Source organism: Hippopotamus amphibius, chromosome 1, assembly GCF_030028045.1.
Source record: "Hippopotamus amphibius kiboko isolate mHipAmp2 chromosome 1, mHipAmp2.hap2, whole genome shotgun sequence".
Classification (NCBI taxonomy): domain Eukaryota; kingdom Metazoa; phylum Chordata; class Mammalia; order Artiodactyla; family Hippopotamidae; genus Hippopotamus; species Hippopotamus amphibius.
Genome location: NC_080186.1, coordinates 105,410,924 through 105,699,281, shown reverse-complemented (window position 1 = coordinate 105,699,281; position 288,358 = coordinate 105,410,924). Strand labels below are relative to the sequence as shown.

Here is a 288,358-nt window from a genome sequence, read left to right as displayed (position 1 = left end):
TAACAAATGGCCACCGATGTCCACTGTAGGAGTTTCCTGTTGCTACTGTAACACATTACCACACACTTAGTGAATTAAAACCACGCACATTTATTATCTTATGGTTCTGGAGATCAGAATTCCAAGATGCATCTCACTGGGCTAAAATCAATGTGACAGTGGGGTTGAGGTCCTTTCTGGAGGCTCTAGGGGAGGATCTCTTTCTTTGCCTTTTCCAGCCTCTGGAAGGTGCCCACATTCTACTCTCATAGCCCCCTTCCGTCTTCAGAGCCAGTCACGGATGATCAAGTCATTCTCAGAAGGCATTATTCTGACCCCAACTCTCCTTCCTCCCTCTTTCACTTACATGGACCCTTGGGATTCCATGGGGCCCTCCAGGACAACCTCCCCATCTCAAGAGCCTGAATGTAATCACACCTGCAAAGTCTCTTTCGCCATGTCAGGTAGCATGTTCACACACTCTAGGGATCAGGATGTGGACATCGTTGGGGAAGCATTATTCTGCCACCACAGCCCGTCTCCTCGGTGAACACATTTCTGCAAGCGTATCAGTCAGTGGTGGCCCCTGTCTTCTGAAAGTCATCCAGGTGAACGCAAGTCAGTCCACTGCCTTTGAGTGTCAGCCAGGCAACAGCTGTGCCTCATGTGGAGGCCTCTGAGTCAGAGAGAGAGAAGGAGGACGTCTGTGAGGAGAGGAATCGAAGGGACCCAGTGCCTGGAAAGTTCCCAGGGACCAGAGCTGAGGGCTGCAAGCGCCTTCATGGGAGGAGGAGGCTGTGGAGGGTGTTAGCACCTGAATGGATGTGTCCCCCCCACCCCCACCCCCAAATTCATATCTGGAACCCTAATCCCTGTGGGACTGTATTTGGAGAAGGAGCCTTTAAGGAAGTCACTTAGATTAAATGCATCCATGGGCTTGGGGCCCTGATCAGGTAGGATTAGTGTTCTTACAGGAGGAGATACCAGAGAGCTTGGGCTCCTGCCCTACCCCAGCTCAAGCAAGGAGAAAAGGCCATGTGAGGACCCAGGGAGGCATCTGCTGTCTGCAAGCCAGGTAGAGAGCTCGCACCAGAAACTGCATTGGCAGGAACGTCCGTCTTGATCTTGGACTTCCAGCCCCCAGAATGTGTGCAAACAGAGTTCTGGTTAAGCCCCCCGGTCTAGGGTAATTTCTTACGGCAGCCCAGGCTGACTAATACAGATGGTTACTTAGCCATTGGCCTAAGCTGCTTCTCCTACCTGGGCCTTTGTGGGATCTGCCCCAGTTTTGTTCATTTCCTGTAATTAGTACTCACAGCCTGCCCTGCCCTTCTTCAGGCTGGTCTGCGACTTTAGAATGAGGATTGAGCACCCGGTTTAGGATTTCAGAGTGTAATTTACTCCATGTAACAATGACCTGCACCAAGGAGCTTCTTAGAGTTGTGTTGTTGTTGTTTTTAAACAAGTCTGACATCTTCCCAAATATCAACATAGCATGACTTGGACAACTGGATTGGGAGTCTGCAGAGTGACCCCATGACCCCACGTGGCCTGCATTTGCTCTTCTCCTGGGAGATTTCTGTGCTTCGGACTCTACAGAACCACAGGCAAGGGTTTGGCTGCTGGTGAGGAATCTGTGCCCAGCTCTGGGGAAACCGAGGGGCAAAGGAAAGTATCCCCCAAATCAGGGCGTGTAAGAGGGCTGGGTGCGGGGAGTGATGAGAGGCTGCTCTTGTGGGAATAAAGGAGGATGAGAGGGAGGTGGGGGGGTGTGTGTCCAGCATGAGGTCAGGCGAAGTTCACGAGAGGGCAGCTGCCATTCTGGGACCAGAGACGAGCGCCTCCTTGGCATTCACGCTCTTCCTCTGCCTCCAGTTTCCGCTCCTCGGCCCCCTCCTCCCCTAGCATCTCCCCAGGCTTGTTTTCTTCCCACGCCTCCGCCTCGTCCCTGCTCCTCCTGCTCCCATCCTCCCCACGCCTCCCCCACGCGACGAAGCAGGCCAGCCAAGGAAGGGGCTGCCCCCGTCTGAGAGGACCATGAGGGAGTGTCTTCCACCAGCCTGAGAAGCAGGGACACATTTCTCTCTGGTCAGAACCTGGTTTGGAGGAGACAGGGCAAGATGGCCTCCGCCTGAGGAGCTCAGCCTCCACAGCCCGCCCAGGCAGCACGGGCCTTAGGCCAACCCGGGGATGTGTGAGCAAAAGTCAGGGAGCTCTCTACACAGAAGGCCAGCATCTGGTCCACAAGATCCCAGAGAAGTTAACTGCTCGGTGCCTGCCTTCTTCACAAGGCAAGTTCCAGGGGAAGGACCACGTCGCCCCCTCCTGGCGGCCTGGCCAAGGCGCACGGCGCTCCCTTTGTTCAGGCGAGGGTAGGTGTGAGGGAACCCGCCCATCTGTTGCTCCATGCAGAGCAGCTGCAGGTTCCTGGTCCAAAGTTAGTGGGGTCCCAGGTGCCCCGACTCCACCGTCACTTCCTCCACCACAGGCTCTTCGTCAAGGATGAGATTTCTCCCAGATAGTCAGCCTGGGGGGAGGGGGGAGGGGGAAGCAACATCTGGGAAAAGAAGCTGAATCTAAACCGACCAGCTCCTGTGCATTAGCAAGCTCATCGATGGAACACGTCTAGGTGCTGATGTGACTTGGTCTTGCTTTGCTGTGCTACGTGGCACCTTCATATCCTGTCTTCATTTTACTAAACTTTGTTGAAAGGAGACAAGTTTTGGGGTTTTTTTCCCTCAGTTCCAATATTAGTTGGCACCTTAGTTAACAGTGTTGCCAACAGTGGAGTAACGCCCCCTCTAGGTTGTCCCTGTTGTAATTCCCCAAACCTGTGCAGGTATTGCATTACACAGAAAAAGAAACTTTGCCAGTGTGATTGGGCTAAAGCCCTTGAAGTGAGGAAATTATATTCGACCACTCAGGTGGGCCCCCTGTAATTACACACGGCCTTCCTGAAAGCTGGGAAGCAGAAAAGGTCAGGATGATGCAAAGTGAGAGGATTCTACTTGCTGCTGCTGGTTTTGAAGATGGGTAAAGAGGGCACAAGCCAAGGAATGTGGGGGGCCTCTAAAACCTTTGTAGAAATGACGGGAAAATGCATTATCCCCTAGAACCTGCAGAAGGTAAGGCAGCCCTGTCGACCTTTTGATTTTATCCCAGTGAGACCTTTGTTGGACTCCTAACCAACAGAACTGTAATATAATACATAGGTGTTCTTTGAAGCCACTAAACGTCTGGTCACTCTTTACAGCACACATAGAATGCCAATTCTGTAAGTGTCTAGCACATTCACTTTAGCAGGAATAAGTTGGGGACATAATGAACCCTGTGTAAGTCTGCAGGGTGTGTGTCTACCTCAGGTGGACCGGTCAAGAGATATTGGTACCTGTTTGCAGCCTTACATTAGGTATCTTTCTTCCTTTCCCTTTTCCCCTAAAGGACGCGCACCCTATTTCCCGCACAGGTGTACCCAGCATGGTTCTCATTTGAATTACAGCAAACTGGAAGACATTGGTGGTGACACAGGTTGATTTCATTTGCTTTGTAAATGGATTCTATCATGTAGAGGGAAAGAATGTAATTTATGGAAAGTTAAATAGTGTAGAATCCTCCTTTCCAAAGATACATTTTTTGCAACTTTTTTTGGTTTTGGTTTTGTTTTTTTTACACTAAGGTGAAGAACTACTGTTCAAAGGGTGAAACACAAGAATGGCTTTTAGGAATTTTCCCCCAAGGTAATTTGTGACTGGATCCTGTTGCCAAAACTTGGCCTCTGTTCTCAGGTGCCGAATAGAAAGGTGGAGACAGAGTTTTGGGTGGAGCAGAAGAGTAGCTTCTACTGCTTTGCCAGGCAGAGGGGGCTACAGCGGGCTAATGTCCTCAAGACCGTGTGACCCACCCTGGAGGGGGTAGCGAGGAGTCTTCTAGTGTTGGAGGAGCAGGGCGTGGTCAGCTGGTGAACATTTCTGGGATTGGTTGGCATCAAGGGGAAGTGTCCAGCATCATCCCCCTTCTGGTGTCAGCCTGTCTAGGCTCTATGTGCTTGTGGTCAGCAGTTTTCATCTGGTGGCCGTCTGCGTCCTATAGAAACAACTTAGGGATGTGTGCCAAGCCTTTATCTATATCTTTCAGGAAACTGGGAGTTTGGTGATTCTGTGATGTGGCAGAGTTATTATCTAAATTGTTACCAGTTCCCCAGCTCAACAGCTCTTCTTTGTTTCTACATCTTCACACTTCCCAGTCATTAACTCTTGAGCCAGCATTTTGCTTCCAAAGACAAGGACACAGGGGCTTGTCCGTGGTTTCAGTCCTGACCAGGTCTGAGATTTAGACAATACGTGTGCTGTTGTTTTCATGAATGCTGTGTGCATAAAATGAAGTTCTCAACAGCATTATTTGAGTTCTCCAGGGATTAATGATTGTATCATCAATGCCTTCCAGCCCTGGTGGCACGGGGATGAGGGGATGCTTGATAAGCTCAGAGCAAGAGGTCCTCAAATGTTCCTACTTTAAGTAATACATCATAGTTTGGCTGACTTGTCATCCATTCTTCTGATTCTGCCAGTGAGTTCCTCTGTAGTGACAGCCAAAGGCACTTATGTACAATATGTTTAGTGTAAAAGCAGAAGCTGAGGTTACTTCAACTATTACGAAAACGGGGCATGTGTCTACCTCAGGCACGAGTCCTTTGCTGGATGTTTTTGTAAATTGGTGGTGGTGGTGACAATGGCTGAGTTTTTTTGTTTTTTATTTCATTTTTTATCTTTATTTTATTTATTTATTTTTGGCCGTGCGGGAGGGGCCTGCGGGATCTTAATTCCCCTGCCAGGGGTTGAGCCTGTGCTGCCTGCAGGGGGTGCTCAGAGTTTAAACACTGGACAGCCAGGGAAGTCCTTGAGTTTTTTCTTCATGTTGTTGTCTATTTTAATGTTTCAGCTGTTACCAGGAAATAATTGTGGAGCAAGTGCTTGATGTTAATCCTGGGCTGCAAAAGAACATAACTAAGGACTTTTCCCAGGGAACGCTTTGAGATCTTTATGTCAATTTGTGGTGACATCCACTTTTCAATTACAGTTTCTTAATTAAGGCAAGCAAGCTTATTTATAGGTTTGAATCAGTCTTATCGAAAAGGACGTTTTAAACTGTGCTCTGCAGCCCACCCGCATCAGAAACATGTGGTTGTGCTTCTGTGAAAAATGCAGGTTCTGGGGCCCCACACCAACTAAATCTCTGGGGATTGGAGCCCAGGAAGTAGCTTCTTTACTGTCCACTGCTGATTCTAAGGCGCTCTAATTGTAAGAACTACCCTTTAATATTTTTAGGTAGGGGATTCTTACAAAATGACAAGAGGGTAAATCATTCTTTTACACTTAGACTTGAAGCATTAGACAGTGAGGCGAGCTCTTAGTGACAGTTTGTCTTTCCTATTCTTCCCCACTCAGCCTAGGGACGCGTGCAGAAAGTAGAAACAAAGTAGGGGAAGAAAAACATTTCTTTATACACATTTTGCTATAATAGCCACGAAAAAGATTGTTTCATTTCCTCTCACTAAGCCTGCCCACCCGTTATGTTGGCCTTTTACATATCGCTGTAGCAATATGTACAAATACACATCACACGTTTATTCACACACACACACATTCGAGAGCACTGTGAAGACACAGACTAGGCTTTCGCACAACCACTCACGTCCCTTAAGAATGGTCACGGCTTGGCTGTACACAAGACTTTCAACGGGCTTGGTGAGGCCATTCGTCCCCAAGTCCCAGAGAGAAGTTAGGATGACAACATCGGACAGTACATTTAAAGTGAGGTCAGTATACTCTTTGGAGATCACGAAAGAATAGAAATAGGCGGTCTAGGCTAAGCATGAGATGGCATCTGGAAGTCATCCCTTTCACCATGTGGATTCAAAGCTCTCAGGTGCTGCCGTGTAGACTGACCCCCGGTGTAACTGTGACCCAGCTGTACTGACCCAGGTCAGGTTGTCAGGCCCCTGCCATCACTCTTCTGCAGGGCACTGCTGCTCAGTGCTGTGCTTTTAGATCTGCCGTGGAGCTCCAGTGTCGGGACCACATGCTCCACTGCTGGGGAGCAGGTCCCATCTCCCCTGAGTTGACCCTCTGGGGGTAGGTGATGAGGGGTGAGAAACGTGCTGTTGCTGGTTCCCATGCCCCTGGGGCGCTCACAGGCAGTGTCACAAGGTCCTTACACACTGTGCCTGTTTTGCTTCGTGCTGGGCCCAGTGGTCCTTGGCTGGTTATTCCTCAACCGCAGGAAAGCCCCTCTGTCTTTCACCCTGCCCCCACAGGCCACATCTGTGACTCCTTCCAGACCCTCCAGCAGGTGTGGAGGAGGGGGGCCCAGATCCTCCTCAGCAGACAGGGAGCTGTGAAGAAGGGGGGCAGGCCCCTCCTTCCTGCTGTTTGAAGGACCTCCGGTAGCTTCGCTTCTTGCCTGGCTCCTGGAAGGCAAGGGTCACAGGGCTGGAGTGCGTGGCAGAGCCCTTAGGGATTTCAGCTGGAGGCCAAAAGAACACAATCAAATTAAGAGTCCACTATCAGGCCCTGCTGGTGGCTGAGGCTGGAGCGAGCGCTGAGTGGTGACAGCAGCCAGGAGCAGGGTGAGAGCCTGTCAAGAGGATGAGCTGAGGGGTGGGCTGAGGTCTGGAGGAGCAACTGGTGCCACCAGGTTAGAGGACAAGCTTCCCACCACCTCCTGTGGTCATATCTCTGCTCAAAGCCACTGCCCACCGGGTGGCTGGATCCCTCCACTCCCTCTTCAGGGGCCAATTCACTCTCCATTCACTTTGGAGCAAAAGGATGGCCTTTGTGTTTTCCCAGGAAAAGAAATGTTTAGTATGAAACAGGCACATATAGACATCCTGTTGTAGGAAGGAGAGGACATTTTGCATGGAGGTCCCCCTGTTACTTTCACGTTCTGTTTACTTGATGAGGAGAGAGAGGGGCCAGGTCAGCAGGGACCTTGGAGATCATCCAAGTCTAGTGCCCCGTCTTACAGATGAGGGTCAGTGGGCTCATAGAGACTGGGTCCAGCCAAAGCCACACAGCCAGTTAGTGACAAGCCTGGCGTTAGAACCCAGGCTTGGGGCCTTTCCGGGGACCTTGCAGAAGTAGAGGGGAGACTTCCAAACTGGTGAAGCCGGTGGGTATGAGAGGTTCTTGGGTTATCTTTGCTGGGGGACAGGAATAAAGCTTTACAGAGGCAACGTTGTATATGTATAAATACAGCCAATTCACTTTGTTGTGCAGCAGAAACTGGCACAACATTGTAAAGCAATTATAGTGCAATAAAGATGTGAAGAAAAAAAATAAAAAGGTTCAGGAAAGAAAGGAATTAGCAGAGGAAAACATAAGGAATTACAAAAAAAAAAAATAAAGAAGAATCATGGCCCAACCCATTTTCACACTGCGGGCTCCACATTCTCTGCGGAACATTTAGGAACATTCTTGGAATGTGCTCAATAGCTTACGGTTTAAGGTAAAAGCTTTAGGTTCCGATTTTTTCTTTTTTCTTTTATTTTAATTGAAGTATAGTTGATATACAATGCTATGTTAGTTTCTGGTGTACAGCAAAGTGATTCAGTGATATATATTCTTTTTCTTTTTTTTAAATTAATTAATTTATTATTTTATTGGCTGTGTTGGGTCTTTTTTGCTGTGCACGGGCTTTCTTTTTTAGTTGAGGTGAGTGGGGGCTACTCTTCTTAGCGGTGTGGGGGCTTCTCATTGCCGTGGCTTCTCTTGTTGCAGAGCATGGGCTCTAGGCATGTGGGCTTCAGCAGTTGCAGCACATGGGCTCAATAGTTGTGGCTCACGGGCTCTAAAGCACAGGCTCAGTTGTTGTGGTGCACAGGCTTAGTTGCTCCACGGCATATGGGATCTTCCTGGAGCAGGGATCGAACCCGTGTCCCTTGCATTGACAGGCGGATTCTTAACTACTGTGCCACCTAGGAAGTCCCCCTCTTTATATACTTTTTAAATTTCAGTATAGTTTTTTTTCTTACAATATTGTGTTTCAGATATACAGTAAAATTATCCAATTATACATATATACATTTTTCAGATTCTTTTCCATTATAGGCTATTACAAAGTATTGAATATAGCTTCCTGTGCTATACAGTAAATCCTTGTTATCTACTTTATATATAGTAGTATGTATCTGTTAATCCCAAGATCCTAATTTATTCCTCCTCTCTTATTTCCCCTTTGGTAACCATAAGTTTGTTTCTTTGTGAGTCTATTTCTGTTTTGTGAATAATATTTTTTTAGATTCTACATATAAGTGATATTGTATAATTGTTTTTCTCTGACTTCACTCAGTATGATAATCTCTAGTTTCCTCTGTTGCTACAAATGGCAATATTTCATTCTTTTTCATGGCTAATATTCCATTGTGCGTATATTATATATACGACATCATCTTTGTCCATTTGTCTGTTCATGAACACTTAGGTTGCTTCCATGTGCTGTCTATTGTAAATAGTGCTTCTATAAGCATTGGGATGCAGGTATCTTTACAAAATAGGGTTTTCATCATTTCTGAACAAATACCCAGGAGTGGGATTGTTGGATCATATGGTAGCTGTATTTTTAGTTTTTTAAGGAAACTCCATATTGTTTTCCATAGTGGCTGTACCAATTTTCATTCCCACCAACAGTGTAGGAGTCCCTTTTCTTCATGCTCTCTCCAGCATTTAATATTTATAGACTTTTTGATGATGGCCATTCTGACCAATATGAAGTGAGACCTCATTATAGTTTTGATTTGCCTTTCTCTAACAATTAGCGATGTTGAGCATCCTTTCATGTGCCTGTTGGCCATCTTTAGATAAATGTCTATTTAGTTCTTCTGCCCATTTTTTGATTGGGTTGTTTGTTTTTTTGAATTATAGGAACTGTTTGTATATTTTGGATATTAACACCTTGTCAGTCATGCCGTTTGCCAATATTTTCTCCCATTCTGTAGGTTATCTTTTCATTTTGTGTATGGTTTTCTTTGCTGTGCAAAAGCTTGTAAGTTTGATTAGGCCTCATTTGTTTATTTTTGCTTTTATTTCTTTTGCATTGGGAGACTGATCTAATAAAATATTGCTACAATTGATGTCTGAGAATGTTTTGCCTATGTTCTCTCCTAGGAGTTTTATGGTGTCATGTCTTAAATTTGGTCTTTAAACCATTTTGAGTTTATTTTTGTATGTGGTGTGAGGGAGTATTCTAATTTTATTCATTTACATGAGGTTGTCCAGCTTTCCCAATACCACTTGTTGAAGAGACTGTCTTTTCTCCATTGTATATTATAGCCTCCTTTGTCAAAGATTAATTGATCATAGGTGTGTGGGTTTATTTCTGGGCTCTCTATTATGTTCCATTGATCCATATATTTGTTTTTGTGCTAATACCATGCTGTTTAGATTACTGTAGCTTTGTAGTATTGTCTGAAGGCCAGGAGGGTTATGCCTCCAGATTTATTCTTTGTCCGCAGGATTGCTTTGGCAGTTGCGGGTGTTTTTTGGTTTCATATAAATTTTAGGATTATTTGTTCTAGTTCTACGAAAAGTAGGGATTGCGTTAAATCTTGTAGATGACTTTGGGTAGTATGGTGATTTTAATGATATTAATCCTTCCAATCCAAGAACATGGAATATCTTTCCATTTCCTTGAATCATCTTCAGTTTCCTTTCTCACTGTTTTATAGTTCTCAGCATATAGGTCATTCATTGGTTAGTTTTCATTCTAGGTATTTTTTGACGTGATTTTAAATGGGATTGTGTTTTAACTTTCTCTCTATTTCTTTTAATGTAAAGAAATGCAACAGATTTCTGTATATTAATCTTGTATCCTGATGCCTTGCTGAATTCACTTATTACTAATTGTTTTTGTGTAGAGTTTTTAGGGTTTTCTGCATGGAGTATCATGTCATCTGAATATAAACACAATTTTACCTCTTCCCTTCCAATTTGGATACCTTTCAGTTTTTTCTTGTCTGTTTGCTGTGGCTAAGACTTGCAACACTATGTTGAGCAGTAGTGAGAGTGGGCATCCTTGTCTTGTTCCAGAATTTAGCAGTAAGGCTTTCAGCTTTTCACCATTAAATATTATATTGGCTGTGGGTTTGTCATAAATGGCTTTTATTATGTTGAGATATGTTCCCTCTGTACCCACTTTGGTGAGTTTGTGTCATGAACGGATGCTGAATTTTGTCGAAAGCTTTATCTGAATCTATTAAGATGACCATATGGTTTTTGTCTTTTGTTGATGCAGTGTATCACATTGATTTGCATATGTTGAACTATGCTTGTGACCTTGGAATGAATCCAAATTGATTGTAGTGTTGATCCCTTTTATGTGTTGTTGGATTCAGTTTGCTAATATTTTGTTGAGGATTTTTGCATCTATATTTATCAAAGATATTGGCCTGTAATTTTCTTTTTTTTTTTTTTTTTTTTGGTATTGTCTTTGTCTGGTTTTGGGGTCAGGGTGATAGTGGCTTCATAGAATGATTGTGGGAGTGTTCTCTCCTCTTCAGTCTTTTAAAAGAGTTTGAGAGGGATCAGTATAAGTTCTTTGTATGTTTGATAGAATTCCCCTGTGAAGCCATCTGGTCCTGGACATTTGTTTGCAGAGAGTTTTTGTTTGTTTGTTTTAGTTTTTTATTACAGATTCTATTTCGCTTCTAGTAATTGGCCTGTTCAAATTGTCTGTTTCTTCTTGATGCAGTTTTGACAGGCTGTATGTTTCTAGAAACTTGTCCATTTCTTCTAAGTTGTCCAATTTGTTGGCATAAAACTGTTCATAGTATTTTCTTATGATTTTTTTGTGTGTTTCTGGAGGATCATATATTTCTTCTTTCCTTAATTTTCTTTTGGGGGGTGGGGAGTGTCTTCTCTCTTTTCTTCTTGGTGAGCCTGGCTAGAGGTTTGTTGATTTTTGTTTATCCTTTCAAAAATCAGCTCTTGGCTTTATTCTTTTCTATTTTTTATCTCTATTTCTTCTCTGATCTTTATTATTCACTTCCTTCTGATAATTTTGGGCTTTGTTTGTTCTACTTTTCCTAATTCTTTTGGGTTGTACATTAAGTTGTTTATTCGAGATTTTACTTGGTTTTTGAGGAAGGCCTGTATTGCTATGAACCTCCCTGATAGAACTGCTTTTTCTACATCCCATAGATTTCGTATGGTTGTGTTTTCATTGTTGTCTGTATGAAAGTGTTTTCTTATCTCATCTTTGATTTCATCATTGGCCCGTTGGTTTATATATATATATATATATATATATATATACACTTATTTATTTATTTATTTGCTACGTTTGGTCTTTGTTGCTGCACAGGCTTTCTCAAGTTGCAATGAGCAGGGCAACTCTTTGTTGTGGTGCACAGGCTTCTCATTGTGGTGGCTTCTATTGTTACAAAGCACGGGCTCTAGGCACACAGGCTTCAGTAGTTGTGGCATGTGGGATCGGTAGTTGTGGCTCACGGGCTTAGTTGCTCCATGGCATGTAGGATCTTCCCAGACCAGGGATTGAATCCTTGTCCCTCACATTGGCAGGTGGATTCTTAACCACTACGCCACCAGGGAAGTCCCAAGCCCATTGGTTTTTGAGTAGCATGTTTTTTATTCTCCATATAATCTTTATTTCTTGTTTTTCTTTCTGTGGTTAATTTCTACTTTCATACCATTTGATCAAAAGAGATGCTTGAAATAGTTTATCCTCTTAAATTTGTTACATTCAAACTTGAAAGAATGTATATTCTGTTTTTTATTTTTTTGAATGTAGGTATGAGTTAAGTCCAACTGGTCTATTGTGTCAATTAGGATCTCTATTGCCTTACTGATTTTCTGACTAGAGGATCTGTCCATTGATATCAGTGGGGTGTTAAAGTCTCCAACTATTATTGCATTCCCGTCACTTTCCCCTTTTATGTCTGTTAGTCTTTGTTTTACGTATTTACTGCCCCTATGTTGGGTGCATATATGTTAACAAGTGTACAATCCTCTTCTTGTATTAATCTCTTTATCATTATATACTGTCCTTTTTCTTTCTTTATGATTTTGTTTTAAAGTCTATTTTATCTGAGTATTGCCACCCCACTTTCTTTTTTTTAAATTGAAGTATAGTTGATTTATAGTGTTGTGTTAGTTTCAGGTATACAGCAAAGTGATTCAGTTATACACACACACACACACACACACACACACGCGTGTGTGTGTGTGTGTATAAAATTCCCTGTGCTATGCAGTATGTCCTGGTTGGTTATTTTATATACAGTAGTGTGTATATGTTAATCCCAAACTCCTAATTTATTCTTCCTCCCCAAACCCCTTTGGTAACCATAAATTTGTTTTCTTTGTCTTTTGGTCTGTTTTGTATATGAGTCCACTTGTGTATTTTTTTTAGATGGCACACATAAGCGATATCATATGATATTATTTTTTTCTGTCTGGCTTACGAAACTTAGTATAATAATTTCTAGGTCCATCCATGTTGCTGCAAATGGCATTATTTAATTATTTTTTATGGCTAAGTATATATAGTCCATGGTATAAATATACCACATCTTCATTATCCATTTATCTGTCAGTGGACATATAGGTTGCTTCCATGTCTTGTCTGTTGTAAATAGTACTGCAATGAACATTGGGGTGAATGTATCTTTTCTAATTATGGTTTTCTCTGGATATATGCCTGGGAGTGGGATTGCAGGATAATATGGTAGCTCTATTTTTAGGTTTTTTAAAAAAATTTCATTGCAGGATAATATGGTAGCTCTATTTTTAGGTTTTTTAAAAAAATTTCATTGGAGTATAGTTAATATACAATGTTGTGTTAGTGTCAAGTGTATAGCAAAGTCAATCAGTTGTACATATATCCACTCATTTTTAGGTCCTTTTCCCATGTAACTTTTACAGAGTATCAAGTGGAGTTCCCTGTGCTATGCAATAGGTCCTTATTAGTTATCTGTTTTATATACAGCAGTGTGTATAAGTCAACCCCAATCTCCCGATTTATCCCTCCCCACATTTTCCCCCTGGTGACCATAGGTATGTTTTCTACATCTGTGACTTTTTTCTGTTTTGTAAATAAGTTCATTTGTATCATTTTTTTATAGATTCCACATATGAGTGATACCATATGACATTTGTCTTTCTGACTTCATTTAGTATGATAATTTCTAGGTCCATTCATGTTGCTGCAAATGGCATTATTTCATTCTTTTTTATGGCTGAGTAATATTCCATAGTATGTATGTACCACATCATCTTTATCCACTCCTCTGTTGATGGACATTTAGGTTTCTTCCATGCCTTGGTTATTGTAAATAGTTCTTCATCGAACATTGGGGTGCATGTATCTTTTCAAATTATGGTTTTCTCTGGATATATGGCAAGGAGTGAGATTGATGGATCACATGGTAGTTCTATATTTAGTTTTTTAAGGAACTTTCATACTGTTTTCCGTAATGGTTGTATCAGTTTACATTCCTACCAACAGCATAGAAAGGTTCCCACTTCTCCACACTCTCTCCAGCATTTATTGCTTGTAGACTTTTTGATGATGGCCACTCTGACTGGTGTAAGGTGATACCTCATTGTAGTTTTGATTTGCCTTTCTCTAACAATTAGTGATGTTGAGCATCTTTTCATGTGCTTTTTGGTCATCTGTATGTCTTCTTTGGAGAAATGTCTGTTTAGATCTTCTGCCCATTTTTTGATTGGGTCGTTTGCTTTTTGATATTGAGATGCATGAGCTGTTTGTGTTTTTTGGAGATTAATCCCTTACTGGTTACATTGATTGCAAATATTTTCTCCCATTCTGTGGGTTGTCTTTTCATTTTGTTTATGGTTTCCTTTGCTGTGCAAGAGTTTCATTAGGCCCCATTTGTTTATCTCTGTTTTTATTTTCATTACTCTAGAAGGTGGATCCAAAAAGATATTGCTGCAATTTATGTCAAAGAGTGTTCTGCCTATATTTTCCTCTAAGAGTTTTATAGTATCTGGTTTTACATTTAGAGCTTTAATCCTTTTAGAGTTTATTTTTGTAGATGATGTTAGAGTGTTCTAATTTTATTCTTTTACATGTCGCTGTCCAGTTTTCCCAGCACCACTTATTGAGGAGACTGTCTTTTCTCCAATGTATATTCTTACCTCCTTTATTGTAGATTAATTGATCATGGGTGTGTGGGTTTATTTCTGGGCTTTCTGTCCTGTTCCATTCATCTATACTTCTGTTTTTGTGTGAGTACCATACCATTTGATTACTGTAGCTTTGTAGTATAGTCTGAAGTCAGGGAGCCTGATTCCTCCATCTCCATTTTTCTTTCTCAAGATTGCTTTGGGTATTTAGGGTCTTTTGTGACTCCACACAAATTACAAAAATTTTTGTTCTAATTCTGTAAAAATGTCATTGGTAATTTGATAGGGGTTGCATTGAATCTGTAGATTGCTTTTGATAGTATAGTCATTTTGACAATATTGATTCTTCCAGTTCAAGAACATGGTATATCTTTTGATCTGTTTGTGTTATCTTTGATTTCTTTCATCAGCATCTTGTAGATTTCAGAGTACAGGTCTTTTCCCTCCTTAGGTAAGTTTATTCCTAGGTATTTTATTCTTTTAGATGCAGTGGCAAATGGGATTGTTTCCTTAGTTTCTCTTTCTGTCTTTCATTGTTTGTATATAGAAATGCAAGAGATTTCTGTGTATTAATTTTTTATCCTGTAATTTTACCAAACTCATTGAGGAGCTCTAGTGCTTTTCTGGTAGCATGTTTAGGATTTTCTATGTAGAGTATCATGTCATCTGCAAACAGTGATAGTTTTACTTTTTTTTTCCAATTTGGATTCCTTTTATTTCTTTTTCTCCTATGGTTGCCATGGCTAGGACTTCCAAAGCTATGTTGAATAAAAGGGGTGAGAGTGGACATCCTTGTCTCATTCCTAATCTAAGAGGAAATGCTTTGCTTCTCACCACTGAGAACCATATTAGCTGTGGGTTTGTTGTATGTGACCTTTGTTATGTTAAGGTAGGTTTCCTCCATGCTCACTATCTGGAGTGTTTTTAATCATAAACGGGTGTCGAATTTTGTCAAAATCTTTTCCAGCATTTATAGAGATGATCATATGGTTTTTATTCTTCAGTTTGTTAGTATGGTGTGTCACATTGATTTGCGTATATTGAAGAATCCTTGCATTCCTGGGATAAATCCCACTTGATCACAGTGTTTGATCCTTTAAATGTATTGTTGGATTCTATTTGCTAGTATTTTGTTGAGGATTTTTGCGTCTATGTTCATCAGTGGTGTTGGCCTGTAATTTTCTTTTGTGGTATCTTTGTCTGGTTTTGGTATCAGGGGTGATGGTGACCTCAGAGAATGAGCGTGGGTGTGTTTCTTCCTCTGAAATTTTTTGGAATAGTTTCAGAAGGATAGGTGTTAACTCTTCTCTAAATGTTTGATAGAATTCACCTGTGACACCATCTGGTCCTGGATTTTCATTTGTTGGAAGTTTTTTGATCAGTTTCAATTTCAGTGCTTGTGATTGGTCTGTCCATATCTTCTGTTTTTTTCCTGGTTCAGTCTTGGAAGAATGTACCTTTCTAAGAATTCGTTTATTTTTTCTAGGTGTCCATTTTTTTGGCATATAGCTGTTTGTAGTAATCTCTTGTGATCCTTTGTATTTCTGTGGTGTCAGTTGTAACTTCTTTTTCATTTCTAATTTTATTGAGCCCTCTCCTTTTTTTTCTTGATAAGTCTAGCTAAAGGTTTATCAACTTTATCTTTTCAAAGAACCAGATTTTAGTTTCATTGATCTTTTTTATTTTTATTTTTTGTCTCTATTTCATTTCTTTCTGCTCTTATCTTTGATTTCTTTCTTTCTACTAACTTTGGGTTTTGTTTGCTCTTTCTCTAGTTGATTTAGGTGTAAGGTTAGGTTGTTTGAGATTTTTCTTGTTTACTGAGGTAAGATTGTATTGCTGTAAACTTGCATCTTAGAACTGCGTTTGCTTCATCCCGTAAGTTTGGTATCATCTTGTTTTCATTGTCATTTTTCTCTAGGTATTTTTTTTATTTCCTCTTTGATTTCTTAACTGATCCATTGGTTGTTTATTAACATATTGTTTAGCCTCCATGTATTTGTGTTTTTTACAGGTTTTTCTTCCCTGTAATTTACTTCTAATCTCATAGAGGTGTTGTCATAAAAGAAGCTTGGTATGAGTTCATTTTTCTTAAGTTTACCAAGGCTTGATTTATGGCCAAAGATGTAATCTATCTTGAAGAATGTTATGCGCACTTCAGAAGAAAGTGTATTCTGCTGCTTTTGGATGGAATGATCTAAAAATATCAATTAATTCCATTTGGCCTAATTTGTCATTAAAGTCTTGTGTTTCCTTATTGATTTTCTGTCTGGATGATCTGCCCATTGGTGTAAGTTGGGTGTTAAAGTCACCCACTATTATTGTGTTACTGTTGATTTCCCCTTTTATGGCTGTTAGCACTTGCCTCATATATTGAGATGCTCCTATATTGGGTGCATAGATATTAACAATTGTTATATCTTCTTCTTGAGCTGATCCCTTGGTCATTATGTAGTGTCCTTCCCTGTCTCTTATAACAGACTTTATTTTAAACTCTATTTTGTCTGGTGTGACTATTGGTACTTCAGTTTTCTATTGATTTCCATTTGCATGGAATATCTTTTTGCATCCACTCAGTTTCATTCTATATGTGTCCCTAGGTCTGAAGTGGATCTCTTGTAGACAGTGTATATAGGGGTCTTATTTTTGTATCCATTCAGCCAGTCTATGGCTTTTGCAGCATTTAATCCATTTATATTTAAGGTAATTATTGATATGTATGTTCCTATTCCCATTTTCTTAATTGTTTTGGATTTGTTTTTATCAGTCTTCTTTCTTCCCTTGTTTTGTTCTCTTCTCTTGTGGTTTGGGTCTGCAGTGTTGTGTTTGGGTTGCTTTATCTTTTTTGTGTGTATCTATTGTAGATTTTTGGTTTGCAGTTCTCATGAGGTTTTGATATAGCAGTCTATATATACACAAAGTTGTTTTGAGTTGCTTGTCTCTTAATTTCAAATGCAGTTCCCATTTCCTGCATTTGTAATCTCCTCTTCTCATGGTTGCTTGTTTTGTTATCCTATTTGCATCTGGATGATTTTTCTATTATTACTTTATATTTGCCTTTACTGGTGAGCTTTCCCATTTGTGATTTTCTTGTTTCTAGCTGTGCCCTCTTTTTCCCCCCACCTAGAGCATTTCCTTTAGCATTAGCTGTAAGGCTGGTTTGGTGGTACTGAATTCTCTTAGCTTTTGCTCGTCTGTAAAGCTTTTGATTTCTCTGTCAAATCTGAATGAGAACCTTGCTGGGTAGAGTATTCTTTGTTGTAGGTTTTTCCCTTTCATCACTTTAAATATATCATGCCACTGTTTTCTGGCCTGCAGAGTTTCTGCAGAAATATCAGCTGATCACCTCATGGGGATTCCCTTGTGTGTTATTTCTTGCTTTTCCCTTGTTGCTTTTAATATTTTTCTTTGTATTTAATTTTTGTCATTTTGATTTTTTAATACATTTATTTAGTTAGTTATTGGCTGCATTGGGCCTTCATTGCTGTACATGGGCTTTCTCTAGTTACAGTGAGTGGGGGCTACTCTTCATTGTGGTGTGCAGTGGCTTCTCTTTGTTGCAGAGCAAGGGCTCTAGGCATGTTGGCTTCAGTAGTTGTGGCATGCAGGCTCAATAGTTGTGGCTCATGGGCTCTAGAGCACAGGCTCAATAGTTGTGGCTCATGGGCTTAGTTGCTCCAAGGAATGTGAGATTTTCCTGGAGCAGAGATCAAACCCATGTGCCCTGCACTGGCAAGTAGATTCTTAACCACTGAACCACCAAGGAAGTCCCTGTCATTTTGATTAACGTATATCTTGACATGTTCCTCCTTGGGTTTATCCTGTATGGGACTATATGTTCTTACTAGATTTGGGTGACTGTTTCCTTTCCCATGTTAGGGAAGTTTTTGGCTATAATCTCTTCAAATATTTTCTCAGGCCCTTTCCCTTTCTCTTCTTTTGGGACCCCTTTAGTGTGAATGTTGGTTCATTTAATGTTGTCCCAGAGATGTCTGAGACTGTCCTCATTTCTTTTCATTCTTTTTAATTTATTCTGTTCTGTGGAAGTGATTTACACCACTCTGTTTTCCAGGTTACATATTCATTCTTCTGCCTCAGTTATTTAGCTATTGATTCTTTCTAGTGTATTTTTCATTTCAGTTATTCTGTTGTACATCTCCATTTGGTTTTTAAATCTTCTTTCTCTTTGTTAAACATTTTTTATCTTCCCAGTCTGTGCATCCATTCATTTTCTGAGATTTTGAATCATCTTTGCTATCATCACTCTGAATTCTTTTTCAGGCAGATTGCCTATCTCCTCTTCGTTTAGTTCTTGTGGATTTTTATCTTGTTCCTTTTTCTGTAACATATTTCTCTGTCATCTCCTTCCGTCTACCTTTCTGTGTTTGTGGTCTCTTTTCCAGAGGCTGCAGGATCATACTTCCCCTTGCTTCTGGTGTCTGAACCTCTGGTGGGTGAGGTTGGTCCAGGGGCTTATATAGGTGTCCTATTGGGACTGGTGCCTGCCCTCTGGTGGTTGGAACTGGATCTTCTCCCTCTGTTGGGCAGGGCCATGTCAAGGGGTGTATCTTGAGGAGGCTTTGAGCTGAGTAAGACTTTAGATAGCCTGTCTTCTGATGGGTGGGGTTGTGGTCCTATCTTGTTGGTTGTTTGGCCTGAGTCTTTCCAGCACTGGAGCCTACAGGTTGTTGGTGGGGCCAGGTCTTGGTGCCAAAATGCAGACCTCTGGGAGAGCTCACACAGGTCAATATTCCCTGTGGCCTCTCCTACTGGTCTCCTTTACTGCACAGTGAGCTACAGCCAACTTTTGCCTCCCCACAAGACCCTCCAAGACAACTAGGTATGTCTAGCCCAGGTTCCTATGGAGGCACTGCTTTGTGCTGGGTCCCAGTGCACATGAGACCTTGTGTGCACCCTCCAAGAGTAGAGTCTCTGTTTCCTCCAGCCCTGTGGAGCTCCTGTACTCAAGCCCTGCTGGCCTTCAAGGCGGAATGCTCTGGTGGCTCTTTCTCTTGACGCCAGACCCTCAGACTGTCTTGGAGGGCTATTTTTATGTTGGAACATCCCTGTGTAGTCTGTGTAGGTTTAATATTTTTTGCTGCGAGGGCAGTTTTTAGTACAGATGTCTGCCACCTCTTTTCTCAGTGTATACAGGCCATTATCCCGTTGATAAATGTGACTCATGCTGTGATAACCAGAGCCTGCACTGCATATTAAGCAGGCCCTTCCCTTTGCTCTGTGGTTGTCACTGCCTTGTCAGTGGTGGGGGTTGCTCCCTACTTGTTGGAGTGGAGGCCCCAATATCTGTTTCTTAGCTGTGTTTCTGACCTGCTGTGTGAGGTAGGGGGATTGGAGCACACCCACTGTGAGAGAAGCCACTGAGTATTCCTCCTCTGGAGCTGTTCAGCCGTGGATGTGCTCTATTGTCAACTTTCATCCATTATGTGGGCTCTCAGATTGCACTGCTGTTGGTATTGCTCTCGGCCCCACCTTAACTGTGGTTATGCAGGCAATTGGTCCTGGTGCTTCTCAGGTGTTGTTTTCACCAGACCACCAATGTAGATCTACTGAAGTCAGGTCCCAGGATTGCAGTAATCATGGATCTGGACCTGCTGTAGGCACTATGAGGGCAGCTCAGACTCTGGCCTGGCCCAACCCCATTGTATATGTGCCCACAATGTCCATATACACAAAAGCTAAAGCTAGACCCCTCTTGGCTGCTAAAGCTAGACCTGTCTTGACTGTGGGAGCACTCATTGTATGTTCAGATGTTCTACAGGTATTGAGTTTACAAAGCCAGTTGCGAGGGTGTAAATCTGCAGTTTGTGCAGTTGTGAGGAGAGATTTCAGTGCTTATTCCTTAGTTGCATGGCCCCTGGGGATCAGCTGTGGTTTCAGCCCTACCTCTGCCTGTGGGCCATCCACAGGTGTCTGCTCCTGAGGCTGCCCTGGAGCACATGAGCCCACCCCGGCAGGGAGGGGGAGTGGAGGCAGTGGCAACTGGGGGCACAAGAGCTCACCCCTGTGGGGAGGGGGTATGGAGGAGGTGGTAGCCAGGGACATGAGAGCCCTTCTTGGTGGGGATGGGGTGTGGAAGAGGTGATAGCTGGGGACACAAGAGCCTGCCGTGGTGGAGAGGGCGCACAGAGGAGGCAGTTTCCTGGGGTGCAAGTGCCCACCCCGGTGGGAGCCCTTCTTAGTGCCAGGGAGGCACAGGCTGGTGCATGGGGAGAGAGCTCACAATGGTAGCTCTGCCCTTTGTGCATCACTCAGCAATAGTGCTTCACTTCTATGGTGATCCAGGCTTCCTCCACAACTGCTTGTGGAGCTCCTCACTCCCATCCCCTCATGTTGTCTCCTCATAGCCAACATCAGTCCTCTCCCTGGGCCTGCCCCATGTTCCAGCACACAGCCCCTGACCACACTGGCAGATACATGTCTCAGGCTAGTGCATATTGGGCTGTGGCATAGACCAACTGTGTAGGTCTTACTCTGTCATGCCTGCAGCAGACCATTTGATGTGCTCTTCTCCAAGCCCATGAAGCTCTCCTTCTGTCTCAGCCAATATCCGCAGCAGTGAGGGGACTTCCCAGATGCAGGAACCTCTCCTCTCCTTCAGCTCCCCACACCAGGGATGCAAGTCCCATTCCACTTCCTCTCCTTTTCTTTTTTCCTTCCTACCCAGTTAGGCAGGGATCTTTCCTGTCCTTTTACGTGTCCAAGGTCCTCTGCTAGTGTTCGGCAGGTGCTCTGTGAGAATTTTTCCATTGGTAGATGTATTCTTTTTTCTTTCTTTCTTTCTTTCTTTTTTTCTTTTTTTTTTCTTTTTTGGATTGGGTTGTTTGTTTGTTTGTTTGTTTGTTTGTTTGTTTGATATTGAGCAGCATGAGCTGCTTGTATATTTTGGAGATTAAACCTTTGTCGATTGCATTGTTTGCAAATATTTTCTCCCATTCTGAGGGTTTTCTTTTCATCTGGTTTATGGTTTCCTTTGCTGTGCAAAAGCTTTTGAGTTTCATTAGGCCCCACTTGTTTGTTTTTGTTTTTATTTCTGTTACTCTAGGAGGTGGGTCAAAAACGATCTTGCTGTGATTTATGTCAAAGAGTGTTCTGCCTATGTTTTCCTCTAGGAGTTTAATAGTATCTTGTTTTACATTTAGTTCCTTAATACATTTAGAGTTTATTTTTGTGTATGGTGTTAAAGAATGTTCTAATTTCATTCTTTTACATGTAGCTGTCCAGTTTTCCCAGCACTGCTTATTGAAAAGACTATCTTTTCTCCATGTATACTCTTGCCTCCTTTATCATAGGTTAATTGACCATAGGTGCATAGATTTACTTCTGGGGTTTCTATTCTGTTCCATTTATCTATATTTCTGGTTTTTTTTTTCAAATACCATACTGTTTTGATTACTGTTGCTTTGTAGTATAGTATAGTCTGAAGTCAAGGAGTCTGTTTCCTCCAGCTTCATTTTTCTTTCTCAAGATTGCTTTGGCTATTCAGGGTCTTTTGTGTTTCCATACAAACTAAAAAAAAAAATTGTTCAAGTTTTGTAAGAAATGCCATTGTTAATTAGATGGGGATTGCATATAATCTGCAGATTGCCTTGGGTAGTATAGTCATTTTGACAATCCAAGAACATGGTATACCTCCATCTGTGTCATGTTTGATTTCTTTCATCATATAGTTTTCAGAGTACCAGTCTTTTGCCTCCTTTGGTAGGTTTATTCGCACGTATTTTATTCTTTTTGACCTGATGGTAAATGGCATTGTTCCCTTAATTTCTCTTTCTGATTTTTCATTGTTAATGTATAGAAATGTAGGAGATTCTTGTCTATTAATTCTTTTATCCTGTGACTTTACTGAATTAATTGATGAGCTCTAATAGTTTTCTGGTAGTGTCTTTAGGATTTTCTATACATAGTATCATATGATATGAAAAGAGTGATAGTTTTACTTTTTTCCAATTTAGAATTCTTTTATTTCTTCTGTGATTGCTGTGGCTAGGACTTCCAATACCATGTTAAATAAAAGTTGTGAGAGTGGGCATCCTTGTCTTCTTCCTGATCTTAGAGGAAATGCTTTCAGCTTTTTGACATTGGGCATGATGTTAGCTATGGGTTAGTCATATATGACCTTTATTTTGTTGAGGTAGGTTCCCTCTATGCCCACTTTCTAAACAGTTTTTTTAATCATACATAGATGTTGAATTTTAGCAAACATTTTTTCTACATATTGATATGATGATATGGTTTCCATTCTTCAGTTTTTTAAATGTGGTATATCACACTGATTGATTTGTGGATATTGAAAAATCCTTGCATTCCTAGGATAAATCCCACTTGATCATGGTGTGTGATTGTTTAATGTATTGTTGGATTTGGTTTGCTAGTATTGTGTTTAGAATTTTTACATTTATGTTCATCAATTATATTGGCCTATAATTTTCTTTTTTGTGCGTGTGTTATCTTTGTGTGGTTTTGGTATCAGGGTTATGGCAGCCTCATAGAATGAGTTTAAAAGTGTTCATTCTTCTGAAATTTTTTTGGAATAGTTTCAAGTATGTGTGTTAAGTCTTCTCTAAATGTTTGATAGAATTCACCTGTGAAGTTACCTGGTCCTGGACTTTTGTTTGTTGGGAGTTTTTATATTACTGATTCAATTTTAGTACTGCAATTGGTCTGTTCATATTTTCTATTTCTTCCTGGTTCCATCTTGGGAACTGTATATTTCTTAGAGTTGTGAATGTCTTATAGGTTGTCCATTTTATTGGCATATAGTTGCTTGTAGTAGTCTCTTATGGTCCTTTGTATTTCTGTGGTGTTTGTTGTCACTTCTAGATTTTCATTTCTAATTTTATTGATTTGAGCCCTCTCCCTTTTTTCTTGTTGAGGCTGACTAAAGGTTTATCAGTTTTGTTTATCCCAATCTACATGTCCATCAACAGATGAATGGATAAAAAGATGTGATACATATATACAATGGAATATTAGCCATAAAAAGGAATGAAATTGGGTCATTTGTAGAGACATGGATGGCCCTAGAGTCTATCACAAAGAGTGAAGTAAGTCAGAAAGAGGAAAACTAATTTTGTATATTAATGCATATATGTGGATTCCAGAAAAATGGTACAGGTGAACCTATTTGCAGGGCTGGAATAGAGACATGGACATAGAGAACAAGCATGGACATGGGGGAGGGGTGTTGGATGGACTGGGAGATTGGGGTTGGCATATATACACTGCCATGTATAAAACAGATAGCTAGTTGGAAGCTGCTATATAGCATGGAGCTCAGCTCAGTGCTCTGTGGTGACTTAGATGGGTGGGATGGGGGTGGGGTGGGAGGGAGGTCCAAGAAGAGGATATGTGTATATATATAACTGATTTACTTTGTTGTATAACAGAAACTAACACAACATTGTAAAGCGACTATATCCCAATTTAAAAAAAGAACCATCTTTTAGTTTCATTGCTCTTTTCTTTTCTTTTTTTTAATTTTATTTATTTATTTATTATTTTTTTGGGGGTACACCAAGTTCAATCATCTGTTTTTATACACATATCCCCGTATTCCCTCCCTCCCTTGACTCCCCCCACCCTCCCCCGAGTCTCCCCCACCCTCCCCGTCCCAGTCCTCTAAGGCATCTTCCATCCTCGAGTCGAACTCCCTTTGTTATACAACAACTTCCCACTGGCTATCTATTTTACAGTTGGTAGTATATATATGTCTGTGCTACTCTCTCGCTTCATCTCAGCTTCCCCTTCACCCCCTGCCCCCTCCCAAACCTCGAGTTCTCCAGTCCATTCTCTGCACCTGCGTCCTTGGTTTTGTCACTGAGTTCATCAGTCCCATTTTTAGATTCCGTATATGTGAGTTAGCATACAATATTTGTCTTTCTCTTTCTGACTTACTTCACTCTGTATGACAGACTCTAGGTCTATCCACCTCATGACATATAGCTCCATCTCATCCCTTTTTATAGCTGAGTAATATTCCACTGTATATATATATGCCACATCTTCTTTATCCATTCGTTTGTTGATGGGCATTTAGGTTGCTTCCATGTCCTGGCTATTGGAAAGAGTGCTGCAATAAACATTATGGTACATGTTTCTTTTGGGATTATGCTTTTCTCTGGGTATATGCCCAGTAGTGGGATTACTGGATCATATGGTAGTTCTATTTGTAGTTTTTTAAGGAACATCCAAATTTTTTTCCATAGTGGCTGTACCAACTTATATTCCCACCAACAGTGCAGAAGAGTTCCCTTTTCTCCACACCCTCTCCAACATTTGTTGTTTCCAGAATTTGTGATGATGGCCATTCTGATCGGTGTGAGGTGATACCTCATTGTGGCTTTGACTTGCATTTCTCTGATGATGAGTGATGTTGAGCATCTTTTCATGTGTTTGTTGGCCATCTGTATGTCTTCTTTGGAGAAGTGTCTATTTAGGTCTTCCACCCATTTGTGGATTGGGTTATTTGCTTTTTTGGTATGAAGCTTCATGAGCTGCTTGTGTATTTTGGAGGTTAATCCTTTGTCTGTTGTTTCATAGGAAACTATTTTTTCCCATTCTGAGGGTTGCCTTCTAGTCTTGTTTATGGTTTCTTTCGCTGTGCAAAAGCTTTTAAGTTTCATGAGGTCCTATTTGTTTATTCTTGATTTTATTTCCATAATTCTAGGAGGTGGGTCCAAAAGGATCTTGCTTTGATGGATGTCATAGAGTGTTCTGCCTATGTTTTCCTCTAGGAGTTTGATAGTGTCTGGCCTTACATGTAGGTCTTTCATCCATTTGGAGTTGATTTTTGTGTATGGTGTTAGGAAGTGTTCAAATTTCCTTCTTTTACATGTAGCTGTCCAATTTTCCCAGAACCACTTATTAAAGAGGCTGTCTTTTTTCCATTGTATACTCGTGCCTCCTTTGTCAAAGATAAGGCGCCCATATGTATTTGGGCTTACCTCTGAGTTCTCTATTCTATTCCATTGATCTTCCTTTCTATTTTTGTGCCAGTACCATACTGTCTTGATCACTATGTCATTGTAGTATACTTTGAAGACAGGAAGACTGATTCCACCAACTCCATTTTTCCTTCTCAAAATTGCTTTAGCTACTCAGGGTCTTTTGCATTTCCATATAAATCGTAAGATTTCTTGCTCTAGTTCTGTGAAAAATGCCATTGGTAATTTAATCAGGATTGCATTGAATCTGTAAATTGCTTTGGGTCGTACAGTCATTTTCACTATGTTGATTCTTCCAATCCAGAAACATGGTATGTCCCTCCATATGTTTGTGTCATCTTTGATTTCTTTCACCAGTGTCTTAAAGTTTTCTGCATACACATCTTTTGCCTCCTTAGGCAGGTTTATTCCTAGGTATTTTCTTCTTTTTGTTGCAATGGTGAATGGGAGAGTTTCCTTAATTTCTCTTTCTGCTCTTCCGTTGTTAGTGTATAGGAATGCAAGAGATTTCTGTGCATTCATTTTGTATCCTGCTACTTTACTAAACTCATCAGTTAGGGTTAGCAGTTTTCTGGTAGAGTCTTTAGGGTTTTCTATGTATAATATCATGTCATCTGCAAAGAGTTACAATTTTACTTCTTCTTTTCCAATTTGGATTCCTTTGATTTCTTTTTCTTCTCTGATTGCTGTGGCTAACACTTCCAAAACTATGTTGAATAATAATGGTGAGAGTGGACACCCTTGTCTTGTTCCTGTTCTTAGCGGGAATTCTTCCAGTTTTTCCCCATTGAGAACGATGTTGGCTTTTGGCTTCTCATATATGGCTTTTATTATGTTTAGGTAATCTCCTTCTATGCCCATTTTCTGAAGAGCTTTTATCATAAATGGATGTTGAACTTTGTCAAAAGCTTTTTCTGCATCTATTGAGAGGATCATATGGTTTTTATCCTTCAATTTGTTGATATGATGTATCACATTGATTGATTTGCGTATATTGGAGAATCCTTGCATCCCAGGGATAAACCCCACTTGATCATGGTGTATGAATTTTTTAATGTGCTGTTGAAGTCTGTTAGCTAGTATTTTATTGAGGATTTTTGCATCTATATTCATCAGTGTAATTTTCTTTTTTTGTGACCTCTTTGCCTGGTTTTGGTATCAGGGTGATGGTGGCCTCGTAGAATGAGTTTGGGAGTGTTCCCCCTTCTGCGATATTTTGGAAGAGTTTGAGAAGGATAAGTGTTAGCTCTTCTCGAAATGTTTGATAGAATTTGCCCTTGAACCCATCTGGTCCTGGGTTTTTGTGTGTTGGGAGATTTTTAATCACTGCCTCAATTTCCGTACTTGTGATTGGTCTGTTCATGGTTTCCATTTCTTCCTCGTTCAGTCTTGGAAGATTGTATTTTTCTAAGAATGTATCCATTTCTTCCAGGTTATCCAATTGATTGGCATATAGTTGCTTGTAGTAGTCTCTCATGATGTTTTGTATTTCTGAGGTGTCCGTTGTTACTTCTTTTTCATTTCTAATTCTGTTGATTTGCATCTTCTCCCTTTTTTTCTTGATGAGTCTGGCTAATGGTTTATCAATTTTGTTAATCTTCTCAAAGAACCAGTTTTTAGTTTTATTAATTTTTGCTATTACTTCCTTCCTTTCCTTCTCATTTATTTCTGCTCTGATCTTTATGATTACTTTCCTTCTGCTCACTTTGGGGTTTCTTTGTTCTTCTTTTTCTAATTGTTTGAGGTGTAAGGTTAGGTTGTTTATTTGATAATTTTCTTGTTTCTTAAGGTAGGACTGTATTGCTATAAACTTCCCTCTTAGAACTGCTTTTGCTGTGTCCCATAGGTTTTGGGTTTTTGTGTTTTTGTTGTCATTTGTTTCTAGATATTTTTGGATTTCCTCTTTGATTTCTTTAGTGATTTCTTGGTTGTTTAATAGTGAATTGTTTAGCCTCCATGTGTTTGTATTTTTTGTAGTTTTTTTTTTTTCCTGTAATTGATATCTAGTCTCATGGCGTTGTGGTCAGAGAAGATGCTTGATATGATTTCAATTTTCTTGAATTTGCTGAGGTTTGATTTGTGACCCAAGATTTGATCTATCCTAGGAAATGTTCCATGTGCACTTGAGAAGAAAGTGTATTCTGTCATTTTTGGATGGAATGTCCTATAAATATCAATTAAGTCGAGATGGTCTAATGTGTCATTTAAAGCTTGTGTGTCCTTATTTATTTTCTGTTTGGATGATCTGTCCATGGATGTAAGTGGGGTGTTCAAGTCTCTCACTATTATTGTGTTACTGTCGATGTCCCCTTTTATAGCTGTTAGCATTTGCCTTATGTATTGAGGTGCTCCTATGTTGGGGGCATAGATATTTACCATTGTGATATGTTCTTCTTGGATGGATCCATTGATCATTATGTAGTGTCCTTCCTTGTCTCTTGTAATAGTCTTTACTTTCAAGTCTAATTTGTCTGATATGAGTATTGCTACTCCAGCTTTCTTTTGACTTCCATTTGCATGGAATATCTTTTTCCATCCCTTTCCTTTCAGTCTATATGTATCCCTTGGTCTGAAGTGGGTTTCTTGTAGGCAGCATATAGAAGGGTCTTGTTTTTGTATCCATTCAGCCAGTCTGTGTCTTTTGGTTGGAGCATTTAATCCATTTACATTTAAAGTGATTATTGACATGTGTGTTCCAATTACCATTTTCTTAATTGTTTTGGGTTTGTATTTGTAGGTGTATTCCTTTTCTTGTGTTTCCTACTTAGAGAAGTTCCTTTAGCACTTGTTGTAAGACTGGTTTGGTGGTGCTGAATTCTGTTAACTTTTGCTTGTCTGTAAAGCTTTTGATTTCTCCATCGAATCTGAATGAGATTCTTGCTGGGTAGAGTATTCTTGGCTGTAGGTTTCTCTCTTTCAGGACTTTCAGTATATCCTGCCATTCCCTTCTGGCCTGCAGAGTTTCTGTAGAGAGGTCAGCTGTTATCCTTATGGGTTTTCCCTTATATGTTATTTGTTCCTTTTCTCTTGCTGCTTTTAATATTTTTTCTTTGTGTTTAATTGTCATTAGTTTGATTAATATGTGCCTTGGTGTATTTCTCCTTGGGTTTATTCTGTATGGGACTCTCTGTGCTTCTTGGACTTGGTTAATTACTTCCTTTCCCATGTTGGGGAAGTTTTCCACTAGAACCTCTTCAAATATTTTCTCAGACCCTTTCTTTTTTTCTTCTTCTTCTGGGATGCCTATGATTCGAATGTTGGTATGCTTAATGTTATCACTGAGGTCTCTGAGACTGTCTTCTATTCTTTTTATTCTTTTTTCTTTTCCTGCTCTGTGGCATTTATTTCCCCCATTCTATCTTCCAACTCACTTATTCGTTCTTCTGCCTCAGTCATTATGCTGGTTATAGCATCTAGAGTATTTTTAATTTCGGTTATTTTGTTATCCATTGCTGTTTGTTTTTCTGAGTTCTTATGAACTGTTTCTTGTACTTTCTCTATTTTGTTATCAAGATTTTGTATCATTTTTACTATCATTACTCTGAATTCTTTTTCAGGCATTTTTCCTATTTCCTCCTCATTTATTTGGTCTTGTGGGTTTTTTTCCTGCCCCTTTGCCTGCATGGTGTTTCTTTGTTTCCTCATGGTTGTCCACACTTTTGGGGTTGCTTGTCCTGGCGATAGAGGTGTTTATAGAAGACTGTCCAAGCCTCAGACTAATGTCCAAGTATTGGATTAAACAAATACTAAGTCTAGGAAACACATACATGTATAAGACACACAATTACTGAATCCATTAGGACATAAGGCTCTGGAAAGACCTGACAGAACCCCAGTATGCTATCAGGTATTCAAAGAGAAACCCAACAGAAATTGACAACTGAAACAGAACAAATCAGAGACAAAAGCAAAAGCAAACAAACAAACAAATAACACCTTACACATACAAACACTAATCCAGGGAGATTTTGTAAGCTAGAATCAAATATAGAAAAGAGCTAGAGTACCACCAGACAGAATGGAGATTCTCAGAATGAAATTAGACAGTTGTACTAAGAACTAAGATAAAGACAAAAACCTAATATTAAATACCAAGGTTGTGCATCATCTGGAGAATAGAGCAAGGAGTCTGAGCAAATCTATAGTGTTGCTTATAAGTATGTTAAGATAAAATAAACTAAAAATGGCTGCAAGAAAGGGGAACAGAAGAGCATAGTGTGGTTGGAAATATGGAATTAAAAGGAATAGAAATGTATAAAAGATAGGGATGAAAGGAAAGTATGAGAGCTATATTGTCTGTACTACCAAAAACTTAGCTAGAAATAGAAGTATATAAAAAGGCAAAAAAATGAAAATAGAATAAAAATATCATTAAAAAATTATGTTATAAAACTTGTAGATCCCTTAGAACTAAGATCGTAATTAATAAAGAAAAAAAAAAGAGAGAGAGAAGGGAAAAAAAATCCAGAACTGATCCCAGAATAGACCAGTTCAATAGGATTGATACTAATATTTCTGTTTCCTTAGAGTCTCAGCTGTAAGTGTCCTTCTACTCGCCTTGTGTTTTTTTTTTCATTATTCTGTGACCAGCAGAGGTTCCTTTATTGTTGTCTGTAAGCGTCAGTGTGTGGGGAGGGAGAGGGTACAATAGTGGCTCCTTCCCCTGGGAGTGAGTGAGCAGTGGCACACTGTTGTTTCAGTCAGGCTTGGAGGTGCCTGTTGCAGAGGGACGCAGGTGGCTCAGGTGTAAACAGAAAGTCTTAGAGTTGGGCCTCTCTCAGGTTTTTTTTTTGTTTGTTTGTTTGTTTTCTCGGCAGACTCCCTGCTGCCGGCTTTCCAAGGGGTTTTAATCTAGCCCCGCCCAAGTGCCTGAGGGTGCTTGTTATCCCTGAGCGCCTTAGGTGGCCCACAGGGCGTCTCTCCACTGCCCACTGCAGAGGTGCCTGAAAGAGAGAGAGAGGCTATGCGTGTGGCTCCTCCCCACCACCCGTGAGCCTGCAGCTTCCAGCCGCTATCATGGCCAGGCAGCTCTCAGGAATGGGCACTCCTTGCCATGGACCTCTTCCCTCCTGTCCACTCGGTCTGTCACCTTATTGGCAACAATGTTTCTCACCCTGAACCAGCTCTCTGGTTCCCACGCTCCCACTCCCAGACCCTCTGTTCAGCTGTAAATGCATGTCTCAATCCAGGAATGCTGAGCTGCGCTGCGGACCCTCCGTATGTTTCTCACTCCCTCCCGTCTGCCACAGCTCAGCCGCTTCACCCTCTTTGAGCCGTCGTAGATGCCTCCCTACCGGTTATGTCGGGCTCCTTGAGGTCCTTTCTGGTGTCTGAGGCCGTCTGCTGGTGTTCAGCTGGTTCTCTGTGGGAATTATTGTGTCCTTCGGTGCATTCCCAATGCATCTGTGGAGAGGGATGCATTCCACCTCCCTCTACTTCACCGCCATCTTTTTCCATCCATTGCTCTTTTCCATTGTTTTCTTCATCTCTTTACTTCTGCTCTGATTTTTATGATTTCTTTCTTTCTATTAACTTTGCATTTTATTTGCTCTTCTTTCTCTAGATTCTTTACATGTAAGGTTAGGTTGTTTATTTGAGATTTTTCTTGTTTACTGAGGTAAGATTGTATCTCTATAAACTTCCCTCTTAGAACTGCTTTTGCTATAGGTTTTGGATAATTGTGTTTCTGTTTTCATTTGCCCCTAGCTATTTTTTGATTTCCTCTTTGATTTCTTCAATTATCCATAGGCAGTTTAGAAGCATATTGTTTAGCCTCCATGGGTTTGTGTGTGTGTGTGTGTGTGTTTTGTTTTTGTTTGTTTGTTTGTTTGTTTTGCAATTTTTTCTTGTAGTTTATTTCTAATCTCATAGTGTTGTGGTCAGAAAAGATGCTTGATATGATTTCAATTTTTTAAATGTACCAAGGCTTCCTTTGTGGCCCAGCATGTGATCTATCCTGGAGAATGTTCCATGTGCACTTGAAAAGAATGTTTATTCTGCTTTTGGATGGAATGGTCTAAAAATATCAATGAAGTCCATCTGCTCTAATGTATCATTTAAGGCCTGTGTTTCCCTACTGATTTTCTGTCTGGATGACTGTCCATTGATGTAAGTGGGGTGTTAAAATCAGCAATATTGTGTTACTGTCAATTTCTCCTTTTACACCTGTTAAAATTTGCCTTATATATTGAGGTGCTTCTATGTTGGGTGCATATATATTTACAGTTGTTATATCTTCTTCTTGGATTGATCCCTTGATCATGATATAGTATTTTTCTTTGTCCCCTCTAAAGTCTTTATAAATTTATTTACTTATTTGCTTATTTATTTATTTATTGGCTGCATTGGGTCTTTGTTGCCTCACACAGGCTTTCTCTAGTTGCAGTGAGTGGGGGCTACTCTTCATTGTGGTGCATGGGCTTCTCATTGCAGTGGATTCTCTTGTTGTGTAGCATGGGCTCTATGTGCATGGGCTTCAGTAGTTGTGGCACACAGGCTCAATAGTTATGGCTTGCAGGCTCTAGAGCACAGGCCTAATAGTTGTGGCACATGGGCTTAGCTGCTCTGCAGCATGTGGGATTTTCCTGGAGCAGGGCTTGAACCTGTGTCCAATGCATTGGCAGGTGGATTCTTAACCACTGTGCCACCTAGGAAGTCCCCTGAAGTCTTTATTTTAGAGTCTATTTTGTCTCATATGAGTATTACTACTCCAGCTTTCTTTTGATTTCCATTTGCATACAATACCTTTTTCCATCCCATCATTTTTGGTCTGTATGTTTCTCTAGATCTAAAGTGGGTCTCTTGTAGGCAGTGTATCTATGGGTCTTTTTTTTTTTTTTTTAATTCATTCAGCCAGTCTGTGTCTTTTGGTTGGAGTATTTAACCTGTTTACATTTAAGGTAATTATCGATATGTATGTTCTTATTGCCATTTTATTAAATGTTTTGGATTTGTTTTTGTGTGTCTTTTTTCTTTTCCTCTTCTGTTCTCTTCTCTTATGATTTGAATACTATCTTTAGTGTTGTTTGGATTCCTTTTTCTTTTCTGTGTGCATATCTATTATAGATTTTGGGGTTTTGGTACCATGAGAGTTTGTTTGTTTGTTTTGCCATACTATGCAGCTTGTGGGATCTGTTCCGTGACCAGGATTGATCCCGGGCCAAGGCAGTGAAAACCCAGAATCCTAACCACTAGGCCACCAGGGAACTCCTTACCATAAGGTTTTGATATAGCAATCTATATATATATACAACATAGTTTTAAGTTGCTGATTTCTTACTTTCAAATGCATTTCAAATATCCAGCATTTGTAGTCTCCTTCTTTGATGATTACTGGTTTTGACATATTTGTGTGTGAATGATTTCCTACCTTTATTGGTTGTTTGCATTTACCAGTGACTTTTCTTATTTTGTAATTTTCTTGTTTCTAGTTGTGGCCTTTTCTTTTCTGCTTAGAAAAGCTCCTTTAGCATTTGTTGTAAAGCTGTGTTGTGGTCCTGAGTTCCCTTAGCTTTTGCTTTTCTGTAAAGCTTTTGATTTCTTCATCAGATCTGAATGAGAGCCTTGCTGGGTACAGTATTCTTGGTGTAGGTTTTTTCCATTTCATCACTTTAAATATATCATGCCACTCCCTTCTGGTTTGCAGAGTTTCTACTGAAAAATCAGCACTTAACCTTATGGGGATTCCCTGTAGATTATTCATTGCTTTTTCCCTTGTTGCTTTTAATATTTTCTCATTATCTTTAATTTTTCAATTTGATTACTGTGTGTCTTATTGTATTCCTCCTTGGGTTAATCCTGGATGGGACTGTCTGCACTTCTTGGATTTAGATGACTGTTTCCTTTCTCACGTTAGGGAAGTTTTTGGCTATCACTTCTTCAAATATTTACTCAGGCTTTTTCTTTCTCTCTTCTCCTTCTGGGACCCCTATAATGTGAATGTTGGTGCATTTGATTTTGTCCCAGCAGTCTTTTAAACTGTCCTCATTTCATTTTAATCTTTTCTTTATTCTGTTCCATGGCAGTGGTTTCCACCATTCTGTCTTCCAGCTTACTTATTCGTTCTTCAGCCTCATATTCTGCTATTGACTTCTAGAGTATTTTTCATTTCAGTTACTGTATTCTTCAAGTGTGTTTAGTTGTTTCTTTATGTTTTCTAACTCTTTGTTTAAAAAACATCTTGTAACTTTTCACTCTGTAATCCATTCTTTTCCTGAGGTCTTGGATTATCTTTAAGATCATTACTCTAAACTCTTTCTTAGGTTGATTTTCTTATCTCCACTTCACTTTGTTGTACTTCTGGGGTTTTATCTTGTTCCTTCGTCTGGAACATATTCCTCTGCCATCTCATTTTGTCTAAATTTCTATTTGTATTTTTATGTGTATGGAAGGTTAGTTATGTTTTCAGCTTTGGAGAAGTGGCCCTCTGTAGGGGATGTCCTATGTGTCCCAGAAGTACACTCCCCTCTTGTCACCCAAGGATCAGGGGCCAGCTGTTCCCAGGGTAATGTCTGGACTGTGTTTGCAGACTCAGTTCTGCAGGCCTCAGGCTTGTAGTTTTCTTCTGGTGTTTTACCCTTGGTGGGTGAGGCTGGTCTAGAGGCTTGTGCAGGCTTCCTGATGGGAGAAGCTAGTGCCTGTCCACTGAGGGGTGGAGCTGGATCTTGGCCATCTGGTGGGCAGTGCTGTGTCAAGGGGTGTGTCTAGAGGTGGCTGCAGGCTCAGAAAGTCTTTGGCAGCCTGTCTGCTGATAGGTGTGGTGGTGTCTCCACCCTATTGGTTATCTGGCCTGAGGCATACCAGCACTGGAGCCTACAGGCTGATGGGTGGGACTAGGTCTTGGTGCCAAAATGTCAGCCTCCAGGAAGGCTCACAGCAATGCATACCATTCTAGTGCCTCCACCACCAGTGTCCTTGTCCCCAGAGTGAGCCATAGCCACCCTCTGACTCCTCAGGACACCCTCCAAGACAAGCAGGTAGATCTGGTCCAGGCTCCTATGAAGTCCCTGCCTTTGCCGTGGCTCATGGTGCACACAAGACCTTGTGTACACCCTCCAGGAGTGGAGTCTCTGTTTCTTCCAGTCCTGTGAACTTCCTGCAATCAAGCCCTGCTGGCCTTCAAAGCCACATGCTCTGGAGTCTCTTCCTCCAGACCCCACATCAGGCTCCCAGAATTCTCACTCCTGTGGGAGAACTTCATCCATATAAATGTTCTCCAGTTTGTGGGTCACCCACCCAGTGGGTACAGGATTTAATTATATTGCAAGTGCACCCCTCCTACCATCTTGTGGTTTCTTCTTTATGTCTTTGAAAATAGACTATCTTTTTTGGTAGGTTCCAGTCTTTTTAGTTGATGGTTGTTCAGTAGTTAGTTTTTTGATGTGCTCATGAGAGGAGGTGAGCTCAAGGTCCTTCTACTCTGCTATCTTGTCCCGGAAGTCTTGAGTGAGATGTTTAATGATCCCTCCCACTTTATTATTGTTTCCATTTGTATGAAATATCTTTTTCCGTCCCCTCACTTTTAATCTATATGTATCTTTTGCCCTAAAGTCTGTCTCTTGTAGGCAGCATACTGTAGGTTCTTTTTTTTTTTTTTAATCCAATCTGCTACTCTGTGTCTTTTGATTGGAACATTTAGTTTTTTGATCTTTAAAGTAGTTATTGATACATTTGTATTTATTGCCACTTTAAACCTTGTTTTCCAGTTGGTTTTGTAGTTCTTCTTTGTTCTTTTCTTTTTTCTTTGTTTTTCCTCCTGTGGTTTGATGGTTTTCTTTTGCACTATGCTTTGGTTCCTTTCTTTTCATTTTTTGTAAATCTATTGTATATTTTTGATTTGTGGTTACCGTGTTTTTCAAGTATCTACTTGCCTTAGACTGATGGTCATATAAGTCCAAACATTTTCTAATGATTCTACATTTCCTTACTCCCCTTTCCCACATTTTGTGATTCTGAAGTTCTATTTTACATCTCACTTTCATCCTTTTGCTGTTCACTGTAGTTACAATTACATTCACAAATTTAAAAAAAAGTTTTTAAAATCTGTGTACTGGCTTACTTAAGCAATCTTCAGTCCTTTTATGTGTTTTCCTTTCCTATTATGTTTTCCACTTTCTATAGATTCTTGCTCCTTTATTTAGAGAAGACTTTTCAATACTTCTTTTAGGTTAGGTTCAGTATTGCTGTGTTCTTTTAGTTTTTGCTTGTCTAAGAAATTCTTAGTTTCTCCCTCTATTCTAAAGGATAATCTAAAGGATAACCTAGACTATTCTAGGTTGTAGGTTTTTCCCTTTCAGGACTTTGAATATATCATACCACTCCCCTCTGGCCTGCTATGTTTCTGTGGAGAAATCATATGATAGCCTTATGGGGGTAGCCTTGTAATTGACTCTGTTTTTCTCTTGCTACCTTTAGAATCCTCTTTTTATCTTTAACTTTTGCCATTTTAATTATGATATGTCTTGGCTAGGTCTGTTTCAGCTCATCTTGTGTCAGACTCTCTGTGCTTCCTGTATCTGAATATGTGTTTCCTTCTTTAGGTTTGGAAAGTTTTAAACCACAATTTTTTCAAATACATTTTTAATACCCCTTTCTCTTCCTTCTCCTTCTGAAATCCCTATCACACATAGGTTGCCATACTTTACATTATCTCATAGGCCTTATGTGTAGTTTTCTGGGGGGTTTTTTTTGTTTTTTTTTTTTTTTGTCTTTTTAAATTGAAGTACAGTTGATTTACAGTGCTGTGTTCATTTCCAGTGTATAGCAAAGTGTGTTGTGTGTGTTTGTGTGTGTGTGTGTGTGTGTGTGTGTGTGTGTGTATGATATTATGGTCTATTACAGGATATTGAAAATAGTTCTATGTGTTATACAGTGGGACCTTGTTATTTCATTTGTCTTTCTGTCTGGTAATCTGCTTTGGTGATTTCTATTATTCTATCTTCCAAATCACTGATTTGTTCTTCTGCATTATTTAGTCTGCTATTTATTGCCTTTAGTTCAATTTTTATCTCAGCAGTTGAATTGTCTAATTTTGATTGATTCTTCTTCATAGTTTCTAGTTCCTTGTTACAGAGACCTGCATTTCTGTAGATAGTCTTTCTTAATTCAGTTAGATTTTTATTATCTCTTTTTTGAACTCAGGGTCTGGTAGACTGGAGATGTCTGTTTCATTGTTTGTTCTTTGGGGAATTTCTCTTGTTCTTTTAATTGGGAGTAGATCCTCTGCTTTTTCATTTTAGTTAAATATTTGTGACTTTATGAATTTAGGAGAAACAGTTATCTACTGTGGTCCTGAAGGGCTGTTTTTATATGGGAGTATTCCTGTGTAGACTGTGTGAGTCCAGTATTTTTGGTGCACAGGCTGTTTTTGGTATGGGTGGATGCCTATCATGTCTTTCCTCAGAGCTGCTGGCTGTTGTGCCCTGATAGGAGGTGTGTTTTGTGTTGTGGTGACCAGAGCCTGCACTGGATGTTGGGCAGGCCCCCTTTTTGCTCTGTGGCTGTCACAGCCCTGTTGGGGGTAGGGACTGCTCCCCAGTTGTTGGAATAGAAGCCCCCAGATCCAGTTCTCAGCTGTGGTATGAGGTAGGTGGGACTGGAGTGCTACTGATGGGAAAAGTTGCCATGTATTCCTTCCCAGGGGCTGTCTGCCAGGAAGTTGGACTCTGATGCTGCCTGCCAACCAAAGCGTGCACCCACAAAGTACGCTGCTGCTGGCGCTACCCCTAGACCCACCCCCATTGCAGGAACTCCAATAATCAGCTTAAATGTCAGGTCCATGTTTATGCTATCAAAGCCCACCAGGGATGGAGCTATGCCCCAACCTAGGGCACACTGACAGTGGAGCTTCTATGGCAGACCTGTGCTCTGTCCTGTGTGCACACTTAATGGTGACCTGGACCACACTCCAGGCCCTTTGGGATGTCTCCGTGAAGCCAAACAGTCCTTTCCCCAGGTCTGTCCGCTGAGGCTTGAGTTTCAGCACCTAGCCACTCCATGCACCAGCAGCATATGGCTTGGGCTGGGAAGTGTGGCAACATTGCAGCCGTCAGTGCCAGTCCCTCTCTACTCTGCCTGGCAGCAAGCCAGCACCCACACATTTCTCTTAAGCAAATTCCAGACCATTCCAGCTTCCTAAGAGTTGCAGTGGACCTTCCAACCAGTGAAGGAGGTTCCCAGGGTGAGGGGACCTTTCCTCTTTTACAGCTCCCTCTCAGGGGTGCAGGTCCCATCCTGATCCTTTTTTTTTCTTTTCCCCCCCTCTTTCCTACCTGGTTATGTGGGAATCCTTCTTGCAGCTTTGGTTGTGTGAAAGATCGTCCAGCTTTCAGTTGATATTATGTGAGAATTGTTCCACAGGTAGATGCATTTTTGATGTGTTTTGTGGGGGGGGGGGGGGAAGGTGAGCTCAATGGTGTTCTACTCCACCATCTTGATCTCCTCCTCACCTGACCTCTTTAAACCATTATTTCATTTCAGCTCATCTGCATGGACTTGGAGAAAATTGGGTCACTGATAAGATGCCTAATGCAGCTTTTCTCCATCTCTCCCAATAGAAGAGGCAGTAACCCTTGTTTTCAAGAAAACATTCTTCCCCTGAATACTGACAACCTCCAGCACTAAGAGGAAAAGGGATAAGCTGAAGCTGGACTGAAAGAACTAAAGGGTCAGTTTGAAGAATCTACTCTGGACCCTTGAGGTAGGTCCAGCTTCCCTGAAGCGGGGAATCTTCTTGAGAAATGCCATAAGGGACAAAGGACTACAACTGATGAGTCCTTCTCCCTTGTTTGGTGTCATGTATAGGTCTTTACTTTCAAATGACATTCACTACAAATGCACACATTTAAAATATACAGTTCACACAATGACTTTCATGGGCCCTAGCCACTTTTGACTTCATGGGCCCCTTCATTCATAAAATATTTTAAAAGTACATTTTTGCCACACTCAGAAAGAATGTATTAGTATTATGTTAAAACATTTTGTTGACCTAAAAGAAAATTAACTTCTTATCTTAAAATGAATTAAAACCTTTTCCTGTGCTTCCTGGCCCCCTATGTGCCATGATGAGATAGAGGAGAAAGGGAAGGTGGATGAAGATGCAAGACTTGGGAGGAGTATGGGGGGCAGAGGAGGAGGGAGAACTGAATACCAAGGTGGTTCTATTCTCTGGCCCCAGAATGGCAGCCCATCTCTGCAACTCCCCCGTACCTGATGCTGCACAAACACATCCTTCCCTGGTCCCTTATCCTCCAGCTGCCTTTCTTCCCATATAAACAGCCTCTCATTCCTCCTCCCATGCCCTGCTTCTGGGGATTCTTTTCTTTTCCACTAGGTCTCTCCAATCTCAGGCCCAAATTCCTCACCCATAGCAGACTTGTCCCCACTAAACCCTCACCTGCACAGACGTTCATTGCTACCCTTGTCTTGTGGTTCTGGAGAGCCCAAAGCATAAATATCTCCCAAGAGAAAAGGAAGTAAAGCCAGGTCTCCTCATGGAGTCATAGGGTCTCCCTGCTGTATTGACACAAGCAGTCCTAGGACATTCAGGTAGATTTCTGAAGATGTCAAACTTTAGTGGAGTGGGAAGTATGTACACAGTAAAGACATTGACTAGAGCTTTAATATGTAACCTTGAATCTATATATCCAACATATCACATACATTCAGTTTTGTTTTTTGATGTTCATATGAATTATATAGCCTGCATACTTTGCTTCATAGGTTTTTTTAACCTCAGAAAGGCTTGGATAGGCATAACACAGGACCTCAAAATTCCACTCCATGTTCTGTAATCTACTGTGTCCAGGACACTTGCACAAGTAGAGCCATATCTTTCTCTGTAAAAGAGCCCCAAGTTGGAAACAACTCAAATGTCTATCATTAATGGAATGGATAACTAAATAACTAAATTCTGGTATATTTAATTAGAAACAAAAAGGGAGGAATCACTGATGACTATTGAATCTATAATTTTTTAGTGAAAAAGCCAGGTGTAAGAGCGTATATACTGTATGATTACAAGTTAATACACAGAGCTGGTTGAGGAGTGTATAGTAAACAAAATTATGATATAGAAAACAAACCAGGGGTTACCAGTGGAAAGAGGGGAGAGGAGAGGGACATAGGTGTAGGGGATTAAGAGATACAGACTACTATGTACAAAATAAACTACAAGGACATATTGCACAGCACAGGGAATATAGCCAATATCTTATAATAACTGTAAATGGAGTATAACCTTTAAAAATTGTGAATCACTATGTTGTATACCAGAAACGTATATAACATTGTAAATCAACTATACCACAACTAAAAACAGAAGAAAAAAACCCACGAATTTGTTTTCTGTATCTGTGACTATATTTCCTTTTTGCTATATATTTTTTAGATTCCACACGTAAGTGATATCACACAGTATTTGTCTTTCTCTGTTTGACTTATTTCACTAAGCAAAATATTCTCTGGGTACATACACATTGCTGCAAATGGCAGAATTCCATCCTTTTCATGGCTGAGTAATATTCCATTGTGTATGTGTATATACCACATCTTTATTGCTTCATCTGTTGATGGACACTTGGGTTGCTTCCATTTTTGGCTATTATAAATGGTACTGATATGAGCATTGGGGTCCATGTATCTCTTTGGATTAGTGTTTTTGGTGATTTTTATATATGCACCCAAGAGTGAAAATGCTGGATAATATGATAGTTGTGTTTTTAGGGGTTTTTTTTTTTGGGGGGGGGCTCCATATTGTTTTCTGTAACGACCACATGAATTTGCATTCTAACTGGCATTGTACAAAGGTTCCCTTTTCTCCATATCTTCACCAACATTTGTTGTTTGTAAACATTTTGATGATAACCATTCTGATAGGTGTGAGATGATGTCTTGTGGTTTTGATATGCGTTTCTTAGAGATGTTATTGGTGATGTTGAACACCGTTTCATGTGCCTGTTGAAAATCTGTATGTTGTCTTTGGAAAAATATCTATTCAGGTCTTCAGTCTATTTTTAGATCAGGTTCTTTGTTTCTTTTGATAGTGAGTTATATGAGCTGTTTTTATATTTTGGATATTAACACCTTGTCAGCCATATTTGCAAGTTTTTTTCCCCATTCCATAGGTTGTGTTTTCATTTTGTAGATGGTTTCCTTTGCTGTGCAAAAATTTTAAGTTTAATTTATTTTTGCCTTTATTTCTTTTGCTTTAGGAGACAGATACAAAGAAATATTTCTATGATTTATGTCAAAGAGTATGTTCTCTTCTAAGAGTTTTATGGTTTCAGGTCTTACATTTAGGTGTTTAATCCATCTTGAGTTTATTTTGTATATGGTGTGAGGAAATGTTCTAATCTCACTTGTTTACATGTATTGTCCACTTTTCCCAGCACCCTTTATTAAAAACTGTGTTTCCTCCATTTTTGCCTCCTATGTTGTAGATTAATTGACCATTGGTGTGTGGATTTTTTTCTGGGCTCTCTATTCTGTGCCATTGATCTATGTGTCTGTTTTTATGCCAGTATCATGCTGTTGTGATTACTGTATAGTGCAATCTGGGAGTGTTATACCTTCAGCTTTATTCTTTTATTCTCAGGATTGCTTTGGCAATTTTGGTCTTTTGTGGTTCCATATCCATTTTAGGATTATTTGTGCTAGTTATGTGAAACATGTCCTGGGTATTTTGACAGGGATTCCCTTATATCTATAGATTGCTTTGGGTAGTATGGCCATTAATATTAATTTTCCAACCCAAGAGCATGGCATATCTTTCTATTTCTTTGTGTCATCTTCAACTTCCTTCATCAATGTTTACAGTTTTCAGCATATATACCTTTCACCTCCTTGGTTAAGTTTATTTCTAATTATTCTATTCTTTTTGATGTGATTTTAAATGGGATTGTTTTTAAATTTCTGATAGTTCATTATTGTATAGAAAAGCAACAAATTTCTATATATTAATCCTGTTTTCTTCAATTTTACTAATTTCATTTATTAGTTCTAAGTTTTTTGGTGGATATCTTAGGGTTTTCTTTTTTGTTTGTTTGTTTATTTATTTATTGACTGTGTTGGGTCTTCGTTGCCGCATTTCTCTAGTTGTGGCGAGCGGGGACTACTCTTTGTTGTGGTGTGCAGGCTCCTCATTGCCATGGCTTGTGTTGTTGTGGAGCATGGGCTCTAGGCATGTGGGCTTCAGTAGTTGCGGCACATGGGCTCAATAGTTGTGGATCCTGGGTTCTAAAGCACAGGCTCAATAGTTGTGGCACATGGATTTAGTTGTTCCACGGCATGTGGGATCTTCCTAGAGCAGGGATTGAACCTGTGTCCCCTGCATTGGCAGGCAGATTCTTAACCACTGAGCTACCTAGAAAGCTAGGTTTTTCTATATAAAGTATCATGTCATCTGCAAATGAGACAATTTTAATTCTTCCCTTCCAATCTGGATGTCGTTTATTTCTTTTTCTTGTCTAATTACTATGGCTAGGACTGCCAATACTATGTTAAATGGAAATGATGAGAGTGGGCATGCTTGACTTGTTCTGGAATTTAGGGGCAAGGCTTTCAGCTTTTCACTGCTGAGTATGATGTTATCTGTAAGTTTGTCATAAATAGCCTTTATTATGTTGAGATATGTTCTATCTGTACCCACTTTGATGAGAATTTTTAACATAAATGGATGTTGAATTTTGTCAAATGCTTTTTTGTGTGCCTCTTGACATGATCATGTGGTTTTTATCCTCCCTTTTGTTAATGTGGTGTATCATATTGATCAACTTTTGCCTGTGTTGAACCATCCTTGCATCTCTGGAATAAATCCAACTTGATTTTGGTATATGATCCTTTTAATGTGTTATTGGGTTCTATTTGCTAATATTTTATTAAGGCTTTTTCATCTATATTAATCAAAAGTACCGCCCTGTAATTTTCTTTTTTGTAGTGTCTCTGTCTGGTTTTGGTATCAGGGTAGTGGTGATACCTTAAACAATGAATTTAGGAATGTCCCATCCTCTTCAATTATTTGGAATAGTTTGAGAAGGCTAGATGTTGGCTCTTTTTTTATATACTTGGTAGAATTCCCCTGTGAAGACGTCTGGTCCTGGACTTTTGATTGGTGTGAGTTTATTTATTATAAGCTCAGTTACACAACTAGTGATCAGTCTGTTCAAATTATCCATATCTTCTTGATTCAATATTGACAGGTTGTGTGTTTTTAGAAATTTGTCCATTTCTTCTAGATGGTCCAATTTGTTGGCACATAGCTTTTCATATTAATGTCATGATTTTTTGTATCTTTGTGCTATCGGTTGTTATTTCTCCTCTTTCATTTATTATTTTGTTGTTTGGGTCCTCTCTCTTTTCATTTTGGTGAGCCTGGCTAAAGGTTTACCAATTTTGTTTTTCTTTTCAAAAAGTCACCTCTTGGTTTCATTGAACTTTTCTATTTTTTACTGCTTTTTTATTTATTATCTTTCTGATCATTGTTATTTTTTTCCTTCTGCTAACTTTGGGCTTGGTTTGTTCTTTTTCTTTCTTTTATAATATTTATTTATTTATGGCTCTGTTGGGTCTTAGTTGTGGCATGTGAGATCTTTTGTTGTGGCACTTGGGCTTCTCTGTAGTTGTGGTGTGCAGGTTCCAGAGCACACAGGCACAGTAGATGTGGTGTGTGGGTTTAGTTGCCCCAAAGCATGTGGGATCTTATTTCTCTGACCAGGGATCAAACCTATATCCCCTACATTGGAAGGCATATTCTTAACCACTGGACCACCAAGTCCCCTGTTCTTCTTTTTCTAATTCCTTTAGGTGGTAGGTTAGTATGTTTATTTGAGATTTTTCTTGTTTCTTGAGGAAGGCCTGTAATGGTCTACATTTCCACCTGAGAACTACTTTTGCTGCATACCATGGGTTTTGGAGTGTAGTTTCCACTTTCGTTTGTCCCAAGGTATTTTCTGATTTCCTCTTTGATTTCTTCGTTGAACCATTGGCTTTTTAGTAGCATGTTGTTAGTCTCCATGCATTTGTTCTTTTCTCTCAGCAATTGATTTCTAGTTTCATACAGTTATGGTTGGAAAAACTGCTTGATATAATTTCTGTCCTCTTAAATTTGTTGAGATTTGTTTTGTGGTCAGCATGAAATCTATCCTGGAGAATATCCTATGTGCACTTGACAAGATTGTGTATTCTGCTGATTTTGGATGTAATGTCTTAGTATCTGTTAAGTCCAGCTGCTCTATTGTATCATTTAAGACTACTATGGAGTTATTAATTTTCTGTCTGGATGGTCTGTCCATTGATGCAAGTGGGGGGCTCAAATTCCCTTACTATTATTGTATTTTTTTGACATACAATAAACTGCATATATTTAAGGTGTACAATTTGATTTTTTTTTCTTTAGTCCATGAGAGGTTTGGTTTGTAACAATAAAGAGACATTATTTCAGCACCTGCAATTTTCTTCGTAGTGTCCTACATGTTACAAGGGCTTAAAAACAGTCACATGAAGGTGAGCACAAGCTTTTTCCTGTGATTCTTTGAATTTTTTGTTTGTTTGTTTTGGCGGGGGGTTCTTTGTTTTGTTTTGCTTTACAGGGACTTGCATACATATTTCTAAAAATGAAAAAATCAGGAGAGTAGAGATAAGCATCTGAATTAGTCCCTATCACTGCATATTAGCAGATTACAAAGGGTGTTTAATGCAATGCACATTTGTTATCAATGTTCTATAGAGCAAAAGTCTGGAATGGCGTGGCTGTGTTCTCTGCTCACACAATTAGCCAGTATGTCCTACCCACCTGAATAGGGCTGATATTGACCAGGTTGTGGTGTCACCATCTCCCACGAGGGGCTGCCCTCATGGTCTCGTGCTCCTCTGGGATCCTCTTTATTGACCTGAATTCTATCCCCCACAATTTCTTGCAGCTCACCTGAAAGAAAGTGGCTTAGGAGAAAGCCTGGAACTGTTGAGGCCCAGAACTGATCTCTGCCATCTCTTTCTCCAAGAACAGAATAAAATAACAGAGGTCTTCATAAAACATGACCCATATGAGGGCTGAGATGCCCCAGTGATTAGAGCAAGGGAGAAAAATCTAAAAGACAGTGGAGGCACTAAAAGCCCAGACTGGGGAATCAAGGTCCTCTTTATTTTTCATCTCAGGTGGGGACACTTCTTGGGAAAGGGGACATTTCCTCTTGAGAGGCCACCATGACCAGGGACTTGTTTTGATCCAGCTGAATCATTCTTATTTCCACTAGGCTTTTGGGATCTACATTCTAGACTTTATTTAATGGTCAGGCTTTTTCTTTGCATGAGAATCTCCCTGGAATTTTAGCCTGAGATGCAGTTTCTTGGGCCTCATCCCCAAAAGTTTTTAACAGGCCCTGTAGTGACTGTGATGTAAGTGTTCTTTAGTTGTGCAGCCAGTTCCCAAGGATTGGAACCCTGTCTGCTGCATGATACCACAGTTACTTATACAAGGTTAATGCTGCCTTCTCTGTTTTACATGATACATTCTTCTCTATTATACATGAGTTCAATATGTTCAAAAAGGGTAATGAAATCATCACATGATGCATAAGTGGTACTTGGTGGAGTTGGTGTTTACATTTTGGACGGCTTTTCCTAGGACTGTGTTTTTATTGCTTTAGCACCGACCTAGGATAAAATCTGAATGGAAATATGGTTGGGACTAGAAGACATTGGTAAAAGTTAGTTACTCTTGGTACCTGGTATTTACCTGCTTGACAAATATTTAATGAATGTTCTATCTGGCAGGCTCTTGAGGAGGCACTGGGGAGGAGGGGTCAACAAGGCACACAGAGCGCCTGCTCTCAGGAAGATGACCTCTAGCACAGGAGCCAGATGTTTTACAGAGAATCACATATATATTTTAATAATGACTGTGATGTATTTAGTACTTGTGTGTTCCTTAGTTCTATTGTGTCAGGAGGATTGAACACTGAGTATAAATATGGGACTGTTGAACAGTGATTAAAAAAATATTTTTATAAATCGTCCTTAGATATTTTTGTTTTAATGGTGGAAATGCACATTTTGATCTAGTGTCCACTGAAACTCAACCATTGTTGGTTCGTGGCGCTCATGGATAGAAAAGCCTGTGGCCGAGACTTACTTGTGTGGTGGCTCTGCTGCCACCAAGTGGTGTGGGAACGTGGGAATCTGCATATCTCTCTGGGCATTATTTTCCTCATCAGTAAGAGAAGGCTGTTATTCAAAATTTCCAAAGTCCCTTCCTGTTCAGCTTTTTTTTTTTTTTTTTTTTTTTTACTTCTGAGTGGATGAAGGACTGAGATGTGTGTGAAATGTGCCTAGGAACTGCAGGCAGTTCCTTGTTTGTGTGTCTCCTGAAGGAGGCTGAACTGAGTCCATACACTGAAAACACAGAACTGAGGCAGGAGATGTAAGAAAGAAAATCAGCAGGTTTGGAAGATAAGAAAAACCCAAAGGAAAGAAAGGTAATGGTGGAGGAGGTAGTTGCCAAGGAAGGTGAGAATAAGGACCAGTTGAGTTCAGAAAAGTCAAGAGAAAATGAAGAATGCACACAGCATCATCCAGATCCTCAAGGAGCAGCCTGAGCTGAGCGGGTAAGCCTGGGGGAGTAACTCCACAGTGGACTTGTGTATATGCCAGGGAGATCCACAGGATGGATGAGGGTTGGTCTATACTGCTGGGAAGCACCAGTTCCAAGAGGAGGGGGATACACCATGAGGCTCTACCCTAGACACCACAGTCTCGAATTGGATCTGCCCTCACGTGGATGCCCACCAAGTAAGTGTGGGCTAAGATGGACAAATGATGTTTGGAGAAGAGTCGGAGATGTTCATTCTTACTCTAAATAAAGGGCCAGGCTAATGGGACCCTTCCATCTGAAACAGAGATAGTAATAATATTCTGCATTTACGGTTTGGAAGGCTTTACATACAATATCTCTTAAATATATGGAGAGCGCTTAATTTGCCTTATGCTGTGTTAAGTACATGGAGTTCAGTTATCAGTAAGATTTCCCTGAGGAAATCAAAGCACTGAGAAAAAATACAAATTGACAGTTTTAACAAAATGTGGTGGCCCTCCTCAGTGGGGGTGTTGTGGCAGCCCAGAGGATGCGAGGGTAGGCTGAGGACATCTCTTCCTAATGAGAGTGAACCATTGAGAGGAATCCCTGAGAACAATTGTGTCTTCATCAGAGTTACTACAGGTGAGTGTCATAGGACAAGGATAACGTAGGCAGTCTTCTCCCTAAGGAAAGGGATTGCTACATCTGGGAGAAATCAGAGCATCCCCGACAGGACAGTTGGACAGGAATGTAGTTGAGATGATTGGAGATTTGCAGCCACTTTTATTCAATCAGTGAACTAATGTAGCTGAGAACCTGCACAGTTCTTGACTCAGTGACAGGAGTCATAAACATAGAGGAATAAAATATGATCCCAAATTTTCATGGACCTCTCCATCTAGTAACAGGGAAATCATGAGAGATATAGTGGTGGTGGGTTCAGCTAGGCATGATCTGCTAGGCATGATCTCTTGGATGGTCTTGGTCTTCCTTCTGTTTTCCCAATAGCTATATGGTCTCTCGTGGTCCAAGAATCCTGGTCCTCAGTTAGCTTTGAGCCTCTCAGGATACAGCTAACACCTGTGCTCCAAGTTGGCTTAAATCAGTCAACACTGCCAAGGTCTCCAGAGAAAACTGCTAATATCAGTAGCTACTGACTATGTCCTGGCCAGTTGGAGAAATAACAAGGCAAGTTTAGTATGTCTTAAAGTTTTATACTTGCCATAATGATTAGTGATTAACTGTTTTCTCCCTGAGAAGTTAAATGCTTTCTAGACTTCAAGATTCTCTTAATATCAAAAATAATTTAAATATTGACCATATTCCTAGCATTGAAGAACGTGATGTTTTAACCCCAATTTTTAGGTCAAATGACTAAAATAAAAAAGGAGTAAAGCAAACTCCAAGTTTGCAGTGAGACTACAGGAAGGGCTGGGACTAAACTCCTGGCTTTCAATATTCAAGTGGTTGAAAAACCCACTGACTTTTGTTCTCTTGATAAGAATAACCTAACACTTCCTAATTCCCTCCATTTCTTATTCTATCAAGTTCTATAAAGTATAACATTTCTGCTTATCTAGATAACTTGGATTCTAAATTAATTGAGCTCCAACGAAAGCATTTACTGAGCCCTTGTGGGTAAATCATTGCTAATTCCACTGGGGGATACAGAAAGAGGGTATATAAATCTTTACTGAAAAGAGTTTAAAGGTGATGGTTCTCAGCTCAGCCTGGGTGTCTGTAGGTGAGAATGTCAATAGAAGATACCAATAGGCTCCTCCTGATCAAAGGGAAGATACGGCGAGGAGAAATGACAGTGCCTAGCTTTCTACCTCCTGAAGAGTCTGGTCAAAAGCATCTAGAGAATCTCCTGCAGAAAGTGTCCTGGGTGCCAACTGTCATCCTTGACTGTCATGAATTCTTAATATGGGCTCCCTCCTTGTGTTTCATTTCATAGACTCTATTTAGATTTTAGCAAATTCAAGAGAAAAGGCAGAGGGATAGACTTGAATGAATAATGCGTGATTGGGCAATGACGAAAAATTAGGATCACACTTAGTAAGTGAGGTTTTAGGGAATACAATGCATCAGGGGAGTTTAGTGTCATGTATTGAGAAGAAATTTACTGTATTTAGCAGTATCTAATGACTTGTGAAGGCAACAGGTTCCTCAAGTGAACCAAATGATGGCCCTATCTACCAAATAAGGCAGAGAGCAACTCACTTCCATTGGTTTTATGGAAACAAGAGGCCCTTTAATGCACTTAGATAAGTCAGGAGTCTCTGGACATGGACAGCTAACATCTGGTCCACAGGATCCCAGACATGTTATCTTGACACCTGCTTCTTTACAAGGCAAGTTCCAAGAGAAGGACCACAGTATGCTCTCGTGGCTTCCTGGGGGAGGCACACAAGGATCCCTTTGTTCATGCTAGGGTAGGTCTGAGAAAACCATCCCATATGTCACATTCAGACCAATTGAAAGTTCAAAGTCATAAGTTACTGGGGTCCCAAGTACACTGACTCCGCTGCGAACTTCACATCCTCCGTCACATGCTCTTTGTCTTGCATGAGATTTCTAGCATTATAGGCTTTTGAGAGGGAAAAAAAGCCACATCTGGAAAAAAGAAAACAACATAATCTAAAGAGACTAGTAGTTGTGCAATTTTGTGGACATCAAGGGAGGACTTCTAGGGTTCTACTTTGGCTTTGTCTTGATTTGCTGTTCTAGATTGTGCTTTTTGTTAGTGTCTTAATTTTACTAAACTTTGTTGACCTTAGAAAAGGTGTTTGTTTATTTCTTTTGTTTTTTGTTCCAGTATTAGTTGGCACCTAATTTAATAGTATTGTGACCAGCAGAATAGTGGCCTCCCAGGATATCCCTGTTGCAATTCATGGAACTTGTGAGTATATCACATCACATAGCAAAGGAGACTTTGCAGATGTGATTAGACCTTGAGATGAGGAAATTCTCCTGGACTGTTCAGGTGGGCCCCATGTAATTACATGAGGCCTTAAAAGTGGGAGGTAGAAAAGAAAGTCAGAATGATGTGTAATGAGAAGAACTCTATCTGCTGCTGCTAGTATTGAAGATGGAGGAAGGGGCCATAAGCCAAAGAATGTGGGAGGCCGCTAAAATTTTTTTAGAAAAAGCAAGGAAACAGATTATTCCCTAGAGCCTCCAGAAGTTAAGGCAGCTCTGTTGATCATTTGATTTCAGTCCAGTGAGATCTTTGTTGGACTTCTAAACTATAGCACTGAAATATAATAAATGTGTGTTCTCTTAAGCCACTAAACTTGTGATTACTTGTTACAGCAGCAATAGAAAACCAATTCAAGTATCTCTTTCATTCACATTAGCAGTATGAAACCCTGTATACATTCTTCAGCTTGTTTGTCTGTCTTAGATTCACAGAACAAGAGATATTTGTACACGTTTGAAGCATTATATTAGGTAACTGCCATCTTCTTTCCTTTCCATTTTTTTCTAGGGGATTCTCACTCAATTTTCTGCACAGGATCCAACATGGTTCTTATTTGAATTAATGGCAAATTTGAAGACACAGGTAGCCACACAGGTTGATTTCTTTTGTTTTTCAGAATGGGCTCTTTCTCTGACACATGGAAGGAAAGAATATAATTTATGAAAAGTTAAATATTGGAGAATCATCCATTTAAAAGATATATTTTTAGCAACTTTTTTTTTTTTAGAGTGAAGTACTACTTTTCAAAGAGTGAAACACCAGAATGGCTTTTAAGACTTTCCCCCCAAATAATTTGTGACCAGATCCTGACAAGGTCTGAGATTTATATGATTAAATGCTGTTGCTTTCATAAATGTTATGTCCATACAATGAAGTTCTTAGAAGTAATATTTGAGTTCTCCATTGATTACTGATCATATCATCAATGCCTTCCAGCCTTGGAGGCACAGGGATGAGGGAAGAATTACTGGGATGCTTGAATAACTGCAGGGCAAGAGGCACTCAAATTTGCCTACTTTGTCTTTAAGTAATACTTCATAGTTTGGCTGACTTTTCATCCATTCTGCTGATTCTTCCAATGAGTTCCTCTGTATTGACAGCCAGGGGCGCTCATGGAAAATACTTAAAAAGACCAAGTCTAAAAGCAGAAGTCGAGGTCACTCCATCTACTGTGAAAGTGGAGCATGTGTCTACCTCAGGGCTGAGTCTACTGATGAATCTTATTGTTATTGTTGGTGGTGGTTGTGATGTTCATGGTTGAGTTTTTTGTTCGTGTTGTTGCTTTAATTTATTACTGCCTCTAGGATATAAATGCAGGGTGATAGTTTTATTTTAATTCTGGAAGGCAAAAGAACATAACTGAGAACTTTTTCCCAAGGAATGTTTTAAGATCTCTATGTCAATATTTATGGTGTGACTTATACACTTTTCAATTAAAGTTTCTTAATGAAAGGAAAATGTATTTATTTATAGTTTTGTTTCAGTGTGATAGAATTATATGTTTTAAACTATGGTCTGCAACCCACCTGCATCAGAATCACCTGGGGAACCTCCAGACTGTTTTCCATAGAAGCTGCATCATTTTACATTTCCTTCAATAGTTTAGGAGGGTTGCCTTTTCTCCACACCCACTGCAGCATTTATTATTTGTACGCTTTTTTTAAAGCTCTTTATTGGAATATAATTGCTTTACACTCTTGTACCAGCTTTTAAGGTACACCAAAGTGAATCAGCTGTATTTATACATATATCCCCATATCCCCTCCCTCCCACGACTCCTTCCCACCCTCCCTGTCCCGGCCCTCTGAGGCAACACCCATCATCAAGTTGATCTCCCTTTGTTATACAGCAACTTCCCACTAGCTATCTATTTTACAGTTGCTAGTGTATATAGGTCTATACTACTCTCTCACGTAGTCCCAGCTTCCCCTTTGCTCCCCGCCCCCTCAACCCCCTGTCCTCCAGTCCATTCTCTGCATCTGCATCCTTATTCTTGCCCTGCCACTGGGTTCATCAGTACCTTTTTCTTTTTTCTTTTTTGATTCCGTATATATGAGTAAGCATACAGTATCTGTTGTTCTCTTTCTGGCTTACTTCACTCTGTATGACAGACTCTAGGTCTATCCACCTCATGACATATAGCTCCATCTCATTCCTTTTTATAGCTGAGTAATATTCCATTGTATATATGTGCCACATCTTCTTTATCCATTCATCTGTCGATGGGCATTTAGGTTGCCTCCATGTCCTGGCTATTGTAAATAGTGCTGCAATAAACATTATGGTACATGTTTCTTTTGGGATTATGCTTTTCTCTGGGTATATGCCCAGTAGTGGGATTACGGGATCATATGGTAGTTCTATTTGTAGTTTTTTAAGGAACCTCCAAACTGTTTTCCATAGTGGCTGTACCAACTTACATTCCCACCAACAGTGCAGGAGAGTTCCCTTTTCTCCACACCCTCTCCAACATTTATTGTTTCTAGATTTTTGGATGATGGCCATTCTGACCAGTGTGAGGCGATACCTCATTGTGGCTTTGACTTGCATTTCTCTAATGATTAGTGATGTTGAGCATCTTTTCATGTGTTTGTTGGCCACCTGCATGTCTTCTTTGGAGAAATGTCTATTTAGGTCTTCTGCCCATTTGTGGATTGGCTTATTTGCTTTTTTGGTGTTAAGCTGCATGAGCTGCTTGTATATTTTGGAGATTAATCCTTTGTCTGTTGCTTCATTGGCAAGTATTTTCTCCCATTCTGAGGGTTGTCTTCTTGTCTTGTTTATGGTTTCTTTTGCTGTGCAAAAGCTTATAAGTTTCATTAGGTCCCATTTGTTTATTCTTGATTTTATTCTCATGATTCTAGGAGGTGGGTCCAAAAGGATCTTGCTTTGATGGATGTCATAGAGTGTTCTGCCTATGTTTCCCTCTAGGAGTTTTATAGTGTCTGGCCTTACATGTAGGTCTTTAATCCATTTGGAGTTTATTTTTGTGTATGGTGTTAGGAAGTGTTCTAATTTCCTTCTTTTACATGTAGCTGTCCAGTTTTCCCAGCACCACTTATTAAAGAGGCTGTGTTTTCTCCATTGTATATCCTTGCCTCCTTTGTCATAGATTTGTTGACCACAGTTAATCTCTGGGCTTTCTATCCTGCTCCATTGACCTATATTTCTGTTTTGGTGCCAGTACCATATTGTCTTGATTACTGTAGCTTTGTAGTATAGTCTGAAGTCGGGGAGTCTGATTCCTCCAGCTCTGCTTTTTCCCCTCAAGATTGCTTTGGCTATTCAGGGTCTTTTGTGTCTCCATACAAATTTTAGGATTTTTTGTTCTAGTTCTGTAAAAATGCCATTGGTAATTTGATAGGGATTGTGTTGAATCTGTAGATTGCTTTGGGTAGTATAGTCATTTTCACAATGTTGATTCCTCTGATCCAAGAATATGGTATATCTCTCCATCTGTTTGTGTCATCTTTGATTTCTTTCATTAGTGTCTTGTAGTTTTCTGAGTACAGGTCTTTTACCTCCTTAGTTAGGGTTATTCCTAGGTATTTTATTTCTTTTGTTGCAATGGTGAATGGGGGTGTTTCCTTAATTTCTCTTTCTGATCTTTCATTGTTAGTGTATAGAAATGCAAGACATTTCTGTGTGTTAATTTTGTATCCTGCAACTTTACCAAATTCATTGACTAGCTCAAGTAGTTTTCTGGTGGCATCTTTAGGATTTTCTATGTATAGTATCATGTAATCTGTGAACAGTGACAGTTTTACTTCTTTTCCAATTTGGATTCCTTTGATTTCTTTTTCTTCTCTGATTGCTGTGGCTAAAACTTTCAAAACTATGTTGAATACTAGTGGTCGAGTGGACATCCTTGTCTTGTTCCTGATCTTAGAGGCAATGCTTTCAGTTTTTTCATCATTGAGAATGATATTGGCTGTTGGTTTGTTATATATGGCCTTTATTATGTTGAGGTAGGTTCCCTCTATGTCCACTTTCTGGAGAGGTTTTTTTTGTTTTGTTTTGTTTTTTACCATAAATGAGTGTTGAATTTTGTTGAAAGTTTTTGGTGCATTGAGATGATCATATGGCTTTTTTTGTTTTTCCTAGAGGCAAGAAGTTTAGTTTCTTTGGGGACTTCCCTTAAGATCATATGGTTTTTATCCTTCAATTTGTTAACATGATGTATCACATTGATTGATTTGCGTATATTGAAGAATCCTGCATTCCTGGGATAAACCCCAATTGATCATGGTGGATGATCCTTTTAATGTGCCATTGGATTCTGTTTGCTAGTATTTTGTTGAGGATGTTTGCATCTATGTTCATCAGTGATATTGGCTTGTAACTTTCTTTTTTTGCAACATCTTTCTGGTTTTGGTATCAGGGTGATGATGGCCTCATAGAATGAGTTTGGGAGTGTTCCCCTCTGCTATATTTTGGAAGAGTTTGAGAAAGATAGGTGTTAGCACTTCTCTAGATGTTTGATAGAATTTGCCTGTGAAGCCATCTGGCCCTGGGCTTTTGTTTGTTCGAAGGTTTTTAATCACAGTTTCAATTTTAGTGCTTGTAATTGGTCTATTCATATTTTCGATTTCTTCCTGGTTCAGTCTTGGAAGGTTGTACTTTTCTAAGAATTTGTCCCTTTCTTCCAGGTTGTCCATTTTATTGGCATGTAGTTGCTTGTAGTAGTCTCTCATGATTGTTTATATTTTTGTGGTGTCAGTTGTTAATTTCTTTTTCACTTCTAATTCTGTTGATTTTAGTCTTCTCCCTTTATTCCCGGATGAGTCTGGCTAGTGGTTTATCAATTATATTTATCTTCTTAAAGAACCAGCTTTTAGTTTTATTGGTCTTTGCTATTATTTCCTTCATTTCTTTTTCTTTTATTTCTGATCTAATCTTTACGATTTCTTTCCTTCTGCTAACTTTGGAAGTTTTTTGTTCTTCTTTCACTGATAGCTTAGGTGTAAAGTTAGGTTTTTTATTTGAGATTTTTCTTGTTTCTTGAAATAGGATTGTATTGCTAAAAAGTTCCCTATTAGAACTGCTTTTGCTCAATCCCATAGGTTTTGGGTCATCATGTTTTCATTGTCATTTTTTTCTAGGTATTTTTTGATTTCCTTTTTGATTTCTTCAGTGATCTCTTGGTTATTTAGTAGCATATTGTTTAGCCTCCATGTGTTTGTAATTTTTACAGTTTTTTTTTTCTGTAATTGATATGTAGCTTCACAGCATTGTGGTTGGAAAAGATGCTTGGTACAATTTCAGTTTTCTTAAATTTACCAAGTCTTGATTTGTGACACTATATGTGATCTATCCTGGAGAATGTTCTGTGTGCACTTGAGAAGAAAGTGTATTCTGTTGTTTTTGGATAGAATATCCTATAAATATTGATTAAGTCCATCTTGTCTAATGTATCATTTAAAGCTTGTGTTTCCTTATTTATTTTCTGTTTGGATGACATGTCCATTGGTATAAGTGGGGTGTTAAAGTCCCCTACTATTATTGTGTTACTGTCAATTTTCCCTTTTATGGCTGTTAGCATTTGCTTTGTGTATTGAGGTGCTCCTATGTTGGGTGCATACGTATTTACAATTGTTATATCTTGTTGGATTGATCCCTTGACCATTATGTAGTGTCCTTCCTGTCTCTTGTAGCATTCTTTATTTTAAAGTCTATTTTTTCTGATATGAGTATTGCTACTCCAGCTTTCTTTTGATTTCTATTTGCATGGAATATCTTTTTCCATCCCCTCACTTTGAGTCTGTATGTGTCCCTAGGTCTGAAGTGGGTCTCTTGTAGACAGCATATATATGGGTCTTGTTTTTGTATCCATTCAGCCAGTCTGTGTTGTTTGCTTGGAGCATTTAATCCATTTACATTTAGGGTAGTTATTGATTTATATGTTCATGTTACCAATTTCTTAACTGTTTTGGGTTTGTTTTTGTGGGTCTTTTCCTTCTCTTGTGTTTTCTGCCTAGAGAAGTTCCTTTAGCATTTGTTGTAAAGCTGATTTGGTGGTGCTGAATTCTCTTAGCTGTTGCTTGTCTGTAAAGCTTTTGGTTTCTCCTGAAAATCTGAATAAGGTCCTTGCTGGGTAGGGTAATCTTGGTTGTAGGTTTTTCCCTTTCATCACTTTAAATATATCCTGCCACTCCCTTCTGGCCTGCAGAGTTTCTGCTGAAAGATCAGCTATTAACCTTGTGGGGATTTCCTTGTCTGGTATTTGTTGCTTTCCCCCTGCTGCTTTTAATATTTTTCTTTGTGTTCAATTTATGTTAGTTTGATTAATATGTGTCTCACCATGTTCCTCCTTGGTTTTATCCTGTATGGGACTCTCTGTGCTTCCTGGACTTGATTAACTATTTCCTTTCCTATGTTGGGGAAGTTTTTGACTATAGTCTCTTTAAATATTTTCTCAGACCCTTTCTTTTTTCTTCTTCTTCTGGGGTACCTATAATTCAAATGTTAGTTCACTTAATGTTGTCCCAGAGGTCTCTGAGACTGTTTTCAATTCTTTTCATTCTTTTTTCTTTATTCTGTTCCATGTGAGTTACTTCCACTATTCTATCTTCCAGCTCACTTATCCATTCTTCTGCCTCAGTTATTCTGCTATTTATTCCATCTGGAGTGTTTTTAATTTCAGTTATTGTGTTGTTCATCACTGTTTGTTTGCTCTTTAGTTCTTCTAGGTCCTTGTTAAACATTTCCTTGTATTTTCTCCATTCTACTTCTGAGATTTTGGATCTTTAATATCATTACTCTGAATTCTTTTTCAGGTAGTTTGCCTATTTCATCTTCATTTATTTGGTCTTGTGGGGTTTTATCTTAGTCCTTTGTCTACAAGATATTTCTGTGTCTTCTTGTCTAATTTATAGTATTTGAGATCTCCTTTCCCTAGGCTGCAGGGTCGTAGTTCCTCTTGCTTCTGTTCTCTGGCCCCAGTGGTGAGATTGGTCCAGTGGCTTGCATAGGCTTCTTGATGGGAGGAACTGGTGCCTGTGTTCTGGTGTGTGGGGGTGAGTCTTTTCCCTCTGATGATCAGAGCCATGTCAGGTGTTGTGTTTTGGAGTGTTTGTGAGCTTAGGGTGACTCTAGGTAGTCTGTGCTGATGGGTGGGTTTGTGTTCCTGTCTTGTTTGTTGTTTGGTGTGAGGTGTCCAGCACTGACAGTTGGGTGGAGCCAGATCTTGGATTCAGATAAAGGCCTCGTGAGATCTCTTGGTGATTAATATTCCCTGGGGCTAGGAATTTTCTAGTGGTCCAGCATCCTGTACTCACTGCTCCCCCCCCCCAGAGCTTCAAGCCTGATATCTGGTCAGGGAACCAAGGCCCCTCAAGTCACTCATCACAGCAATAAAGGGGATTAAAATTAAAAAGGCTAAGAAAACCCTAGACAAATGATAAACAGTAAAATCAAACAAACAAAAACAGAAACAAGGAAACATGCACATACACAAAAGAAACAAAAATAGAAACAAATAAAGCCAAAAGAGAACAACCAGAGAAAGAAAAGAACCCAAGAATGAAATCAAACGATTAAAAAGAAAACTAAGGAAAACACAAAAACAAAATACAAAAGCAAAGTGCCAACTGAAGAGTAAAGCAAAGAAACAAACCAACAAAAATGATTTAAAAAAAACAAAGAAAAAGGGGAAAGAAAACAGAACAAGACAAAAGCAACATAGAAATATTAAAAAAATTTTTAAATATAGTAATAAAAAGGGAAAAACACAGAAAAGCAAAGTAGAAATGTTAATATTAAAAAAATAAAATATATATTAAAGAAAACAAGAAGAAAAAATAAGGGAAAAGAACACAGAACAACAGAGAAACAAATTAAAAATAGAAATACATTTTTAAAAAATGTTATTAAACATGAAGATCCCAAAAGCCTAAATTAAAAAAAAATACTAAAACAACAACAAAAAGCCCCAAACCAGCAACATAATAAATCAGAACATAATAAAAATATTAGTAATAATTATATTTCCCTGAGGTTTCAGCTATAAGTGTCCTTGCATATGCCATGATCCACAATCCACCTCTGCCTCCCCAGAGGCCCTCCTCTGTCTCTGGGCTGGTCCCTGGACCTACTGTGGACCCTGGGAGGACCACTGAGACTCTCATCTGGCCCAATTCCTGTGTGTGCTTGCCCCTAAAGTTCACAGCTGCCAGAGCTAGACTATTTTCATTTGTTGGAACACTCATTGTTTACTCAGTTATTCCATAGACACAAGGTCTACCTAGCTGATCATGAGGACTTAGTCTTCAGCTTGTGCAGCTGATGGAAAGATTTTCAATCCTCTTCCTTAGTCGCCCCATCACTGGGGTTCAGCTTTGGTTTTATCTCCACCTTTGCATGTGATCCACCCACAGGAGCCTGGTCCTGAGGCTGCCCTGGAGCTCTTGGGTCTGCCCCAGTAAGGACAGGGTGCAGAGGTGATACGACTGCTTGGATCACAGGAGCTCCAGTGGCACCAAATGTGCAGGAAGCCAGTGGCCACAGGCACAAAAGATATGGCCTTAATGAGGGCCTTTTCTGGTGTAAGGCGTGTGAGGGCCAGCCTTGGCTGGGCTTTTTCTGGAGCCTGGAAGCAGGCTTGTGAAGGCTATCCCTGAGAGGGCTTCTTTTATTGTCTGTCAGCAGACATTGGCATGTCAGGGGAGAGAGAGGCTACAGTAGTGGCTTCACCCCTGCGTGTGACTCAGCAGTATCACCCTACTTCCATGGCAGTCTGGTCTTCCTCTGAAGGCATTTCATGCTGTGGTTCTCCTCCCTCCCAACCCCTCAGTCCATCTCCCCACAGCCAACAGCAATTCTCACTCCAGGCTTGTTCTCCAATACCCACACTCCGGCTCCCATCCCCCTCCCACACCTGTGAACACATGTCCAGTCCAGGGAACGTAGGGCCATGGAACAGACCATCTGTGTAGTTCTCACTCTGCCTCATCTGCCACAGATTGGCCACTTCATCCTCCTCTGACAGCCTCAAATGCTTCCCTTATGTCCCAATCAATCCCCCTGTTGGAACAGGGGTTTCCCCAGATTCAGGAATCACTCTTCTGCTTCAGCTCCCCCACCCTGGTGTGCAGGTCCCGTCCTGCTTCCTTTCCTCCTCCTTCTCCCTTCTTTTTTTCATTCTACAGTTTTGAAGGGATATTTCCAGTCCTTTCTGGTGTCCAAAGTCTTCTGCTACTGTTCAGCTAGTGTTCTATGAGAATTGTCGCATCTATAGATGCATTCCTGATGTCCCCCTACTCCTCCATGTCCCCCTACTCCTCCACCATCTTCCTTTGTTGAAGATAGACTGTAGGTGTGTGGGTTTATTTCTGGGTTCTCTGTTCTGTTCCACCGATCTATACGTTTGTTTATGTGTTAATACCATGCCCATTTTGATTACTATCACTTTGTAGTATTGTCTGAAGTCTGGGAAGTTTATGTATCCAGTTTTGTTCTTTTTCCTCAGAATTTTGGCAATTCTGGGCCTTTTGTGGTTCCACATAAATTTTAGGATTATTCTAGTTCTGTTAAAATTATCATAAGTATTTTGATAGGGATTGCATTAAATCTGTACAGTTGCTTTGGGTAGCATGGTGATTTTAATAATATTAATCTAATGCAAGATCAGGAGCTATCTTTCCATTTCTTTGAATCATATTGTTTCCTTAATAATGTTTACAGTTTTCAGTGTATAAGTCTTTCACCACCTTGATTAAGTTTATTCATCGTTTGTTGGGTTTTGTTTTTTGTTTTTGGACAGGATTTTGTTTTATTTTTTAAAGCTCTTCACTGGAATATAATTGCTTTACACTATTGTGCCAATTTTTGAGGTACACCAAAGTGAATCAGCTGTATTTATACATATATCCTCATATCCCTACCCTCCCATGACTCCCTCCCACCCTCCCTATCCTGGCCCTCTAAGTCATCACCCATCATCGAGTTTATCTCCTTATGTTATGCAGGAACTTCCCACGAGCCATCTGTTTTACATTTGGTGGTGTATATATGTCAATGCTACTCTCTCACTTCACCTCATCCCAGCTTCCCCTTTGCATCCCCCCCACCCGTGTCCTCAAGTCCATTCTCTACACCTGCATCTTTATTCTTGCCCTGTTGGACAGGATTTTAAATGAGACATTTTTTTACTTTCTCTTTCTGATATTTCATTGTTAGTGTAAAGAAATGCAACAAATTTCTGTATATTAATCTTGTATCCTGCTGCCTTACTGAATTCATCTTTTAGTCCTAATCATTTGTTTGTGGGGTCTTTCAGGATCTCTATGTAGATATCTACAAATACTGACAGTTTTACCTCTTCCCTTCCAATGTGGATACATTTTATCTCTTTTTCTTGTCTGATTGCTGTGGCTAGGACTTCCAATACTATGTTGAATAGAAGTGGTGAGTGTGGGCATCTTTGTCTTGTTCCTGAATTTAGTGGGAAGGCTTTCAGCTTTTCCCCATTTGGTATTATGTTGGCTGTGGTTTGACATAAATGGTTTTTATTATGTTGAGGTATGTTCCTTCTATACCTACTTTGGTGAGTTTTTATCATAAATGGATGCTGAATTTTGTCAAATGATTTTTCTAAATCTATTGAGATGATCATTTGTTTTTGTCTTTTGTTTTTGTGGTGTATCACATTGATTTGTGTGTGTTAAACCATCCTTGCAACACTGGAATAAATCCAAATTGATTCTGGTGTATGATCCTTTTTATGTATTGTTGGATTCAGTTTGCTAATACTTTGCTGAGGATTTTTGTATCTATATTTATTAAAGATATTGGCCTGCAATATTTTTTCCCACATTGCATGGCTTGTGGGATCTTAGTTCCCCAAAGATTGAACCCATGCCCTTGGCAGTGAAAGCATGGAGTCCTAACTACTGGATCACTAGGGAATTCCCAGTAATTTTCTTTTTTGTAATGTCTTTATCTGGTTTTCGTATCAGGGTGATAGTGTCTTCCTAGAATGAATGTGAGAGTGTTTCCTTGTCTTTAATGTTTTGGAATAATTTCAGAAGGATATTTATAAATTTTTCTTTGTATGTTTGGTAGAATACCCAGTAAAGCTGTTTGATCCTGGACTTCTGTTTGCAGGGAATTTTTAAATTTTATTTTATTTTATTGGGGTATAGTTGTTTTACAATGTTGTGTTAGTTTATACTGTACAGTGGAGTTCTCTGGGCTATACATCAAGTTCTCATTAGTTATCTATTTTATACATATTTGTATATATGTGTAAATCCCATTCTCTCAATTCATCCCACCTCACCCCTTTCCCCACTTGGTGTCCATACATCTATTCTCTACATCTCTGTCTCTATTTCTGCCTTGCAAACCAGTTCCTATGTACCATTTTTCTAAATTCCACATATATGCATTAATATTATTTGTTTTTCTCTTTTTGACTTGCTTCACTCTGTATGACAGTCTTTATATCCATCAACAGACAAATGGGTAAAGAAGATGTGGTGCATATATACAATGGAATATTACTCAGCCATAAAAAAGGAAAAAAATTAGGTCATTCGTAGAGATGTGGATGTGGGGTTTTTTTTTTAATTACAGATTCCACTTTACTTCTAGTGATATGTGTCTTCAAATTATGTTTGTTCTTGACTCAGTTTTGGCAGGCCATGCACTTCTAGAATCTTGTCCATTTCTTCTAGGTTGTCCAATTTGTTAGCATACAACTGTTCATAGTATTCTCTTAAGATTTTTTGTTTTTATGTGCTATCACTTATTATTTCTCCTCTTTCATTTCTTATTTTTTTATTTGAGTCCTTTCTCTTTTCTCCTTGGTGAGCCTGGCTAGAGGTTTGTCAATTTTTGTTTATCTTTTCAAAGAACCAACTCTTGGTTTTATAGATTTTTTTGTTTTTTAATCTCCATTTATTTCCTCTCTGATCTTTATTATTTCCTTCCTTCTGCTGACTTTGGATTTTGTTTGTCCTTCTTTTGCTAACTCTTTTAGGTGTTAGGTTATGCTGCTTGAGATTTTTTTTTAATGTTTCTTCAGTGAGCCTGTATCATTATGAATTCCCTCTTAGAAGAAGAGGGAAATTTCTATCTTAGGATGCTTTTGCTGCATCCCATAGATTTTTTTTAAGCTCTTTATTGGAATATAATGGCTTTATACTCTTGTACCAGCTTTTTGAGGTACACCAAAGTGAATCAGCTATATTTATACATATATCCCCATATCCCCTCCCTCCTGTGACTCCCCCCCACCCTCCCCATCCTGACCCTCTAAGGCATCACCCATCATCAAGTTGATCTCCCTTTGTTATACAGCAACTTCCCACTAGCTATCTATTTTACAGTTGGTAGTGTAAATATGTCTATGCTACTCTCTCACGTAGTCCCAGCTTCCCCTTTGCCCCCTGCCCCCACAGCCTCATGTCCTCCAGTCCATTCTCTGCATCTGCATCCTTATTCTTGTCTTGTCACTGGGTTCATCAGTACCTTTTTTTTTTTTTTTTTTTTTTTTTAGATTCCGTATATATGAGTTAGCATACAATATTTGTTTTACTCTTTCTGGCTTACTTCACTCTGTATGACAGACTCTAGGTCTATCCACCTCATGACATATAGCTCCATTTCATTCCTTTTTATAGCTGAGTAATATTCCATTGTATATATATGCCACGTCTTCTTTATCCATTCATTTGTTAATGGGCATTTAGGTTGCTTCCATGTCCTGGCTATTGTAAATTGTGCTACAATGAACATTACGGTACATGTTTCTTTTTGGATTATGGTTTTCTCTGGGTATATGCCCAGTAGTTGCATCCCATAGATTTTTGAAAGGTTTTGTTCTCATTTTCATTTGTTTCAAGGTATTTTCTGATTTCTTCTTTTGATTTCATCATTCACCCATTGGGTTTTTAGTAGCATGTTGTTTAGTCTCCATGTATTTATCCTTTTCCCATTTTTCTTTCTGTGATTGATTTCTAATTTCATACCATTGTGGTCAGAAGAGATGCTTGAAATAATTTCTATCCTCTTAAATTTGCTGAGGATTCTTTTGTGACCTAGTATGTGATCTATCCCAGAGACTATTCCTCACGAAATTGAAAAGAATGTGTATTCTGGTTTGTGGGTATTTTTTGTTTTTATTTTTTTGGTTTTCTGGATGTAGTGTCCTGTAGATATCAATTAACTCCAACTGGTCTGTTGTGTCATTTAGGACCTCTGTTGCCTTATTGATTTTCTGTCTGGAACATCTGTCCATTGATGTTAGTGGGGTGTTAAAGTCTTCTACTATTATTGTATTCCTGTCAGTTTCTCCCTTTATGTCTTTTAGTATTTGTTTTATGTCTTCAAGAGCACCTATATTGGGTGCATATATGTTAGTGAGTGTAATTTCTTCTAATATTGATCCCATTATCATCCTATAGTGTCCTTCTTTGTCTTTTTTATGGACTTTGTTTTAAAGTTTATTGTGTCTGATATGTGTTTTGCTACCCCCACTTTCTTGTTGTATCCATTTGCATGGAAATATCTTTTTCCATTCCCTTACTTTTAGTCTGTGTGTCTTTCACCCTGAAGTGTCTTTTGTAGGCAGAATATTATGGGGGTTTTTTTAATCCAATCTGCCACTCTGTCTTTTGATTGGAGCTGTTAGCCCATTCACAAAGTAATTATTGATAGGTATGTACTTATTGCCATTTAAATCCATATTTTCCAGTTGTTTTGTAGTTCTTTGTTCATTTCTTCTTTTTTGTTTTTCTTTTGTAGTTTGATGATTTCCTTTTATAGTATGCTTAAGTTCCTTTCTTACTGATTTTTGTGAATCTGTTATGTATTTTTTATTTGTGGTTACCCTGGTTTTCAAGTATGTTGACCCATAACTATATCTACTTGCTTTAAACTGGAAGTCATACTAGTTCAAACACATTATAAAAGATCTACATTTTTACAATCCCCTCCCCCACATTTTGTGACTTTGATATCCTATTTCATATCTTTGTGCTTGTCTTCTTACTGTTACTTGTATTTATAATTGCCTTCATCATGCTTTTTTATTCTTTAAAATCTCTACTGGCTTATTTAAATGATCTTCAGTCCTTTTATGTATACCTTTCATATTGTGATTTTCATTTTCTATAGATTCTTGCTTCTTTTCTATTTAGAGAAGACCCTTCAATATTTCTTTTGGGGGAGGTTTAATATTGCTGAATTCTTTTAGTTTTCACTTGCCTGGGAAACTCTCTCTCTCTATCTATACTAAGTGATAATTTTGCTGGGTATAGTATCCTAGGTTGAAGGTTTTTCCCTTTCTGAACTTTGAATATATTATGCCACTCCTTTTGGCCTGCAAAGTTTCTGCAGAGAATTAGCTGATAGTATTATAGATGCTCCCTTGTAACTGACTCTCCATTTTTCTCTTGCTGCTTTTAGAATCCTCTCTTAAACTTTTGCCATTTTCAATATGATATGTCTTGGTGTGAATCTGTTTGGGTTCCTCTTGTTTGGGATCCTCAGTGCTTCTTGTATCTGGATTTCTGTCTCTTTCTTAGGTTTGGAAAGTTTCAAGCCATAATTTCTTCAAATACATTTTCAATCCCCTTTTCTCTTTCTTCTCCTTCTGGAATCCCTATTATGTGAAGGTTGGCACGTTTCCTATTGTCCCATAGATCTTGTATGTTGCCTTCATTTTTAAAAAATTTGTCTTTCTGTCTCCTCTTCTGATTGGTTGATTTCCATTAGTTTATCTTCCAGATCACTTATTCATTCTTCTGTATCATTTAGTCTGGTATTCATTGCTTCTAGGTTGGATTTTTATCTTGGCAATTGAATTGTACATTTTTGACTGGTTCATTTTTATAGTTTCTAGATCCTTGTTACAGTGACCTGCATTTCTGTTGATAATTTTTCTTAATTCAGTTAGCATTTTTATTACCTCCTTTTTTATTGAAGTATAATTGATTTGCAATGTGTTAATTACTGCTGTACAGCAAAGTGATTCAGTTACACATTTATATACATTCTTTATATATTCTTTTCCATTATGGCATATAATAGGATATTGAATATAGTTCTCTGGGCTATATAGTAGGACTTTGTTGTTTATCCATTCTACATATAAAAGCTTACATCTGCTAACCCTAAACTTCCATTCCATACCTCCACCAACACCCTCCCCCTTGGCAACCAAGAGTCTGTTCTCTGTGTCTGTGAGTCTGTTCCATAGGTAGGTTCATTTGTGTCATATTTTAGATTCCACATGTGTGATATCATATGGTATTTGTCTTTCTCCTTCTGACTTCACTTAGTATGATCATCTCTAGCTGAATCCATGTTGCTGCAAATGGCATTATTTTGTTCTTTTTTATGGCTGAATAGTGTTCCATTGTGTGTGTGTGTGTGTGTCTGTCTGTCTGTGTATGTATCTCACATTTTCTGTATCATATCTTATGTATCCATCCATCTATTGATGGACATGGACATTTAGGTTGTTTCCATATCTTGGCTACTATGAATAGTGCTGCTATGAACATAGGGGTGAATGTATCTTTTTGAATTATAGTTTTATCCAGATATATGCCCAGGAGTGAAATTGCTGGGTAATATGGTAATCCTATTTTTAGTTTTCTGAGGAACATCCACACTGTTTTCCACAGTGGCTGCACCAACTTAAACTTCCACCAACACTATAGGAGGGTACCCTTTTCTCCACACCCTCTCCAGCATTTGTTATTGGTAGACTTTTTAATGATGGCCATTCTGACTGGTGTGAGGTGGTACCTCATTGTAGTTTTGATTTGCATTTCTCTAACAATTAGCAATGTTGAGCATTTTTTCACATGCCTATTGGCCATCTGTTTGTCTTCTTAGGAGAAATGTCTATTTAGGTCTTCTGCCCATTTTTTGATTGGGTTGTTTGTTGCTGTTTTTGTTATTGAATGTTGGAGCTCTTTGTATATTTTGGAGATTGAGGTCTTGTCAGTCGCATCATTTGCAAATATCTTCTCCCATTCTGTAGGTTGTCTTTTCATTTTGTATGTGGTTTCCTTTGTTGTGCAAAAGCTTGTAAGTTTGATTAGGTCCTATTTGTTTATTTTTGCCTTTATTTCTATTAAAAGACTGACCTAAGAAAACATAGGTATGATTTATGTCAGAGAATGTTTTGCCTATGTTCTCGTCTAGGAGTTTTATGGTGTCATGTCTTATGTTTAAGTCTTTAAGCCATTTTGAGTTTATTTTTGTGTATAGTGAGAGGGTGTGTTCTAACTTCATTGATTTATGTGCAGCTGGCCAACGTTCCCAGCATCACTTGCTGAAGAGACTGTCTTTTCCCATTGTATTTTCTTGCCTTTTTTGTCAAAGATTAATTGACCATGGGTGTGTGGGTTTATTTCTGAGCTCTCTATTTTGTTCCATTGATCCAGATGTCTGTTTTTGTGCCAATATCATGCAGTTTTGATTACTATTGATTTGTAGTATTGTCTGAAGTCTGGGAGGGTTATGCCTCCAGCTTTGTTCTTTTTCCTCAGAGTTGCTTTGGCAATTCTGGGTCTTCTATGGTTCCATATAAATGGTAGGATTATTTGCCTACTTATGTAAAAAATGTCATGGGTAATTTGATAGGGATCACATTAAATCTGCAGATTGCATTGAGTAGTATGGCCATTTTAACAATATTAATTCATCTAATCTGAGAGCATGGGATAGCTTTCCATTTCTTTGAATCATCTTCAGTTTTCTTTATTAATGTTTTATGGTTCTCAGCAAAGAAGTCTTTCACCTCTTTGGTGAGGTTTATTCCTAAGTAGTGTATTTTGGGGGTTGTAATTTTAGAAGGTATCATTTTCTTACATTCCATTTCTGATATTTCATTGTTGGTGTGAAGAAATGCAACCTATTTCTGTATGTTAATCTTGTATCCTGCTAACTTGCTGAATTTATCAGTTCTAGTAGCTTTTGCGTGGAGTCTTTAGGGTTTTCTATATATAGTATCATGTTATCTGCATATAATGACAATATTACATCTTCCCTTCCAATTTGAATACCATTTCTTTTTCTTGTCTGATCACTGTGGCTAGCACTTTTAATACTAGGTTGAATAGAAGAGGTGAGTGTGGGCATCCTTGTCTTGTTCCAGATTTTAGCAGGAAGTCTTTTGAGTAGTATATTGGCTGTGGGTTTGTCATAAATAGCTTTTATTATCTTGAGTTTATTACCTCCTTTTTGAACTCCAGGTCTAGTAGACTTGTGAGGTCTGTTTCATTATTTGTTCTTTCAGGGGATTTCTCTTATTCTTTTAATTGGGAGTAGATCCTCTTCCTTTTCATTTTACTTAAATTTCTCTGTCTCTATGATTTTAGGAGAAATATTTATCTGCTATGGGAGTGTCCCTGTGTAGCCTCCATAAGTCTAATATTTTTGGTGTGAGAGCTGGTTTCAGTAGGGATGCCAGCCATGCCTTTCCTCTGTGTGTGCTGACCATTATCCCCTTGTTAGCAGGGTGTGATTGGTGGTGTAGTATCTATAGCCTGTGCTGGATGTGAGGTGGAGATTCCTCTCTGCACCACGTCATGGCCTGGTCAGGGGCCGGGTGTGCTCTCCAGTTGTTGAAGTAGAAGCCTTGAGGGTTGAGTTTGATCAGACTCTGTTGCACTTGGGTACATGCCCTGCCCCAAAGGAGGTGAGTGCTGAAGCAAGTGAGGCCTGTGTGGTCACAGAGGACCTATTCTCCACCTGTGTAGGCATCTACAGCTCCACTCAGAGGCAGCCCAAGATGGTGTCCTTATTGTGTTTGTTCCACATCTAGTGTAAGACTGTGGTGTGGAGTGAGCTGGGGCTGGAAGTTGGGGGGTTGTGACTGTAGGGATTGAGATGGCTGCACTGCCACCTGAGATCTAGGCTGCCTCTCTGGCAGACTTCACCCAGGACCTGTCTGCCCCAGATCTAGTGCAAAGCTGGAAGCCCAACCACTGTGTACTCCTGAGTGTGCTCACAATGGCTGTTGCAGCCCCAACTGGACCACACCCCAGGCCCTCTGGGCTGTCTCTGCCTAGCTAGATCATGTCTTCTCCCAGGGCCTGTCTGCTCAAGATTCATTGGTTGGCCCTTGCACACTCCTGTTTTGCCACCTCCCACACTAATGTTCACCACGTCTACACCTGTCACCCTGAGCCCTTGCTGACTATGGCATCTGAGGCCACACTTGGGTCACACCCCATGTGTCCTGGTCTGTTTCTGTACAGCTAGATTGAGTCACTGCCAAGATCTTGTGCCAGGTTGTAGCATGGAGTGAGTGGGGCCAGGGTGTTTGCCCCTTCGGATTGGGAAGTACAGCAAGGAACGTGCTCCTGATGCAAGACTCTCTGCCCTGATTGTTGACAAAGCCAGCATGTACTCTTGGTGAGTAGAGTCTAGCCTTCTCCAAACCTTCTGTCTCAGCAGATGTCCCAAGAGGCAAGGGGGCCTGGCCAATCCATATAGGATCCCATGACTGGGATACCCAGATTGTGATTCTACCTGCTCACTCCCCAGAGCCAGGGTCTACCCTTGTGAACCCTTTCCTCCTTGCAGATGCCTCCCAGGGACCCAGGTCCTGACCTGATTCTTTTTTTTTTTTTTTTTTTTCTGTCCTACCCAGTTACAAGTAGATCTTTCTTGCAGCATTAGTTTACAGTTCTTCTGCCAGTTTTCAGTGAGAAGTGCTCTACATGTCAATGTATTTTTTGATGTGTTTGTGGGGGATGGGAGCGCCACATCCACCTCCTCCACCATTTTGATTCTGTTTCAGATGGTGAGCTTTTAAATGACAGTTTGTCTTTCCTATTTCTACACTTTCGCCCTGAGGACTGGTATAGAAATTAGAAACTAAGCAGGTAAAGAAAACTTTATTTCTTTATACACATTTTGCTTTAATAGCCACCAAAAAGACTGTTTCATTTCCTCTCACTGACCCTGTCCACCAGTTATGCTAGCCTTCAACATATCGCTATAGCAACATATATAAATATATATCATACATTTATACACACATACACACATTCAAAAGCACTGTGGAGACACAGACTAGGCTTTAGCACAACTGGGGGCCCCTCACATGTCACTTAAAAATGATCACTGGTTTGCTTTACACAAGACTTTCAGTGGGCTTGGTGTGGCCATTAGTCCCAATTTCGCAGAGAGAAGTTGGGATGACAAAATAGGACAGCATATTTAGAGTAAGGTCAGTACACTTTTTGGAGATCATAATAGAATAGAAATAGGAGATCTAGGCTAAGCATGAGATGGCATCTGGAAGTCATAACTTTCACCATGTGGATTCAAAGCTCTCAGGTGCTGCCGTGTAGACTGACCCCCAGTGTAACTGTGACCCAGCTGTACTGACCCAGGTCAGGTCATCAGGGCCCTGCCAACACTGTCCTGCAGGGCACTGCTGCTCAGTCCTGTGCTTTTAGATCTGCCGTGGAGCTCCAGTGTTGGGACCACATGCTCCACTGCTGGGGAGCAGGTCCCATTTCCCCTGAGTTGACCTTCTGGGGATAGGTGATGAGGGGTGAGAAATGTACTGTTCCTGGTTCCCATGCCCCTTGGGTGTTCAAAGCAGTGTCACAAGGTCCTTACACACTGTGCCTGTTTTGCTTCGTGCTGGGCCCAGTGGTCCTTGGCTGGTTATTCCTCAACTGCAGGAAAGCCCCTCTGCCTTTCACCCTGCCCCCGCAGGCCACATCTGTGACTCCTTCCAGACCCTCCAGCAGGTGTGGAGGAGGGGGGCCCAGATCCTCCTCAGCAGACAGGGAGCTGTGAAGAAGGGGGGCAGGCCCATCCTTCCTGCTGTTTGGAGGACCTCTGGTGGCTTCGCTTCTTGCCTGGCTCCTGGAAGGCAAGGGTCACAGGACTGGAGTGCATGGAAGAGCCCTTAGGGATTTCAGCTGGAGGCCAAAAGAACACAATCAAATTGAGTCCATTATCAGGCCTTGCTGGTGGCTAACTGAGGCTGGAGCGAGCGCTGAGTGGTGACCGAAGCCAGAAGCATGGTGAGAGCCTGTCAAGAGGATGAGCTGAGGGGTGGGCTGAGGTCTGGAGGAGCAACTGGTGCCACCAGGTTAGAGGACAAGCTTCCCACCACCTCCTGTGGTCATATCTCTGCTCAAAGCCACTGCACACCGGGTGGCCAGATCCTACCACCCCCTCTTCAGGTTCCAGTTCACTCTCCAATTCACTTTGGAGCAAAAGGATGGCTTTTGTGATTGCTCAGGAAAAGACGTGCTTAGTATGAAACAGGCACATATAGACAGCCTGTTGTAGGGAGGAGAGGACATTTTGCATGGAGGTCCCCCTGTTACATTCACGTTCTGTTTACTTGATGAGGAGAGGGAGGGGCCAGGTCAGCAGGGACCTCAGAGTTCATCTAAGTCTAGTGCCCCGTCTTACAGATGAGGGTCAGTGGGCTCATAGAGATTGGGTCTCTGTGAGAGACCACAAAGCCACACAGGCAGTTAGTGAGAAGCCTGGGATTAGAACCCAGGCTTCGGGATCTTTCCAATGGCCTAGGGGAAGTGGGAAGGATACTTCCAAACTGGGGAAGCCAGCAGGTAGGAGAGGCTGTTGGGTTACCTTTGCTGGGACAGGAATAAGGCTTTACAGAGGCAATCTTGTAAGTATTCTTCTAGAAAGGCTCAGGAAAGAAAGGAATCATCAGAGAAAAACAGAAGAAATTAGAAAAAAAAAATCCAAACCAAAACAAACAAACAAAAAAACAGAGTTAAATTATGGCCCAAACTATTTTCACACTGTGGGGTCAACATTCCCTTAGGTTACAATTTACGAACATTCCTAGGAATACACTCAATTGCTTATGGTAAAGCTTTAAAGTCCAAGGTAAAAGGTTTAATTTTGATTTCTAAGCCATTTCTAAGACCTCAAGTTTTCCTTCAAAGTGGTTGCTAAAGAATATGTTAGTGTTTTAAATGAACGTAGAGAAATGTCTACCATATAGATAATATCTTTCCCTTTAAGTTTCAGTTTTTACTTATTACCAAATTCTCTTTTAGATCACTAAAACCCAACGATTTTCTTTTGTGTTGTTGCTTAAAGAAAAATATGTCAACATTAAATTGCTGTTTTCAGTCCAATAGTGTGCAGTGAAATCAACTTATTAGGTTGCATCTTTCCATGATTTTTTCACATAGTGGTTTAGGAAACCCCAGAACACATGAGTGCCCTCAGGATCCCTTTACTGAAAGCTCACAGGGCAGACTCCATATGTCCTCTGACCTCGATAATCAACTGAACTGCATTTCTCCCCACTCCTGACCTGGCATAAAAGAAAGAGAATTGGGATAAAGAGAGAAGATTATGGCAAAGTGAGAGTCAACTGAGAGGTCAGGGGAGATTGCCGATTGGAGTGGGAGGGCTGATGGGGATGGAATCTAGAGGGATGCTCACTGAGGACCTGTGCTCCTACAGATGGACCAGCAATCTCCTCCTGGAAGGTCAGAGCAGGTCAAGGATCACCTGCACACTCTGATGACACATGGTAATAAGTTTGGGGTAGGCTCTATGGCTCTGACTGTTGCAATGGTTTCCTTACCTCCAGATTAGTCCTTGCCTTCTTTAAAACATCATGTGTCCTGGTCACTGAAACAACAAAACAGCCCCCAAAGGCAAAATTACCAGTATGGCCTATACTTGCCTTATGTGTTCTAAAGCCTGTCTTTATTTATTTATTTATTTATTTATTTATTTATTTATTTATTTATTTATTATTTTTTGGGGGGTACACCAAGTTCAATCATCTGTTTTTATACACATATCCCCGTATTCCCTCCCTCCCTTGACTCCCCCCCCCACCCTCCCTCGAGTCCCCCCCACCCTCCCTGTCCCAGTCCTCTAAGGCATCTTCCATCCTCGAGTTGAACTCCCTTTGTTATACAACAACTTCCCACTGGCTATCTATTTTATAGTTGGTAGTATATATATGTCGGTGCTACTCTCTCGTAAAGCCTGTCTTACTGGCCACTCAGCTCGGGGTCTCCTGCCGCCTGCCCCCTTTCAACTGCCCGCATCCCCTCCTCTGCCTCCATGATTACTGATGGCACAGGAGGTTCAGGGACATCATATCAGTCTCCCCCATCCCCTAGGCTCTCTGGTCACTGTCCATTCACAGCACAAGTGGGGAGCCTGGAAGGGTCCCCTCATTCCCTGCCCCATTCCCTGGCTGGGAGCACCCACACTGGCTGAAGATGAACTGCTCCAAGCTCTCCTTCTGCTGGTTGGCGGTCTTCAGATGCTCAGCTGTGCTCTGAAGGAGACTCTCCTGTCTGGATAGTTTGGTTCTCAGTTCCAGAAGCTCCCTTTTCATGGACTCTCCCTGGGAAGAAAAACAGGCTCTCTGTCAGAAGACATAAGCACCCTGTGTTTCGTGGCTCTTTACAACTCTAAATAGGGTTCTACAATCTTCTTAACTATTTCTGGATCAGATTCCCCTCGTTAAAGCCTCTCAAACCCTCCAGCTGGTGATGGCTCAGGATGGGCCATGAGGTGGGAACACTGAGGACCTGGAAGCCCCCGTGCAGATTAGCACAGGCTACACTCCTGTTGCTGCAGAGAACCTGACTCCAGGCCACACTGAAACCCAGCTGTGAACAAGAGCTCTGATTTAGTGCTGACATGGTTATATCACTTGGGCATCACAAGTAAGACTTGATCATTAGGAATATTATGCCTGAGAGACAGGTCTGACCTGAGAGAGTCAGCAAGTTTGTAAATGTATCTGGGAACCTCAAGATGGGAAAACACTCCCTCCTTGGACTTAGCATAAATGAGTCCCCTAAAGTGTCAGTGATTTTAGTCTGGAGTTAGAACCCCTGGGAGGGATTCTCAAACCTGCCTATCTAAGTTCACCAACCAGAGAGCTGCCTGAGATCTGAGAGCACCTTGGGGAGGCTGGCTCTCCCCAGGCCTGACCCAGAGATGCAGATTTAAGTGATTTTCTGGGATTCCAGTGGGGGGCTGAAAGAGGCTGGGTGACTGCTGGTGACATTTTGTGATCCTGCCTGACGATGTGGACCTGGGGGTGGGGGTGGGGTTAGGTTGGGAAAGGGAATGTTGATGTTTTAACACGGCCCTGAAGTTCAGCTCAGCGAGACTTCAGAAAGTTAAAGAGATGGAACATTTATGGGTTACCAGGGCTCTCATGTCTCTGCCTCCTCCATGTCCTTTCCTTTTCCTCTTTGATTACTTCTCCTGGGGGTCAGAGGTGGGGGAGAGGGGATGTAGTCAGAGCTGCACTGAAAGCAGCCACCACAGAGGAGAGGTCTCCCTCCCTCCAGGGACACTCTCTTCAAGTGCCCTTTGTTCCAACTGACCATTTGGCTCCTTATCTTCAAGATCTGCCGACCAAGGAGGCAGGGGATATTTGGGGGCAGATCCAGTAGAGAATGCTGGCTTCTTACCACTTTGCCACCCAGCGCAGGGCCATGGGAGCTTGGCAAGGCTGCTCGCCAGAACATGGTGAGGAGGGAGGCGGACTCCTCCAGCCGGTGGTGCAGGGCGTTGGCGCTGCTCCTGAGCTCATGGATGGCTTCACTGCCCATCACCTGGGAAAAGAGGGTGGTAGCCATGGGCATCCCTGCAGCTGAGAGATCACTTTTTTTTTTTGCTGAGCCCAGGCCTCAGCTTCCTTTGTGAGTGAGGTATGGACATGGGCCTGCTTGAACCTGTGAAATCCTTTTCTAACCTGGAAGCCAAGGTTCTTTGACCTCAGGAGGGACCACCCAACTTGCAAGAATTCATTTGATTCCAGCTTCCCGCACACTCTTTAGCTTCTAGTCCTGCTTCGTGCTCAAGAGTCTACGGTCCCTATTTTTGCACTGGTCCCCCTTGCCCTTCCCTGAATCACACCTTATGCTTCAAATGGGCTGCACCATTTGTAGTTCAAAGGACTGAGGTGCCACTTGCTTTACCTGGCATGTTCTCCTTCCCAGAGAACCTGAACATTCCCTAGTGGCACCCCCCACCCCATGAACCTGTTACTTTCCTTGCCTGGGATAATAGCTGATTCTGGGTTCATGCCCTCATACCCAGAGCACTTCTAACACTGCCTGGAGCTCCTTGTTGTATGGTGTGGGGCTCCCTCTCTAGTGTGGGGGCTCCAGGGGGCAGGGCTGTCCCTGCATGCCTGTGCATCTCCAGTAGCTCAGATAGCAAAGCAGCTGGTACCTGGATCTCTCCCTGGGAAAGGGCTCTGAGAAACCTTGCTGCCTGCTCTCCTCCCCTCCTCAGTCTGCCATGCTCCTCACCCCTTCTACACATCTGCCCATATGGATGCAGATTCTCCATCTCCAGCCAACTGATTAAGTGATTTTATGCTGCCCACAGATGGTCATATGCCAGCGTGACTTTAGCAGATAATAAGCTACCAAAGGGTACTGGGTGCAGCATTGCATGTATGTTGATGCTTAATGTGCTCTACTGATGAGGATGGCAATGCTGCACCTGCTATTCTGTGGTTCTGAGGGGAAATATCAAGTCAGCTGCATCTGGAACCAGAACAGAGCTTGTAGTGAAATTAGCAGATGAAGATGAAAGGCCTAGCTAGATTAAATGGAAAATGTATCCTCAATTGGTAGGAGATGTGGAGCAGGCAAAAAAATAGTGGGAGAAGGAGCTAAAATCAGAAGAAGAAACGGCCTAAGGAAAAGGTGCACCTAAGAGCTCAAACATGATTACCTCTGTGCCTAGAGCTTCAAGGCCAAGGAAGTTGCAGGTTGATCTCACGAGGGATGCTACCTTCTTGACCAGCAGTCTGCCCTCTTCAATCTGCTGTCTTAGGGCACTATAGTCATCAACGTGGCCAATGACATGGCGGCCATGCTTATTGGCAAAGGAGCCATCAGTAGCATCACCCTCCAGCTTGGGAGGGTTCTTCATTACTGGAGAAGCATCCAAACCCAGCTCTGAAGATAAAACCACAATAACACAGAATACACTGTTATTTATAGTCATCCTTAGTTCAATCCAAAAGGGACATCAGATAGTGAAAGAGGCCACAGACAAGAATGACAGTCTTGGAAAGTACAAGTGTGAAGTCCATAGATATTCTGGGTTCTAGATTTTTATAATCTTTCTTACATCATCTCATAATGAGAAAATTGCCAGGAGGCAAATTTTATCCTTATTGACAAATGAAATATTCAGGACAGATATTTAAAAATTTTAAATTTGGGGGTTGAGAAGACACAGACAAGGAAATTAAGCTGGATACAGAGAGCACTTTCAAGAAGGAAGAGATTATAGTGCAATGAAACAATACCAGAGCAATAGAAAACCACAGGAAGAAGAAAAATGACCAAAAAGGCAGCCACAGAAGGTGGAATGAGTAGGGCTAAAGGCCTTGGGACATGTGGAGAAAAATCTCTAAATTCAGATAATGTGCCTATAGAGAACCAAAAGTTACTTGCAGTGTCATTTTCCATCATTAGACCCTGAATCCCATAGTTGCCCTATTTACCATTTTTCCTGTTGAAGGTTGTGGTCTCTGAGCCAGAAGCAGCAGAAGAGGAGCTGGGGAGGACCAGAACTGGAGAATTCATGCCCACATCCCGAACTGGAGGGGAGGCAACTGAATCTAGGGAGTACACATAACCACAACTTTAGAAACCCTGGAACACACTGCTCCCCAAACACATGCACAGCCTGTTTTCACCACTGGGGTCTACGGCAACATGACTCTCCTCTTACAAAATCATCACCCATGTACCACAATCAAAACCAATAGCAAACAAATCACTTAGTTTGGATCAAGTTCCTATAATTGAGGGCTGTTCCATGAGAAAGCAACTTCTAGTTTGAAACATTATTAGGTATATTTTTCTATCCCCAGATTTGAATATAATATTGTATGTAGTATGTCTAATACAATGCTTTGTAATTAAATATAAATATGCATAAATATATGCAGTATACATGTTAAAAATATTTGATCAAAGAATGAATGGATTTATGGGCAGATTAAACTCAGCACTCTAATCACCATTCTGGTGAGTCAGTACTAGAAAATATGTAGTAGTATAAGAAGGGAGACATACTAGAAGGCATGTAGTAGTATAAGAAGAATAGGAGACATAAGCCTTGGTGAATTTGAGGTGCCCTATTGGAGACCAGACAGCAATCCTCCAGGGGAGTAATTGGAAAATATCTGAAGAGGCAGAAATAATCCTGCTCAGGCAACTGTGACTTAGAACCTGCTTTCCAGCTCAGGCCTCTGTGCTGTATGATGGGGAAGAGGAGTGACTGAGCCAGTGGGGATGAGTCCTGGCTGGTGTTGCGCAGAGGCACTGAGAAGGGAAAGCCTGAGAGGGAGCAGAAGCAATACCAAGACAGAGCATAGGGAGGCAGAAGGAACAGACAGGAAATCAAAACCTCTGCTTCGAATCCTGGGTTGGCCTCTTAACTCCTTAGCACGTCAGTTAATTGTCTCAATGCCTAAGTTTTCTCATGTGAAATACAGAGATAGTAAATCCTCCCCTAGCTCTGATGAAATTATTTGAAAAATTATCTGAAAACATGGTAAATTTTAAAGCACTCTGCAAATATAAGGAATAAGCATTAACATATATAGCTGTTAATTGTTGAGTACTTATTGTGACAGGCATTGTAAATTATTTCATTTAATGCTCCATATAACTATGCACAGTATATATTATACATATCTTCATGTTAAAGATGAGGAAACTAAGGCTTAAATGCCTGAGGAGTTTAAACACTTTTCCCAAGGCAAACAGCATGTAAGTGGCAAACTCAGAATCTGGAGCCAGATCTGACCCTAAATCCCATCATCTCAGGCACTGTATCAAAGCATCTTCGATTTCACCATGATCTTAAGGAGTGTGGAAGAAGTAAGATTGTCCCTTCCACCACAGACATCCTGGGGACCTCCTCATTGGCTGAGGGCTTGCTGATTTCCTTTTCCTTCCTACCTTGGAAGAGCAGCTGCTTGTTTCCAGGGTCAGTGTTGTTGGGGAATTTCTGGTTAACAGAGGAGGGGCTGAGGCTGGCTTTGCTGGCACCACCATCCAACTGCTGTTCAAGCTGCAGTCGCAGACAGTTGTTCACCTGAATGCTCTGCTCCAGCTGCCCTCTCAAAGCTCGGATCTCTGCCACCAGGTGGCTCAAGTCACTGCCCAAAGGGACTTGGTGACAGGCATCCCAGGTGTAAGCTGAAAGTAGAGAGAGGAGGGAGTCTGGTGGCACTGAACCAAATATTTCCAAGCATTTGTCAGAACACTCCTCTCTGACATTCCTTTCTACCAAGGTCCCAGGAACACACCTATGACAGATGTCACTTTTCCTGTGTGGGGTCTGGCACACACTGAAATGGCATACACTCCAGCATGGAGTTTCCTTGAGGCTCAAATGACCCTTGTGCATCTAGAGAGCATTTGATTGGCAGATGAAGTCGAGCCTATTATTTCATCTCCTTATTAACCTTAGTCTTGCAGGCTAGAGAGCAGGGTCTTCTAGGGCAGGAGATCAATACTGAACTAGAGAAGGGAACGGGCTCAAGGAGAAGGAGATGGATGACCTCCACATTTAGGAATCAAAAGGACAGGAGGAAGACATCAGGCCTTTGGGCAGCAAATAATAATGGGAGTGGGGTACCACAGAGCAGGGATCATAACTAATTGGACTTCTCAAGTTCTTTTTACCTTCACTCACCACTCATAGCCTGTTTCTATGTACTGGGGGAAGAAGAGATCTAAGAAATATTTTACAAGACCATAAGTGCTCATCTAAAAATGTTGAAGTCAAATGTATTTAAAAAGGTAAAATTTGTTTTGGTTTTTAGCAAGGCAGTAGGATGCATATACCACATAATACATGTACCCAGTTGCATCAGGGCCACAGGCCTTAACCAAACACATCAATATTTCTGCAATGAGCTATGTGAATATTCCCACTAAAAGGGATAAATGAAGAGGAGTGCAGGACAAGATGGCAGAGTAGAAGGACCTGAGCTCACCTCTTCTCATGAAAACACCAAAATCACAACTAACTGCTGAATGACCATCAACAAAAAAAATCTGGAACCTACCAAAAAAGATGTTCTGCATCAAAGACAAAGCCACAACGAGATGGTAGGAGGGGTGCTTTCATGATATAATCAAACCCCATATCAGGTGGGTGGGAGACCCACAAACTGGAAAATAATTATATTATTTTATATATTATAATATATAATTATTTTATATATTATAATATAATTAAAATAATTATAGGAGTGAGAGTTCTGAGCCCCATGTCAGGCTCCCTAGCCTGAGGGTCTGTAATAGGAAGGAGGAGATATCAGAGCATTTGGCAAGTGGGGCTTCAGTGTAGGATCTCCACAGGACTGAGGGAAACAGAGACTCCAGTCTTAGAGAGGGCACACAAGGTTTCATGAGCACTGTGACCCAGGGCAAAGCAGTGACTTTATAGGAACCTGGGCCAGACCTACCTCCAGGTCTTGGAGGGTCTCCAGGGGAGGCAGGGGTTGGCTGTGGCTCACTGCGAGGACATAGACACAGGTGGCAGAAGCCCCAGGCAATAGTCAACAGCGTGAGCTCTCCTGGAGATTGCCATTTTGGCACTGAGACCTGGTCCCACCCAACAGCCTACAGGCCCCAATGCTGGGTTGCCTCAGGTTAAACAACCAAGGGGATGGGAACAAAGGACCACCCATCAGCAGACAGGCTCCATAAAGTTGTCCGGAGTCCAGTGCTGCCTCTAAACATACCCCTTTACCTGGCCCTTTCCACCAAAGGGACAAGACCCAACTGCACTGACTAGTCAGCAGGCACCAGTCACTCCCATGAGGAAGCCTGCGCAAGCCCCTAGACCAACCTCATCCACCAGGAGTCAGACATCAGAAGCAAGAAGAAATAAAATCCTGCAGCCTGCAGAAAGAAGACTACAAACACAGAAAGTTAGAAAAAATGAGACAGCAAAGAAATATGTTCCAGATGAAGGAACAAGATAAAACCCCAGAAGAACAACTAAATGAAGTGGAAATAGGCAATCTACCTGAAAATGAATTCAGAGTAATGACAGTAAAGATGACTTGAAATCTTGGAAAAAAGAATGGAGACACAGATTGGGAAGATACAAGAAATGTTTAACAAAGAGCTAGAAGATACAAAGAACAGAGTTGAATAATACAAGAACTGAAATGAAAAATACACTAGAAGGAATCAATACCAGAATAAATGAGGCAGAAGAATGGATAAGTGAGCTGGAAGACAGAATGGTGGAAATCACTGCCATGGAACAGGATAAAGAAAAAAGAATGACAATAAATGAGGACAGTTTAAGAGATCTCTGGGACAACATTAAATGCACCAACATTCGCATGATAGGGGTCCCAGAAGGAGGAGAGAGAGAGAGAGAAAGGGCCTGAGAAAATATTTGAAGAGATAACAGCTGAAAACTTCCCTAACATGAGAAAGAAAATTATCACCCAAGTCCAGAAAGCACAGACAGTCCCATATAGGATAAACTCAAGGAGGAACATACTAAGACACATAGTAATCAAACTGACAAAAATTAAAGACAGAGAAAATATCAAAAGAAACAAGGGAAAAGCAACAAATAACATATAAGGAAATCACCATAAGGTTATCAGCTGATTTTTGAGCAGAAACTCTGCAGGCCAGAAGGGAGTGGCACAATATATATAAAGTGATGAAAGGGAAGAAACTACAACCAAGAATACTCTACCCAGCAAGGCTCTCATTCAGATTTGACAAAGAAATCAAAAGCTTTACAGAGAAGTAAAAGCTAAGAGAATTCAGCACCACAGACCAGCTTTACAACAAATGCTAAAGGAATTTCTCTAGTCAGAAAAGAAAAGGCCACAACTAGAAACAAGAAAATTATGAATGGGAAAGCTCACTGGTAAGGCAAGCATACTGTAAAGGTAGGAAATCATCTGCACACAAATATGATATCAAAACCAGCAATTGTGAGGAGAGTACAAATGCAGAATATTGGAAATGCATTTGAAAGTAAGAGACCAGCAACTTAAAACAATCTTTATATATATAAAGATTTTTATATATATATAAATTTAATTTTTGTCAATTTGATTACAATCTTTATATATATATATATATATATATATATATATATATATATATATATAGACTGCTATCTCAAAACCTCATGGTAACTGCAAATCAAAAATCTACAATTAATATACAAACACACAAAAGGAAAAATCAACCCAAACACAACACTAAAAATAATCATCAAGTCACAAGAGAAGAGAACAAAAGAGGAAGGGAAGAAAAGAGACCTACAAAAACAAATCCAAAACAATTACCAAAACAGCAAGGAGAATATACATATCAATAAGTACCTTAAATGTAAATGGATTAAATGTTTCAACCAAAAGACACAGACTGGCAGAATGGATACAAAAACAAGACCCATATATATGCTGTCTACAAGGGACTCACTTCAGATCTAGGGACACATTCTTACTGAAAGGGAGGGGATGGAAAAAGATACTCCATGCAAATGGAAATCAAAAGAAAGCTGCAATAGTAATACTCATATCAGACAAAATAGACATTAAAATAAAAATTGTCACAGGAAACAAAGAAAAATACTACATAACGGTCGAGGGATCAATCCAAGAAGAATATATAACAATTGTAAATATATATGCACCCAAAATAGAAGCACCTCAATATATAAGGCAGATGTTAACAGATATAAAAGGAGAAATCAACAGTAACACAATAACAGTGGGGGACACCCCACTTACATCAATGGACAGGTCATCCAGACAGAAAATCAATAAGTAAACAGAGGCCTTCAATGACACATTAGACCAGATGGAATTAATTGATATTTATAGAGCAATTCCATCCAAAAGTAGCAGAATATACATTCTTCTCAATTGCATACAGAACATTGTCCAGGATTGACCACAGGCTAGGCCAGAAAGTAAGCCTTGAAATATTTAAGAAAATTGAAATCATATCAGGCATCTTTTCTGATCACAACACTATGAGATTAGAAATCAGCTATACAGAAAAAAAAAACTGTAAAAAACACAAACACGTGGAGGCAAAACAATATGCTTCTAACCAACCAATGGATCACTGAAGAAATCAAAGAGGAAGTAAAAAAAAAGAAACCAAGAAACAAATGAAAACAAAAATACAATGATCCAAAACCTATGGGACACAGAAAAAGCAGTTTTAAGAGGGAAGTTTGTAGCAATACAGTCTTACCTCAGCAAAAAAGAAAAAGCTCAAATAAACAACCTAAACTTACACATAAATTTATTTATTTCTCCTCTGAAAAATAAATAGAGATAAAGAAAACAGTAGAAAAGGTCAATTAAACTAAAAGCTGGTTCTTTGAACAGATAAACGAAATTAATAAACTTTAGCCAGACTCACCAAGAAGAAAAGGGAAAAGGCTCAAATCAATAAAATTAGAAATGAAAAAGAAGTTACAATGGACACCACAGAAATATAAAGATACATAAGAGACTACTGCAAGAAACTATATGCCAATAAAATGGACAACCTAGAAGAAATGGGCAAATTCTTAGAAAGGTACAATCTCCCAAAACTGAACCTGGAAGAAATAGAAAATACGAATAGACCAATCACAATTACTAAAATTGAAACTATGATTAAAACAATTCCAGCAAACAAAAGTCCAGGACCAGATGGTGTCACAGGCAAATTCTATCAAACATTCAGAGAAGAGTTAACACCTATCCTTCTGAAAATATTGCAAAATATTGCAGAGGAAGGGACACTCCCAAACTCGTTCTATGAGACCACCATTACTGTGATACCAAAACCAGACAAAGATACCACAAAAAAGAAAATTACAAGCCACTATCACTGATGAATATAGATACAAAAATACTCAAGGAAATACTAGCAAACCAAATCCAACAATACATTAAAAAGGTCACACACCAGGATCGAGTGGGATTTATCCTAGGGATGCAAGGATTTTTCAATATCCATAAATCAATCAGTGTGATAAACCACATTAACAAATTGAAGGATGAAAACGAAATGATCATCTCAATAGATGCAGAGAAAGCTTTTGACAAAATCCAATGCCATTTATGATAAAAACTCTCCAGAAAGTGGGCATAGAGGGAACCTACCTCAACATAATAAAGGCCATATATGACAAACCCACAGCTAACATCATACTCAATGGTGAAAAGCTGAAAGCATTTCCTCTAAGATCAGGAACAACACAAGGATGTCCACTCTCACTGCTTTTATTCAACATAGTTTTGGAAGTCCTAGGCATGGCAATCAGAGAAGATAAAGAAATAAAAGGAAACCAAATTGAAAAAGAAGATGTAAAACTGTCACTGTTTGCAGATGACATGATACTATACACAGAAAATCCTAAAGATGCTACCAGAAAACTATGAGAGCTCATCAATGAATTTGGTAAAGTTGAAGGATACAAAATTAATGCACAGAAATCTCTTGCATTTCTATACTCTAATGACAAAAGATCAGAAAAAGAAATTCAAGAAACAATCCCATTTATCATCACATCAAAAAGAATAAACTACCTAGGTATAAACCTACCTAAGGATGCAAAAGACCTGTACTCTGAAAACTATAAGATGCTGATAAATAGAAGATGACACAAACAGATCAAAAGATATACCATGTTTTTGGATTGGAAGAATTAATATTGTCAAAATGACTATACCACCCAAGGCAATCTACAGATTTGATGCAGTCCCTATCCAATTACCAATGGCATTTTTTGCAGATCTAGAACAAAAAATCTTAAAATTCGTATGTAGATACAAAAGACCCCAAATAGCCAAAGCAATCTTGAGAGAGAAAAATGGAACTGGAGGAATTGGGCTCCCTGACTTCAGACTATACTACAAAGTTACAGTAATCAAAGCAGTATGGTATTGGCACAAAGACAGACTTATAGATCAATGGAACAGGATAGAAATCCCACAAATAAACCCATACATCTATGGTTAATTAATCAACAACAAAGGAGGCGAGATTATACAATGGATAAAAGATAGTCTCTTCCATTAGTGGTGCTGGGAAAACCGGACAGCTACATGTAAATGAATGAAATTAGAACATTATAACACCATACACAAAAAATAAACTCAAAATGGATTAAAGATCTAAATGTAAGACCAGATACTATAAAACTCTTAAAGGAAAACATAGGCAGAACACTCTTTGTCATAGGCTGCAGTAATATCTTTTTGGATCCATCTCCTAGAGTAATGAAATAAAAACCAAAATAAATAAAAGGGACCTAATTAAACTTAAAAGCTTTTGCACAGCAAGAGAAACCATCAACAAAATGAAAAGACAACCCACAGATTGGGAGAAAATATTTGCAATCAATGTGACCAACAAGGGATTAATCTCCAAAATACACAAACAGCAAATGCAGCTCAATATTGAAAAAAATAAACCACCCAATCAAAAAATGGGCAGAATATCTAAATAGACATTTCTCCAAAGAAGACATACAGATGACCAAAAAGCACATGAAAAGATACTCAACATTGCTAATTATTAGAGAAATACAAATAAAACCACAATGAGGTCAGAATGTCCATCATCTAAAAATTTACAAACAATAGATGATGGATATGGTGTAGAGAAAAGGGAACCCTTCTACACTGTTGGTGGGAATGTAAATTGGTACAGCCACTATGGAGAACAGTATGGAGGTTCCTTAAAAAATTAAAAGTAGAGCTACCATATGATCCAGTAATCCCACTCCTGAGCATATATCCGGAGAAAATCATACTTCAAAAAGGTACTTACACCCCAGTGTTCACCTCAGCACTATTTACAATAGCCAAGACATGGAAGCAACCTAAATGTCCATCAACAGATGAATGGATAAAGAAGATATGGTACATATATACAATGGAATATTACTTAGCCATAAGAACAAAATAATGCCATTTGCAGCAACATGGATGGACCTAGAGATTATCATACTAAGTGAAGTAAGTCAGAGAAACACAAATATCATGATGTCACTTATATGTGGAGTCTTAAAAAATGATACAAACGAACTTATTTACAAAACAGAAACTGACTCATGAACTTAGAAAACACAAACTTATGGTTACTGAAGGGGAAAGGAGGTGGGGGAGGGATAAATTAGGAGGCTGGGATTAACATATATACATTCTAATATAAAATAGATAATTGACAAGGTCCTACTGTATACCACAGGGAACTCTACTTAATACTCTGTAATAACCTATATGGGAAAAGATTCTGAAAAACATAGATATATGTATATGTATAACTAAATCACTTTTCTGTACATCTGAAATGAACACAACATTGTAAATCAAATATACTCCAATATAAAAAATAAATTTTAAAAAATTTTTAAAAAGTGTGAAGACTTAACCTGATTTCAAAATTTACTATAAAACTAACAATGAAGACAGTTTGGTATTGGTGTAAGAATAGGCATATTGATTAATGGAACAGAATGGAGAATTCAGAAGTAGACTCACATATATTGGCTAGTAATTTTTTTTTTTTGCCTTGGCAATTGTTTTTCAATAGAGATGCCAATCAATGTCATGGTGATGAAAAATCAATTGTGTTTCTGTATCTTAGCAAAAAATTTTATTTGGCAATTGAAATAAAAATGTTATCCCACACACATGTATCCCACACATGAGAAATATTTATATATAAATTAAAATAAGAATGATGAGTATACCAAAAATTACAAAATCCTACTAACAGCAGTTATGGTCAATTGATTGTCAACAAAGCTGCCAAGGTAATTCAATGGGAAAAGGGTAGTCTTTGTAACAAATGGTGCTGGAAAAACTGGATATCAATATGGGACAAAAAGAACTTTAACCTTTTTCTCACATCATATACAAAATTAACTCAAAATGAAATGCACGCCTAAACATAAGAGCAAAAGCTATAAAACTGCAAGAAGAAAAATACAAGGAAATCTTTATGATCTTGAGATAAAGATTTTTTACCTACAACATGAAGAAAAGCATAAATGATAGAAAAAAACTGATTAATTAACCTTCAACAAAATTTAAATGTTTTGCCTTTCAAAGACACTAAAAAGACTTGGAGAAAATATCTGCAAATTATTTTTCTGGTTAATTATATCCAGAATAAAAATTTCTTTAAAAAATCTTTGAATTTTCTCACTGGGGAAAGGTCAGGGTGGGAGCAGGTTGCCTGCAACATTGGCTGCATGGGTGATCAGAATTCACAACATTTGAGACGTCTTCAAATGATGATACCATCAGGACAGTTCTTTGTATTTTTTTTTTTTGAATCATTGTATAATCTGGACTTTGATTAACTTGTCTCAGACCATCCAGGTGGGTGAAGTTTGACTCTTGTGGCCTATTTTTAAGGATGTCTAGGCTGTATCTTGCTCATGTCACCAACCTCTGGGCTTTGTGTGTGAGAGCTCCCCTCTCTTTTTATTGGGACCCTCAATGACTGAGGTTTTTTTCTGAGACAGAACAAGGTAGGTTTCCAAGATCTCCACAACTCCCAAGGTAAAGAATTCATCAGGATCCTTAGCGAGAGCAGGGAAGCTCACAGGGTGGGGAAGAGGGGAAAACATACCTTTCAGCCCCTTCTTGGAATTGCCATTAAGTGCCTCGTAGATCTGCAGCTCTGACTGGAGGGACTGGAAGAGCTGCTGTTTCTCTTCACACTGTTGCTGCAAGAGGGCCAGCTTATGCTGCAGCCTGTCAGGGGAGAAGCAAGGGACCACTGAGCTGGTAGGGCCCCACCAGGGCAAGAGGCTATGAGCCAACTTTGGCATCATAGAATTTCAGCCCTAGATGTGAACTCAGGGGTCATGAAAACCATTGCTTTTAATTTACGGATGTGGCAACAGAGGCTCAGGAAGGTAAAGTAACTTTGCTTGGAGTCATGCCATTAGCTACCATACCTAGGACACACTACCTGGTATTCTTACTGCCCCACAGTGCTCTTTTCATGTTGTCAAGAAGTTACAGGGTTTATGCTGGGGACTACCATTATGGCTGGTGTAGAAGCTTCCTAGGTTATGGAGGGACTAACATCCTAAAACTAACTGGAAGCACAAGAATGTACTTTCTGTAGAATCTGATATGCTGAAGGCTTCCATAACAGGGTTTTACTCTCTCAACTTTGGAGTGAAAAAGGCATTCCCAGAGAAGTCCTTCCTTCTGTTCAAAGTTACCCATAAATCCAGATTAGCAGAGGGGATATTGAGGTTTCCAAAAAGGACCATTAACTGTCTTGCCAATATCCCTTTTTCTAAATCTGAAAATGGGGCCACCTTCCTTATCAATGGGCTCCCTCTAACCTGGAGTCTTTCTCCTGGAGAGATAGCCGTTCCTCCTGGAAATGCAAGATCTCCTGTTGCTTCTCCTTCAAGTCTTCCAAAAGCTGCTGTCGTTCCACCTTTTGGTGCTCTAGCTCCATTTCCAGCTCTTGAAGTTGGGATCGAGAGGTCAGCAGAGCCTCCCTCAGACATTCTGTTTCCTGGGAGTGCTCTGGTGAGCAGAACACAGGAGTACTTATATTGTAGGGCCAAAGGTCACAGGAAGATGAGCCCAAGCATATCCATCATGACAATCAGAACTAAGGCAAAAGGAAGGCCAGCTTATGCTGCCAGGGGAGGCAAAGTGACTGTCTGACTGTCCACACACTCAGGGGAATGGGAACCTCTTTCTCTGCAATGCCCTTTGATCCCCTGATTTAATACGGCCCACCATGCTTTTAGAGAAAACACTCTGCTTCCTAACGCTCTTTATTTTCTAACCACTCACATACCTACTGTGCAATAATCCATTCTTGAGTTTTTCCAGGGATCAACATAAAAATTTCTTGACTACAGTTTTTAGTATATAGTATTTTCATCATATTGAAAACAGAGCCATCTGTTCTTTCCTGGTCTGGCAGCATCTCTCTGATCTTCAGGATTTCTCAAAGGCTATTGACAGGGACTCTGAGAACAGGGCTCTGGTGCTGTCAGTCGTCTGGGGTGGAATCACCTGGGCCTGGCGGACTGAGCTCATTTAAATCTTCCTGTCTTCTCACCTGTGAGGTCTGTTCTGGTCTTTCCAGGCACACAGTGGTAGTTTAGTAGTTCTACCTTCTCCCTTATCTATGGCTTTTGTTATCTTCCCAAATGGTGACCTTTCCTCTCACATCTCTTGCTCCGAGAAGGCTAACTTGGCAATATCTCTTGATGTCTTTTTCCTTTTCCACAAGCATTCTTTCATTCTGAGCTTAATCCTCTTAGCCACTATTCTTTGTCTGTTATGGCTATTCAATAAATATTTGTAAATAAAAATAATTTGTGATTGAAAACATATTGATTTCATTAAGTCAACTAACACTAAGGTCAGCTGTCCCCCAGGCCACACAGGAAATGATGCCCACATGTGGATGCCCACTGTATAGTGTTGGGAACGCTCTGGAGGACGTTTTGGTAGCACCTCCAGACACAGAGTCATGAGGACTAGGGACCAAAGAGGAGCCCTGGGTATATGAGTAGGGAGGTGGTGAGGAGACATGGGGATAGCAGATCAGCACTGGGAGGGACACAGAGAGCTGCAGCAAAGTCTGGAGAAACCTGAGAGAGCACATAGGCTTCATGTTCCTTCCTTTCCTGGGTCCAAACTAGCTGTGAGTTGTGTGCAGGTAGAACAGGCACTAACTGGTATCCAGTTTGATAGCTAATGACCGAATGTGGGTTGCACAGAAGTGGTGGGTTTACTAGAGCTCCTCATCCTGGGAGCCTAGGAGTCTAAGGACCCATGGGTGGGAATTGTCAGGAAGCAGCCCTTTCTAGGCTGATAATAGCTCTGGGAGTTGGGGTTGGTGGGTCTGGGTAGCTCAGTTCTCTCTTTCTTGTCTCTTTGCTTCTCCAGTTGCTGACTGGTGTGGCCAGGGAAAAAAGGGACCCAAGAGTGACCACAGTTTGTGGCTTTTGACCACTCACCTCTGGAAACATGACTGAGCTGAGCCTGAAGCCTCTGGTTTTCTTCCCTAAGGACTCTGTTCTCACTGCAGAGCTGAGGCGTGGACTCCAGGCTTGGATTGTAGAAGTTAGAGGTGGGTCCTGTCTCGGGAAGTGCAAGCAGGCAAGTCACACAGTTGGGTATCAGAGCCTCCCTGTGTTGCTCACTATGTGTCTCCAAACACACTGTCTCAACCCAGCAGAAAACCCTGAGGACTTGAGTCCTGGGCCTAAAGCCTGTTGGGCCAAATGCCTGGCTTTCGAGGGGCTCCTCTGCGTGGGTTCTTTGCATGCATTTCGCATGCCCTGGCTGCAGCTGTTCAGGAGGCTCTCCTCCCTAAATAGCGGCTGCTGCGGTGTGGGCAGGACAAGGGCGTGTGGAAGGCACGGCCTCCAAGTGTCAGCAGCCTGGGGGAGAGTGCGGGGAGGAAGGCCACCTCGGGAAGCGGCTGGGGGAGGCCCTGCAGACCTGGCTCTACCACTTGCCAATCACAGGACCAGGGCACAGAAGTCAGCAGGCAGCATGTGAGCAGGTTAAGGATGGATGAGAAAGAGGATTCTGGGGACCATAGCTGGTTAGATGTGCAGTGAGGAAAGCTACTCTCTGAGCTCAGATGCAGCTACAAAGGGAGGAGGATAGTACTTGCCCCCCTGCCTTGTTGACTGTAAGGAGCAAGTGGAGGAAAGCAGACCAAGTTGCTGTGAAAACTGCGAAGTTCTGCCCAAGGGCAACCTTCATCAGCTCTCTAATTACAACCAGAAATAGGAAGCTGAGGGCCTCTCCTACCGCTTCCACGGGCAGTGGAGCTGAGCCTGTGTTCCAGCTGTTCCCGCAGGCGGTCATTAATGCAGATGGACTCCTCCAGGCGCTGGCGCAGGTTCCGGATTTCACCAAGATGCACCTCTAGCAAGTCAGCCCCTGCAGCCACCCAGCAGGACAGGAGGAGGTGGGAGATGGAGAATCCTGGTCACAGTGGGGCCCACATAGGGGGTGGGGCTCTGCAGCAAGATCCCTAAACATCACTGTCCTGTCATACGGGCATCCTGGAGCTCAGGTGACTTGTTTAAAGAGTAAATTGGCTTCCAACACAAGACAGCTGATGTTAAACAAGCCCCATGGGTCTCCTCCCATAGAGGGGTGTGTGTAAGGGAGTTGTAAGCGTACATGTACAGTTACCAGGGTAACTGGTGACTGTAAGGAATTTCACATGGTTTAGAAAAATAATTGACCTGCTCAGCTTTGTGCTTTACCTGTGGGTTTGGAGTTAAGCTGGTACATGGAGGAGCCTGAAGATAGGTCTCCAGATAGGCTCCCTTTCTGAGGCCTCATCATGTCCCACTGGCCACTGCTGCCCAGGTACCCGGGCTCCAGAATTCTGCCCAGTTCTATGGTGCCCCTCGGAGGAGAGAGGGGCTGGGCAGGGTTGAGGTAGTGGGAGGAGCTGGCTTCTAAATGGGTGCTTGGCAATGTAGCTGGGGAAGCAGGATGAACACTGCTGACACCTGGGCAAAAAGAAATATGAGTGAGAAGCAGTATCAGAATAGAAGGATCAGCAAGAAAGCATGTGATTGCTAAGAAGAGACACTGAAGGGGACACGTGGGCTATCAGTGGTCCCGTCCCAGTCTGCTGCGGAATACCAGTTAGATGGGGACGCACCCTAAAGGCTATAAATTTCACCCCTTATATTTACTAGCATGAGACACAAAGAAGTAGGGGATGAATAAAGTATCAGAAAGTCACCAGTGTATACCAAAGGGAAGTCCAGTGGCCCTAAACCTGGCTCCTATGATAACTCCTCATGATAGAGTCCAGGGAAATCCCAGAGCAGAACTCACTGGGAAAGTCAGAGGTCAAGTGTCATGGGCCATAGCATTGAGCACACCTGTGAACAGGAATATTTGTGTCCTTATGAGTACTTGCTGTACCCAGAAGCTGAAGTGCCAGTTTTTCCAGTTTTTCTTGGGGTTGTCAGAGGAGAAAGGGGGCAACTAGATGTGGTGGCCCCAGTCACTCCAGAGTGAAGAACTTTGCTGAGACTGGGGGAGGTTCTGTGTAAGGCAAGGGGTGATTTGGTTCTTACCCAACATGATTCCAGGAACTGAAATATGTCATCACTTATGTCTAAAGAGGCATGAACACTGTTCCATGGAGGGAGGGGGTACCTTTCATTTCATAGGTTGATGCTTTCATAGATCCTATGAAATCATGGGCCTTCCCATCATCTCTGCTTCTATGTATAAAGAAGCCCAACTTGGTGGAGAGAGGGAAAGAGGCGGACAGGGCCATAGTTTAGGATATTCACATTCAGAAGACTACTTTCTTCCAGGGATTATCAACATGGGCAGCAGAGTAAACAGGTAGCTCCACCTAAGAAATAGGAGTGAGGATTGAGGTCATGGTTTCCTCCAACCAAGCCAGCCCCTCTGAGGGATTAATGCAATTGGCAGTTGCCAATTTTGGTCCTCACTTATAGCTGTTTCTCAAATTAGGCTACACACTGGAATCATTGGAGACAGTGTAAAAACATGTACTGGTGCCTGAACCCTTGGAGATTTTACCTTAATTGCTACGCAGTACAGCTCAGGCACTGGATATTTTAAAGTCAGCTGGGATGTATTGTCATGTATCTCCCCTTCCCCAATTTACAAAATACTAGATATTTATTAGGATCACTGGAAATTAAAGAGGGGGATGAAAAATATAAGCATCCAAATTATAGTCAGGATTTAAAAGAGATGTGATCTCCTACCTCTTTCATACTCCTTTCAACCCCCACTCCACACAAGGCTAAGGGGAAAATCAGTGGTTGTCAACAGTCAGCTTACTTTCTCACCAAGGTCATAGGAGGTTCCAAGTCTATCAATAATAGTGATCGGTATTCCCATGTTCCAGTCTCCCCAGCCACACAATACAGAGCACATGCCCTAAACCATGCAAAGACGCCAGACAGACTTTTGCACAAGGAAACTTTAGCCCCACGGTGATCTGAGAAGCTGCCATGCACCACTGTCCACTTGGAAGCTTGGTTTAAGCAAAGGAGGAGCTCTGGTAAGTGATGGTTCCTTGGAGAGGACTGTGCTTCAAGAGGCAAAGAAAGGGCTACAGCCTTCCTCACCAAGGCTGGGACCACCCAAACTCTGGCCAGTGGCACAGACTGGATATGACTCCAATTCAACCCACATCACAGACCCTTTCATGCACAGTGCTCTCCTTCCTCCATCTTTCCCTTTGGGCAAAGACAAATTGACAATGCAGAAAGATAAAGGAAAAGGAGGCAAGGAAAAGAAATCTAGCAAACAGTCTTGACATTTTTGCATGGAACAAATTTGTTATCCATCAATCATTGCTTCCAGATCTGCTATAGTAGCAAGTTCTAGGTGGGACAGAACAGCACCTTCCTCTCATCTCTAAAGAGAGAAAAGATTGTTGCAAGTGGCTTCCAGCATTGTTCAGCTGAGCTCAGCTCTGTGCTCTAAGCAGGACTGTAAGAAAACCATTCTAGAGAGAAGGTATAATGGAAACATGGAACTGAGAGTAGGAGACCTGGATTCAAACTCACTTTTCCCAGTTACAAGGTAAGACCACGTTCACGTTGGTAGATAAGCCTAGATTGCTATACCCGTGTAACCCTGATAGCAGAAGGTAAGCCCCTTTGGCTTTACTTCCTGCAGAAATGAAACTCTTCTAAAAACAGACTCAGCCTAGCTGGTTCTGGAAATCAAACTTCTGTCAGAGTAGACAGTGTATCCATTTTCAGGGCTGTTAAATAAGCTGATGCAAATGACATTTGGGGCTTCAAGTATACACATTTTCAGCTGTGGTCTTAGGTCATTGAACACCCTTTGTATGGTGACCCTACCATCAATTTCTGCCTCATCTGAGCTCTTCTTTACAGGCACAGAGTGTGGTTTTAAGGTAATTTTAAATTGCTTTCTAGTTTTTTTTAAAGCACTACTAGAGAGCAAATTCATCATGTGAGGTTCTTTTCTTATTTTAAGCTATAAGTGATCACGTACACAAAATTTGATCTCTGATGAGGCATCCAGCCCATATTTACATCAAACCTTTCTCTAAAAGATGACTACATAGTCTATGAATTCTGTGACTACATAACATCAATTACATCTGGGAGCTGTCAGAATTCACAATCAGATATCACAGCCTGTGCTTCTGGTTCTAGCTGTCCACGTGTCACCTGCGCAGAAACAGAAATGAACCTCTTGCCAGGGGAAGAGGGGTTTGGCAACCCTTCTGAATCCCTCTTCCACCATCCTTTTTGCCCCCAACCTAATGATGTCAGAATTTGAACTTGGTTAAAGGCATTTCACAGAAGAGGATGTAATCGCCATGGAAATGATCCCATTGAATGTCGCCATCTTTTTCTGGCCACTTCATCCTGTGTCAGCAGGCACAAAGCCTCTCTCCCAGGCCCTGCCAGTGAACAAGTCGCCAGTGTGTCAGGGCTTCAACACACTTGGTCGAGGGGACCCCACACTGTCAGCAGTGGGAGAGCACCAGTCTAGGCCTGATGAACATATATACCTGTTAACTGATGAGACGCACACACACGGGAAAGATAACAGTAACTATAGTTCCAAAGACGGCAAGCGCAGCTCTCCCTCAATAGTCCACTGATAACGTGTACCCCTATGTTATTTTTTAAAACTCTGCCATCCAGCCAAAGCCATGCAGAGAAACACAGTGTGGGTCCATCATTCGCAAGCACACAAACGCAGCCGGAAGTGCTCACTTTCTCCCAGCTGCTTCTGCAGCATCTGCAGCTCCTGCTGAGCCTCAGCCAAGGAGACCATGGGTGTCTCACAGCAGCCAAGGAGGGGAGGGCCAGCAGAGCTGAAAGGCAGGAAGCTGGGTGGAGCTGAGGGCAGTGGTGCCTGGGGAAGGCTAACCAGCGTGGGTATGGATTGAAAATGAAGGCCTGAAAACAGAAAGCAAGGGAGAAAGGAGAAAAATCATTAGAGAGAAAGGGAGAGTAAAGAATGGGTGAAAGATTGAGAAGGTGAAACTAATCCCTGACCAGATGTCTCCCTGGGGAGTGTCTATCATTCAATGTGGTGATGACTGAGATGGCCAAGGGGGAGCACTGCTACCCAAGAGGCTGGCCTAGCTGACCCCCTCGTCCTCCTTCCCTGCCAGGGCTAGCCTGCACACTCATTTGATGCTCATCTTGAAAACAATTGGCTTTGAAAGGCAAGGCGGCATTACCATAACCCAGGCAGCCAAGAGAGCCCCATCCTAGCCATCTGGGCATGGAGAGGTCAGGATCTCTGTGCTTTGATGCTCTCAAGGGCCCCTGGGATGCCAGCATGTGCCAGTCCTGGTCCCTGTGACAAGACTCTCGCTACACCTAGAACTCCTCTTCTGAAAGCAACAGGACTCACCCTGAGCAGGGCAGGAGTAGACTAGGATAATGGGGAAATTTGCAGGACTAATGCAAGTAATTCAAGACTGATGAAAACAAACTTCAGAATCCCAAATCAACGTGTTCATTCTCCAAAGGAAAAATAAAAGCACTGGCAAACTGACTTAGACACAATGGCTTGCAAATCTCTCTGGACATTCAAATAATTTAAGAAAAATTCTTTAAATAGGTGGATTCTTCCATACTTAAGGCAAATGTACTGAATCATAAACTCTGGGAGGAGGACTTGGAAATTTGTTTTTTAAAAAATCTTCACAGGTGATCATTATGCAGCCCATCTATAGACAGGTCTTTAGGAACCCTGGGAAGTTCTGATGTTTGAATCTGTCCCTTTCTTCTAAAAACAGTTATAGGGCAGGCAGCCCACGGAGGGAGCAGAAAACAAGACAGACCTATGGAGACTGTCTCACATGGGAGAGACAATGATCACATTCTGAAAAACACCCCTTACCCCAGGATGCTGACACAGTATCAGAGCAGTACCGCAAAGACCCCTGAATTACCAACTGACACAGCCCAGGCCTCCTTCAGGGCGGCATTCTGATTTTAAAACCCTGACCTTCTACTCTTTTTGATCCCAAAGCCTTTACACAGATGTCCACAGTGCTAGATGAATAGCTTTTCTCCCCGATTTCGTGGTTTAGCTGCTGCCCATTCTGGTCCAGAAACTTTGAGCCCAGGCTCAGAAAGAGTTGGACACATTATTTTTCTTAAGATTTTGGTTGACTTGTCCTCAAGAGAGAGAAGGGCAGCAAAAGGAAAGTGCTGTTCTTCTGGAGGCACCTTGACACAAGTCTGACCTCACCACAACCACATGGAAGGCAGCCAGCCCGCCTGCCTTGTTGTGGGGTAGGAGATGAGAACAAGGTCTGCCCTTTCTCTGCCATTGCTGGTGTGGAGCTGTGATTGAACAATGTTCCCCCGGTAACTAAGCTGAGGCAGGTAAATGAAATGTACAGTTCTGTTGGTCCAAGATACACACCATATACATATCAATGTCTACCAACCCATCGTAAACCCATAAATGATAATGTAACATGAACGGAATCTTGTCTCAGGATAGTAAAGCATCCTCAGCTGTGAAGTAAGCAGCCCCACCTGCTGCAGAGGCTCCTCTGCAGATAAAATGGGGAAAACATATAAGAAAGCAGTAGATGTAAATTTCTTTCTGTTCTTTGGCTACAGTAATCCTGGGAGAAACATTTTGCCTTTTTGATTCCCAGGGTGAAATGAGAGAAAGAAATGAAGGTTTTTTTTGTTTTTTTGTTTTGTTTTTTTTTAAATAATTAGCCAACTATTGGTCAAAATTGGTATGCAGATCAAAGTCTATTGTGGATTATTTATTTTTCTAAAATATTTAAAACAAAGAGTAGTCAGACACTATTAGCAAATTTGGATGGTCTCTTGATTTTGTCTAGGATTTGATGTATATAAATAAGCTTCTAATGATGCTTTTCTTGTCCCCAAAGAAAAGTCAAACAGGCAGCTGAGGGAGAGGAGAGGAAGCCCCTGCCCTGTTGGCTGTTGCATACCTGGATGGGCCTGGCTGGCCTCCTTGGGGGGATTCTGGGGAGCTGGCAAGCTGATGGGGTTGCTGCTGGGTTCGGCCTTAACCCCCTGAGATGCACTGGTTGCTGATGGTTTAGAAGACAGTACAGCAGAATGACTTGAGTGATGGATGGAATCTACAAAACCCATGAATGAAAGAACATGTTTGATGTTCTACAAAGAACTGGAATCTGGCCTTCTATTTAAGCACTTGCTTTCAGGGAAATCATCAAGCACAAGCACGGGAGCGGTGTTCACTCCTGACTTGCACCCGGCTCCTTCAGTGAGGAAAGCCACCTTAGAGGTGACAATGGGGCTCAGAGCCTGAAACCACGAAAATGGCACCCCAAAAACACCAGGCAAGGCCAGCAGCACCTGTGGACACCCACAGACACGCAGGGGTTCAGGAACTGCAGCTGGCTGGAGGGATACGATATCCCATCTTAAAAAACGGAGGTCAGTCGGACAGACTGTGTGCTCATGAGGCAGTGGGGGACAGAAGTCTCCGCAGTCTTCTCACGCTTCCCACTGCCGTTCGCCCGTCCCACAGCATCCATATGCTGCTGGTGGACACCCAGCGACAGGGGTAACGTGTGCAGTCAGGAGCAAAGCCAAGATCCTGACCCACTGGGGCCTGTGCTTGGCACGGTTCAGCCTAAGACACACCAAGGTGCATCTCTAAGGCCTGGATGTGGGGGTCTCCTCTCGGTCTAGATAAAGGTGGTTCCACGCGGAAAGTGGAGGCTACCTGAGTGACCAGGTGAGGCTTTCTTCTCTTCGTAGTGTGTGTACTCGCTGGCTATGTCCATGTCAGAGCAGGCTTCCAGCTCATCAGACAAGAAGGAGGAGCTGCTGGGAGAGCGGTGGGAGTCAGAGAAGGCATGGCTGCTGGAGGGTGTTAGGGACCGGGCATCCAACTTGGCCTGCAGGACGTCAATCACTTTCTCCTTCTCCTGCAGCTCTCTGCTGAGCCTAGTGGGGTGAAGGAGGACAATAGGTGAGACCAAAGTCACTGGACTAGCTAGTCCTGACTAGAGCACATGAGAAAAGCCACATAAGTCAAAGGGACCATTCCTGCAAAGAGTAAACGAAATGACCCATCTCTGATTAGGAGTGGAGAGTAGGTCGGGTGCAGAGGGAGGAGGGGCAAGAGCCACCAGATGCACTGGCCACACAACACACTGAGGACAGCAGAGGCTCAGCTAGCCCTCTAAGGCACTGCTGCTTAAAGTGTGGTCCGCAGTACAGCTGGAGTCTGAGAACTGTTGGTTCCCAGTCTCCAACAAGATAAGTACAGAAATGGAATGTAAGCATTGAGGAACATATAGCAGTGCGGTATTCCCACAGCATCCCAGAGTATGGTAAGTAGGATCATCTGGTTGATTGAAGTACAGACCACATGTGTGTCTCTGATGGATTAGAGATGAAAACAAAAACAAAATACTTTATCCTTCATCACAGATATTTTGAGAAGCACTGAGTGGTCTAAAGCACACTCAGGACACAAAGGGTCTTGAGTGACTAGTGACCAGTCCTAGTGACTACAAAGGACTCTGAGCTTGTATTTCATTGCACATTGTAATGTAATATGCAGTGACTCATTGAAAATTCGTTCCTAAGGCACTGTAGCTTCCCAGGATCTGCAATGTTGAGGACTTTTTTTTTTTTTTTTTACTAGGAACTGTAATACAATTCTTTTTTCCCCAAGGAAATTGTGTGGCCATTAAACTAGCTACCAGCTCAACTTGGGGTCAGCCAACTTGGCAAGAAGCACACCTTGGTCTTTAAACAAACGGGGGGAAGCAGAGGAGATCCTTGGGGTGCCAAGGACACTTAAAACCTGGTTAGTTTACTTTTAAGTCAGACTGACTCTAGGTTACTAAGCCTGGAGAATAAATATACAAACAGAAATCAATAGAATTATATCAAAACCGAGCAAAGAATTAGGCTAAAGAGAACAGTAAGGCGTTCCATGAAGAAATGAACGCATCACAATCAGTAGTTTCCTTTTCTCCCCCAATCTGTGAAGCCGCAGCCACCCTTGACCCCTTAGGCCTTGGTCCTGATTCCTTCCCCAGATCCCATTTGAATTACCTCAGGGCCAGTGGCTCAAGTCCAGCTTGATCTTTCTCACTCTTATGATCCTCTGCAAACCAAGTTCAGACAGAAACAGCAAGAAATTAAACAGGTCTCACGTCACACATTATAAATGCAGGGGTCTATTTGGATGCAAAACAGTGACTACTCTATGGTGTCCAGGATACGTGGGAGAAGTACTCTGGGAGACCTCAGATTGTGTCTTTAGGAACAGACCTGCGGGTTCTCCTGAGCTCACCGGGCAGACCTTCCCTGACCTGGTGATCACCTTTGCTGCTTCCTGTGCCCTAAATCAATGCAAAAAAAGTTTAAAAGGCACTTGGCCAGCTTCCCTCTGGAACATTCCAGCCTCCAAGCCTGCCACAGACTGACTCCCAGATGGACAGCTCTGTGACCCATCGCAGCTTTCATGTAGAACCTACTCTCACTCTGAGGTGATGACAAACAGCCCTGTCCCACCTCTGCACCTGCCACTGGAACATGGGATGGATGGCCTCCCAGACTGATCCTGATTGCTCCCTTGGGTGCTCTCAGGAAATTCTAAGTAAAGGGCTTCAAATAATTACCAGTATCATTACCAATAATTATCAGTATTCCTAGCTCTTGTACTATGACGTTCAGTGCCTAAACCATGTTCAAAAGGGCATAGTGCTTTATCTGTATTTGAATTACATTCATGTGTGACACCAAGCAATAGAGGAAGAAACAGAGATACCAAAAGGTAAGTCATTTGCCCAAAGAAACTTAACGGCAGCATCCAGGCTAGAGCTTGCATCTTGCAAGTCTCAGTTCAGGGCTCTTTTAACTACAATGAAGTCCTCTGATCTCTTCTCTCTTTCTCCCCCTTAGCACTAGAGGGATTCAGCCTCCTTTTCTAAAGGTCACATTCTATAAACGATGATGTTTCTGTAGTGGTAATCATGGCCTCTCTGACCCTGTGGTTCCTCCTCAGTGCTTCCCACTGGCCAGTCCTGATTCTGTAATAACCCCCAGGAAATGAAGTGGAAGTGGGACCTGGGTTAAAAGGCTGTGATGGGGGCATGGCGGTCACCTGGGGCTGGGCTCTGGGAGTGACTGAGTGTCCCAAAGCCCTGTGGCCAACTTACTGGTGCTGAGTTTGCTGGTGAGCCTCTCTGTGAGCTGGCTTCCCTGGGCGAGTTGCTCCCGGAAGCTCTGCCCCAGGTAGTAATCAATGTCATTGCTCCTGAGGAGGTCCTCAAAAGACTTTACCGTATCTTTCGCATGCTGGGTGAGAAGATAACAGATACCTCTCCCCTCCCGTATTTTCTGGCGTAGGTAGGATAGTTCGCGGGCCTGGTCCTGAATCAGGGAATCATATTTCCTAACGTTGGAAAGAAGAGAAAAGAGTAAGATTGGAAAGAGTGAAAATTAAGTTACAGGAGTTTCTATAGAGATTTCTGTGAGAACATCTCTAAGAGTTCTTCAGTTTAAGCTGAATTGTGGCACAAAAACCAAAGGATGTATTTAAGAATAAGTCTGTTCTGACAAACTTGCATCAAACAACATGGTATGCCACCATTCTTCCACTGTTTTATATATGTCAGTCGTGTGTCCAACAAAATGAAAAATAAGTTGTGGGGGTAAATACAGTGCCATATTTTATATTCCTTAGAGCACCAATGTAGTGTAGACCCACAGTTGATACCCGATAAATACTAAATATATATATTGAGCAGATAATAAATATGAAAAATCCAAATAGGTCCTTTCATGTCTTCTATTTCAAAGACCGTCCACGTTGTGGCAGACCGTATTTTGCCCAGATGGCCATTACTCAAGCTCCTGGTCCCTGTGCTCTTCTGCAGTGTGGCTGTGCCCCTCTCCCATCATCAGGCAGGAGTTATTCTCCACCTCCGTAAATCTGGGTGGGTTCTGTGACCACACTGACCAAGAAAACATAGTGGAGGTGACACTGCACCAAGTCCAGGAGTCGCTCTTAATTGGCCTGGCAACTTCCACTTCCTGACTCTTGGAAACCAGCTGCCATGCTGAAGGGAAACTACCCTGTGACCACCGTACCATGAGAGGCCCAGGCCAGGAGGAGAGGCCCCTGAAGGCAAGAAGCCACACAGAGAGACAGAGAAGCCAAGGAGCGCCACGTCACCACACACATGAATGAAGAAGCCACGTCCAGCCAGACATTTCAGTGACTGCAGCCCCATCCACCATCTGATGGCAGCTGCATGAGAGACCCCAAGTGAGAGCTACCCTGCTAAGCCCAGCTAATCCACGTAAGTTATTGTTTGAATCCCCTAAACTTTGGGGCGGTTTGTTAGCACAGATAACCCAGATACTGAGGTGGACATCTACCCCAGTGTGTTTCAACACAAAGTATCAATAACAATAATGACTATGGCAAATAGTGTTGAGAGCTTTACTATACGGTAGGCATCATTATAGGCACTTGTATCAATTCATTTAAACCTAATAACCACCCTTTGAGGTTTTCTTATTATCCTCATTTAATAGGTACAGAAATAGCTCAGAAAGACTAAGTAGGTTGCACAGACTGTAAGTAGCAGAGCTAGGATTCAAACCCAGGAGGTCTGACTCCAAGTCTTACTACTTACATCATAGATCCTGTAGCTTTATGAATACATTCCTAAGAGAAAATCCCAGAGCCTGGTATCTCCCAGCAAGGGTCACTTGTCTTTTTTTCAGACCTAGCGCTACCATTAAATAGCTGATCCTCTGTCCTGATGGGTTCTGTCTTCTACCTGCCTGGGCTACCCTACTTAAAACATAAACTTAGACATCACCAATCAAGTAACGGTCCAAAGAGTGCACTCCTTACCCAGGCCACGAGGCTGATCTCAGCTCCTCAGCCAGCTTCCCTTCTGCTCCAGTTTTGGGGAGCTGGGCTTCCAGCTGGGACACCCTCTGGATCAGACTCTCCAGATCCTTTTTAGCCTGAAGCCCTGGGGGGTAGAAAGCCCCAGTGCCATCAGACAGCCACCCTTCGTCCTCATCAGTGACACTGTGAGGGGAAGATCCCTCGAGGGTACCAACAGCCTTCAGCTTTCGGGGTCTCTCCAGACTAGATGAATAATCGCTTGTAACTGAGAGGGACCGGACCCGGCTCTTGAGGTTCTGAATGACCTTGTTGGCGTTCTGCAGCTGGGCCTTCAGATCTTTGATGTTTTTACGTAGGACAGAGATGTCTTCTGACCTTCCATATGCCTGGAATTCCTCCTGCTTCCCTAGCTGGCTCTCCAAAGGCTTCTTCCCAGGGGGGCTGGCCAGTGTGGAGCCCAGGTGTCCCTGCTCAGAGCACAGCCCCTCCATTAGGACTGCTTCCCTGAGGCTGTCACGCTCCTCACACTCTGAGAAAACACAAAGACATCTTTCTGAATAAAGCTGAGCATGCTGCTCTAGCCACTTCAGCGGGTCTTGAGGACAATAATTACTAGAGCAAAAGTTGAAGTGCTGGCACTGTACTGACATTCAAATGCAGTATTTCTTATCCTCCCAAGAGCCCTGCAAGTCAGGTGCGGTCACCTTCTATTTTACTAGTGCTTTTCTCCTTGATTTCAATTTGGTGGACATCCCTATAGTCATAGTGCTTTTATAACAGAGGAACATGTTTTTAAAACTTATTGTTTGCTTATCCCCCAAAGCTCATCTGGTCTTCTCATTAGTAAACAGACCTTAGTGTTTTCCTATAATAATCAATTGGAGAGAACATTTTTTAAATTAACAGCAGTAAGCTGAAAACTAATTGTAGACATTCAAACTCACACTCAGCCTCATTCTGGGCAAGAGTTCACCTCCAAACATCCTGTGCCTCTCTGGTCCTGTATTCCCTTCAGTCTACCACATGCCCTCACCCCTACTCTTCATGGCATGTGGGATTGGCCAACAGCACCCAAATGTGCAGGCCGCCTGCAGGGAGGGAAGGTGAGCCCTGCACACATGCTCTTACCAGGACTGGTGCTCTCCTCCCGCTCAGCCTCATTCTCGCTTCGGCCGCACGTCTCATAGCCCAGGTCCTGGAGGTCCACCTGTACCTGCTTGCTGTCCTGCTTCACCAAGGGTTCACCTGCTTGGGCAGAGACAGGGGGTGTCAGAGAGTATCTGAATTTCCCACATACACCCTCATCCCTAGTGGCACATACCCTGGCCCTTAGGGGGCAGGGAGGTCAGATCCAGAGTGGAATAGATGCTTCTTTGAACTTAGGTGGGAGAAGAGACCACCTGCTCCAGGCAGTAAGACTTCCCTCCACCAAGGTGAGCCTGTTTGCCATTGATGATCTCACGTACCGATAACCTGGGTTTCACTGCAACCAGACATCTTAGAGTCAGACATTGCATACTATCATCTCTAGAAGCCCTAGGAAAACCAGCCAATGCTTTGTTCACAGGGGCTCAGGAAATGTTTGAATGGACTAATTCAGTGTTTCAAAGACATCTAGATCTGTACTATTCCGTAAGGTAGCTACTAGACACACGTGACTGTTTAAGTGTAAACTGATTAAAATTAAACTTTAAATTCCCAAGTTGAATTAGCTACATTTCATGTTCTCCATAACCACATGTGACATAGATAGAGAACATTTCTGTCACTGCAGAAGTTCTATTAGAAAGTGCTAATTCTAGACCAACAATGATGGTATATATTTTAAGAATCTGGAGGCTTCCCTGGTGGCACAATGGTTAGGACTCCATGCTCCCAACGCAGGGGGCTGGGTTTGATCCCTGGTCAGGAAACTAGATCCCACCTGCATGCTGCAATTAAGGAGCCCAGCTGCTGCAACTAAGGAGCCACGTGCTGCAACTAAGGAGCCCATGTGCCGCAATTAAGACCTGGCATAAATAAATAAATAAATAAATAAGAACTTGATGTGATGCAAAGAGGAGCAGAAGAAAAACAATTAGCATATGTTGAGAGAGGTAAGGCAGTTTGTTGACTGTACTAGAAATCAGCCAGTCTAGATGTTAGCCTATTTCCTCCCTATACTGTCACCGCACACTTGCTTTTACTCATTGATTCTTCTCTGGCATCTGCAAGTTGAAATTTAGTATCCCTTTCCACAATCCTAGGGTCATGGTCAGGATTTAAATTCATTCTGAGGTTGGGGAAGAAAAGTGAAGTCTGCAAAGCACAGAGCTTCTCAGGGACAAGACAGACACTTTGGTGATGGTGAACTTAAGACTTACTAAACATGACTCTGTATTTCTCCAGCTGGTTGGCCTGGGCAAAGACAGTGGCTTCTGATATCAGCAGCTTCTCCTGGAGATCTTGATAGCGTTGTCTGCATTGTGCCAACTGGGAGCGCAGGTGCTTGGTGGATCCCGGGAGGCTAAATTCTGACTGAGGCCCAGGGTCACAGGCCTGGGGCTGGTTATCCAGCTGTGAAAAGAGCCAGCACAGGGTCAGGGCAGTCTGAGCTCATCCCCCAGCCAGTGATGGCCACTTCCCCTGGCAAACCCTGTGGACTTTATTCATGTGTCTGTCCCGGCACTCCTCATCCCATTTGGCAGTGACTTGCTTTCCAGACAGCTCCTGGAGAGGATGTTTTATTCATCTCTGTATCTATAGCACATAGCTTGGTGCCACCTGAGTCTACGAGGAGCTCTCAGTAAATGTTTGTTCAATGGTTGAAGAGAGAAGGGGCAGAAACCTCCGCTCCTTCCTCCCTGCATTCCTGCCCAGTTGTCCTCTCAGAATCCTCTGCAATCTCCATTTTGCTTAATCCTCAGTTAAGCTCCCCTCCCCTTAGAGGATGCTGATAACCCCTTCTGAGGCTCAGGTAAAGGCACCTGTGATGAGCTGTGACGAAAATGGCAGTGATAAGGAAGAGATGTCATTACACACCACTTGTCTGGCTGCCTTAAAACCCCATGTATCCCTATATTGCACCCTATTGAAATGATCTGGTTTTGAGCCATCTTTTCCCACCATATTGAGTACCTGAAGGGCAGAGACAAAGTCTTACTGCCCGCTTCCAATGCCTGGTGTCATATCTGGAAAATTAGGCACTCAAATATTTATGGAAAAATGATTACTCATGTAATATTTATGAGAAAATGTTGTAAAAAACCTTTCTAAAGGCTGATGTGTGAGGAATATTATCACCACTACTTGTGGTGCAAAGGGGCCCTTCCCTTGGTACCTCCTGTCCCACAGGGCAGAAGGGTTTAAGGTAAAAATGGACATTTCCAGCCCTTCTCCAAGGGTCTTTCATTCCATCTAATCCCGCACTTACTTGGTGGGCATCCACTGTTAGGGCAGTCCCAAGGTCAAGGCTCCGGGGTCTGGAGCAAGGCCTCGTGGTCACACTCTCTGCTTCTTGGCACTGGTGCTTTCCAGGAGAGCAAACCGGCTCTGTGCTCATTCTGTCGGTCTCCCTGGCCAGGTGCCCCAGGAGCTCAGGGTTAAGTTTACTATTTCCTTCCTTGCTGCTCAGCACCAGCTGTTCTTTGAGGAGGCTGATGATATCGTGGGCATTCTTCAGTTTTCCCTGGAGCTTTCTGAATTCAGCCCGAAGGCTATTCTCATTCAGCCCCCCTTTGGCAACCACAGTCTCCACCATCACCTCGCCCTTCTCCTTGTCTTCCTCAATCTCCCATCCATCAGACATTGCTTCTCCCATCTGCTCTTTCAGCTCTGCATTCTCAAGGCAAAGGCTCAGCATGGTGTTCCTGCAGGAGACATATACAATCAGGCGCCAGGTCTGGTCTTGGCCTTAGTTCCTCACAGCCCCGTTTACCCACACCTCAGGCCATCAGAGACTCAGAGACACCCCAGAGCATGAAGTGACCTCAGAGACCTACAACAACTCCCTTATTTTATACACGAGGAAACCAAGGCTCAGGAAGAGCAAGAGATTATCCGCACTCCCACAGCTACTTGGTGGCAGCATCATCACTAAGAACCTTGGACTTAAGACCCCCAGTCTAGTTGTCTTTACTCGTGTTTGCAGCCTCCTATTCTAATTTTCAGTGGCCTCTGGAATAAACAAGGGTACTTAGACTCTTAAGAAAGAAATAAAAAGAACAAATTTATTATTATGGATTCTACGGTTCTATTAATTACCATCAGTCACTTTTCAACTACTGGATGAAAAATCTGGACCTAGGAACACAGAAGAAATAAATAACACTAATCACAACTATAATCAAATGTACTTATGTTAATTATTTGCTTTACGTCTGGCCCCTATGATAGGAGAGCATCTTCATGAGAACAGGGATTGTGTGTGTTCTATTCACCTTGTGTCCCCCAAACCTCCACAGTGCCAGCTATGCCTAAAATAATCATATTTGTTGAGGAATTAAAATGGACTAAACAACTGATTTTCACCAAGACACTCTAGACGCAGGCTTTCCTCACACCAAACCCTTCACTAGGATTGGGTGGAAGCAATAAAAAATGACTTTAATAAGGCAATTTACTTAAAAAGGAAATTCGCTTAACCTCTAACACTGACCCAGTGGAGTTATTGGATGCGTACATGAAATTACATGAGTGGTATGGTTAGCTTCGTGTCTGCAACAGAGAAGTGGTTTAATTCTGCTCATACTAGCTGCAGACCTGAGGAATAACAGCAGAATCCTGTGAGGTGCTTGTTAATAAAGCTTTAGAGTGAAGGCCTATGAATCTATAGTTTACTTAAGTCCCACAGGTGACTCTTAAGCACGTAAAATTGAGAACTGCTGACCAGAAGAGGGAACAGAAGTGACTAATTCACAGCCTGAAGGACCAATAGTTGGCTATGCCCCTGGACTGGGTTTCTCAGAATCCTGAAGTTCTGGAATAGAGCAGAGCTTGTCTACTGTGAATCAGGGGTGAAAATGCTTTAGGACAGGGGAATCAGAGAGACTGTCTATGAGAGATGTCTATTTTCTCAATGGAGAAAAGGGAGACAGGTATTTTATCAAAACTGAGGTGTAAAAGGGAAAGAAATGGGCCCATGTGTGGTATAAAGAAGAATATTTAATATTTAATATTATGTCATAACTTTATATTTGGGGAACAACCCTGCTGTTTTCACAATACAAACTAACGAAAGTAATGCTCAACAAAATCTCAAAAGAGGGGCTATGAATTACATAGACTCTGTCTTCTACGGTATCAGTGGTGCTTCCAGTTGGATGGAGAGTTACATCAGTTTCAGGTTAGTAACTCCGGGGAAAAAAGAAAATAACTCATGAAGGTACCACATTTGGTTGGATTGTATATTCAACTGTAGGATCAAAAGAGATGTACTGTTCTCACCCATGACAGCACAACAGAGTTTACACATAACAAACTTTAAGTCAGACTTAAGCTTTAACTTAAGTAGAATTTAAGAAATATCATGATAACTCAGAGTAAAAGAACCAACATTAAGGATGATCACAAGAGTATTTCGAGAATTGTTTGACAATGTACATAGTATAGAAGAAGAGGTTTAAAATTTAAAAACTGGGAGCCAGGGGTCTAGCCATGGACTTTTTTTTTTTTAATGGATATTTCTTATTTATTTGTACTTATAAATGAACCAGCCAAACTGGTACTATTATGATGTGGCAAAATACAAAACATCTTTCTACAAATACTAGAGTGATGAACAAATTAGGGGCTATAGTAAAATAGCAAAAACGGCAGAGGAAGTCTGTAAAGCACATTGTAGCTTAACCCTTCACCTTAACACACCTGAGGTTCTTAACAAGTAAAGCTTACCCATCCCAGAAAATATGAACAATCCTTCGTCACATAGCTTTGTACTTTTTAGGTTCTAGATCCTAAAGCTATCCAAAAAATAGTATTATAATCTAGTTATCTATAGCCAGACATCTTTGATCATGTTGTCTGTAGAAGCCCATGCTTCTGAAACCTCTTTGATTAGATTCCAATCATACCCCCCCAATTGACACAAAAGTCATAATGAAAAGCAGCTTATCAAGTCAGAGAGGTACATAATTCTAACAGAAAAATTCTAGAGAATACAGTCACTGCTCAAATTGAGAGTGAATAATACAGCCATCGTTACAAATCTTCAGGCTGTATGTTCATGGAATAATTTGGGAATAAATCCATGATTTGCTGCTGAGAACTGAAATACTTAGCCGTTTGCTGTATTAGGGTATAGCTTTCCCCAGCAGTTTCCAAGGTAGCCTCCAAATCACTGACAGGAGAATTTTGCTGAAACTGGATCTGGGGCTGCAGGAATTCCTCAACATAGTTGTTGAACTGATTGTTCCAAGTCTGGTTATTCCAGGCTTGAGGGCACCAGGTCTGACTCTTCCAGCTCTGGTTGCTCCAAGTTGGGTTATTCCAGGTCTGGTTACCCCACATGGGCAGGTTTGCGGAAGAGTTCACCAGGCATCCCTGGTGGTAGGAATAGAAGCCTGGGTACCCTGTAGTTGCTGGGCCCTGAGTCACACTGTTGCTATTCCTTGGCCAGTTGTTTTTCTGCCACCTCCTACATTTCATTCTCTGGTTCTGGAACCAGGTCTTAACCTGTTTGTAGCTAAGGTTGAGGATGTTGGAAAGTTCTTACATCTGCTGGAGGCTGAGGTATTTCTGCCTCTGAAATCTGTCAGGGAGCACACACAGCTGGGTCTGAGAGAACATGGTTCTGATCTGTTTCTTGACTGGGACCTTCTCTTCCTTCTCTGTGCTCTTCTCGGCAGATGTGGACTGTAGTTTTCCTCTGGGGCTTGTGGAAGAATCAGGACTGTCCTGAATAAGCACATCCATGGAGGAAGGAAGAGGAGAGACCATCTCTGTGTCGAGGGCCTCAGCAGGTGACATTTGCAAAGATGCATAATTTTCTTCAGGCCCATAAATCTCAGGCATTGGTGACAATTTGCTAGAATCAGATGCTTCGTGGCCAAGCAGGCTTTGGGGACAAGCTGGGTCCACACTCATGTTGTTGAAGGAGAGGGAAAAAACAAAAACCAAATAGCTAGATGGTAGGAAAAGTCCAGGCTTCTAAGTAGAAGAGCTCAGAGAAAGGTGAAGATCTCCAGGTGTAAAAGTATTAAAAAAGATGGGATGGAGCTAGTCACCTGTGCTATAACAGGAGCCAACCAGCCCAATCTAGGAAAATCTATCCATGGACTATTATGCAACCTTGAGGAAGTTACCAGATCTTTTTAGGCCTGAGTTTCCTCACCTGTGAAATAGGACATTATGCTGCATGCCAAGGTCACGATAGGCCCAATCTAGCCAATGAATAAGCTACTTACCACTTTCACAAAGTAAATAAAACAGCAGAGGTTATTAAAATTGTTATCCCGTAATTTAAGGATTCATGCTGCTGAGAGAGAGAACTGAGTGGAGGTGGAAGGGCCTCTTATGAACCCTCTTCCTCAAGGATTATTCTGGTTCCACATACAGCAGTGAAGCATCTCCGGGAGCAGGACATTCCTTACCTGTTCCAGTCAATTCCAAAGAGCAATACGAGTCACACAGCTAGGAGATTTCCACTCCTGACAGTCGTATGTATAGCTAATAATGGGCATTAATATATTGAATTAAGACCAGATTTACTTGAATAGTTTGAATGGTAATTATTGATAATCACCATTATCCAATATTGTTACCTTTTCTAAGCATCTGTAGGACCATTAACACACGGAGCCTGGGATGGGGACCAAGAAGCCCCATGGCAGCGTGAACACCTTGGCTGCAGTGAGGTGGGTCCCTTGGCTATGGCAGCCTCTCCACCAGCAGGGCCCCCTTCTCTGGGGCACGTCCTACCTGATGTGGGCCACAGAGGAGAATCCTGCTTCCTCAATTTGAGCCTTTAGCTCCTTCAATTCCCCCTCAGCTTTCCTCTTCTCCTCTAAGTGCTGGTGAATCTCAGCCCTCAGGTGGAGCATTTCCTCCTGAAGACCCCTGTTACTGTCCCCTCCTGTCAGGGAAGGAGGGGCAAGGGATACGTTCTGGGTCTCCACAGCTGCCAGGCTTTTCTCCAAAGCCACCTTGATGAGCTGAAAGAAAATCATGGTTTAAAGAAGTTAGTTCACTGAAGAGGATCTGCAAGGAACATTCAATTGCAAAGGCAGGCTTTAATGGGACCAAAAAAAGGCAGACCTAAAGTGAGCTCCCCTCTAGGACTTCCTCAGCCATAAGGGCCCTGGAGATTGTTTTAGGTGGGAGGACACACCACAACAGCAGGGAGAATTGTTGCCTCGGGCAGGAAGAGGAGACTGCAGAGGTGGGTTTGGAAAAACCATAAGCACACAACAAATTTAAAACAAATGCACAGAACCTCAATTTATGACAGAGGTAGAAGATCAGGTTAGTCGGAACAGATGGGATATTCAATAAGTGGTATTGGGACAATTGTTTATTTATATGTAAAAATAAAATAATAAAATAAAATTAAACAACAACAACAAAAACCAAATGCAAACAAATGAGGTTTAAACAGGACTGGAGAGTGTGGATGCTGTGATTTTTCTCTTTCTGAGGGGACAGATTTCCCTGGGAGTCCTCTCACAAGTCAGGAACCTTCATCAGCTCCACAACACTTGAGTCCTTGACGGCAAAGATCATGGCTAAGATACCAAAGCTCAAAGCCTGAGGCTGTAACTCAGACTCCAAAAAGGATGATTACAAGGAAGGATCTGGGCACTCCAGAGTCAGGAGTCATAGTCAGAGAATTACAGCACAGGCAGAGCTACAGGTATGACAAAGCAGCCTTGATTTCATTGGCAGCAGGAGACTCACACTCTATGACTGCTGAGAAGTTAAAGTGGGGCCGCCTGCCTAGCAACCAATCTCCCTTGTTGGTCACCATCCTGTGCTGATGCTGCCAGGCCAAACTCTCTACAAATCTAAGCACATGAGAAGAAAACAAGCAGAAACAATTTTCCATCACCTTTGCTTTTTGAGGATACTCTTGAAGTTACTCCTTAATGTTTCAACTAAAGCAAGATTGTATAGTTTTCCCTCAAATAACAGTTTTTTAACTTTTAAAATTTCTTATTGTTTTATTGTTAAACTTTTTTTATCTTGGGCTCCTCTTCAGCTTCTCCTATGCTTTTAAAAGTATAGAAAGCAAAACCTGAACATGACAATCTACTTAGCATACGACTAATTATTTTAGTACGCAAATTTCTTGCCTGTCTGTCGCATTATTAATCTTATATCCCAATGATCTATTGGCTTCTTTTTCCTTTCAATAGCAGTATTTTGGGGTTTTACTTAACTTCAGGTCGAGTTTGACCTCCCAATTTTCCACCTCTCCCCACAGCTATTTCTGTGTCATGTTGTTTTCCTTTATCTCTATAAATATAGTGACTTGTACCTGCCACAAATTCATTCTGGCTATACAGAATCATTTCACAATCATCAAAGCCATCAAAATATTTATGTGCATCTCCATAAATCATGTAGCGGCCAGTTGATTAGGGATGATTTGTAGAATTAATTATATGCTTTATTCCTTCATTTAGGTCAGGAATGTTGCTATATTGAACAAAACAGGGCTCAGAGAAGCTTAAATGGACCAGTGATTAACAGTTGCCTGGCTTGGCACAAAGCCAATGACCGTTGCTTTGGCCCTCGTAACAGCATGATAAAATCTAGACTTCAGGTGTGATGGGGTTGATTCATGGCATGTATGTGTAAAAGCATTTAAAAGCATGGCAGTTGAGGTTGTAAAGAGATGTGCAAGGTATGCATCCACGTCAAAGAAGAAAGAGATGCCGCACACAGGTGCTCGTTTCCTAGGCACCCAATCCCACCTGGGGTTGTAAGCCTGAGCCTTGGGAGGCTCCTGGGAATGTCTGTGTCTGTGGCTTTGCTGCCTAGTTGGACTGGTGGCCATCCCTGCATGTGCCATGAAGCACTTGGGACAAAATAAAGGTAGGGAGGCTGGATAAAACCACTTTTGAAAGTTTATGACCTCACCCGTCATTTAAATTATGTGACATTATCTTTCTAAACAAACTCTTTGCAACTAACTAAACACTGCTATCAGCTTTGAATGTGGACACATTTATTCCTTTATAAACCTTAAGGGGTCATTCTGTTTAAAAATAATGTCTAACTTTAATGATACCATCTATTTTTAAAGTGCCTTCTAGATGTATGTTATCTTCTATTGATTTAAATATACCTACTTTCTTTAAAAAGAAAAAATAAGACCCATGGATGTTAATACCAGAAAGGACCTTAAGGTTCATCTGGTCTGATTTCTTACTTTTAAATGAGAAAATAGAGATCTGATTTGTTCCCAGGCTACTTTGGCTTTTCATATTTTTATGTCCAAGGGAGTTTACTTTGGCTGCCTTGTCTGTAAAATTTTAATGTAAATGCATGAAAAGTGATTCAGGATCTAGCCTTTTTATATTTTTTCTTTAACATCTATGGAAAGCTAATATTTCTATCATTTTTCCTCAAGTAAAACCCCAGGGCTTCCAGTGTATGTAGTGGTAGTATGATTCCTTTAGTTCTGTTGTTAATTACATCCCCTACAGGTTTTTGTTTTTCACATTTCCTAATTCATCTGTTCTATTGCCTCCAAGGTATAATGCAACTTTTTTGTGTGCTGGTTTTCCATTTGCCCCATGGAGGTCAATGTGCAGCTCCAATCTCTTATCTGAATAGAGTGGTTCTGTTTTAGCCCTATTCCTTCATACCCCCCACAATGTAATTCAGTTCTCAAATAGCAGTAGGATATTAAAAATGATCTTTTTTCAAGTTCATCACTGACTTTCCTTTGCATTTTTGATTGTTGATGAACTCTTCTCTATTGCAAAAATTCAGATGAAGGCAAAGATTGATTACCCTGGTTTCTTTCACAGGAATTTCCTAGGTATTACAGATCTTACATTTGATTGGGAATGGAACTTTGTGAGAGATACCTGGGGCAAATCACCATCATGGCCAGACCTGAGACTTCCTGAGGAGGGTGAGTCCAAAAAATAAAGATTACGCAATTTGCTTTGGCCAAAAGGTGGTTCTTGCCTTGAAAGGAACACAAAGTTGGATGTGTCTGTAAGGGGAAGTGTGAGTATGCTTGAGGTAGGAAGGGAGCTTGGTGTTGAGAATAAGGTCTGTCTCCTAAGGATACAACTAGAAGAAGCTCAGAACTCAGGCTTAAAGGACCAGTTCCCGGGAAACAAGCAAACACATTTTTGAGAATCTGGACACAAAACAGTTATGACATAACAAGCTTTATTTAATTGGTAGCAAGAGAGTCACACCCACAAACCTCAGAAAAGTTGAAGTAAGTTTACAATGATTTCACACACCTCCTTCCCCAAAACTGAAGATTGATTTTCAAGGAAATGGGATGCAAAGAAAAAGTGCTTACCAAGATATTTTTCATCTAACAGGTAAATACTTGTCTAACTTATTAAGTATCTCATGTGCCAAGTGATAGGGAAGACATTGCAAGGGAAATACAAATGCCCCATGTACAGGTTTATTCCAGGGTTGGACTGACCTCAAAATGTGGTCTGATCATTTCTCCACGCTTGGCTACAGGAAAGAAGGTTGAGGAAGAAGTGACTTTACAAACCAGTTTGCCTATAACCGAGAAGCAGAGTGAAGAACTCACACTATGAGGTGTAGTTTGGACCACATCAGTCGGAACCTGGCTCTCTCCATATCTGTGTCTCCTGTTCATTTATTCTGAAGTTAACCCTGACCCGCAGTAGCAATAACCATCAGTGACCTGCAGACATCCCAATCTCGCTCTGTGTTAAAGTGGATACTTTCTCACCCTGCAGATCCCTCTCTCTCACCCAAGATCCTCAATGAAATCAGGGAGTGGGAGATGAGGGATCTGTCCAGAGGGACAGGGGTGCATGTAATTAGTTACAAACATCAGTTAGGAGGACTCAGAAGAAGCTGTCCAAGCAAAAAGGGAAGTGGGGCTCATGCAGGAACTCAAGGGAGAAGTTAGGGTCAGCTGTGTCTAAAGCAGCAAAAGGGGGATGTTGGTAGAAGGTAAAGAAGCCGTGCTGAGGGTGTAAGGTATTCCAGACAACTGCTCATGTCCTCAGGAGTCAAAGACTGTGCCAAATCCCATGAGATCTGGGGACTGCTCACTTGGGTCTCTCCGTTGGTTTATGAGACGTCCGTCTCCTCTTTCTTACGCAGGAGATAAAGAGGTGGATCCAGAAGGCCTCACATCCCCTGTGGTTTTCCTAATAGCTCCAAGGAGCCTATCACTGGAAAAGCCCAGCTGCTTCTGCAGAAGGACAGATACCAATGATCCACTTTCTCCTTCAAAACTTGGAGAGTTGCAGGCCTGGTCCATCTAGGACACGTGATTGCTAAATGTCACTGGGTAAGGTGAAGACACATAGGAGTTCCAGTGGGGGCTATGGGATCACTATCGGTGACAATCTCTGAGGTCCAGGACATTCTGGTCTTGAGCTCAAGAAAACGCTGTTTACACCTTCACTGATGGTCCGTGGGAACAGTGTTTCAGCCTTGGGTACCAAGTTCTGAGGTTTGACAGGGGCTTGCTCTTGAAGTGTCACTGATGTGTCACAACCCGGGTAGACTGTCGGGTTGCCCAACAAGGTTCTCTTTTATATAGTGAGACTTCGCCGAGAATGATTCCTGCTTTGGAAGCATTCCAACCCTTCCTCTAAGGGTCCTGTGTCCTCAGAGAACACTCTCCTGAAGCAGGTCCAAGGCCTGCCACCTCCCCAAGCAGCCCTTCGATGACTCCCTCTCTTCTGTGATGTGCTTCACTTACAAAAGCCCAAGAGGGTAAGTGTCCATGGTCTTGTTGTAAGTAAAAGTTCTTCTGAAGCTATAGCTATAGACAGTACACAGGAGCAGAGGAGGGTAGGAGGGGGCAGGGAGCAGGAGCAGGAGCAGGAGATACAAGGAGTGAAAAGGGTGGATTGGAAAGAAAAGTGCAGTGAGGAGGAGGGCTGGCAGGCTGACTGGGAAGCTCAGGGAGGGCAGGAAGAAGACTGGGAGGTGGTTTATGTGAAAAGATCGTTTCCTACTCCAGGCCCCCAAAGGCTGCAGGAGACCACCAGTCCCCGAAGGGCTACGCGCCCGCCACCCTGGGACCCCGGAGCCTAACTCAGACCTACTTGCTGGCGGCTGTTGTGTGCAGCCTCCTCCTCAATGCTGTCGGTGAACTCCGTGCTGGCATCCTCCGTGTCGTCCCCGGCGGCGGCACCTAGAAGTAGGTCCAGAAGAGAAAGGTGACTCCCTTTGCAGGTGCCTTCCAGACAGCAGCTAAAATGACACTCTTTTTGTCATCCACCTCTGATTTCTTCCCTTCCCTGTATGCAAGGCCCCGTAGCCAGCAGGGCTGACAGGGAAGGCGGCACCAAGGTGCCAGCTCTGTAGAAAAGCCTTGTCACCATATCATTGATACTTTCTTATGAACAATCAAGCTTAAACCTCAAAATACAAGCTGGCTTGACTGCACAGACCTGTACCTAAGGAGCAGACTGTTAGAGTGGTTACCCCCTGACTTATCTCCAGGAAGCCTGAATTATTCCCTTCCGGCCACTAGGTCTATGTAATAACTTGCTCTGCGGTGACATGGGCCCAATGTTACAATTTTTTCCTACCACGAGTACTGAGGGGTCCCTGATTTCCTTGGGATGAGGGCAGCCCTGGTCCTCTCACCCTTTTCCATTGTTGGGATCAGTCACGGGTGAGGTGATAATCTTGCTGAGGAACCTTCCTCTAAGGGTCCTGTGCCCTACAGAGGCTCAGGTCTAGTCAAGCCCCATGGCAGAGAATGGTTCACCTGTTTCCCAACACCTTCCTCTAATCTCCCGTCCTCCCATCGCCCTCAAACTCTTGTCCAGTGCCAACATCCTGTGCCTGAAGGGTTTCTTGCACGGCTTTGTCCAAATGGAATTGAATCCATTTTTGCATCCCCCAAAGATGAACACAAACACCTGTGCCCTACATTAACGGACGAGTGGTGGCAGTTCATGGTCCACGTAAAGGTCTAGGGCAGTGCTGACCAATAGAACTTCCTGCAATTTTATGCCTCCGTTGTTGAATTCAGTAGACACTAGTCACATGCGGCTACTGAGCACTTGAAATGTGGCTAGCGTGACTGAGGAACTGATTTTTTAATTTAATTAAAATTGAATTCAAATAGCCACACATGGCTGGCAGCTACCATATCAGACAGCACAAATCTAGGGCATTTCTTCTTCTCCACATCTGTTAAAATAAGACCGTTCATCAAATTTTAGATTAAGACCTATGGCCCACATTATTGATTTCTTCTGAAAGTGTAGGAATTTATAATGGTTAACTCATTTGGACACCAAAGAAAATCTACCATGTAACTGCCTGGGTCTTACAGAACCTGCCCAAGTGAGAGAAACATGAGATCTCGTGCTGACCCTGGCCTTGGCAACCAACCTGTTAAAACTCCTCTTCTGACCATTGGGTAACCTGGGCATCAAGGAGATTAGGCAGCTTGACTGAGGTTACACAGCTAGTCCCGGGTGAGTGATGCGCCAAGATGGCAAGTCTCTGGAGGCAACTCAGAGGCAACTCACTGTTCCCTCTGGTGACAAATCAGCTCTTTGTCTCTTCCTCCAAGAGTAAAGAACCTGCTCCTGAGCTCAGACGTCTGTGACTGAAAGGTCTGCACGAATAATGAGCATTCACTACCCTTGGCAGGTAAGGTGAACAGGGCCAGTTCACACCTGCATTTATCTCTTGGCATGTGCAAGTTTATGCTGGGGATACCCAGGCCAATCTCATTAAAGTACTAAAAGCGTGTCATCCTAACAGCTTCATCTTCTGACTCATTCCCTGATCTTTACCATGAATGTTGTGTTGACTTTGGACCAAGGCAGTACCCTATTCAATAAAGCCCTGCTCACAAGGAAGCACCTTTACCACTCAGCATCTTTAGAGATCCACGGCAGACTGTGTACAATAGGGATTTCCAATACTTACCTTTTCAAACCAGCCCCAGGACCATCTCATTCAGGACACTGGTTGTGTAGAGATGAATGAATATATTTCCTAGGCTGTGGCTGCTTTGGAAACTCACTGAACCCAGGATGCTAATTCACTTGAGGACATCCATACTGTATTTGCTTACTTTGGAAAATCTTTCCCTACATAGCAACAGAGATCAGAACCTTTTTTCTTTCCCTGCAAAGAAAATGAACCGTCCACTCAGCGACGAAGAAAACACACTTTCCACATTGTCTCCCTTCTGACCACTGGACTAGAGAACGAGCCTGTGGTTGAAGAAAGCTCAGCTCTGTGAGGTCAGGATCCTCACTCCCACACCACACTGGGCCAGCATCCCACATACTAGGTTCCGGAAGTAAGGTAAGTGGGTATTAGAAAGGGTGAATATCACTGGCCTTGAAGGCTTCTGTCTAACCCTTTCTGCCCCCCCCCACTTACCTTTGTCGACCTTTCTGATGCCACATCTGTATTTCTAGATAAAGTTCTCTCTTTAATTCACTCTGGGGCAGGATACCATGATTTTGACTCCATCAGGAGTTAAGTGGAGACAAAGCAAAAATGCCCATTTCATCCTAACGTTCTACTACATAGAGTTTTTTTTTCCCCCTATTCATTTCTTCAGCTAGCTTAGTCTGCTGTACTTCCTTCAGGGCAGCTTTAAGGCTAACTCGGCCCTTTACCAATTAGAATTAGAATGCTAAAGGCTTTTTTGTGTGTGTTTGAGGGGTAAAGTTAAAAAAGTTTCTAGAAAGTACTGGAATAGGTTATCCCTCACAAAGTCCTATCTATAAGTTCACATTAGATATCCCTCATTTTGTTACCATTTCTGGTTTTGTTTTTTTTTTTTTTTAATGACAATAAAGGACTTCTGTTTTGTAGGGGATACCCTTTTCTACACTTTTACAAGACAACAAAACACTATCCTCAGAACTAAGTTGGAATAGTACTTTAAATTTCTAATTTAATGGTACTATATATTGATGAAATGATTGCTTACGTTTGATAAATAAATAAAATGGTCTGCCACCTTCAGAGTTTCTGAAAGCTAAGAATCTGTTCAAATTTAACTTGTTTCTCCAGGTTTCATCTCCAGGATTAAGTGTTAGACTGCAAATTTTATTAAAAACTTTTACTTGAGGCTTTGATGGTAGTTCTCAGGTTGTGGTTCTTCCAAGTTTCTAGGCTCTGAACCACGCATAATGGAGATGGTACCAAAACTTCCCTTTCTTAGACTTAGAAAATTATTTTCTACCAACTGTCTGACTCTATAAAGTCCACAGAAATAAACTCCTATAATACTATAAAGTCCTTGGGCAAAAATTTAAGTGGTATGCAAATAAAGGGTCTTCTTTTTTATCACTGAGGCAAAAATTCACACTTTTGTGCTTTTTTAAATTAAGGATGGCCTAATTATTGAGAACATGGACTCTGGAGGAGCCCGACTGTCTATGTTTGATTTCTGCTTTGTTATGTGACTTTAGACAAATCATCACCTTTCTGTAACTCGGTTCCCCTTCACTTATTAATAAGGGTTAATAGTAATATTCACTCCACACACTTGTCAACCTTAAAGTGCTTTTGTGTCTTTGAAGTGCTTAGAACAGTGCTTGGCATACACCGTGTACTCAGTATATTGCCTTATTATTATTGTTTTACCTCATTGTTGGTAAACTGGTCTATGGGCTGAAAAATTGAGGGTAGAAAGAGGCCATAGAACCTAAACGTACTCAGCAGAAGAAAATTTTACCCCCAATGTTTTCACTGGATGATCTTGATTGGGTCTATCTGTACTTCTTCACGGCTGAATATGTTTCCCCAACAGGAGGTTTGACGTAACAGTCTTATGTTCTCCCTACTTTGCAGGACAGTTGAAAAAACGCAGATCTATAAGTAGATTAAGATGAACTCTTCTGAATAGGTGTTTTACAAATAGGATTTATCATCATTAACTAATAACTGCCTTAAAACTCCATCGTGCACAAATAAGCCTTGAGGGAAAGTCATGACGTGTTTTCTCAGTTCCTCAGTAATGAGTCCCAGCTGGGCTGCAACAAGACCATTTTCTCCAGATTCTACTCTACAGTCATTATTGTTTCCTTTTTAAGCCATTTGTCTGCAACCATCGGAAAAGGAGCAATACGTTTCCATAAAATTACTCAGAACCCAGGAGTCACATCTGACTGATCTTGAAAGGGGATTCAAAGAGCTAAACTTTACAGCATGAACAAGCTTGCAGTGCCAAGCACCCAGCTGTTGCCCCCTCGCTGCCCGTCTCTGATGTCTTCTGGGCCCACCTCACTTTCACTCCTAGGCACTCTGCGTGTGCTCATTACTAGAACTCCCACCTGTTCACGTCACGAACCAATAACTGATAACTTAATTTTACCTGCATAACTTAACTGATTATTTTACCTGCGTCCATTCCCTTCTGGACCATAAGAAAACTTTTAAGATTTCAGGTAGTCTTCCATAAGCTTCTGGTGAGAAATAAAATTCTTTAACTAGACAGATTGTGATATTGGAACTGAAGAAGCCAGAAAAGAAAACTGTTGTCTGCAGTCAAGCCCCTGTATCGTGTATCTTTGCCTTTAAATTGCCAACATCTTTTAGGTACCCTTCAGCTAACAAGCTTACAATTCAGAAGGCAACTGTTTTCAGTGACTTAATATTCTGTAATGTCAAGGGATTCTTCCTGCTTAGGATCTCTTTTTTCCTCAAAGAACACAAGAAGCAGGCCTTTCCAGGAACACTCCCAGGGACAGCACCACCCACCGTAACAATGGACTCCCCAGAGTTTCATCCCACTTTCTACTACTCTCCTTCAGCAAGGAGAGCAAGAAAGGTTTTTTCAGGTCAAGTCCATTTCACATTTCTGGGGGGCGTATAATGCTGTTTCTTTAGTCTCACTTCCTTGAGAGTAGAAAAATTCAGGTTTCTTCCTCTTCCTTTCTTTAGTTAAATAAATACAAAGGCATTCACTCATTCCTGAGCCTTATTTGACTTGGAATTTTAGTACAATAATCAATAGACTGATTCTCCTATGAGGGAAAAAAAAAGATATGAGCTTTCTCTACTTTTCTCATAAATCTTTTAAGAATGAAACCAATTAGTTACTGTTTGGCCTTTGATACTTTTATTGGATCAGTAACAATTTTTGTGTGTCTCAACTAAAGTAGCTGAAATTCTAACACTTATAGATAAAAAGCACACACTCCATTTCAGCACAAATGTTAACACAGTTTAACACAACACAGTGCCATGAAGAAATGAAAATTTACAGCTTGTTTTGGTGGGGAAATAGTCCTAGAAATAATCTAGCACCAAGTTACTGGATTATTTAACATGTCACTTCCTTCTTCATTTAAATTGTTATGAATCACTTTAATTTTTCTCAACAGCCCTAAGATCAAAACTTTAAGTGGTAAAAGTAAACCTGCTTTTATTATCAAACTGATAATACCTAATTGGAAACAGACAGAAATTCATGGTTTATAAAACATACTTGTATATACACAGGCCTATAAAGTTTACAGATTGAGAGAGACATTGGTATTTCAGAGCAGTGATTTTGATAATTGCAAAAGGAAGCACCGTATACTCATGTTATATACCAAAAGCAAACCTACATGCATTTGCTAGACAATCATGAATTCTCAAAGGAAACAAGGAAGTCGACTTGGTTCATGTAATTAATTAACAACCCTACTCTTTATATTATTTTAGGTCAAACATTTTCTGATGTTGCCGAACTTTCTATTTTATCCTTCCAGCTTTAGCAAGAAGAAAAGAGTATGATAAAGATTTTTATTCCTGGAATTTGACTTTAAACAACAAAAAGGGAAAGTAATGTAAAAAGAATTAGTGTGTCACTTTATAAGTTTAACTATTCTTATTTGAAATCTGATAAAATTAGTATTGTTAGCGCCACAGTTTTATGTTTCCCTTCCACTTCCCATCCTTTGCTGGAAGCAAATTATAAATGGTGATTTTTTATTTGGGAAATTCATCCTGGCTCAGTGATTATATAAAAAGAAGTTGAGAACTTACCTTTTGTCAATACTCAAACTACTTAAAAGCAACATGGTAGTCTTTTAATCATAATTTAAAAGGTTTAACAAAGTTATTGCTCCAAATGTCTAGTGGGAAGGTGGCTTAAATCCATATTCCATAAAGCATTAAGATGCAGAAACTATTACTCCACAGAAATCACTCTGATGTACTGTCCCATTGACTCGTTCCTTCTGTTTTTCAGTTGGGTTGCCTTTTATGAGCTCCATATCCCCAGCTATTCTTTCTATAGTACAAATGGTTCTATACTACTAAAAGCTCTCTGAGCTTTACCCCAAAGAGGAATGAGAGAAAGTACTCATTTCTCTTTGGGGTGAAAATATGCTTGTATCTCACAGGATGTTAATATCTGAAAAAGAAAGCTAATTTCATTTATCCCACCTCTAGTGCCATTTCTACAAGGCAGGATGGAAAGTGGACTTTAAAAGTGTGTGGGTCGGGTCACTGTATTCCTTCCCTACTCCCTAAGAAGTCTGCCACATATCCCTGCACGTTGACTTGTAGAATTACTACTGAGACCCTAGTTAAGAGGCAACTTGAGTTTTTCTGGGACATGAAGATTCTGTGACTTCTTCAAATAAAAAGACCAAGAAACCAGAAAATAACTTTATCCTAACGACAGGAACTGGAGTTTTCTACTACTAGCTCAAGGAAAGCACCAGTATTAAACTACTGTTTCCTCCAGGGCTTACAGTCCAAAGGGAAGTGACTTTAGGTAGGTCAGTCAACCTTTATTTCTCAATGAAAGGAGCAATTTTGGGTGTAATCTCATCTATCCCTCCTTTCCCTAATCAGAAGACTCTAGATCCAACTAGAAGACTGAAGTAGAGGGAACTGAAATCAATTTTCTTGAACTGTTTTGAAGCTATGAACCAAACTTCTCAACCAGATACTGAATTAGAAGCATAAGTAAGCATAAGAGTGATAGGTCTTTTATATATATCTGCCACTGAGGTCATTTATGTGTAAAATGTGCAAGCAGAATAAACTAAAGAACCTCCGAAGGAAACTTGTGGCTTGGATCTAATATCCTATCCAGGCAAAAATGTTCTTGATCTTTAACAGATCTCTCACTATGCATAATGACAAAGACACATCTCTTAAAAATACGAATGAGGAAGCAGAGGAACCAAAAATATTGCTCCTATCCACGGCTGAAGAGATGTGGGTGTGGGGGAGGGGCGGGTAAAAGTATACCCGATCAAGTAAAAGGTTGACAATATTAAAATAGTCCCATCAGGCCTTTTCAAAAAGTTATAACTTGGCTAAACAGCTAACAAAGAGAACACCAGAAAAATGTTGATTTATACTAGGCACTAACAATCACCAGACTTCAATGATATAGTTTAAACCTGTAATAGAAAAGAGTTTAGGGGAAATATCTGTCAAAAGGACTTCCATTTCACTCATCAAATAAATCTTCTTGGAGGCCCTTTTCAATTCTCTCGTTCTAAAAACTATAGACTTCAACTACCCTGGCCTCTTAGAACCATTACAACCAAAAAGGAAATTTGAGAAAGACCAGTCTATCAATATGGATTTTTCTCATTGTAAGTTCTATGCTTCCAATTAAGCATAGCCTGAGTGAGAATTTCATTTCACTTTCTTTCATGTTTTTTATTCAAGCACAAGGTTCTGTAAGCACACAATGCTTTATCTAAGATTATCGTAATGTTGAAAAACGCCTGGCAAAAGTAGAATAATTCAGTAAGAGAAAAGGTCTGTGCTCCTGAGGAGAGGGTGGAATTGTATTATAGCATGCTGAACACAAACATGCATGCTGTGGCCAAAGCATCATCTACCTGCGGGATATACAACAAAATCCATTCGCATCATGCTCTCTAATACGATGCCAAATTATCACACGAAACTGTTAGACTAGCAGGCTCTCTCCAGTTAGCACTGTTTGCAAGCCTCATTCCAGCTATACAGACCAGAAAGTCAGTACCAGATTTCAGTCACATCTGTTATCAAGATCAAACTTTTAATCTCTCCTGTGCCACTAAATCACTTAATTTTCCAAAATGTTTCCCAAGGACCAATATCAAAGGCAAGCAACCACAGTACAAGTTACTTTATCTTTTCAGGATCCAAATCAGGACCAGAATTCACTTACTTTTCCCCCACCGCTAAACTATGTATTTTGTTAATTTTTCAGTAGGAAGTTGGGTTTCTCATTATTCATCCAACTGCCCTAATATTTATAACACTTGGCAACTGTTGAAGATACCAAGGGAAATTCCTACTCTCAGATGGAGGATGACAGAAACAAAAGTAGTAGTTTACATAAATTACCGTAATCACTATGAGCCCTTAGAACCCAAATATCAGCCATGGTTGAATCTTAATAGAAAACTTAGAAAGTGTCATTGGTCTATTAGTAAAAATAAGGAAAGACATTTCCTAAATGCCTTGTAATCCTGACAGGCTAGTCTTCGGCAGGTTGATATTTCTACTGCTTGATTACCTGCCTCTTTACTTCTACAATGTTACAAAGAGCTTTGTGCAGGAAGGGGTCACTAAAGATTGGAAGACGAAGAAAAAATGAATGATTCTGCTTATACTTCCTATCTCCTTTCTTAAGTGACCCCCCTTCCCCCCAAACCCCATTAAAACTGGAAAGCATTTCCATTAAGAGGAGAGCTTATGGCTACCAACTTGTTGCAAAATATCAATACTTAATCAGAGAATTCCAGGGTGTTTCTCCAGTAGAATATTTTCTTCCCTGTCCATTTTAGAGTGACTGATGCTCTATCTGTTACGGGCGTGGCTAAGGTTACAGAAACTTGGACAGAATTTAGAAGCTAAGCAAGCCATATCAACACATGAATGTGAAAGAAATAAAAATGTCATGTAAAAAATGGAAGGAAAAAAGAAAAACCATTAAGCTCTGCCTAGATTTGAAAGGGTACTCAGTCACATTTATGGTGCTAAAGAGCCTCAATCCCTACTCACCAAAGTCCATGTTTAAAAACTGAAACTTCAGCTTCTAATCTAGGAAATTAATATCCAGCAGAAATTACAAACCTCATGGGTTAGCCAAGCTCCAAAGTAACCTTGGTTACCTTTTGTACTCTTGACATTTAAGATAACAGAAATATAACCTCAAGGGCCCCCTTCCTTACATCTGTCATGTTGCTATAAGAAAGCATTTAGACAATGACTAAAACCTAGAAAGATCTGTGACATTTCTTTCTAAACTATTCAAACACATTAAAACCAGAAGCCTATTACCTATTTTCATATGGAGAAATGCAAAAGCACTAAAAAGTAAAAAACACAGGATTCCAAATAGTGCCACTGCCAAATGAAAAAAATACAAGAAATATTCTCCTCTGGCCATAATGAGTTATTTGGTGAAATACTGAATTTAAAGGGGGACATGATGTTTGAAATTATCTTTTTATATACAGAATTCTGACTCTGGAAGACCTGGGAGCTTTCTTAAAGTTGTGTTCTGACTAAATACTATACCGTTGGTTTAAAGCAAAAAAATTTAATGGCATTTAATCTGCACCTAATCTAACTTCACTGTCATTCAATAATCAACTCTGAAACATTAGAGGTAAAGGTTTACTACAAACACTTCAATAGTCTCTGCCTCTGCTCTTTAACTTGGCCTTCCCAATCCGTTCAGTCTACTATTGTAAGACTTGGTTTTGGTTACCTTCTGATAAGGATTTTACCACTTTTGCAAAGTCATTCTTATAGACTCTCAATCTTTCTCTCTCTCTCTCTCATCTTGAAACTTTCATTTGATTAAAAAGTTGCTCTCACTCAAAGATCAGGAGTTGATTGAATGGCAAAAATAATACACACGCATGCATTTATGACATGATATGGAACATATGAAATGGACTGTGAAAGTGGGGGAGGAATAAACTTTATTGGCCCACAGAAGGGATGAGGGAAGAGAAGGAAGGGCTGGGGAAAAGAATGAAAACAGGTGGGAAAACTAAAATGGAATGGTATACCGTGTGCAAATATATTTTGTAGCCGCCACCATTCAACTTAGAGACAGCTATGTACAGTGAAATACAGGTAAACTAAAGTGAGTTTCACTTTGTAGCTGATGCTACTTGTACCAGTTCTAGCGTTAGTAAGTCACCGTTTAATTCTGCCAAAGTCAGACAAGACACTCTGGTTAGTGCAAACAAGGGTCTCCATCCCAGGCTGCAGTCTGACCCGCCAGTGCTCAGAAGGCATGCTCGTGACGAACTCGCACACTTTCCAGTTCCCCACCTCCAATGGCGGCCAGGGCCTCCAGCCTGCTTAAGCGCTCCAGGCTTCTTCCAAGGACTTCTTCTAGGCGACTGCGTATCACCTGGACCCCTTCTAGTTCCACCTGCAGAGTTCGGTCTCTTTCAGAGCTGATTAAACATGCCACACATGGAAGGAAAATGGATTAGCTATCAATGTAATGAGTCCACAGATGTTTCCAAAGAGCCATGAGTGCCACTCAGAGCCATGAGACTTCTGGAATAACTGTTCTCTAGGACACAATAAACGAATGTGGTCTTTGTTGTGGCACTTGTGTTCACTGCTGGTAAGATTAGCAAGGCCTGCTTTCTGTAAAGTGTGTCCCTTTATCCTTGATTCTGGACCAACGTGACACAGAATTACAGTTCCCAATATTTATCTTACACGCTTATAGCCCACTAAGAGAAATTTCATGTTTTAACTAAAGGGTTAGTTTCTGAAAAACCAAAACCCAGGAAAAACAATGCAAACTGAATCAATATTGAGCCAATAGGATTGCTACTGAAGACATTTGTTTTCTCATTTGTTAACCAAATTTGACAGTGCTCTGAAAAGGAATCCAGTTCACAAAGATCCAGAAATTCTTTAAAAAGTAACACAAGTGGTCCTATTGTCCCTTTCTTCTGCCTTCATCTTCTTGAAGGAGAAAGAAAGAAAAAATTTAACTCAACAATAAATTAGAAAAAACTGAATAGTGAAAGAATAAAAATTAGGAAAAGAAAAAAGAGGCTAGGAGGAAAGGCAAAATGAGGAAAAAAAAAAATAAAGGAAATATAAAATGAACCATACATGACCAAAAATCAAGAGGTAAAGGAAAATACATTCATCATGATGGTTAATATCAGTAATCCTGGGGTGACATTAGCCCTATAAAACAACAAAGATATTTCCTTCAGTGACAGTGAATATCAGTGCCCTTTACAGTCTTACTCTTAAAATGAAGCAGCCTTTAATAGGACATGGAGCAGAGCAAGGAAAGAAATATACAATGAGTGCTTACTAGGTGCAAGGCGTTATTTTAGACACCTGACATGCCTTCTCATTTTATCTTTGCAACAGCTGCGTGAAATGGGCGCTATTCCTGACTTAAGATTTAGACAGGGAGGCTCAGAGCAAACCATACAACACATGACAAGTCGGGCAGTCCCAGTAACTATCCTCTTTCTTTTTCTCCCCCCTTTTATATCGTAAGCATCTACACTTAAATGAGGAACAAAAGCAAAGACAGGGCAGCCGCTCTCTTACCTCTCTGGATGGGCATGGAACTTCACCAGACTGCTATAGAGCTGTCTCTCTGCCTGTAAGGCCTCATTGAGCCGACTCCGTTCATCGACCAGTCCTTCCAGCATCAGCAGCAACTGAGGGAAAAAGAATAGAAGCAACACGCAAACAGAGACATGAAGCCACAGTTATTCCGCAGAAAGAGACCGAAAGAATGCATCAGCGTGGACTATAACTCAAAAAGCTCACCCTCTCATTACTGACTTAACCTGTCTACAGTATAGTTACAGTTTCAAGTCAATGTCATATTATCTTTTTGTCATCTTTAAAACTCTATAAGGCAGAATTCAAACATGGGAGCCAGAAGAAGAAAGAGGAAAGTGAAGCCAGAAGCACAGGAAAGAGGCTCAGAGGGAGGCGTGGCAGAGAAAGCAAGGAAGGGCAAGAGGGAAACATACAACAGGACTTATTCTTCATTCATTCAATAAACATTTATTGAGCACCTTCTATGTGCGAGGCTTTGTTCTAGGGATAAGCTTATTATCTAGTGGGAGGAAAAGACACTCATGAGTCACAGACACATGTCATTGTGAGCTAAAGTCAGCGCTATAAAGATGAGCTCTGATAGTGCATATCCAGCAGAGCTCTGTTTAAGTGAACTGGAAGAGTTAAAAGCCAGGTTGGAGTGAGATGAGTAGCTAGTAAGAGAGATGATAACAGAGACAGGGAGGAGTACAGGCAAACAGGTCTTTTTTTAAAAGTCTGATATTAAAGAAAGGTCAGATATGATGTAGCAGTTACAAAGGAACTACATTTGTTAGAAAAGAGCATTTGTAGCTGCTACTGACCAAGGCAGGGAACTTCAGAGCACAGGTTCTCTAGAGATTCCATCAACACACACCTTCATAAGTCATTGAGATTGACGGCTTGTTCGCTGCTTATTTTGCAGTAAAAATAACTTACTTGTTGTCTTCGGTTTCCAGAAGTTTCCTGTCCCTGTGATTCTACGGAAGCAACTTTTTCTCGAAGAAGTAAGACTTCTTGGGTCAGGCGTTCCATAGCTGGGATGTCTTCAGGATCAACCAGCTGCATTTGCAGGTCCTAAAAGTCAAAAAACAAGTATAGTCATAAAAATCGTAACAAAAACACTATTCAGCAGAGGAACAAAGGAACAAATGCTCTTGAAATAGTCTGCTCTACTTTCAGTGGGATATTAATAAGTATGAACTCTTAGCAACTCTGATATAAGAGAGAACAGGGCAGTATCAAGAGGCTCAAACAGTGTATTCAAGTGTTGGCTGAAGATGCCCTACAGGTGTTCTGAGTTGTTATCATTTCCAATAGTCTTTAAAAAGCTCTGAAAGACCTTTATGAGGTCTTCTTTAATCTGTACGGTCCTGGTCAGGGACTCCACATCAGCAGCCTGCACCTGCAGCTCTTCCTCTTGCACAGCCATCATGGACTGGAGGGCAGAAAGTTCCATCTGTGGAGAAAGAAATCCTGAAGTCAGTGGGTAGAGGAAACAATATGTGTCACAATTACATTTTAACACTGAAGCAGATGTTTTCCATATCACATCACTATCAACCAGCAGTGCAAATAAAAACTAGAATGTGAATAGCACGCCAGTGGATCACATCAAGAAACCGCACCGTGTGGTACCAAAGGATATTTTATGGGAAGTTGTAATGTGGTTTTAATGATGTCCTCCACTTTTGTTAGCACTACAAAACATACCAAATTTGTTTCATTAATGAGTTTATTATACTACTTTAAAAAGTGGGTTACTATTAGCAGATGCAAGAATGTTTTTCTTTACCTAAGTATTTCAGCTAATAGATGAAAAAAGGACAGAATAGCTCCCTTTTTGCAACCCTTAATGAATTAGTGGATATAGGCACTGACGACCAACATCACAAGAGATCACCAAACATTACACACCTCCTGACGGAAGAACGCACCACCACCTATGAAGAAGTCCTACCAAAACTTGAGATTGCAGGCCCTAAACTTTCGATGTTGTATCTTTCATCTCTCCTCACCAGAAAATGACTACCAAGTATCTTATTATGACAAATTTCACTAAAAATCATAACCACCACAGCGGCTGACATTTACTAGGTGCCTACTACTGTGTTCCAGGCTTTCGAATAAATACTGTGCATACACTTAAACCTTTTAACAAGCCCGGCGACGTGGCTTCTGCCCCCTTTTCTGACTTCAATACCAACCATTTTCCACCTCATTCATGACTTTCTAGGCACACTGCACTTTTTCTCCTCTAGGAATATCAGACTTTCTCTTGACTCAGAGCCTTTGCACCTGCTACTCCCTCTGCTGAAATATCTTCCCCAGAGCTGCCTCCTTCTCATCCTTAAGTCCCAGTTTACATGGCACCTGCTCAGAGAAGTATTCGCTGGCTCTTCTGTCTCCAGGTGGTCCCATCCATGTTACATTCTATGATTTCCCTCATACCGTGTATGACAATCTGTAATTACATTATTTGTTTATTGTCTGTATCTCCCCAGTAGAAATTGATTACAGGGACCCTGTTGATCTTGTTCCCTGCTCATCCTGACCACCAGCCCTGGCTTAGAGAAGGTACCCATATAGCTGATGAATGAATGAGTGAATCCTCCCAATAACCCTATAGGATAACTACTCTTCTACTCTGCAGTTTACAGATGAGGTGACTGAGGCTGAGAGAAATTAAGGAACTTGTTCATAATCAGAGCCAGTAAGTGATAGATCCAGAACGTGAACTCAAGGAAGTAGACTCAGAGTCACTAGGCTATGTCTTATATTCTTCATGGTAATGACAACTTATTTGTAAGTAAACATTATAAGGAAATATTTTGAGATAATTAAAAAAAATAGTTGTGACAAGTGAAGACGGATGACACACAGCTAGTTTAAGGTGCAATCACGCTTCCTAAAGGAAGCAGCATCTTTTTTCTTAAATAATATAAAAAGTAAGTTATAAGCAATAAAAATTTTTACTTGTGTATCTTCTAATTGCAACAATGCTCATAGAATCACAGTGTGGGCTCGTGATGATTTATAACTATACAAAGGTATTTGATGGTTCTGGGCTACTGTGTCAGGTGAGAAGGAAATGCTTCTCACATTTCTTTCCTTGAAGGAGCTCAGTTAGTGTAACTCCTGATCTCTCTCCACCTTCACTCACTCAACCTCAGGCAGGCAAAGGGACTTAACGGTACACAGGGGAAGAATAAACCAGGCAAGCTTGACTTAGTTCCACCTTTCCTCTTCTTGGGAGGCAGCTGCCTGCACGAAGCCACTGCTTCTCCAAAAGCAAGCTCTTCCCACCATGCAGAATAGTCAGCTGAGGCCCAGTGCTGCCTGTCCAGGTAGATAAGTCTACTGAATTCTGGGGACCAGTCAGCAGGCCCACTTGGCTCTTGCAATAAATTCTCTACCTAAGCCTTTATCAGTAACATAGTCGATAAAGTACCAAACTATCTGCCACAATTTTGTTTCATTTCTCATTTTGTTCAGATCTTGGGTATGGAAAAAGGGTTCTATTTATTAGGCCCTCTTCAGAGATCTCTGCCATTTTATATTCAGGTATTTGCATCACGGAAGAAACATAAGGAAGAAAACATCATTGCAGCATGGTAAAAGTTTGTAGTCAGATAGACGTGGGTTTTAAATCTTGGCCTGATCTCCCGAACAAGGCAATTTAAACTGAGCTTCAGGTTCTTCAGTTGTAAAATGGGAATAATGTCTACTTTTCAGGGTTATGTGAGAATAGAGAAAATGTATTTAAAGTGTGTGGCACATAGCAGGCAATTGGTGAATAACTATTACTACCACCACTACTATTATATCAAGATAGCAGGGGGAATATTGAAAAACCTGGGAAAATCTATATGGCTTTGGTAAATACCTAATATTAGAGGAAAATACATAGCATTGAATTGAGAAGTTGTAGTTGATTAAGAACATATAGAGGGGGCTTCCTAGGTGGTGCAGTGGTTAAGAATCCACCTGCCAATGCAGGGGACACGGGTTCGTTCCCTGCTCCAGGAAGATCCTACATGCCGCCAAGCAACTAAGCCCGTGTGCCACAACTATTGAGCCTGTGCTTTAGAGCCCGTGAGCCACAACTACTGAGCCCACGTGCTGCAACTACCGAAGCCCATGTGCGTAGAGCCTGTGCTCCGCAACAAGAGAAGGCACGGCAATGAGGAGCCCGCGCACCACAACGAAGAGTAGCCCCCACTCACCGCAACTAGAGAAAGCCCGCACACAGCAAAAAAAGACCCAACACGGCCAATAAAATAAATAATTAAAAATATATATATAGAGGTAAGCAGTAGAGCTAAATACAATTCACTCAAAATACCCATTTTTTTTCTTTTAAATATTTTTCTTCAAAATATTCATTTACATTCATTACAATTTTATGATCCTGAAAATAGGACAGAACCAAAAGTAACATTACTCTTTATTGAGTATATGTAAGAGAAACAGGAACAGCATGTGGCAACTAAATTCTCTGGTATGATAATGGCTAGGGTAGAATCAAAAAAAGGAAGGGAACCAGGGGATTTTTTAAAGTAGTATTTTTAAAATGCCACACGATTTCATATCCTCAAAACTTGAGTCATATTACATGAGTCTGTTCATAAGGAGAAATATGGTAATGAAAAGAGAAATCAGAGGTACAATAAGGTAATTTCATCACAAATATGAATGCAGATTTTATATTATCGATCTAACAAGGGCAAAGAGGTGGAAAAAAACTGAGGAGCTATATAGACTAGCCAGCTAAACTTAACTGAGCAACCCATGCCACTGGCTGATCTTCTAAAATAGAGGCCATGGTAACATAAAGACTTTTAGTTTTAGTCTGTAATTCTATACTGTGGCCCTAATGCTTCTTCTACATCATGCAGTCAGACAAACAACTAGCTGTATGGGGAAGCAGAAAGGGAAGGGATTCTGTAAGGCTGAGAGGCCTCTTCTAAGAAAACTGATGAAAACTCTATCCCTAGAAAGAGAGAACAAGAATGGGAAAAATTGTCTGCTCCAGGAAATGACATCTTAGGAAGTATTTTGAGTTTACATCTTAGCTTTAACATTTTATAGTCATATAACTATTCCCCACCTCCAGGTTTTAAAACAGTGTTTCAGCTTCTTCATCTATAAAATAGGGCCGACACGACTTACATAGCAGAGCTGTATTAGCGCTAATTTAAGTACCCAGCACAGTGCACTGCATATAGCAGTACTCAGTAAACATGGGTCTTTCTCAAATTTCTCTTGTTCCATGTTTCTAAGACTAATTTCATGGATCTAATGTCATAATTCTAAGCAGCAATTATATAGCACTTCATTTTTTCACAAGTCCTTTAAAATTATTTTATTCTAGTTAGCAATGGGAAGAGAGAACTGTGTTTTTTCAGCACTTAAAAAGTTTTAATGATCCCATTTATAAAAACAGGAGCATCTTCGTGCGATATTGTGCATAATAAAGCAATTTCTATTTTTTTACAGAAAGAAAAAAAGGCTCAACTTGCATTTGGACCCAGATATACGTGGCGAATTTTATTCTTTTAAATATAAGCTATTTTGAAAATAAAAACAGGAATTCAGAAATTAGGCTTGACTAGAAAACTCACCCGACTTTCTCTCTCTTTTTTAGCCATGAGCTCAAGTTCCTCTTTGGCATTACTCAATTCTTTTTCCAGCCCTGCAACTGTATCCAAGTCTCCTAAAAATGAACACATAGGGATAGTTATAATCACTATTAACATAATGTGATCTTTGCTGCCTTGTTTCTGAGGCATTTACTCTAAGATACGATCCAACCACAACAAAACATATATGCACAGTTCTTTACAGCATTATTTGTAATAGCAAAATACTGCAATCAACCTATAAGCCTATAAAAAGAAGAATGAATAAAGCATAATATGTCCACACAATGAAGTACAACATATAGCTGTAAAAAAGAATGAGGAATATCTTTATGAACTGATATGGAGTGATTTCCAAGATATTAAGTACAACAATCTGGGTACAAAAGAATTACATCTAGTGAAGTATGTTTTATATTAGGAAAAATGTGAAATAAGAACTACACATCACATATACACATAGGATTAATCTGCTTATTTTTGCAAAAAGAAACACAGGAAGGATACCTCAGAAATGAAACCGACTGCCTTCAGGGAATGAGTGAAAACAGGAGAGAAAGGATAGGGAAGTAGATAGGACTTCTGAGTATACTTTTCTGTATTCTTGAGCTTGGAACCATGTTAACGTTTTACTATTAACGTGTAAATTTAGTTCAACAATGAGGAAGAAAAAGCCAAAAATTGAATATTAACATAAATAAATGAAATTAAATAGCAAATAGATAAGATTACCACCCAGAAAATAATAAAAAAGAAAGTAATGCAAATAACTTTTGAACTCAGTATTCTAACTGTATACCCTTGGTGGGAAATATTCCAAGGATAAAAAGAATTGCAAAGAAATTTTAAACATTTTTTAATAGACTTACTGTTGATAATGGTATTCATGTATCCATTCTGAAACTATTTTTGTGTACTGTGCAAATGTATAAATATAGTGATGTTATAGGTAACCAAGTTTCTCAATGTTGGGAGAAGGCAGATACAAATACGAAATAAGGGAAAGAACAAACTTGTTAAACTGGAATTAGGCGAATCAGTATAAAGTGGAGATATAAATATATATAGATATACGCACACACACTGGCAGATACACATAAACATCCTTAGCTCTGTTCACTTAAAAGGGCCTAGAAGCAAATGACATAGCTGTAGCTATGAACTTATCTTATGCCCTGACATTAGTATAGAAATGCCATTACCCACTAAAAGGAACCAGAGAGCTCCTTGAAGTAATGGATAATTTCAGGGCTGAGGCAGGCAAAGAAAAGGTAATCACAGAGCATCTTATTGTGCCAGAAAGTACGGAAGTGCTCGAAAACGGATGGGGAAATATTGAAAAGACAGAGGAACAGCTTGAATGGGCTCCAATTGGCCAAATCCGGGATAATGTCACCATCAGATGGCATAATGACAGAAATGGATAATAAAATAATTTTTTTAAAAGAAAGAACCCGTTACTCCATACTGTATAAACAAACGGAGTATGAAGATAGGGAAAGGGCATCTCTTCTTTATAAAAGAATACACACTACTAAATAAAGAAGGAATTTTAGAAATAGAAAATCACCTTTTTACACTACCAAAACAATAGTGGGTTCAAACAATCTCAAAGGATGCCAAAACCACTGGGTGAATGACTGCAGGAAAGCAGAACTATCAACATCTCGCGGTATTTGCTGGCAGATTACTTATTAATTACAAAGGGGAAAACGAGCCTTTACAGTGGAGCCATCTGGCAGATACAACCTTAACCAAATGACTAAACTTAATATCACCGAGCATCACACAAACTGATACCATGTGTTCCTGATGTGACGGTCACCCTTGTAGTATTCGTGCCAAAGATGTTTAACTTGAATCTAACCATGAGGAAACAATCAGAGCCAAATTGAGGGCCATAAGCTGGCTCAGAGTTTTAAACAATGCCAATGTCAGAGAACAGACTTGTGGTTGTCAAGTTGGGGAAGGCTGGATTGGGAATCTGGGGCTAGCAGATGCAAACTATTATATACAGAATGAATAAACAACAAGGTTCCACTGTATAGCACAGGGAACTATATTCAATATCCTGTAATAAACCATAATATAAAAGAATAGGATAAAGGATAAAATAATAATAGGATACCACCAAGGGTGTACAGTTAGAATACTGAGTTCAAAAATTATTTGGATTATTTTTTTTATTATCTTCTGGGTGGTTATCTATTTGCTATTTAGTTTCATTTATTTATGTTAGTATTCAATTTTTGGCTTTTTTTCCTTACTGTTGAACTAACTTTACATATAGATATATATAACTGTATCACTTTGCTCTGATTAACCGGAAATTAATACAACATTGTAAATCAACTATACTTCAATTGAAAAAAAAATGCCAAAGTCAAAAAAGACAAAAAAGGCTAGAAAACTGTTCTAGATTAAAAGAGACTAAAGAATCATGACAAGTGGGTGCAATGTATGATCCCTGAGAGAAGAAAACAACCAGCTCTCCAGAATATTATTGCAACAATGGGAACTCTGAATACAGACTGTATATTAGCTACTAGGACTATATCAAAGCTAAATTTCTTGAGCATGATAATTACATTGTAGTTATGGAGGGGAATGCCCTTGTTTTTAGGAAATACATAATAAAGTATTTAGGGATGAAGTGTCATGATGTCTGTAATTTTTAAACGGTTCAGAAAAAATATTGTATGTTTGTGTGTACATGTAAGAAATACTGCAACAGTGGCAAAATGTTAACAATTGGTGAATCTTAATTAAAACTGTATATGCGTATTCACTGTACTATTTCTGCCACTTTTCTATAGGCTTGAAATTTGCAAAATAAAAAACTGGGGAAAGACGCTTTAAAAAAAAAGGTAAATAGGGACTAAATTAAACAAATCCAGCATCCTTTACTCTTCAACTAGCATAAAGTTTCCCACTAAAAAATGACTACTTGCACAACTTATCTATGAATTCCTACACTATAACACAAAGTTTTTACATTCTTAAAATCATTAAAAAAATCATAAGTTAATTCTCCAAGTCCCCAATGTTTCTTATCATAGCACTATAATCAACAAGTCACTAATCATGGTGAGCCCCTATTTCTGGAACTCACTGGGTAATAGTTTTTTTGATGCGTCCGTAGATCCCAACCTTTTGGTCTGTGAAAGTCAGAGACTCTAATCTATGGCACCTCTTTGAGTTTTGTTCAGTTGTTTCTAGGGAGTTCAAGGCCTATAACCATCCTTTGGATGGAGCAGAGCTCGGCACTGCCTATCCCTCTCAATTCTATAATGTGGGTTATGTCAAGTTACAGTGAGTAGCCTCAGCCTGCTTAAAAGATACCCAGAACAAAGTGTCAGCCCCATGGTCCTGCTGTGCAGGTTTGGAAATACTGCCTTCTGCATTCCTGAATGCCTGCAAAGCTATCTGAAAAAGAGAATTAGGATGCAGTTTCTCTGGGACAAATCGTGTAGCCAGAGCAATACCTTTAATTCAATACAAGGTAAGGGCAGTTCTCCCTGGGACAGACAAGTCTTCAGCCTTTCAGTGGAACCCAAACTTATGTTTTTGTGTTAAGGTAGGAAGAGAAAGAGAGTCTTGGCCAAACCTATTAACAGAGAGTTACAGGAAGGAGAGACAGAGGTTCTTTAATGAAATTTGATACTTACCTAATGTGGACCTGGGTACGCTAGTATCCCCTTTGGCAGTCAGTGAAGTGCTATCATCTCTGGAGGGTATATGCACTGAACCCTAAAAATTGGAAGAGTTGGGGGATTTAGGAAGATACAGGAACCATGATCACAATGACAAGGACTTGGAACATTCTCACACAACTTGGTATTAAAATTATCATACTTAGGCCTCAGATATAAAAAGAAAATGCAGTTGGCATAAACATCTATACAAGTCTATAGTTCTTACTTGATCAGTTTGCTCTCCAAGATGGGGACTGACAGAGGTAACTTCAGCCGATTGGTTAGAGATGAGTGCTTGGGACATCATGAAATCTTTCCCTCCTAAATACTGGCGCAGGGCCTGTAACTCTGCATTTCTTTCCATTAGGGCTTGTACCATCTTTTCTGCAGCAGCCTAGTAAGGAAATCACACATAACATTAGAGAGATATTCTAATAAAAAAAAATGTGTGTTCTGATGTCATTGTTGAAAGCCAACCATTTGAGAAAAGCCAGTGGGACCCTAAGAAATAGTTTCCTTGCTTTCATTTTATAGGAAAAATCATAGTTAATGAGTGGAAAGAAAGGCTCTCATAGGCAGAATATTGGAACAACGAAATATAACACATCTATTACAGATGAAATAATCTGAAATTGGTTCTGCTAGAACTATCAGGCTAAGGTATTAAGATTCTTGTTTGAATTGGGTAACAGATGTCTTTCTTTATTTTGGGATACATGTGCCTTTGGCCTGCATGTTCTTTGCCCAAACATTTGTTTGGTTTGCTCCCTTAAGGTCTTTGCCAAATGTCAACTTATCAGATTGGCCTTTTCTGCACTTTCTATCTAAAACAGCGATCATCTCTACCCCAAATTCCCCTGTCATGCTAAATTTTTTTACAGTGCACTTATATCCATCTATCTATTATCACTATATCTATTTATTGTCTTTACCTCTCTCTCTCCCGCTCCCCCACCCCCTCACCCCACAACTGGATGTAAGTTTTCTAAGGGCAAGTACTATGATGTTTTGTTCAGTGCTGAATCCAAGCACCCAGAACAGTGTCTGGCACACAGTAGGCACTCAATACATAGACACTCAAGACCTATTTACTGAATGACTCAATTACACAGAAACATTTTTATCAGACCACATGATCAGGCGAATCTGAACCTCAAAATCACCAAACCCAGTTTATTTCAAATCCCAGTTTTCTAAGACATATGATGGCACAATAAGGAAAAGATTTAGAAACCTTTTTTGTGACCATTACCACACAGAAAGTCTGCATTTAATCAGAAAACCTAGAAGTAATAAACTAAGACTAAAGTTACTGAGGATATAAGGTGATGAAAAGATCATATTACAGCAAAAACTGCGTCTGGGAAAATTAGTACTATTTTAAATAAGAAGCTGCACTTTTGTCATAATTTCTAAGTGAAGTAAAAGAATAAACTTCCAGTTTTAGTATGGAAAATTCAGACTCTTTAGGGATTTGGACATAACCATCTTAGAGGTAACAGTGCATTATTAATTTGCCTTAATAAAAATCTCTGTGAAACTATGGAAAGAAACAGAGTAAATACACCTTGTGTCATACATATGATCTATCTGGTACCCTTTTTCTAGTAGTGCTGTTTTTAGCACTGCTCCTCCAAGTGTGGTTCAGAGACCAACAGCATCACCATCATGGGGAAGCACGTATGAAATGCAAATTCCTGAGGTTATATTTTTAAAAAGCTACTCAAGGGATTCTTCTACATATAAAATTCAAGAAACAGATCTAGAAGAATACAACTACTACACTTTTTCTTGAGTTGAAAATCTTTCGTAATTTCAAGTATCTCCTAGATTCCATTATTTTACCACCAGCGGTGTATTAAGTTGTAATAAGGCTAATTCTTTCAAATTACAAAGGGGTGAAAAAGAAAACTCAAAGACTTGTTAGCCTCTTGACAAGGACTTAAATAATTCACAATAATTTTGTTAGATCTATTCTAGAAGCAATTTCTGCAGCACGTGGCAGCATGTTTCTAACAAAATGTATATTTACTTCAGTGGGCCTAAGAATTGGATGAGTGTAATATAACCATCCTGTAATATAAGGAAGCATTAGAGAATATTAATGGTCAAATAACATGAGCGAATGATAAGAATGTAGTTCCTTCTGAGAACTGACTAGAGGGAATTCTGAGTGACTGGTCCCTGAAACGTAGCACAAATCAACTATACCAGGAGATTTTCTCTAGCCTTCAGGAGAAAGATACATGAAAATGAGGATAAATTAAGAATTTACTTTTGAAATATTTGTGTACCATTATTTTGAAATCACTATATGCCATATTACTCTCAGAGTGTTTATTCTCATCATGGCCTTTGAAAAAATCACAATCTTTTTTTCCCTCTTAAAATAATTGATACGAATTTAGAGAAAATATGTAAAGTGTAAGTTTTCCCATACCCTGGCTAGAAACAAAATATCACTCAAGTCTTGATAATTTAGAATCAAAATCAAAACACTCCAGAAGCCCATAGTCCTTTCTGTCCAAATTATCAGAACATTAAGGAAAAGAAAATGCACATAATGAACTCAATGAGTGGGGACACGTATTACTCAGGCACCCTTCAAAATACAAAGTGTCCTAGAAATATTTCATACTTTGATGATTGATATAAAACTGTAGTCTATTTAATAGGCTGAAGGAAAAAAATCTAACAGAGTGGGCTGTAAAATAGCATAAATTTTACACGTTATAAGGTTCCAATGCTTCCTATAGTGCGGACTATTAAGGCACTAAGTGATACTCTTCTGGACTGTACATTCGTCCTTACTTGGCTCTCCTGCTCCCTGGTGCTCATGGACTGAAGCAGGCCCTGAATCTCCATTTCATACTCCATTGCTTGTTTGTTTCGATCCGTTAGAAGGTCCTGCAGCATCCTTTCTTTTCGCTGCAGACGCTGGCACAGCTCCTCAGCTATCTCACTCTGCCCTGGTCCAAGTTTGCAGAGCAACGTTGCACTAAGATCCTAACACAGGAGAGACAGTGTAAGTTTTGGAGGAAAAGAATTCCCCCTACTATACACCAAAGAGCTTAAAAGAATCTATCACAGAGAGCAAGTATGATGTTTTATTCATTCCTGTCTCCCCAGATCTAGCATAGGCCTGGTACATAAAAGACTGTCAATACATGCTCAGTGAACAAACACTGACAATACAGAAAAAATACTTAGAATGGCAACTTACATGTTGCCTCCTAAAGTAAGTCCTTTCCCTATTGCTCAGGGCACATAATAGTATTAGATGAGGATAAACGGGCACTCAGTTCATTTATCTCATTTATTTTCTACCCCATTTGACTTCATAGGGGGGGACACAAAAGGATAAGCTGAAAAAAATAACAAGCACTGCATTTATCAGCATGGTGATGCAGCTCCTAGTTCTACACTGGGAGGTAAAACACGTGGTTAGAATGGTGGAGCCCTGCTGCCTGGGTTGCATGCTGGCTAAGCCACTTACTAGCTACGTCACTCTGGACAAGTTCCTTCACTTCAGAAGTCTGTTTCCCTGTCTGTAAAAGAGGAATAATAGTACGTACCTCATAGATGTGCGAGGATTCAACGAATTCACATCTATTAAGCTCTTAAAAAAGTGCCTGACACGGCATGAGCACCATAACAAACGTTAGCTATCATATTGTAGGTACATTTTTAGATCTCATTAATTCTCACATAACTTCTTTGCGAAAGATAATTGTCCCCTTGAGTTTATAGGTATAGGAAAAAAATGTCCCCGTGAAAGCCAATGACCTGCCCAGGCACAGGATGGAATTAAAGACTTGGGTCACCGGCCTCTCAGACCTTAAGAGTCCTGATCCGAGACTGAGATTATGTCATCACTAAACCGACTGTCCTTAAGTTAACTAAATTCTTGCCTCCACTTCTTTGTTCCTGTCATGCAGAGATGTCTGCAGCTGCTGAATGATACTTTCTTGCTCCTTCTGCCAATGGCTAAATTTGGTTTCCATTTCTTCTTTCAGCCACTGGAGGTTTTGACAGGTGGCAGATAACTGTTCCACTTCCAGGCCTTTGGCCCTCAGGAGGCTTTCCATACTCTACAGTCACAAAGAAAGTAGCCGTAAGTCAAAGGCCACCCCACACTCCTCACCATGCACAGGAAACTGGATCCACCTTTACATTATCTCCTAAGTTATCTATCAACTTCTTTTGTAAAAGGAAAAAGCTTAGTTCCTAATCTAACAATGCCATACTAGTCTATTTTTTGTTTTTAGAAACTCTCATCTAGTTTGTAGAGATAAATATAATGTAAATGTTAAATGAAGTATTTTGGAGGAAGTGGAGAACTTCTTTAAGAAGTAGCAGATGGCTAGATACTTTAGCTCTAAAATAAATATACAAAAATAGCCCAGAGTAAATATTAATAAGAGAAACAAGTGTTCTGATTGTGGCTGCACATGGACATATAATATTAACAAGAAAAATATAATAGCTGCATCTGAGAAATGTTTATATAAAAGTATATAAGTATTGGCAAGGATTAGAAATAAATTAGAACTGTGTATAAAAATCCATATTCACTGCCCTCTCCTATGAAGTTCACAGAAGTGCTAAAACTTCTCACTCCCTTATTTATAATGACAGAACTAATGACTGCTATTTTTGTTCATTTTTGTTTTTTGTTTTTTTTATAAAGCAAATATCCTGCCTTTCAGAAAATGATGGAAGGAGTGATGCTTCAGGTTTAGAATCCAAGTGGGAGAGGGATACCGGGCCATGACAGATTTTGCTCTCACCTGCATGGTAGCTTCATTGGAGGAGAGGATACCACGCAATCTCTCTAAGTCATGATCTCGCTCTCTCACGGCAAGATGAAGTTGACGCAGTTCTTTTTCTTTTTCTTCTAGACTGGAGAACTTTTCATCTATAGCCCGCTGCAAGCAGGTAAACATCCCAAAGCTCCATGAGAGTCACTATTCTGATCACTCTCGTTCAATAAGATTCCACATATAAAGGAAGGAAAACCAACTCCAAAAAGCAGCAAATGAAGTAAATACATTTCTAAAGTCCCCCCATGGGTGGAATAATCCACAGCACTGTAAGGGAAATTATGGTACATACCTCTAGAGCAACATCTCTATCTTGTATTCTTTGCCGAAGTTTCTCAAGCAACATTTCATTTGCTTCAAGGGTTTTGTCCGAGTTATTTCGATACTGCAGGAGCTCCCGAAATTCCTAATGAGACCAAAAAATATTTTCCTTTATTCATTTATTCAGTATTAACTGAATTCCTACACTTTGTCAAGGAATTTGTTAGTGATTCTGGATAAAAGAAAGAATGTGATCACCCTCAAGGGGAACACAGATTAGCAGATGATTACAGATGTACAAATTGTTAACTATTCTGCATCACATATATGCATGTGTCTACATACACGCATGTCCTGAGCTACTAGGGGAACATGGGATGCACTGTCTCCCTCTGCCTGAAGGTGTCACTAAAGTTCTCACGAAAGAGCTTACATTTGCTCTGAGTCTTAAAGGACTAGGAGTTTCCCAAGAGGCTGTAAGGTATCTCTGATCAGAGAAAAAATTTGACACAACGTATGTATACTATGGAAAAATCGTATGCTCAGCGAAATGTAAGGGATCCAATGGTACTAAAGCTTACAGCAGGTGGTAGAACTGATCACTCTCTTCTTTAGTGTTCCATTTTTCCCTATAACTTTCATTGTATCAAATAAATAATTCTGGAAATTTCTATACAGAGGTCTTCAGTAGGAGCAGTGGACATATGTTCGCTCCATCTTCCTCATACCTAGCCTAGTATCTGACTGACAGAGGTGCTAAACAACTATTTGCTGAATATTTATTGCTTAAGTCTTTCAGGTCTATACTTCCTATTTCCTGCACTTGCTGGACTGTACTTTCTATTTCTTCTGAATCCTCCTGATTCCCACCTCCTAATGTTCTGCATGTAGCAGGTACTCAACACAGGTGGACTCATATTTTGAGATGATATGAACATAAATTCCCGAGCCCTATGAACCCAATTTTAGTTGAAATCATTCTGTGGACTCACCTGCAGCAGCTGCTCTTTGTGACTCAGGTTATGGTTGAGGTGCTGAATGTGTTGCTCTTGGGTGCGAATCTCATTATATTTTTCAGCCTCCAGGGTATGAAGCTCTTGGCTCTTACTCTGCAATTCTCCTTGTAGCTGCTGCAAGGCTTTGCGTAATTCCTAAATTAAATAGATTCCCTTTTCAAACAATCTAAAATTTTCACATGGTTATTAGATATGGAGGCCTTAAAACTTTCAAGGCATAAAGAACAAAAAAATAAAGTAGCAAAAAGTGTCATTCTTAAAATTACTATAGAGATACTACACATGAGTCAAATAGGATGTGGGAAAATTATGGGAACTGTGGATGGGAGTAGGATGTAAATTTGATATTATGGTTCAATACTTATTTCTTGGCTTAAAAATGACATATTTATATAAGTACTAAGTGGGACTCTGTTCCATCATAAACCTGGATCCTTTACTTTACAGTAAGCTCAAGCATACAATATTACTACCTATCCTTTTAAATCTTAAATAAAAATATAGCATTTGCTCTAAGCTAACGAAATGAAGAGACCATTTAAGAATTATGTGTTTTGTTTTTAAAAACGTACATGGCTAATTGTGCATGCCATTCCTGACTTGGTTGTTTTTCCCACTTTTCTGTCTCGCTGACTTTTACCCACCCTTCAAGAATCTCAGATAGCTCCTCCTTTGTGAAGCTTTCTCTGACTCTCTTCCTCAGCCCCACCTATATATTCTTATAGGACCCCTGTATGCCTCCTCTACAGTATTTACTGCACTGAAATACTGTTTACATGACTGTCTTTCATACTATATTACATGTAACTTAAGAGCAAAGAGCCTGTGATATTCACTCTTGTATTTCCAGAATACAGCCCAATACCTGGCACATGGTATAAGGGTAACAAATGTTGAACTGAATTAGAGTAAGTACATAACTCAAACATTCAACACAAGCTATCCTTATAAAAAGTTATTATCAGGGCAAAGTCTGCATGTACACTGTGACACAAAATGATTAATGATTTACTTGGTTATGTTTCCAAGAAGCCTCTTTCTGCTGTTCTCTCTCCTGTGCTGCAGCCTCTACAAATTGCACACATCGTCTGGCATCAGCCAGTTGCCGTTCTTTTTGTCGTACCACCCTCTGGAGCTTCTGTATTTCAAGTTGGCTGCAGAACAAAGCGCTCTGAAGATCAAGCAGAGCCACCTGTTGCTGAGCTGGGAAAGTACCCTCTGAGTTCTGAAAAGAGAGTGAAAATCATCACCACCAGGAGGGCGAGCACTGAGCAGCCGAGACCAACAAGACCAACACTGTGGCTGAGGGTCGCACATGCTCAAGAGATGCCCCCTGGCCTAGGTGACCCTCACATACATGAAGTTGTCCAAGCTGACTCTGGTGCAGCATTTCTCGAAGCTTTGCCATTGTATCGTTTTGACCTTCAATCACCTGGTACAACTCCTCGGTCTGAAAACGAGAGAGGGAATACCAGACGTGTTAGCAAACTAAATATGAATTCCATGATCTTGCCTACACAGATTTTAGCAGCAGGACTATTCCAAAATACCAATTTAGATGACACTACACATTCTCTAGGCTAAGATCTGTTAGTCTGACAATATCCATTTCTACAAATTATAGAATACCTGTCTACTTTGATGGGAAAAAATGTTTCCTCATAGGTCCTTGATTGCCAAATATTTTACCTCACTTTCCCTGCTTTTCAGAGTTTCCTTGAGGTTTTGAATTGTACCATCTTGCTTCTGAGATGACTCCTGAGCAGACTTTAGTTCACAGCTCATTTCGTTCAGTTTTTCTTGAAGAATCTGAATTCAGCAAAGAAAAACAGTTGGTTAGGTCAATTTCTTTTAATCTCAAACGCAACCATGAAACCCTTCCTCAAATCTAGGTTTGAAGGATTTCTTAGGGAATATTACCTTGTTATTTTTTTCCCACATAGCATAACCATTAAAGTCCTAAGTCAATCAGCAAGAGAAAGTAGCAGGAAATATGAAATACTTCCTCGAGTACTCAGTTGCTTCAATTCTCACACACTGCGCTTTCTCTATGACGGCAGCCATATTGGGGGTACTTGTTCACATGAGTCTGTGGATTTTTTACACAAAGACCAAGGAGCTTCTGCTATCTACTACAGAACAGGACACAACAAGGGTACACCAAGCCAGGCGTGCAGCAACCCAAATTGTGGGAATTTTCTTCTTAAGCACATGTTAAAATCCATGGGCTATAATGGGGTTAGAAGTTAAACCAAAATCAAAAGCATAAACCTTGGTCTCCGTGCCTTATACAGTTAAAAATTGCATTCAAGCTTTAATTTCAGATCCAAAAGGCACCAGAAATTCTGATCTGTGCAAAACGGGCTAAAATCCTGATGAGAGAAAAAGGAAAGAACTACACTTTTAAGAATCTATTCCACAGAGCACGAGGCATACACAGTATCCACCTCCCAGGTCCTACTCAGAGAGGTCAACCCAGCCTCGGTGACAGCCCATCACCTTCTTAGGAAAGCCTGCGATCTCCAAGGGCATGGTATTGATCATACCTTGTTGGTGGCCTCCGTTTGCTGGATTTTTTCCTGGAGTTCTGCCAAATGGGAATCAGACACAGACTGCTGAGTTGTACTGGTCTCACTTGAATTCAGCTTTTGCTGTCTGACTAACTCTTCGGCCATGGGCTAGGAAGAAGCAAGATGAGCACGTTGAGTTAAATGTAGCCAACAATAAATTTTACCTTCAAAAGTCTTTGGCATTTTTTTGCAGAGACGTAGAAAATCAGAGATGCTGAACAGATTACCAGTTGAATGGATTACTTCCTGAAGACAGTCCTATTCCTTATTATAGTACTGACTCACTCACTCTCTAGCTACCCACCCCCCAACCTTTCCCTAAGAACCTGCACAAACACTATTCAGTTAAAGCAAATAATCCAGAAATTAAAAAGAAGGGAGGATGTTTAAAAATGCTTATGATGACCAAATATTTGCTTTATCCTATTTTCAATCAGGGAATTCAAAAGGCCAAACTTATACCACCCCAAAGGGAGGAAAAGTTATAGTTCAGCTATTCTTCTTATAACACGTCTATTCACATTACTGGAAAAGTGGGTAGATTTCTAACATGGACCATATGTTAGATAACAGTATTTAATCAATCCTAAATTTCCTTTGGTAACTGCACTGTAGTTATGTAAGAGATGTCCTTGTCTTTAGGAAATACATGTTTATTGAGTGTAAAGATGCATAATATCTGCAACTAATTCTCAATTCAGGAAAAAAATGTGTCTATAGACAGTGGGAGTGATAAAGCAAATGTAGCAACATATTAGCAACTGTGAATCTGGGTAAATATTGGCAACTGGTGAACCTAGTTCTTTGTACTTCTCTTATGTCTTCTGTAAGTTTGAAATTATTTGAAAATAAAAAGTAAAAAAAAAAATTAAAATAAATTTTAAAATCCATAGGGTCTGGGAAGGAGGTATGTTTTATAGGAATTCACCAAAAAGATTCGGGAGGAAAAAACCCTCTATTTGTATTTGGGACGATCAATCAGACTAAGATAAACCTTCTGAACTGTACCTAATATTCATTATGAGCTAAGATACAAAAACAAAATGTTAGGTATTCACTGTGGCATTAAATTCCATATCTTCTCTCCCCGCTTCCCCCACCCCTGCCTTCTCCCCCACTCCACTTAGGGAAAATACAAATCCATTAGGAAGAGAAAAAAGGCAGCTGTTATTCGTTTTTTCCTTACCTCACATGTTCAAACTCTGATTACCACCTTCTAGGCAGTGGGGTTACAGCTTACCTTAAATCCCTTCCTGACAGCAACTGACTGGAAGTATAAAGATTTTACAAGAAAAACCTTTTCTATTCTTCCAGTGCTATTCATCATTTTTTAAAACATCTACGAAGTACCCTAATGTGCAAAGCACTGTGGGAGTTGGAGCGGGGAGCTACATATAAAAGAACAAAGAAATACACAAAACATAAGATAGAGATAAGCTCTATGCTGTGAAATAGCAAAGCATGAGTTACTTTAAAGTGGCTGATCAGTGGAAGGTCTCTATCAGATGGTACTTAAATGAAGATCTACATGATAAGGAGCCTGCTCTGCAAAGATCAACAGAAGAATCACCTAGGGAGAGGAACAACTAACGGAAAAGACCTAGGGTAGATGTGACCCTGGGAAAGAGAAAGGCCTATGTGGTTAGAGCAGCACTTCCCAATAGAAATATAAAGTGAGCTACATATGTAATTTTAAATTTTCCAGTATCTCCATGGACTAAAGTAAAAGTAAATTGGTAAACTTAATTTTAATAAAACATTTTATTTGACCCAATATATTGTATCTAAAATATTATCATAAGCACGTATTCAATATAAAAACTAACAAGATACTTTACGTTCTTTCCATAAGTCTCTAAAATTAAGGGTATACTTTACACTCACAGCATATCTCAATTTGGACTGGCCACACTGCAAGTGCTCAGCAGCCACACAAGGCTAGCGGCTGCCTTGCTGGATAGCACAGGGCTAGAGCATAACGGGCACAGGGCATGGGGATACACGATGAGGTGGAAAGGCAGGTGGGGCCCAGATCTGGTGCACAGAAGCTGCATCTGAGGTAATGGATTTCATTCCCATTGAAATGAGAACAGACTGCAGTGTTTTTCACAGAAAAGTAATCCATCATTCTGAAATTTTAGAAAGATCAGTCTAGTAGGCTGCTCTGTGATGAATGGATTGTTGGAGAGAAGGAGTAGAAGTGGGAAGACCAGCTGGGAAGCTGCTGCAGTACTGCAGGGGAAAGATAACAGTGGCTTGGATTATAGTGGCAGTAATGGAGGGAGAGAGAAATGGATAGATTTGGATATGTTTGGAAGGTAGAGTCAATGGGACTGGATGGTGCAGAGGGAGAAAGAGAGAAGTAGCAAGCATAATGACTCCTAGAAAATACTGACTTGGCATATCTGTTGTGGTGGGTGTAACAGGGAGCCTTGCCCTGAAGCGATGTGCATTATGTCACACCACGTGAGAGGTAACTATTTTAATAGGTATTTACAACAATTCTAACGGATAAATAATTATATCATTTATTTAACGATAAAACATTCTCTACAAAACTTGGCTTCTTACTTCCTCGGTATAAAACAACTTTCCAACAACATCTATTATAAGATATTTTCCAAATTTAAATCGTAACAAGCAGAATTAAATAAAATAGTTTCAAGGTTTAAATGGTCATATTTAATCACTTTAAACCAAAGAATCTCAGAGCTGTGAAGGACACTTTATAAATTAGCCATCTGGTACAATCCTATCTTACATTTGAGGAAATGGAGACTTAGAACAGTTAAGTAATTTGTCTAAAGTTACACTGGAAATCGGGAAAACGATCCAATTAAACCAAATGCAGTTAAGTTGGTATCTTCTCTTTCATCTTTATAAGCCCATTGCCTTCCATAATGCCTGGAATATTGTTCGGACCAAAAGTTTTCATTTAGTAAAATGAGCAGAACAATAAAAACAACATTAACAAAAATAGGCCTGTCTCCTAATTCCCAGCCCAATGTTCTAATCTCTCAGTGGCTCTCTTAGAAAAAAGACCAGATAAATAGATTAAAAAGGTAGATGTTAGGTATTTCATATCAACTTTAAATCCAAAGAATGCCGCAGAAAAGTACATAATGAGTCTGGATCTCAGCTGAACCCATCTTGGCATGAGTCGTCATAGGAAACCCCTAATTTGATAAATGTAATGTATTGACCTAAAGGCTGGAAGATGTTTGTTTCTTCTTTATTCTTAACACTTTACTATTTTAAATCTCAGAAAAGAAAATGTCCTTTCAGATAAGTCTGCAAAGGAGCACTTAGCAAAGTCCCACGGAGTAAATAGCCCATAATGAATTCTTGTGATATATCAAATACATAAACCAATCACTCCTATGAAGATTTTGTAGAGCCTGAAATCAGTAATACTTGATTTGGTTGAATCGGTATTAATCTCCAGGCTATCAGTTACTAAAATCATGTTGTAATCATAATATACTTTTAAATTCAGTTGCTTTTGACTCAGGACAAATGCTTTTCAGCAACAGAAAAGAGAACTGTTTCCAGGCCGAATGTTGCATAATGCAAGACCTTTAGGCTAAAAGGCAGTTATTTAGATCTTCTGGATTAAGAGCATTCTTCTTGACATTTTCATAGTCATAATAGCAAGTCACAGGGCTCAAGCTACTATAATTTTCTATCCTATTGTTAGTAATAGGGGATACACAAGAATGATCAACTACCATAGAATTAAAGGCCTAATCTTTGACCAGCATCTAATGCTTACACCTTCCAAAGGGCCTGATCTGGGTTATATAGCTAAGCTATAGAAAGGGATAAATTTATCACAGTCATTCAAGAGCAGGCTCTGCCATTGCAAGGCTTGAAGCAAAGATCTCTTGCTGTTTGAATTTAGATAGAAAACAAACTGCACATGAGCCAGACCTGAATTAACGTTCACTAAGGGACTGCACCCCTCCTATATAGCTTTGCTATTGTAGTTCAGGGCCAGACAATAAAGAAGGAAATTACCAGCTAGAATAAGGCTTCAAACCGTTTTTTAGATATCTGACAACCTTGGGTCTTCAGACATAAACTCTGCAGGAGGCAAATAAATCAGTTTGCATAATATCAGAAAATTAGTAAGCAGGAGAACTACACTGTTGCTGTTTTTCTTTAATATAAGAAAGAAGAGAAAGAAAAAGAAGAAAAGAGGAATTCTGATGGTGATGTTTAACACTAACCACATTAAACAAAAGAATCAAAATGACCTTATAGAACAATCTCGCTCTTAGGATAAGAGCTTTTCTTCATATTTGTAGTAGAATTTAGCTAAAGGAAAATTTTTTCTCTTTCATGTGTTTTCTTTCTACAAACTAAAAAGAGAACTACCAAAAATAATTGACACTTTTTTCTATTCTATTCACATTTGTTCAGAGAAACAGACAAAAATCAGTCTGCCTTTGTCCCACTTGGATCTGCTTTTGCCATAAAGCACAATAGGCCTTAAGGAGCTTAAAAGTCAACCAGATTAAACAGTAGATCCGGGATCCAAAACATACATTTCATCTATGAACAGTTTGAGCTTAATTAATCTATTTCCCTTCACACCGTTAATTATTGGAGAAAATGGCATAGCAACCAAATGCCACGATTTTTCAAGCTGGATGTTTTCTTCTGCCTCTCAATGTTTTATTATTCTACAAACAGTAAAGATGGTAAGCCAGGTGACAGCAGAAAAGTCATACATTGCTGTGTTAAAGGTCTATTTTTTTCTAATGTCTAAATTTAGTGAAGTAAAGGGACTTGACCTAAAGGTACTATATTACCATATTTTAAATGTGCTCATTAAATCATTACGATGCCAAATTTCTTCACAGAATCCCTAAAGAATCCTCCCGCAATCCTTAGGTTATAGAAAGAAGGTCCTGAATTTGAAATAAGTATTTACTTAATTCAATGTACATCAGGCAATGCGATTTAATATATAGAATAAAAAGGTCTTGGCTGAGAATGGTTAGGCATCTTTGGCTCTGCCTGGGCTGTTATTTAAACCATGAGTTTTCCATATCTCTAAACTGAGCGCCTACATGAGATGATCTTTAAAATCCTTCCCAATTCCAAAATTTGTTGAGCCCAGGCACCAACAGAGTATTTTTAATTTAATACAGAGAAAAAACTCCTCTTGTTTTACCTGTCATTTTCGAAGTCTTCACCTCTCTACAATATTGGCCATATTTGAAGGGGGGAGAAAAGCTTATCTCCCACCCACCCTGTCCAAATACTTTTAGATCCTAATATGAAAACACTATGATTCATCTGTGACATCTATGTCTGCTCACAGAAATATTGTACTGCAAAGCCCAAATTTAGCTGCAAAGCTCAATGACAGAAAAGGAAGCAAAAGAAAAGTACACAAGCGTTAGGCATACTAAACATTTTATACAAATGAAAACACATTTTAAACTTTTGGATATTCATACTTTTCCATAACACTTTAATATATGCTGTTTTTGACAATTTTTTGCAAATTCAAAAATATTTCTGCCATTCCTCCGTCTTATTGAGATGAAAATTTTATACATAACAGAACTATTTTTCAAAAATTTCAAGTAAAAATCAACAATTTCATTTAGAAACTCTAAGTTTCTGGGATGATGTTGACAAGCTTTCCAAAAACGCCTTCTCTATTGCCCACCTTTGTAATGGTATCACTAAAGAATCTGTATCAAGTAGAACATGCCAGATGTTTCACAAAGTTAAGTGAACCTAGCATTTACTGTTGCTGTAGAAACAAAATAGCACCTGTCAGTTCCCTGCACATAGCTGAATTTAAAAGGTTGGTATGAAATCAATTGGGCAGACATAAATAGCTCAAATTAAGATCAACTGCCATCTTCTAGTCATTAACAAATTCATAAGTATAATGGATAAAGCTCTCCTATCACCCGATAATGGATGAATCCCTAACTCAAGATCAAACATCTTCAAATAGAGCTCAGTATACAAACTGGCTGTAAACAAATTTTGTTTTAATATTTTAAATGACAGCACTTGAATTCCCAAGTCTCTTTATGAACAATTAATCATTAGTCCTCAAATGACCTCTTAATTTATTTTAAATATTGCCCAGATGTTACAATCCTTTGGTGGATTGACAGGTTTCCCCCAAACCTTTTACTATGCTCTAATCAGTTTGAGGTGCACATGGGGATGAAAGGCTTAATGCTCTAGGGCAACTAAGTAGAGAACTCTCTTACAGAATAGGAGAAAACACTTACAAAACTAAAAATGAAAACCAAAAAAGAAGGGGGTAGGGAGTAGGAAAAGGAAGAGGAAAGAGTTCTAGTGCCAGAAATAAGATTAAATGGTTTTTTTTATATATAGGATAAAAGTGAATTAGAACTTTTTCTCCTTTTGTCTTAAAAGGTGTGCATTTTGATAATTAATGGGAAAGCCAATAGATAATCTTATAAAGAGGATAGTAAAAAACAAATTGAGTGAATCACATTTACTAAAAGCGACACAAGCAAAAGGTAAAGCAAAAATGGGCTCAATGATTAATTTTCTCAAGTCTAGAATATTATTAATCTTCACCTAGACAGAAATCATGTGAAGCCTGAAGCCAGTTAACGTCAATCACTGTGCAGCCATTTTGTATACCTGGAACCGAAGCGGCAAATAATCTTCACAGAGATCATCCCACAGCTCCTGCAGGTCTGAGATCTCCAAGGGATAACTCACAGGTGTCTTGTAAAGGGGTTTCAAAGACCTGTTAAGGAAACCAGAACTAACTCCATCTGTCATGACATGGCCAGGCCTGGTTCCAGGTGGGCTGGATTTCACTGGAATAGGAAGCTTGCTCCCTCGGGGGCTCTGGATAGGCTTATAATCAAGACCTTTAATCATGCTAAGAGCTAGCTCCAGCTTGTGGTTACACATATGCTGTGGAGCCTGTTCATCTGCACAACAGTCACACTTTACAAGTTCCTTTGCGCTTCTCTCAGGTTCCTCATCCTTTTGTTGCGGAGGACTAGCCTGGACACTTGCATCCAAAGATTCCACAGAGGATCCCGGCGTCCCTTCCTCCATACTTTCTCCATCTGGTGGTACCTTTGCACTTGGTAAATCCGGTGGCCCAACCTCAGACAATGCTGGTTCTTCAGTGCAAATGCTGGTGGACCACCTGGTAGAAGGACCACACGAGATACTTTTCGCCACCTTTCGAGGCACCTTACAAATGGCTTCATAGTCAGAATCAGCAACCCGCAAAGCTGCACAGCCCCGGCATCTCCTGGGTCGGTTTCCGGGGCCTTCCGAAGCATGACAGCTATGTACGTCCTGAATCTGATCCTCATTTTCTACCCAACACTCAAACCCTGAATAGGCAAAGTCCTCCTGGAGCAGCGCAGAGTATCTTACATCGGGTAAGCCGGAAATGTCCACCGTTCCATTCCCTGCCTTGGTCTCCGCGCCACTGTCATCGTTATTCTTCCGATACATGCTAGCAATGCAGAACTTGAGACGGTCCTTCTCCAGCAGCAGCTTCTGCAAGCGCTCGATAGAAAGGGCTTCGATCCGGGCGATGACGGTGTCGAATCTATAGATCCGATCAAGCATGAAAGCACACTTGCTGCAAGCAAACTCAGCTTTGCCATCGCGGGAGACATCCTTGCCCAGGACGTGCGACAGTAGAACCTGGAGGTTGAGCTTGGATGCCGTGTGGAAGATCCAGCGCCGCTGGTTCCCGCACAGCTCCCGGGCACAGATCCTGCAAATCTCCTTCATCTTCCCTCCTGGGGTTGGCGCCGACCTTCCCTGAGGCGGCGGCTGCTCGGCGATCGCTCACGGGCGCTTGGCTGCGTTCCGGTTCCCGCACCGGCGGCCTCCCATGGCACGGCCCCGTGGGGTCCCCACTCTGCAGGGCGCCCCGCCGCCAGCCGCGCGCGGGCTCTGGGTACCGGAGTGTGCAGCCCCGCCCCTCGGGGAGGGGGCTGGCGCGGAAACGCTTCAGAGGGATGCTGAGTGACAGCAGCGCAGGCCGCGCTCAGAACCTGCCATGTCTCCTCCAGCCGTCTCTCCCGCCAGCCGCGGTGTCCTCAGTGTCCTCCCTTTCAGCGGGCCGGGTTCGCGGTCCACCGGCGGCCGCCCGCAGCTGACGCAAAGGCTCAGAGATTGGGGATCAGATTTCAAGATGGCGCCAGCGGCTCGGCGCCTGCGGCCGCCCGCAAACTCCTCTGGGAGCTGTAGTCCGGGAGGCCGGCTCCTCGCTCTGCGCATGCGGGGTGGCGAGCGCGTCCCCTCGCCCCCGAGCTAGTCAATGCTTCTCGCGGTAGAGCGCAGACTTGGCTCGCCGTGTGTACCGGGGCGGAGAGTCGGACGGATGCCGACCTCCGCCAGGCCACTTTTATCTGCTAAAACTTCAGCTCCAAAGCGCACCAGTTCCCCCACGGATCCTTCCTCCCGCCCCTGCGGGATGTCCCGAGGCTCTGCTTGGGGAGGAGAAAGCCGAATCCCCTCCCCCTCTCTCCACGGGTAGTGCCACGTACTCTGGACGGAGCAGCCTGGCAGCACCGCTAGGTACGGCTGCGCGCCGCCTCCTCCCGCCTGCAGCCCCACCTCCTCTCCCTACCCAGTCCGGTGCCTGGATTAGAAGGCCCCGGGGTTTCACAGGCGGCCGGGGAGAAGGGGTTGATAAACCGGGGAGGTGGTAGGTAGGGCGGATTTTAGGAGGCTCGGTTCAACCTCCGCCTCGACTGTCGGGGACGGGTGTTTCTCCCCTCGTGACGTTGGGGTTGAGCTTAGCAGTCATGGATGATTTCCCCTTTTTCAGAAAAGAAATCGAGAGAGGGCATAAAGCAGTCACCTGAGAAGGAGTCCAGCAAAAACCACATGAATGCAGCTGGTTAACCAAGATTTTGAAGATAATAGAGAAAATGAGCTTTTTCAAGAATGTAGACACCTGAGAGTAACTTGCCATCACCGAATCTTCTTTCAGGTTCAGGTAGACTGCAAGCCTTATTTTGGTGGTGGGACGGGAAGACAGACAAACACTAGAACAAAAGGCCTTGTTTATCTGAGCAAGAGTCCAGAGTATCAGGGAGTGCTGCTGTCTGCAGAAGTGAGGCTGGAAATGTCACTGACTTCAGTTAGTTCCTGTCTTATTCAGCATTATCCAGTAGTAAGTCACCCAGTCTTGGGTATAGAACTTAGATTGCATACAAAGAGTGGAGAGAAGCTGGAGCTCTGTCTAGGTGTAATCGAGGTGTCAACGTCTGTTTATAATAAAGAATTTTCTCCCTAGCTTGAGAGGAATGCAGACTCCAGATGGGAGGAAAAACAGCCCCAAGCAATCATCTGGAGTCTTCCCAGAGCAGAATGTTTCCCAATTACAATAACGCTAGATTTCTCTAACTTGACCCTGTGAGATAATAAGGCCAGCAACAGTCCAAGTATTTCTGAACCTCATCTCCAGGACAGAGTCCATACTCCTAAACCTGAAGACATTCAGATGCCTCTAATGAAAGCTCATAATAAACCCCCAAACTTTTTATTGAGGATTAAATGAGATTATTTGAATAAGTGCTTTAATGGATTTTGGCTCATTAAATAATAACTAATATTTATTTTAATATTATAATGGAATATTTTAAAGTAATTTTAAAGCTTTATGGGGCTCTCCAGGCATAAGATTGTATCATTCTCTGATTTAATCATCAAAACAAAATCTTGGTAGCTCCATCATGAGAGCTTAGGCCAGTCCTTAGAACTTTGACTTTAATAGGCTACAGAACTTTGCATCTGTGATTTCACCTGAATAGGCATCTTCTGGTCCCAAAACCAAGAATGTAAAATATAGTTCCAAGTAAGACTCACTACAGGTGCCATTTTTGCCTGCCTCTAGGTATATGAGCTTCAGAGTCACAAGAAATTAAGTAACAATCAAAACAATCTTTGGAATCTATAGTGATCTATAGAGAGGCAAGGAGTTTCTGGCCTGCCAGGACACTATGCTGCCATACCCTGTCTTACGTATTGTCCTAAAGAACAGAAAGGACTCAAAAGTCCAAAAAGTGCAAGTTAAGACATTAATCAAGGCCTCATCTTTGACTGCAGATGCAAACCACTCTACTGGGGAAAATGCTAATGAAACAAAGTAATTAATGACACAAAAGCTCTTGGGCAGCAAACTCTAAATAATACTTTGTATTATTCTGTATTCCTTAATAAGATTTTGCACCTGACCTGTAGTCTCTAAACTTTAATGACAACATGTGGATAGTTGGTATAGAACAGCAAGTCAGTACAAATGGAGAAAAGGCAACTTACTATTGAAAAAATTGTTTGCTGTAAGTAAAGATCAACAAACTGAGAGAGCTATACATAGCTAGGCTTCCAACAGCAGATAGGAATAAATCACTCAACAATTAAAGAAAATTTGAAGATAGCACTCTTCACTCCCAGAGAAAATATTTAAAGACCGTATCTCAAAATGGATAGTAAACTAGAGTACTAGAACTATTCCTAACATGATCATTTGGTATTATAAAACTAAAAGATCACTTTTGTATAGATCAACTGAAAATAAAAATTAAAAAATGAAGCTTAGAAATTATGTGATAAGAAATTCAGCACTTCATGGTTCTTATCTATCATCTTGGTCAATTTTGTATTTAGTTAACACTGGCTGCCTATGGGAAGGAAAGAAAATGGGAGCTGAACAGGAACATTTACTTTCATTCTATATACTATATATCATTTGAATTTGGTCAATGAATGTATACTCATTATTTTTTAAATATTCTGTAGTTAAAACTAAGAATTGTGCCAATTTAAGACACTTAGAGTCTGAGTGGTAAAACTTGAACCTAAACTGAGAATTTTTATAATGCACGTGATATATATATTATATATGTGGACAACTTACATTAAAAAAGGTTCAGGGGGATATACAAGTTATTAAATAGTGATTATGTCTGGAGACAAGAATTATAGATACTTATTTTCTTCTTTCCTCATTTGTATTCTATAATTTTCTATAATCATGTATTGATTTTGTGATAAGAAAAAATTGTGTTACTAAGAAAAAGGTAAGATAAACACATTTTGATATGTTCATATAATGCAATATTAACCACGAATAAAAAAGAATGAACTCTGATACCCACAACATGAATGAATCTCAAAAGCATGTTAAGTGAAACAAGCCATATCAGTATATCGTGTGATTTAAGTCTAATAACTTAAAATCTAACCATTTCTATAACGATAGAAGTTCAGAATGGTTATGGGGGGCGAGACAGGATGAGAATTAATTGCAAGGGAGCACAAAGGAATTTTCTGGGGTGATGAAAATGTTCTATATCTTGTTTTGGGTAATGGTTACGGGGATATGTATAATTTTAAAGCTCTTTAAACTGAATTATTTATAAATTTTTTTAAATTAATTTATTTCTTGGCTGTGTTGGGTCTCCGTGCTGCACGCGGGCTTTCTCTAGTTGCAGAGAGCAGGATCTACTTGGTTGTGGGGCACGGGCTCCTCATTGCGTTGGCGTCTCGTTGCAGAGCACAGGTTCTAGGCACATGGGCTTCAGTAGTTGCGGCACATGGGCTCACTAGTTGTGGCTGTTGGGCTCTAGAGCACAGGCTTCGTAGTTGTGGCTCACGGGCTTAGTTGCTCTGCGGCATGTGGGATCTTCCTGTGTCCCCTGCATTGCCAGGCAGATTCTTAACCACTGCACCACCTAGGAAGCCCATTTATCTATAGATTTTATATGTTAGTATAGTTCAATTAAAAAAAGACAAGGAGTAAATTAGTATAAAAATGTATTACCCATAAATTTTTAATCTGAGGGATTTCTTTGGTGGAAAGTCACCCCTATAACTTTACTGTAAGAATAGCTTTGAAAATTAGGAAAATATAGTGCAGAAGAAATTCTACAGAAGGCCCAATTGCAGCTTCAAAACTTCATAGTTCCTATCCATGTGAGCTTTGGAAAATATTATTTTATAAACATTACACACCATACATTTACGATTGAAGCAAAGCATGTTGTTAAGGTGAGACCTAGGGCTTTTGTGATGATTTAGAACAGGATGATTTCTTCTAAAACTTATCAAAAGGTAAATAAAGGAAAATTTTACTGAGAACCGATTTCATATTATGATAAGCTATAATAAATTAAACAAATGATTAATTTTATATATCAGCAGTTTGCCTCAAAATGGATTGATAAGTGCATTCACAAGCACATATCTGCTGTCTCTCCTAAGTCAAATCACTTATATCTGGCCTTTAATTTCCTAAGCTACAAAATAAACATATTGAATTTAAACAGTTGTTTTCAACCTTTGGTATGCATCAGAATCACCTGGAGGGCTTGCTGAATGTAGATTTAACGAGTTTCTAATTCAGTTGGTCTGAGAAGGAGCCTGAGAATTTGCATTCCTAACAAATTCCCAGATCGTGCAGATGCTGCTGAGAACCGCCCTTTGAAAACTACTGAATAGTTCTAAAGTATATTCAGACAAATATCAGCCAAAGGATCAGAAGTTCTGCAGATAAATGGAAAAACCCATTAATGAAGAACTATGTACAAAATTGTTGAATTTATAAAACAGTATGGCCATTTGGAACAAGATTCCTAAGTATTATTATGGTAGGGATCTTTTGCACTATCTCTATTTTGATCTCTAAGATTTGAGGGCCTGGGAAGATTCTCTTAGAACCATAGCTACTTTTGTACTCCTTGTGTTGTAGTGTTTTTAAGATCTAATTCTGGGCTGGGAGGGAGTTTCCAAGAGGTGGAAAATCCTCATGTCTCAAACCAGTTGTATTAGGTTTCATTACCCTAGTTATGACATTGGAAATAGCTGTTCTAATTACTAAAAACTATGCCAAAAAAAAAAAAAAAAGCAATTCTGGCAGAGAAGCAAAAGCAGATGAGGAAATGCGAGAATATCAAAATAAAGCCAGTTAGGCTTTATTGTAACACCACAAGCATGTGCGTGATTTCCCTCTGCTAGTTGTAAATCTTTAAGGAGCCAGGAACAATCATGCTTTGCATTAATTAATAACACAGCATTTCAAAACACTTGTTTTAAAACCAGGAGATTTCCATTTCAACTACAGATTGCAGTAACATGGTTATCAGCAGAATTGATCTCAAAATAGTAAACACTGCAGTTTTTCAAGTTATTAAATACCCACAGCTGTTTAAGTGAATTTCAAAATATTTGTTAATCAGCTGATGAGCAAGAATTTATGGAAACTCAGTATTTTTTTTTCTCTGTCTTCAGGGAGCTTTTAGTGTAGTTGAAGGGAAGAGTGTGCATGCTACAGTCAGAATAACTGATTGGTAAACGAAATGGTACCGACAACTTCAATATAAGTGCAGAAAAAGTTAAGTATGAGCTGATATAGGTGAAGGGGGCGAGAGTGGGACTTCAGATGGGTCTTAGGATGGAGGAAACAAAGGAAAGGACTTTAGAAAAAGAAAATAGCATCATCAAAAGTCTTGGAAGTTGGGTTAAATATGATGCTAGCCTGTTGGTAAAGGGACATGTTAGGGATTTGTGGGATATCTGAGTGGCCAGGTTCATCCTACTCTATACATCTATACATACACTCTGTACATCTCAATAATTGCTCAAAGAACATGTATAAAGGGCCATCTGAAAGCCAGACGCTATGCTGTGGAGGGAATTGGCAGAATTTGGTTAATGTTTGAGAAAGGCAAAAGAATTTGGACTTACTGTTATGAATTCGAGCTGAGAATGGCATGATGAAAAGTTTACTTTAGGGAAACTAGTCAGATAACAGGGTGGCTTGGAGTTTCAGGGTCAGCTTTTGGGATGGTTACAGGAACACCTGTTAAAAACCCACTGCTGTTATTCATATGTGAGATAATAAAGGTCTGGTATAAAAATGGAAAGAAAGTAGTAAATATGAGAATCATTTTGAAAGAATGAACAGCAGGACTTGATGACATATGCAGAGAGGATGAAGGGGGAGAAAAGGTTAAAAATAGAGATAAGGTTTTTGGTCTGGAAGACTGGTAGAAAAAAATTGCCTGAACAAACAGAAATGTGGGAGTTGAGTCCATTTGCAAAAAGATAATACAAAGTTTGATTTGGGACATACTGGATTTAGGGGACGGAGGAAAAAACTAAGTGAAAAAACTAAGTCAACCTCTTTCACAATCAAAACACAGGTGAGAGGGGGACAGAATTTCACGAATTGTCAACATCTAGAGAAGGATTAGGAGAAACAAGGTCAGGCATATCATTTTCTACAACAGCGTAGACCTGTAAACTAAAGAGCTGTTAGCTTTAACTCCTCAGAACCCTTCCCTATCAGGCCAAATGCTAAATTCTTTTTAACCCTATTTCTGAATATCTGTAGTGTGTTCAGAAATGTTGTCTCACATTTTCCCTACACTATCCTTTTCAGGTGCTTAAAACCTGAAACATGAGTCATGTCACACAGCCTTAAAAGCTTACCCCTCTAATCATCCTGCATACTATTTCTAGAACATTCATAGTCAAGATCCATAATTGTCCACTACTTACAGTGTGAAGTCCAAAACCCTTAGTCCGGCATTTCAGTGTCTCTACAAAACGATCTTAGTCTACTTCTTTTTCAGCTCATCTCACATTTCTTCCCTAACCAAATGGTGACAGGGTAAATTTTTGGATAGAGACATAGTATGTTACTTGTATACCCCTACCTACCTCTTTCCTAGTCTGATGGTAAGGCCCTTGACTCAGGAGTTTTTGCAGAGCAAAGAGCGGAGGTTGTCTGAAGTCAAATACGTTTCCTGACTTGGATAAAATTCTAAATGCAATGAGAAGATTAAGCCAGGTGACCAAGCGGGGAGGAGAAGAGAGAGTAATGTCTTTGAGGTCAACAAGAGAGGAGAGGGTGAGATTTCACCCCAAACAGGAAGAGACTGGGGAGGGTCAACGAGTAACAAGGACCCATCTCCATTGTCAGTTCCCTGCAGAAGCAGCAGGACCTGGGGGGAGAAGGCACCGGGTGACTTGGAGAGGCTAAAGTCTAGGTCAAGGGGCTCCATAAAAGAGTCTAATGTAGCAAGCAGTTAGGATGTGTGTTGGGGCAGGGGTGCTTCAGTGATGGACCAATGACCAGAGCAGTCTCCTTGATGTAATCTCCTGATAAAGCCGAGGGACTTTCACCTTCACATAACTGAGAGAGTGGGGAGGAGCAAGTACCAAATGAATAGAATTTAATTTCCCACCAACCTGATTAGGATAAGGACTCAGGGTAACATTAAATTGATTTAAAGAAAGTAAAAGTGATATTTCCTGCATAACTGGATTAGTGAATTCAGAGTAAGAGTCATACCCCTATGAACCTTTTGTAGGTGTTCAATGAGGGTCAGTCCTAGGCCTTTTTCACCTCTCTCTTTTAATTCTCTTTCAATATCGTCTCATCCTTTAACATCTTTATATCAGTAACTTCCAATATATATTTGTGATATTGTGATTTATAATAATATATGTTTGATTTGTCCCCCTTTCTGGCACAGAATCTTAACACCCTTGGAATCTCCTAAATGATGAGCGTGACAAAGGTGTCTTTTATTATGTTAATAACTTTTGGAATGCCACTAGGACACCCAAGGTGGGTGGGGGGGGGAGTTGCCAGAAGAGTCAACCACCACGTGATTAGAGGGCTGGAGCCTTCAGTCCCACCCCTAATCTCCAGAGCGGGGAAAGGGGCTGGAGGCTAAGTAATTTGCCAATGATTCAATCAATCATGCTTTTGTAATGAAGCCTCCATAACAACCCAAGAGGACTGGATTCAGAGAGCTTCTGGGTTGGTGAACACGTGGAAATTCAGGGAGAGTACTGTGCCTGGTGAGGGTTTAGGAATTCCACACCCCTTCTCATACACCTTGCCCTACATATATCTCCCATCTGTTCCTGAGTTATATCCTCATACAATAAACCAGTGATCCAGTAAATAAAATGTGTCTCTTAGTTCTGCGAGCTGCTCTAGCAAATTAATCTAATCGAGGAAGGGGTCATGTAAACCTCTAATTTATAGCCAGTCAGTAGTACATGTAACAATCTGGACTGGTGACTGGTGTCTGAAGTCTAAGGAGGGGTTGTTGGAACCTCTAATCTATTGCTGGTCAGAAGTACAGGTGATAAACCAGGATTGCAACTGTTGTCTGAAGCCCAAGGGTGGGAAGGAGGAGGAGGAGGGAGCAGTGGGAGGGGTGTGGAGGCGATCCTGTAAGACTGCATCCTTAACCTGTGGACTCTGATGCTATCTCCAGGTAGGTAGTGTCAGAACTGAGTTGAATTCTTGGACATTCTGCTGTGTTCAAGAATCAGTCAGTGTTGTGTGGGAAGTGCCCCTGCTTTCAACAGACGTTGAAACTGATGCTCAGAACCACTAAAAGAATATCTTCATCCCGGAATTCGCCTCTGAGTTCAACTCTCAAATGGCCAACTACCTACTTGTATCTGCACCTGTCTGTGTCAGAGACATCTCAAAAGTGCCCCAGGAAAGACAACTCTTGGTTGCCATCTTCCCTTTACCTAAGTGCCTCCCCCTCCTTCTTCCTAATTCTCTATTAAGGTTCAGGGAACTATGGATTGTGAGCTAAATCCCACCCCCGCCTGTTTGGGTAAATAAAACTTTACTGGAACTCAGCCATGCCAAGTCCTTCATGTATTGTGTATGACTGTTTTTGTGCTACAACAGCAGAAATTTTATGGCCTACAAAGTCTAAATTATTTACTTATCGGGCCTTGTACAGAAAAAGTTTGCCAATCCTTGCTCTTTGTGTTTTTTCAATGTATTCATCACAACTTGCAATTATTTGTTTGTTTAATTATGTGGTTATTTAACTATCTCCCTTATTAGAATATAAGTTTCTTGAGGGGAAACAAATTATTGTTTCTCCAGCACTTAATTGCAACAGTGTCTGGCCATGGTAGGTGCTCAATAAGCAGTCATTGACTAGATTACATGAATGAATGAATGGCTTATTGTATCTTAAAATGTTATTTCATTCTTTTGCCTTAGCACGAAACTTCCATTCTTGATTACCCTCTAGTGACCTATCTTAAGTAATAGTTCCGTAATAATTCGTCGTCTCACCTTCTTTCTCCTCTACTCACTCCTCCTTCCAGATTAATCTTTCTAAAACAGATTTCAGATATATCACTTTCCTGCATAGTAACCTGGAGACCTGATCACTCACCCACAATCATAAACCTCTTGAGCTGCCATCTAAGGCCCTCTGACTCTAGCATCACCCTATCTTTCTAGCCTAAACTCACCGACTTCCTGCATGTCCTCACTATTGTAACTACTACTTCCTCACCCTAAACCTCCCTACCGCTCTCTGATCTACTTGTAACGTTCTTTCCCATCACTACCACCCTGACTTGTCAAAATCCTATCCAACCTTCAAGTAATGCCTTTAAGCTGCCTTTCTTAATCTCCTCAAAACACATCTTTCTCTTCTCTGAACTTCCGAAGCACTTTTTATACCTATAGTAATGTGTGTGTCATTTGTCCATATTGCCTTCTCCCCTTCAGCTGGTACACTCCTTAAGAAGAGGAACCACACTTTACCCATCTTGTTATCTTCTGAGGTACTTAGAACAGTGTGTTCCTCAATCTAAGTAGATAACCACTGGAAGAATCAATAAATTCATGGCTATTATTTTTATCTCTTTTTAAAATCCTACTCATGCCTTATAGACCAGAATCTTCACTGCCCACCCTAGCCTCTGAGTCCTTCCTTTCTCTCCTGCTTTGTACTTTGTTTCCATCAGTGACTTTCTTACCTTCCAATTAGATTGTAATCCCTAGAAGTCAGAGACTAAACCTTGTATATCTTTGTCTTCCTCTTCCTTCACCTTACAGTACCTTGTGCATTGTAAGTGCTCAATAAATAAAGCTATGAAGAAGCCCTTCATTTTTCTACCTCCTTTCCTGCTCTAACAGAACTATGACTGCCTCAGCTGATAAAGCCTGTTTCTGAGACATGTTACCAATGAAGGTTTGTCTGGGAGACAGTGATGTTGAATGAGAATGTGTAAACCGAGTCTCCAGCTTCAATATTCATCAATTTAAGAAGGGGATACTGAAAAGCTGCTCTAAAAAAAAAAAAAAAAAAAAAAAACTCCTTACATGAAGCTGGCTGGAGCTGCCTGAGCTGCTAATCCCTGCAACGTTTTCAGTCTCTGCCTTGAGCATTCAGAGTGCATTCTTGCCTTAACCTCTACAGGCAGATCTCTCCATGGTAACACTGGAATGTTTGTTATTTTAGGAAATCTGCCTTACTGCATGCAGTGCTATTTACATTAGCTTCCATAAATGCAATGGCTTGAGTGTTTACTGCTTTGTGTGAGTAGGAAGGTCCTGGTGGCTTAATGAATGCCTCTCCCTAATTCTGCTGTCCTGTTTCATTTTTGAGGCCAACGACAGTGTAATTACACATTAATAAATAGCACTTACATAATACTGGGGGCGGGGGGGGAAATGGAGAGACAAAAAAAAAAAAAAAGGAAAGAAACAGAACAAGAATTTCTCCCGACATTCCTTTGCAAGTACATTATCTTCCCACTGCCTTCATACCCCCCAGGTCTGGTCTCATTTAAAAAGTTCTTTGAGATAAAGCTTCCACCATGCTGTAAAGAGAATATCAATAACTGGAACAATGGACAGCTTTTCCCTGCAACTCTGTGGACACCTTCACTAAGGAAGAGAAAAACGCTCTGTAAACTGCACTATATTAGATTTTCTGACTCCCTAGTAAGAAAGATGTAGACAAGTTGCTGCAGCATGACAGCTCCATCACAAAAGTCCTGAGCACTCTAGTCACAGCACGCTGTCCATCTGAACGGATGTGGAGCGCTGACAGCAAACGTGGAGTGCTGTCACTCTGTGGTATGTCAAGTTTGTAGCATTTTTCTGTTGTTCTGTGAAGTTAATTATATAAAAGAAGTTCATAAATATTCTACAGGTACGCTCCAGCTAAAATAGATGGTGTACAATATTTTGCTGGAATGGAAAAGGCGAACAGCTAGACAGATAGCAAAATCAATTAAATCAAATAATCTTTATCAAAACTCTTAATATTTGAGGAAGAAAGGCTCTGAGGTAAAACTCTGAGATTACATCCCAGTCCAGACGTTCATACTGGGATCACGTGAGAAATATTCATCTATGTGAGGTGGGGTAAGATGAGTGTTTTTCATTTGGGCAACTCAAACCTAGAAGTGTACGATTTGCAAGCTCTCTTTCTTCTAAAGCCCAACTGTGGTGTTCCCAATTGTGAGGGGTTTGGGGGCAGGTGGAGGAAGTGAATCAGTCCTCAGAAATCAAGCTCCTTCATTCCCTAACATCTGTAAGGGGGATTAGGGGTGGCTTTGCTGGAGATGAAGGAAATTCTTCAGCCTCTGTGGAGCAGGCCCAGAGCTTAGAAACTGAACTTGTGCCTTCCACATTGTAGAAGTATGGCCCCTGTAGTGACAAGTGGCATGGCAGACTGGGTATAATACAGTAGAACTAAAATGCTGCTACTATTAGCAGACAAGCATAACACCCACAGCAAGGGCTTCAGGTATCACAAATAACAAGTGTTGTCACACATCACTGTACAGGCAAAGTGCTTTATAATAGGTCTTACAATATTCTTTACCTTTACCTAATTCACAGAATGGGCCAGTTGAAGCAGTGAATAGCTGCATCAAACCATGATTTGCTGTCTCAAGAGGTGACATCAATTACCTACTCAGTCAATCCTCCATCTAAACAACCAGCAGGACTAGCTTTCTATAATGCAACTCATAAGCTTTTATTCCCTTCGCTTAATTTTTTAATTTTTAATCCTTCATTGCCTAGAACATGAAGTCCTTAGCTATGTTTTCCATCATTCTCCAACACTTATCATATATTTGGTAACACCAATTACTCCCAATTCCTTAAGTGTGTTCCACACCATTGGGTATATTGTTCCCCTGCCTAGAATGCCCTTCTACTTTCAGCCTTTAAGGCCCCAGGTCAAGGCTGACTTCCAACTGAGGCTTTCTTGGACTTCCAAAGAGTTCATCCCTCTCATATCTAGGTCCTCTTAGCACAACGTGTATATTTCTCTCTGTTCATTTATCACGCTGCATTTTAGTTCTTTGTTTACATGCCAATCCCCTGTTGGACTTTAAACCCTTTGAAGGCCAGGACCTCCTAGACCAGTGGTTCTTACCGAGCATCCATAGCCTAGAGTGCATTTTGGAAATTTGGGGGGGGGGGGGGGGGCGGTATTTCTTGTTTCAATGATGAGTGGGGCTAGGGGGGCTACATAACTTGCAATGAGCAGGACAAAGCATTGTTCCAAAATCTGAGTGACTTTCAAATGTTCCACTGGGCACTAATAGAGGTAATCAAATTGTTTATATACTCTTCTGAACCTAGGACTTAATTCTGTTGTATATAGGAACACAATGTTACTATACTCTGAATCTTCTATGAGTTAAACTGCTATGTAAATTAAAGGAGTTATTTAATTAATTTATTTAGAAATTTACCAAGAGTTTTTCACCTTGGCATTGCCACTTGCCATTTTTGTTTGTTTGGATTTTTTTTTTGGCCACACTGTGTGGCATGTGGGATCTTACTTCCTTGACCAGGGATCGAACCCTTGCCCCCTGCATTAGAAGTGCAGAGTCTTGACCACTGGACCACCCAGGAAGTCCCTACCACTTGCCATTTTTGAATTGCCAACATAACATGCCTGTACCAGACTGCATTTGAAGCTGTGACTTCCCATACAAGCACAAGCACCAGCCTATTTCTTTATATCCTTTAATATAGTTGTACTCAAGAATTTACTTATTAAACATTAGTTTATTAAAAATTAATCTCCCCTTGTTGTATAACAAAGGGAGTCCAACTCGAGGATGGAAGATGCCTTAGAGGACTGGGGCGGGGAGGGTGGGGGGGACTCGAGGGGGGGAGTCAAGGAAGGGAGGGAATATGGGGATATGTGTATAAAAACAGATGATTGAACTTGGTGTACCCCCAAAAAAATAATTAAAAAAAAATTAATCTCTTAATATTTCATGTGGTTTAGTATCTACTTCACTGGGTTGCTTTGAGGCTTACATTAATTTGAGTTAACATATGAGGTATTTAGAGCAGCAACTGGCACAAAGAAAATGCTACCATATGTGCTAATGTTATCATTACAGAAAAGCTGTTGAATATTCATTGATAAATATTTTAAATTATACTTGGAATTTAAGAAATCCTGTGAGTTTACTTCTAGGTTTTATATTATAATAATCTGAGCCATTTGAGTGTGACTACATGATCCCAAGATGCTACAGAAAGTGCTTCAATATTTCTTTTTATCTAGGAGACTAAAGTGAGATATAATTCTCATTGTGACCAATTTGCCCTGAATAATTCACACTCTGTCATAATCTTCCTGGGGAGCAATAACACAAATTGACAACTCTGAGTTTGGTCTTTGCCTATAAAACAGTTTTTCTATGTGCAAGGCTAACAGGTCCAGAGGGAGAACTGTTTGACCATTAATCTCTCTAAGGACCTACTGTAGGAGGCCCCCTGTGGCAGAGCTTTCCGACTTGGGTGTTCTAGCCAGTGTGCCTCACAGTGGCCCACCACTGTGCTGAGATGCCACCCCCACAGGTAATCACCTCCAGCCATGACCAGCCTCAGTCACTTACCTCATAACACAGACACATAATCATCTCCTATGAAACTGAACTTTCTATGAAAAAGGTTGGGAAACACTGGTTGACAGAATTCACAGCACAATGTAATCAAGTTTATAAATGTACAAAGAGTTGGGCAATAACAATAATAAATTTTAATAGGTACCATAACATTAAAGAAGCATATCAATATAGTACAATTTATGTGACGATGTATTTCTTTTTTCTGCTCATCCAGTGTTATTATCCTCTAGAACAAGGTACTTAACCTTATTCTAAGCATTCCTTTAGGATAGACTGTAAATAATTTAGTCTCTTTGAAATTATAATTTTTCTGTTCTTCAAGTCTGTTTTAAAAACTGAAACCAATCCATTCCCCCTTATTAGCATTGCAAATAATGAACTACATATACCCATCTCAGTGCTTACCAAAGATACTGATAAAAATAAGTATGTGTGCATAAATATATCTGTGTCTGTAAATATAAAACTAGAACAATGAGAGCGATTTTATTTCAGAATTTATGTATTTTTCTTTTAAAGTGCTTACCTTGGAGACTATACACTTTCCCCAATGATGCTGGACTCATAATAGAATGTCAAAAGGCTACTTTGGAGATTATCTGAGCTAATTTTTCCATGTTACACACATGGAGGCTGAGAGTGATGTATTCATAGTCACACAGTTCAGAAAGAATCAGGATAGGGCTTCCCTGGTGGCACAGTGGTTAAGAATCCACCTGCCAATCAGGGGACAGGGTTCGAGCCCTGGTCCAGGAAGATCCCACATGCCACGGAGCAACTAAGCCCGTGAGCCACAACTACTGAAGCCCACGCGCCTAGAGCCCGTGCTCTGCAACAAGAGAAGTCACCGCAATGAGAAGCCAGTGCACCGCAATGAAGAGCAGCCCCCGCTTGATGCAACTAGAGAAAGCCTGCGTGCAGCAACGGAGACTCAACACAGCCAATAACTAAGTAAGTAAGTAAGTAACTAACTAACTAACTAAGTAAACAGAATAAAATAAAATAAGGATAGAAATCCAATTCTTTTAATTCCCAGCCAAATTATTTCAAATTAAAAAATCATATGGGATTTTCCATATATTTCAATATGTATCTTGCAAAAAGCCTATGAACTTTATTTTTTACTCATATCTATCAAATTACCTGCATACACATCATTTCCTGAGTTTGTTAACCAGAGCTTTCTGCCCTCATCGTGGCCTAAGCCCCCAGGCTGGCCACTTTCAAGTAAGAAGTTCCATTCATTTCTGCTACACCTAATAAATACTATCATTTGCTATTTTTTTAAATTATAATTAATGAGTGAATTTATTGTAGGGTCTCAATTTTTAAAATTTTCTTTCTTCTATACTCATAACTATTGAAAACTAATTTCTTTTTGCTTATTGGAATTTGCAGACTTTTATATAATTCCTATTTATTACTTGAATAATAAAAAGAGCAGTTGATAATGAGAAAAATGAGGAAAAGTCACTGGTTTTAAGCAATTTGGTTATGCTGTAAATCGTCATTTTCTACGTTTCTTATTATTTGCTATTTTTGTCATGATACGGGAACGGTGGGGAAACACTGCCTTATGCTAATTTTTAGCATTGCTCTTTTCATCCTGATTCTAACCTTTGTATATGTGACCAATAAATTAAACTGCACTTGTTTTGCTTTTTCGTTGATCTAAGATTTGTAAGAATACCTAGTAATTGTTTATGTTGATTGGGCACAGATAGATGCTAGGGTTCCTTCAGGAAGTATCTTTTTTAGTAAATTAAAAGTTGAATGTAGGAGGGGAGTTCCCCTTGAGGTAATCTCCAAGAACAACAACACAGATTAATGCAATTATCTACACAGCAGTGAGGGTTCTCTGTTCAATATTAGAACCACATTATACATTCTTCACAGTCATACATCACTCAGTGTGGCAGGCAGAATCCTAAAATGGCCCCTGTGATCTCCACCTCCTGGTGTCCACACCCAGAGTGTGGAGAGACCTGTAACTTGCTTCTAACCAATAGAACATGGCAAAGATGAAGGATATCACTATACAGTTATGCAATGTTATATGGCAAAAGTTAAGGGGTGTTGCAGCTGTAATTAAGGTCCCTACTCAGTTGACTTTAAGTTAACCAAAAGGGATAGTACACTGATGGGCTTGACTTAATCAGGCGAACCTCTTAAAAGTGTCTAGAAGTGAGAGAAGCAAGAGACTGTCTCTCTCCATAGCTGGCTGTGAAGAAGCAAGCTGCCATAATTTCTACAGTCACATAGAAATATTCTTCCAACAACCTGAGGGAGCTTAGAAGTGGATCCTTCCCTAACTGAGCCTCCAGGCGAGAAAGCAGCTCCGCTCACACCTTGATTTCAGACTTGTGAGACCCTGAGCAGAAAACCCAACTAAGCCATGCCTGGACTCTTGACCCACAGAAACTGTGGAATAATAAAAGCATGTTGTTTTGAACCATGAGTCTGTAGTAGTTTCTCACACAGCAATGGAACACTAATACATATATATACATAAAGTAGGGCTCCTGAAAGCATGAAGCAAGTGCCGCAGGAAGTACAGCCCAGACCTCACCTGCACCTCCATGTCAGCTGGCTCCTCCAACAGATGCAGCAGTTGTTGCTTCTCTTGAGATAGCTGTTCTACAAGTTTCTCCTGTGCAGCCAGGCTCTGACTCAGTTCTTCAATTCTTCTGGAGAGAAGAAAAAGTAAGAACAATTATGGTCATGATACTACTACTACCTTTATTTTTCAGCTCACTCCAAAGATAGCATGGTCCGGTACAGTAAGTTTTTACCTTTTTGAGTCATTGAATTCTTTGATACTTTTCTTCAGTAAGCCATGTATTCCCTGCCCCAGCCCCCAAATATATATACACAAATGGTTTTTTGCTTACACTGTCGCAGGTTCATAGACTTCTTGTAGCCAGTCCATGGATCTATACACCATAGGTATAAAACCCTTGGAAGAAGGGGCCAGAAGTTGTGGTGTTTTTTTTTCTATTGTTATTGTTGTTCCATTCAAAAAACAATTATTAGGTAACCATTATGTATATAACTCAACGCACGCTACCAAGTACTGGGAATGTAAAGTTGGAAAACACGCAATCTCTGCTCTATAGAAACTTAAATTCTTTCGGTGTGTGTGCCAACAGTTTGGGGAATGGGGAGGCACAGATATATCAACAGATAGAATATAATAAGTGCTACCATACCAGAGGGGTATGCCAAATAGCACACTGAGTGTTGCCATGCAGCTATAGGAGGAAAGATAAAGAAGTAATTTGTTTGACTTGGAGGAGTCTGGGGGAAGCTCAGGAGAAGAGATTTTGAAGATGGGGTTATTTTCCAGGCTCGGAGGGAGGAGCTTAAATACAGGAATGAAGGGATGACGATACGAGATATATGGGGAAGAGTCACTGGAAGGGAAAAGAGGCTGGAAATTCAGACTAGAATTCAGTTGTCAAAGACTGTGCATGCTGTGCTGATATATATATAAACCACAGGTTCACATCAACAGGTATTCATCACCTACTGTGTGCAAGGCACCTCTTGCTGTTTCTCTGCGTGTAAGTCTCTGAGTACTAGATATACCTGTCCTAGGAAAATGTGCTGGTGCTGGATGAAATGCTTCCGGTTGTGATTATTATTCCTCTGTAAGACAGTGATGGCACCTCGGCAGGAAAATAGTGAAATAGCAGAAAGGTGAAAGGTACCAGAAAGTCAAGTAGGAACCTCATAGACAAATGATAAATTAAGGTATGAGGACCCGCTAAGATTTGGAGATGGGAAAGAACTTTAAAAACTTAAAAACGTTATGAGAGAATATTAAACATTAAAAACAGAATGCAAGCGGTAATGATAATTACGACGTTGACTGTGGACTCCGTATCAGCTTCTCCATGGTATCTGTGCTAGGAAGTCTCTCCTTTTCTCAAGCCTCATACCTTGCTCATCCCTTTGCTCCTCAGTCTCTACAGATGATCTAGTCTCCTACTTCACAAAGCTATTCAAGGCCATTTAACATGAACTCCCTCAATTTATTTGTCAGGTATGCATTTGTTTTCTTTATTTCCTCCTTTTTTTTTTTTTTTTGGTTTCACAAGTGTTTATTGGAATGCAGATATGAGAGAGAGTCTCAGGGTATCTAGCAGGGAAGATAACAACAGAAGAGAATTGTACACTAATGGCTGTGCATCTAAAACATAACAACAATATAAAGACAATTCTGCTGTCACAAAAGGCTTCACAGAAGTAACCATTGATGCCTTTGTGAGGTTTGAAGAATGAATAGGAGCTCGCCAGGAGGGAAAAACACAGATGTTTCCCACAGAAGGAAGAGAACAAGCAAAATTCTGGGGACCTGACACAGCACTGTATGCTTCCGGAGGCAGCGTGCCTTCAAGGTTTGGATTCCAGCAATGCTGGAAGCCACGTTACATAACTCTCTAAATGCCAATTTCTTCATTTATAAAATATAATAATCCCTACCTCATGGGACTGTTAACTTTATGAGAGAATTAAACTTTATGGGAGAATTAAACAAGAATGTAAAGTACTCAGCTCAACTGTATAGTAAAACCCAACAAACCCTAGTTGTCATTATTATTACTAGTCTGCCATCAGCGAAATGTGAAGGGGTCATGGTAGGGGATGAGTCTGGGGGAAATCAGGGGTCAGATCATGACAGGCTTTGATGGCCACACTAAGAACAGATCTTATCTCCTAAAGATGCTGGAGAACTTTCTAAATGGCTCTGCAATAATATGATCAGATTTATGTCTCAAAAAAGATCACACTGGTCATTGTGGGTACCTTGTGTGTTTTTCACCTATTCAGTTAAAAACCACTTAAGACTTTTTATGCCACTGTAGTATCATGCATCGAAGAGGCTAAATTAGTTGTCAGTTTCATATTGCTGAACTTCCCACTTCAGAACTGCTCTGAATTGTTAGTTTGGGATGGAATGGAGAGGGTAGGACCAGAAGAAAAGAGAACCGTTAGGAAGTTGCTATAGTAACCAAGACACAGTGGTGGCCTCAACAACTGCCCACTTAACTTTATGAGAAAATGCAAGTTCCTTACTATATACAAAACCAACACAACCTAACCCTCTATTCCCAATACAGCTTACCTCTCACTAGTCTTCCCCAGACCCTCTACTCTGGTTACATAGCACTAATTACACATCTTGAAATATGCCCTTCCCTGTGTCTCCCCCAAGTGGTGTCTCTCCCAGCACAGGACATTCCCCTCCCCACCCACTTCCTACATTCCTTCTTCTAACTCCTATTCACTCTTCAAAACTCACCTCAGGTTTCACCTCCTCCAGGAAACTTTCAGTGGCACCTTGCTCTTTTAGTCTGGAATAGATGACAATCCTATATGCCCCAGAGCATCCCATGTTCCTTCTATCAGAGAACTTATTAAAATTGTGTAATGTGTGTCTTGACAGAAAATGGGTCTTTCATCTCTGTAAACTCAGTGCTTAGCCCAGTGTCTGGCATATAGCCAGTGCTCAATAAATGTGAGTAAGTGAATCCATGTCTCTTGTTCACTACCATTCGATCATGGTTCTACATATACCTACTTAAGTTTCCTGACTGCCAACAAGTCAGTTCTGTTAATGGATACCATTAAAGACACAACCCTAAAAAGAGATTCTTTACTTGTGGGAACCATAGTCTTGGTAATGGTGAACGTCCACCATAAGGCATTAAAAGGGAAGAGTGCAGCTGCTATATACTCTTACAGGCTTGAGAACAGGCAAAAGATAAGCAGCAAATAGAGCACCAAAGGCACCTACTTGTCCCTCTGGGCCAGCGCCTCAGTGTACTGGTCGGGCTTGACCCGGTCTCCTGGTACATCTTCCCTGTCCTTGGTGACTCCCTTCAGTTTCTCTGAGAGCTCCAGGTTACACTCTTTCTCCACTTCCACCAGAGCCGCCATCCGCGCGGCTTCATTTTTGGCTAGCCTGGATTCCTGCAAAAAGAATGCAAAAAGAACAACAACTGAAAGGCTGCAAACACAGGTACTTTAGGGAGGGAAAAAGTGAATGCCAGGAAGCAGAGCAGTCGGGAAAGAGGCAAAAGAGGACCCCTGGCCGTGGATGCTCACCTCTTGCAGAAGCTGGATCTTATTCTCCAGGAGCTCATAAACATGATCTGTCTCCTGCTGTCTCTCTTCAAACTGGCGCCGGAGCTCAGCTTCATTGTGGCTGTTGAGATTCTTCCCATCAGCGCTAAAACCAGAGCATCACCCAGTCAGAGCCAGTCATATAGTTTAGCAAGCGGACCCACTAAGGTTGTTTCGGTAATTCAGTCACGTGGATGAGAAGAAAAATGAAGCATTTTTTCCTCTGCAATTATTTGTGGAACTGCTCTTTCCAACTTTTCAGGTAATCTTTTAGGAACTCTAATTTGTGTAGCTTGTCAATCAGAATGTATGAGTCCTTGACTCCCTAGAGACTTCATTATTGCTATAGCTTCAAGAGGAGAATCGGTCATTTGAAAGGCAGGAAGGCATCAAATGGTTTCGAATGTAGCGTCCATGTTCACAACTGGACTTTCCCATTAAGCCTGCTCTCCCAGAGTGCTTTGCTTATTCCTTGCCTTTCTTGCTATTTGAATTTAGAGTGTTCCTTCCATTTAGGTTGCTGGAACAGAATATCCACTTGGACAGCCACAAAAATGTTCTTCTCCTTTACAGCCAGTAACCCATAGACTGTCCTGTTTCTAGGCCACCTACCCAGAGTTCTATCCAGTTTTCCCACAGTGCCATGCAGAAAGCAGACATTTAATCTATGGAAGCTCAGGGTTCTGGCCCAGCTCTGCTTCTCTGATGTCCTTAGGAATGAATGTCCAGGCACTAGCATGAAGCGGGTAAGGTGTCACCAGCTTATTTATAACTAACAACAGCTGCCTTTGGATGTCCGAGGATTAGAAATTTTGGGGCAGTATCAGGTGCTGAATGATCTTAATTCCGGTTTGGTTTTATTCCTGTTTTAAGCCATTTGTTGAGAACCATGGACCATCTTCTTGTCATTGGGGCACAGAACAATACTGAACCTTCACAGGCTCATGATAAATCAAATCTGCTCTATCCACGCCCAGTAGTACTTTAATATTTGGCCCAGAAGGTTGTGTCCACAGCGACCAAATGGAACTTCCCTAAAGATTATAGAATTCCTTGGTCGATAGTGGACACTACTCAGCACTGTCCCAGAGACTATATTTATCTTGAGTTCCTATGTCATTATACAGTCTTTTGAGGGTAGAAGGGTCTTTGTGGTACAGGGACACAAGTTAAGAGAATAACCTAAGATCCCTAAATAACCTAAGGCCTCAGGAATCAACTTTTACTTTGACTCCATATTCCTTGATAAAAGCAATAGACAGCAGCTAACTATAATATCTTAAGATTGGAAGTTATACATTTTCTGAGTAACTCAGCCAGGAATGCCTGATTTAATAGGCTACAGCTGTTGCGAAGTCAGAAGTGCCTTGAACTTGATGCCAGACGATGTGGGCTCTGCCACTCATTTGAGAAGACTTTAACACTCTGTACCTTAGTTTTCTAATTTCTAAAAATAGGATAATGCCACCTAATTAAAAGCTGAAATGACATAAATATTTTTAAAAAGCACTAAGCAAATCTCAAAATTTATAACTCAATTGTTATTATAAGTTTTCCTAAAATCTATTAGCTCACTTAGTATCTTAGTAAGTATTGAGTAATATCAGCATACTGTATACAGTTGAGTCTGGTTTGAATATTCTCATATTGCTGGACTATCATTCTAAGTATCAAGAAATACTGTAGAGACAGAAGGAATGCCAGGTCAGATTGAACATATACTGATTCCAAGATATAATCTGAAAATTATTTTTAACAATTTCAATAGTACTTGTCATTTAAAACTGAGGGTTTTTAAATTATAAACACTGTAAATTATAAAAATAACCATCCTAATAATCAGAAGTATACAAAGAAAAAAAATCATCTTCTCCCCATCACAAACTCCAATCTCACTCCCCTAACACAAGCAATGTTAAAGAGTTTGGTGTGCAACCCTGCAGTTTTCTTCTATGCACATGCAAACAAACATATGCACACACAGATTGTTTGCCTTTACGCAAGGGGGCTTATACTCTGAACATCACTTAGCACTTTTTCCCCTTACTTAGTCTATGAGGGACTTCCCAGCAGGATAATAGTATAGAGCTAACTCATTCTTTTTAATGACTACATAATATTCCACAGTATGTTTATATCAAAATGTCTTCAACAATTACCCTATTGATGGATAGTAGTTTCTAGTTTTTTTTGCTGTTACAAAAAATGATGCAGTAAATATCCTTATACATTTATCCTTTCATACTCATGCTTTTATTTATGAGGAATAGATTCCTTCTAGGAAATCTAGAAGGAATTGATCAAAGGAAGTGCTTATTTTTTACTTTGATACGTAGTACCAAATTCCAAAAATGTTGCCATAGTTCATGCTCTCACCAGCAGTATATGAGAGTGCCCATTTTCCCTAAACTCTATGTCAGCCCTGGATGTTATTAGTAGATTACTGACTAGGAAGTTTATAAATTTAGGTCTGATGAATTTACCAATCTATGTCAACCTCTCTCAGACTTAGTAAGAGACAGAGAGCCCAAGGAAAAGAAAGTACATTGTTTCAGTTTCTGAACTGGAGGTAGCATTCAAAGGCCAGAGTTAAGGTTAAAGAATTTGGTTCCACATCCATTGCTCTCAGTTAATGAGCCCGACTCTGGAAAGGACCAAGAGCTCAAATAGTTCAAACTGCAACTCACCATGTGTCATCCAGATGCTGTTTCTTGTCCTGGAGTTCCTGTTTCAGGCTCTCTACTTCAACCTTCAACTCAATGTTCTGAAAAGCACACAGGCATTAATCGTTGTTAACTGCCACAGACCCTCTATCAAAGAAAGACAACTATTATACAATATCACTTATATGTGGAATCTATCAATAAAATGTGATACAAATGAACTTATTTACAAAACAGCAACAGACTCACAGATGTAGAAAACAAACTTATGGTTACCAAAGGGGAAGAGGAGGGGGAAGAAAAATTAAGAGTATAGGATTAACAGATATACATCACTATATATAAAATAGATAACAAGGATTTACTATATAGCACAGAGAACTATATTCAATATCTTGTAATAATCTGTGATGGAAAAGAATCTGAAAAAGAATATATATGTGTACACACACACACACACCTGAATCCCTCTGCTGTAGACCTGAAATTAACACAATATCGTAAATCAACTACAGTTCAATTTTTAAAAAGTGTTCACTATTATTACTTATAAAAACAGTTTTCCCTCCCTGACTAGGATAGCTGAAGTTCTCAGCTATAATCACATATTAAACTAATAATATGTCATAAAAAGGAAAGAAAATTATTACACCAAAGGTGGGATATCCTAGGCACCTGCATACAATAGACACCCAATCTGAACATTCTTCATGTTAGCTTCATTCTTCTAAATAAGTAGAAAAGAGAATGAGGGATAAGGGAATGACGGAATAAGTAGAAATGAAAATGAGGGAAAGAAAAAAAAAGAGAAGAAATATAGTTACTTCTCTAGGCTTTAGCACTATGTCTATTCAAGCAAATAGACAATAAAGCTTAAGGAGTCTCATGCAGAACTGCTAAAACAGTTTCCTCCCACACGATTAGATCCTAAATCTTATGATCAGTTATTCTGGTGGATCAAGGTAATTTCATGGATGTTACAAAGTCTACCACACGGAAATGCAAGTACGTTCCAATTTACAGCATTAAATTCTAACCCTCTGTAACCTCTTTCTGCAGAAAAATCACTGCATAGTTAATCACGTTTCTCCATTCTCCATTAGTAAGTATACAAATTGTTAAATTCCAAGAACAGCTGAAGTGGACCCGAAATTAACTGCACTTGCTTATCTTATCACCAAATCTTGTCAGCTTTTTGTCAAGATATCTAAGGAAATGTATTGAGTTGGCCAAAAAGTTCGTTTGGGTTTTTCCATAAAAATGTTAAAAAAACCCGAACAAACTTTTGGGCCAACCTAATGCGTACTCAAGAGAGGGTGGCTGGGGAGGAGAGTGCCTTTCTCTCTTTCTACTCCCCAGAAAAATATCCACCCACATAACTCAAGGAAAAGTTTCAATGATGAAGCTGAACTTAAATGATAAGAAATACAATAAACTTTCATTATAATGTTAGTACCTAGAACTAAAGGACTGGGCTAACAATGAGTTTATAGATTAATTGTGTTTAATCAGATTTTCTCTGTGTTGGTAGCTTGTTTTGTTTCAGGGAACATCATTTGAACAGAGTCTTAACACCAATTCATGTTAAACATAGGATTCTCCTGAATTCATTTCCACCCTGGTGTTTACTACAATGTTCAATATCGAATTGGGTTAAAAGAAACCAGCAACCAATTACCTGATTCCTTTCCCAGGATTCATTATTTTTTTAAGACTCTATCCTTTTATTTGATATGCCATACCTTTTCTCTTCTTTCTTTTCCCCTTCCAGTTTTATTGGGCTATTAATGACATACAGCACTGTATAAGTTTAAAGTGTTCAGCATAATGATTTGACTTACATACATCATGAAATGATTATCATAATATGTTTAGTGAACATCCATCATCTCATATAAATACAAAATTAAGGAAATAGAAAAAAAATTTTGTTCCAAGGCTTCAATTTTAACTCTATAAATTGATCCACTGCTCATATAATCCACAGTGGGGCCATCCCTTTTAAAAACGGAGATATTCAAAATTTTGCACCAGTAAAAGCTGTGACACAGTGAATCCTAAGAAAACTGCTTTTTTAAAAATCAAAAGAGAAATGGTTTTGCCTGACCAACTAAAAAAAAAAGTTCTTAATGCAAAATGTATCAGTCCTTTCACCATTAGGTTAGAAGAATTATTACCCATTATATTAACTAGGTCAATAGTTTGAACACTCTGTCTCACCAATATTCCACAAGACATTTTTAGGAGTGGGGGACAGGGAAGTTTAAATTGTAGAAGTGTGGTCACAGCCAGGGAGTGTTAATCGGTCTGCTTTGGCTCTTGTAGACCCCTGTCCTCCATTGTTAACAACACTCGCAGTGTGCAAAGGGACTTAACAGGTCTTATGGAGAATGATGAAGATGTCTAACATGTATTTCTTACACTCTATATGCTTGCAGTCCAGTTGAGAGGAGCAAAATTCCAAGGTATGGATTTAAAATGCTAAAGGTGATCACTGATGAGGAGGTTAAGATATAGCCTAACCCAGGGAAGGTTTAATGTGTAATATACACAAGGGTAGAGAAGGTCATTGTAGATGAAGAAATATGGTATTAACATAGAAACTGCTATCTTACTATCATACAACCCATTCAGTAGCTCACTTATTTCAAGCACAGATATTTGATACAGTAAAATTCTGGAATGATTTTTACAATTTCATCCATAGATTGATAAATAAATAAAATGTGGTATGCCCACACAATGGAATGTTACTTGACCATAAAAAGGAATGACATATGCTACAACATGGCTGAACCTTGTAAGAGAACCTTCACGTAAAAGAAGTCAGTCACAGAAACCATACATTGTATGAGGCCATTCATATGAAATGTCCAGGATGGGCAAATCCAGAGAAATAAAGTCGATTGGTGGTTGACTAGGGCTGGAGGGACAGGGGAACTGGGGAGTGATGGTTAATGGGATAGGGGCTTCTTTGTGGAGTGATAAAAATGTTCTAAAATTGATTGCTATGATATTTGCACAACTCTGAATATTCTAGAAACAATGATGTGTACATTGATTGTACATTTTAAATGAGTGAGTTGTAGTGGTATGTGAATTTTATTTCAATTAAATTATAAAAAATGTTTCAAAAGCCCTACAAAGTTATAGTAGTTATAATTAAATGATACCAGTGATTACATACTGCATATCACACATGCGGTTAGAACAGTGTCCAAACCTAGGGAACATCATTATTATATCTGAACTGAAGAGCAAAACTGTACATTGCCTTCAAGTGCCTCTAACAGAGGTTAGCACTGGGTATTTCAAAATCTCTTCCCAATCTTGCCCCTCCTCTCCGGCCCCCACAGTCAGCACCCTATGAGGTACTCCTTCCTTATCACTGGGATCAGAGTGAATAGTCACAAAACAGATCTCCCCAACCTCAGTCTCTCCATCATTTAAGTTTTTCCTAAAGCATATCTCTGATTAGTTTACTCTCTTTACTCTGAAACCTTTTCACAGTTTTTAATTGCATAGCAATCAAATTTTACACAATTCAGCTTGAGAATGGAGTCTACTCAAAATTTGACCTCAACTTACCTATCCGGCTTTATCTGCCATCACACTCCATCTGCCTAACTGGATTTCCCACACACGTCCTATGCTTTTCCAGTGCCATGTCACTGTTCTCCCTTCCGCTTCATCACTAAATGCCATGTCCCTTGTGAAGCCTTACTTTATCTCCCCCATTAAAAGTCATTTCTCATGCCTTTGATTTTTCATAATATCATTCTTTTTTTTTTTTTTTTTTTATTATTATTATTTTATTTTATTTTTTTTGGGGGGTACACCAGGTTCAATCAACTGTTTTTATACACATATCCCCATATTCCCTCCCTTCCTTGACGCCCCCCCCTCGATTCCCCCCCACCCTCCCTGCCCCAGTCCTCTAAGGCATCTTCCATCCTCGAGTTGGACTCCCTTTGTTATACAACAACTTCCCACTGACTATTTTACAGTTGGTAGTATATATATGTCTGTACTACTCTCCCGCTTCTTCTCAGTTTCCCCTTCACCCCCCGCCCCCTCCCATACCTCGAGTTCTCCAGTCCATTCCCTGTATCTGCTTCCCTGTTCTTGTCACTGAGTTCATCAGTACCATTTTTAGATTCCGTATATGTGAGTTAGCATACAATATTTGTCTTTCTCTTTCTGACTTACTTCACTCTGTATGACAGATTGTAGTTCTATCCACCTCATTACATATAGCTCCATCTCATCCCTTTTTATAGCTGAGTAATATTCCATTGTATATATATGCCACATCTTCTGTATCCATTCATCTGTTGATGGGCATTTAGGTTGCTTCCATGTCCTGGCTATTGTAAAGAGTGCTGCAATAAACATTATGGTACAAGTTTCTTTTGGGATTATGGTTTTCTTTGGGTATATGCCCAGGAGTGGGATGACTGGATCATATGGTAGTTCTATTTGTAGTTTTTTAAGGAACCTCCAAATTGTTTTCCATAGTGGCTGTACCAACTTACAGTCCCACCAACAGTGCAGGAGAGTTCCCTTTTCTCCACACCCTCTCCAACATTTGTTGTTTCCAGACTTTGTGATGATGGCCATTCTGATTGGTGTGAGGTGATACCTCATTGTGGCTTTGACTTGCATTTCTCTGATGATGAGTGATGTTGAGCATCTTTTCATGTGTTTGTTGGCCATCTGTATGTCTTCTTTGGAGAAATGTCTATTTAGGTCTTCTGCCCATTTGTGGATTGGGTTATTTGCTTTTTTGGTATGAAGCTGCATGAGCTGCTTGTATATTTTGGAGGTTAATCCTTTGTCCGTTGTTTCATAGGCAATTATTTTTTCCCATTCTGAGGGTTGCCTTTTAGTCTTGTTTATTGTTTCTTTTGCTGTGCAAAAGCTTTTAAGTTTCATGAGGTCCCATTCGTTTATTCTTGATTTTATTTCCATGATTCTAGGAGGTGGGTCAAAAAGGATGTTGCTTTGATGTATGTCAAAGAGTGTTCTGCCTATGTTTTCCTCTAGGAGTTTGATAGTGTCTGGCCTTATATGTAGGTCTTTCATCCATTTGGAGTTTATTTTTGTGTATGGTGTTAGGAAGTGTTCTAATTTCATTCTTTTACATGTTGCTGTCCAATTTTCCCAGCACCACTTATTGAAGAGGCTGTCTTTTTTCCATTGTATACTCGTGCCTCCTTTGTCAAAGATAAGGTGCCCATATGTGTTTGGGCTTACTTCTGAGTTCTCTATTCTGTTCCATTGATCTTCCTTTCTATTTTTGTGCCAGTACCATACTGTCTTGATCACTATGGCCTTGTGGTATAGTTTGAAGTCAGGAAGCCTGATTCCACCAACTCCATTTTTCCTTCTCAAGATTGCTTTGGCTATTCGGGGTCTTTTGCGTTTCCATACAAATCGTAAGATTTCTTGCTCTAGTTCTGTGAAAAATGCCATTGGTAATCTGATCGGGATTGCATTAAATCTGTAAATTGCTTTGGGTAGTACAGTCATTTTCACGATGTTGATTCTTCCAATCCAGGAACATGGTATATCCCTCCATCTGTTTATGTCATCTTTGATTTCTTTCATCAATGTCTTAAAGTTTTCTGCATACAGATCTTTTGCCTCCTTAGGCAGGTTTATTCCTAGGTATTTTATTCTTTTGGTTGCAATGGTGAATGGGAGAGTTTCCTTAATTTCTCTTTCTGCTCTTCCGTTGTTAGTGTATAGGAATGCAAGAGATTTCTGTGCATTAATTTTGTATCCTGCTACTTTACTAAACTCATCAATGAGTGCTAGCAGTTTTCTGGTAGAGTCTTTAGGGTTTTCTATATATAGTATCATGTCATCTGCAAAGAGTGATAATTTTACTTCTTCTTTTCCAATTTGGATTCCTTTTATTTCTTTTTCTTCTCTGATTGCTGTGGCTAACACTTCCAAAACTATGTTGAATAACAGTGGTGAGAGTGGACACCCTTGTCTTGTTCCTGTTCTTAGAGGGAATTCTTCCAGTTTTTCTCCATTGAGAACAATGTTGGCTTTTGGTTTGTCATATATGGCTTTTATGATGTTGAGGTAATTTCCTCCTATGCCCATTTTCTGGAGAGCTTTTATCATAAATGGATGTTGAACTTTGTCAAAAGCTTTTTCTGCATCTATTGAAATGATCATATGGTTTTTATCCTTCAATTTGTTGATATGATGTATCACGTTGATTGATTTGCGTATATTGAAGAATCCTTGCATCCCAGGGATAAACCCCACTTGATCGTGGTGTATGATTTTTTTAATGTGCTGTTGTAGTCTGTTAGCTAGTATTTTGTTGAGGATTTTTGCATCTATATTCATCAGTGATATTGGTCTGTAGTTTTCTTTTTTTGTGACATCTTTGCCTGGTTTTGGTATCAGGGTGATGGTAGCCTCATAGAATGAGTTTGGGAGTGCTCCGCCTTCTGCAATATTTTGGAAGAGTTTGAGAAGGATAGGTGTTAACTCTTCTCGAAATGTTTGATAGAATTCGCCTGTGAATCCATCTGGTCCTGGGCTTTTGTGTGTTGGGAGATTTTTAATCACTGCCTCAATTTCTGTACTTGTGATTGGTCTGTTCATGGTTTCTATTTCTTCCTGGTTCAGTCTTGGAAGATTGTATTTTTCTAAGAATGTATTCATTTCTTCCAGGTTATCCAATTGATTGGCATATAGTTGCTTGTAGTAGTCTCTCATGATGTTTTGTATTTCTGAGGTGTCCGTTGTGACTTCTCCTTTTTCATTTCTAATTCTGTTGATTTGCATCTTCTCCCTTTTTTTCTTGATGAGTCTGGCTAATGGTTTATCAATTTTGTTAATCTTCTCAAAGAACCAGCTTTTAGTTTTATTTATTTTTCTTATGGTTTCTTTCCTTTCTTTTTCATTTATTTCTGCTCTGATCCTTACGATTTCTTTCCTTCTGCTCACTTTGGGGTTTCTTTGTTCTTCTTTCTCTAGTTGTTTGAGGTGTAAGGTTAGGTTGTTTATTCGATCATTTTCTTGTTTCTTAAGGTAGGACTGTATTGCTATAAACTTCCCTCTTAGAACTGCTTTTGCTGCGTCCCATAGGTTTTGGGTTGTTGTGTTTTCGTTGTCATTTGTTTCTAGATACTTTTTGATTTCCTCTTTGATTTCTGTAGTGATTCCTTGGTTGTTTAATAGTGAATTGTTTAGCCTCCATGTGTTTGTATTTTTTGCAGTTTTTTTCCTGTAATTGATATCTAGTCTCATGGCGTTGTGGTCTGAGAAGATGCTTGATATGATTTCAATTTTCTTGAATTTGCTGAGGTTTGATCTGTGACCCAAGATGTGATCTATCCTGGAAAATGTTCCGTGTGCACTTGAGAAGAAAGTGTAGTCTGTCGTTTTTGGATGGAATGTCCTGTAAATATCAATGAAGTCGAGATGGTCTAATGTGTCATTTAAAGCTTGTGTGTCTTTATTTATTTTCTGTTTGGATGATCTGTCCATTGATGTAAGTGGGGTGTTCAAGTCTCCCACTATAATTGTGTTACTGTCGATGTCCCCTTTTATAGCTGTTAGCATTTGCCTTATGTATTGAGGTGCTCCTATATTGGGGGCATAGATATTTACCATTGTGATATGTTCTTCTTGGATGGATCCCTTGATCATTATGTAGTGCCCTTCCTTGTCTCTTTTAATAGTCTTTACTTTCAAGTCTAATTTGTCTGATATGAGTATTGCTACTCCAGCTTTCTTTTGACTTCCATTTGCATGGAATATCTTTTTCCATCCCTTCACTTTCAGTCTATATGTATCCCTTGGTCTGAAGTGGGTTTCTTGTAGGCAGCATATAGAAGGGTCTTGTTTTTGTATCCATTCAGCCAGTCTGTGTCTTTTGGTTGGAGCATTTAATCCATTTACATTTAAAGTGATTATTGACATGTGTGTTCCAATTACCATTTTCTTCATTGTTTTGGGTTTGTATTTGTAGGTGTTTTCCTTTTCTTGTGTTTCCTACTTAGAGAAGTTCCTTTAGCACTTGTTGTAAGGCTGGTTTGGTGGTGCTGAATTCTCTTAACTTTTGCTTGTCTGGAAAGCTTTTGATTTCTCCCTCAAATCTGAATGAGATTCTTGCTGGGTAAAGTATTCTTGGCTGTAGGTTTCTCTCTTTCAGGACTTTCAGTATATCCTGCCATTCCCTTCTGGCCTGCAGAGTTTCTGTAGAAAGGTCAGCTGTTATCCTGATGGGTTTTCCCTTATATGTTGTTTGTTGCTTTTCTCTTGCTGCTTTTAATATTTTTTCTTTGTGTTGAATTGTCATTAGTTTGATTAATATGTGTCTTGGTGTATTTCTCCTTGGGTTTATTCTGTATGGGACTCTCTGTGCTTCTTGGACTTGGTTCATTATTTCCTTTCCCATGTTGGGGAAGTTTTCCACTAGAACCTCTTCAAATATTTTCACAGACCCTTTCTTGTTTTCTTCTTCTTCTGGGATGCCTATAATTCGAATGTTGGTACGTTTAAGGTTATCACTGAGGTCTCTGAGGCTGTCTTCTAGTCTTTTTATTTTTTTATCTTTTTCCTGCTCTGTGGCGTTTATTTCTTCCATTCTATCTTCCAACTCACTTATTCGTTCTTCTGCCTCAGTCATTCTGCTGGTTAGAGCATCTAGAGTATTTTTAATTTCGGTTATTTTGTTATCCATTGCTGTTTGTTTTTCTGAGTTCTTATGAACTGTTTCTTGTACTTTCTCTAATTTGTTATCGAGATTTTGTATCATTTTTACTATCATTACTCTAAATTCTTTTTCAGGCATTTTTCCTATTTCCTCCTCATTTATTTGGTCTTGTGGGTTTTTTTCCTGCTCCTTTGCCTGCATGGTGTTTCTTTGTTTCCTCATGGTTGTCCAAGCTTTTGGGGTTGCTTGTCCTGGTGATAGAGGTGTTTATAGAAGACTGTCCAAGCCTCAGACTAATGTCCAAGTATTGGATTAGACGAATATTCAGTCTGGGCTGAAGAAAGAAGATTAAATGCAGAAACATTTGGAATCCCGCTTCGTCCAAACCGTGGCCGTGGAGGGTACAGAGGTAGAGGAGGTCTTGGTTTCCGTGGTGGCCGAGGACGTGGTAGTGGCCGAGGTGGTACCTTTACCACTCCTCGAGGATTTCGTGGTGGATTCAGAGGAGGTCGTGGGGGCAGGGAGTTTGCAGATTTTGAATATAGGAAAGACAACAAAGTTGCTGCATAGTCTGCAAAGAAGTCTTTGAAAATAGATGGATTTCTGGCTCTTCGTGGTCCTGAGAATTGGTTTCAGTCTGGGGCCAGACGCGGCTCTGGACGACGCCAGACGGCAAGAGCTCCTGGTCTCCACGCCTCCTTCACGGTGGTCCTTCCGGACGCAGCCCGGCGAGGACCGCCGTCAGCTCCCTTGTCCGAAGGAAACCGTTCACGCCAGAAATTTATGAACTCCTGGGCCCTGCATTTAGCGCGGGCAGCTGTGCCTGGAGGCCCACCTCGGGGGCCGACCCGAAGCCTCAATATCATTCTTTTTGTACTTCAATATTGACACACCATATAATGCTCTGTCTTTCCACCCATCATTTTACCCTTTTAGATTTCAGATTCCCTTGGCACAGAGAAAAATGGTGGTATGTTGGAACTAGCCAAGTGTACTTGTTGTCAGCTTGTGCCTTTTGGTTTTGTGATGCTGGGACATGGGTTTCAGGACAGCAGATCTACAAAGGCAGAAATCATTTTCTGCCACTTACTAACTGGGGCATCTTTTTTGTGTAAGTTAACCTCTTAGAATCTAATTTCCTCATCAATAAAATGTGGTTATAAAAATTACCTTGAGGAGTGTAGAGGGGTAAATGAAACAACCTAAGTACCCAGCGCAGAGCCTGATTCAAATATCTAGCAGCTGTGACTAACTAGAGACCCTCGGTGATTTGCAACTGTATTTGTAGTAAAGGCACTGAATGAGTAAACCAAGCAACCAACCAAGCAATCAACCGGAACAGATGCACACAGGCAGAAGTGGAACGACAATATGTTTGTTGAAGAAAATGGAGATTGGCTAATGCTGTGTTATTGTACAAAAAAAACCCTTTTATCTGAAGCCTTTAAAAGAACTTCTCTGTTTGAAACCGAATATTCCCTAAGAGGTATATTATTAACCCATTAAAGATAAAAGGTTGCTAAAACTGAGGAGGCATGAAAAGGAAAAATAACTTGCCCCAGGGAAACTCAAGCCACCAGTAGAATTCCAGACACAGCTTAGAATCCTAGCCTCCTCTTCTACCTCTCATCTTCCCCCATAAAAGGGCTAAACATTCTACTCCTGTGCCTAGTCTACTCTGAGACTTAGAGGTACTAACTTAAGATCTCCAGACCTTAAAATGGACATTTTAGAGAGAAAGGTGAGCATGGACCAAGGATTAGATGGTATTAAGAAATTACCTTAAATTGGTACAGCCACTATGGAGAACAGTATGGAGATTTCTTAAAAGATGAAAAAATAGAGTTACCATATGACCCAGCAATCCCACTGCTGGGCATATACCCAGAGAACACCAGAATTCAAAAAGACACATGCACTCCAATGTTCACTGCAGCACTATTTACAATAGTCAGGACATGGAAGCAACCTAAATGTCCATCAACAGATGAATGGATAAAAATGATGCGGTACATACATACAATGGAATATTACTCAGCTGCAAAAAGCAATGAAACTGGGACATTTGTAGAGACATGGATGGACCCAGAGACTGTCATACAGAGTGAAGTGAGTCAGAAAGAGAAAAACAAATATCATATATTAACACATATATGTGGACTATAGAAAAATGGTACAAATCAACCGGTTTGCAAGGCAGAAATAGAGACACAGATGTAGAGAACAAACAGATGGACACCAAGTGGGGAAAGCGGGGAAGGTTGGGAGGGGAGGAATGAATTGGGAGATTGGGATACCAAATTTTACATCTAAATATATGCAGTTTATTGTAGAAAAAAATGCATTTCATAAATGTGTATAAAAGGATGTAAAATATCGAATGATGGAATAAAGTTCCCAAAGCCTGAAAAAAAAAAAAAAAGAATCCACCTGCCAATGCAGGGGACATGGGTTCGATCCCTGGGCCGGGAAGATCCCACATGCCACAGAGCAACTAAGCCCATGCACCACAACTACCGAAGCCTGCGTGCCTCAAGCCTGTACGCTGCAACAAGAGAAGCCACCGCAATGAGAAACCGTGCACCGCAACAAAGAGCAGCCCCCACCCTCCACAACTAGAGAAAGCCTGTGCACAGCAATGAAGACCCACGCAGCCAAAATTAAATAAATAAACAATAAAATAAATCTTAAAAAAAAAAAAAAGACACACACCCCAATGTTCACTGCAGCATTATTCACAATAGCCAGGACATGGAAGCAGCCTAAATGCCCATCAACAGGTGAATGGATAAAGAAGATGTGGTACATATATACAATGGAATATTAGCCATTACAAAGAATGAAATCATGCCACTTGCACCAACATGCTTGGACCTATAGATTATCATAATAAGTGAAGTAAGTCAGACAGAGAAAGACAAATATATGATATCACTTATATGGGGAATCTAAAAAATGATAGAAATGAACTTATTTACAAAACAGAAACAGACTCACAGAAAAACTTATCGTTACCAAAGGGGAAAGAAAGGTGGGGGAGAGGGATAAATTAGGAGGTTGGGATTAACATATACACACCACTATATATAAAATAGATAATCAACAAGGACCTACTGTATAGCACAGGGAACTCTACTCAATACTCTGTAATAATCTATATGGGAAAAGAATCTGAAAAAGAATAATATATGTATATGTATAACTAAATCACTTTGCTATATACCTGAAATACAACATTGTAAATCAACTATACTTCAATATAAAATAAAAAAATTTTTAAATAAAAAAAAACATTACATTGAAAAAAAGAAACTATCTTTAAGCTTTTTGGGTACAATAATAATAGTACTGTGTTTTGGTTAAAAACAAAGCCCTTATTGGTTAGAGGTACATTCTGATGTCTGTCTAGATGCAGTTCTGTGGTGTCTGAGAGTTGCTGTGAGGAGCAGGGAGGACGGAGACAGCAGAATGTCGGTAACTGTTGAAGCTGGGTGACAGGTACATGGGTCCCCAGTGCTCGGGACAGGTGCATGGGAGGCACTGTTCTCTTTATCTTTGTCTCCTTTTGAAAATTTTCCTAATGAAAAATTAGAAAGGGCATTTTCATCATGAAAAGGTGGATGTCCATATTCTTTTTTTATTTTTCCACTTTCACCTCTGGAATTCCCTAAACTATGGTCATAGGCAGCAAAGAACATCTGGCTCCCTAAAGCAGTTTCTTTCTGCCACCAGTCTTACGTACAACAGTGGTGCTGAGTCTATTTCCCAATACTGAGGAATAAAGAAAAAAACCTGCCTCTTAAACCCGGGGGACTCAGAATACAACTGGGTCATAGGGAGGAAAGAAGATCCGCAGAAATACATTACAAACAAGATTCTTCTAGAGAGGAAGCTGAAACTTCTTTAAGCGGGCAGATGGAACTAAAAAAAGCACAGTTCTCTCACTTCACCTCCTACCCTCTTCCAGTCTCCTTCAACTCTCACATTGCCTCACACGCTCCCTTCTTCTCCCTCCCCTCCCCCGCTCACCTTACCCAGCTAGAGCTGTACCCTTCTGGTCTGACACAGGACCATGATGACATCAGTCATTATCCAGCAGCTATCTTTTCTGCAAACCAGAGTTCTGAGTGATAGTAGTTTATGGCCAGATAGTTTCCAAGACTCCGTTGGCCTTTGGTGGGGTCACCCTCTTCACCTCTAAACTAAGGGCTCCTGCTGATTGAGAAATCAATTATGTAAGTGCCCTTGGATGCCACCAAGGGTTTGCCTGAGCTGCTCTTAGCCTGTGATGCTTTCTCTCTTCTTTCTAAAACTGTTCTTCATTACACTTCAGTTCAAACATCCCCACCTCCCACTCCAGGAAACTTTCCCCAATCCCCGAGTCAGAACTTAATAATTCATTTCTCTTCAGTCCCACTGAACTTTGTGTATAACTAAGACAACTGTAATTGAGTATCCATACTGACACTGCTGAAAGTGAAAAGAGGCACCATCACAACTGTACAAGGACAACTGGTAACATCAGGACTGTCCTGAGTAAACCAGAACTCAGTCATCTGGCACCTATCTCTAGTACAGCACTCACCTCACTCTACTTTGATTAGTTACTTAAAATGTCTGGCTCCCCTTTTAGATTTTAATATCTAGAAAAGTACTTTGCCCTCAGTAGCTCTCAGTATATGTTTATGGAATAACCACTGTCATCTGTCCTGAAGTGCTAACTTACGTGTTTGTTTCAGTATTTAACTTCACATTTGTGTGTGTGTGTGTGTGTGTGTGTGTATACACTAATCTTGAAGCACTTTGAGGGCAGAGATTATGTCTCATTTTATATCTCATAGTTTGCTGCTGGGGGAAGAGCAGGAGCTCAAAAAAAAAAAAAAAAAAAAAGAAAGAAAGAAGAAATAAAAAAGCTTGGCAGCATACCAGTATATATTCATTGATAGCATTGGCAAGTCAACTGTGTATTGGAGATTAAAGCTTGCCAAAGCCAAAGTGCTTTTCAGTGTGGTAAGAGGTGAATTAGCATCGGTGAGTGAAGGAAATGGGTACTGCACCTTTGTAAGACAGTAGGAAACAAGGCAGAGAGAAGCAGGCCTTCCACAGAAGAGTTTTTATTTGGGACAAAAATAAATATGGCCAGATCTTAGTCTAAATCAATTCTATAAACTAAAGGAATCCAAAAAGAAATCGTTTAGTAGGAGGAAGAGTCTCAAACTCTTGTGAGCAGACCTCTTATAATTCCTGATTATTAACCCAAAGTGAAAAGTAACTCTAGTGGATGGGTTTTATTTTAAAATGTTTCCTTTTCTTTTTCCAACCATACTCCTTCTAGGAAAAGTGTAGTTCAGAAATATTTTTTGTTCACAATGAATTTCTTTCCCACAATTTTCTGATACCACTGGGGCAAAGCATTAGCTCTATAAAACAGGGTGAAGGACTAAGTATTTTCATAAGGGGTTCTTCTATCTGTCCTGAACAAGGGGTAAAGGGTTGGTCCCTACACAATCTCTAGAAACACAATTTAGTAGCTTCCAAGTGAGTTGTTCTGTAGATGAGATTTCTTTTCATTCACTTAGTTTTAAAGCAAAAGAAGAACCCTAGAAGGTCTAAATATGTGGCTCTGTCATCAATTGTGTGACCTCAGACTAGTTACCCCCAGAGCTTTATGTTCTTATACAGTCAATTAATTTGAATCAAAGCCTCTCCCTCTTGCCCATAAGAACTATAATACTAGCTGCACTACTCATCTTCTCTGTTGATGTGAGACGCCTAGCCAGAAGGGGTTCAAATGCAAATCATGAAAGTTCTCAGACCCTCAGGTGGGGGGAAAGACCTTATTCAGAGGTGCAATCCCTGCCTTTCTACAGATTCCAGGTTCACTGTCATCCACTAGTGCAGTTAAGCCCCAAATTAGACACAGAGGTTGCCCTGACATGTGACAAGAACAGTTCACTGCCAGGGAAAGGACAGTAATGCAGTGTCCCCAGCCTCAGTAACCAGAAGACTACAAGGCCAGGCACTCTCCTGCCAGAGACTGCTTTAGTGTCCAGCTCCCCAAAGAAATGGAAAAAAACCAAGTGGAAAGTTTCAGTTTATACAATGCAAAATATAAGGATCTACATCCAGATGGCAGAACTCCTCTCTTCAGGTCACTCTTTCAAGCCCAACCCATGTCAGTCCTTAGTAGAGGCCTGAAAACAACACCAATCCCTTCCCAGCCCAGTTTACCTTCATTAGACAAACACAGACACTGACCTCTCTGAGTAAGCACTGAGGCTATGGGTGAGTTCTAAGGTGGCCAGGTATTTGTACAGACACAGCCAGGGCTCATGTGCATACAGGTGTGGGTGTGCGTGTGTGAGAGAGAGAGACAGACAGACAGACCCAGAGACAAAGATAGAAAGGGTGCTCACTGGGCAGACGACAGGGAACCTAACTTGTGAGAAGGTAGCATTTGTTTAGTCACTGGTTTTTTAATCAAATATTTACTGAACATCTCCTTTGGATATGTAAGGCGCTCTAAAATACTAAAGTACTGAAAAGAGCAAGGCAGACACAATCACAGCCCTCAGAGAATTTACAGCCTATGGGGGCAATTAAACAGATAATTATAGTAGAGTGTGATAAACAAAAGAGACCCAGAATCAAATAGCTGTATGGAAATGCACACAGGTGGCAGATATAAATAGCAGCAGATACACAAGTCAGTGCAGGTCCATCCAATAACTCCTGGCTTTAGCCTCCAAAGAAGCATTCCTAGACCCAGCTCAAGGTGTGTCATACCTTGGGTTGCCCTTCCTCTCAGCTCCCCGGTTCTAATCTTTTAGGGAGCATGGCTATAAATCTGAAACTACAGCACTGCCAAGGGAAAATAAAGAATCCGGTACTTAGGGCAGTGGTATGGTACAATGTGAAGAGTATAGACTTTAGAATTGAACTGGCCTGGGTTCAAATACTCACTCTCACATTCTATCAGGTTGAATAATACGCAAGTGCAGATATTCAATCATTTCTTTACAGTTCCACATAGTTCATCCTCAATATTCTAGAAATAAGTAACAACCTAAGTTGTAGTTCCTTCAGGTGCTTTCAATCACTACCTTTCAAGGATTCTGTGAAAATCAAATGAAAAGATGTAAATGAAAATACCTGACATATAATAGATGTTCAATATACATTAGTTTCCCCAAAGGTAGGAAGATGTATGAATCATAAGGACAGATACATATTTCTGGTCAACCCTGAGTTTAGGAACCCAAGAAAGATAGATTAAAATGAGGTTAAATGATAAAATGATAGATTAAAAGCTTTGGATTTTGATGGTGGGGGAGGCTGTGTGTTGGGCGGGGGCCAGGAGGCATATGAGAATTCTCTATACCTTCTGCTCAATTTTGCTCTGAACCTAAAGCTGCCCTAAAAAAATAAAGTCCACTAAAAATATATGGGGAAAAATATGAGGTGCCTTGGACATGTTTTATTTAGACTCTGAGCTCAGAGGTCCCAATATACACACTGCCTTGGTGTTCACAACGATGTCCAACTTAAACCCTTCTCAGTCACTCTGCTAAAATCTTGGTCAAGTCCCAGAAGTGTTGCTCTGGCCCAACTGAGTTGGCAAGTGAGAAAGCATCCAAATAAATACCAGTGATCTCAGTGATTCTCTCCCCGTCCCCAGCACATTCCTTCACAGAACGAATCTCTCCCACTTGGCTGGAGCCTCTCTGTTCACAAATAGGACTGGCTGGGCTTAATTTAGAAAAGTGCAGGCCTCTCATGAAAGTCGGGGGTAAGACTGGAGGCCCTGCAATCCCAGGACACCTTGTGTGGAGACAGGAACCCGGCCCCACTGAAGGTGCTGAAAGGGATGCTTGGAATGATTTGTTTCCATCAGCTATTTAGAAACTGGAGTTCAAAAGAACTATCCTGTGCTTTCCTTAACTTCCCTCTGGGCAGCAGGTGTAGAATAGGGATAAGCAATTTATAACTTACTTTGGAGTTACAAAATGTAAAAAGTATATTAATTTTTCTACAGATAAATTGGTACATGGGAAACCTAAAGCCTACCAAATATTTTAACATTCTCTGTGGCACCTAACACAATCTGACATTTATCCCCAAATTCAGCTCTCAGTTCTGGATTGACACTTGCTTTGATCTACTCTCCAAAAAGAATAAAGCCACTCACTGGTGTCCTGCAAAGTCCTGCACAGCTTTTCTGACATTGAAGCTTACAATACAAAATGGAATCTTAAGTTCTAACACTCCTCCCTTGGAATCCCAGCTGTGTCCTGAAGCCAGGTCCTACGATCAGCCAACTCCTCTGAAATTATACCTGTGCTTGAGACCAGGGGCAGCACTTAGACTGTAGATGCTAAGCTGTGTCATCCAGGATGGCAGCCATGAGCCACACACAGTTATTGAACCTTTAAGGTGTGACTTGTCCAAAATGAGATGTGCTGTAAGGATTTCAAAGACAATACACACTGGATTGCAAAGACTAACCACAACAAAAGAATATAAAATCTTAATAATTTTTTAATGTTGATTTCATGTTGAAATGATATTTTAAATATGTTATTATCATCAATTTACTTTTCTTTTAATGTGGCCACTAGGAAATTTTAAATTACATCTGTGGCTTATATTAAATTTCTGTTGGACAGTGCTACTCTACAAAATGTTAGGGAAAAGATGTACTAGTTTTAAATACATTACATGAAGACATGTCCTGACCTGCATCACAATTAATCCCATGGTCTAAGAGCACCTGTAAGCGTTTTACGGGGTTATGCTATTCATCAACCAACAAAATACAGAAGTGACTATAGCAAATTATAAGTGAAGCAAAATTATCTAAGGGGTAGTAACAGGCACCACACTGAAGAAGGCAGATCGAAGAAGTCAGATCACAGTACTACCCAAACTATGCCCAGACACTAAACTGCAAGTGCAGGAAGGCAGGGACTCCCTCTATCTCCTCACCATTGCGTCCCCATTGCCAGCACAGGGCCCATACACAGAAGTGCCCACACGTGGAAGATGATTATATATTTATGAAATGAATGGGTGTTGTTAAAAATAAAAACACAACCCGCTCTTAAACAATTCTCACTGTCAAGAATTTGCTCCTTATACTGTCTCTTTTCTCAATTTGTTTGCTTCCTACTTCTGCTAACCTTTCTCCTGGAGAGACTTCTCAGTTCCAGGAAGAGTTGGAGGGTCACATGGAGTGCTCCAAAGCCAGCTTGTGGGCTCTCAGGTGGAGGCGACAGCAAAGGATGGAACCACACCTGAAACTTCTAGGGTGTTTGCAATCAATCAACACACACTTTCTGAGTTTCTTATTATGGGTTCAACAATGTTGAAGAGAATGTTGAAGGCTACAGAGTAAGTCTGAGATCAATCCAACCTACAAAGTGTTTATAATCTAGAAGGAGAGATAAGAAATGTACACATGGAAAGATAATTGCCAGCCAGGGATTAAGCACATGTGCCAAATAATGTATCTGAACTATAACTGCTAGAAGAGTGCAGAGAGTAAACGATGGTTTCAGGCAGTGGTGATGAAGAAAGGCCCACCTGAGCAGGTGGACTCTAGGTTGGACTTTGAAACCTGAGTAGGGTTTGAATAAGCAGAGAAAAAGGATTCAGGTATTCAGGTGTGAACAAAGATGTGCCAGCAGGAATTAGCACACACGAGGGAGACTGACTCACTCTCGGAACATGTTTGAAAATACACAGTGATAAAGCTTGCTTCTTACTTCACTGGAAATAATGAAGTAACTAGAAGAAAACCCCAACAGTCTCCTACCACCGTATCTATCCATCTACCTGCATCTGTGCTCACAAACTGTCTTTCCGCTTGTGACCACAGATCAACTATCCATGCTCCTATCTAAAGCCAAACCTTCCATTTAGGCATTATTAGGTCCCATTCTCTCTACTTCTCAAAAGTAACACCCAGAAAGTCTCCTTCATCAATATGTCACTTTCTACTAGAAAATTCTATTGGTACACAAGCATACTATTATTCATCTATCTTTTAAAAAGTCTCTTATGGACTCCTTACTTTTACCAGTTACTGTTCCATTTCTTTGCTTTCCTTTGCAACAAAACTTCTCAACATAATCAGTCATACTCATTGACTCCAACTCCTCTCCTCCTATTTTTTGTTAAACCTACTGCAATCAGGCTTCTGCCTTCACCGCTCTACCAAAACTACTCCAATCAAGATCACTAATGACATTCATGTTGTCAAATCCAAAGGTCAATTCTTAGTCATCATATATTTGAGCAAGCAGCAGCATTTCAACAGGTTGATTCTTCTCTCTTCTATTGTGTTTTCTTTACTTGGCTTCCAGAATCCAGACTCTCTTGGTTTTCTTCCCACTCCACTAGCTACATCTTCTCCATCTCCTTTGCTGGTTCTTCCTCCTTTCTCCAAACTACTGTTAGAGTGACCCAGGGCTTAGTATTTGGTCCTTTTATCTTCCCTCTTGGTAGGTCTAACTCCTTTGGCGATCTGTATAGTCTCACAGCTTTAAATACCATCTATATGCGGATGACTCCCAAAGTTATATCTCCAACCCAATCCTTTCTCCAAAACTTCAGACTTACACACTCAACCACTTATGTGATATTGCCACTGAAAATGTCCAGCAAATATCTCAAACACAAAATCTCCAAAATTGAACTCCATGTTTCTCGACCCCCAAACCTGCTCTACACATAGCCTTCCCTATCTCAATTATGGCATCTCCATCCTTCCAGTTGCTTAGGTCAAAACCCCTGAGGGCTTCCTTGATTCCTTTCTTCCTTTCTTTCTTTCACATTCCATATCAATCCATCAGCAATCTTGTTGGTGTTACCTTCACCACTTCTCCACACAGCAACTGCTATTACCTTAGTCTGATCACCATCACCTCTTATCTGAATGACTGCAATGGCTTCCTATTAGCCCATCTGGCTTCTACCCTTGCCTTTCTATAGGCTATTCTCAATACTGTAACTACAACGATCTTTCAAAAGTCAGATAGGACCATCACTGTCTGAGTGTCACCTTGTCACTCAGAGTAAAGCTGAAGTCTTTAAAATTATCTACTAGGGCCTATCTGATCCTCACCACCTCCATTACTTCTGGGGCCTTATCTCCCAACATCCTCACCTGTTCTCATGCTGTTTCAGCCTCCATGTATTTCCTGCTCTTTCTGTCCTGGAATGTTATCCTCCCAGTTATCTATTTGGCTAACTTCCTCATCTCCTTTAAGTCATTGCTTAAAAATCATTTTCTATTCAATAGCCACTTTGGAAAACAGTTTGGCAGTATCTTATAAACTGAAATACATGATTACAATATGACCTAACAATTCTACTACTGGGCATTTATCCAAGAGAAATACAGCAAAGATTTATATGTGAATATGCACAGCACCTTTAGTCATAATAGCCAATCACAGGACACAGTCTATATGTTCATCAACAGGTGAATGGATAAACAAATCACATTATATTCATACAATGGAATACTACTCAGCAATGAAAAGGAGTAAACTACTGATACAAACAACATGGATGAACCTCAAAATCATTATGCTAAATGAAAGAAGCCCAACACCAGAATCTATACTCTACGATCCCGTTCATATGAAATTCTAGAGTAGACAAAACTAAACTACAGACACAAAGCAGAGCAGTGGTTTCCAGCAGTCAGAGATGTAAAAGGACTGGCACCAGTGGGACACACGGCAACTTTTTGGGGGGATGGAAATGTTTTACATCTCAATTGTGGGGTGGCTATTGCATAGGTGTTTATATTTGTTAAAACTCATCAAACTGTACACTTAGTTGATTTAAACAAAAAAATGAAAGGAAAACAGAAACAATAAAGGAAATGGCAACACAAACAGCCAACTACAAAGGGTGAGTAAGGAGCTCAGCATAGGGACCATCACTTGGGATGGCCTCACGCCTCAGGTCAGCCTTAAGGGCTATAAATGTGGTACCGGTAAAACCCAGGAATAAATCTTCCTCCATTGGTCATTCTCATGTTTACTGACTTTACTTCCCATCTCATATCTGTATCATAAAGTTACAAAAAGATACAGGAAGATCGTGTGGTGGACAGACTCTAATAGGGCTCCCCACGATCCCTGCCTTCTGGTGTTCATGCCTTTGTGTAATCCCCTCCCCTGAGTACAGCAGGATGTGGAGCTTGCTTCCAACCAATAGTATACGGCAAAGGTGACGGACTGTCAATCTTGTTACTGTGTTAAGTATTAAGACTCTATCTTGCTAGCTGACTTGCTCTAGAGCTTCTCCTTGCTGCCTTGATGAAGTGAACATGTAAGGAAAGTCCACATGGCAAGGCACAGTAGGTGGCTTCAAAGAGCTGTGGGTAGTCTCTAGCCAATATTCAGCAAGACGTCTGGGCCCTTAGTCCTACAAGCAAATAAATTCTGCCAACAACTCAAGAGAGCTCAGAAGCAGATTTGTCCCCAATTGAGCCTCCAGATAAGAATTCAGCCTGGTCATTACTTTGGTTATAGCCTAGTAGAACCCTAAGCAGAGAACTCAGCTAAGCTGTGCCTGAACTGCTGACTCATGTAAACTGTAAGATAATAAACATATGTGTGTTTTAAAAATCACTTTCTAAATATAGCCTCCCTGGACCACTCTCTAATGCTGCAATCTGCCCTCCACTCTTCTACTTTTTTAAAATTTTAAATTAACTATTATTATTATTGGCTGCATTGGGTCTTCGTTGTGGCATGTGGGATCTTCACTGTAGCATGCGGGGTCTTTGTTGGGGTATACAGGATCTTTCTGCTGTGGTGCGCAGGCCTCTCTCTACTTGTGGCGCATGGGTTCCAGAGAGCATGGGTCTGTAGTTTGCAGCACACGGACTCTCTAGTTGAGGTACATGGGCTCAGTAGTTGCAGCATGGGGGCTTAGCTGCCTTGCAGCTTGTGGGAATCTTAGTTCCCCAACCACGAATCGAACCCACGTCCCCTGCATTGGAAGGCAGATTCTTTACCACTGGACCACCAGGGAAGTCCCTCCACTCTTATACTTTTTGACCCCCTTACCCTACTCTACTATTTTTTTCCCCATGAGGACTTATCGCTTTCTAATATTCTACATATGTTATTTAATATTTACTATTTATTGCCTATCTCCTCATAATAGAATATAAATTCCATGAGGGTAGGAATGCTCATCTGATTTGTTCATTTATGTATATATTATTACAACGAACTCCAATAGCACCTGGAACATAGTAGGTGTTCAATAAATATTTTTAAATGAATGAGGTCTAATGCTTAGGTTTCAACTAGACTCAACCTATTTTTATTCTTGCAGAGACAAAGCATAGCTAATCACTGTCTGTCACATCCTGAGACTTCTAAAATTTACTGTTAGGCCACCTCTGAGTTTGCTCTTCCCCAAATTAGAAATCCCAATTCCATTGCCCTTTCCTCATAAGCCTCACTTTCTAATTTTTAAGTTCTAATTTTTAAGTTTGAATATTTCCCCATTTCCTCTGAATTTCTGGAGTTCTATACCAGACAGCACTAGTCTGACAGGACAATGTACGGGAATAAGGACAGCCTGGTTTCTGTTACATTCCACACGGCAATTGCACCTGTTCCACAAGTAAAAATAAGGTCAATGCCACCTTTCAGGCAGATACATCAATGAAACAATGCCACCTCTTCCTGCCACAAGCTAGGCAAAAACCGCCATGAAAATGGATATCATTTTACTACAGCTCTTTCTTCTCTCTTTAGTCCGACCTTAGCACGATGTAGAGTTATTCATTACAAAACATCATTTGCATTTGAACAAGTGGCTAACTTGAGATTCTACAGAATGTGCCAAGACCTTGCTTATTAACTGAAGAATTAGGCCATGTAGCTGCTAGGATACCAGGTATACTCCCTAAGGCTATTAATGGCAAATCTGGTCCTATGAAAAAGTGGACAAGACACCAGCTTATTAGGGTTAAGCCTGGAAGGGATCAGAGAACAAGACTTCAAATGGAGACTGCTCCCCCACCTCTAAGGGATCTTCCCCTCTGAGCCCCAGAGGTGGTCCACTACCCTCAATTGATTTCTGTGCCAGGAAGACCCTAGGATCCAGCTCTGGACTCAGGAGCTCCTGACTTCGGAGCAGAGTGATGACAACACACTATATCATCAACTGAGTTGTGCTAGGTGGGCGGGACAAGGTTTATGTTTGTCCTGAGCATACACTCAGCTTAACTAGAGAGAATCTGGATTGGAGGGGGGGGTCTGATGCAGTATCTCTAGGAGGGGCAGCCACCTATGTGGCCTCAGAAAGAAGCTCTGAAACCTATCAAAGAAAAGTGACCTGGAAGGACTTGTTTACTTCTGGCCCTCAGCCAGTGCCCAGACTCTCCTTTTGCAGCTCCAGGTCATGAATGCTGGCAGCCTCCCTCCACCCAGGGCCCCAGAGGAGGGCTTCCTCCCCAAGCCTCCATGTGGGCTAAGGCCCTGTGTGCACAAAGAGATGGCTTCCTGTCCTGCACGCCAGTGGGGCCTTATGTGAGGCTGGGAGATAAAAAGCTGTCATGACAAGGCAGCTGGTGCCTTTCATTCACTCCCAACCTCTTCGAGCCAACTTTCCAAATAACACGGATGATAACTACCCAGTGCAGCCCAAAGTCTGTTCTAAAGTTGCCTGGCAAAAAGCCACCTATTACTTAGCTCCCCACAGAACAGCATGTACCAAGTCAGATCACTGTCTTTTGGTGTGTGGGTGGATTAGCTGCTACCTAACACGATAGGTTGGGCCCCTTTCCAGTTTGCACCAGACCTCTGCTCTGTACCTTCTCCATGTATAACAGAGCCTCATTTCTCTGGAAGGTTGAACTTGCTTAGATGAGATGGCAAAGGCCAGAGAAGAAAGCACCCCTCCCCATCCCCTGCCACCTCCCAAAAAAAAAGAGTTCCCCATGGCTTTTGGAAACATAATAATGAAACTCCTAGGGAAGGGGTATGTAGGCTGAGGAACTAAGTATTTTCTTTTGGCAGCAGGCACAGGGTACAGAATCATTTATCTGTGAAGTACTCTAGCTTCTGCTGTGTATACTCCATTTTAGCCCAGTAATACAAAGGTGGAGAAAGTCTAAACTTCTGACAAGCATATAAATTCCTTGAACTTTTGTTGAAGACCCAGGAAGCCATTGCAAGTGCCTGGACAGGAAGCAAGGCCTCCTGGATTCTAGTTTCAACTTGACCATTAACGTGCTGTGTGACCTTAGGCGAGTTACTTTACCATTCTGGGCCTCCATCTCCTTATCTTTAAAATAAAGGGTCTATTCATTAGAGAAAGCTAAGCGAATAGTATATAGGAACTGTCTATTTTTGCAACAATTCTGTATGTCTAATGTTATTTTAAAATAAAAATCTTTCATAAAAAGTGAAGGGGATATGTAGATTATCTCCAGGATATTTTGGGACTCTAAACTGTGATTCTATGTTCCCATTTACATCCTTTCAATTGAAAGTAAGTTATTTTTCAGCTATCTAAATATATATCAAAGCAGAATTTTCAGATCCACTCCTCCTATGCAGACAAGATGTTGAGTAGCCCAAGCACAAACCTATTTTCTGCTTTTAACATATTCTATACCCTGGGCAAACACTGAATTCTCCAAAAACATTAAAAACATTCTATCCATATCCTCTTTATTCTTGCAAACAAATAAATTTATCCAGTTGGGAAAAGCTGTTTCTGGCAGTCCATGCTTACAGAATCTCAGTTTTTCCCTAGTGACTGGGCTAATTATAACTTCTGCTACCTGGTAACAGCACTAGATTTTCCTGACATTGGCTGGCAGTTTTAAAGCCATCTCAGCTCTCCTGGCACCTCGCTTCCTGACAAGGCATTGGAGGAGCTGCAAGACTGGGAGAAGGGAAGCAACTACCTGAGTTAGGGTGAGAGTATCCAAAGAGGCTGCTCAGAATCACAGAACTTCAGAGCTGGGAGAGATGTTAGTGTCTACCCAGTGCAGCCCACACATTTTATACATAAAGAATCAGAGACCCAGAAAAAGCGACTTGTCTTAGCCAGGAACCTGGCAGTCTTCTCAGTTCCCTTCCCTCAACCCTCCCATCCATCGCCAAGTCCTACAGATGTTTTACGCACCCCACACACATATTTCACAGACCAGCTCCCTCCCCTCCATTCCTATTGCCATGGCCCTCACGTAGGCCCTCATCGTCTCTTGGTTGACCTGTCTGTTCTCCTGACTTCCTGCCTTATCTTCCTTGAATCCATCTTCCCCGCCCACCAGAAGGACCGAGCATGTTCCCTGCTGCTTAAAGCCCATCCGTGACTTCCTATCCTCCTCAGGATAAAGTCTACACTCTTTAAAATGGCAGAAAGGATTATGTCCTGTGTACCCGTCAGCCTCATTCTATGCCTAGAACTTAAATTTAGCAACAAAAGGCCACTTAGAATTCCCCACACACACAATGTGGTTTCCTGTCTCTAAGCTTTTGCTTCTTTCTTACCCCCTCATTGACTAACAAATGCTTAATCTTCTTTGAAGACAAGGCTCAGCGGTCATCTCCTTAAAGAATCCTTTGTAGATTTTCTTTCCATCTATTTTGTTCAGTTGGGTTAGAGATGCTTCATTTGAATTCCCTTATATTTCATATGATCTCTATCACTTTCTCCTCCATACTCTGTATCACTTGTGTCTTGTGCATCTTTGAAGCCCCAATTTCCAGCATAGTACTTGGAATATAGTAGGCATCCAATTAATGTTTATTAATGCATGAGTGGATAAATCCAAAGCTCTCCATGATCTGTCCCCTGCTTACCTTTCCAGTCTTATCTTACCACCACATGTTCTAGTCATACTGAAAGATTTGAAGTGTGCCAAGCACGCAACGCTTTTTCATGCTTCTATGCCCTTGTAAATACTGTTTCTTCTGCCTGAAATGCTTTAACCCATTCCTTGTTCTGTTATTATTTTTTAAGATTCAATGCAAACTTCACATGCTTGGCAAGGCCTTTCCTGGTGCATTTTATTGTTCTCCTGAGTATTAGAAGCAGTCTGTACATATCTCTATGGTAGCTCTTTTTATACCATTTTTATTTATTTGTTGATAACTTTCTGTACCAGTATCTAGCACAGTCAATAGATGTTTGAATTAATGAACACATGTGTACAGAGTAAATGAATGGCTAAGGTGATAATGTAAATAAGGTAAACATTTGAGACAGGAATTTAGAATGCCTATTTTTTTCAACTATTATGCTACTGTTATCAGTGTGTAAATCTGAATATACATAGCTAACAGGAAAAAGTGGCTTTGTGATAAGTTCATGCAGACGTATAAATTATGTAGACATAGTTAAGGAGATAGTTGAAAGTGGTTTAAAATTAAATTGGGCTCCAGAATTTAGTTTTAGATTTGTTTCCTGGTGGTTGAAAGAAAAGATCTTAAGTATTCCAAGGAAAAAAAATTTCCTCTTCCCAACAGGTAAGTATTATGACATCTAATTAAGAGCTCTTAAAAATTAGAATAGTTGTGCTAAGCAAAAACAGAAAAAAAAAGTTGCTTTTGTTAAGGAGTTCACAAAATTTTAAAGTAACTATGATAGCTATGGGAAAGTGGCTTTCAAAAGTTTTTACTGGTAAAATATACATAATACAAAATTTACCATTTTAACCATTTTTAAGTATACAAGTCAGTGGCATTAAGTACATTAACATTGTGCAACCATCCACCTCCAGAACATTTTCCCCCAACTGAGTCTACATCCATTAAACAATAACTCCCCATTCCCTACCTCTTCACAGCCCTGGCACTCACCATTCTACTCTCTGTCTCTGTGAATCTGACTGCTCTAGGTACATCATGTAACTGGAATTATATAATATTTGCCCTTTTGTGATTGGTTCATTTCACTCAGTATAACATCCTTAAAGTTCATCCATGTTGTAGCATGTGTCAGAATTTCCTTCCTTTTTTTTTTTTTTTTTTTTTTTTTTTGGCGCACGGGCTTAGTTGCTCCGTGGCATGTGGGATCTTCCTGGAGCAGGGATCGAACCCGTGTCCTCTGCATTGGCAGGCGGATTCTCAACCACTGCACCACCTAGGAAGCCCTGAATTTCCTTCCTTTTTAAGGCTGAATAATATTCCATTGAATGTATACACCACATTTTGTTTATCCATTTATCTGTCAATGGACACCTAGGTTGCATCTACTTTTTGGCTAACGTGAATAATGCTACCATGAATGTGGATGTGCAAATATCTGTTCAAGTCACTGCCTTCACTTATTTGGGGTATATATACCTAGAATTTTAATTGCTGGATCATATAACAATTCTATGTTCAATTTTTTTGAAGAATTGTCATACTGTTTTCCATAGTGGTAACACCATTTTACATTCCCAAAGAGCTATACACAGGATTCCCACTTTCTCCAGTCCTGGCCAACATATGCTATTTTCTGTTTTTGTTTTGTTTTGTTTTTATCATAGCCATCCTAATGGGTGTGAAGTTTAAAAAAATTTTTAACAAAAAACACAACTACTGGTTACAACTATTTAATGAATGAAGTATCCCTACTTTCTTCCTACTTCTACTCCCTAAAAGAATAGGAGACGCACAAGTAATCCTTCGAGAACCTCAGAAAGCAAAGAATAAGGAGTCAGCATACACAGTATGTACAGACACACACGTGTTCATGCCACACTTCCACAGACATGTTTAAAAATGGTTTGGCCTAAGTCACCCTTATTTCTCTATTTACATTTCCCCCTTGCCTACTGTACACATTTCTTAAAGTTCACATAAGTAAAACAGGGGGAAAAACTTAGCAGCTGACTAAACAAGGTATCCAACTATAAAAAGAAAACAGCCAACTCTGTTAAATATAAGAAAACTACACACTCTGCAACAGCAACTGCGACAGTTACTTTAGACAGTCATTTGAGAAGGTTCACCCTCTCTAGTATGTGTCTCCAGGTATGCAGGATGGTATAATCCTCTACATTTATGTAACATCTAACACATTAAACATGTTTACGTGTAGGGAAGAGGATGGGGCAGGAATTCATGCCTCCATTTTAGGAAACTAAGACTCAAAGAAGTTAAGGACCAGGCCAAGGATATGTAGTAGGAAAAGGTAGATTCAGAATAGAAGTTTTCTGGGAATTCCCTGGCAGTCCAGTGATTAAGACTTGATACTTTCACTGCAGTGACCTGGGTTCAATCCCTGGTCAGAGAACCAAGATCCTGCAAGTCATGTGGTGCAGCCAAAATAATAATAATAATAATGATGATGATGATGATGATGATGATGAACACAGAATTCGAGTTTTCTGATTGAGTCCAAAACTTGTGTCCCTACATTCTGATGTCCCTCAAAGGTACTTGTCTTTCTGTAACCACCTTCCATTGGTTCAAGTCAAGGTTCCTAAATTATATGGCCTGATGGAGTTCCTTGGGACTTCACTGAACTTTTGGGTGCTTAGCACAGTAAGTCTGCACAAATGCTGTTATTCATCATATTTCCCAAAGACTAAAGAAAACAGGTTAGGACTAAAGAAAATCAGTCATTGAGCCAAAAAGAAATTCAGTGAAGACAGTAGATCTTGAAAGTTCTCATACAAGGGAAAAAAATATATAACTATGTGTGGTGATGGATGTGAACTGGACTTACTGTGGTGATCACCTCATGATATATACATATAGAGTCATTACATTGTACACCTGAAACTAATACAATATGTTAATTATATCTCCATTAAAAAGAAAGCTAGGTCTTAAAAATTAAATAACTTAGAACCAGACCAAGCTACAAAGTATTAAACCAAGATGATAAAAAATTTTGAATTATAACCATAGTCATAATAATTTTTGTGAAAGTAAAGAACTTTGTACTATTACTAAATAAAATATTTTATTAAAAAATTTAACAAATCCAGCCTTTCTTGTTTGTTTATTTTTTTGAAGGAACATTTGTATTTGAGGGTGACTAATTTTGCTGCAATAGGGGCATTTGGATTATATTATTTATACATGGGCAAACAAATGGAGAATTGAGACCCACTATTGAGGAAGAAGAAACTGATTAGGAATTTAAAAATGGTCCAATTTGAATGTGTCCAGTAATTGGACTTATCTGGATAACTTCTTTGCCATCTCCCAGTTTGTCACAACAGTGGCAAATATTGCTTGAGGGCTTTACTACCATGTGATAGGCATTGTGCTGATTTCAACTAATTGGCTCATTTGATCCTGCTCCAGACCCTGTAAGATAGAAATTCTTATAACACGTATTTCAGCTCAGAGAAATTATAGTATTTGGCCAAGTTAACCCAAGTATCAAGTGATAGAACCAAGATTCCATCTCAAGTCTGTCTTGTTCCTAACTCTTAACTACTACACCCAGTGATAGCAGAACAGTAGAAATGATAAAAATTTGGTAGGCAAGTAAAGTCAGTGTGCTGTTTATCATGATTTTAAAAATGTAGCTGCAGAAATAAACTATGTATAAACGTCAAAGTTAGCTCAGGAACAATATCCAGTCTTAAAGATGAGAAACCACAGCTCAAAGAAGTCAGGCAGTTTAAAGGCCACAAAACAATGCACACAGCTCTTTCAACTCCTATCTAAAGGCCAAATCCACTTTAACCTTCCAACATCAATTATGTCATACTCAAACACTGACTATCTGGTCTAGGATGACAACATTCAGTTTCTCCTGTCGCTTTTGTTATTGGATCTGACCTTGTCACATTTGAAATTCCATTCTTAAAATGGAACCTTAAATCTTTTTCAAAGCAACCTTGAGTAATAATAAATTCACACAAGCTTAACAAGTAAGTAGTCATCGGGTGGCAAAACACAGTGGATGGTGGTTTTGTGTGCTGCTTGGGGATCAGGTATTTACCACAGCAGTGGATTTCATAAATTCCAGGGTTGGGCATATTTCTAGTGGCGGGACACTCAGCTATCATGAGAAGATGCAGGATTAGATAATCAACAACAACGAGGAAGTCAGCCAAGTTGCCGCCCAGAAATTATTTACCAGAGCAGCTGCAGCTCAGAAATGCTACCAAGCCAGTCTCCCTGGGAGTGGGCCATGCTCAGCTGTAGACCACTTACAGTGTTTTCTTACTTCGCTTTGCTCCAGAATCAGGAGCTCTATGTACTGCAATGGATTTTTTCCTTCCTTGCTTTATATATTAATTGACTTCCCCCCAAAACTGAACCTACAATTAATATTTGCTACCAAGAGGGGGCAGTGGTACCTAATCATGTAGGTATATGTCCCAGTTGTTCTGTGTTGAGGGTAAGCAGCCTTCTCCTGTGTTTAATTATTTACAAAAACTGAAGCTTAAACAGTAGTTTAACTTAAATATTCAACCAAAAAGTAGCCAGTCTCACAGACCCAATTCTTATGTATAATTTAATACTATTTTATTTCTGAATTCCCTGAACAGCTCGAGAGACACCCTTAACTCCTTTTTTATTTACTTGCTTTGAAGTTGATACTTTTAGGTTTTTATATAACTCTTACAGCTTCTCTTCAAATTAAACACCCTTGTAGCCTTCTTGAGGACTAAGAATTATGTATATCTACTTTAGTATCTCCCTCAGTCAGCTATATAAAGTAGGACTTGTCACTTGGAAAGAGAAAGACAGAACCCTCTCTCCAGTCCTTTTCTCCTAAAGTTTCTCATATTTCCCTTCCCTGTAGTCACCATGGTGAAATGCTTGTTTGCCTCTAAGACAACAATTTTCTACTCTTCAGTACAAATACTTCAACAAAAATCTGCAATAGTAAAACTATGTAAAATGATAAAATAATTACTATTCACAATATAATTTTATTACATATGTTTCACAAATACTGGTTTTAAGAGAACCATGCATACAGCACCCAAAGTACTGCAGATTCTTAGTTGGGTCTGATTTAATGCTTTTACTATATTTAAAGAAGAATCCTTCCAATACTAAAGAAAAATCAAGCTAAGTTTAGTCACAGAACAGGGCTCTAAATTCTTATCTGAACCACCTGACTTACCATGTGACGCATCACGTATCACTCTCCACGTCTCTGCCAACATGGCTGCTATTTAATCGTCCTAACTTTGTGGAGTCACAAAGGGACTAACACGGATGAACGTAAAACACATTCGTGGGAATATCTGAGGGTGAGATTAAAAGAACCAAATTGCTTCCTCATTTTTAAATATCATAACTATTACTACTAGTAGGCCTACAACTACTACCCTCTCATAAAGGTATAATGCTATGAAGTTTACAAAGTGCTTTGATATCTCTTAATCTTTATGGCTGCTACTATAACAAATAATTTTCAGCATCTATGGTGCTGTGCATTATTCTTTTTTTTTTTAATTTATTTATGTATTGATATATTGGCTGTGTTGGGTCTTTGTTGCTGCACACGGGCTTTCTCTAGTTGTGGCGAGCGGGGGCTACTCTTCATTATGGTACGAAGGCTCCTCATTGTGGTGGCTTCTCTTGTGGAGCACGGGCTCTAGGTGCATGGGCTTCAGTAGTTGCGGCACACAGGCTCAACAGTTTTAGCACACGGGCTTAGTTGCTCCGTGGCATGTGGTATCTTTCTGGGGCAGGGATCAAACCTGTGTCCCCTGCATTGGCAGGTGGATTCTTAACCACTGCGCCACCTAGGAAGTCCTGCATTATTCTTAATGCCAGTTCTACAGGGACTGAAACAGGCTCAGAGAAGTTAAATAACTCGCCCAGGTCTTTGACTGTCCAGGGCTCCTGATATGTGGTTTTCTAATCCCTTGTCCTTCCATCCAAATGGAACTTCCCTGGTTTCTATTAATCCCTCATCACTACATAGTGTGATAAACTAATTTCAGCTATGATGTTAATGATTGGTAATGGATTTATGTGTTCTGCTTCCCAAACAAAGACATTTTAACCTAAGCTGTTGCTGCTTCCCAAATAATCACAGCCAAACGGGATGAGTGATGGACAGGTGAATGGAATAAAGGCATGGTGAGAAGGGAAAGGAGGGAACACAGTAGTTTGAGATTCCCCAAATTATATGCTGCCAGTAGCTACCTGACTACTCTGCTCTTAAAACCGAGAAGAGACATAGCCATTTCTCCCTCCACATGGGGGACCCGTGGCAATACTGGAGTCTAACAAAAGCATTAGACTTTTGTCACCTCTGCATGTGACAGTGTCCTTTGGCCCACTTACCCACCATGCCCCCAAGCAACTTCTATAATCTTCTTAATCACACTTCTCCAGGACAGCAATGATGCCCTCTCACACCCACCCAAAGTGTTCCCTGAAGACTGTCTCCTTAGCCAGTATAGAGCAGAGAGTGTGACCAAATGACTCAAGCAGTCATTTGATTCAAGCTGAAAAAAATAATCCTTTCCCTCAAAGTATCTAAGAAATTGCCCCTTCCTTCTGCCTTGCTTTGGAGACAGTTAATGGGAAAATATCCCTCCCTCTGCACAGTGAACAAATTCATTCACTATTCCTACTCCGAGGCAAATACTGCACTCACACTCCCCTCCTCCCTCTCTCTGTGTTACCAACCCTCACTTGGCAATATCCTCCTCGACCCCTAGCAGCCCCATTGAGGCACACTCACTAGATAGTCACATAAAAGACAAAAGATGAGTCTGGATCAATTTCAGGAAAATTCAGGTTAAAACATGGAAATCCAGGAAAGACAGAAAATAGGGCTAAATCCCTCAGATTTAGCTGTTCATCTTAGTTAAATTTATCAAATAGTGGTTTGGGTCTCATAGACACCGGTTACTTCTCTGACCCAAAGTATTATCTAGCAGCCTGTAACGCTTTCCGACCTTCTTCTCGACAGGACAGGGCACCCATGGATAATGAAAATATTTGTGTAGTCCTCTGGTACAAACAGCTGGAGATTTAGAATCTCTGATGAAGTCAGAGGCCACCAGCTCCAGGTCACTTGGGCCACTTCAGGCCCTGCTTGCCCAGACACTGAGAAAGCTAAGGAAACCAACATTGCAGCAACCACTTAGGAAGCTTAATCCTTGTAACCCATAGCCTAATGGCCTCTTACCAAGGTGCTGTCTCATCTCACCCTCCACTCAGCCAATCCCCCTCTGCCTTCCTTCCCCACCCCACTCACCCATCAATCAAGACAGCCCTCCCTTCCAGGGAAGCCACCATTCTCTATTCCACCCCACCCAAGGCCAATGGCCGTTTATTCCATCAATACCCTTTCTTCATTCTAAGGTGAACTATTCCTAAAGATGAAAATGCCTAAGACTGTGTCCTAAAAGCTCATCTGCATAATCATCTTCAAAAACAAACATGAATTTCTCAAGGAACAAAAATGTCCTCAGCCCCTGCCCTTTTTTCCAGGGCCTCATTCCCCGCCCCCATGTGCCAAGAGCTAGAAGGGTGTCTTCTCAAGCAGAGCCTGTGACGTGAAAACTACCAGCTTCAGTCACCTCTGGGGCTTGCTTAAAAATGCAGATTTCTAAGCTCCCCCTCCCTTACTACATCAGAATCCCTGGGGGTCAGGCAGGAATCTACACTTCAAACCAGCTCCCAAGGTGATTGTTCTACACTGTCCCGCACCAGAGCTGAAGAGCCTCTGATTTGATCCAGCTCCCTCTCTTTACAGAGTAGGAAAGAAAGTAGGAAACAAGCACAGATGAGGTGAAATGGACTTGTCCAAGGTCACCCGTCGTTAAGGTGACCAGCCCCGGCCTGGAACCCGCCCCCCTCTTTGACTCGCGCAGCATGAGCTGGGAAGAGCTCAGGATCCGGCTGTGTCCACCACCAGCCCCTGCCTCCCCAGCGGCAGCCCCCCGCGCTCACCCGCTTGTAGATGTCCTCCCGGCTGGCCTCATACTTCTGCTGCATGCGCTCCTCCAGGAAGTAGATGCGCAGCTTGAGGCTGAAGTTCTCCTTCTTCAGGTCATTGAGGTGCTGGGACAGAGTGCGATATCCATTAGACATGGTGGGCAACCCATGGGGAGGAGCACATGCCCAGTCGCCCCCTCAGCCCAGGAACGTGGTGCAGGTGCACCGCGGCATGAAGCGCGCCCGCGGCGACGCTGCGAGGCTACGGCGACATGGCCCTGGCGGCTGGCGCTCCCTCCCGCGCTTGGGCCTGGGCTCGCTGCTCTGGGTGCTGGAGCGCAGCGCGCTTTCCTTTTTTACCTCGGGAGATATTTGCGGAATCCCTGACAGAGGAACATGCTGCGTGAACTCAGACACAAGTGGTGTAACCCGACTCCAAGCTAGGACTCGGCTCTCGCCCTCCCTGAGCCTCCCAGGCCCAACTGTAGGCAGGGAACAGTTTCTGGGGAAAGAGAGGGGGCTGCCCTGCAGAAGCTTCCAGGAAACGGGGAATGGGAGTAATTCAAGGTGATGGTGGGGTCGCAAGGACACATAATGGCCCACAAAATGGTGACCGCCTATCCAATATCCCCTTTCTTGTCAGGTGTGTATCTTAAAGAACGACCCATCAGAGGAGTTTCTCATTTCCTTTGATGATCCAGAGGCTCGCTTCTCATCGGTTCCTTCCCAGTTTTCCTCCCTGGACTTTTCAAGCCCTGAGGCAGTTAAAGAAACAGCCTTTATAACCATGCCCCTCCCCCCATACGCACCTGGGCCACCTCCAAAGAAAGGGCCAATGTTCTAGTTCAATGGAATCTTTGCAAAATCTGTTTACCAGTGACACAAGCTCAAAGAGGCAGGGTCAAAGGTTCCTCCCTCTAAGGGATGAGGGAAAAAAGAAGGTGGGAGGTGACAAAGGGAGGCGTCAGGCTGGAGCCCAGAGATTTTACCCAGTCACTAGTTCTTAACTCCGGCACCTGCCAAGTGGAGCCAGGCACTCATCACCAGATCCTGCTCCTAAAGCAATTTAAGATCCTTGAACGACAGCTGCAGCATTAGCAGGAAGTATTATTTATACCACACCACACGGGACATTGAAGGTGACTGGGAGACAACCCCCCACAGCACGGATACCAAACACAGGTTCTTGGTTGCAATAATACTAGCTTGAAAAAAAAATTAATATTAACATCCAAAGTAAAGGAAACAAAAAGTTTATACTTAATCCCGAGTACTCACTTCCTCCCCTACTTGCTCTTCATTCTTTTAAATCTTTCTTCTCTCTTCATAATAATTCCAATCAACATCCCCTTTGTACACAGCAGGTGGTATGTTGGGGGCAGGAGGGAAAAAAGATGAAGACAGTCCCAGCCCTCCAAGAGACAGAAGGCCACATAGATATAGGTGCATATGCTTTATACTGTAATCCTCCAGGCCTGTGTTAGTCTAACCTTTTACATTTCACTCTGCAATCACACTGCATGCGCACACACACACACACACACACACACATACACACACACACAACTGAAGTAAAAGTTCCCCTAAGTGATGTTAACCATCACTATGTAGGAGGCACTCTGATATTTTCTTTTCCATTTCTCCTTTTGGGAGTGACCCAGTGAATTGATTTCATGACCCACTAATAAGTTTTGTCCTAGAGTTTGAAAAATACTGAATCTATGGGAACCCAGAAGAAAGAGTGATTCATTCCACTGGAATGGTGAGAGAAAGAAAGCTTTGACCAGGAGCTGCACTTGCAACTTGCTTTGAAAGATAGAAAAGTTAGTGAATAAAGCGGCCTCGGGGGCATAATCAGAACTGAGCATTCTCTCCAATAGGTCTGGATTATAAGCAGGCAACACGTTTCTTACCTAGAAACTTAAGACACCTTAAGACAATATGTTCTTCGTTTTTTAAAAAGGCACACATTCAAAATGCATTTAGCTCTTTTCATTAAATTTGTGCTCTTAGAATAAATGAATGTCATCTAGGCTTAGTTAGAGACAGTGAGGAAGAGAAAAGCCTAAGTTGAAACACAAGAAAATCCTTTTCTGGTCCCAGCTCTGTTACTAAATAGCTATATGACCTTGGGAGTACACTTCTCCAGAGGCCTAACTGTCCTCATTTATAAAATGAAGTGGTTGGAAACTAGATGATTTTTAAAGCCCTTTCCTGGTCTAAGCTCCTAGAGGAATAACCTAGTTATTATTACCTCCATTTCACACAGGGGGAACCAGACGCCAGATTCTAGATTCGTGTTTAATCGTGCTTTTGATGTCTACTTGAATTCTTTCATCATGTAAGATAATTTAATAGAAGCTTTATGGAAAGTAAAATTGCATATGAATGCAGGTGTTCTTATCCAACCTAGATATTTGTTTCTTCACATTAAGCCTATTTCCTCTTATGCCCTGTGATCCCTTGTTCTTTTCCCATCTCTCTAGCCTCTCCTCTGTGTTTTTTTCTGGTTCTTTAAAGCTACTGCTTAAATGATAATTAGTCATTAGCCTTCTGATTCTTTTCTCTTCATACTTTCTCCCTTAGAGATTTTATCCACTTTTAGGGCTTTGACTTTTGCCTCTCAAACAGTCCCCAAATCTCCAACTGAGTTGTTTCATTCAAGATCTAGCCCTACATAGCCAACTCTCTGCTAGACAGTTCAACTTGAATGTACCATTCTCACAACAAACCTAGGCAAAAACTTCTGCGACAGTATCTGTCATGTCTGCCAGAATTCATCCAGCTATCTCTTCTCCTTATTACAGCTAAAAAAATTATTTTAAAAACATTATTTTCAAAACTGAAATCTTATCATGTCATCTCCCTTACTTAAAACCCCTTCACAGGCATCTCATCACTCATAGCATAAAAGAGAAAATCATCACACCCTCTCAAGACACTCTGCCTCTTTTTTCAAGTCCCTTTTTCAAGTTTGAATTCCACCCAAACAAAGCCTTCCCTGCTACGCCAGACTGGAAACACTTTTTCCTCTTGAGCTCCTAAGGCAAAATATTAATGTTTGGCAAGTGCTCGTATGCTGCCTCATGGTATTGCTTTTCTGTGATCCTGCAGGGTTATTTACACATTTTAGAGCTTTTAACTTTTCCTGCGTCTACCTCTCCAACTAGTCTGTAAGCTGCCCAAGGGTCAATGACTTATATGCCTCTCTATATTCCTTCAGCTCCCACAATTGCCAAGAAGAACTCTCCAGTTAATTCATCCCACCGTGCAGCATACAATCACCTCAATCAGACTAGAGTGTTTTGAGAGCTGGCAAGGCATATTTTGTGTCTTTGCATTCTCATTACAGAATATTTAGGAAGCATTCCCTATTTGTTAAATTAATGAATAGATAACTATTGCATATATATTTGATTTTCTGTTGAGTAGATCTGTTCAGTGTGGACTAGCTTGCTGATATTATTCTCATAACTTTCCAATGCTATAGAAAAGTTTGTCTTAATCGTTCCAAAGAAACTACATCTGCTAGAATGGTGACTAGAAAAATGTGTTGTTCACTTAAATTTCTAACTTTACATGCCCATCTTGACCTTTCTCCTGATTTCCAATCTATATCTAACTTCGTAGTAGAAATCTCCACTTTAATATAGATATCTCATACTCATGATATATAAAACTGAATTCCTGATTTTTTCCCAGCACATATGTTCCTTCCTCTTTGGACCCCATTTCAGTTTGTAACCACCAACATTTGTAGTTGTTTGGGCCCGAATCTTTGAGTTATTCTTGACCCTTCTTTCTCATACACATAATCTCATCAGTCTATAAATCTGCCTATTTCTACTTTCGATACGTATAGAGACTCTGTCTACCATCACTGCTGCTCATACCTTTGTCACTCTGGCCCAAGATACTGTGATCCCTCCCCTAAGTCATTTAAGTAGCCCCTTAACTGGTCTCCTCTCTCCTTCCCCTGTACCCCCACCCCCCATAGTAGTCGATTCTTAGCACAGCAGCCATAGTGAGCTTTTTAAAATGTCAGATTACTCCTCTGCTGGAAACCCCCAATGGCCTCCCGTTTAATTGAGAGTGAGAGGCTAAATCCTTTCATTAGTGCGTAAGGCCCAAGGCCCTGCATAATCTGGAGCCCCTCCACTGCCCTCTCTTTTACTTTTTTCCTACCACTCTTCCCCTACATTCTCTGCTCCAGCCACACTGTTTTCTCAAAAACACCACCCACCCTACTTCCTGGGGGCCTTTCAGCTTATTGGCCCTTCTGAATGGTATGCTCTTTCTTTAGTTATATGTGTGATTCTCTTCCTCACCCTCTTCAAGTCTTTGATCAAATGTCATTTCTTCAATGAGGTGACCACCCTATTGAACACTGTAACTCGCCCTATGCCTCACCCCCACCCTCCATATCTCCCTTCATCATTTTTTTTTTAATCCCATAGCACTATCATCTTCTAAAATAATATATTTACTGATTTATTTTGTTTCTTTTCTGTCTCTCCCCACTAGCATGTGAACTCCATGAGAAAGCCAGGATTTGGGCCTGTTTTGTTCACTGCTGTATCACCTGTACCTAGAATGGTGCCTGGCACATAGTAGCTGCTCAAGGAATACTTGCTGAATAAAAGAATGGATGAATAACTAACCTGCTGACTTTGACCTCATTGGATTTAATCCTAATAGAACTCAATCTGTGTACAAGATTATGCAGATCTTGTAGGCTGAAGAGCATATCCAAAGGTAATTTTATAAGTAAAATAATCTCTTCTAACAGGCTAATTTTAATACACAATGCAGAACATGAACTATGTACAAGAGTTCTAAATAAGTGGGGAATAACATGTGACAAATAACAGTCAAAGGACAGTATGAATTGTACAAATAGTAAAAACTATAGAAATTAGGAAAGAGAGGCTACCAGAGAAGGTTCCAGAGAGAACAGACATTTTAGCTCTCCTCAAAGGATGAATCAAGTTTGTATAGGCTGGAGGAAGAATACAAGGCAATCTAGGCAGGTAGAACATATAAGCAAAGGTGCAGAGGACCAACTGAACTGAAACAAAGGGCACACGCTGTCTTGTAGTGAGTGAACAGAGAGGACAGGAAGTGAAGAACCATTTTAGAAAGATCTTGAAAGTCAGGATGAGGAGCCTGAGTTTGTTCCTTTAGGCAGATCCTAGCTCTCAGTTTGAAAAAGGGTGAGGAGGAAGGCAGTGCCGGAGTGCCAGGAACTATTTACTATTTACTTACTTTATTTGCTTATTGCTTATGCTTTGTTTTACTTGTTTGTGTTTTGTAGCTTTAACAAACAAAACCACATACACCTGGGCTGCACACTAGACCTCCTAAATTAGGGCCTCTCAGAGATTTGGATAAGCTCCGCAGTGCCTAAGAAATAAATATTGCAGGTTCTTGAGTAAGGGGCAGTACTTCTATCTTTGTTCTTCCTTTTTTACATAGTACATAGAAAATCTTTTCTCTGAAAATATTTTTTTTTCTGAACATTAATGGCTCTCCCCTGATCTTTCCTTAATTTTTCTTCCCACCGCTTCTTAATGTATTAGTCCAGACTGGAAATAAGACTTTAATAAGAACTCAATCGATGCCAACAATAGTAGGAGATTACAACCCAGCTGTTGTATGTCAGGCCCCATTAACATTAACCAACTGTCAAGTCAGCCTTTAAAAAAAACTCAGCCTCACATTTGCTTAATTATATTCAGACCCCCCAGATTGTTCTTATAATGGAAATGCTTGAAAACATATTAATCTCTTACCAATCCCTCTCCTAAAAATACAATTCCACTCCACTAAAAATGATTAATCATCTTAATTGACACATTCTTTTCAAATATAATGAAATGTTTGCAACTTAACTCCACTAATTCGACATCTGTGATAATTCTTATCTTTACATTTCATGAAAATAAAAATATTCTTAAATAACTTAATATGGCAAGAAGAGGAACAGGAGAACAGTGTTTTAAGCAGCTCTTGACATTTTACTATCTGCTTACAAACTGGCAATAAATATTATCACTCTTATACATATTTATCTAAGTGGGGTAGCACAGAATTATGGAAAGGTTAATAGCTTTTGAACCAAGCAGATCTGGGTTCAAATCTCAGCTCTGCTATTTTCTAATTGTGTGACATTGGGAAAAATACTTAATAGTAATTAACTGTAGGAAAGGAGTCAGGAGACCAGACTGGGGTAGGCTGTTGCAATTGTGTCTGTAATGTGAACTTTTGTTTTTCAATATGAGGCAAATAGAGTGAAAATAATACGTGTTAAAGTTTAAGTATTGGATACATGGACAAATGTTTTATTGTTCTTTGTATGTTCTTGTCTGTGAAATAGTTTATTATTTAAAAAAAAACTATTTTAAATGGAATGAAACTAGCAATTACAGGAAGGCAGCTTTCAACTAAATATAAGAATACATCCTCTAGTAGAGTTGGATGTAAGGAACTTATTGCCACATTCCATCCATAGATTCATACATCAAATATTTACTTAGCACTTACATTAAGAGAGATAGTAAATTTCCTGCCACAAAAAGAAATCAATTGAAACTAAAGGACCTTGTAAGGGATATTGTTAAAAATTTTCACACAGCAGTGAGGAGTTAGTTCTGGAGAATTTTTAAGCTCTTTAGGCATCCTGAGACTCTATGTTTGAAACAATTTTCTCATAGAAACAATATTACCAAAGGCAGCACCAAAGAAAGAGTTGTCACTTTTTGAAGAATCTCAAAGCACCCCACCACCTCTCTTATGGTAGAGCCCTAAAAGGTAGTGGGAGTCTACTGTTCAGCACTCTAGTTGCCTTGTACAGGAAGAGGAAGAGGAGATTAGTGAGCATAAAGGTATGATATTTCCAAGACAAAAGCAGCGACAATGACTGGGACCTAAGACTTTGCTAATTGTCAAAACGGCCCCATGGGAAAGGCATACCAATGGCTGGACAGTACTTCCTGCTCTTTAGCACCCAAGAACGCTACATGCTTTGGATTATAGGGCAGGGAGAGACAAGAAGGGACAGGGCAGGGAGAAGAAGGAGGATGGTTTATTTCATATATATTTTATTTAAAATGCATCTATGTGTCTGGGAGTCCCTATGCTTTTCTGATAAAATCTAAATTGAAGAAATACAAAACTTTCATTACTGATTGTTTTGAATGACTGACTTGCATTACAAAATTAGATATAATTACACTATTTTAACAACAATCACTTGCATAAGATTTGACAATATACAAAGCACTTCTATATATGTATTATTTCATTTTATCTTCACTACAACACTGTGAAGTAAGTAGATTAGATATTATTATCCCAATTTTACACTCCAGGAAAGTAAGACATCAAGAGGTTGGCTGATTTGCTTATCTAGATAGTAGAGGAGCACAGACTACAGCTTCCAACAGTCTGACCCATATTTCATACTCATCAGGGCCTCAATCATGACACTAGATGACTCCTGTGAATCTAGGATTCCTCTGTGACTAGTAAGGTACTTCCACTTCTACCTCAGGTCCCCTGCATCTTTTCAAAAAGCATCCTTCATTGTAAATAACCTTCCTTGTGACCCCAGAGGATCTGACCACCTGAACCTACATAAAACATACTTTTCTCCATTTTCAAGATGAATAAACCAAACCTAGTTCTAAAAAGATTAAACATAGGGTTACTATATGACCTAGCAATAACACTCCTAGGTATACACCCAAACAGATGTTTGGTAAAACATCTCTAAAACATATGTCCACACAAAATCTTGCATGTGAATGTTCATAGAAGCATCATTCACAATAGTCAAAAAGCAGAAACATCCCAAATATCCAAAAACATAAGAATGAATATACAAAGTTTACTATATCCATATAATGGAATACTACTCAGTCATTAAAAAGGAATGAAGTACTGACACATGCTATAACATGAATGAACCCTGAAAACATTATACTAATGTGAAATGAGCCAGGCATAGAAAGTCATATATTGTATATGATTCTATTTATATGAAATTTTCAGACTAGACAAATCCATAGAGAAATTAGATGAGTGATTTCCAGGGCCTGGGGGAAGAGGGAACAGCGAGTGACTTCTAATGGGTATGATAGTTTTTGAGGATGATGAAAATGTCCTGGAACTAGACAGTGGTAATTGTTGCACAACTCACTGAATATACAAAAGACATGGAACTGTACATTTTAAAAGAGTGAATTTTATGGTGTATAAATTATAATTCAATAAAGCTCTTATTTAAAAGAGAAGAAGAAAGAAACCAAAGCTGGGAGAAGTAACATGTCCAGTCCTTTGCCTTTTACAAAGGATTTTTTTATGATAAGGATTCAATTCAAGTTAAATTCAACTCAGTTAAAAGTAAATGGCTTATCACACTGGTCAGAATGGCCATCATCAAAACATCTAGAAACAATGAATGTTGGAGAGGGTGTGGAGCAAAGGGAACTCTCCTGCACTATTGGTGGGAATGTAAGTTGGTACAGCCACTATGGAAAACAGTTTGGAGGTTCCTTAAAAACTAAAAATAGAACTACCATATGATCCAGTAAGCCCACTACTGGGCATATACCCAGAGAAAACCATAATCCAAAAAGAAACATGTACCGTAATGTTCATTGCAGCACTATTTACAATAGCCAGGATATGGAAGCAACCTAAATGACCATCAACAGATGAATGGATAAAGAAGATGTGGCACATATATACAATGGGATATTACTCAGCCATAAGAAAGAATGAAATGGAGCTATATGTAATGAGGTGGACAGAGCTATAGTCTGTCATACAGAGTGAAGTAAGCCAGAAAGAGAAAAACGAATACTGTATGCTAACTCATATATGTGGAATATTTAAAAAAAAAAATGGTACTGATGAACCCAGTGGCAGGGCAAGAATAAGGATGCAGATGCAGAGAATGGACTGGAGGACACAGGGTTGGGGGGGCAGGGGGCGAAGGGGAAGCTGGGACGAAGTGAGAGAGTAGCATAGACCTATATACACTACCAACTGTAAAATAGATAGCTAGTGGGAAGTTGCTGTATAACAAAGGGAGATCAACTCGATGATGGGTGATGCCTTAGAGGGCCAGGACAGGGAGGGTGGGAAGGAATCGTAGGAGGGAGGGGATATGGGCATATATGTATAAATACAGCTGATTCAGTTTGGTGTACCTCAAAAGCTCATACAAGAGTGTAAGGCAATTATATTCCAATAAAGAGCTAAAAAAAAAAGTAAATGTTTTAGAACTGACCATTTCTAAATGTATATTAATCCTACTTAGACTATGGGGCCCTAACATAAAGGCTAGATGAAGTTTAGTCTAAGTATAGTCTAAGTCTAAGCTCTCAATATTAAATACTCATGGATTACTATGTTCTATTAAAAGTTAAAATTTTGTTACAATCCTTAGACAAAACAGAAAACACGATCCACTCTATATTTTGACACAGGAAAAACATACTCATTCAACTGCCCTGAAGAATATACACAACTTCTGCAGAACATTCTAATAAGGAAAATGTCAAAGTTAATCAACTTGGTCTTCCACTCATCAATCCTTTCACTTGCACACAATGTTTCTGTCCAGTGTTCCAGAAGTCAGCTGTTGATACCTGCCTCAGAAAGTGGACTGAGAATTCTATGAACAACTGGCTTTTGTTCTTTGGGGTTGCACAGTAAACAAATCTTTCTTTTGAAACTCTGTTTCTGAAATTTCAACATAATCCCCAAAGTTTCAGAGTCTTTTAAATGTGGAAATATTAACAATATCATTCAAATTTTCCCCTTAAACTCAGAAGCATACTGTTACCCATCCTCTACACAGCCTTTTCTTGAAATAACTGGCCTGGTGGCAAGACAGCTAACAACAGAGCTATTACATCAGGTCAATAAATAAACCCTATCTTAGGCAGCGTCATTGTGTAGATAAAGAACAGGGGTTCCAATGATGTTCCTCCTGCCTTTCCCCACCACAGACACACACCCACACCACCCCCAGTCCTAGAATAACAAGGTGTCGTCATCATCACATTAGAGCACTATGAACTATATAAAACCAAACCAAAACAAATAACAACTTCCCTGGTCACCAAAAATAAATGGCCCAGCCAGAAATAGTGCCATCAGAGATAGTTAAATGAGCTCCATGGCAAAACGAGTTGAGTTGCACTGATATTGGGAGCTCCCAAGGACTCCTAGGCTCCAAACTAGGTCCTCCTGCAGTTTGGCCTGACCACACCAGCAGGACTTGGTTGTTGTTTGTTCACAGTTGGTTCCACACAGGAAGATTATTTGCTTAGTTTCTATAGTATTAAGGGGAAATACGTCAGTTTATGGCCTAACCTATTTTTCTAGATTTTCATTAATTCTTTCTCCATCCTTCTCTAGGAAAGAAGGTGATTTCGAAGGCACAATTAGGACTTTCTCTAGGCATAAAAGCTGAGTTCACAGTGATACCATGAACAACCATGGCTGTAACAATAAGACTTTGACCGTGAGTAGGTGATAGATGAGGGAGATACAACCAACTTGAACCCCAATCGACACTCCAGTGCTCCAACCCCAATCGACACTCCTATTTCTAAACTTGCTGTCTGCTGCCTCCAGGACTTTTCATGGGTAGCAGAGGAAAAGTCATTTCCTCGTAGCCTGGAAAGTCATTCCTCTTCAGTTTGCACTCAGCTCTGACGTCACTATCTCCAGCTAGTCCGTATGGACTTGATTTAGATATTACCTACTAAAGGAAGCCTATCTGACCCTAACGTCTGGGTAAGGGCCCCTCCTGAGTGCCTGCCTCCACAGCATTGTAATGATTACATTCTGTTGTAATTGGCTAGTCTGTAAACTCCATGAGGGCAGGAAGCATGTTTCCCTATCCATTATTGTATTTGCAGTGTTTAAGACATATTTGTTGAATGATTAAATAAAATGAATGTACATTATTAAAAATTCAGATAACACAAAGTTATAAAGAAGGCAAAAATCATGGCTAATCCTCTCACCCAGACCTAATCACTTTAAATATTTTGGTGTCTATCCTTCCGGGCATTTCTATTTTTTACTTTTTATTTTCTCAAAAAGGAGATCTTATAAATATTATGATACCACTTATATGTGGAATCTAAAAAATACAACAGACTAGTGACTATAACATAGAAGAAGCAGACTCACAGATACAGAGAACGAACTGGTGGTTACCAGTGGGGAGGGAGCGGCCATCTGGGGTGGGGGAGTAAGAGGTACAAACTGCTGGGTGTAAGACAGGCTCAAGAATGTACTGTACAACATGGGGAATATAGCCAGTATTGTTAATAATGGAAAGTAACCTTTAAAAACTGTTTAAAAATTTAAAAAATTTTAAATGAGATCTTATTTTATGTAACATTCAAATTGTCATAGTTGTTTTGTGGTTTAATCTTAAATTTGTTGTTATTATTACAGACGCCCTTCCAAGTCAGTACATTGCTCTATGATCCTCTCTTCGATGCGTATACCATGGCTGAAATAATCAGTCCTTGCCTTGATGAATAATAGTTTGTTTCTAATATTTTATTAGTATAAAAATACTTAAACATTCATCCTTCGACACACACCTTTTCATACGTTCATGCTTGATCACTGTGCATGTAACAGCTAGAACAGGCCTGGCACAGAGGTTGTACCCATACACTGAGTGGATGAACAAACAAGTGAATCATGGGAGCAGCTGTCCATAGAGAGGTATAACAAAATTGTGGTTAAGAGCTCAGGTTCTGGAATCAGTACACTTCTGTTAAAATCCCAAGTTCTAGCACTTTCTAGCAATCACTTGTCTTTTCCTAGCTTCAGTGTCCCTCTGTACAAAGGAAAATAATAGTTGTGCCAATCTCAAAAGACTGTTTTCAGAACTGTATAAGATAACACGAGTCAAGTGCATTCACAGAGGTCTGCACACTGTAGCACTCAATAAATATTAATTGATATCATTATTTTTGTTATTTTAAAATTTTATCATTGGAATGGAACTTCCTCAAGGTCCACAGGAAGAAAGATAGAGCTTTTCTTCATACAGTGAAGAGGAGAAGAAAACAAGTTCTAATGCGAAGACAGAGCGGAGATAATAAAAAAATAAGAAGGATTATTCTCATTCAAGTGCCATTTTCTCTGTGGCAGTGATTGCTCTTTTCTGTGTTGGTAACCATACCTTCCAGAACTTTTGGGGTTGTTCAATTTTTGTAATTCCATTCTTTTTGATAAAGTTACTTTGTTAATTGTGTAACCAAATGTGATCCAATATTTATAACTTTGTAAAGTTTACATATATGTATGAATATAAATTAGAAAAAAATGTCTCATCCTAACACCTAGGTTTTAAAGACATATGTCTGGTTGGCAATTACTTTAATCTTGTGATCTCTTCCACTGGTGCCTTAGATGTTATTTAAATTAAATTTTGTGTAATTTAAATTTTTTATGTCCCTTATCAGAGTGTATGCTCTCTGAGAATGCTAACTTATCTACATCTCTGCATCCTCTACAGCACTCAGAATCATTCCTCTTATTCATAGTTCTTAAGAAAACAGTGATTGACTTGAAGCCTATTTTTGGCAGTGTTGCTTAGGAATGAAAATGTTGCTGAAGTTCTATGGAACGACTGTGTGGAATCCCTCTGAAAAGCCATGTTTAATTAGAAGAAAAAAATCCTGTGCTTATGATTGCTGAAAGTTTCAGACTATCCCCACTTCCCTTCTCATCTAATAACTTTTTGAAAGTCTCAAGACACTAGTGAAATCAAAACCAGTATGCTTGGGGCACTGTGGTTTGAAGAACCTAAATGTCATTTTCAAAGGAAAAAAAAGAAAGAAAGAAAACGCACTTCACCAGTATCATTCATCTTCCAAGGCTATAATTAAAGAGAAACTCAAGAAGCACTTGAAATGGCTGGACCTAAAGGCAGAAGTGACATGACCCAGATTCCCCTAAACTGGAACAGGAAACTCAGGCTGTGATAACTCAGGCCTCCATAAAGGTAGAAAAGTCCCTTTTAGGACTCACCCCCCACCCCCAGACTTCAAGATCCAAGTGGAAAAATTTGCCAGATGGGTGGCGCCTCAGCAGGCTGACTCACTGTGGTTGGATTCAGACTGCTCGGAAAAGCTAGCTTCAGACTATAATTAAGCAAACATTGCAGCTGGTCTTGTTGGCATTTTCATGTTAAAGACAACATTATTAGAAAATGTGTAAACAGGGGAGGGCAGTGGAGGCCTCCTCTACACCTTAAAGCTGCAGATCCCCACCCCCTCCATAGCTTTTCTATAGCATTTGCCATTTTGATTTTCTATATAAAACCAAACTGCAAACATTTCATTAATGCAACCTTTCCTTCTAGGAATGGTCCTCTCATTTCCCCAAGAACCTTGACTCTTGGGAGGTATCTTGGCACTGCCACTTTATACTTGTATAGCTTTTAACAAGTTCTTTGAGTCTTGGTCTCTTCACTCATATAATGGATGTAATATAATATCTATCTTATAAGTTAGGAAAATGAACTGAAAAAGCTGAAATAAAATATGTTGTGTCTAAAAAGCACCTAGGGTATAATAAATACTATGATCTTCTTTATAAATCCTGTCAAATATTTCAAAAGGTCTCTGCTATCTCTCCCTAATTTGCATTTATAATTTTACCATCCCAGTTTAGGTGGAAAGTTATCTCCTTTTAAACTCACCATTAAAAATAAATGTACTATCTCTACCTGGCTCTGTAGCACAATGAATAGCACATTGGACTTCTGAAAATAAACGTACTTTTCTTCACTTCTCAGTTTCCTATCCTAACCAGTTAATTACTATACCAATACCTTCCTTAGAATCATTTCACCTACTGTGAATACACTCAGTGAATACTGAAGTAGAGGCCGGGGGAATACAAATCCAATATAATACCTAATCTTCAACACTTTTCAACAAGCTTAGTTTAATTGATGAACATCTACTGAGCACTTACTGTGTACCAGCATTATGCTACGTTTCAGAGACTAGAAAAAGATGAAACAAAGGCTTTCCACTTTTGAATTGCCTAGAGGCTGGGTATATATTTTGAGATTGGAGAATTAGGGGAGGCATCCTAAAAAGAAAAACAAACAAAAAATGGGACCTGAACTGAAAGTTGAAGGATCAGTAGGCTTTAACCAGGTGAAGAAGAGGACAGAAAAGGTATTGGCAGCAGAAAGAGCCAGAACAAAGGCTTAGAAATATGAAACGACTTTGAATTGCAAGCAGTTCAGAATTAATGTAATAGACAGCATGTGATGGAGAATACTGGGAGGTAAAAGTGGATTTGCAGTTTACTAGGGAAGATAGACCCGCACTCTGTGCCCATCTAAATAGGAGGAACTAACTCATGATTCCAGGCCCACATGAGCCAGCACTTTCATTACCACCAACATAAAAGTACTATTTTAGGTGACAAAGATGACGATTATTCTCAGCACATTATGAGACGCTTGGAAAGTTCCTTTGTTACTCTTTGTGCCTTTATTTCCTTATTTGTAAACTGGTGTCATAATGATGCTTTCTTCACAGGACTGCCATAAGCATTAAATGAGCTGATACTGCATGTACTTAGAACACTACTTGACACATAGAAAGTGATCAACACATGTTAGCTAGTATTATCTATGTGCTGCACTAGTCTCACCCATCCCAGAGATGCTGCAAGTGGAGTGGGTGCTGTGATCAGTGAGAAAGCATATAGGAACAATTATTGCTTAGCACACGACTATGGCCATTTGACATATGACTATGTAAAATGACCCAATAACCTGTCAGGATTTGTAATCATGGTACATGAATTCTATGATCCTGAAAAAGCCACAATTTCTATGAGTCCTGGTTCCCTCACTTGAAAATAGGGACAGTGATGCTTGTTTCATGCAGGTTTATAAAAACAAAATAAAGCAATTTATGAGGAGCACTTAATCCACTTCTCAAGTCCATCAATGTATCCTCGGGGGTCAGGGGGGAGTGCCTTTAAAAAAAAGCTGACAAGGTTTAAAAATTAATGAAATCATTCACTCATTCAAAAAAGTACAAAGAAAGTATACACACTAAGCAAAACTCTTTCATCAGAGGAAAGAATACCTATTAATTTACACCTACCAGAGTAAAGTTGAGTAGGCTCATCTGTGTCACTATTTCTGACCCCTTCCCCCTGCCCATCCTTCTCTAACCCCACCCATACTGTTGGTCAGGGATAGAGAATGCAAGAAAAGAAAAGGGAAGAAAACTGTATCTTCAAACCTCTGTTCCCTGTGCCCCTTCTTCCTGCATCAACATACTGAAGAAAGATGCTGTCACTTTCACTTGTTAATTGACCAGTGATGTATTTTCCATAATTTGCCAGTATTTACATTTTTAGTCTATTATTGCTTACTTTGGAATCAAAGGCTCTTTTCCCTAGAATTTCCTACATCAACAAATATTTCAGAAGCAATCACATTACTGATCAATTAGTTTTAAATGACTAAGGATCTTTACTATTACTTCTTTCCTTGTTCTAAGTCTCCCTCCTTACCTCCCTTGACGAAGTCTGTTCAGGCTGCTTTAAGAAAATACCACAGACTGGGTAGCTTATAAACAACTAAAGTTTATTTCTCACAGTTCTGGAGGCTGGAATTCCAAGATCCTGGTGCCAGTCTGGTCGGGTGAGCATTCTCTTCTGGGTCACAGATTTCTCCCTGTGTGCTCCACGGTGGAAGGGACTAGGGATCTCTCTGGAGCCTCTTTCATAAGGCGCTAATCTCATCCATGAGTGCTCCACCCTTGTGACTTAAGCAGCTTCCAAAGGCCTCACCTCCCAATGCCATCACCATTGGCGGTTAGGATCTCAACATATGAATTTTGAGGGAACACACACATTCAGACCATAGCATCCCTCTAGTCCAGTCTCTTATTGGATCTATTCATGAACCTACTTCTCTTCCTTTCACCCAAATTTCCCCTCTGTCTGGAATATGATCATCTTCTCCTCTGACTGGTAAAATCGAACTCAGCTTTGAAGACCTCACTCAATGTGCAGCCCCCATGAGAGGTGTCCTCTGGGAGGAGGCCCTTCTCTGTCCTTAAATAAAATTAAACATTCTTTCTCAAGATCTCAGAGTACACTGTGCTTATCTTTATGATAAGGACACCTTATAATTAATGCGATGTCTGTCCTTCCCTATAGACTATAACTAAGGGCAGGAATGGCATCTTATTTGAAGTGATCAAGTGTTGGTTGCAGGGACAAGTGAAATAAGGATGGTGACATGGTCTGAATGTGCCCCTCCATTCATATGTTGAAATCCTAATCCTCAGCGATGATGGTACCATATTAGGAAATGGGCCTTTGAGGTTAGCGTCTTACAGATGAAGCTCCAGAGAGATCTGTAACCCCTTCTGCCATACGAGAACATAGTGAGAAGGCATCAGCTATGAACCAGTAAGAGGGCCCTCACCAGACGGTAACCATGCTGGTGCCCTGATCTTGAACTTCCAGACTCCAGGACTGTGGGAAACAAATTTCTGTTGTTTATAAATTACCCAGTTACAGCAGCCTGAATGGACTAAGATAGATGGATTCCTGGCTGCCCAGCCCAGGCCTGTATCCCTTTGACACTTGCTTCATGCCCTGGAGGAGTCAACCCTTCTCCGGAACAAAACCTTTAATATGTCCCTTTCCCCTTTCCGAGTACAGCTCCCATCCTTTATCCCAAGGCTACTGAATGCATGATGGAAAGACAATATTATGTTATTTAGTGTTTTATCATTTTTTAGGGTGGGACATTGGAACATGTCCCTCTCCCTCTTATATTTTTTTCTAACGAATGTTTCCTCTAATTTTCAAATCCTTTCATGGAGATTCTTCATACAGCAGGTGCTATCATTCAAAGTCTACAGAATGGGTGCATGGATGAATGGATGTAAGAATGAACAGACCTGTGAGCAGGACACAGCCTGGTTTACTGACAATGACCATTCTGACAAATACATGTGTTGTAGCCTCATTGTTATTTATTTATCGTTTGATACATAGGGGAGAGAAATTTAAAACATTTCTCACTGGCCTTTTCTCTGCATCCTAGCTTGGTTTCTGTCAGTGGTTCCCAGCATGGAGGAATAAGGACTGATCAGTGATATTAGACCTGATTGCTAAGAGAAAAAAAGACTTAAGACTCCACACCTGAAAGGCAGTTGACCCCTGCTCATCACCCAGCCCAGCCCATTATTTTCCCTCTCCCACAGCATCCGGCCATCCATCCTAGCAGTGGAAGTGACATCCTTCATATCTACAATGCAAATCACCTCTCAACCAAAAGGAGCATGCAGGCAGACTGCCTTTCTAAGAGCACCCACACAGCTTTGAGGGGTGCTTCAGTTCTGCTCACCCTTTCTGCACTGCAGCAGATGCAAAAGATGAAAAAAGAGGAAGGGGTTGGGTGGTACCACCCCCACTACCACCACCAGCACCACAGCTGTTCAAAAGCTACTTAATATTCCTGCAAACTCTCTGTCTTTTTTTTTTTTTTAAGTATCCATGACAACTCTGAGCAAAAAAGCCAAGAGCAGGCTGTTTAATTTCTCAGGCCCACATTACATGGGACATATTCTTTGTCCACAGGAATGTCTGGTAGGATGTACATTAGGTCTTAGTGAAACATCTCTATTTACAAATTGAGGGAAGACAGGGTAAACTCATGTCAATACTGCTTTATTAACCCCTTTTTGAAAATGGGATCTTTATTATTTTATATCAAAAGCTATCAATTCAAGAATGAAAGAAACCCACACATGTCAGGGCATTTTTACACAGCATTCATATGTCCTGATTCCTGGGCAACCCCCAGGGGGCACCAAAGAGCTGTTTCCTTTTTTAGCACCCAGGGATGTAAGAAATGCTGGGTGCTCTTTCCAGGCCATACAAATGCCAGTAGATAGGTTCTATTGTGCAGACTTCCTTGGACCAAGCCAGGGCACAGGAAGCTTGGGGCCTGTATTACATTATCAGTAATTTGGCCTTTGGCCAAGTCTAAGGATAAACCTGTCAAGATGTAGGGCACTTCAAGAGTAAAATCAGGAGTTTCAAGCAATGATGCCGCATTCTTGTTGAGAAGCAAATGGCTATGGCTGAGCTACCTCAGTATCCAGCTATGCAGAGTGGTCCAAGCCAGCTGACTGACTAGGTCTCCTGGGCCCACTATGGCCCAGCTACAGATTCTCAGGGTGCTATTTAAACTTCCTAAATGTATCTGAGAGGTAAAGCAGGGGTAAAAATAAGACAGAACCAGTGGTACAGGCAACTGCCCATGTACCACAGTGCTCAGCACATAGCTAACAGTGCATAAGCTTCTTGGGATAAATGCTCTTGAAACAGACACCATTATGATAAGAAAACCATAATCCAAGCTAAACTATGGGTCATATTTTTATAAGACATCACTATCCCCTGCTACGCCTTCTAACTGGGATAACAATTATCCACCCATGTGACTTACCTTCTCAAAGTCTCGAAGAGCCTGGGTCTGCACCTGAAGGGGTCTTTCAAATGCTCTCAAGGAATGCCCAAAGGGGACCTTCTCACCACTTCTCCAGGTCTGTGATTGCGCTGGAGGGCCTCGATCTTTGGTGTCACTAAGAAAAGCTGCCAGCGAAACAGAACAACAGAAAATTCTATGAAATAGTGGCATTATCTTTATCCCAACCTGCATGTTCCAGCAGAGCTTGGTTTCTGCAAAATATGAACCAATTCTAGGCCACACAGAAGCAGTTCACATAAAGCAGCCTGTGGTAGATCATACTAATAGTGGTCCCTAGCACAGCACAGTAATTTATGTCCATGTGCCTTTGTCACGTGATATTCCTGCTCCTGCCATTAAGAAGTGTGGTCTAAAAAGGGAACCCTCCTGCACTGTTGGTGGGAATGTAAGTTGGTACAGCCACTATGGAAAACAGTTTGGAGGTTCCTTAAAAAAACTAAAAATAGAACTACCATATGACCCAGCAATTCCACTCCTGGGCATATACCCTGAGAAAACCATAATCCAAAAAGAAATGTACCACAATGTTCATTGCAGCGCTATTTACAACAGCCAGGACATGGAAGCAACCTAAATGCCCACCAACACATGAATGGATAAAGAAGATGTGGCACATATACACAATGGAATATTACTCACCCATAAAAAACAAGGAAATTGAGTTAACTGTAGTGAGGTAGAAGGACCTAGAGTCTGTCATACGGGGTGAAGTAAGCCAGAAATAGAAAAACAAATAGCATATGCTAACTCAAATATATGGAATCTAAAAAAATGGTACTGATGAACCGAGTGACAGGGCAGGAATAAAAACACAGACATAGAGAATGGACTTGAGGACACAGAGGGGGAAAGGGAGGTTGGGACATAGTGAGAGGGTAGCATTGACATATACACACCAAATGTAAAATAGATAGCTAGTGGGAAGCTGCGCATAACACAGGGAGATCAACTCGATGATGGGTGATAACTTAGAGGGCTAGGATAGGGAGGGTGGCAGGAAGTCGCAGAAGGGAGGGGATATGGGGGTATATGTATAAATACAGCTGATTCACTTTGGTGTACAGCAAAAACTGGCACAACAGTGTAAAACAATTATATTCCAATAAAGAGCTTAAAAAAAAAAGAAGTGGGGTCTATTTCTCTACCCCTTGAATCTGGATTGGCTTAGTGACTTGCTTTGACCTAGAGAATGTGATGAAAATGCCACTGTTGGATGAGTTCGGGAGACTAGGCCTTGAGGGGCCTTGCATTTCTGTTCTTGCCTTCCTAAAACCCCAAGACCACCTTGCTGTGAAGAAGCCCAGACTACCTTCCTGGGGGAGGAAAGGCCAAGTACAGGGGAAATGAAGATTCCAGTCACCAGTGCTGGACACTTGAGAAAGGCTGTCTTTGACCCTCCGTCCCAGTCAAGCTGTCAGAGAACGGCAGTTATTTGAATGATCCCAAGTGAGACCAACAGAAGAAATGCCCAGTTTGCCAACACCCAGGATTGTGAGAAATAATAAATCATTGTTTTAAGCCTTGAGGGGGCAAATTTTTTCTCAAAGGGCCAGACAGTAAACATTTTAGGCTCATGGACACCAACTGTGTCACAACTACTCAACTCTGCCCTGGTAGCTCAAAGAAGATGCAGGAAATATGTTAGTGAATGAGCATGACTGTGCCTTTATAATCTATTTACAAATACTGGCAACTGGGCGTATGGGCTGCATTTTGCTGACCCCTGCTTTAAGCCACTAGGTTTTAAAGTGGTGTGTCACATGACCAAAGATAACTGAAATAGCTTTATTTGAGATAAAATATCAAGCTACTAGATAAGAAGTAATTCTACAAATCTCTCTACAGAGAATCTTTCAGGTTATTGTATAGGGATAATTACCACTGTAACAACCGGCATCTTTAACAGGAATTACAGGTTATACAATAGTTTCACACGGATTATTTCATTTATACAGTTACTGCAACCAGTGAAATAGACTGATGTGATTATTACATTCATTTAAGTAATGAGTAAATAAAGGTTCAGAGGGTTTACTTGCCCAAGATTACATTGCTAAAATGTGGCAGAACCAATCCCACATTCCTTCCATTCAACCTTCCTAACAGTATGTCATTACTGTGTTATTTTAGCAGCAAAGGGGACTGTAACAGGCCTGAGAGTCCGGGAAAAACAGGCAAAGGGGAAGAGACACAATCTTTCCATTAAGTAAAGGAAGCACTGCCCTGGGAGAAGCTAGTGAAGGCTAAGCTGCTGCTAACACTGGGCTTGCCTTGGAGAAGTAATGCTGTGGAAGAATAAGAAATCAGGGCTTCCTTCAAGCATAGTATACAAACGACCTCATAATATACAAATGAGGTGGCCTTGGGATTATAGATTCAGGCAGAAGACATAGAAAAATACATCTTTCCCTGGCTAAAAGCCAAGAAACGGTTTCTCCTCACCCCCACCCCCCGCCCTTCTTTTCTCTCTTCTTCCTTCCTCCCTTGTATATTCTTATCTCCTTTGTTGAAAATTACTGGATCGTATATGCATGGGCACCAAAAGCAAAGGCAACAAAAGCAAAAATAAACAAGTGGGACTACATCAAACTAAAACACTTCCGTTCAGCAAAGGAAACCATCAATGGAATGAAAAGGCAACTTATGGGATGGGAGAACATATGCCTCCCTCCCTTCTTCCCTCTTTCTCTTTCTTTCTACAAACTTGCCAGAAGGAATGCAAGAAAAAGTCCCCAGATGCGTCAATCAATTTATCAGAATTTTTTTTTTAAATGCTCAGTAAAGAGCATTCCCAGGAATTCCCTGGTGGTCCAGTGGTTAGGACTCCAAGTTCTCACTGATGAGGGCCAGGATTCAATCCCTGGTCGGGGAACTAAGATCCCACAAGCCATAGGGCATGGCCAAAAAAAAAAAAAAGAGCATTCCCTGTTTAAAAAAAAAAAAAAAAGAAAGAAAGACAGAAAGGGTCAGGAACATGATGACAAAGAGAAAGATGGAGATTAATAAGAAAATAATGATGATAAATAGGGTGGTTCCAGGACTTCTTAGGTGGTGCAGTGGTAAAGAATCTGCCTGCCAGTGCAGGGGACAGGGGTTCGAGCCCTGCCCTGGGAAGATTCCACATGCCATGGAGCAAGTAAGCCTGTGAGCCACAACTACTGAGCCTGTGCTCTAGAGCCCGTGAGCCACAACTATTGAGCCCATATGCCGCAACTACTGAAGCCCATGCACCTTAGGGCCCCTGCTCCACAACAAGAGAAGCCTGCGCACCACAATGAAGAGTAGCCCCCACTCACAGCAACTAGAGAAAGCCCATATGCAGCAACGAAGACCCAATGCAGCCGATAAATAAATAAAATACATAAATAAATAAATAAATTTATTAAAAAAAATAGGGTGGTTCCAGCACAGGTTTTTTCTTGTCTAGAAGTATTTAGCTACTCATTACATAACTGATTTTAAAGAAAAAAAAGGGGGGTGGGGAATGTAAGGCCATATGATTTATATGATTTGTGTTTAAATTGGACACTGTACAGTATCTTTCCATTTCTGTAAAAATAACATACCCTCAAGTGTGTCTTTAGATAGCCCTGTCCTTAATGGTATTTTCAATAGCCACTAACAGAGTAGAGTAGAGCAGAGTACAAGGGTAGAGTACAGGGGTTTAAATTAGCACAGAAATTTAAAGCAGGTTTTATTGGTACACAGCACAAATTAGTTACAAATAGAGCTGGGTTTTTTCCCATCTTCAATTGTCTTTGATTCAGCTTGTACAAAATAACTGTTGTTCTGTTAATTGTATACCACTCTGTGATTGCAAATTAATAATAATAGTAGTAGTAGAAATAATGATGCTCCTGTTTTGCTGATAACTTGATATTTCTAAGTAAGTGCAAATGTTTTAATTACAATAAATTAGAAAAAAATGATTTCTTCCACATTTAGGTGAAATTAAATAGGTGATTAAATGGAAGAAAATTTGATAAAACAACAATACATTACAGTTAGATTTATAGGATATGATAGAAAGATAAGAGCTTTGAAGACTGGATACAGACACAACAAAAATGTTAAAGAAAAAAAATAGATTGGATATGAATCCTGACCACTTGCTAATTGTGGGAATTTAGGCAAATCTCTTAATTTTGCTGAGCATCACTGCCTCTGTAAAAAATGGGAATAATAATGCTTACCTCACAGAGCTTTTATATGGATTAAATGAAATAACCAATCAAAGTACCCAACCTAATATCTTGTTTATAGTAGGCGTTTTCTTCATTCCCCTTCCATTTTTGCCCTAGTCTTTCAAATTTTACCTCAAAATGGAGGCTCTTGATGCTCAAAATGAGTATGCTAGACCCTTACAATTTACAGATTTCACATACACAATTACAAATGCTAATTTTAAGTGACTCCAAAGTCCTTAACACATTCAAATTAAAAACTTTTTTCTACATTGTGTATATGAACCGTCTGTGCTTCAAGGCTGGTATGAAAAGGCACATCACTTAGCAAAGTAAGTAAAACACCAAGTGACTAAAAGTCTTTGTGAAAAATAGCCCCCAAAAGAGAGTTATTTTCACTTTGGTTTTGTAATTTAGGTAGACCCCTAGCTAATGTTAGTACACGAATGATATATTATTATGAATACATTAATAATGATAATAATATTTACTGGGTGTTTATTCCTTGACAAGCTCTGTCCTAAGAGCTTTTCTGACCTCACTTCTGAGGTTGACGCTGTTAATATACCCATTTTAATGGTATATTAGAGATTTCATTTTAGTGGATGAATCTATTGTAATCATTTTACAAGTGACTTTAACTTGCAATTGCAGAATTGTTAAACGTATGAAGAGCTCACACAAGTATTTCAGTTATGATTTACTGCACTGCATGGGAAAGGTGGGAACTTACATACTACAGTGGTATGTGCCAATTTGGAAATTCACAAAAAGTCTGAAGATATTGCCATGGTGAATTTAAAGTGTCAATAATTTAAGGGAATTATGATCAGCAGGAGACCAAGAATTTAGCAAAGCAAGGCCCATGACCTCCTTACCTGCTGCGTGACTTGTTCTGGGTACCATCTCCCCATCATCTTCTGCAAAATAATCTCTATGGAGAGAAACATATTGTTAATTAATGAGACACCACCCCACACAGTGTTCAGTCTCTGGTTGGCAAGACATCTGCTTTTCTTTATTTCTCCACAAACAATCATTAAGCTAGAACTATGTATCAGGGACAGTGTTAAGTGCTGGATATACAAAGACAAACCCCCCAGGAAGCGTTCCTATTCCCAATAAGTACATGCAGAGACAGCCAAAACACACAAAACAATTCCACAAGCGTTGAATTACTGTTGTGGCAAGTGCTAGGAAGGAATATGCAGAGTAACAACTAACAGAGACACTCAGAGAAACTCAGAGAAAAGAACACTTAAACTGAAATGAAGAGAATGTCAGCCAGATGAAAAATGGGAACAGAAGAGTGTTCCATCATGAGGGAACAGCAAGGACCCTGAGTCAGGGAGGAGCTTGGCCTGTTAGAGGAACAGAGAAAGCCAATGTTGCAATCAGACCATGCAGGGCCTTGAGGGATGGGGTAAGGTTATGAGTTTTATGTTCAGGGTAATGGGAAACCATAGAAGGATTTTAAATGAGGCAATGAATGGCACATGACCAGATTTAGACTTTAGATCTTCCTGGCTGTTGAGTGACATTGTGTAGAGGGAACAAAAGTGGATGAGGAAAGCAAGAAGTTGTGATGGTTTAAACTAAGGGAAAATACAGGAGAAATGGAGAGAAGCAAAAGCAAGCAAGCAAACAAACAAACAAACAAAACCAACAACCACCACCCACAAAAAAACAAGATATGTTTAGGATGTAGAATTGACCCAGAAAACTTGGCAAACAGACAAAGTCTATTAACAGAAATGTTAAAAACACCATGATGCAGTAGCAAGAAGTGTATCTGTCCAGCACAGTGAAGAGACCACCATCGCTAGCACAGAAGGGCCAAAAATAATCTGAAAATGTATTCAACAAATACTTGTCAAGCACCTACTATGTTTTTAGGCACCGATTTTAAGCTCTATAAATGTAGCACTGAACAAAACAGACCAAAATGCCTGCACTCATGGAACTTATAGTAAGAGGAAACAAAAAAGCAAAATGTACAGTAGCAACTGGGGACAGGTATCATAAAAATTAAAGTAGGGAATAGAGGTAGGGAATGCTGGAGGTATGGGGAGGAGGAGGGGATTGCAATTTTCAGTAGGCAAAGTTTCTCTGGGAAGCAGTGATAATGGGTATTCGGGCAAAGAGTCTTCTAAGCAGAGAACAACAAATGCAAAGGCTCTCAGGCAAGAGCATGCCAGAGCATTTTTTGGGACAAGGAGGCCAGTGTGGCTGGGCAGACTGAGTAGCAGGAGGTGAGGTCAGGGAAGTAACAGGAGGGCTGGGCAGGGGGCAAATCGTATAAAGCCTTTCAGGACATTGAGAGGAATTTAGCCACTGGAATCTTGTGAGTCAAAAAAAAGAGATGAATTGAGTGACGAATGTTTTAAAAGGGCTGGCTACTGTTTTGACAACAGACTGTCTGGGTGGGGAAGGTAGAAACAGAGAGGCAATTGCAATAATCCTACAGAGAGATGCTTTCAACATTTAGCTTATTCCTTAAACCCTTGGGTACTCCCAGTTAGTTGTTCTAAAAATAATTATGTAGCTGGAGGTTTAGAGGGCTTCTCTTTTTAAAAGCCAGAAGACATTCACAGGGAGGCGGAAGAGAGCCTGGCATTTATTTAGAAACTGTTGGTGTTCTTTCTTCTCTGCCTCAGGGCTGGGTCTTGGCATAAATCTTCACTTTGTTAAGTTCCAGATGGACATGAAAGCACCAGACAGGGCACACTGGACTACACACACCACCTGGCGATTCTTTATTATTCAAAAGTAGATCACCAGCTTGGGGTTCTTTCAGGCCCTCTGCCTCTTCCCCTTCTCCACTTCTCATTAAAAACTTTCCCTGAGAGTGAAGAATGAAAGAGATGAACATACAACTTAGGATTTCCCTCTGTTGAGAAAAAGTAGTGCAAATTTTGAAACTATCAGCTAGAACAATGTCTTGGCAAATTTGTGGGGAAAAAAACTTATACTTAGCTGCTGCTATTCATGCACTGGAATGGATTCCTTTACACTCAGCCCACAGACCTGGGTAACTGTGCATCTGCCGTCAGGAGCGAGGTCATTCCTCAGGTCAAGTTCAGCCATCCAACATGTTTTACTTGGTCAACACAAGGTTGATCCATTTCTAACGTCTCTTGCAAAACAAAGGGGCCTGGCAATACTGGACCTGCCTTCCCACGTAGGGGGATAACCTGCAGCCTTTAAACAGAACAGACGTTCTCCAGTTTGCCACAGTCCCTGTCCCTGCCTGTTCTTGTAATCCCAGCTCATGCGCTCATTTATGATACTTGTCTGGCTCTCTATAGGTCTCTGAGGCTGTCACCCTGGTATAGATCAAGTGCAGACAAAATTTTCATTTCTGCTTTAAGACACTGTCTTCAGTTACCTACTGACTTCAGCACACAATTCATTAATTTGTGAGGATAAGCTACGAAGGGGCTTGGAAGTCACTTCTACCTCTGGGCTTCAACTTCCTTAAATCTTTGTAAAAGAAATGCATGAATTCCTAAGGTTCCTTGCAGTAATCATGCAATTCTATTCTAATAGATGCTCATAATATTAAAACCCATTTTAATACTTTCCAAGGATGGGGGAACTTTGCAGACATGATCTCATTCAATTCTCCTTGCTCTGAAGATTCCACATTCTAGACCAGGAGCAAGTTACAGCAAGGCAATGAGCATGGGTGTCACAGGATACTTCCCCTTCTCCCCCACCCCATACTCACCCTGAGTTGGCCGCCTGCCTGGTACGAAGCAATAACCAGAAGCATAGAGAGGTCACTTTGGATGACTACTGAGTTAATGGGCTTTCTGTAGTCTCGGGAGATTTTTTTAAAATCACTTTAACTCTATTAACAGCTCAAGTTCCCTCTCATTTTGCCAGAAAGTGGGGCTCACTCAGCTGCTCCAAAAGGTTGGTAAGGAATTTGATGCTCCCCCAGAGAAGGGGCACGTGGTTAAGAAACACAGGGTATATGTCTAGGGGATTGCAATTTGTGACATCTGACAAACCAAAGTGCAAAGAGAATTGGGGTATGTTAGAGACAGACTCCAAGCCTGCCCCCCCACCCACAAAGCAATAGCATATGTTGGTAAATTTTTCTCTATTACCCAAGTCCAGAAAAAAATGTATACCCTTGTCCTAGTTTCTCAAATTCAAGTGTTTCTAGTTTTTCACAAACATCAGTCCATGAATGACTCACGCTCAGCTAGCATGTGGTTCACCAGGGCACTTACAGCTCTCCTACATAGATGTACACATATAATCTTTCCCCAAAGATACTTTTACCTTACATGTTACCTATGTGTTTTACCTTACATGGTTTTCTTACACAAATGAACTAAACTTTCCCTCAGTGAGCCTTATCTTTTTGCTCACTACCTCACCAATCTGTCAATATTGATACCAATTCCAATAAAATCTCACTTACCAATTTTTTTTTTTCGCCACACCACACAGCACGCGAGACCTTAGTTCCCCAACCAGGCATTGAACCCTCAGCCCCCTGCAGTGGAAGCATGAAGTCTTAACCACTGGACCACACTTACTAATTTTTTGCCAAGACACTCTCCTCTTAATTTGAAGAACCAAACATTTACCAAGTACAACCCACCTACCAGCTGTTGGCCCACTTAATTTCTGCAAAGTATATTACCCACATTTTCTTGACTTGCTGATAAGTAGCTATGAAGATACTGGACTCGAACAATACATTAATATTCAAAATCCCACAGTACTAGCTTTTCCTGCAGTTTTCCAGGGTGATTAGGTTGAGGATGATCAGAAAATAACTGCTCCTCTCAGAGCCATCTGCTACATTCTGATACTCTAATACTATAAACTGTGCTCTGGTGATTTCTTTCAGTAGTTTTCTAAGTGTGGTACTTTCAATTATATCAGAAATATCCAAGACACTCAATTTTGCTTCTCTTGAAGATGGCCATTCATATGGCTCCTTTCCAAGATGTGAGCAGCTCACTGGTCCCATTAGTCTGGTCTCTCATAACACTGTGGGGAGGGGTAGAAACTTGGGTCCCTCCTTAGCAAAGGGTAACACCATGAAGGAGCCTGCAGAGATATTTTCTACAAGGTAGCCATAGCCCATCCTTTGCAAACTGCATATTTGGTGTTATTGCCTTGTATGCGGGTCTGTTTAATTTGTGGACTGAGAAGAGTGATGGATTGTGTTGATGGACCATGTTACTCATGAGCAATGGCAAGATGGCAATCACACAACTTCTTCACTACAAAGCAGGTTTGCAACAAGTCTTTGAACACTATGACATACTAGCATCCCAGACCAAAACCACCCCAAACTATATCTAAGGAGCTGTTGGCAGTTGTTGTCTCTCTAGGACCCATTACTTTCTTCTCCTTGGTCAACCTTTAAGATAATTAACCTAGGACTATTTCTTCCCATAGGAGTGTCCAAACTCCCAAAGGGCTGGTATTTTTTCAGGCTGCCTCCCCAGGGTGATCATATACATTTAGGTTGTTGGAGCACCACACAGTCCGGCCCCGCTACTTTATCACGCACCACCACTCTTCCTTCATGCCTAAGCCAAGGGACAAAGGCCATCTCCCAGAGGCACTTTCTACCTTTCAAACTTCTTTTTATACGGCCTTCTTATTATAAACAAAAATTCAGGTGGAGGGAAAGCAGTCTGCCACACCAGTACTTAGAGCAAAAAACTGGGCCTTGATTGCTGTTTTTAGAGTTTTTCATTCCATTTCATAAACATTTATTGAGAAGTTGCTTGTCTGACAAGCACTGATATATGGTATCATATGTGATAAAATATAAAGGTGAAAAAGAAATGCCTTGAAATCAAGGTGCTCAGAGTTGTCTACTGGGGGAGGCAGACAGGATACAAAGAGATATTTATCAAAATGATGAGATTTAAAACAGAGATTTCAGAACATAAATGAGATAGCAATTAATTTTGTCCTCATGGGCAAAAGGGGGTCTAGGAAATCTACAGAAAACAGAGATCACTGAATTTAGTTCTTGGGGGATGGGGATGAACACATAAGGAAACAGGACAAAGGCCCCCAAATAGGAAAATGAAGGGTGTATTCAGCGCTTTATTTTGCTCTCCCTAACCTGAGTAAGCATTAACTGCTCCTCAGGACCCCTTCCAACTTCCTTTTCACCTTTCTCCCACTCAAGCCCTCCTCCCCCAAACTTTAACCCTGAGGCAGGAATATTAGGGGGAGTCAAGGGGAAAACCATTTCTTCATTGGCACTTCCCTTCTCAAACACTATAGCTTCATCTAACTACTTAGAATCACCAAAGATGATTTAAAATAATGTCAGCAAGAAAGGATTAGGACTAAGATTTACACTATAGCAAATATGCCTATAGATACAGACTCTACGGAGTAGCCAAGAATCTGGAGGAGTGAAAAGGCTGGGGGGTTAGGATGGCAGAAAATACAAGCGAATACCTTCTTTTTTTTTTTTTTACTATTTTTATTCTAAAACGTTAATTCGTCTTTAAAAAATTAAGGAACATATTCTGATTTATTTACACTGCTCTTCTATTAAGCTCCTTGATTAAAAAACAAAATATGTAAGGGATTAGTCTCAGTGTGGCCATCTCAAACAGTGGGGGGTAGATATATGGTATGACAGGAAGGTTGCTCAAGTTTGCTGTTTATTGGGGAACAAAAACACACATCCTGTTCTAATTCCATATTTTTAAAGCTCATTTGACATGAGTTTCAAGATTCTGATTCAAATAAATCTTTCTAACATTCAAGCATCTCTTTTTCATATTTTAAATTTATATCCACATTCAACCCTTGCAGATATAAAAGGGCCAGAAGGATAAGGAGAACTGTGGCCTGCTTTCTTTAGTAAGTGATGCTCCAGCTCTGAGGATTTTTAAATGGTAGGGTTTCACAAGTAATGCCAACCTAGAAACAAAGACATCTGCACGTAATAGTCTGCAGACTGCCTGTGTATAACTTTACAGTTCCACATGTTTTCTTACACTGGAATTCTCCTCAGCGCTAATCTTGAATTAAATGACCATTATTATTACATTGTGGACAACCACCACCACCCACCACCAATGATGCCACCACCATTTATTGACTGACTGATACTTGCAGGCATTATCTCATTCAATTCTCACAAAATCCAGCAGGTACTGTTACCCCTATTTTATAGGTGAGGAAACAAGAGGCCTAGAAGGATGAAGTAATTTGCCCAAGATTATACAACTAGTTGGTGGTAAGCCTGAACTTGAAAGCTGTTTCTGTCTGACTCTAAACCTTTACTCATCCAATGTGCCCTATTTCTACCCACAGCTTTGCCAGGAACCTCCTTTGTAGCTGCCTTGAGTCCAGGGAAACAAGCCCTGAGAAAGTGAGGTGAAAGGAAGGGTGGGCAGTGTTGCTGTCAGAAAGAGATGCGATTTAGACTCAAATCCTGACACAATTGTTTCTTGGGATACCAACTCATCCCCGATACATACACAGCTCACAGTGGAGTATTTGAGTACCGGTATAACAGATGCCATGTGACAAATGAATTAAAATCCTAAAAAGGAAGTGGCAAGTATGACTTTTTACATAGGTTCTATCCTGGAAAGTGAGTCATCCACTATTTTATACTTCCCTATCTCTACCCACATTTCTCCAAATAGTCATTCTCCCCTTAATCCTCTCTGTGATAACACTTGGCACTGTCCCTAAAAGACAAAGGGAATAAACTGACAGGCAGGAGAGGTGATGGAAATAGACACAATCAAAACTGGGAAGGCTGTTACTGAACAAGCTCTCAGACTTAGATCTTTTTTTCTCCTGCCAAGAGAGACACTGAGTATATCTCCCCTGCTCCAAATATTGCCAATATCCCCCATTTGGCACCAGAATTGCAAAAACACACATTCAAATGCAAACAGGGTAGAAGACACAGATGCAGGGCACAAGACTGTTGTATAATAAATACAGTGAGATTATAATTTTTTTCACATCTCAAGGCCTATCATTATAACCTCTGCAAGCTAGAATGCTTAATTGGCAAAGCCCCTCAGAACAGAGAGAGCATCACTTGCGAGTCTCCCTCTGCATGCTGAATAAGTGTGAGCTGACTTGGCACTGATAGAGTAACATCCACTTTTCTCCAGTACAGGCTGCAATTACACCCTTCACTCAACAGGATCTATTCACTGAGAGTGGCTGTGGCCAAATGGAACTCTGGGAGGCAGTTTTCTGGAGTGCTAAGTCCTCAATAGCTACCAGGAGCTATAGACATCACTGTGCATCTGCAGCAGCTTTGAGTTTTATGACCTATTTTGCTCCTGCACTGAGTCTTTATCCTAAAAGGAACCAATACTTTCTTGCTGCTGTTCTTCAAGGTTCAGAGAAACCTCTTAATACTGTAAAAAGGTAAAAGGCAGTTCAAATAATTATTTTCCTCACTTTGTCTTGTGAGGTTATTAGACATGCAAACGTCTAATGAATTCTCCCTGTCCCCTGAATCATCTAAGACACTGATATCACTCTTCCAAAAGAGATGTGAAAATAATCTGCTCTGAATTCAGCCACATCACTCGGGGATGGTATCTAAAACTTAGCTTGTGCTTTTTTTACTCTTGGTCCTGGCAATGCAGTTTTCATTAACAACCACTATTTGCAAGGCACTGGGGAATGCAAGGCTGTGGCTCACTCTATCTCAGAGCCCCTGACCAAACAGCAAGAGGTAGATTTTTTTTCTGTTTTCATCTGCCTTTTTATTTATATAATCTTTTACTTTTTCCTTCCTTTATAATGTCTGTTTTTAATGATTTTTAAAGAGTTACGTGTTCTTTCCAGAAATTTTGGAAAGGAGAAACGTGTATAGGAAAAAAAAAAAATAATAAAAACTGCTACCACTTAAAGGCAAAAAGTGATAAAGATTTTTATGTATTTATTTTTAGCTGCTCTTCAGTTTATCTGCCTGTGTGAATTCCATAAAACAGAAATAACACTGAACATGTAATTCCATATGTTGATTTTATTTATATTATTGAAATCAGAGGTTTTCAGGATTGCATTTTTAGGGGAATCGAAAGAGTCAGGGGAGGAGGCAGGTGAGAGGAGGAGAACAGCTTCACATTAACCTGCCTGAGATTACAAAGAATGAATCTAGAGTCTTCCTTCTCGGTATGGTTTCACAATGTACTAAAACAAAGCGTATAGAATCCCAGAGGATAATAAAATTAACTGAGGGTTACCAAGGGTGGGGGACTGTTAAGGCACTAAGAGATTCTAAAGCACTGCTGAGAGTGATTCAAATAGCTGACCCTGAGGTCTTGGCTCAGTAGGGAGACAAATGAAGAGCAGATGGCCAGGCAGATATGAAGCAGTGAAGGAACTGGAGTAAGTGATAAGGTAAACCGAATATTCAGAAAGAATGAGGAGATGGAGGAGTTCTCTGACCTTGCGGTCAGGGAATATAATTTCAGAGATAAGGATCCTAAGGATGGAGAATTTGGAGTAAGAATGAGCTACGAAGGATGGCTGTGCTCATGGTGTACTGAAGTGAATTAGAGGTCAAGCTACAACAGTAACACACAGCCATGCCTTGTGACCTGTCTAGAATGTGAGCACCCTGAAGGCAGGGTTTTTTAGTCATTCACTATCATGTACCCAGCATTTAAGAAGTCTAGATCATAACAGGAATTTGATGCATATTTCTTAAACAATGAATAAATAAAATCGGAATATATAATGGCATCAAGATTTGATAACCTGCTGTATTCATTCCATAGTAAGGAGACACCTACCAAACAGATATTCACATGAGCCTTGCAAGGAATGTTCTCCAGAAAGTTCTTAACTGAGGATCTGCTGCATGCTAGACATATTATAAGATACTGAAGATTTAGAGACAAAAGACAGTCCTTTCTGCCAATAAATTTACAGAGTATGTAAAATACCAAGTAAACCAACCAGCCGCATGCAATAAGACAGAAGACAGAGCACACTCTGGCTATAGAAAACACCCAGAACTAGGTTCCAAAAATAATTCCAAAAGGAGATAATGCTGAGGCTAACCTCTAAAGGATAAACAAAGTTATCCTAGCAAAGGCAAGGCTAGGCATGTAGGTGGAAACAACTGGTATATTAAGGCCCACTCATAACAATTTTAGCTCAGGGTGAGTAGAGACACCAGCTCCCTAGGTCTGCTGGCAATAATGCTGCCCTCAAGGCACCAAGAATCTGGAAATCTATAAGTAATGCATGGAAGAAACTTTTCTAAAATGAATTCAGTTGGTTTACATGTTGTCCCTTGGTAGAATAAATGTAAGTTTCTTTCTGCTATAAAAACATATATTGACTTAGCTTTCAGGCAGCATATAGGGGGTATTATCCATAATCCCATAACCAAATACAGTGTCTATTTTTTTCCTTTCCTAATATGTATGCATAATTTTGATGTAATTTATATCCACTTTTACTTTCTTATACTGAAATTTTCTGTTTATTACCATTTCAGGAACCACTTCAAGATGGTAACAGAGATTAATAGCAACAGTGAAGCATTTTACCCTAGAGAGAGGTAACGGTTGGGAATGTTGCTGCTAATTCATCTGGGATTATCCTAGAACATGCCTCTTCACGTGTGTGTTTCCACTTTCCCTTCTGAAATATAGGGGCTCAGGTCTTGAAAAAAATATTTAATCTGAGTAAAATATCCTTCATATTAATGAGTTATATGAGTCTAAACCCTAAGCAATTTGCAATGTATTTTCAAGAACTAGAAGTATTTGACATATTCTAGTCTAATAACATTTGAAGTTATTCTACTTCTGAACATCTATCATTCAAAAATAATCCAGTGGAAGAAAATGCTTTATGCACCTAGTTGTTTATCCAGTATTATTTATAATAGTTAAAAATTTGAAACCTAAAGGACTCGGTATAGGGTAATGATTAAGCAAAGTATTATCATACAACATGACATGCTATTCCACATTATTAATGATAATATTCCACATATGAAACAGGAAATATATTCTTAAATTGTATGAAGTGCTAGAAATTACTCAGTTTTCTTTGTTAGTCAGTGCTTTCTGTATATCAGCAGTTATTGCTTCTTTACACCTCTTCTACCTTGGCCATGATAAGAAGATACCAGATGCAGGTTACCTCTTCCTTAGTTGACCTTGGAGAAGCAAAGGGAGAAAGAAGTTTCTGCAGAATGAAACCAGCAGAAAAGGACTGGAGATAATGAGACAGATTAAGGGAAAATGCATTAGAAACTATTAAAGTGCTATGAAAATACAAGTTGTTGTTGTTATAATAAATAGCCTATGACTAGTGAAGTGCCTCAGCAATGAGAAAAAAAAGCAAATTCAGATCACGCTTGTCTTGATGATCACAGAACTCAGAAGATGTCCTGAGACAGAGGAAAACAAGTCCTCAGTGCTTCTGAATGTTTTAAAATAGAAGTGGATAGAGCTACCTTGGGTCACCATGACATTTCTTTTATTCTGGACTTTCTTCTAACTTTAAATGTTAATTGAATTTTTGCCAGAGACAACTTGTGGAATGTTCTGAGCCCAGTTTGGAATTTTATTTATAGAGTAAAATTTCAATTTCACTGCCCATTTCAGTAGAAGCAGTGTCCCAGTACATCCACTGAATGAATGGATACTCCACACAGCCTTGTATAAATTACCCCTGAGCTGCCCAGAATGGAGATGGCACTTTTGATGGGGGTCAGCCAACTTATCCTTTCAGGGACAGAAACAAACACTTCCAAGCTTTCTGGTATTTTAAATCCAGCCTTAGCACATAAGCTGCAAGAAGACAGAGGGGGTCCAGTCTGATCTAGTATGTGGGAAATAAGAAAGTGGGGGTGAAAGCATTGATTGAGATAAATTTCTCAAGCCCAAAGCCAAGTATAGGCCTATTTAAAAGTAGATCAGAGTTGCAAAGGCAGAGATTTCTTTCTCCAAATGCAGAAAATTAATTGCTAGCAGTGCTAAATGTTAAACAGGAAATCCAACATCCAAACATGCTTCAAGTGTAGAAATATGAAAAGGAGCATTTTCTTAATAAAAAGAGCTATTGTATATGCAAAGCAGCAGTGCTGCTGTAAGCAAAGATAGCAGAATCAACCAGACCTTCGTGGTCCAACACTTGCTTAACCTCTCTAGCTTCAGCTGCCACATCTATAAAATAGGGGGAAATGCCATTTCTGGTTGTAACTATGCATTAGTAAACAGGACTCTCTTCTAACTCACCACAAATTCAAAGAGAAACAAACATCCCTGTTTCCTTTGGGCTGAGAGTTAATACTGAGCAGAATAATTGCAAATAAGCTATCAATGGGTATCTTTTAAATGCAGTATAACTATGGTAAATGGGTGTTTTGTCCTACTTGAAGGCTACACTCTAACCACGTGGGAGAGGAGAAACAAAATAAAATATTTGAAAATTTTGAGGCTGAATCACTACTTTTCTTGGATGTTACTTCCCTTTTCCAAATGTTCGCAGCCACAGCAGGCAAATACAATTAATGCTTGATTTTATTAAAGCAAATTACAGAGTAATAGAAAACAAAACGAAACAGACTAATTGCTTTCCTTTCCTAACCTTCAGTCTTAAAGGTAGCCCCTAAATAGTTCAAGTTTTTCTTGAGTTATTTGTTCAGGGAGGTTGTATAAGGTTCATATTATGATTTGCCTGACTTTTATTCAGCTTTCCCATATGCTAGAAACAAGAACATTTCCATGTAAAATGGGAGGAGAATTAGTAATGCTTTTTCCAGCATTTAACAGTATGTTAGGCTGAATAAGGGCTCTTCAGAGAAGTCCACATTCCTAATCTCTGGAACCTGTGAATTTGCCACTTTTACTGCAAAATGGACTTTCAGATGTGATTAAGGATTTTGAGATGGTGAGATTATCCTGGAGTTCCCTGTTGGGCCCAATGTAATCACAAGGGTCCTTGTGAGAGATATGCAGGAGAGTCAGAATAAGAGGAGTTGGTGGGATGAAGGAACAGAGGCTGGAGTGATGCCACTGCTGGAAAGGGACCATGAACCAAGGGATGTGGACAGCCTCTAAGTTGGAAAAAGGCAAGGTTATGGAAAGAGTCTCCAGGAGAAACACAGTCCTGCTGACAACTTGTTTTTAGCCTTCTGACCTCCAGAACTGCAAGATAATAAATTTGTGTTGTTTTAAGCCACTAAATTCATGGTAATTTGTCATAGCAGCAAAAGAAAACTACTGCAAACAGGGATTCTGAAATACACTGCTCTAGGGAGTTGCTAGTCCAATTAGACAAATGCTAAACATTTAGAGTGGTAGAAGCTGTTTGCCTGATTGATACCAGACTAACAAAGTGAGCAAAACACCTTCATCATCAGGTTCCTCATCACTTTCGTGAGTGTATTCCTTTGACAACTCTTACAACTGATTCATGGCTATCAGTTCGGTTAGGGAACCAAACTAGCTTTTTGTATGGCCAGTGTCTTCATGGGAAATTTGCTATTCCAGAACCAACCATGCTCTCTCCAAATGATTTAAGCAAAGAGTCTGGCAACAGTCAGTCAACACCCCTGGGAAAAAAATCCTCCCACTGACTTGTAGAGGGCAGATGATGTACGGCTGGGAGTAGAGGATACCTAAGTTTGAGAACTCAAATACTCAGCACCCTGTCCTTTGTGGGTAGACTGAGCAAGATAAAGGATATGGAGGGCTCACGTGAAGAACCCCTCAGAGAGAGGAATTTCCAGAACTGCCAAGAATGAGATTTGGGAATAGGATCATAATCTTAAACTTATTCATAAGCTTAACTGTAGTCAGGATAAGTAGCCAGCTTCAGAAGCAACTCAGAAACCAAGTCACCTACAAGACTCAATTCAAGTGAAGCAACTAAGAGAATAGGTTTTGGAATTAGATAGTTCCAGGCTATATTTCTCCCTCAGCTGTGTGTGTTACCTGGCCAAATTTTGAATCTAAAGTTCAATTTTCTTGTCTTAAAAATGACTATAATAACATTTACTTCAGACCTCATAGGGTTGTGAGGATTAGGTGAAATAAGGTACACAAAGGGATTAACACAAAAGCTAACAAATGCAAGCTTAATATAAATGCTAGCTTTATAGTTAATTTTTATTCTTTGAATCCCCCAAGTTGTGCTCCTCCACTGTGCTCCCAGAACAGCTATTGCATATGTCTGCCTTAGCCTCTATTAGAGTTATAGACAACAAAGTCAAACCCTCCAAGGAAGAAACCATCTGCTTCTTAGCATTCAGCATGGTACCTTGCCTGTATTGGGCTCACATTTAAAATACATGTTTATGAACTGATCTTAGCTTCCAGTGAGGAAGTATCTGAGACATCACTTATGATATATGCTTACAGGATTTTTCCATCTGTGACCCCACTAGGTGGTGAAATAAATTGAGTCACACAAGCATTTTTTTTTTTTTAAGGAAAAGAATAGGGTGGGAAAGATCAGAGTACAAAACATATAGTAAGGTTAAGTACTGTTATATGAAACATTTCAGTTACAAATGGGAATGTACTTCGTTGCAATGTAAATACATTCCTTGTTGAGGGTAGGGATAGAAAAAAATGTGTGAATATAATGACTCTTCTACTTCAACATTTGGTATTTTCTGCTTTTTTCACTTCAGCCATTCTTATATGTACATAGTGGTATATGGCACTGTGGTTCTAATCTGCATTTCCCTGATGACTAGTGATGTGGAGCACCTTTATACTGCATCTCAGCCCTTTGAATATCTTTTTTTTAAGCTCTTTATTGGAATATAATTGCCTTACACTCTTGTGCCAGTTTTTGAGGTACACCAAAATGAATCACCTGTATTTATACGTATATCCCCATATCCCCTCCCTCCCAGGACTCCCTCCTACCCTCCCTATGCCAACCCTCTAAGTCATCACCCATCATCGAGTTGATCTCCCTGTGTTATGCAGCAACTTCCCACTAGCAATCTATTTTATATTTGGTTGTGTATATATGTCAATGCTACTCTCACTTTGTCCCAGCTTCCCCTTCGCCCCCTCCCAATCCCGTGTCCTCAAGTCCGTTCCCTACATCTGCATCGTTGAATATCTTCTTTATAACTCCTTTAGAAAAGTATTTGGAAGTATCTACAAAAGACAAACATGCATTTCCTATCACCCAGCAATTCTATGTATTTACCCAACAGAAATGTGTGCATATGTTCACCAAAAGACAGGTACAGGAATGTTGACAGCAACACTACTCATAATAGCCCCAAATGCTCATTAACAACAGAATAAATACATTTGCTATATCTACACACAATAGAATCCTATATAGAAGCAAGAATAAATGAACTACTACTATAAACAACAATGTGGAAGAATCGCACAATGTAAGATTGAGTGAAAGAAGTCAGTTACAAAAGAGTACACAGTGGATAGTTTCACTTACATAAAGTTCAAAACTAGGCAAAACTAATCTAAGGTGTTAGAAGTTAGGATAATGGTTACCCCTGGGGTCACTAGGGCTTTAGGGGTGCTGGTTATGTTCTCTTTCTTGATCTTAGCCCTCATTACGTGGGTAGACTCTGTGAAATTAACTTAACTATAAACATATGATTTGTGATATTTCTAACTTATTTCTGAATCTGTCTGAAATGGGTATATCTAAAGTTCAAAAAAGTTAATAAATAATACTTTTTTTTTAGGTGTGAAAAACACTGATAGAGAGCAAGAATCCCTGATATACTCACCCTCTTTACCCTCAAGTCGTCACTTACCATTTGCTTGAATAATTCCAGGGTCAGGAACCTACTTACTGTCCAGGCAGGTCACTTGTTAGAAACCTTTTCCTTTACACTAAGCCATAACTTGTGTCCTCACAACTTGCTCCAATTGGTTGTTCTGTCCTCCTAAGAGATTCTAAATCGATCTAACCGATCTAATCCCTCTACCACCAACTGCTCTTCAAATATTTGAAGGGAGCCACCATATCCAAGTCTTTACTTCTCCAGACTGAATAGCCCCAGGTCTTTTGATCACCCCTCAAGTATGGTTCTCAGTCCCCTCGTGTCTCTAGATTACAATTCTTTTATCTAGTGATGCTCAGAACAGAGCACTGGCCTCTAGGAGAGGCCTGTGAAGAGCAGAAAAGAGCAAAAAGTAAATCTAGACAGTGTACTTCTTATCAACACACTCTAACCTTCAATGTGTCCTTTCTTCCAAGTTCACATTATACAGTTCTCTCCTGTTGAACAATCAGCTAAAATCCCCCAGGTCTTTTCCACAAGTACTGTTAAGCCCCACATTTACCTTCTGTGTTAGTACAGTCTGCCCTCTGTTAGGGCTCAGAACACGCATCTGGCCCCACTCCAATTCTCCAAAGCTAAATCTTGGAGATGGAGACCTACCTGTTATGTAAACACCTCTGAATACAGTCTTTCTATCCCCCCCTCCCCCCACTGAAAAACAAAAATGAAGTCTTTGTCTCAAGACATCATCTCTTATCCTTGACTGAGCTCCACTTTAAAGTATACTGGGGGGGAAGCAATGGGGCATAGAGGAAACAGAATTCCACCGTGCATCTCCAAAATCTGACCTAAAAGCAGTTGTTGGCCCGACCTTGGCAAAGCCTGAGCAACCACAGGCACCCTGGTCTCTTTCTTTCTCCTTTCCTCTCCCAGAGTCAGCTCCAGCTGGAGACTCTGGAGATGATGAGCATTGCTGGGCTCTGCTCACTCAGTCTGTTGGCTTTGCATGACTAGTAGAGGGTGAGGTTGAGAAGGAAAACGTGGCAGGGTGAGAAGGAATCTGATATTTTCTCAAGGTGTCTGAAATTAAAGGTATGGCTAAAGAAAGACCTGGGGGAATCCCTCTCATCTGTGGAACAGTTACAAGACAGAAAAACATTTCTACAAAAACTTCCAGGCAGCCTCACTGGATATTTTTAACATCAAGAAGAGGTGGAAGGGAGAGTCATTAAGCAGGAAAACACCAGAGAACAGAACATGTGCAGAAGGACCAAGAGAAGTGGGCTGGGAATTAGGGAGGGAGAGGCGATCAAAAGAGAAGCTTTCTATGGCCCCTAGTGGTGAGGGGCGACCTCTCCAAAATGGTGCAGGGGCGGAGGGGTTGTGCAGAGACACCAAACCCGAAACGCGGAGGAAAAGCAGCAGCTCACCTACCTCGTCCACGTCTGCTCCATTTTCCAGGCGCTGTCCTTACTCGCGGGGCGCTCCTCACCCGGGAGTGGAAGCAGCCTGGGAAAATGAGAAGCCTGGCCCACGAATCTTCAGCGCAAAGAGCCTTTTCCTCCCCAGCTCCCTCTTTCTGTGTCGGCGAACAGAAAGCTCTGCTCCCTGCTTTTTTAGGAAACCGATTTGACGTGGCCAAACCTCCAGCTAACCGTGCTACGGGCACAAGGGAGGGACTGTTCTCCGTAGGAAGCTGGACGAGGAGCGGAGCGGCGCCCGGAGCTGTTTGGGGAGCTGGGGCCAGAGGCAGCCCGGCGGTGCGCGCACACACTCCCAGGCTGAGACACGACTGGCTGGCACGAGTTGCTCCGCACCAGCTGAGCTGTCAACCGCGAGCGGAGGCGGGGCTCCCCGCAGCCAGTGTGCTGGGGCCGAGCCGGCCCAGGTTACACGCCGCCGCCTGAACACATCCTTCCTTCTTCTCTGCCTGGATGATGCTGGCAGAGGAGCAGAGGGCTTAGAGGACTCCGTACCAAGCCCTCTGTCCCTCGCCTGTCCCACCGAGGGGCTTTGGAAAAAACCAACCATCTGGAAATTTGGGAGAGGAAGTCCTCTCGTGTGCCTGCATCAGCCCACCCACAGGTAACCTCAGAACCAGAGCTGGAATCTAGAAAGGTTTTAGGTGCAAACCTGGCTGAATGCAGATGCAGGCACTAAATGGTCGTAGGATATGATGTTATTTTCCTAGAGATCTTTTATTTTATTTTATTTTTTTATTTTTTTGGGGGGGTACACCAAGTTCAATCATCTGTTTTTATACACATATCCCCGTATTCCCTCTCTTCCTTGACTCCCCCCGCCTAGAGTCCCCCCCCCCACCCTCCCCGCCCCAGTCCTCTAAGGCATCTTCCATCCTCGAGTTGGACTCCCTTTGTTATACAACTTCCCACTGACTATCTATTTTACAGTTGGTAGTATATATATGTCTGTGCTACTCTCTCGCTTCGTCTCAGCTTCCCCTTCACCCCCCGTCCCCCCAAACATCGAGTTCTCCAGTCCATTCTCTGCACCTGCGTCCTTGTTCTTGTCACTGAGTTCATCAGTACCATTTTTAGATTCCGTATATGTGAGTTAGCATACAATATTTGTCTTTCTCTTTCTGACTTACTTCACTCTGTATGACAGACTGTAGTTCTATCCTAGAGATCTTAAATGTCAGTGTCACCATTAATGTGGGGACCAGGATCCTTCCTCAGGAAGGGAAGCATCCTTACAAAACCTTGCAGCCTTATTAGCTATCTCCATCTCAGACATCCTGATTTTATGGTATTCGGTGTCCCTGTGTTTGACTTTCCCAAGCACAAAGGCTACTGGGCTCTTCCACTAGCATCAGGAGGGCAGAGGGTTCCTGAACTTCCCATAACACTAGAAAAGCTTCAAGGCAGTGGCCATCAGGGCCCAGAATCTTCCCTATAACTGTTCTAAGATCATGGAAAAGGGCTCTTCGGAGAAGGCACTGCCTGAGACCCTGTATCATCTATTTATGTAACAAAGTTTAGACATGTCAGACATGCTATAATTAACATGCTTACAGCCCTGAAGCTCCTTTTTAGCTCTAAAATAAAACCTTTTTATTAAGTGGCATAATCACTGTTATTATTAGCATTACCACTGACCTTTTTTTAATTTGCAGAAAGCTTTATAGTGCCCACGTGTGGCAATGTTGACTTTGTCATATTCGTTTCACAAACGATAAATTTGAGACCAAAAAGGCTCAAGGTCTCTGTTAAAGCTCTGATACAGGTAGTCTTCTATATGGTGTGGCCCCAGAGACATGTCCTCTGAAGAAAACACCAACAGGGCTTCTCTAGGATGAACTGATTCTCTTGGGTATCCTAAGAGTTTAACTCAGGAAGGACTCCAGCATGCCTGAGTATTGGTGAGACTGTGGGGAGCCTGTATTCTTGGGGCAAACCATCATCCTGCCTCCCATCTCTTGGGTTAGTTCCCCTAATTATCAGTACAAATAAGGGTTGGGAGGGCAGGGTAACGTTAAAACACTTGAGAGTTCAGAAGAAATGTCTGAAAGGCCGCTAGTCTAGAACCCCTCAGCCTCAATACAGTTTGTACCTAAGACCACACTGCTCCTGAGCCTACAATGTTTCCAGGAAATGTTTTAAGGTCCAGTTTGACCTGAGACAAGGCTCACAGGTCACTTCTCTTGAAAAGAATCTCCTGCTGCCTCTGAAGCCAAAAAAGAAAGAAAGAAAAAAAGGGGGGCAGGGAGAGTCAGAGTTTCATCTTCCATACCAAAGTTGGTGCTATATTTAGTTTTGTCTCAAATCAAATTATGGGCTACTGAGTTTGGAGAGGAACTCCGTCTACAACCAGACATATGCTGCATTCAAGAAATTACAGCATTAACTAGATAAACTGTGGGCTCTCAGAAGCGAGGGTAGAAAATATGCTCGTTTGTTTACAAAATTCATAACATATTCATTGTAAAAGATTTGAAAAATACAGAAAAGTATATAGAAAGTAAGTTCCCCATAATACCCAGAAATAATCAATGTTAATAGTTTAATTTCTTTTCAGTCTTTTAAAAATATATTATTTAATCCAAATGCTGACTTTCTCTTACACATACAAGAGTATATTATTGAAAAAGAGAAATTTCTTTTTGTTTTTAAAATTAAATTCATTGGCCAAAGAGCTAACTTTTTGTCTTATATTTTAAAAGAAAATATTCACCCATACGTCCACTTCTCCAGAACAAGTTTAAATTTCTCCATATTCCCTATAATTATTATCCATATATATTACATACCTATTGGTATAGTTACAATTACGTGCAGCCTAGCCATGTTTATACCCTCCTTTTTTCATTTATTAGATTTTACCCATATTGTTAGAGAATGTTCATATTTATTATTCCAATGATTGCATATTATATAAATCAATATAACCATAGTTCACTTAATAATATTCTATTATGGCATAGCTATGCTGTTTCTAATATTAGACTCATAAACAATGCCTTAATGAAGTTTTCCTACATTCATTATTTTATTCCTTTGAATTATTTCCGTAGTACAACTTCTTAAGGTATAGGAATTTTAGAGTAAAAGGACCTTCTAACTTTATCATATTGTACAGCTTCAAGAGCACTAGAATTTATCATTTTAATTTTTCCTTATTTAATAGATAAGAAAGAACTTAATAGTTCTTATCTGTCTATATCTATCTATATAGTATATAAATAATTTACTCATTTTACTTTATATTTCTCAGGATACTAACTAGTAGGTTCCTAGTAAACCATTATCTGTAGTAGCCAGTCATGAAATCCTGCTGTGTTGGGTCACTGTATTAATCATCTTTTTGCTGAAACAATGCTGCAAAGAGCTCCAAATATCAGCACTGTACAACACATCCAGTTCCACTCAAGGATCTGTGGCTCAGGTACAGGTTGGTTGGGCATGGATTCAACTATGCTTCATGTACCTTTTATTCCAGGACCCTCACTGAAGAAGCATTGGCTACCTGGGGACTATTTTTCTCCTGGCAGGGTACAGAAGTGCAAGAGAATTTGCAGAGACTGTGATGTCTCTTAAAGTCTCTGCTCAGAACAGACATATTGTCCCTTCTGCCATATTCCACTCCCCAAAGTAAGTCACATGGCCAAGTCCAGAGTCATTGGTACACAAAAGTGTACTCTGCCCACAGAGTACAGAAGGGGTGAGTATTTTGGGACAACAGTACAATCTACCAGTTACTGTCAAATTCCACTCTTGTACTGACCCTTGAAGAGCGATACTTGTCAAGATGCAGCTTTTATCAGCTGGGGTCTCTGAGGGACTCTCATGATCAGTGTTCCTGCTGGCCCAAACTGAACATGTGGAATGAGCAAAAAATACACTTTTGTTTTATTAAGTTACTGAGATCTGGGGATTATTTATTACTGCAGCATAACGTGGCCTATCCTGACACACTTTTTTTAAAAAAATTCATTTTGTTTTATTTTTTAACTCATTTTAAGACCAAGACATAGAGAAGGCTATAGATCTCATGGCTCATTAGTAGAGTAATGATCTAATGTGACTTTCATGGTAGAAAGTCACACATCTTCCTCCTCACGTATCTCTCCCAGTTTTCTGGATTAGAACTCAAAGAATCTGGATAGATAGTGTTGTTAAATTAAACCAGTTATGGTATTCTTTCCTGAATATACTGGTTTTGAATAGGTCAATTGCTTGTGCTTCAGGAAATGTTTGAATCAATGATAAGGGACAAAAAATAGGAACCTATCTTTGTCTTCATACTCAGCTCCAAATACTCTGATGGTATTTTACCTTCCATTCGTTTAGTTTTTGTATTTCCTTTCCCTTTCTTCTCCCCAGATTCCTTCTGGGTGAAAAGGACCATAGATCTTGATATGCATTACTCCATGAATTCTAAGGCAGTAATAAAGATAACTATGTCTAGCATAGTTTTGCCATATTCTCTTCTAAAAGTGTATGTACTGACTCCTTTCATCCTCACAATGACATAATGGCTCTAGTTATCTGTTTTGGAAGTGACTAATGTGGGGCACAGGGAGGTAAAGTATATTGCCTCAGTATACAAAGCTGAGATTTGAAACCAGTTTAGCTCCAAAACATCACACTTAACCACTCACTATGTGCACTGCTCCCCTAATTGTGACCCCTGACATTCACTGAGACTTAGATAGGAGGGCAATATGTCTGGAACGTCTGTCACTTCACTGATCACTGCAGTTGACTCAGCTGACTTGGTTAATCAGCAAATGTGGCCTTTGTCCCTCAAAGCTCCACATCCATCTCTCTAACCTTGGGTTTAAAAAATGTCCTTTGCAGACAGAGAGGAATCATTCTGCAGGCAACGATAGAGCATCTGTGGTTAAAATGGCCACAAATTCTTTCCTTCTTCTTCCATTGAGAGGGAATCTAATTCTCTTCCCCTTTAATCTTGGTTGGCCTTAGACTTAACTGACTATAGAATACAACATAAGAGATGTTCTGGGCCTGCCAGGGCTAATGAAAAAGAAAAGCCTCGGGGCTTCCCTGGTGGTGCAGTGGTTAAGAATCCGCCTGCCAATGCAGGGAACATAGGTTCAATCCTGGGAAGATCTCACATGCTGTGGAGCAACTAAGCCCATGTGCCACAACTACTGAGCCCATGTGCTACAACTACTGAAGCCCACATGCCTAGAGCCCGTGTTCCACAACAAGAGAAGCCACCACAATGAGAAGCCTGCACACCACAATGAAGAGTAGCCTGTGCTCACCGCAACTAGAGAAAGCCCGCACAGCAGCAACGAAGACCCAATGCAGCCAATAAATAAATTAATTAATAAAAAAAAAGTCTTGCAGCTTCATGAAAGACTCTTGGAGGCACTTGCTTTTGAAGCCGTCAGCTGCCAGATAAGAAACTCCCATGCTAGAGAAACCATGTGGAGAAGCCCTGAGACTACATGGAGAGAGGAAGGGGCCTAGTCGAGCCCACCAACTAGCAGTTCCCGTCAAGGTGTTCAGAATATGAGCACAGCAGTCTGAGACCTTTCAAATCAGTTCAGCCATCAGCTGGACATAATCAAGCAACTCCAGCTGTGTTTGTATGGAATAACTTTGCCCCGCTGGGTCATGCTGGAAGTACTGATCCCCCAAAACCATGAGTTCCAATAAAATGTTTTTTGTGTTGAGCCATAAGTTTTGGAGTAGTTCACTAAGTAGCAATAGATAGCTGAACCATATGTGGTACCTATAAGTGGGGTGTTGCTATAACCAAAACCTAATACAAGTGGCAGTGTCTTTGGGACCTAGAAGCAGCAGAAGCTGGAAAGACCTCTAGGAGAGGGTTAGTGAGAGCTGGAAGGACACTGAGGAGACTGCTGGAGCGAAGGACAGTGAAGGACAGTGAAGAAAATATTATTGGGGGCTGAAAAAAAATGACCTGTGTTATACACTGGCATAAATTTAGCAAAACCAATGCCTGTGGGAATGTAGGAAATAGAAAATGTACCTAATGAATGGGCAGATCTGGCAAAGGAAATTTTTAGGCAGAATTTCAAACATACTAACTGGTTGCTTTTAACCACATATGATAAGATACGGATGGAAAAAGATGGGCTAAGGAAAAAAGAACCATTCAGTTTTTAAGCAGAAGTTAGAGGAAATATAGTCAGGATTTGCTAGGTTCAAAAATTAAAGTTGCTTCTCTCATCTTCAGTTTCTCCAGATAGCAAAAGCTTTCAAAATAAGAAGTTGTCTCAGGGCAAAAAAATCAAATCCAAGATGTAACTGTTAGACACATGGTTAAGACCTTAGGAAAATTTAAGGCGGTGCCTCATATACCATTTCAGTTAAACAAAAAGGCCTGTACAAATCTTAAGGGTGTGCCTTTCCACTAGACAGAAGACCTTCTAAAATTTTAAGGGCCCATTATTTTACATCAGTCTCTCAGGCAGCCCAAGGTACAGAAGATCTTGTTTCAGAATAAAAAGTGGTGTGTCTTTTGTCTAGAAGAGTTGATTATAAATTAGTACAAAAGATGCCCTCAAAGTTTTTAAGCAAATTGTACCAGAAAGGACTGAAAGGGGTTAAGACAGTACGGCATGAAAAGATACCTTTGGATCTTCAACCAGCTACTGAGAGGAAGCAAGCTGAGAAGATTACCCAACTGCAAAAAAGGATCATTTCTTGTGAAAAAAAAGAGGAATAACTCAAAGAACAGAACCAAAAGTCCAGAGGACAGACCAAGAGCTCTTCTGTACCCAAAATCCTCCTCTTCACCTGAACTTGATTTAGATGGTGAGATTCTGGACTTCTGAACCAACACAGTAAAAGTTATGAAATTTTGGGGGGCTTTGGGAGGAAGTGAGCAATGCATGTAGTAATGTTCATGGCCAAAAGATGGAAGAATATGGAAGATTAAAGATGGTTGAAAATTCTTTGCTACCTCTCCCATTGAGAGATGGGGTCTAATTCTCCTCCCTTTGAATCTGGGCTGGTTTTAGTGATTTTCTTGACCCACAGAATGCAGTATAAGGTCATAAATTCTGAGGCTGGGTCACTTCCACCTAGGTCTCTTGATATACTGAGCTGCCATGAAAGAAGTCTGATTACCTTGCTGGAGAGACACTAAGGAAAGGCCCTGAGACCACTTGTGAAATATGCAATATTACCCAGCAGTCCACATGAAGGCAGCAGGCACCATTCGGATTCTATGCCTGATGTGAGTGAAGTTGTTTTGGGACTTCCAGTGACCTCACACTACCAAGTGACTCAGTGAATGCCACATGAAGCAGACAAATTGCTCAGCTGAGACCCGTCCAAATTCCTGACCCACAAAATCATGAGATGTAATAAAATGGTGTTGTTTTGAGCCACTGTTTTGAAGTACATCATTATGCAGAAACAGACAACTGGAGCAATACCTCAAAATGTACACAATAATTCTGATACATTATCTCATTCATTCATTCAAAGATACTTACTTAGGCCCATTATGTGTCAGGCACTATTTTACATACTAGGGACACAGCAGTTAAAGAAAAATAACCAGCAAAGACCCTGTTTTCATGGAGTTTATAGTCTACTGGGATAGATAGACAATAAACAAAGGAAAAACTACAATATGCCAGATGGTGATAAGCGCATTGAAGAGAAACTAAGCAGTGTTAAGAGCGCATCCCAGTAAGGTAACCCTCTTTTATAAGTGAGGAAATGGGGCCTTAGGGAGACTAAATGACAGGCCAGTAAGAGAAACAGGTTCCCAGGTATAATAAAACTGGAGCTTCGTGTGGTGAAAAACTATCCAATAGAGTTCATAAATTCACTTCTGTTATCTGTGTTATTAGTGCAGCAGAGGAATCTAACTGGCAGAACTGAGGCTTAGATGGATGTGCCTGGTTACCCAGCCCATGCAAGTCACCCGGAGAGAAACGGTTATAAGTAAATGAACTGAAAGGTCTGCCCTTCAGCAGCTGGAGTGGGGCAGGGGCTGGGGAGGTGTGTGACCCTGGGGACTGTACATCGTAAGCGGCAGCTTGCCTCGGAGCAACAGGGACCAGAATCAGGAGCAGTTTATGAGCGACTGGGAAACACCCCTTGCGATAAGCAGAAATACTTGTGATGCGGAAGGGGACTTTGTAAAATACTTCGTTTCCTAAATGTGGGAGTTCGAAGGTAGCTAATGCGCATGAGACTTCATGTGCTCCCACAAGCTGATAAAACTCAGGGACAATTTGGTTACCTTAGTTCACTCAACTCAACATTAGCTCAACGAATGCTCACAGAGCATGTGCCAGGCATGGTACTACCTGTTTAAAATCTACTGTGGAAAGGGAGTCAGGCATTCATCAAATCATAAGACAAACCAGATTGTGTAACTGCTACAATAAAGGTACAAAGAGGAACATAAAGGAGGGAATGATTAATTAAAGCTGATTAGAGAAGATTTCATAAAGAAGGTAGTATCTGAGTAGCGTCCTGAAGGATGCCAGTGATAAAAAAACTTTATCATATATTAGGAATGCAAGAGACGGTAGTTTTACTTAAAAATTTAAATTAAAATTAAAGTTAAAAAAAATTTTCACTAGTAGAAGGAGGAACGTTCCCTTCTGAGTGACCGCCTGGGGTCCCATTCACTTGGAAGAGCTGCGCAGCAGACCTGCTATCACCGGATAAGGGAGACTTGGGTTCAAATCAGCCCTTTCAATTTCCAGCTTTGTGATTTTGGCAAGTTACTTAAATTCTGCGTTTTAGTTTCCTCATTTGTAGAATAAGGTTAATGATAATGACTACTGGATAGGGTAGTTGTGAGAACAAAATGAAATAATACATGAAAAGTGTTTAATTCATTGCCCAGTGCATTTTAAGCATTCAATAAATCATAGCTATTCTTTTATTAATGTCTGCATACCAGGCAGGATTCCAACCTTGTATAGAGGTTGTGAATTTTAATTTCACTTCTGCTTTAAGCTGCTCTCTAGGGCTAGGGAAGTGACCCAGATTTTCCATTTCTCAGCTCTCTGGTGTATCATATGAGACCAAGGCTCTGGCCAGGAAGCTGAATAAGCTGGTTCTCTCACTTCCTGGATGGAGTTCTCAGGACAAAAAAGTGGATATTTCCTCCCTTTATCTCAAACCTCCTCCCCCTGTCTTGAGGAATGTGGGGGGGGGGGGTGTGTGTTTATTCACACTTCACTAGCTAGCCTTGTCTGTCAGCTGTAACAAAAATCTTAAGGAAAGAAACTATGACCAAGCCTTCAGACAGCTGGTGGTAATTTACTCATACAATGCCCCTCATCCTTTCAACACCCACTATTTATGTGTATCTGATGTTGGAGGAGGGGGAATCATGCAAGATGATTAACATGTGGTATGTAAATTTCTAGCAAAAAGGGGATAGAACAGTGAAGAAAGACTTGTATGAATTACCTGGATAATTCTCCTTGCTTTCAACATAAATATTGGGCCTTAAAAATTGAAGGGACTGATGTGAGGGTTAATAAATAAATTTCTGGAACCAGAAACAATACTGGAATAAATTAAACAAACAGCTTTCAAAGCAGTCATGACAATTGCACCATCACTAAAACCTGAGTCATTTTTCAGGACGGGACAAGCAGCTCCAGTCCAAGGCCAAGAAGCAAGTAGCAGGTAACCTAGGCCATTTAGAAAACCCATGGAGATTATAACTAAAAGCAGTGATGATCCTGGTTTAGAGCTCAGATTGGATTCTGAATTAGGAAATAGATTGCCAAGGGTAAGGCAGCCATACAGCTATGGTCCCTGTCTTTGCTTCTTATATCATGCCTTCTACTAGTTTGTCCCTCAGTTGATCAAGGCGGGTTTCTCTGGCTTTAAAATTCTAAGAATCCCTGGTGTTCTGTCTCCTTTATAGATTAGACTCCATATACATATATGTTATGTTTCATACATATGTATCAATATATATACATTTTCATATACATGTATACATACTAATCTACAATGTGAGTCAGTTTTTAAAACTTTCCATTTTGAGAAAAATTTTTTAAATTTTAAACATATGGAAAAGTTGCAAAAAATAGTACAACGAAGTTATATAAATCCTTCACTTCATTCACCAGTTATTAACATTTTGCCACATTTGTTTTCTCTCTCTCCCCCACACACAATCACTGATGAACCACATGAAAGATGAAGACACTTCACCCCTAAATATTTCAGTGTGTCTCTCCTAAGAAAAACTAAAATTATTAAATTACTGTGATTATGTAAAAGAATATACCGGCTCTCCCAGGTCAGCTTTTGCCACTACTAAACAGAATCTGATTGACATATTTGCATTGAGTTGCTTAATATCAGGAGCTCTCCCTGGTAGCTATTTGGCTTAAATCTGCACAACCAAGAGGACTCATCAAAATAATCACTCCCAGGACAAAGGAGAAACATACAACAGAGACAAATTCCCTCTTCTACACTTAGAACTACTGGAAGTCAATTTCTTGGCAGTTCAGAACAGCTGTTTGTCCTTTCTTCCAGCTGGCAAGGGTTCAGAACTATTGAGATACAGCCTCAGAAAGGCTCACACAATCAAGAAAAAATTTTAATGAGAAAAATCCCTCATTTGTCTATTCATTTTTGTTTTAATTTTCATCTTAGCATATAAGAAGCCAAATTACTGAGCTGTGGAGTTCAATATCAAACACCTGGCAATCCTAAAGAAAAACTGAGCATACCTCAATAGTCCTTTATCCTTTCGAGTTCAAGTGAGTAGAGCGGTTATAAGATTTAATCCCATTCTAGATCATATCAGTTCAGTAAAAGAACAAACACACCCAACATTAACCACTATGATTCTTTTCAACTAAAATCATCTTTAAATTAGACAAAAGTATTTCCCATTTTTAGGCTAGGTCTGTGATATATCAATAGGTACAGAAATACTAGCTGACTCTAAATCAAAGATTGTGATATAAAGAGAAGAATTTTTGCATCCTCTGTTGGCTTTGGTAAATTCTCAGGAGATAGATAGAAGGAGGGAAAAATCAAGGCCAGAAGTTTCCTGGTACTGATGGGCTGATTCAACTTGTTCAAGCTTTTGATTCAACTGTGAAGGTGTTCAGGGCTGAACCTAAGGTGAGGGGAGGGAGACACTCCCCTGTGGTACAAATTTTAAAAGATGTCAAAAGCTCAGTAATCAAGACAAATGCAATATTTAAATGCAATAATTTTTTAAATGCAATATTTTTAAAAACAAAATTATTGCAAAAAATCCACAGTGAACAAAGTGTCACTATCTTAAACAAAGACAGGATCTGCTCCTGCATTTGCATGATCCTGGGAGTGAGTGTCTTACTTGCTTCACTCTGGTTGGCACCCCGTTGTTCATCCCAGATGGTGCGACCAGAGCCAAACCAGTACTCTCTAGCGCTGTGTTCTGCTGACCTTGTTGGCAACAGCTCTCTGTGCGTAATGAACCGCCAGACATTGGGTGGTACCTTTAAGACACCACAGGGCAAAAGTGACTACATGAGCCAAGGCCAGCTCTTCCCACCTTCTTCCCAAATAGTTTCAAGGCTCAAGGGAGCATTTCTGGGTTTTACAGGGCATCAGGGAGATGGTAGAACAGATGAGAAGGGGAGATGGTGGAAGACGGAAAAAAGAACAGTTTACCTCATGAGCTGCTGCTAATGTAACTAGAATGGAATTTTGAAGTACCTATAGTTTTAAGAAAACCCTGAGCCCCTACTCTCAGTTTGAGGTACCTGCCCACTCAACTCAAAAACCAAATCTGCCTCACCTTTAGTCTTTCTGCCACACGAACTGCAATTGGCTCTGGAAATCAAAGTAGCCATGCTACATCCTCCCTAAAGGCTGCAATGAATTCCAGCTGCTTAGGAAACTCCATCAAACAGGAGCCTCTCCTTTGGCAAGAGCTGCTCACCCATGAGTACCAGACCTGATCATGTGACAGTGCAAACCACCTACAGGTGCCCCCTGCTGGCAGAACCTATCTTACAGAGTCAGCCTTGCAGTGTATCTTGTTTGGCCATTAGCTGGGACATAAAAGGTCTGGGGTAATCACAGCCACCAACACTCCCCCCATGTATGATCTTACACTTGACGTCCTTCAACATTTATGGTCCCGCCAGGCCTTCTGCAGGCACCAGGCATTTGCATGTTCCTTCATATGGCCTGCCAGGTTCCTCGTAGTGGGGCACAGAGGACTTCCTTCTGCCTCTCTACCTGCATTGGCCTTACAAGGACAGCCTGTCTTGCTAGTCTTGGGTCCCTTGTGCAAATTTTTTTTAAAACCTACTCTTTGGGCAGAATGTTGGAGTCATGGCTCTGAACCTTAGCCTAGAGAGCTGAACCATTTGCTAGGTGCTTGACAGTCCCTTCACCGAGGGGCAGACTCTGCTTCCAGTTTTCTTTCATGGAAGGCAGGGCCCTGACTTTTTAGCTCAGTTTCCAATAGCTTTATGTTTAGGGATTGGGCCCTACTTCTGGTGGTCCTTGACATCCACAGAGCGAGTAGGGAACTGTCCTGAAAGGATGAGGTAAAGGGAAGGGAAGTCTTGAAGTCCAGCTGAGGAGGGAGGTGAGATACATGAAAGTCTTTTAAGGTTTCACTGAAGCAAGGAAAAGAAAAAACAGCTGTAGCCACTGCAGAGCTGAAGTTGAAGGCTGAGAAAAACTAGCCCCTGTGTCAAACTAGAAGAATAAAGAGGGCATGAAATTTAGAGATACATCAAAATTTGGCATTGCTGTTGAGCCAAAATCTGCCATTTGGCTTTGGCTTTGGCAAACCCAATAAGTAAATGCTGACTTCATGTTGTTTCTTACATCTCCAAACACGTGCTCATGTGGGTTCCCATAATAGCTAATCAGTATAACATGCCGGTAGTACAAATAAAGCATGCCATTTTTGTTTATATCTGAACATTCACTCTCAAATAAAAGTAAGTATTCGAGATGTTATTTGGAGTGAAAATCTCCTTATATGATTTACATGTTGAAATTCTAATAATTCTTCAAATATAAAGTTTAATTATTACTTTAAGAGTGAAATGATGCAACAATGAAAAATGATTGTGAAAGCTAATAATTTAAAAATCAATAGTTATTATTTTATTAATGTCATTAATATTACTATTAATAGTTACTTTAACGGCATATATTCCCCCAGTTTCTGGCTCTCCCAAACCCTGACCAGTCTGAAAGCAGCTTTGCTAATTTATATTAGAAACTAAACTACATGTACTAGGTGGTCTCCCAATAGGTTATCTAAGGCAGAGCTCCCCAACCAGTGCCCTATTTTGCTGCAAACAGGTTACACTGTCTATCCAGAAATCAATCTCCTCAACCCTGAGGCATCCAAGAAGATAGCCAGAGCCAGTCACTGCCAGCAGTATCTTCCAGGGATACTCGGAGAGCTGACTGAGCAAGCAGAGTCTGAAGTTTTTATTATTCTGAAGATACGGTTGAAAATCTTTAACATGACATACATAGCTTGGCATAGTCTTTAGCCTCAGCTCTGATTACACTCCTCCTTGATTTTTTTGTGCTTGGTTTGTAATAGTCTCATTCCAGAAGGGAGGAAGGGAAGGAATAAATACCGTTGTTCCTCTAATTTCCAGGAGTTGGGGTAACAGATGCAGGCTGTGGTAGTCAGTCTCTAAGAGGGCCCCCAATAATCCTTGATAATCACACTCTTGGTATTGGGAAGAGATTTATTATAAGTGATTAGCTCATGCTATTATGGAGGCTAAGACATTCTACAACCTGCCACTTGGAAGCTGGAAACCCAGGAAATCCAATGTGTTGTTCTGAGATCTAGAGGATCCATGGTATAAGTCCTAGACCGAGGTCAAAAGATTAATATCCCAGCTCAGCAGTCAGGCAGAGAGAGAGAACAAATTCCCCCTTCCTCCATTTTTGTTCCATTTAGGTCCTCAGTGGATTGGATGGCGCCTACCCACACCGGGGAGGGCAATCTGCTTTACTCAGCCTACTGACTTCAAATGCAAATTACATCTGGAAACACCCTCACAGACTCACTCAGAAATAATATTTAGCCAAACATCTGGGCACCTTATGATCCAGTGAAGTGGACGTAAAATTAACCATCACAGCCCCTAAGTTTGGCGGTAATTTTCTATGCAGCAATAGATAACTGATAACACAGATTCCTGAATCTTCCCTCAATCTAAGGCCATGCTGCAGCGTTAGAGATCCAGCCCTCCCATTCACAAAGAAGCCATTCTCTATAGTGAAGAAGGACTAAGAATTCAGAGCTCTTATTTAAGGCTGCACAACTGGAAAGTAGATTTATGGTGCAAATGAAGGGAATGATAAGCAGTATTTTTGCAGGACTACTCTATAGAATATACAGTCTAAGCATTCTCTTTCCAGATGTGCTTTTAGTTACTACCAAGAACATTTTTTTCTTTTAGAAGATATGTGAAATTCATGAAATGCCTTCTTATTGAAACAACAATAAATCTGTACATTTTAGTTTCACTGTTTAGTTGGAGATTTCAAAGTCAAGATTTATATAGCAATGAGGCAAAAAGATGCTATAGATTGGAATATTATGGAGACTAAAAGGATGCCAAAGTATGGTATTGTTTCTGTTTGTACACTAAGATCACTCGTTCAAGTTAACAGTTCTGTTACTGGTTCCACTTTCTTTGAGCGAGTGTTGTATGGTTAAATATGAGTGTGCGTGAGCACACACAGTGGACAAAAGCCCCCCATTATGTGAACGCATGTGCCCACTGTTCTGGGCAATAAGCCCAGTTTGCTTTAAGTCTTTGTTATTTGCAGTGTCCCAGATTCTCTTTTGAAATGTGCAATTCACCCAATTTTATTAACCTGAATATGGAGCTATCTGATGCTTTTTTGACAGATTCTTGCTCATGTCTAGGTACACTTCCTTTTGCTTTAAACAGGTCACTCATTTCTCTATGTTGGCCTTCAGGCATTTTACCATATGAATTGAAAGCAAATCCTCACCAGGTCAGATTTTAGTAATGCAGTTTATTACTTTAAAACAGATGACATTTCACACTTGTTATGATAATTTGGAGACCAAACCATTTTTGTCTAAGCTCGATCAAAGGCTTTTTGTTCCTCTTGTTTGTTTTGATTTGTTCTTTAAGGAAAATAACAGATTTAGGGTCACTAAAGGAAAAAGAACTTAAAGCAGACAATATGAACAAAAATAATGACTCTAATGCACATGAAACAAAGATTTAGCACCTGCCAAATTGAGCACCGCCTCTACCACTTCATAAATGTGTGATCTTGTCAAATCATTTAACCTTTCTAAAAGAGCAGGGATAATAATAGCATCTATCTCACAGAACTGTAGTGAGGATTAAATGAACTTATGCTTATACATTGCTTAAGATGTGTATAATGCTGGCATGTAGCCAGTACTCAATAAATATTATTAATAGTGTAAGTTATACATGTAATAATAATAACAATGATAATGTTGCTGCCATAGATGTCAGTGATCAAAAATCTAAATCACAGAACTCTGTTTGGAACTCCCATGAGATCTAGTACAAATCGCCTATACTTACAAGGCTGCTCTGGCAAACAAGACTGAGAGAACAAGTAACTTGAAGAAGAGGTTGCAGTGTCCTGAGGCAAACCTCTCCTTGCCTGCTACACATTCCCACCCTGAACACTAACACCACGTGGTCAACATACGCAACCCTCTGTGAAGGTATTTTTTATATTATCCAGGGTCTTCTCCACAGATGTGACCGCCATCCTTTTGTCGCCTCACCTAACTACCACCACCCCCATACTGAGTGGGGATAATATTTCAACTAGGGTTGAGCAAAAACCTCAACCAGAGGTTTCAAATACGGCTTAGTATACAACTCCAAAAATGGAGTTTTCTTTCTCTGTCTCTCAATTATTTTCTGTGTTGGTTTTATTTTCAGTGTCTGCAAGGTAGCAAGTTATCTGCCAGCAGGTCCAGGCCTACATTCTCCTTCTTCACCATTCCTACTACCACTGCCTAAGTTCAGGCCCTGATAAACTCAGACCCCAAATCACTCATAACAGCTTCTTAGTTATCCCTCAACCCACTTTACCCCATCTCCCACACAGTTATCACACTTATGGTCCTAAAACAAAGATCTAAGTACATCAGTACCCTGCTTTAAAACCTTCTATAGCTCCACACAGCTTATCAAAAACATAAACAAAAACAGAAACCCAATCACCTTTGTGTCTTGGTTGGAGTGATAGAAGACAAAAGTCTCTCAGAATTGTTTATGAATGCAACAGTTCTTTAATTCACTGGTTCTCTAAACTTGCTGTACATGAGTGCTTTTGTACATGAGGTTAGGGCCTCAAGCTGAAAGAGTCTGGTTTAATTGGTCTAGAGTGGAGCCTGTACATAAGTTTTTTTAAATCACCCTAAGTAATTCAAGTATGTAGCCAGGGTTGAAAAATACAATTTAAAAGATAATTAGGAAGACACTTTTATTTCCAAACAGCATGAAGTAACAGGGTCCATATTTGTTACCACTCACCTCTGATAGGAATAATTAAAAACCTGGACAAAATATACAAAAGATATTAGGCAATACAGATAATGATGCCAGAGAAAAGAGAAACAAACAAAATGAGCCACACAACTGCCCTAGTTTACTTTTGGAGAGAGTTTATAGTTGGAAGTAGTAAGAGATGGAACCAAGGCAGATCCTAGTTATCTCCCTAAGTTGAGATAAAGCTAGGAATTTGGGAAGGCCAAGGTAGTAAGATCTCATAGAGCAGAGTACCAGAAAAGAGAAAATTCCAGAGATCTGCCAAGCAGCCCCCTTGAGTATTCAGCTGTGTACTGATCAGCATGTTTGTATGAGGAAACTAAGGCTGGGGTAAGAATCACATAAGAGAATCAGAGGGACAATGTTCTTGGCTTATACAGGATAAGAACAGTTTGTTTCTCCAGCAACAGAAGTAGAAAATTTTTCATAATTCATGGGATATTGGGTAGAGTATACAAACAAGTATTAGCCCAGTATAGAAAGTTATGAAATGTTTCTTTGGTTTCACCTAACAAACCTTAAAAACAAGACCCCAAAGGGTCAAACTATTTCTAAGCAACTTAACTATGTCCCAGAATAAAGCTCAAGAATATTTACAGAAATACAAAATTATCTGGCATCCAACAATAAAGTGCTCAATATGCAGCATCTGATCAAGTATTACCAGGTATGCAAAGAAGCACTACTCAAAATGAAAGTGTTTGAAGGAAAATACTACTCAAAATGAAGAGAAAAATCAATCACATCAATGACTAGAAACATACTAGGAACTGACATGGATGTTAGAATTAAAACAATTTTTATAACATTCCATATATTCAAGAAGGTAGACTAAAGATTGACCAAGTTAAGTAAAATATATGGAAGTTATTTTTTTTAAAGACACAAATCAGCCTTCTAAAGATGCAAAAGATAGTATCTGAGATGAAAAATACACTGCATGGGATTAAGAGCATATTAGACATTGCAGAAGAAAAGATTAGTGAACTTGAAGACATATAAATAAAAATAATCCAAAATAAAACAAAGAGAAAAAAGACTTTAAAAAAAGAACAAAGCATCAGTGATCTGTGAGAAAATTTCTAGTGACCTTATGTATGTATAACTAGAGTCTCCAAAGGAAGAAAGTTAGAAGGGGTAACAAAAAAACTTCGAAGAAATAATGGCTGAAAATTGTCCAACTTTAATGAAAACTATAAGCTCCACAAAGCCAAAGCACAAGAAATGCAAACAACTACACCAAGGTGCACTGTAATCAAATTTTTTAACATCAGTGATAAAGGGAAAAATTTTAAAGCATTCAGGAGGAAAAAAAAAACTTCCATTTTGTACAGATGAACAAGGACAAGAATGAGAGCAGAATTCTCATCAGAAAAATTACAAGCTAAAAGATAGCATAACAACATCTTTAAAGGACTGAAAAACAAAAAACCAGTTACCTAGAATCCTATAACCAGCAGAGTAGACTTCTTGTATGTGCAACCTGTATAGTCACACAGGGTACTATGCTCAGAAAGACTGTGTTTGGTTTAATATTCTGCTGGTTTTTGGTTTTGTTTTTTTCCAGATCTTAGCTCCCAGACCAGGGTTTGAACCTGGGCCCTGGCAGTAAAAGTGCCAACCCCTAAGCACTGGACCACCAGGAAATTCCCCTAATATTCTGATGTTGATGGCTTGAAATTCTTAATAATTCTGAACAGAGGGCTATACATTTTGATACTGCATTGGGCCCCACAAATTATGTAGTTAGTCCTAATAACCAGCAAAAACATCTTTTAAACCTGAAGCTGGAAAAAAGACTTTCTCAGACACACAAAATCTGAAAGAATTCCCCAACAGTTTATCTACACAATAAGAATAAGAAATGTTAAAGAAGTTCTTTCAAGCAGAAGGGGAATGATACCAGATCGAAATCTAGATCTAAGCAAACTAATGAAGAAAACTGGAAATAGTAAATATGTGAGTAAATGTTAGACTTTAAAAAATATTATTAGGAAAATGAAAATCAAAACCACAATGAGATTCCACTTCACACCCATTGAGATGACTATTATTAAAAAAACAGAAAAAACAGAAAATAACAAGTGTCGGGGAGGATGTGAAGAAGTCAGAACCCTTGTGCACTACTGATAATATAAAATGGTGCAGTCACTGTAGGAAATAGTACAGGGGTTCCACACAGAATTACCACATAATTCAGCAATTCCACTTCTGGGTAAATACTCAAAAGAATTGAAAGCAGGGACTCAGACAGGTACTTGTACACCAATGTTCAGAGCTGATTCACAATAGTCAAAAGGTGGAAACAACCCAAATGTCCATCAGTGAATGAATAGATAAACAGAATGTGACATATACATATAATGTATATTATTCAGCCTTTAAAAAGAACAGGATTCTGACTCATGCTACAACATGGATGAACCTTGAAGATATTATGCTAATAATTTTCCTTTGAATTCTATCAAACATTTAAGGAAGAAATAATGCCAGTTCTACACAAACTGTCCCCCAAAGATTGAAGAAGAGGGAATACTTCCCAACTTATTTTATGAGGAAACATTATCCTTATACGAAATCCAGACAAAGACATTACAAGTGAAGAATACAAACCATTTCCCTCCTGAACATAGACACAAAAAATCTTCACAAAATTTTAGCAGCTCTAAGTCAACAGTATAGAAAGGATAGTATATCATGACTAACTGGGATTTACTCTAGGAACTCAACATTGATTTTAACATTCTTAAGTCAATCAGTGTAATTTACCATATTAATAGAATAAAAAAGAAAAATGACATAGGCATCTCATCAAATGTAAAATCAAACATCCAATCCTAATGAAAACACAGAAAATTATGAATAGAAGAGAACTTCCTCAATCTGATGAAAAGTATCTCTGAAAAACCTACAGGTATAAACTTAATGGTAAAAGAATAAATGCCTTCCTCTTAAGATCAGAAACAAGGCAAAGTATGTTTGCTTTCACTATTTCAATTCAACTTTGTACTAGAGGTGTTAGCTAGTGCAATAAGGCTAAATAAATAAATAAATAAATAGAGATTGGAAAGAAAGAAGTAAAACTGTCTCTCCTTCTGTCTCTTCCTCCCTCCCTCCCTTTTCCTCTCTTGTGTGGATGACATAAATATTATGCAGAAAATTCTATGGAATCTACAAAAAATCTACTGGAACTAAATAGTGAATTCAGCAAAACTACAGGATATAAAATCATACAAAAATCAGTATAAACTAGCAATGAACAATCAGAAATCGAAATTTTAAAGACATTATCATTTATAATAAATTAAATATGTGAAGAATTTAAGGATGTCTCATAAGATGTGTAAATTCTGTATACTAAAAACCATAAAACAGTGCTAAGAAAAAAGAACTAAATGAGGTTTTCTGAACCTCACTCACTATTGATGTTTTGGGCCAGATGGTTCTTCAATGTTAGAACTGTTCCATGTATTGCAGACTGTTAAACAGTATTCCTGACTTCTATTTACTAAATGCCAGTATCACCCTTGCTGTGAGTTAGGATAATCAAAAATGTGTCCAGGTACTGACAAATGTCCTTTATGAGGCATAACTGTCCCCAGTTGAGAACCACTGACCTAAATAAGTGAAGAGATACACCACGTTTATGGATCAGAAGACTCAGTATTGTTAAAATACCGATTCTCTCCAAATTAATATATAGGTTTCAATACAATCCCATTCAAATTCCCAGCAGGCTTTTTGTCTGTGTTGACAAGTGGATTCTAAAATGTATATGGAAATGTAAAGAACCTAGAGTAGCCCAAACAATTTTGAATAAGAAGAATGAAACTGAAGGATTTGCACCACATTATTTCAAGAATTAAAAAGCTCTAGTAATCAAGATAGTATGGTATTAGTCTAAAGACAGACGAATAGATCAATGGAACAGAACAGAAAATTCAGATATAGACTCACATATGCATGGTCAATTGACTTTGATAAAAGTGCTAAGGCAATTAAATGGAGAAAGGATAGACTTCTCAACAAACAGTGTTGGAACAACACGATATGCAAAAAAATGAGCTTTGATCAATACCTTGTACTGGATACAAAAGTTAACTCAAAATTGATCATAGACCCAAAATGTAAAACATGAAACTATAAAGCTTCTAGAAGAAAACATAGGAAAATATTTTTGTGACCTTGGGTTAAGTAATGGTTTCTTAGATATAACATTAAAAGCAAAATCCTTAAAAGAAAAATTTGATAGTTTGGACTTACTTTAGCAAAATTTCTGGCCTTCAAAAACACTGTAAATAAAATGAAAAGACAAACTATAGATTGGGAGAAACATATATAAATACATATATATGTATTTACAAACTACAAATTAATAAAGTACATATATAATAAAAGTACATATATAATAAAGTACATATATAATAAAAACTTGTAGTTAGAATAAAAAACTCTTAAATTTAACAATAAAAAAGCAAAGAACTCCATAAAAAATGGGCAAAAAATTTCAACAAACACGTCACCAAAAATATACAGATGGTAATAAAGCACATGAAAAGTTGTTCAATATCAGTAGTTAATAGGAACTGCAAATCAAAATCATGATCAGATACCATTTCACACTCACTAAAATGGCTATAATAAAAAAAGACAAGACAGTAACAAATGTTGGCAAGGATATGGAGAAATAGGGACCTTCACACATCTCTACTGGGAATGTAAAAGTAAAATCCCATTGACAAAGAGTTTGGCAATTTCCTAAAAAGTTAAACATATGCCTACTGTTCTACTAGAAATTCCCCCAAGAGAAATGAAAGCATATGTACATACAAAGACTTATACAACAATGTTCATCGCAGCTTTATTTGTAATAGCCATGAACCTGGAAACAACCCAACAGCTGGTGAACTAATATACTTGTGGTATAGCCATACAATGGAATACTACTCAGTAATGAAAGAAAATGAACTATTGATACCCATAACAGTATGGATAAATCTTAAGAAAACTAGTGAGAGAAGTTTCACACTTTCTGAGTGAAAGAAGCCAGGCAAAAAGAGTTCATGCTGTATAATCCCATTTATATAAAATTCTAGAAAGTGCAAACTGTCATATAGTGACAAAAGGACCAGTTGTTGCCTGTGTGTTAGTGAGGCAAGAAGAGACAGAGGAAGGGATTATAAAAGGGCAGAAGGAAACTTTTTAGGATGATGGGCATGTGATGATTTTACAGATATATACACATATGGACACTTTCCAAATTGTACATTTTAAATTTGCCCAGTTTATTGTATGCCAATTATATCTCAATAAAGCAGTAAAAAAAAGAAAAACCCAAAAAACAAAAAGAGAGATGGTTAAAGAGACACAGCGGTTGAAATGTGCTGATCCTTCTCTGACACCGTTCCTCCCCACCAACCACAACCTCCGGCAGCTGCCTGCTGGTTCTAGGCTATCCACCTGTGCAATCTGCAATGTGCATGTGCAGTCTGCTAGGCTTCAAAGGTGCCCATTGAGGCACATTCCCATAATCTGGCAACTCATTTAATTCCTCTTTTTAAATAGTTGTATACTTGAAAGAGGAACACCTTTGAATTAAATCCTCATAGAAAAGTTCTATCACAGCATGGGTGTCACTTCAATAAGCCATTTCCCCAGGGCCATACATTTGCGTATATCCCTCTGCTACAAAATTTACTTCCCACCCAACCCTGGCTCTGTTATCTTGTTGGGCTAGAAAAAGTTCATCTCCTGTGTGTGTGTGTGAAGCCCTCTCTGATCCTCTGCCTCTTAGTGCCATATCCAGTTGCCATTAACCACATGGCTCATATTACAGCATGTAGGGACTATAACAATGTCCCCCAACCCTACTTCCCTACCCCCATCATGAATTTTACCTAAGGAAAGTAAGCTTGCCATTTGGAATTTAAACTTTACAATGAAACAAACTGGTTCAGAGAAGAAATGTGTAGACACTTGAAACAGACATAAAGATTCCCAAGCAAAATAGACTACTACCTGAAAATATTAGCATATCAGAGAAAAAAGGAAGGCGTGCCTGAGGAGAGAGGTTGATCATTAATGACCCTCGCCATCCAGGGCAGAAAGAACCCATTTGTATCCTTTGATACTCCCATTTGAAGCTATTACTTCTTTTCAAATCTAGAATTTACTGACTAATTCTCCTTATTCTATATTCACGTTTCATAAACAATCTTTTGATTATAATTTGGCTTCCAAATGTGGCAAGTATGCCAAGACACCTTACTGAAATAAAAAAAAAAAAGAGGGTCTAGTTCCCTAAGATGACTCCTCATGGTAAATTAGTAACTTGCATTCTGGGTTTATATAGTAGCCTTGTATTTATTTATTTTTTAATTTCCACAATCCATCTTACTGTTATAGCACTTATTCCATACTGTAGTTAGGTGAGCAGAGTTTAGAACTACAGATTCTCAACTACCTGAGGGTACTTTTGCACCCAGTTTTATACTGGCCTCCACCATCATTGCTTGATTAAAATAAACAAACAAAAACACACTGAATTAAAATAAGCTGCTTTCTTTCATTTTTAGTTAACTGGGAGTTAGAAAACTGGATACCAGAGACACTCCTCCCCAAGTGCATGCCTCTAATATTCATAAACTTCTAATAACTATAGCTAAGACAGGTATGTTTTTAAAAGTATGTTGCACATTCCTAACTAACTGATTTTTTTTTAATAAATTTATTTATTTATTTTATTGGCTGTGTTGGGTCTTTTTTGCTGTGCGTGGGCCTTCTTTTAGTTGCGGTGAGTGGGGGCTACTCTTCGTTGTGGTGCGCGGACTCCTCATTGCTGTGGCTTCTCTTGTTGCAGAGCATGGGCTCTAGGCGCATGGGCTTCAGCAGTTGCAGCACATGGGCTCAATAGTTGTGGCTCACGGGCTCTAAAGCGCAGGCTCAATAGTTGTGGCACACGGGCTTAGTTGCTCCGCGGCATATGGGATCTTCCTGGAGCAGGGATCGAACTCGTGTCCCCTGCATTGGCAGGCAGACGCTTAACCACTGCGCCACCTAGGAAGCCCAGAACTGATTTTTAAATGAGGGTCAGGGTAGCACCAAGCTCAGTGAAGTTTCTGACACTGCTTCATTTGAGTATTCCTGAAATGTTTAAAAACATTCAAGGCTTGTCACCACATCAACGAATGTAGAGATCCGTCAGATAAATAACTATTAAGGAAGTAATGAAAGCATATGCCTTCCATTTTAACAATTAAACCACAATATAGAGAACTAATTCTAACCCTACAAACTTTCTGTTACCAGAGATAGTAAGAAAAATCACATTTAGGATAAGAAGTCATGACCCATTTAAAATTTTGCAATGGTAATGCTTCTTTTGATGAAAAGAGTTCACCCCAGCATGTATAAAGTAAAGAAGACTTTAAATTATAAATATATATACAGATTAATTTTTTGTTTCAGGTTTTTTAAAAGATTCCAAAGTAATCTGTAAAAAATATTCAACACACCATAGAGACACGTTTAAAAAGAGTAATTATGTTTGGGCTAAAATTCAGCTTTATAAAAAAATCAAATAATGAATACTTATTGCTTCATTCCTTCTTAAAAGCAATAATTTATCATGGGTTTCTGCCTAGAAATGGGATTCCTTTAAGTACTGTTAACTGAATAGTCTCAGTTTTCTCAAATAAACAGTGGACAGTGTGATGAATAAACACAATTGTGTCTGTGAAAAAATTGTTTCCTCATTCACAAATAAACCACTGTCCCGAACACATACAGATCCCATTAATATTTAGTTCTGTAATTAATACTCAAAAGCCCCCAATCCTGATTTTATGCATAGGAAACAGGCCTAGAGAAATGACGAAACTTTTTTCAGATCCCAATTAGTTAATGGCAGCTTAGATCCTGAAACCACTATTGCCTTGTAGTTTGATTTATGAGTGCCAGCTTCCCATAAAAGAATAAGCTAAAGATGCTCTGACAAGGAAATGTTTATTTCAAAAAGTCAGGAGCACAATCTGTCTCCTCCAAAAAAATTGTGTGTATGGCAGGCTTTCATCCTGCTGCTGCACCGTGAAGAAAATTTGGGCCTAATCTGTCTGGTCTTCCAAGCCAGAGCAACGAGAGTGGCTGGGTTTAGGTGGGGCTCTTCCTGCTCAGCATCACCCAGCCAGCAGGCAAGGCTCCAGCTCTGCAGGCGAAGAGAGGTAGCCTAGGAAGAAAGAACCATCACCAATCCCCACCCTGCTGTCTGTATCTAAGATTGAGGGGATGGGGGAGAATAAGATAAGGCAGTGGGTACTCTTTCAACTGTACACCCACACGCATTTCCTGGTCCTTTAACTGCTTTTACCATTCAGGGCTTCCAACCTGGCATGGCCTTCTGAATCATGTGTTCATCTCTCCTTTGACTCGACCCAACCGGCATGGCCTTCACTCTCATCTCCACCAACAAAGCCGTTGACTACGCGTTAAGCAAAGACCTCGGGGTAGAGACTGGGTTTCCTAAGCTTTAGTCTGATACAGTCCAGAGCCACACCTGTATTTCTAGGCAACTCCCTACTGTCTCTCCCCAACCCGTCCCCGTCACCAGCCCCATCACCACCCTGTCCCCAGCCGTGCCCTCCAACCTTCTCCAAGCTAATGTCACTCTGTGTCAACCTCTCCCAAGCGCCCGGGTCTCCAGCCCCTGGGTCCCAGCCCGGAACGCGGTTCCCCTAACCAGCGCAGCGGGCGCCGCCACTCCCGGGTGCAGTCTGCAGCCTCCGGGGCTCCCGCGGTGCTCTCACCTCATCCAGGGTGCGGCTGCCGCGGCTGCCTCTTCCTCCTCGGCCGCGGCCGCCCAGCTCCCGGCCGGCTCGGGATGCCGCCGCTCCCGGCCGGGAGACTGCCGCGAGGACTGCGGGGTTCGCGCCGCGTCCTTGGACCAGTAGGGCGCGTGGTGCGCCCGGCGGGACGCGCGGCAGCAGCAGCCGCAGTCGCAGCGGCGGCGGCAGCAGGACCCGCTGTCAGTCCTCTTCATGAATTGCAAGGGCCTGGCCAGCCCAATCCTAGTTACGTTCGCTGCTTGGGTTTCCTAAGGTCTTGCGGCACTGCCAGGGAGCATCCTCGGGGCGTGGACGACCATCCGCTCCAGTAGCCACGGTCGTGGTGGAGGCCTGGGAAGACCAGGCCTCCTCCGCGGCTGCCTCCGCCACCTGCTCCGCCCCGATTGCTTCGGTCCCTCTCCCACAAACACCCGCCGCTGCCTCTTCACCCTCTGGCATCTCCCTCTTCTCTTTCCACCCACTACCTCAACCTGGAGAGCTTTTCATTCCCAGACCGCCTTTCTTTTTTTCTTCCTATCTGCTCCGTTGTCACCGTCCTCAGTTTCTACCCTCAAGAAGTTTCTCTTTTTCTCACTGCCTGTCTCCATATTTTCCCGATATTTGTCCTCCACTCTCCAAATCAGTCGTCCTCTTATATTTTATATTTTTCTCTCCTCAGAATCATTACTTTTCTAGGTTATCTAGCCTCCTTTCCCTCTCTTTCCCTCTTTCCCCTCTTTTAAAATCTTCTTTACCTTTTGATTTTACCTTTAGTTACTGTAAAAACCTTTCTCCTAAACCTCAATTTTTCTTTCAGTTGAGACTTTGTGATTGTCATTTTTCGTGAAGAACTCATGGTACAGTATATATAGCTTGGTATCTGCCATCAAGGCAAAGGGATGTTTTCATGGTTATAAAAAAAAGTTCATAGGTCAAATAAATCCTCCACTAAATGTTCTGAAAACCCTTTTCTTATATTCCAGTGTCCTCTAAGTATGGAAGCTGAGTCTCCAGCAAAGCAGAATGCTTTTACTGCACTATTCTGTACTGAAGGCCCCAGCTTACTGGTTCCACTCAACAATTTTTTGACTTTACCATGGCATGAAAGTGACATGCATTCAGTAGAAACCAGACCTAGAATTTCGAATTTTGATCTTTTCTTGGGCTAGAGATATGGGGTAATACTCCCTGGTGATGCTGGGCTCCCAGTCAGGTACATTAATAACCATTCTGTACACATACAACCAGTCTGTTTTGTCATTTTCAGTATAGTATTCAATAAATTACATGAGATATTCAACATTTTATTATAAAATAGGCTTTGTGTTAGGTGATTTTGCCCAGTGTAAGTGTCCTGAGCACAGGTGAGGTAGGCTAGGCTAAGCTGTGACGTTTGGTATGTTAGGTATATAAAATGCATTTTGACTTAAGATATCTTCAATTTATGATGGGTTTATAGGGAGCTAACCCCATTGTAACATGCAAGGGAGAAGGTTTATCTTTGTAGTGGGTTCTATCGATCCCAAGGTTCACAGGCAATAGTCACTATTGTTGATTAACTCAGTGTGAATAAAGCTGAACTCTTCTTAACCCATTTTTCCTCCCAAATCTGCTCTTCAGTTCTCTGTTTTATTAACCCCAAAGCTAGCATCCGCAGAGTTGCCTAAGCCTCAAAACTGGGAGTCATCACAGACGTTACTCACTCATGCCACTCATCCAGTCTTTTATTCCACTCCTTTATTATTTCTTTATCTTTCAGCGGTCTCTCCCATCATGATTCCAACTGTTTCCAGAAAATGACACTGTCAGGTATCTCGTCATTCTTTCTTCCAAACCTCCTAACTTAGTCTATATCTTTACCTCTCTTTTTCCCCCAACCTATCTCACAAAAGCAATTTACTCTGCCACTCACATCTCTACTAGGAAATTCTTAATACTCTCTTGTTGTCTTAATATCTTTGGCCTCCCTTTCTCCATTAACTCCATGCCCAGCCTATAAACATGATCAAGTTTCCTCATCCCTAAAACAAAGCCTTCCCCCTCTAGCCACCATCATATCTCTTACTTCCCTTCATAACCAGTTTGCTTATATACACTGTATGCGTTTGATGTCTATACTTCCTGACTTACATACATTCTTTACCACCTAATTCTCTGAAATTAGGTTTCTAATCTTATTAGCTGAAGTTGCTCTTCTAGCAGACTCAGACTTTAGCTTTGCCCATAGTCTAGTGGTAGGTTTTATATAATACACAAATCAAAACAAATGGGGTTCCCAAATTTAAAATGAATATGCCATCTTCATTAGCTGAGGCAGATAAACAGTTCAGTGAAGTTACTGCAAACTCAAAAGCTAAGAAGTGCTAAAAGTTCTAGTTCCAGTTAAGATGGAGGAGCACATATCAGACTGACTCTTCCCCCCTTGGGTGGGGGGAGGGGGATAGAATAGAATGTATAAATATTTATAAATATATAAGTATTACATATATAAGTATAGAAAAATATAAAAACAACTCTTTGAAGGCACTGACAAGTACTCTAAGCAGACAGGACGTGAGTCTAGATCCTTAAGAGAAGAGAAGCACATGAAATGAGTTCCATATTCACCCTGGGACTTTTCTCCTGAGGGAATTATCCATATCAGGTGATAGAGAATAAAGGCCAAGTAAAAGATGCAGTATTACTGGGCTGAAGACTCAAATGTCAAAGTTCAGAGCTGACAATGTGGCTGAGACTTAAAGGGAGGGGAGGATGGCAGAAAATTAGTAACTCAATAATCTAAGTACAAATTTCCCTCAAGATAGTGGCCAGTTCCTAAACCCAGCATACGCAAAGCAAGATGCCAAAAAGCATACCAGGAAACAGCAGTTTGGAGGGTAATGAGCTAAGCAGAGATTTCAGCATCCAACACAAGTTGGACTTCAAGCCTCTCCAAGGCATAGAGACACCCAGGGCTTTCAGTTGAGACCCCAAAAAGGCCATACCCTTAGAGTAAGGACAGTACAGTAGTGAAACAATACATCTAACAAAGCTTAGAACCCACTCTTTACAGGATCAAAATGATCCACCAGTATTCTTTCTGCCGACCATAATAAAACTTAACTCTTCGGTGGTTAGACAGCATTATCCAGAGCCTCTACAATTTTTTTCATCCACAATGTATAGAATCCAATATAAAATTATGACATGCTAAAAATGAAATCCAAATGACTAAATACTAAAAGTTATAGAAACAGACCCAGATATAGAGTTGACAGGACTTTAAATTAACTATGACTAGCAGGTTTAAGAAAATAGAGGAAAAGATGGGCAAAGATGAAAAGATGGATAATTTACTTCAATATAGAATTGGAATCTAAAAAATCAGATGGACATTCTAAATATTAAAAATACAATAACTGGAAACAAGAACCCATGGGTGTATTTAACAGCTGTCTGAATGCAGCAGAAGTCAGGATTAGTGAAGTGGAAGATAGGTCAATAGATGATTCCAAAATGAAGGACAGGAAAAAAAAAAGAGCACAGCATAAAAGACGTGGAATACAGTAAAAAAGTATAGTATATGTGTAACTATAGTCCTTGAAAAAGAAGAGAAAGAAAAAGGGCTAGAAGAAATGTTCCAGTTGATAAAGACCAAGAATTTTCTAAAACTGAGAGGACATTGACTTCTCAGATTCCAGAAGTTCAGCAAATCCCAAGTAGAATAAAAGACCAATATCCCTCAGAATATTAGAAACAGTTTCTAAAATTCTAAAATTTGCTAAAGAGAATTCACCAGTTAAAACAAAGGGGAGGGGCTTCCTAGGTGGAGCAGTGGTTAAGAATCCGCCTGCCAATGCAGAGGTCATGGGCTCGATCCCAGCTCCAGGAAGATCCCACATGCCGTGGAGCAACTAAGCCCATGTGCCCAAAAAAAAAAAATAAATAAAACAAAGGGGAAATCTTGACCAGGAGGCAGTTTTCATAGACCTAATCAATTCCATAGCATTTACGCAGTGGTAGCAGTCATTTTGCAAGGGCTGAAAATGAACATACACAAGAGATTATGGAAATTATGTCACTCAACAGAGCCTATATTCAAATCAGCCTTTGGGTGCCACAAGAGAAGGGGGTTCAAAGGGGAAATGAAAATTAGTAAATTTTGATTATGCTGGTGTAAAATCATTAGAATGATGAAATAAAATTTATATTTTATGGCAAGACAAGAAAAATGTAAACATAAAATTTTTCTCTGCCTCTTTGGGCTTCCACCCTCCCCTTTAGCATGTGTTGTGCATCTGCATTAACCAGACCTCTTTAGGAAGTAACATTCCTTCTTAATCTCATAAAGGGTCACAACTCCTTAGGAGATAACCTTCCTTCTTAATCTTGAAAGGGGCCTCAATGACCCATGACCCACAACGCACTTTGATTGTGTAAACTGTCAATAATACATCATTTGACATGTACCCCATTGACTCAAAAACTTGTGTAACTGTGCTTTGACCTCAGAGCTTTCTGAAAGACAGTCTCCCGGCTTACAATGCTCAGGTTGGCTCGAGTAAAATTCTCCATTTCTTTCTTAGATTGACTGTTGATTAATTTTTCTCATCAACAATACCACAGTTAGTAACCTGAAACTGAGACTGCCAACCTGTAAATTTCTAAATTTTGTAACAAGGCAGGAAGATCTCAAGTGTCCTTCCCTGAAAGAGGAAACAATTTCCCTGAGTTTCACCTCTACCTGCCACATTTTAAACACAATTCCATAATTAACCTCTTCATGGGAAACATTTCTCTCAATAAAACTATGTTTACAAGTCATAGATTCAGATAACTGGCACAAAGCAATTAGTAAACCAGAGAAGCTAACACTAAAAAGGTTTTCTCTTTCTCTACTCTTGACACTGAGTTTCTGTTTATGATGTTTAGAAACAGCTATGTGGTTCTGAAATGTCCCAACCAAGTACTACACTGTGTTCTGATAACACCATTTGTTTGGGTAGCTCTATGGCCTTGGAGTTGATGTCTTTATTTTAATGTTTTGGCTTAATTAAATTAATATTAATTTAATATTTTTCTTAATTTAATAATTTAGTATTGTGTCCTATTGCATCTTGGATTGTTTGAAAGTAAGAGACATGAGAAATTTTGACTCAATCAATTCAAATTTAAGATACTAAAGAAATTTTCCAGTGAAAACAGTTCAGGCTATAGCTCATGAAAGAATACTGATTCTACCCAGGCACCTGTTTAAGAACACTGCTAGCCAAGACTGAGTAGGATAAGTAATTGAGGAATAATGGTTTTTGCATTTTAATTTCTGTGAACTTTAAGGAGTCTGGATTTTCTATGGGGTTTAATTTACAAAGGGATGGAGATTTAATCTGCCAACTTTATTTCTCTTCTGGAAATCTGATAATGAAAAAGGTTAATATCCAAATTTGAAGTATCTTCTGGTAATGTACAATTTTAGTGTCTTTCTCTTGACATTTTATTGCATTACATAATTTTTAGTGTACTAGCTTAGACAACATAACAGGTTAATAGTTTAACCTAGCAAATGGAATAGGAAATTGTAGGGATTTTATTTTTTGGCCTTGCTTACAGTCAGGCTTTGGAATTAATTTAATATGTACTAGCTTGACCCATTTCAGAGCTCTCAGCATAAAATTAACCATCCTCCTGTGGTTTTTGCAGTGGGACCACATGAAAGTGGTGCAGAACTTGTCCTAATAGACTGCTATCTCCTCCCCAAGGAAGAAAGTCAACCTCTGGTTTGGCTTAATGGCAAAGCCCAAAGGGCTAAGAGAACAGAAAGCTAGATAATATTAGGAGGAAGTTCTTTTGTCACAGTGCCCTTCTTTCCATAATAGAGAAACTTCCATTTAGACTCCTTTTAGGGGAATGCTCTTTATTCTTTCTCATCCTTTTCACTTATCATTCCTCAAGGAAGGAGTGATTTATCTGAATCATAATTTGGGTTTTTATTTTTAAAGTTCTAATAATAATGAATTTGTTTTAGTTTTTTGTTTGTTTGCTTTAGTAACAATAAATTTGTTTTAAAACAAGACTACAATATTTAATATCAAGTATATTTTTAAAAACCCTAAAATGAGAGAGATTTTGTTTTAAAGCCCATAAGATCACACCAGTAGGATGGCTACTATCAAAAACAAACAACCCAGAAAATAACAAGTGTTGGCAAAGATGTGGAGAAATTGGAACTGTTATATACTGTTAGTACAATGTAAAATGGTGCAGCCACAATGGAAAATAGTATGGTGGGTCCTCAAAAAATTAAAAATAAAACTACCATATCCAGCAACCCCACCTCTAGGTATATAGTACCCAAAAGAACTGAAAGTAGGGTCTCAAAGAGATATTTTGCACCCATGTTCATAGCAGCATTATTCACAACAGCCAAAAAGTGGAAGCAACCCAAGTGTCCATCATTGGATGAATGGATAAACAAAGTGTAGTAAATCAACATGATGCTCACATTGAGGAGACCAATCTACTTTACTCAGTTTGCCAATTCAAATGCTAATCTCTTTCAGAAACACCCTCACAGACACACCCAGAAATAATGTTTAAACAGATATCTGGGCATCCTGCAACCTGAATAGAAAGCTTGTATAGAACAAAAAGACAGAAGAAGGTTGAATCCTCTCTCTCTCTGCCTAACTGCTTGAGCTGAAACTTATACCACTGGTATTCTAGTTCTCAGGCTTTCAGACTTAGACTGGACTATACCACTGGCTTTCCTTGGTCTCCAGCTTGCAGATGGCCATTCCAATAGGTGTGTAGTCATATCTCACTTTTGTTATATTTTACAACTACCTAATGGCATATGATGCTGAGCATCTTTTTATATGCTTATTTGCCATGTGTATATCTTCCTTGGTGTCTGGCCAAATCCTCTTATTTTTAATTGTATCATAAAATTGTTGAATTCTAAGTGTTGTGTATTTTAGGTAATAACCCTTTATTAGATATGTACTTTGCAAATACTTTCTCCCAGTTTGTAGTTTGTCTTCTCATTCTCTTGACAATGCCTCTCACAGAGCAGAATTTTTTAATTAAAATTAAATGCAGTTCAATCTATCAAATCTTTCTTTCATGGCTCACACCTACGTGTACCTAAAAAATCATTGCCAAAGTTAAGATCATGTAGACTTTCTCTTACATTATCTTATTGTTTTAAAATTTTGCATGTGCATTTAGGTCTGTGATCCATTTTGTGTTAATTTTTGTGAAAGGTATAAAGTCTATATCTAGATTCATTGTTTTGCATGTGGATGTCTAGTTATTCCAGCACCTTTTGTTGAAAAGACTATCCTTCCTCCATTGATTTGTCTTAGCTCCTTTGTAAAAAATCAGTTGACTATATTTTGTTGGTCTATTTTTGGGCTATCCTGTTCCATTGATGTATTGATCTATTCTTTCACCAATGTCACACTGTCTTGATTACTAAGGTAATATCATCCTGTGACTTTGTTCTTCCCCTTCAATACTGTGTTGGCTATTCTGGGTCTTTTGCCTCTGCATATAAACTTTAGAATCAGTTTGTTGACATCCACAAAATAACTTGCTGATTGGGATTGTACTGACTGCGATTGTATTGAATTTGCAGATCAAGTTGGGAAGAAATGGCATCGATTCTATTGAAACTTCCTATCCATGAACATGAGATATCTCTCCATTTATTTAGTTCTTCTCTGATTTACTTCACAGGTTTTTGTTTTTTAAGTATATCCCCAGAACTGTGCAACCATCACTGCTAACTAATTTCAGAACATTTTTATCACCTCCCCCAAAAAAGAAACTCCACAGCGATTATCACAAACCATTTCCATTCCTATTACCTGCTCTCCCTCCTCCCAGCCCCTGGCAACCACTAATCTACTTTCTGTCTTTATAGATTTGCTTACCCTGGACATTTCATATAAATAGAATCATACAATATACAGTCTTTCATTTCTGGCTTTTTTCACATAGCATAACATTTTCAAGGTTCATTTACTTTGTAGCATGTCATAGTATTCCATTCGTTTTTATTGCTGAAAATATATTATATTGTATGGAAATGCCCCGCTTTGTTTATCCAGTTGATACACATTTGGATTGTTTGCATTTTTTGGCTATTATGAAAAATGTTGCCATAAAGATTCACGTACACACTTTTGAGTGGACATATGTTTTCAGTTCTTTTTGGTAGATACCTAGGAGTGGAATTGCTGGGTCACATAGTAACTCTACATTTAACTTTTTGAAGAACTGCCAAACTGTTTTCAGAGGTGGCTGCATAATTTTGCATTACACACACAAACCCCCACACACACACACAATTCCCTAATCTGATATATGATTAGCAAATATTTTCTCACATGTTGTGGTTTGTCTTTTTAAATTTCTTGATTATGTCCTTTGAAGCAAAAAAGTTTCCACTTTTGGTGAAGTTCAATTTATCTTATTTTTTCCCCAGCTTTTGGTGTCATACTTAAGAAACTATTGTTAAATTCAAGGTCATAAAGAATCATTCCTATATTTTATTCGAAGAGATAACATAGTTTAGGTCATACATTTAGGTTGATGATCAATTTTGAGATAATTTTTATATACAGTGTGAGGTAGGTGGTCCATCTTCATTCTTTTACATGAGACTATCCAGTTATACCAACATCATTTGTTGAGATTATTCTTCCCCTCATTGTCTTGATTACTGTTGCTTGTAGTAATTTTTGAAATTGGGAAATGTGAATCCTTGAACTCTGCTCTTCTTTTTCATGACCGTATTTATTATCCTGGGTCCTTCGCATTTCTATATAAATTCTAGGATAAGCTTGCAATTTCTGCCAAAAAAAAAAAAAAAAAAAAGCCAGCTGGGATTTGATAGGAATTGCAATGAATATGTAGTTCAGTTTGAGGATTATTGTCATCTTAACCCTACTAAATCTTCTGATCCAGGTACATGGGATGTTTTCTTTAATTTCTTTCAACAATGCTTTGCAGTTTTCAGTTTATAAATCTTACTTCTTTTGTTAGATTTACCTAAATATTTCATTTATTTTGATACTGTTACAAATGGAATTGCATTCTTAATTTTATTTTTGGATTGTTCATTTCTAGTGCACAGGAATACAATTGATTTTGCATATTGATTTTGTGTCCTACAACTTTGATAAATTCACTTATGAATTATAAATTTTTGTATGGGTTCCTTAGAATTTTCTATACAGAAGATCAAGACATTTGTAAACAGATTTAGAGTTACTTTTTCCTTTCCAATTCTGTTGGCTTTATTTCTTTTTCTTGCCTAATTACCCTAGCTAGAACTTCAAATACAATGTTGGGGGGAAGTGGCAGAATGGACATTTTTGTCTTGTTCCCAATCTTAGAGAAAAAGTTTTCAATCTCTTACTCTTAAGTATAATGTTAGCTGTTGGTTTTTCATAGATGTAATTTATCAGGTTGAGGAAGACCTCTTCTATTCCTAGTCTTGATTGTTTTTAAGAGGAAAAGGTGTTAGATTTTCTCAAATGAGTTTCTGCATTTTTTGAGATGATCACATGGGGTTTGTCCTTTATTATATTAATGTGGTACATTACATTTATTGATTTTCATATGTTGAACCAACCTTGTGTTCCCAGGATAAAACTCACTTGGTCATTATGTATAATCCTTTTCATATGCTGCTAGGAAGTTTACTACTATTTCACTACTTATCTTTATATAAGGCATATTGGTCTGTCATTTTCATTTCTCATGAAGTCTTTGGTTTTGGTATCAGAGTAATAGTGGCTTCAAAAAAATGACTTGGGTAGTGTTCTCTCTCTTTTTTTTCTTTGGTAGGTGGAAGAGTTCACAAAGGATTAGTATTCTTTAAACATTTGCTAGAATTCACAAGTTAAGCCTCTTCCCCCTCCTCCTCCTTTCTCATTAGTATTTCTCATCTTTTTTCATAGAGCATATTAAAAAAAATCAGGTAGCAACATAAAACTTGCTAAAAACCCAAACAATTGTAGTAATTTAAGTTTTGCCATTTGTGGCAACAAAAAATGATGGATACCAACAAAAATATACTTCCTACCCCCCAGAGTAATATAAAAATCTATAATTTTAGTTTTGGAGCAAGAACTTTTTCACAAACTGGGATACATACAACACACAGTCAGAATGAGGAGATGAATAAGACAGGCATTGTATCATACAAAATTTTAAAATTCAAATCCTCCACAGAATGTATATTGTGATACAACCTCTTCCCAGGTAAAGGCTAGCAGAGAAAGAACAGCTAGAAATCTATGACCTCCAGCCACTAAACTGGAGGGAAACACAAAGGTGCTAAGATCACTTCTGTCCCCTGGTAGTGCATAGGTCCTCCTCTGTGCAGGTCTGTATCCAGTAATAGGTAAGTATTTTTAAGAAGATGCTGGTCTCAATGCAGGTACATTCTAGTTTGTTCTCTCTGTGTGGTAATGAGCCTTCCTGCCTCTTTAGCAAATGCATGCTGTTTCCAAGCTAAATGGGTAAATCTGCCTAATTCTGGGGTAAAATGTTAATAAGATCTTTGAGTCATCACAGATCTAAATCCATGTTCTCCACTTAGTTTGATCAGTAGTAAAAGTAGTATTATTATTTCTCTGTTTGGTTCCTATGTCTATTTCCCAATTTGATATCAACTTATAAGAGGAAGAAAGGATTGTTGTCTCGATTCCCTACAACCCCAACTCAAAGCTGCCATTGTCATGTTCTCAAAGAGCAACAGTTTGCATAAATAGCAGATTTTTTAAAAAAGGAATTGCTTCTGGGATTTTGGTTATCATCTGCCTAAGAGCTCCAAAGGAGGTAAGCTTCCTTAGAGAAATGGCACATAGACCTTTGGGTCTGACTATCATATTTCCAGAACCAGAGGATCATACTCCCTAACAAAATTAGGAGAAAAAGGTCCCATATCAGACAGTGATGGAGTGAAAGGATGGGCTAGGGAGATGAGGGACGATAACCACAAGAGACAGATCAACAAAAATAGTGTTTGGGGAAAGTAGAGAACTCACCACAAGGAAGAAATTGCAATAAGTTAGGTTGTTCCCCACTTAGTCACTTTTAATGTCATATTGTATTCAGTTTTATGGCAGCTAGAGCCGAATAAGTCAGGCTAATATTTTTTTTTAAATAAGGAAGGATAACAAAGATTCGTAATAACTGAAGGATGTGACCCTTAAGATTGTAAAGAAAAGCACGCAGAAAGTTGTTCATACTCATCTCTGAAACACCAGTATGTGTAGAAGAGAGTAAAGAAGCAGGAGCTGAAGAACTCTAAGAGGAGGAAGCCAAACAATACTTGAAGTTGTTGAGACAATGGCAGCTACAATCAGGAAGTTGTTATGGCTGTTAGGAACAACTCTAGCCATTTGGACTCCACAGAAAGGGAATAAGGCTGCAGGTCTGAGGGACAAGCTGGGTAGACACTCAGGGGGGGAAAAAAAAAGAACCACCCAAGGCTTTTATTATTCCAGACTGAGGGGTGGGACAGCAATGGGAGAGGCAGTGGGTTGAGGGATAACGGGAGAGAGACAGAGCCAGATGGAAGGATGTAACCTCTACCAGCAAACAACATGTTCATTTTGTTCACCTTTGTATAACCCAGTGCCTGCTATTCCCATCCAACTGAACACTCAATATTTGTTGAATACCTAATTGGATGAATGAAGAGAATGGTGAGGGATATGTCTTCACTTAGTACAGATCCCTCTTTTTTTTAAATTACAGATCTCTTCTTTTAAGCTGCAGTGTTTGGTCTGGGGGTTGATTCAGGCCACAGGTTGCTGGGACTGTTATTCATCTTCATAACCTAGCTCAGTGTCTGGCATATAATTAGGCACTCAAGAATTATTTAAAAATAAATGGACACAAGCCTCTAACTACTGCTTCCTTTGATCTCACTTGTAAAATCTCTGCAACCTCTGACTCTGCTTTAATGGAAAGTCTCATTCTGTTTTAGCAGCTTAATTTAAATTGATTTAAATATGCGCTTCGCTTAGTTTCTTTTATAAGTGTTGTTTTACCTTTTTTTCCTAGTACAATTTAGTAGAGTATCAACTGTGAATTACGCTGTACACATATGCTCTCCACTAATGAAGTATTGTCTCAATCCATGAGCATGTCATTCATTCAATCATTTATTCAATAAACATTGAGTATTTGCTAGGTTCCAGGAACAGGATACTAGACTCTGGGGAAGAACAAATGACTACTGTATCTGCTCTGAAAGGATTTAGAGGCTATCAGGGGAAGAAAGAAACATGTTAAAATTTTAAGTTCAATAAAATATTTTAGATGCTATCAAAACCACTCCAACTCTCCTCACAGCCCCACCATCTCAACTCCAAGGGATCGGCCTGGTCTCTGCCTGGCTTTCCTGACAAAGTAGGGAAACTGGACAAACACGATGAAAGACACAGTTTCATAAGGTAGCTTCTAGAAGGCAGGGAGTAGTTTTGCTAAGGCTCGATATCTGAAGCAGGGTCTCTAAGGTGGTAATTATTTTAAATAGGGGCTTTCACATTACTTACAATGTGCACTCTGTTCGTTTTCCCTCCTTCCTCCCTCAAATCTTTACTTTCTCTTTAATGTCTGGACCAAGTCTGTGAACGAATCGAGGACTGAACAAGACAAATCTCTGCTTTCACGAAGCTCGCATTGTGAGAAGGTTTAGTCAGAGATGACAATTCAAAATAACCATCATGACGGACCGCATTAGTGCGTGCTGTCGGGGCGCTGCTCCCCAACCACGTCAGGAGCCGCGCCGAGCAGCGCGCTCTACGCAGGGCCGCCGGGCGGGCGCCAGGGTGGAAGGCGGGGCCGTTTTGGTGTTCCTGGAGGCAGCCAATGGCCTGGGAGGCGGAGCTTTGGAAACTGACTGGCATGGAAGTCGACCAATCAGAAGCTAATATGGACGAAGCGTTGAAGCAGAACCCGAAGGGTTTTGGCGCTGTTTGGTGGGAGGGGCGGGCTGCAGAGAGGTTACTCAGAGAGGCTGCTACTTACTAATCTGTAAGAAAGTGTTTCAGTTTTTAAATAACCGGTCAGCCGTACTAGCGCATGTAGCTGGAGAGCAGCCCACATATAGCGGCTATTTTTTTGTCTGCCAAGAGCCTCACCTCCTTCTGAGAAAGGCTTTTTTTCATTTTTGCAATTATGTGATTCAAACAGGAGCTGCTATGTACTTTTAGACCTCTTCTCTTAAGCGACGGTGTTTGGTCTGGGGGTTGATACGGGCTACAGGTTGCTGGGACTGTTATTTATTCATTACCTAGCTCAGTGTCTGGCATATAATTAGGCACTCAAGAATTGTTTAAATTTTAACAAATTGTTAGACACAAGTCTAACTATTGCTTCCTTTGATCTCACTTGTAAAATTTCTAACCTTCACACTCTGCTTTAATGGAAAGTCTCATCTGTTTTAGCAGCTTAATTTAAGTTGATTTAGATATATGTGCTTTACTCGGTTTCTTTTATAAGTTGTAAGAATTTGCTGTTAGCTCTGATATTCAAATTTGTTTACCTTTTTTTTTTTTGCCCCCAGTACAAGGTTTACAAGCTCCAAAATTCTGGAATTTGACCCATTTCACAGTGTTGTCGGGTTTCTGGCAGATAATGGGCCTTGGGAAGAGCCTAGATTCAGGAACCGCAAAGAGGCTGGGATTCTTGCTCCAAATTTGTTTCTCTGTGTATTCTTCTCTCTCTGTTTCTCTCTGCATACTTCTCTGTTTCTCTCATCCACATAGCCATACCGTTAGTTAGAATACTTGTATTATTAATTTCTCAATACTGGAATTGTCCCAGCAGAGGCTGAATGACCATCATTTGAGGCTGTGGTAGAAGACATGTTCTTGTTGATTGGGAGCAAGGGAAGTTAAATCAGGTTACATTTTTGAGCTATTCTAAATGTAAGATATTGTGATTTTACCAGCTTAGACTCCCATATACACAAGGATTGCTTTATATGTCACTTTCTCACTCTCTGTTAATAGCACCATCAGTTTCTTTGTCTTGTCTATATCCCAGTCCTTCATCTTTTGTGCGGAGTCAATCATTAGGTGTTCCTCCCAAAATCCTCTCAAGAAATAATACTAGTTTTCTCCTAGTAGCTGTAAAATTGTAGAAAAGGTAATAAAAGCATGAGCTGTTTAACCTATGGTTAAATGTTAAGACAGAGTCATATCAGGATTAAGAGCACAAGCTTTAGAGTTCAACCTCAGCTCAAATCCTGTTTCCATTATTACTAGCTGTGTCACCTTGGAAAAATTACTCTCTGAGGCTTTGTCTCCAACTCAAAGTGGAGACCTAATATTAAATAACTTTGCTGAGTTGTTTGGTTAAATAACTAGTATCCAAAAAAAGAAAAAAAAAAGAAAAAGAAAAAACTAGTACCCATAAAGCACTTAGCAGTTTCTATTAATGCAAATACCAATTAGTGCTTAATAAGGTGTAGTTGTTAGTATAAATAATAAAATACATTTGTATAACTTCTTTTTTAGTTTACAAAATGTGTGCCCCTACACTTTCTAGCTAAATAATCACAAATATCCTGAGAGGCAGATAATATTCTCATTTTGCAGATGGGGACACTGAAGAAAAAAAGAGATGGTACCACTTCCTCAAGTGGAATTGTCTAGAGGTTGCCCTCATAGGGAGTGAATGCAGTTACCAGAAGTTTTGCAAGGCTGTCCTGCTACCTATCACCACAGATCCCAGCTTTTGGAAGGGTGACTGATCTAGACCCTGTAAGTTGGTCATTTATTCACACATTCAATTAGTATTTTTTACCAGAAACTATTCAAGGACCTGGGGATACAGCATAAACAAACAAGCAAAAAAACCCCGAACACCACACACAGACATAAATCTCTGTCTAGAAATATACAAATAGAGAAAATATTTGTACAGGATATACAATATGAAAAATAAAAAATTAAATATGAAAATATCAGTATATAGCTTGTCATTTTTTTCATATACGCTTCATCTAACTACCCACGAACTCCCACCATCCTCTCCAGCCCTCTCCCCAAACTTAAAGTATCAGAAACTAGAAAATTCTATTTGTTTGTGTGTCACGCCCTCTCACGGGTCAAGGCTTATTCGGCGCTGGAAATCCAGAGAAGTGGGCGGGGCCTTGGACGTTTCTGAAGGTGGAAAGAGAAACCGCGGAACTAGTGTTCTGGTAGTTGTGGTTCTCGGTGGGAAGCCAATTCTGAGGACCGGTAGTGGAGAGCTCTGGAGCTCGTTTCCGGCCACCTCAGCGGGAAGCGGAGCGGCGAGCAGCTGGATCTTCGGGAACTGAGGTAGAGGTATAGCTGTTGCGGCGAAGAAAGTCAAGACGCACCTACGGCCGTTCGGCCAGAGTTGAGTCTCCGTAGCCTGCGAAGATGGTGTTGCTCACCATGATCGCCCGAGTGGCGGACGGGCTCCCGTTGGCCGCCTCGATGCAGGAGGACGAACAGGTGAGCTGCTCGATCCCCGGGACCCCAAGTTCCTGTCAGAGCACTGCGCTCTCAGCACCAGATTCCTTCTTAGGACGAGGGAGACGCTTGCGGCCTCCCAGGCATTTCCGACCCCTCTGAAGTGCTTTTTCTCTTTTGGCAGTGGAGAGGATTACCTGTTAGAATAAATCTTTCCTGAAGACGGAGGTAGATTTTTGTGTTACCTGTTTCTTTTTAGAAAACGCTCTGGAGAAAGGATAGGTTTGGCTGATTGTGATCATGCAGTGTACTGTAATTCTTTAGAGATTTTGTTAAAATTCAGCATTTCTTTCTTTCTTTTTTCTTTATTTCTTTTTTTCTTTTTCTTTTTTCTTTCTATTCTTTTCTTTTTTTTTTTTTTTTTTTTTTTTTTTTTGCTGTTAATAAGGCTGACTGACACGTCCTGGGAAAAATCAGCTCCTGAGTTAACTCTTTTTTTCTGTAGCATCTGATCCTTGACCTAGTTTGCTGATATCTAGTGAAAGCAGATGAGGTAATATTGCCACATATATGCACCTGTTTGAAGTTCAGTACAGTACCTTCTTTCAAAGTTATGCCCAATTCCCACCTCCTTCAATAAGCCTTACTAAATTTCTGTTGTTGGAATTATAGCCTCCGTGTTATATTCCTGTAATGCTTTGTACCTTTATTTTACAATTTTGCCTTCGTCTTTCAGTAAGTTGAGTTTCCTAGCAGGCAAATGGCAAATCTTAGTTATCTTTGTGTTTCCCATAGCTTTTACAATAGCAGCTTTATGCTAGTAGGTGCTCAAAATGTATTTCGTTGATAGAAAAAACAAAACAAAACAGAAAAACAAAAAACAACAACTCTAGATAGCTTGAAAGGAAGAGGCTTTGTGCCTTAAAATCACAAGGCAAATTTCTGGTGTGAGACAAGTTCCTGGAGCAAGGTTGGGAAGTTCCTGAAGAAAGGAGGCTGAAAATGAAATTTATATAATTTATTTACAGTGACCAACTTTATTTTACTTTCTCATTCAACCCAAGTAATTAAAAACAAAACAACAAACAACCTCAAGGCCTAAAAAAAGATGAGTTCTAGAAAAAAAAAATACTTTGCACATTTTTTTGAACTTTTCATTCATATATTCATGAAAAAAAAAACACCTCATTAAACACATCAGATGTGCCAAGCATGGTGTTAATGCAGGGGTTTAGGGAACATAATTCCTATGTTCATAGAGCTTACAGTTTAGTGGAGAAACAAGATAACTAACAAACACTTATGTAGTATAACTATTATGATAGAGGAAGAATTTTCTGTGGTCGAACATGGAAAAAGTATCTAAATTGATATTTGTACATCAGGAAAGTGTTCCCAGAATAAATGACATCTAAGCCAACAGTAGTGTCTCCTAGTTAGGAAAGCTTCCGTTTGGTTATATGCCTTTGTAGGTTTGATTTGGAAATATGTTTACTTTCCCTTTTAGGAGAATAATGATAAAAGGTTGTGAAGTTGCTAAGTTGCTTAGCAGGTCATGCTAAGTGAAATATTTTCTATTCATTCCAGAAAACAAAGTCTAAGTAGAGATAACATTTGAAAAAGATAGCATGCCCTGAATTTTCAATCGTGAAATATTTTTCTCTTCTCCAATGTTAAACATTTTCTAGGACCATGCAGAAGGAGTGAAATTGTTAGAATGAATGCAGGAACATGATTTGAAACAAGGGAGATGGTGTGGGGAAGTTTTCCTTGAAGGATGTGTAGTTAGATTAAGAAATAGTTTTCCCAAGGGGACGGAAATCTGGTCAGTTTTCCAACTACTGCTTTGAATTCCAGTGTGGGTGAAGAATACAAAGTGGATTTGAAAGTCTGTGTATAAGTAGGCTCTTCTCTCTGCCTTCATACTTTATTGAAAAAATTAGTTGATTTATTACTGTGTGTTTCTTAATTCCAAATTAGGTATCAGTTTACCAAGATGGGTTGCTTTGTTTAATTGACAAGGAAAGATACTTTACACAAAAACGTTTTTGTGATTGTAATTTTCTTTAGGAATTTTGACTTTGAATGATAATGTCTTTCTTAAACTTTTAATATCTGCAAAAGATATGAACCTTTGACTTATTTTTACTATTGTAATAGTGTACAGAACGTTCATAGAGTGCCTACTACATACCAACCATTGTGCTAAGCCCGTTAAAT

At 40.2% G+C, this 288,358-nt stretch overlaps 2 protein-coding genes and 1 pseudogene across 6 annotated transcripts in view; 1 reads left to right on the top strand and 2 right to left on the bottom strand.

The window, feature by feature from the left end:
* Positions 1–67,479: 67,479 nt before the first annotated feature.
* PDE4DIP (phosphodiesterase 4D interacting protein) lies at positions 67,480–271,064 on the bottom strand. Of its 5 annotated transcripts, XM_057720826.1 has the most exons (48): positions 245,277–245,514; positions 228,985–229,040; positions 223,881–224,026; positions 205,340–205,450; positions 171,800–171,876; positions 169,095–169,218; positions 168,784–168,959; positions 165,553–165,670; positions 141,225–141,356; positions 140,368–140,487; positions 140,036–140,128; positions 139,691–139,903; positions 138,655–138,813; positions 137,694–137,807; positions 137,369–137,506; positions 136,490–136,669; positions 135,390–135,584; positions 132,805–132,972; positions 132,552–132,633; positions 128,866–128,957; positions 124,584–124,700; positions 124,181–124,318; positions 123,242–123,354; positions 121,979–122,106; positions 111,796–111,884; positions 106,481–106,713; positions 101,997–102,432; positions 100,948–101,140; positions 99,713–99,829; positions 98,585–99,113; positions 96,876–97,111; positions 95,767–95,818; positions 94,421–94,644; positions 93,657–93,809; positions 91,435–91,620; positions 87,934–88,185; positions 87,470–87,601; positions 86,665–86,784; positions 85,021–85,210; positions 84,291–84,415; positions 75,606–75,845; positions 74,138–74,254; positions 73,357–73,583; positions 72,081–72,224; positions 70,858–70,996; positions 70,217–70,263; positions 69,241–69,292; positions 67,480–68,555 (listed from the first exon to the last, which is right to left on the bottom strand). In XM_057720826.1, exons 1-48 carry the CDS (start codon positions 245,294–245,296, stop codon positions 68,410–68,412), a joined length of 7,389 nt encoding a protein of 2,462 aa, XP_057576809.1. In that variant the 5' UTR covers positions 245,297–245,514; the 3' UTR covers positions 67,480–68,409. The 5 variants fall into 5 exon arrangements, with proteins under 5 accessions (XP_057576809.1, XP_057576800.1, XP_057576792.1 ...); XM_057720817.1 differs by lacking the exons at positions 69,241–69,292; positions 165,553–165,670; positions 168,784–168,959; ... (4 more) ...; positions 228,985–229,040; positions 245,277–245,514 and adding an exon at positions 147,897–149,349 and having other exon boundaries at positions 67,480–68,499; XM_057720809.1 differs by lacking the exons at positions 67,480–68,555; positions 69,241–69,292; positions 70,217–70,263; ... (26 more) ...; positions 228,985–229,040; positions 245,277–245,514 and adding exons at positions 109,928–111,509; positions 147,897–149,349.
* LOC130844742 (homeobox protein NANOG-like) lies at positions 104,654–105,799 on the bottom strand (annotated as a pseudogene).
* A 14,904-nt stretch (positions 271,065–285,968) lies between the features above and the next one.
* The window catches only part of SEC22B (SEC22 homolog B, vesicle trafficking protein), an 18,697-nt gene continuing 16,307 nt past the window's right edge, over positions 285,969–288,358 (top strand). Inside the window, exon 1 of the mRNA XM_057720805.1 lies at positions 285,969–286,180. Coding sequence (XP_057576788.1) covers positions 286,106–286,180 — 75 coding nt within the window. The 5' untranslated portion in view covers positions 285,969–286,105. The remainder of the gene's footprint in view (positions 286,181–288,358) is intronic.

Coding starts and splice junctions, on each gene's coding strand:
- PDE4DIP (XM_057720817.1), bottom strand. CDS start 149,021: ATGAAGGAGATTTGCAGGATCTGTGCCCGGGAGCTGTGCGGGAACCAG. Junction 122,107..123,241: donor TTCCATGCCCATCCAGAGAG/GTAAGAGAGCGG, acceptor ATGTTTAATCAG/CTCTGAAAGAGACCGAACTC. Junction 94,645..95,766: donor CTTGAGCCACTGGCCCTGAG/GTAATTCAAATG, acceptor TCACCCCACTAG/GCTCAGCAGAGAGCTGCAGG.